Below are 288,358 nucleotides of genomic sequence, written 5' to 3'. Positions count from 1 at the left end.
GACCTTGCTATGTGCACAACAGGGTTACAGTCGTGCTGGAACAGGTTGGAAGCATACAACTGTCTAAAATGTCATTGCTTCCTGTAGATTAAGATAGCCATTCACTGGCACTACGGAACACATCCTAAACCCCAAAGGACAGTCCCAAACCCACACCTTCATTCCTCCTCCACCAAACGTTACTGTAGTTATTATGCATTCTGGTATGTAACGTTTCCTTGGCACCCATCACACCCAGATTTTGCATCAGGCTGTCAAATAGAGAAGTGTGATTCATAATTCCAGAGAATATGTTTCACATCTTCAGAGTCCAATGATGACTTGCATTACACCAATCCAGTTGAAGCATAGCATTTTACAAGTTAATCTCATCTATTTGACCTTTGTCACTGTATTATTATTTTTTATTTATTGTTGTAATTGTAACTTTCTGTGCATGAAGTTATTCATGTTATTTTCATTGAATGTATTCCACCAATATTTCATGTACACATAGTTATTAATATTGGAGGTGATAGAATTTGGTTGGTAAACTTTGCAGTTGTATATACTGTATGTTTGCTCTGCCTCCATCATTTGCCCCCATTCGCTGTGAATACCTTCAAATAACTGTGTCTCATCTCCATCTCTGATCCTCAGGCCTCAATCCACAAACCCAGAAACACGCAATGCTGACTCTCTTCATTTGCTCTAAGTACATCCCATTCTACCTGCTAGAGCAGTGTTCTGCAACCTTTTAACATCCATGGGCCGGTAAAAAGAGGAGAAATATTTTGCGGACCGGCGTCGGCCAGAAATAAAAAACAATGGTATGTGTGAGTGATGTAGTGTGTCTATGTGAGGGGTGCTGTGTGTGTGTGATGGGTGCAGTGTGTGTGTATGGAGGGCAATGTGTGTGAGTATAAGGGCAGTATGTGTTTGGGGGCAGTGTGGGTATGGGGGGCAGTGTATGTGTGTATAGGGAGCAATGTGTGTGTGTCTTTATGGGAGCAGTGTGTGTGTGTGTGTGTATGGGGCAGTGTGTGTGTGTGTGTATGGGGGCAGTGTGTGTGTGGGCAGTGTTTGTGTGTGTAGGGGGCAGTGTATGGGAGGGTAGTGTGTGAGTGTATATGGGGGCAGTGTGTGTGTGTTTGGGGGCAGTGTGTGTGTAGGCAGTGTGTGTGTATGGGGGAGAATTATTGTGGGTCTGTGGGGTGTGAGGATAAGATAAATAAATATAATTTTTTTTAAATTAAAACATATATATTTTGATATTGCCCCTCCCTGCTTACCTTTGTCTGGGAGGGGGCAGTACAAGGCAATCCCTGGTGGTCCAAGTGGTCAGAATGAACTCTAGAAGCTCAGGCTAGAGTTCACTCTCGCCGGACAGTTGCCATGGTAACCACAGCAATGCTCCAAGCTTGCGAGAGGAGAACCAGGTGGAGCTGCAGGTTAGAGCTCCCCCTGGTCCTCTCTCCCTTACTCCCCTGCCATTACACTGCAAGAGGGCCAGAGAGGAGGATCTCCGATCTCCTCTACGGTCCTGCAGAGCCGGCAGGGGAGAGGGAGGCACAGTTCCCGGTGCTATGATCATATTAGTGCTACGGAATTTGATGGTGCTATATAAATAATAAAATAATAATGATAATAAGGATCATAGCGCCGGGAAAATAATATGTGTACTCTACCACTTCATGACAGGCATAGGTAAAAATACTGCATTTGGACTTACTGATACTACAGTATTAGGCATCTTAGCTTCAGTAGTGTATTCCAAGCAGTAGTGGTTCTCACTGAGTCATGATGTAATGTTTGTTAGTAATCCTTTTATTCAAATATTAACCAAGAGGCTCAAGTGTTTCATGGGAAAGTGTTGTCAAGTGTATACTGGCTTTTGGTTTAGAAATACCTTTGTTTGGATGATATGAAAAGAAACAACTATTTGTGACCATTTCTTCCTTGTGGCTATTGTATAAAATGGTTTGTGTTCTATTTACACAATGATTTAATGATAATCAGTTTTCCCATAAATTGTCATTTTTATTTGCAAGTCTATGTCTAACACATACTACTCTAGGCTCCAATTAACCATGCAGTTGTCTGAAAGAAGAGTGGTTTATGAGACATATTTTATTTAGCATTGTATGTCGATGCTAAATGGAAAGGTAGACACAGTTTTGGGACCAAAAGAATTTATATAAATATGCAGATATCAATCTAAAGAGAAAATATACTGTATTTACACACAGTGAGACTTGAAAGCTTGACCTGCAGTTATGGTGTATATTTGGCACCTTCTGCATCGAATAACCAATTAGGCTCCATTGGCTGTGATTGTCTGCATATTGTTCTAACAGCCAATCATAAAGCAGCTCTGAGTAACTGGAGATTATTATAAAATTGCTTGAATATCTTAATTCTTTAAATATTAGATTTTACTGTACTTTAGGGATTACTCCAAGTAATTAAAGTGACCATGCCGCCTGAAGTCACTATGAAATGCTGCACATACAGAGATTAACCCTTCCAGGTGTAATTCCACCTCCGACAGCCATTATGACGTCATTCATTATGACGTCATTAGCTCACCTGGAACAAGAGTTCCAGACTAGCTTATTTCAACTCTGTGCAAAACTGGCATCATACTCCTGCATGCTGGTGTCAGAGAGATTATGACGGCATGGCCCTCCTTTATTCTACCCATGTAGTCCCATCAACCCATCCTCCCTAATGTCTGTCCCCCTCTTGTGAGGGGGAATGATGTCAGTGGAGGACGATGGAGCTGCAGGAAGAATTTGGCCTCTCTTTTTTTTGTTTGTGTGGGGGGACATATAGAAATAATTTTTCTGACCATAAACCGTGTTTATTTTCAGTTGGAGCATTCTTTTAACATATCTGAGCATTATGCTCAAAATCAGAGATTCCGTAAACATTCTGTTGTCATTCTAGTGGCTTACACTGGGCTTTAGACCATATTCATAGGCTCAGGCACATAACTAGAAGCAACAAGACCTAGATGCAAACATTAATACCCCCCTTCCCAAAAAAAGTATCTATATCCCCCCTTCTCCATTTTCTATCACTGTCTCGAGATTCTCCTGTCTTCACTTTTTGTTGCTCTCCATATTTACTTCTGGCGCCTTCATTTATTTATCCCTCATACTTTCTGTCCCTCTCTCCATATAAATTTCCTTTCTTTCCCTTTCCCCAATTTCACTATTATTTCCACCCCCTATCACTCCTATATTTCACTGTCCTAAAAGACTGCACGTGTATGACCAGGACTCTGGTGCCGGGATCTGTGAGGAGGAGGCAGGGATAGAACATAAAGTCATATCTCCACTCCCTTGCATAGAAGATTCCTGAGGAGAGGGCTTCAGCAGGAGTATCTGCAAAAGTTGTCTTAAGAGAGTCTCTAGACTGTCCCAAGGTGACTGAGCTGCTCTTGTCCCTGGGCCTCCATGACAGGCAAAACTCTAGAGCCCGGTCACACTTTGACCTTTGCAACCCTTGTAGTTCCACCACTACATAGACTGAAAGTGCCAGCTGATCGCTAAGTGTTTATAAACAGGTTGACAATTTACTGGTATAACAGTAGTGTAACGGATCACCTGGCACCCCGACTGGGTACCTCCATTGATGGATGCTCCTAGTGCTTCCCGAGGGCTCCAAGCACTCCACTTGACACCATAAGCACTGCAGACGCCACGAACCGCCGCAGCTTGGTTGGGGTTTCGTCTTCTCCTACCCACCATGGACCTACGACAAGGCTCCAGGCTCCAGTGGGTGAACCTCTCTTCCTTCAGAGAGCGAAGCAGGAACAAGCTCTTAAAAGAGCTTAGTTATTATAGCTAGGGGAGTATACAGCGTATAGCAATCCCCAGTGTAGATGCAGCCTTTCCCCCCCACACATGAGACAAGGCTCTATGTTGAGGTTAAAACAGGAACTCAGCAGATCTGAGGGTTTATTGTCTTTTATACAGTTTTCCTCACAAGGTTACCACCCAGGTGGACCTTGTGGATCACAGGACACAAAGTCACAAAACCAATGAAAACAGTATTGTACAGTCAGACACTCCCAGATAATGTACACAAACCCTCCCCTCTACCTGTGATACAATTAACAAAGACAATGGGCTAACTCAATTAACTCTAAACAGAAAAAACATACATTTTTACAAACCCCCAAAATACAACATATCCCCTGATAGCCCCGATCTGTGTAAACAACATATCCAAAAATCACTCAGATCGGTTCAGGGGTTCAGGAATTTCCTGGAAGTCTTATTTTTGCATCCCCTGATAGCAAAAATAAGCACTGCAGACTCCACGAACTGCCGCAGCTTGGTTGGGGTCTCGCCGTCTCCTACCCACCCTGGACCTACAGCAAGGCTCCAGGATCCAATGAGTGAACCTCTCTTTCCCCAGAGAGTGAAGCAGGAACAGGCTCTTACAAGAGCTTAGTGATTATTCAAGGGAGTATGAAGAGCATAGCAATCCCTTGTAGCAGATTCCCCCAATAAGAGACAGGACTCTAGATTGAGGGTGAAGTAGAACAGAACGCTTATTTTTCAGTTTTTCAGTTTTTCAGGCCAGAGGCACATCCCCTGGACCTGATGGAAAAGAGGGACAAAAGGAACATAAACCAATAAAAACATAGTTTTACATTCAGTCACTCCCATACAGTGTACACAATCCTTTCCCTCTGCCTGTGATATAATTAACGACACTGCTCAATTAACTCTAAGCAGAAAAAACATAAATTTTTACAAACCTCAAAATATAACATATCCCCACAAAGGTCACACACATCCCCACAAAAGTCACATCCCCTGATAGCCCCGATCTGGGTGAACAACATATCCAAAAATCACCCAGATCGGTTCAGGGGTTTAGGCATTTCCTGAAAGTCTTATTTTTGCCCCACCGTGCACATGGTCCCATGCCCAAAATTGTTCCATACACTCAACTACAAATCACTGCTGGACAATTTAAGATGGCCACCACCACATGTTTGAATCTGTTCCAGTTAAAAGTCCAAGGGGCAGAAACAGTACTTTTGAACATGGGTTATCACAGGGCCTACAGTCCCAGGGTAAGAGGCTGGCACGCAGGCCTCTCCAAAAACCAGTGGCGAGGTCACTCTCGCCACATATCTCCCTCCCTAGTGGGAGACTAACCAGGTACCTGATTTTCTGTCGGTTGGTGCCTGAGTTAGTCGAGTAGCCCACCCACAAGTAAAGACTGGTACTCCTGGCTTCTTGGTTGCTTGGTGGGCAGAGACCGGAGGTATTCTGCAGTCAGCATTACAGCTGGGTGATTGAGAGGGGTGCCAGTTCCAGGATCAAGGACAAAGGGAGGGCAGAGGCCAACTGCGCTCTGCCCCGTTGCCAGTGCTTCTGCAGGGGTGGCCTGAGGGTATTCAGGCCCTGGACAAAGGAAAATGGGAGGACAGAGGCTCACTGCGCTCTGCCCTGGTACCAATGCTTCTGCTGAGGGGCTAGCAAGTAGTTCTGCCCTGTAACAAGGGGGCAGGTGAGACATAGGCCATCTGCGCTCTGCCCTGATGCCAGCTCTTCTGCTGGGATGGGGTCAGCGAATACTACCCCCAGGACCTGGTTGGGGGTCTGCTGTAGAGAGGAGGGATCGCCTACCTCCTCCTACTGGTATTCCTGCGGGGTAGGTTAGGGATCTGGACCGGCCGTCCAACATCCCTGTAGGTAAGGAAAACTGCCGCTGGGGAGGAAGGACATACCTTCGGCTCCCTGTACTGGACACTGCTGCTGGGGAGGGAGACTGGTTGTCTCCTCTCCCTGAAGCTCACTCTGCTGCTGGGGAGGAAGGATGACACATTCAGCTCCCTGTAACACAAACTGCTGCTGGGGAGGCAGGACGACACCTTCGGCTCCCTGGGATGCACACTGACACTGGGGAGAGAGACCGGTTGCCTTCTCTCCCTGTCAGGAAAACTGCTGCTGGGGAGGAAGGACGACACCTTCAGCTCCCTGGGATGCACACTGCCACTGGGCAGAGAGACCAGTTGTCTCCTCTCCCTGCAAGGAAAACTGCTGGTGGGGAGGAAGGACGACACATTCGGCTCCCTGGGATGCACACTGCCGCTGGGGATCTGGGCCGGTTGCCCAGAATCCCTGTACTGTTTCTGTCCAAGGGACAGAAACAGTACTTTTGAACATGGGTTATCACAGGGCTCATAGTCCCAGGGTAAGAGGCTGGCAAGCAGGCCTCTCCAGAAACCAGTGGCAAGGTCACTTTTCGCCACAACATACTGATACTGATTCCAGATGTAAACTAGTTGTGGAATGGCCCGTAGGTCCAGTGGGGGGCGGATTAATGATAAGTGACTATCATAAAAATACAGGTTATATCCTGTTAGAAAGCAAACACATGATGTTGAACTGGGCATGATTTCAAGTTGGGTCATGGGATACATAAATGGTATGGGAAAGGTAAAGGGACATGCCCACAAGTCTAGGGGCAAAGATTAGCATTACATTACATTTTAACTTAGCAGCTGCAACTGTAAGTACGCAATATGTTGTGTTCATTCCAGAAATGTGTGTGGCACAGTCACAGATCCACAATACACAAAACAAGAAAAATGAATGTGTTCTTGTGCACATTTGTAAATCATTTGCACAGGATTGAGATCTGGGGAATTTGGAGGCAAAGGTAACATCTTGAACTCTTTGTCACGTTTCTTAAACCATTCCTGAACAATTTTTCAGTGTGGCATAGTGCATTATCCTGAAAGAGGCCAATGTCATCATCATTGCAATGAAGGGGTGTACGTGGTCTGCAACAATCTTAAGGTAGGGGGTGTGTGTCAACATAACATTCACATAAATGCCATGACCCAAGGTTTCTCAGCAGAATATTACCCAGAGCATAACACTACCTCTGCTGCCCTGCCTTCTTCCAATAGTGCATCCTGCTGCCATCTCTTCCCCAGGTAACTGATGCCCACATACCTGGCCATCTGCCTGATCTAAAGGAAAGCATGATTCATTTTAACAGTCTACCTTCTTCCTTTGCTCCATGGCCTAGTTCTGATGCTCATGTCCCCATTGAAAGTGCTTTAAGCGGAGGACAGGGGTCATCATGTGTCTCACCGGTCTGCAGCTAATCAGCCTCATACTCAGCAAATTGTAATGCACTGTGTGTTCTGACAACTCTATATCATGCAATTTGTGCTATAGTAGCTCTTTTGTGTGATCAGACCAAATGGACTAGCCTTCACTCCCCATGTGCATCAATGAGCATTGGGTGCCCATGACCCTAATTACCGGATTATCGATTGTCCTTCCATGCACTACATTTGCTAGGTATTAAGGATTGTATTCCGGTTAAGATAATGAAAAAAACGCACAATGCTAGGGTTGTGCCCCTGTGAGACGGCAACTACCAAGCAAGCTGGTAAAGTTATAAGTACAACATTAATATTAAGCCTAATGAATCTTAGGATCTGGAATCCAATAGACAGAAAAAGGCAGGGTAGAAAGAAGGTTCATACAGAGCAATAATTGAATACTATTGATACAGTGCCTTGAAAAGTATCCCTATATCAATAAAAAATTGAAACTTTATTAGCCTATTACAAGATAAAGGGATACATGAGCACCTATGTATCAACAGATTAACTCTATTGTCTATAGTAGCCTTAAGTATCTATCCTTGGTATGTAGTAAAAGCCTCCTTTATTAGGGCTTACACCAGGGAAGCTTAGGCTAATAATACCCTAAACAGCACATTCCCTTAAAGATCTCTCTGTGAGATCAATCAGTTAGGCTGTAAAGCCGCCCAGTCTGAACAAAGTATAGAGTCATAGGGATGTTTAGCAAATATTGGTAACAAGAAGAGCAGCGAGGTCAGGATATACGGTTATAAAATAGAATCTAATGTAGCTTTTTGCTTGCCCATTTTTCCTGCTTTATAGAAACATAGAAACACAGAAACATAGAATGTGACGACAGATAAGAACCAGTCGACCCATCTAGTCTGCCTAATTCAAACACATGAAATTCAAGAACTGACTGTTCCCTTGCAGCCTAATATATCCCACCCCTTGCAAGGTGTCATGGCAATAATATCAATGTTATTCACCTGTCAATGGTTTTAATGTTGTGGCTGATCAGTGTATATATGCATATATGTTTTGGATTTGTGTTTTGTATAAAAATCCTTGATGACATGCATGTGCTAATAAGTGTAGTTTTGAATTATACTGAAAGTGTCTTTAGTCGTTTTTAATGCATTATTTAAAGTGCAGGTAGTTTCCCATAGTAATGCCCCAACAGTGAGGAGCGGCAATAAATAAATATTTAATTATCATTATGTAGTATTGTGTTACTGTAACATGATCTGTATTTTATATTTAGAATTGCACAATATGTGAATCTTAGATCTTTGTTTGCCATTAGATTACATGGACTTTGCTGTTAATACGTAATGCATAAATTATTTGTAAACCCTCTTTAAAAACATATGCTATTGTTTACGGCTTATTATCGTAAAGGGACACTATAGACACCCAGACCATCTTATCTCAATGAAGTGGTCTGGGTGCAGTGCCCTTGTTCCCTTAACCTTGCAATGTACAGTCATGGTAAAGAGAAAGCATACTCTCTTGGAATTCTGTGCTTTTACACAGCACACATGACATAATAACACTCAGCTGTTCTTAAAAGCAGGTCTTAAAATTAGATAAATACCACTTCAGATGAACAAAACATGACATATTACATGGTGTCATGATTTATTTAACAAAAATAAAGCCAAAATGGAGAAGCACGGCTCTCTTAACGTCCCGTCACGGCATTTCAATTGGGTTGAGTTCTTGAATTTGACTGGGCCACTGCAATACCTTGATCCTTTTCTTTCTTTTCTTTCTTTTTTTTTTAATTCTTTATTTTCAGTTGTGCATGAGATAACAGACAATGCTTATAGTCTCACGACAACACTAGCAAGCTGAATAAGGCTTAGTTATACATGACATTTGAGTTGACTGCACATTTTTATGAGTTTGAAAAATCATGAGTATTACGTGAACGAGTAGATCATTATGTATAAAGAAGAAGTTAAACAAACCGGGTATGCCCTGCACAATCGTCTGAGTAATATGTCTACATCTCCCGTGTGGCATGTCTTGCACGACAATATGGAAATAGGCATAGGATGCACAGAACAAGATTAGAAAACACAGGTACATGTGTCTCTTAACTACATTGTGTATTAAGGGGCAGAGGCATTCACTCGGCATCAAAGGAAGATGTCACCACACAAGCTGTTAGTACGGCATTCTCACAAGATAGTATCTCTGTCTCGCTCTGCACACATTCGTAACAATGGAGCTTACATTAATGCTTGTTCTATTTTTAGCTAGTGAATTAAGACATGTTCAACCTAGATTAATGGCAGGCACTAGCAGTGAATCATAAAGTATGTGCTAAATAAGTGATCATTATTATGTTAAGAGCAGGAGAGATAACAGTTATACATATACATATCAGGCAGGTATGGGCACCCAGTGTTGGTTCTTGCAGGTATCAAACCTGGATGGTTGCAAAGGGGACTGGATTGCGTCCATTGTGACCAGGGAGGGAGTTAGGTAAATAGCCCGTTATTGGGCTGTGGGCACCGCAATTCTTGCCTGAGTGTTTAATGTCCCGGTGGGCCATTCAGCCAATGCCCTGTGGTGGGAGGCTGCCGCAGCTTGGTAGCCAGAGTCCAGTGAGCCTCTCGCCCACGGCCCTACGGTTTAGGGTGCTGAGTGCCTTATCTGCCTCTGTTCTACGCCAGGAATCAGCGATTTGAGGACGGGGCGATGTCTCAGTTGCTGAGATCCGCAAGAGCAGATGTAGCTTCGTCTGCCTCTCGGGTGTTGTGGTGCGGTGTGCCTTTCGCGGCTGACCTGTTTGTCCCGGTCGGTTGCTGGGTGCATGCAGGGTAAGTGTTTGTGTTTTCCTCGAAGTCTATGGCATCCTTTCGGGTGGTGCCATGGAGGCAGGAGGCTTTTCCCCGTGCGGCGCCATCTTGGGGTCCCGTCAGGCGGGGGAATAGTTTGCTTGTGGCGGGGTTGCTGGGGATCGACCCTCCATGGTCGAGTGTTTTCTGTGGCTAGTCGTGACCAGCTCTCCAGCTTTGCCCAAAAGGCCTCACCGATGGCATTCAGCCTGGCCGAGTAGTCTGTCCCAGCTGTATTGCGCTCCCCAGTGCACGTGGCATCTGCCATTGTGTTTTTTGGTGTGGCTGGGTGCTGTTCTTGTTGGCGTGTAGTGTGCTTTTGTCTCGGCCCGGTTGCTTCAGTGTGGTGGACCGGGATTACCCCCGCCAGTCCTGGGGGTGTGGGGGTTAGGCTGGTTTTCATTATCTTAGCTGCCACGGTGTTGTGTCGGAGAGAGCGGCCGTCTCTCCCCGCCGCCATTTCCCGCAGGTCGCCAAGAACTTTTCTCAAGGTTACGGTTGTTGAGGTCATTTATGTCTGGTATCAGACTGCTTGCCAAGGTGTCCCCTTCTCGGTAGATGCACCTTGGAGTGATTTCGGGGTTTGATTAGGGTCGTAGTAGTTTGTAGCGTGTGTGGCAGGAGCACACTCTGTGTGCGACCATTCAGTTCGCTGGTCATGCGCCGCCCCCCGATCCTTTTCTTTTTTAGACATTCTGTTGTAGATTTGTTGGTTTGCTTGGGATCATTGTCCTGTTGCATGACTGAATTTCGGCCAAGCTTAAGTTTGAACAGGACACTGATCATTACAGGGTAAGCCACCTCCTAACCTTACTCAATTGGCATGAGTCCCAGCCCACTAGACATTGGCTGCCTGTCTTTCAAAACTGAGACAGTGGGTCCATCTTTGCTCCCTTCCCTGTGGTTGGAAAGGGGGCAGTCTCTAGGGATGCTGTTTAGTATCCACTTGTGGGAGATACCTTCCAAATTTGGTTTGCTTTACATTACTATGCCTCTCTTAACAGAATGTCTAATCCTCTCTCACTGGTTTTAGGTAACCCAGCTTTTAAAAGGGGGACTTTGCTCATCCCCTTCCCCATTCAAGAAGTCCCTCATCCTCTTTCCATTGTAGCTTTTCTCGTGATATAAGTTGAAAAGTCAGTCTGCCCTTACAGGTCAACCTAACTCTACAGCATTGAATAAACTTTGTTATTTTCAGCTACAACATTCTTGATCTCTTTACCATCAAGAAGGTTGTCATAGATCACTGATGCCTTTGATTAATTACGTATGCTAGGTGAATGCCTTCATAGTGGCATCTATGAATAATATAAGCTACTCTTTGCAAATGACCCTATTCCACCTCCCAGGTACAGGTGCTGCTGGAAGAATGTGCTGAGGCAAGTTTTCAGAGTAGAGAAAATATTTTATTTGAACTTTCCCCAAAAATATAGGAGTCAAATTACAAACTCCTCTTGTGGTGGTACAGAACTCCAATCTTTTGCATTCTATATTTTGAAACCAGCCTAGCCCCTGTTGGATCATTGGGGCATTTGTGGTGGGAGTGTACATGGATAATGGGCTTTTGGGACAGTATTCACTCTCTAACTTATGTTGTCTACTTAAGAGTTCTCCTCCTTCTCCAAAAAAATAATCTCTAATCAGATGCCTCAGGACACTGTCAAAGCTTCTGGAAGAGCCTTAGCATGTTGGACAAAGGTTTAGGAAATTAGGACTACAGAGGCGATGACTGTGTCCCTATACAAGGGACATATCAGGAAACCTACCTCCAATGGGACTTTAACCCCTCTTTTTCACTCTCTTCCTCTATAAATTGCATGCTGTGCCACTCTCTCCTGGAAAGATTCTGGATAGTGTACTGGTTACTTCTCATCCAATAATAATATTTTGTAGGGCACCTATAGGTAATACAGGTGCTGCCCTTATTTCTGATTACTCCCAAGAAGCAGAGCCAATCATGTGCAGGACCTCCCTATTTAAAGAGAGCTCATTGGCTGCTCTGGGCTTTTCTGTGGTTCCTGAGCTTTTAGTGCATTTATCCTGATTGGCTTACTCATAATTGGTCCTGCTTATCCTTTGACAAATCAAAAACTCATGTATATTTTATCAGACTTGGCTTGTATGATTACCCTGTTTGTGTACCAAACCGACTTGATCATTGATCTGTTCCAGTCCGTAATCCTGACTTTGGTCTGTTTGGCTACATTTTTTCTTATACCAGCCTTTTTTTTTTTCCGTCCGGTACACATTCGGTTTATTTTCAGGTTTTTTTGTGGTGTTCCTCTCTGGCCTGAATAGTTTTAGTCCTGTTATTTCCCAGTTCCTTCTCTACGTTAAGCCCAGACACTCTAAGGTCAGGTAAAATGCCTCTTTTTAACCCCTTAAGGACACATGACGTGTCTGACATGTCATGATTCCCTTTTATTCCAGAAATTTGGTCCTTAAGGGGTTAAACCTTTATCTTGTTAGGTCGCTGCCTCTCACCTTGCTTAGGATCCTCTTGCCTGACAAGACAGGAGCAATATCGTTTCTTTTGGACTCTTCCTGCTACCCTTTTGGGAGATATGTGGTTGCTTTGTGCTGTCCTGCTTTACTTTTATCCTCAATTATCTTTCTTTCCTCTTTCCTCCCACTTTCCTCTGTGGTGTCATCCATTTTAGGTTATTTTTCTTTCTTTTACTGCTGTTTATTTATTTGCTCATTGTACACATATAATACACCTGATACCTCTCAATTTTAGTCTGTGGCTTCCGCAACATTCAAGTTATATTTTTATTACTTGATATTAGTTCTTTGCATCTTTTGTTCATTGTCTCTATGAGCTTTTTATGTATACTGCTCTTACATTATTTTTCTCCTGCTCTTACCCCATCCCCTGTGTAAGATGTCTATTTTAGTTGTTTTAAAATTTCTGTTTGATTTTTTGAGAACATCCTAAATAAAGATTGACAAAAAAAAAGTATTGATTAGTTGCTCAGTCTTATAGCAGCATCTCTAGTCATTAATAAGGATAAATTGAAAGGGCAGATATAATTAAGACGCACAACATGTTGTTTCCATAAAATATATATATTTACTTGCAACAAAAACTGGTACTAGCCTTCGCACATACCTACTATGGAAATGCAGCGTCTCTCTTTTGGCCCATCAGAATGTTTAGCTCCAGACCCAAGAAAACCTGTATCAAGTACTAGTGTTAATACACAAGTCATGTATTATTGAATTTGTTCAATAATCATATCCCACACTTTACATATAATAAAATGTCATTTTATATTGCAGAAGGTGTACATTTGGCTATGCGATTTATTAGCTGCCTCACTTAGAGAGTCTCTGTAAATAATAATTGTAGAGAAGTGTAAACCTACTCTATATGGCCAGGAGATGGCATTAAAAGCCCACCAATTTTGTATATTTTCCTCTCCCTATAATTTATTGTAGCAACATTTCTGTTTTAACTCTGTCCCATAGTTTATTAGGGGAAACTCTAGTGAATGGTGTATTTTGAGCAAAAGCTCATGTATTTTGGGGGGCTATCTTGAATACCAAAAAAATTATTATATGGTTGCCAGTTTTATTTGCACTATATCCACATTTTATCTGTCTGCCATCATTATATCACAATCTTCTGTATAATTTTAGAAACTGAGATTTTAGACACATGTCTGCCTCTGACTGGATGTCCTCCCACTTTCTGAAACTCAATCTCTCTAAAACTGAGCTCCTTGTCTTTCCTCCTCCTAATACTGATTCTCCTCTTTCGCTCTCCCTTCAAGTTAGTGGTATCCACATAAGTCCATCCTTGCAAGCGCGCTGTCTTGGCATCATACTTGACTCTGGCCTCACCTTTGAGCCTCATATCAAGTATGTTGCCAAATCCTTTAGATTCCATCTATAAAACATAGCCAGCATCTGCCCCTTTCTTACGCAAGATGCGACCATGGAACTTGTCCATGCTCTAGTAATTTCCCACATGGATTATTGTAACCCTCTCCTGATTGGTCTTTCCAAAAGTCGTACTTCCCCTCTACGGTCTGTAATGAATGCTGCCACCAGACTGATTTTCCTCTCTAGTCGGTTCTCTCACACCTCACCTCTCTGTCAGTCCTTACATTAGCTTCCTGCATCCTATAGGAGTAAATTAAAAGTGCTAACCCATACCTATAAAGCATTGACCAATTCTAGCCCCTTTTATATCTCTTCACAGATCCATAGGTATGCCCCTTCTCGGTCTCTCCGCTCTGCCTGTGACCTTCTCCTGTCCGCTGCTCGCACTCATACGGCCAACTCACACTTGTGAGTCTTCTTGCAGGTGGCTCCCTTCATATGGAATAACCTGCCTACCACCATCAGACTCTCTCCTAGTCTTCAATCGTTTAAGAAGTGCCTTAAAAGTCATCTATTTAGAAAAGCTCATGGCCTCCCAGAGTAACCTCTACCTTACATACCTGTCTCTTGCTTTCTCCTATAGGGCAGTACTCTACTCTCTCTTCCAGCTCTGCTTCACTCCCACCTTATTTAATTGCTATTTCCTGTCCTATTGTATTTTATACCCCACCTCCTATAGACTGTAAGCTCGTTTGAGCAGGGTCCTCTTCAACCTATCGTTCCTGTAAGCTTTCTTGTAATTGTCCTATTTATAGTTAAATATTGTAAATATTTATTGATATTGTAAAGTGCTACGAAATCTGTTGCCACTATATAAATGATGATGATAATAATAATAATAATGTAATTAAAATATATCCCTCTTCCCATTTATGGTCTTCTTGAATTTTTAAAAGACTCATGGAATCTCGAAGGTACGAGGGGCAAGATTTTACTAATGGTTGTAAGAAATAATCAATAAATTGTGATAATACAGATAAAATGGGATCTATACCAGAAACTATTGGCCTGCTGGAGAGTTTCCAATGTTTTATGAATTTTAGGCAAGGCTATAATGGCTGGTATTTTAGGATTTTCAGTTAAAAGTAAGGAATACTCATGTTTATCTAACATACTATTATTTATTCCTTCTTGTAGAAAAGATTTATATTTGGTTTTAATTTCTATACTAGGGTTTTTGTTAAGGTTTTTATAAGTGGGTAGTTGGTGTCTGATTTCATTAAGGTATACTTCTTTATCTAAGATAACCACCCCTCCCCCTTATTTGCTGGTTTTATTATGATGGAGGAGTCTTGTTTAAGATCTTTTAAAGCTTTCTTCTCTTTGAAGGATACATTTTGTTCATGTTTAGATAGGGTTTTTTTTTTTTTTGTAAATTTCTTCCAAGCATTCTTTTTCGAATACTTTCATGCTCTGTTATTTAAAAAAATTGGGGATAAAATGAGGATTAAATGTTAAATGTGAATACCATTATCTGTTTCCTTGTCAACTGTGGTTAAAACTTCACCTTGATTAAAAAAGTCATCCTTATTAACCCCTTAAAGACTGAGCCAAATGTACACGATCAAAACAAAAAGTAAACAAAAACTTGAATTTGCGCTTTGTGTCTGTTCAGGCGTAATTCACCTCTTTCATATTATGTGCACCCACACTTATTATATATAATTTTATTCAAGGGAAACAGGGATTTCATTTAACATCAAATATTTAGGTATGAAACATAATTTAATATGAATAAAATATTAAAAAAAGGGAGAAAATACAAATTTTAAAATTTTTTTAGTTCTACGTGACATTTTAACGGTGAATGTCATAATACTGTTTGCTTTTACTTTCCAGTCTTTTTTAGTAGCTACTTGGTCACAAACACTGGCCAAAGTTAGTGTTAATATTTGTTTGTGAGTGAAAAATGCAAAAAAAAACTAATTTTGCCCAGTGTTTGTGACCAAGTGGCTACTAAAAAAGACTGGACATATCCCATGCAATACCTTGGGTTGTCTAGTATTGAAATGGTATGCCATCATGGGGGTAATTTTCATTCCTGGGCTACCGTACGGTCTCAAATTAAACATAACCAACCTGGCGAATTTCAATGTTAAAAAACTGAAACGCAAGCCTTATATTTGACTCTGTAACTTTTGAAAACACCATAAAACCTGTACACGAGGTTACTGTTATACTCGGGAGACTTCGCTCAACACAAATATTAGTGTTTCAAAACAGTAAAACGTATCACAACAATTATATCGTCCGTGTTTTGCTTGTGAAAAATGCAAAATATCGTAGTTGTAATACATTTTACTGTTTTGAAACACTAATATTTGTGTTCAGCGAAGTCTTCCAAGTAAAACCGTCCCCCCCCCCCCATGTACAGGTTCAATTAAGTGGTCTGGGTGCCAGGTCCCTCAGGTTTTAACCCTTCAGATGCAAACATAGCAGTTTCAGAGAAACTGCTATGTTTACATTTGGGGTTAAGCCAGCCTCTAGTGGCTGTCTTCCAGACAGCTACTAGAGGCGCATCTGCGACGCTGGAGGCATATTATGATTCCATCGCGCAGAGCGTCCATAGGAAAGCATTGAGAAATGCTTTCATATGGACACTTTGAATGCACACGCGGCACTTGCCGCGCATGCGCATTTGGCTCTGCTGACGTCGGGCGGGGGAGGAAAGGTCACCAGTGCCGAGGGAGCCCGGCGCTGGATTAAGGTAAGCTGCTGAAGCTTCTGGGGGCAACCTTAGGGCACTATAGTGTCAGGAAAACCACTTTGTTTTCCAGACACTATAGTGATCCTTTAAATATAGTGCTAGCAAATTAAATTCCCTGGACTTTTAGCCTGGGTTGTCAGGCAGGTCCCGCAAATTGTAATTAATAAAATGACCTAATTATGTAAAATTATTACATAAATATATACATAGAATTATTATATATCTACAGGTGAAACTCGAAAAATTTGAATATCGTGCAAAAGTTCATTTATTTCAGTAATGCAACGTAAAAGGGGAAACTAATATATGAGATAGACGCAAGATAGTTCAAGCCGTGATTTGTCATAAGTGCGATGATTATGGCTTACAGCTCAATTATTAAGTTAAAAAAATTAAGTTCTCTGACTTCCAATATTTGGGCTATTTTTTAAAACATAATTTTCTGGTAAATCTATTAATATCAATAAAAGCCTCGAATTTATTGATAGAACAACTTGGGGCGTATTTAAAACCTTTGGTTAAAACTTTTTCATGTGTAGGGGATAACATTTTATTTGATAAGTTAAATATCCTTGTCTCATTATTGTTATTTTCTTTCTTTCCTGGTTTAACTATCCCTCCTCTAGTTCCTCTTCTGACATTCTGTTTCTTTTCATGGGGGTATACTTCTTTGTATACTTCTTCCTTTTTCCTCCATCTTGGTTCTAAAAAAAAACTCCTCTCATCTTTCACGTCTAAATCTTTTAAATCTATTTGTGAGAGTAATTTGAAAAAGGTCTGTCTTCAGTCTCTCTAATTGTAGTTTTTTTTGGTTTCCCTTCTAGGTTTAGGTACAGTTATTGGGGATACTCTGTTAGTATACCTTGATTTGGTGTGTTTTTCCTGTGATGGGCCTTTCCAATGATTTCGTATTGTTGTTTTGAGTACCGTATTTTCCGGCGTATAAGACGACTTTTTATTCCTGGAATATCTTCTCAAAAGTCGGGGGTCGTCTTATATGCCGGGTATCGGGCTTCATAAAAGTTGGGGGTCGTCTATATGGAGTGCTCACTTCCTTTCTGACAGGAGGAAGAAGAGCTCGGCCACCAACGCTACACAGGGAAGGGGAGGTGAGAAGAACATAGGGAGGATTGGGGGGGTAGTAAAAAGAACATAGGGAGGGAGGGAGGGGGGAGTAAAAAGAACAGAGGGGGTGAGTAAAAAGAACATAGGGAGAGAGGGGGAGTAAGAAGGACACAGGGAGGGAGGAGGAGTAGTTAGAAGAACATTCTCTTAGTGTATGCTCCATGCCACACATCATGGGTGCACTTTCCACAATGCCAACAAGCTGGTATAGTGTTTGCCCCATGCTACCCCAGTCTGAGTACAGTTTGCCCAGACCCATTCCCACCAATCAGGTGATTAGATGCATTGGCACTTTTGACAAACACTGGCAACCTATTAAGGATATTTTCACCCAACATTGGCCAATATTGCAATACGACACTGACTTAAATCCAAAATCAATTGCCTACTCGAACATCACTGCACGTAGGTCAAAAAACCTCAGAGACCTATTGGTGCATAGCCACTTGGAAAGAAAATCACCTTAAAAAAATTGGCTTACCGCACCAATGGGAATACATAAATGTGGACACTGCAAGGCTTGCCCATTTATGAAACCCTCTAAAACTGTGAAATGTGAAAGGACCCAAAAAGAGTTCAGAATAAACCATTTTATCAACTGCAGTACCAGTCGTGTTATTTACGTTATAACATGCTCATGTGGAATGCAATGTAAGACCTATCAGGAACTCAGGAGACGCATCCTACAACATATCAATTCTGTCAAAAATCTGAATCTGACCACCCCTGTCGCTAACCATGTTCGAAACTTTCATGACGGCAACCCTAACCACCTATCCTTTCAAGCCCTAGAAAGAGTCACTCTTAACTCTAGAAAAGGAAACTTTAATTTGATATTACTACAGAAAGAGTCAAGATGGATCTACGAGTTCCAAACACTAACACCAGGGGGCCTCAATGAGGAATTTCATTTCACCCCCTTCATACATTAAATATTAAGGTTCCAACAGGCATTCACTATATGTCTCCTAAATCAAAGCCTTGTTGTAATTGAGTTCCATTGGCCACAGTCACTGTACAAGATTGATTGTTATGTTCTCATGACAACATTGAAAAATTGGCTATCATGCCAACCAAACGTATTATTTATTTTTTCTCAAGCTCCTGATTATACGAGTTGGCTTATTTAACAATAATATTTTTCACGTTATGTTTCAAACGTTGGAGAATACATTTCCCCAACTAGCTACTCAGGCATTCTACAACTGTACAGCGAACCATCCATCACGTTGGAGTCATTTGTATGAACAAGATCAGTAGTGTTTACAGTAATAAAAATAACTACATCTTGGAAGGGTCTGACCACTACCTTTGGCTACATTTAGAACTACTCTACACCATTATACACACACGCTCAATACTTTCGAGCATCCTCTTGCACATCGCCATAAACTTTTATAGGGACCATGTATACAGCATGAGATATCTGTCTTAGGATACTACTAAGAGAGGGGCTCTACTAATTATTCTCACACAGTCTGTTTTGTGACACTCATCATACAGACGAGGTTCAGCACCTTGTCTGAGCGTATTTTTACAACAAGCCACTATTGGCACCAGGGGTGGACTGACAGCCTTCTGGGCCCCCGGACAAAATTAGATCCAGGGCCCTTCGAAGACAAAATATTAAAGGAGCACTATAGTGCCAGGAAAACAAACTCGTTTTTCTGGCACTATAGGGTCATTATGTCCCCCCCCCACCGCTGGGCTGAAGGGGTTAAAACCCCTTCAGCCACTTACCTTTCTCCTGCACCGGGCTCCCTCGGCTCTGGGGAATTCTCCTTCCTTTGCCGACGTCAGATTCAAATGCGCATTTGCGGCAAGAGGCGCGCACGCATTCAAACCGCCCATAGGAAAGCATTACTAAATGCTTTCCTATGGACGTCCAGCTTGTCTTCTCGCTGTGATTTTCACAGTGAGAATCGCGGAAGCGCCTCTAGCGGCTGTCAGTGAGACCGCCATTAGAAGCTGGATTAACCCTTAGTGAAACATAGGAGTTTCTCTGAAACTGCTATGTTTTCAGCTGCAGGGTTAAAACTAGAGGGACCTGGCACCCAGACCACTTCATTGAGCTGAAGTGGTCTGGGTGCCTATAGTGGTCCTTTAAGGACTAAGTAAATGTTAAAAATAAGCAGTGGTGTGTGTGAGTGGTGCAGTGTGTGTGAAAAGTTCAGTGTGTGTGTGTGTGTGTGTGGGGGGGGTGTAGTGAGTGAATGTGTAGGGTGTGTGTGTGTGTGTTTTGGCAGTGTATGTGTGTGTGGGGCAATGTGTGTATGAGGGGGCAGTGTGTGAATGTGTATGGTGGGGGGGCAGTGTATGTGTGCGTGGGGCAATGTGTGTATGGGGAGGGCAGTGTGTGGGGGCAATGTATGTATGTGTATGGTGTGTGTGGGGGCAGTGTATTTGTGGGCAGGCCGTGTGTGTGTATGGTGTGTGTGGGGGCAGTGTGTGTGTGGGGGCAGTGTGTGTATGGGGGGGCAGTGTGTGTATGGGGGGGGCAGTGTGTGTATATGGGGTCAGTGCCTGTATGGGGGGCAGTGCGTGTATGGGGGGGCAGTGTGTGTATGGGGGGCAGTGTGTGTGGGGGGGCAGTGTGTGTGGGGGGGCAGTATGTGTGTATGGGGGCCAGTATGTGTGTATGGGGGGCAGTATGTGTGTATGGGTGGCAGTGTGTGTGTTGGGGCAGTGTGTGTGTGGGGGGGCAGTGTGTGTTTGGGGGGCAGTGTGTGGGGGGGCAGTGTGTGTATGGGGGGAAGTGTGTGTATGGGGGGCAGTGTGTGTGGGGTGTGGGGCAGTGTGTGTGGGGGGCAGTGTGTGTGTGGGGGGGACAGTGCGTGTGGGGGGGCAGTGTTTGTGTGGGGGCAGTGCGTGTGGGGGGGCAGTGTTTGTGTGGGGGGGCAGTGTGTGTTTGGGGGGGGCAGTTTGTGTGTGTGGGGGGGCAGTGTGTGTGGGGGGGGCAATGTGTGTGTGGGGGGCAGTGTGTGTGTGGGGGGCAGTGTGTGTGTGGGGGGGCAGTGTGTGTGGGGGGGCAGTGTGTGTATGGGCCTGCTTACCTGTACAATCTGATGTTTTCTCCATCCATCTTCCTCCAGCAGCAGTGGGGCAGGCATGCTCCTCCATCCATGCTGTGAGTGCTCTGTGTGAGAGGGAAGCAGGGTGTGATGTCACTTCCTGCCCCCCTCCCATCCTCACACGGAGCACTGAGCAGGGAGAAAGAGAGAGGAGACCTGGCAGTGAGAGCAAGGAATGCTGCCAGGTCTCACACTGAGTGGGGGGGAGGTATTTGCAGAGGGTTGATGGGTTGCAGGGGCCCTTCGACTCATTATGGGCCCCTGCAACCTTCTTACAACACTTTCTTTAACTTCCTTCTGCTGTGGAGATCTCTGATCTCCACAGCAGAAGTATGGCTGTGCTGCCGGGCCCCTGACTGACTCGGGCCCTCGGTCCATGACCGATCTGCCCGACCAGTCAGTCCGCCCCTGATTGGCACACTTAAGGGACACTCCAGGCACCCAGACCACTTCTGCCCATTGGAGTGGTCTGGGTGCCAACTCCCACTACCCTTAACCCTGCAAGTGTAATTATTGCAGTTTTTTCTAAACTGCAATAATTACCTTGCAGGTTTAACTCCCCCTCTAGTGGACAGCCACTAGAGGGCACTTCCTGCTCTATAGCACAGAAAACCTGTGCTAGAGCATCGCTGGACATCCTCACGCTGTGTGAGGACCTCCAGCGTCGCTCAATTCCCTATAGGAAAGTATTGAAAACATTTTCAATGCTTTCCTATGGAGAGCTCTAATGCGCATGCACGGCATTAACACGCATGCGCATTAGGTCTCCCCGGCCGGTGGGCGGGATCAGTCTCGCCCACCAGCCGACGTAATGCCTGGGAGGAGCGGCATCGTGAAGAAACCACGGCCGAGGGACATCGGCGGGGTCTCAGGTAAGTGACCTGGAGGGGTTTTCACCCCTTCAGCTACCGGGGATGGGGGGTGGGAGGGAGAGGGGACCTGCAGTGCCAGGAAAATTGATTGTTTTCCTGGCACTGGAGTTTCCCTTTACAATAGATAGACGTGCCACATTATTTAATATCTACTTGTATGTATCCTTAGGCTGAATACTTGGATCCTTTCACATTTAAAATGTTTTCAATAATATAGTTATTATTACCTACAACTAATCATATTTCAAGACAAGCTTTTTCATTAAGCGGTTGTTCTTGATCCCTTAACAGCTGTATCTCACCCTTAGACAAGTAATCATCCATTTTTTTGATCTCGAGCTACATCTTCACCATTCATTGGGGGGTTCATCTTGACTGTACAAATTATTCGGACTTGCTATCTAACTATCAGATTGTGTGATCCTATTTGCGACCAATATATACATAAATTCATAGTTACATAGTTATATAGTTACATAGTTACATAGCTGAAAAGAGATTTGCGTCCATCAAGTTCAGCCTTCCTCACATATGCATTTGCTGTTGAACCAAAAGAAGGCAAAAAACCCAGTCTGAAGCGATCCAATTTTGCAACAAACTAGGAAAAAATTCCTTCTTGACCCCCAAAATAGCAGTCAGATGTCTCCTTGGATCAAGCAGCTATTACCCCACGAATTAGAAATGATATCCCTGTATGTTATGTTTTTGCAAGTATTTATCCAATTGCAGTTTAAACATCTGTATAGACTCTGACAAAACCACCTCTTCAGGCAAAGAATTCCATATCCTTATTGCTCTTACTGTAAAAAAAACTTTTCTTTGCCTTAGATGAAATCTCATTTCTTCAAGCCTAAATGTGTGACCTCGTGTCCTATGTATAGCCCTGTTTATGAATAGATTTCCAGATAATGGTTTGTACTGGCCCCGAATATATTTGTATAATGTTATCATATCCCCTCTCAGGCGCCGTTTTACCAAACTGAAGAGATTTACATTTTTTAACCTTTCTTCATAACTAAAATGCTCCATTCCTTTTATCAATTTAGTAGCTCGTCTCTGCACTTTTTCTAGTGCCATGATATCTTTCTTTAGAACAGGTGCCCAAAATGGCACAGCATATTCAAGGTGTGGTCTTACCAGCGATTTATAAAGAGGCAAAATCATATTTTCATCTCGATAATTTAAGCCCCTATTTATTTTATTTCCCCACTTAGCTCCTTAAGTACTCGTGGGTGGATACCGTCAGGCCCTGGAGCTTTATTTACATTAATTTTCTTTAATAGCTGTAGCACCTTGTCTCGAGTTATCCAATCACAAGTTATCTGCAAGTTTGTTGCAGCAATCCAATAGAATGGGTGCACAATGTGGGGGTGATTAGGGACTAATGCTCAAACACCTAAAAAGTGGTATCCCCTACACCACTTAACAATACATAGCATACATCCGCCTTTTTATGTATGTATGTTGCAGCAATCATTTGCATATCTCTTACCATAGGATCCTCATTCATATATACTGAATAAAATAAGTTATTTAAAACTTCTGCCTTTTCCTGGTCTTCATTGACTAACAGACCCATCTCTGTTTTCAGTGTACCTACACTTTCATTTTTTGTTTTTTTAGAATGAATGTACTTGAAAAAAATTTTGGGGTTGGTTTTGCTTTGGCTATCAATTTCTCATTTTCTAGTTTAGCCACTTCTTTATTTTTGTAGTGCATATAGTAGTCACAGGCATACATATGGTACCCCAACGGCAATCCATATGCAGGTGTCAAGACATTAGTTACAATAGTGGGTAAATAGACAATGCACTTTTTTTGTTATTTGTAAAGACAAAATATGCATGAGAAACAGGCGTATAAAACAGGCTTAGAAGACAGGCATATAAATCGGGCTGAGAAAACAGGCTTGTAAATCAGGCATAGAAATCAGGCTTTGAAATCAGGCTTTGAAATCAGGCTTTGAAATCAGGCTTTGAAATCAGGCTTTTAACTCAGGCTTTTAACTCAGGCTTTTAAATCGGGCTTTTAAAGCGGGCTTTTAAAGCAGGTTTATAGAATATCTGACTATGCTATATAACGATTTGTCACAGGTAAGACGCAGTGCAGCGCTCCTTAAAGCGTGAAATAGAAGGGGGTGGTGGTCCCATGGTACAGATTAAGTCAAAGTAGCTTAGCTAGGGTCCCCATTATATGGGTCAGCCTGAGCTAGCATTTCCCGTACAGATATAAGCTTACATCCGAGAGAGCTCTCTATTCGTGACAGGATAAGAAGATGAATGCAGTTAAACCGAGCATATCTTGAGCATGAGTAACAAGGGGAGAAAACTTAACAAGAAGCTTGAGGGAATTATGCCCATGAGCAGTAGCATGTCATTCCTAAGCGTAGGATAGGTGACAAAAAATGCAAGTGACAGGAATATCATACATACAATATAAAGCTAATTACTATAATTATCTGGCTAGGTATACAGAACATATGAATATAAGCTTGCCAGTATCCGAGTTTCACAGGTTAGGAAGTCCTGCAGAGGTTTGGATGGGCTAGGTAGGTGAAATACGGGAGTCAGCTGTGGAAGAGTGTGTCGGTAGGTACTTAAAGCGGGAACTAGTGTACGCCACCGCGAAAGACAGCGCATCCCATGCTTCGTGCCTCATGTCCCAAAGTGTCCCCTTTATCCTATGCCTTCGGGAATGTCTTCCGTGCTGTAGTTTCCCTTTAGGGGCTCACCTATCTCGGCTGTCGGGTCTGGGTGCTTCGGGGACCCCCATGTCCGCTTGCTTAGGTAGTGAGAGGCTGCTGTCCCCTCTGGAACCTTTGCCCTTGCGGTATGAGACTCTCTGGTGTTGGGACGCCGGCTCCTACAGGTTCTTGCAGTGGATTGCACTATGGTTGGTTGCTTGGGTGAGGCTGGCTGTGTTTTGCGTCGGGTGATTGTCGCTTTCGGGCGCTGCCATTTGCTTTTCCCTGCCTGCATGAGAGGGATTCTTCTTCTGCGCCATTTTATTTTGGCGCGCTTTGCCTGCCTAGGTGTGTAATATGGACGGAAGGGTCCTTTGCTACCGCCACGTGGGCGCTGTGAGGATCGGGCGCCATAACTTGCCTCAGTGTTCTGTCGCATGTGCAGTTCTAGTTTGTGCCAGAATGTTTGAAAGATGGTATCCAAGTGTGCCGCATATTCAAAGCAGTCTGCTTGGTCTCGTGTTGTGGAGTCAGGCGCGTCCGCCATCTTGGGTGTCACTGCTTGTATTCTGCACGAGGGTGTCACAGCTACCTCTGCTTTGTCCAGGGCTGCGGTCGTCCAGCTCGGCATGGACCGGGATATCCCCCACCGGTCCAGAAGGGGGGGGAGCAATATAAGAGTGCTCCCTCTTCAGCCAGAGAACCGGGAGAGCGGCCACCTCTCCTCGGCTCCCACCCGTGTAGGCCGCAGTCTGCGATGTGGTCGATTCAGCCACGGAGGGTCTCATAACGGGTATCCCCCGATGCAGCATCACCCCCTGGTTAGGGTTATCGCTATCCACAGCTGGTACGCTTGGGTGGTCGGGCATTAACACACAAATCTTGGCCTCAGGCTCAGGAGCTCTTAGCAGGCACGTCTGCTTTGCTCGGCAGGCAAGCTCCGCCCCCCCCTTTTCTTAATTTTAATCTCTTGTTTTACTTCTCTACTAAGCCACATTGGTTTTAATGTGTTTCTTTTATATTTATTACCCAAAGGTACATACTGTGAAATGTACCTTTCTAATATTTGTTTGAATAGTTTCCATTTTTCCTCAGTGTTTTTATCACTAAGGAGTTTATGCCAGTCGATATGTTGTAGAGCTGCCCTAATCTTATTAAAATTGGCTTTTTTTAAATTATACATTTTATTATACCCCACGTGCTTTTGCTTGTTTGAGTTTATTTCAAAAGTGTGATCACTATTTCCCAAATGCTCTCCTACTTGAATGTTGGTTAAAGGATTAACATTGTTTGTTATAACGAGATCCAGACAAGCATCCTTTCTAGTTGGTGCTTGTACCAGTTGTGACATAAAGGTGTCATTTAACACATTCAAAAAACAAATTTCCCTAGCTGAAGTACTAGTCCCTCTATCCCAATTTATGTCAGAGTAATTAAACTCTCCAATAATTAACGTGTTACACCGATTTACAGCTTTACCAATTTGCTCTAACAGCAGTTCTTCCTCATTAATATTTACATTTGGCGGTTTATAACATATCCCAACCAATAACGTATTTCCCTTCATTATACTTGTTTTTGGTTCACCAGTTCAGCTGACCCGTTCCATTAGCAATAGACATGTGCAATTCGTTTCGTTTTGTTTTTTTTATTGTGTCGGTTATTATGGTTTTTTATTTGGCATTTTTTGGGGCTGAAAAAAGAAGATTTTAGAAGAAAGAAAACATTGAATGGTAAGTTTTTTTTGTTTTTCTTTACAGGTTCTTAGTTAAAGGTCCCCCCCTCATTATTTTTAGGGTGAGGGGGGGTAGGTAGGGGATAATTTTTTTGGGGGGGAGGGGGTGACTAGGGGTTTGGGGACCCCTAGTCACCTGGGGGGACGGACATTTTTCTTAGGGCCGCCGCTCAGGGGTGGGGGCTGGGGGAAGGACAATAGGTCCCCCCCTATTGGTATTTAGGGCCCCCACCCGCCGCTCAGGGGTGGGGGCCAGGTGGGAGAACATTAGGTCCCCCCCTTATTAGTATTTAGGGCCCCCACCCACCGCTCAGGGGTGGGGACAGGGGGGAGGACCTAGGTCCACCCTTTTTAGTATTTAGGGCCCCCACCCGCCGCTCAGGGGTGGGGGCCAGGGGGGAGGACATTAGGTCCCCCCCTTATTTTACTGTAGGGCCCCCACCCACCGTTCAGGGGTGGGGGCCAGGGGGGAGGACATTAAGTCCCCCCTTATTAGTATTTAGGGCCCCCACCCGCAGCTCAGGGGTGGGGGCCAGGGGGGAGGACATTAGGTTCCGAAAGTTCAGAAATTCCGAAGTTCCGAAGTGCTGAAGTTCCGAAGTGCTGAAGTTCCGAAGTGCTGAAGTTCCGAAGTTCCAAAGTTGCCGAAGTTCCAAAGTTGCCGAAGTTCCAAAGTTGCCGAAGTTCCAAAGTGCTGAAGTGATGAAGTTCCGAAGTTGCCGAAGTTCCGAAGTCTTGAAGTGCCGAATTGCCGAAGTCCCGAATTGCGAAAATCCCGAATTTCGGATTGCCGAACCGAAAATTTTCCCCATGCACATGCCTAATTAGCAATTTTATGCATTGCATGTAGTTATACTACTATAGTTTCCTTTATATTTATTTATTTTATTTTTTATTTACATATAATTCCCCCCTTTTGATTTTTTCAATGGCTTTTTAACATAGACCACTAAGGGTAAATTCCTTTTTACCGGAGTGTGAATGAACTCTGGTAACCCAGCCACGTCATCCTCCAGCACCACCACGATTGTTTGGAATATGGATGACCATTTTCAAACTCTACCAATCAGAACTGCTACTTACCTTTAAAACATTGGTTTTCCCACACATCGGTTCCCCTCTGATGAGCTGTGGGCGAAACGCGCACGTCAGGGGCCCTCAGAGGTCCTCAGAGACAATTGATTCTTCATGCTAGACCTATCAATATCTTATATATTCTTTGGATCCCGAGTTGCACTTTTGCTACTTTCTGGGGGGCCGGATGCTTTGTCTAACTACTCCCAACTGGGATCTAGCTACGAGGTAGAGATTGTACGACCCTGTGATAACGGTGTGTAACTTTCGTATGCAGCTTAGACCCTTCGACTATATTAGTTCGCCAGCACACTAGCAGTGCAATACTACCAGTAGCCAAGGTGGTTGCTTCGGTTTTCTCCTTAGCACCGATAACATTTGCATACCATTCGACGCCGGCATATATACTAAGACTGGTATACTTTTACTGTGCAGTCATATATTTTTCTGCACCATCCATATATATTTTGAGTGCCTATTTCACTGTAATGAAGCACTGTGTATGTGGATCACTGACAACCAGTATATATTTCTTGTATGCAAACTGATAATACTAACTTACAGTTTTTTCAAAATATATTGAATTCGCATATTAATTACCATCTAGACCAGGGGTAGGCAACCTTTTAGCAGCACTGTGCCGAAATATGATTGTGATGTCCCATAGCGTGTCGGTCCTATTTCTTTAAATTGAGGTGTGCATGTTGCCATATACTGCTTGTGTTATTTATACTGCAGTTGCTTTGTATCATTGTATTTGTGAGTATATGAGCTATTATATTGTATATGTTCATTAATAGTTTTTGGTATCATGTATAATACCTATGAATTTGAGCTGTGTATGGGGGCTGCTTGTGGAATTGTGTGTGGATGGATATGTCACATTGTGTATTTGGTAGTGTTTGTATGTGTGGGGCTGTTTGGGGTATTGCATGTGAGAGGCTGCATGGGGGGTTGTGTGCATGTATGTGGATTGTTGGTGGTGTTGTGTTTGTGCGGACTGTGTGTGTGTTTGTATTATTTGTATGAGGGGAGGGTTATTCTGCAGCTCTGACGCTTCCCTGGGTTCCAGTGAGGACCAGGCTGGCCAGGTACAGCTCAAGGACAGAAGCTGCAACAGGAAGCTGTGGGCTGCTTTACTGCAGTGTGGATTCCCATTCATAAGTGCTGGGAGGAAGTGATCTGAGATCACTTCCTCTATGTGCTCCAATGCATAAATTGAGGATTGTCCATCACCACCTTTTCGTATTATAGATATCTGAAGTTTCATTGGGACTCCTGACAAGCCAGAGCCTGTTTGGCTCTTGTAGCCTTGAGTGCCGTGCAAAGGCACCTCGAGTGCCGTGCATGGCACTAGTGCCGTAGGTTGCCTACCCCTGATCTAGACCATTACCAGGATGTGGACTGCAAAAATGTTTTGTTTTGCACACAGTAATTATGGAGGACACTGAAAACTTTTGAACAGGACCTCCTTCCATATAATTACAGTGTTGAGCTATATTTAGATCTTACTAGCTATCTTGAGACTCTATCAATTATTACAACTGGTAACATTATAATAGGGACCAGTTTATTCTGCTAATAGTCAGAACACTTAGCCAAAGACCAGTCAAATGCTCAGATTCAGGTTGTACCTCAGCACAGACAACATGTGAGTACTTGGCTATGTCTCTGTTGTTACTCTCACTGGATAAACATTTGTAACAAGCAGTTGCAAAAGTATCTTTATACTTTGTGTCATCTCTATGAGTATTAGTTACTATTCTCTTACCTATTGTCACGTTTATCACCGCAACATACAGACAGTGAGACGTGGTCACCCTGTGTAATGGTATCTATTAATTAATGACTTTACATCATAAAGAAAGCATATTTAGTGTAATGCTTTGGAGGCACCACTAGGGGCAGTGTGTAGGAAGACATGTGCTTCTGGCAGTGACATCACAGGCCAGCCTACTTACACTGAATAAAAACCAGATGTAGGAGAAACTCTGTCTCTTTGCCTGTACCTGACTGAACCTAAGATGTAGTACCAGCTCTGACTTAACCCCAGCCAAAGGGCTGGGGCCTTGTAAGCAATATGAATCCACTGTAACATATAGCAACTGTAATAGCCTTTTGTATAACATTTAGCAACCAATAGCGTTTTGTGTAGTATTGTATTGTATAATTATTGTGGTAAATTGACATTCTGCTAGCATCTGTTTATTTATTATAGTTATATTAAATATACATTTAATATTACAACGTTTTGTGTATTTTCTATCCACACATTCGACCATAATACCATGACCATAATACCATGAACTATAAAAATATTAATGTTGTTCCGTATTGCTTAATTATTATGTATTAAGAGATTAACATTCATATTTAAGTCATGACCACAACACCCTGGAAGAGTCCAACTTGAACCTGTGGTCTTGTGCATTTCAGGTCTGTGTCTCTGCCTCTGAACCACTTTCAGTTCTTGCTTTCTGCATGGAAGTTCATTCCTGCCTTGTCTAGTATCCAGCACTGGGGGCTGGACATTATTTGGAATTACTCCTGGTACATCTGTTGTGGATAGTCTCGTTAGCCAGGTAATAAACACTGCATCTCCCAGAAGGCAGTGTCAGTTCTTTGACTCTGGTGATCATATTGCTGTTTCGTGTTCTCTAGTTTACTCTTGACCTTGGCTTGTTGTTTCGTTGGCATCCTCTGACCTTTGGCTTCCCACGACGATTCTCCTGCTTTATCCGTTCCTGTACTGCGACTTGGAGAATTATCCTGCACAGCCCCCGTGCACCGACTCACAGGCCAGGTGAATTCTTACCTGACCACCTCCGCCTGTGTTTACTTGCAAGGGTGAGCATATATATCTGCCTGCTGGACTCCCAACTTAGGTAAGCCCCGACAACTATTAGGAACATCCACTTATTAGGCTTTATTTTGTATTCTATTTTCCTTATTCCTTATATATTACTTATTGAGCATTAACTCATTTCGTGCGTACCTACACAACTTTAGATTTTAACCCCTTAAGGACACAGCTTCAGAAGCTTATCTTACGCTTAATGACACAAGCATTTTTTGCATTTTCTTGCTGTTTGCGTTGAACTGCAATTTGCATCTCTCTCGTTTATTGCACCGACACATATTATATACTGTTTTTTAAAGGACAGAAAGGGCTTTAATTTGATGTAATATATATATATACTTATTTATTATCAAAAAAATTAAAACAAATTGTTTACAGTTTTTGCAATAATTATGTGTGCATTAAAAATAAATTAATTTAGTTGTTCTGATTTACAGAATATATAATGTGTCTGGGATTTTCAGTTTTTTTTGGTAGTTACAGGTCACAAAGCACAAGGAGGAAAATAAACTTTTAATGTGGAACAATTTTAGAATTTGCTATGTTTGTCTTGTAAGCCTAATAGCCATAAAAGAAAACAAAATTGCCACACAAAAGTATATATTTATATAAAGTAGACACCACAGGCTATTTACCTAAGGTTGTTTTGACACTTTCTATGTAGATGTTTCACCGCCAACCTCTGCAAAATATTGGAGTAAAATTGTGTTTTGTTTTTTGTTTTTTTGGCACACAAACTTATAACAAAGAACTTCTCATGTGTATTTTGTAAAGTTGGTGTGTGCTATTCCTGTACAAAGTTTTATTTTGTGTTCAGTTACATCTGCTGAGTAAAATGGCACCCCCATTGTATGTCTTTGGCACTTTTTTGTGAAGCTACAGTGACATATAGGAGACCTGTCCTTTTCAGTATTCACAGTAGAATTTTGAGAGATGGATTTAATGAGCCTATGCTTCCATTTGGGGTATTATAACAGTTTGACTGTTGAAAAAAACAAAAAAAAACACAAAGGCCTACCATTTGTAAAAGTAGACACTCCAGGGTTTCTCATATGGTGCATATTGTGCCTTAACATGCCCCAATATATGCCAAAGTATGTGGTAAAAAATTATTTTGGGCATTTTTTACATACGGATTACATTTTTGCTGGGCATTTTGTATATTTCATATGTGCCACTAAGTTAAAACCCCCCAAATTATGCTCAGCTAAGTCTTCTGAGTAAAATGACACCCCCATTGTATGTTTTTGGCAATATTTTGTGAAGTTACAGTGCTGTAAAAGAGACGTGACAAGTTAACGTTTTTAAGTGTGAATTTGCATGAAGGGTTTTGATGCGTCCGTGTTCCACTTTGGAGCAGGCTACATATTACAACTACACCATAAAGGCAATCCATTTCTTAAAGAACATATCCCAGGGTATTTCAAAAGGCATATTTTGAATCTCAGCGTGGGATCATTTTTCCGCTAGCTTGTACCAGGTGTAGTGGTAATAAGCATTATTTTCTGTCTTTTTGACACACAAAGTGAGTTTGCACAGTATGTTTTGCAAACCTTATGTGTGCTACAACTGTATAATACTTCATATGTTGCTCAGCTATGTCGGCTGAGTACAGCAATAACCCCGTATGTACCTTTGCCAGGTATATATGGACATTGGAGGGGCACATTTGAGACGCAGCCATTCAGTTTTTTTCGAACTTTGAAGTTCAATGCTGTGTCCATGTTCCAATTTGGAGTAGTTTAGATGGTTGGTTATTGAAACTTCCCCACAAGCACATACTATTTATTAAAGAATACATCCTGGGGTAATTCAAAAGGCTTATTTTGAACCTTAGCGTGGGATAATTTTCTCTCTAGTTTGTTCCAGGTGTAGTGGTAATGAGCATTTTTTAAATGTATTTTTTTAATTTTTTAAACTTTTTTTAACTTTTTAAAACTAGTTTTTAAACTTTTGTTTTGCTTTATTATTATTTTTTTTAACTTTCCTAAACTTTCTTACAACTTTTTGTTTACAGATTTAAAATTTTTCTAAGCTTTTTTTTACCGTTAACCCCTAACTAGCAGTAAGCAGCACTAACTGTAAATTCCCCATTTTCCCATAACTCCCACCCACCCCAGCTAGCAAAGTATATAATTATAAAATATTTAAATTAATTAACTAAATACATTGAACCCCTGAGGGTTAATAAATAAATAAAAGTTAATCCTCAGGGGTTAAAACAAATTAGATCCAGTATAATACCGTGAGCTGTATTTTGATCACTGTAGGCAGTGATCGACTAGCAGGGAAGGGGTTAATTTTTATTTGGACTTGGTAAAGGGGGTGTCTTTTTTATTTTTTACTTAAACGTTATTAAAACTTATTTTTAAACGTAATTTTTTACTTTTTAAAGCTTATTTTAAAACTTTTTTAACGTTAACCCCTAGTTAGCCTAACTCCAAATCCCCAAATTCCCCACTAACTTCCACCCACCCCAGTTAGCTAAATATATAGTTTTAAAATATTTTAATTAATTAATAAAATAAATTTAACCCCTGAGGGTTAAAAAAAAATAAAAAAATTAACCCTTAGGGGTTAAAAAGAAAAATCAGATGACCGTAAAATGATTTTAAACTAACTTAATTTTTTTTACAGGGGGCAGGATCACTGAAGATCACAGTGAACCCGGAAGTGCAGGGAGGCGGAAGGTGAGTATACACTGCACATGTGCACATGCTGTCAGAGCGGGCACATGTGCTGGGACAGCGCGAGTCGGTGCTCCCGGTCTGACCCTAATACAGAGGCAGACAGGCGCACCATTAACCCCGCGATCGCGGCGATCTGGGGTTAATTTTACTGCGTGACGGACGAGGTCCGTCACCCGTCGTTAAGGGTATCCCCAGGATGACGGACCTCGTCCTCCAGTCCTCCACCTGTCCTGAAGGGGTTAATCATACTATTAAAGGTTATATGTTATTTTATTAGGGCACTCATTTCCGCTCCTTTTTGTGTTTACTACTTTTGTAGTCTTTCTTGGGTTAACCCCTATTCGAGTGTATCCCCTTAAGCTTCCATTCCATTTCTTCGTTTGGATATTATTGTCACATCATTATGGGTTTGACTGGATTGAAGTGGATTAAAAATATTAAATATACAAAAATGTTAAATGTTATTATAGACATTGTAAAAAAATTATACAAATGTATAAAACATGTCATTATTTAAAGTCTACAATGAGTCCATTAGGACTCAGTGTATTAACCCCTTAAGACCACAGTACAAGTTGTGATCAAAACAAAACCTGGCATTTGCACTATGTCTGTCGAACCGTAATTTACCTCTTTCATATTAAATGCACCCCCCTTATTATATATCATTTTATTCAGGGGAAACAGGGCTTTCACAATATTTAGGTATGGAACATAATTTAATATGAAACAAATATAAAAAAAAATGGGAGAAAATAAGAATTTTAAAAAAAATGTTAGTTCTACATGACATTCTAACTGTGAATGTCAAAATACTGTTTGCTTTTACTGCAGTAACATACACATATTTGTATTCAGCGATGTCTCACGTGTAAAACAGTACCCCCTATGTACAGGTTTTATTGTTTTTTGGGAAGTTACAGGGTCAAATATAGCATGTTACATATTTCAGTTTTTTCACATTGAAATTCGCCAGATTGGTTACATTGCCTTTGAGACCATATGGTAGCCCAGGAATAAGAATTACCCCCATGATGGCATACCATTTGCAAAAGTAGACAACCCAAGGTATTGCAAATGGAGTATGTCCAGTCTTTTTTAGTAGCCACTTGGTCACAAACACTGCCGAAAGGTAGTGTTAATATTTGAAAATGCAAAAAACTAATTTGAACGCAAATTTTGGCCAGTGTTTGTGACTAAGTGGCTACTAAAAAAGACAGAACATACCCAGTTTGCAATACCCTGTGTTGTCTACTATTGCAAATGGTATGCCATCATGGGGGTAATTTTCATTCTTGGGCTACCGTACGGTCTCAAAGGCAACCTGGCGAATTTTAATGTGAAAAAACTGAAACGCAAGCCTAATATTTGACTCTGTAACTTTTGAAAACACCATAAAACCTGTACATGAGGTGTACTGTTATACTCGGGAGACTTCGCTCAACACAAATATTAGTGTTTCAAAACAGTAAAACTTATCACAACAATTATATTGTCAGTCTAAGTGCCATTTGTGTGTGAAAAATGCAAAAAATGTCACTGTCACTGATTATATCGTCGTTGTAATACATTTTACTGTTTTGAAACATAATATTTGTGTTCAGCGAAGTCTTCCGAGTAAAACAGTATCCCCCGTGTACAGGTTTTATGGTGTCTTGGAAAATTACAGGGTTAAATATAGTGCTAGAAAATTAGATTCCCTGAACTTTCGGCCTGGGTTGTCAGGCAGGTCCTGCAAATTATAATTAATAAAATGACCTAATTATGTAAAATTATTGCATAAATATATACGTAGAATTATTTATTTATATATATATATATATATATATATATATATATATATATATATATATATATATATATATATATATATATATTCCTTGCACACACACTTTCTGTCAAATAAGTGCCTGGTGCATTCAGCCACAGCCAAATTATGCAGTAAAAAATAGTAAACAAAGGCTTGCACTCACGGTCTTCTGTAAAGGTATAATTTCTTTATTCCATTTCCATTAAAAAATCGTCGTTTCAGCCCTCGTCCGTGGCTTTCATCAGGATCAACAAAACAACAATCTATATATATAATTTTTTTTAAATACAGTTAGAACGAAATTACGCATGTATATATATTTATCTATTTCTTTTTTATTATTTTTTTATTTTTATGTGTGTGTATATATATATATTCAATATCATTGTACGTGTATTTTGATATTAATATATATAATTATGTATATATTAAAATACACGTAGACTGTGTGTGTATATATGTATTTTACACTGTTTTAACATCGCAAGGACCTCGCAATCACATGGCCCAGGGGCCGAAGAGGACGGAGGGGGACTCCCTGGGCTCTCAGGTAAGTCCCCATACCACGATCGCTGGCGTGGGATCGCTGGCGACCGAGTAAGTACAAAAGATCGCAGGGCGTTCTATGCCGCCCTGCGGCGTTTAGAGCCATCTAAATAAGGACGGCATAGAACGCCCTGCGGTCTTAAGGGTTTAAGGTTAAAAATACACTTAATTTCTGTCTGTCCCAAATTTTTTGCAATATCTCCTCCTCTCCAATTTAAAAATCTTGTTGTATAGCATGGAATGTTAAATCATGTGAATTATTGTTTTTGTGTAATTTGAAGTGGAGAGATACATTATATTTGTCATATCCTTTCTTGATGTTTCTAATGTGTTCTTCAATACGTGTGTGTAGGGGACGTTTAGTCCTCCCCACATACATCCAGTTACATGTACACATAAGTGCATATACTACATTTTTTTGAATGGCAAGTTAGAGTTCTTTCATTGTGTGTTTTCTTATTTTTTTATATGTGGATCCTGAAAGTTCTTGATGTCTCTTTTTTTTTTTTTTTTTTTTTAATTCTTTATTTTTGTTGTGCGTGGTATAACAAGATGCTTGTTCAGCCACAATAGCAGTCACAAGCAGTAATGTAACAAACAGTTGAAACATAACATGGCATATGAGTATACAGCACATTTTTAGTTTTATGAGAGAACATAATAGGGTCCAACGCTTCAACAGTGTACATAGAATTAGACCGTTTAAACATTGGCATGAGTAGGTGCACATCGTTTAGTTTTGATTTAAAAAAAAAAAAAATTGGATTAGTTTAACTAGTGAGTTTCAAGCACGTATTCTAGCATAATTGTGTAACAGTAATGTATTACAAGATAGCGTCTCATGTTAAACAGGCAGGGTGTGTGGGGGTTTTAGCTGTTTGACGGGTAACCACGCTTATTCGCTTTAAGAGTTTAGTTAGGTATAACAACCCTGTAAGAAAACCACCAGGCTATATAGTGTATGTTAACAGTTGGTACCTGTTAACTGATAGTATGTTTGATATTATGGGTTTACGCGTGTAGCATTCACTGAGAGAGCACCCTTATGGGGTATGCTGGGGCAGCGGGTTACATGCTGTGCAGACAACAAAAACAAAAATCTAGTAGTGTAGCAGACTATGCTTCAAAGGTCGCGTGTATTAGAGGAGGCTAGGCTAGACATGCCTACAACAGCAGGAGTGGAGTTTAAGGTTGTGGTTATTTGGCATTGCTTTTTCAAGAGATGAAACATTCATACAGCTTTAGACTGGTTAGCCTTGCATTGTGTGGGTGTGCTGCGTTTGCCTAACAGCGTGGCTGTACATTTTCAGAGAAATGATTTTAAACAGGCTTGTACATGCGCTTCTATTCACTGCCCTCAATAGTGGACGATTGGTTAGGGCTCATAGTGTAAGTAACTAGCGAGGTAATAACATATAGAACGTGATATACCGCTGGAGTTAAATCTTGACAAAAAACAAACAAACAAAAAAAAATATATAACATTACGAGTAAGGGTTAATGTTGGCATGGGGTTACACATATTAATTACATGTCGAGCTAAAATGAAAAAATGAGAGTCCGTAAAGTTCAACTCTTACACATCCATGTTGCTGCAAAAGTCCCATGATTCTTGTCACCTGGCCCTTCTCAGCCGATGCCCCCACGTGGCAGAAGGTGTGCAAGCCTCCCGGTGAGCTGTCGCAGGGCAATTCCTGCAGCTGCTTCCTTCGGTGGTGCTGCTGGGAGCTGTTCCCATGCGTCCCAGGGATGCGGACTTTGGGGCTGGTCAGCGTCGTGGCTGGTTGTGTGAGTATTGTGAGGGCTCACGCTGTGCCGGTTCAGAGGTGTTGGTGCCGCTGATTGGGAGTTTGGATGGGTGTCTCGATCTGTCCTGTTTAGAGGCTTGGGGTTGTGAGCGTAGCTGTCCGAGGGCCCCGGCGCCGTTTCCCGCCATATTGATCTTCGGCTTTGTTTCCATCTTGAGGCCGCTCGGGAGTTACAGGATGGGTACTCCTGCAGGTGGCGCCGGGTAGCCGGGCGTATCCACGCCTTAACCGCTCTCACCGCTAGCTTGTAGGTCTGTCTCTTGTCCTTGAGCTTCGCCCAGAGATAGTTGCATAGCCGGCTTACAAACTCTAGCGTGTGCGTGGGCGGCTTAATTGGTGTTCGCTGGGTCCTAGGCTGCTTCTGAGCCGCCATCTTGGCTGGGCTCAGTTTGTCGCGTGTGGCTGGTGGTTTGGTCGCTTGGGAAGGCGATAATATGGGGGTTAGCGCCCCCAGCGAGGACCGGGATGTCCCCCGCCGGTCCAGAGGGGGGGGGGGTAGGGTTGCCGCCGAACCAGACCGAGTATTTAAAGGCAGGGAGGTCGGCCGCCTCTCCCCAGCCCTTATTCAGTAGGCCGCAGCAGCGTGGCTCAGGTCTTCATCGGGTTACAGGCTAGATTCGGGTGTCTGCGTGTGGCTCAAGTATCCCGCTTCCAGATAATGCCTTTCAATAGCATTTATTAGTCGATTAGTCAAGGTTGTCCCGCTTCAGAGTTAGAAAGGCCCGGGAGCTCAAGTCCCACACGTCTGCCCCGCATGGCAGCCAGGCTCCGCCCCCTTGATGTCTCTTTTTACCTTTAGTACCCCTACACGTTAGACAGGTACCACATCCAAAAAATCCTGTTTTATGGGAAAAAAAGGTGTCTTTTGTCTTTCTTAATATGATGCACTAGTTTTTTCTTTAGATTGGGTGCTCCTCTATATATTCTTGGTTTGTCTGGTATGATGTCCTTTAAAATGCCATTACTCTTTAATATTGTATTTATTCAGGATTTTTTTTCACTCCTCAAAGGCCTTAGGTTTATCAGTTAAAAGGGATTCTCTATTTATCCCTTTTTATGTCTTCAATAGTTTGTATTAATTCTTCTTGAGCATACCCTTTTTTAGTGAAATCCTTTTTAATTTTATTTGCTTGTGTTTCATACATCACTACATCTGTACAATTTCTGCACATTCTTAAAAACTGGGATTTGGGTAAATTTTTTAATCAAGGGTTAAAATGGCAACTATCTAACTGAATAAAATTATTTACATCCACTCTTTTAAAAAAGATGTTGGTGTTAATTACATTGTTTTCAATAAAAAAAAAAAAATCAAATCTAAAAAGTACTATTTTATCACTAAAAACACAAGTTAATTTTATTCCCCAATCTTTTTATTAGGATATTACAGAAATAGAATGAGATCCTCTGTACTACTTTTCTAGGTAAAAAACAAATCATCTATGTACCGACGATAGGTATCTGGTTCGCATCCCAGCCATGTCCTTCGTATACATGTTGAAGTTCCCAAAATGCCATAAATAAATTGGCATAGCTGGGTGCGAACCCACATGGGCAGCTACCAACATGACATTATTTGAAAACCGAAAAATGTTGTAACAATATTGATGACCTTTTCTCTTTTTCATCCATGGAGTAAGTGTTATATAATCAAGAAAATGCTTTATGTTCAATATTTTAGACTGTCAAAAGAAATTAGAGAGGTGTATTAATCAAGAGATACGAATAAAATGGGAGGTTGCTACTCTTGAAAAATATTTAAAAGAGAAAATTACACCTAGGGATCTGAGATATTCAAAGTTCCCCTCTTTTGATTAAGACAAGCATGACTTTATGGATGAATGGATTATAATGTTGGAATTATTTGCTTTCACTAGTATGGGACTTATAATAAAGAGAAAAACAAACATTGGCAAAATTTTATTTAGAGATCAACAAACGGCAAGCCCTTCTAATTAACCACAGACAAGTTGGAAATTATGAGAAAATTACAAAGAATATCCAATTTCCTATCTTCCTATCTATTACTCTTTGTTTTAAATCTCACTCAGTGATCTCTCTTGGTAGTGATCACCTAGTAGGTGGTGATTGAAGTTTATTATTCAGGAATTCCACACTGCGATCACGTTGGTTGCTAAATTTACACGTATTACATTGTATACACTCTATCACCTAGCAACCACATCGTACGTGTAGACGCACGCTGGGGAACCACGTGGGGTTCCGTGACACTTCCGGGTTTGAATGGGGAGCTGCACACACGAGATTGGTGAGTCAATTTCCTTCGTTTATATTTAAACTGTTTATTTCACTAGCTAATTGATCTTGGAAAAAGACCCTGAGGGGTCGAAACGTTGATTGAGATGTTTTACATTGTTGTAAAAAAATTTTGCACAATAAATACACTACGGAGAAGTCCTTTTGAGTGCTCCTATTTATCGCTTGATATATATATATATATATACACTCTACAGCACCACTACACACATTACACTCCAGATACACGCTAGATCCCTTACCCTATATGCACTCTTAATCCTCTATATACAGACACACACTACATTCCTTTACACACTAGATCTCCTACACACACTACATTCCTTGTCAGCAAACACATACAACATTCTCTAAACACACCCTCTCTACAACCCCTACACACACTACAGCCCGTATACACACACTCGCTACATCCCCTATAACACTATGCCCCCTATACACACACTCTCTACAGCCCCTAGCCACACATATTACACCACAAACACAAATTAAATTGACCTATTTACACAATACCACACCACACTATACACACACGCAATCCCACAACCAGGCTCCAAACATATGCACCATGCACTTTCCTGGCCCTTTTGTCCTCTGGTATCCCACTTGTGGAGACACCAGAGACAATACTATTACATTTGCTTGCGCTGCTCAGAACAAATTCAGGGCCTTTTTCTAATGCTAGAGCTCTTCAGCGGGGCTCTGTGCATTGAACCAACATGCTTACTTTGAGGGGGTGTGCTTATCATTAGTGATGACAAAACACACCCTCTCTGGCCCCGCCCCCTTCTTAGGGGGCAGCTCTGATTGAAAAATGCCCGGGCCTAATTTTTTTCCCAGTCCGGCCCTGTTTGAAATACTCTTCAATACAACACAGGAGGATTTTTTGGGGGAGACCTGACAAAGAAAATAATCCTCTACCAAAGTCCCCAGGAAAGAGACAAAGAAGCTTAGAGGATGGAGAAGTAGAGGAGGAATCAAGGTACAGGAGAGAAAAAAGGGACAGACACTAAAAACCACAACTATTTTCAATCCCAGTTGCAAAAACGTCACTACAAGACATGAAAAAAGTGTTAAGTAGAGGTTTGAAATTTCCCCCCACAAAAGATTTAAACAAATTATTTCAAATGTACATAGATTTAAACAAATTCAAAAGACAGATCTGTTTAAAGAAATTATTTGCTAAAAATGATAAAGAATGTAGACACGTATGTTCCCAACAAACAGAATATATTCACACAAATGTAGAACAAAACTCCTTTTTTTCCCACTAATTTAATATCAGAGGAAATGAGTGCATTTGAAAAGGTTGTTATGCAAGAAATAAACAAAATTAAATACACTAACTGACACTTTACCAATTTGAATAAAGTAGAAAATAATATTCTAAAAGACCTAAAGGAGGATAAAACCATCATAATAAAACTAGCAGACAAAGGGGGAAATGTAGTTATAATGGACACAGACAAATATATTGCTGAAGGAACAAACCTATTGGGAGATATCAACACTTATAAAATAAAAAAAATAAAAAATCCCACTAAAGAAATTCAGAATTTTTTTTTAAGAGGGGAAGGAATATAATTATCTAGACATAAAGACCCCAACAATTCCAGTATTTTTTCATCTCCCCAAGATCCATAAGGATCCTTGAAATCTTCCATGCAGGCCGATAGTCTACTGGAAATAGAATCTATTTCCAGTAGACTATCGGAATACATTGACCACTGCCTCCAACCTCTGGTACAAACATGCCCAAGCTATTTGAAGGACACTACTAATATCCTTCAGGTCCTACAGGACATACATGGTAAACAGCAGTTGCTAGTTCCCTCTACACCATAATAGCACATAAAGGATGTGAGGCAACCGTTTTTCCTAAAACAATCACACAGATATCCCTTAAAACAAACATACTTCAATTTAAAAAGGTATAAAATAAATTTTAAGTAATGATTATTTTTATTTACAGATATGTGGTAACATGATGGGAACCAGGTTCGCACCCAGCTATGCCAATTTATTTATGGCATTTTGGGAACTTCAACATGTATACGGATATGGCTGGGGTGCGAACCTGGTTACCTATCGTTGGTAAATAATTGATTTGTTTTTTTTTATCTGGAAATGGAGTACAGAGGATCTCATTCTATTTCTGGAATATCTTAATAAAAATGATTGGGGAATACAACTAATTTCTGTTTTTAGTGATAAAGTACAAGTTTTAGATTTAAACATTTTTATTGAAAACAATGTAATTAAAACCAACACCTTTTTTTTTTTTTTTTAAAACAATGGATGTAAGTAATTTTATTCAGTTAGATAGCTGCCATTTTAACCCTTGGTTGAAAAATGTACCCAAATCCCAGTTTTTAAGAATGCGCAGAAATTGTACAGATGTAGTGATGTATGAAACACAAGCAAATAAAATCAAAAAGGATTTAATTGAAAAAAGGTATGCTCAAGAAGAATTAATTCAAACTAATTAAGACATAAAAGGAATACATTAAGAATCCCTTTTATCTTATAATCCTAAGGTCACTGAGGAAACGTGCGAAATACCCTTTATATGGGATTTCAATAAAAATAGTAACCAAGTGTGAAGAAATCCCTCTTTTAGGTTTAATATTTCTTCCCTATTCATTCGGTAGACATAACTACCAAACGAAGACCACCCCCTGGCTTGTTAAACTTCAAAGACTGTTTCAATTGAACCCTCTATCTGTGCGGCCAGCGTTCGTACCAACGAACACCACGTGGCTGAGAAAACGGTGGCCATCTTTTTTCAGGCGAAAAAAGTCAGCGGGACTTGGTCGTCTAGTGTCTGGAACTAAAATCGAACACTCGACTTCCCCAACACCGGTCTCAACTAGCGAACGCTGGATCTCTATTTCCCGAATAGCTTGAAGTGCGCTATTCGGTACTTTTGTGCATTCGAATGAGGGTACAATCGCTGCCAAGAGTCAGGGGAATCCATTCGTGGAATTATTCGGTTTTTGCCACTTAACTGAATAGACTGGCAAAACCACCCAAACTCTTTGAACTATTTTGGGCAGCCACCTCGCGGTTAGCCGGTCACAAATGACGTCCATACTTTTTGAGAACCCCTGAACCGATCTGGGTGAAATTTGAATATGTTGGTCACCCAGATTTGTTTTTGGGGATACCCCATGTCTAAAGGGGTGTTCTGAATATTGGGGAAAATTTGTGTTTTTTCTGCCTGGAGATAATCAAGTTATTACGTTATCAGACTTGATTATCTACAGGACTAGGGGAGGGAATTGTATGTTTGTGCTGGGTGTGTTTTACAGTTTTACTGTAACTGGTTGTAGTGATGTCGCGAACACGAAATTTTCGGTTCGCGAACGGGAACTTCCGCAAACGTTCGCAAACCGCCATTGACTTCAATGGGCAGGCGAATTTTAAAACCCACAGGGACTGTTTCTGGCCACAAAAGTGATGGAAATGTTGTTTCAAGGGGACTAACACCTGGACTGTGGCATGCTGGAGGGGGATCCATGGCAAAACTCCCATGGAAAATTACACAGTTGATGCAGAGTCTGGTTTTAATACATAAAGGGCATAAATCACCTAACATTCCTGAATCACAATGGATATGGATTGACACCTGACATATGACATATTGATACCTTGACATATGGATTGACACCTGTCCTCAGAGACCATGATACACACTGACACAGAGCAGAATAGAGACTGTTACCCCTACATAGGGTCACTTGGCAGATATGGCGTGGTCGTGGGAGGAGGAGGATGACTTTCACCGCTTCCCCTGTTAGATTCCCGTTGTGCTGTGACATCACCCTTATACGCTGTGTAAAGCATACTTTTTAATTTATTTTGCAAATGCTGCATCCTTTCCGACTTGTAATTCGGTAACATTTCCGCCACTGTCTGCTTATACCGGGGGTCTAGTAGCGTGGACACCCAGTACAGGTCGTTCTCCTTCAGCCTTTTTATACGAGGGTCCCTCAACAGGCACGACAGCATGAAAGACGCCATTTGCACAAGGTTGGATGCCGAGCTACTCATTTCCCGTTCCTCCTCCTCACACAGAGCAGAATAGGGACTGTTCCCCCTACATAGGGTCACTTGGCAGTTATGGATTGACACCTGTCCTCAGAGACCATGATACACACTGACACAGAGCAGAATAGAGACTGTTCCCCCTACATAGGGTCACTTGGCAGATATGGATTGACACCTGTCCTCAAGGCCCCTGATACACACTGACACAGAGCAGAATAGGGACTGTTCCCCCTACATAGGGTCACTTGGCAGGTATGGATCGACACCTATCCTAAGGATCCCTGATACAAACTGACACAGAGCAGAATAGGGATGTGGAATAGTACCTGGGGAGCTGGGGGGGTGCCGTTGATGTGGAGCAAGACGCAGCAGCAGAAGAGGACTCAGCCGAGGAGGTTATGGAAGAGGATGGAGTAGGAGGAGTAGAGGAGGTGGCAGCAGAACTGCCTGCAAGTCGTGGCGGTGTCACCAACTCCTCTGCAGAGCCATGCATTCCTTGCTTGGCAGCTGTCAGCAGGTTTACCCAATGCGCAGTGTAGGTGATATACCTGCGCTGACCATGCTTTGCAGACCAGGTATCAGTGGTCAGATGGACCCTTGCCCCAACACTGTGTGCCAGACATGCAATTACTTCCTTTTGCACAGTCGAGTACATGTTGGGGATTGCCTTTTGTGCAAAGAAATTTCGTCCGGGTACCTTCCACTGCGGTGTCCCAATAGCTACAAATTTTTTGAACGCCTCAGACTCCACCAGCTTGTATTGTAAAAGCTGGCGGGCTAATAGTTCAGACAAGCCAGCTATCAGACGCTGGGCAAGGGGGTGAGTTTCTGACGCTTGCAGACAACTAACTGCTATTCAATCTATAACGTGAAAGCACGCTATAGAGACACCAGATATGAGTGGCAAATTACACTTGCTGAGGTTGGCAGAGCACACGCTGAAGGGCTGACACCCGCTTTAAGGACACTGACTGCTATTAGCTTACACTGAAACTTTTTTTCTTTGTAAAAGAATGAATGAATGAATGAATGACACTCCCACATATAGTACACAATCCCTCCCCTCTGCCTGTGATATAATTAAGCCAGATAAGGGGGGCGGGGCCGGACCGCCGAGCTGGATGGTCGCAAGCATGAGAAGCTCCTGCAACCCTCAACTAAAGAAAGCAAAATGCTGCCAAATAACAAACCTGTACACTTGAAAATAGACCGACCGCACAGGTGCCCAAAGCAGAGGGAACACTGGATCCAGGGAGAGGCTGGCCTATCGGGCTCTAGTCCCCTGGAGAACTTTCCATGGCCTCAACGGAGGCCTTCTCCGGCGGTGAGTGGGGCAGACGGCCGCTGCCCCTACTATCCTGCAACAAAGCTCCCAGCCAACACGGCCAAACAGAGTGGACCTGGCCCTGTTCCCCCCCCTTTGGACCGGTGGGGGTCATCCCGGTCCTCACCCTGCGGAACTTGCTGGGCTGCCTCTGGAGGGGCCGGGGGCACGACAGCAACGTCTAAGATGGCGGGCACCACGTGTACGGAGGACGAGGGGGAGGCTGGCTCCCTCCCCACACTCACAGCGGTCACTGCGGCTCCCACATTTCGAACATGCCACAAGAAAGCGGGATACCACTCGCAAACCCCCACAGCCAAAACAACCAACCTTGACGGCAGCTGCACTGAGGGGAAGGCACAACAATGCCAAACGATCCCGCCCGAAACACCGAACCTGCAGCCAGGCGAGAACTGCCGGCACACCAGCCGACCTACCCACCTCCCAGCAAGCCTGCACCGAGACGTCCCAAGAACTGGCAAGCCTGTACAACCGACATCAAACCCCCCTGCAGTACCTGTCATCAGCCTCCAGATCAACATGAGGGGCATGCACGCCAACTTACAGCTACAACCTGAGAGACTTCAGCAAGACACCCACAGCACGGAGGGGAAGGGCTGCGCTCTGACACCCGCTCAGACAGATGCTCGAACCTACACAGAAGCAGCGGAGCGGGTGTCGGATGGCGGTGGGACTCCTTCTTTGCCGGTGAGAGCTCAGGCCCAACATGCTGGCGCTCTCCCCTCCTGCCCCCCCTCCCCCCCCCCCCCCCCGCTGGGGCGGCTCAGACAGCCCCGATACAATAGTGTGAAAATCTGATAAAGCAACTTATTTAGCACTAACCAGCTTGTCATGTTCCATCTTAATTTATTAGCCTGCCTTCATAGCAAATGTTATGTCACAGCAATACTTATCTTAAACATAGAAACATAGAATGTGACGGCAGATAAGAACCATTCGGCCCATCTAGTCTGCCCAGTTTTCTAAATACTTTCATTAGTCCCTGGCCTTATCTTATAGTTAGGATAGCCTTATGCCTATCCCACGCATGCTTAAACTCCTTTACTGTGTTAACCTCTACCACTTCAGCTGGAAGGCTATTCCATGCATCCAATACCCTCTCAGTAAAGTAATACTTCCTGATATTATTTTTAAACCTTTGTCCCTCTAATTTAAGACTATGTCCTCTTGTTGTGGTAGTTTTTCTTCTTTTAAATATAGTCTCCTCCTTTACTGTGTTTATTCCCTTTATGTATTTAAATGTTTCTATCATATCCCCCCTGTCTCGTCTTTCCTCCAAGCTATACATGTTAAGATCCTTTAACCTTTCCTGGTAAGTTTTATCCTGCAATCCATGAACCAGTTTAGTAGCCCTTCTTTGAACTCTCTCTAAGGTATCAATATCCTTCTGAAGATAGGGTCTCCAGTACTGTGTATAGTACTCCAAGTGAGGTCTCACCAGTGTTCTGTACAATGGCATGAGCACTTCCCTCTTTCTACTGCTAATACCTCTCCCTATACAACCAAGCATTCTGCTAGCATTTCCTGCTGCTCTATTACATTGTCTGCCTACCTTTAAGTCATCAGAAATAATCACCCCTAAATCCCTCTCCTCAGATGTTGAGGTTAGGACTCTATCAAATATTCTGTACTCTGCCCTTGGGTTTTTACGTCCAAGATGCATTATCTTGCACTTATCCACATTAAATGTCAGTTGCCACAACTCTGACCATTTTTCTAGTTTACCTAAATCATTTGCCATTTGGCTTATCCCTCCTGGAACATCAACCCTGTTACATATCTTAGTATCATCCGCAAAAAGACACACCTTACCATCAAGACCTTCTGCAATATCACTAATAAAAATATTAAAGAGAATGGGTCCAAGTACAGATCCCTGAGGTACCCCACTGGTGACAAGCCCAAGCTTCGAATATACTCCATTGACTACAACCCTCTGTTGCCTGTCACTCAGCCACTGCCTTACCCATTCAACAATATTGGAATCCAAACTCAAAGATTGTAGTTTATTGATAAGCCTTCTATGTGCAACAGTGTCAAAAGCCTTACTGAAATCTAGGTAAGCAATGTCTACTGCACCACCCTGATCTATAATTTTAGTTACCCAATCAAAAAAATCAATAAGATTGTCTAGTATCATGCCCAGAACCAATAAGTATACCACACATGCTTAGTTTAGATCTGTTTGGTTTATGCCTGTTTAGTCTAACTTCATTAACATGTGCAGTTCCACAGCAAGTCAAACGTGTTAATACAGCAAGCAATGTGTCCCATCAGCACTTGTTCATTGGCAGACAGAGTACCTACCCACACAACACCATCATAAAGTGCACATAGTCTCAATATCTGTTATATAAACACAGCTAATGCTTTTGTTTTGATTTCATATTTACAAATATTAAGTGTATTTCTTATGTTATTTTTATTATCTTTGCAGTTGGTGTTCATAACAACACTAGGAACTGGTTGGAGGCAGACCCTGTAAACTTCGGTCCGCGCCCGCTAAGGTGAGTACACTGTTTGATTAGTGTCTATTGGTGCGGTATATATGTGTAACCTTATTACTAGCTAACCTTGTCCTGATGAAAGTCTGATTGCCCAGACTGAAATGTTGATTTTTAGCTTGGAGCATTAAAAGTTAATTTTTATTTGAAGATTGAGTCCGTGGAGTGCTATCTACCTTTGTCTCTATATCTTCGCCAGATAAGCACCTGGCATTGAACATTTTCTACAGTGAGTGCAACACTGCTTGTAATTTTTTATTATTATTATTATATAAACACAAATGTGCAAGCCATGTTTTTCATGTCCTTTGTCACTCCTCTGTCTACCCTTCTTGCCACACAGGCTAAGCCAGTTTACTCACACTAAGATAGGAATCTGCTGACGAAAAGCTGCTTTTCTTACAAGGAAAAGTGATTCCTAAGTCTAGATGTAACACAGGGCACAGCCATACTCGCCTAACTATACTATTAAAGCGAAGTACAATCATTCACCTTGTTATAATTTACCTGTCACTCACCACGTCTTGTTTAAGCGTTTTTCTTTAATCTTTGTGCAAAATCGTTAGACGTGAATGTACTGCATGATTTACTCTTCACCTAAAAATGTGCTAAAACCTAAATGTCATAATTGTGTAATGTTGTCATATCACCAATATTGCATATGCTATTGTGGCATTGTGAGATGATTATGTTCACTCAAGCACACAAATTAAGAATTAAAAAAAATAAAAATTAAGCCAGATAAAGCATTAACTTAATTATCCCCAGGCAGAAAAAACACATTTTTACAAAGTCCAATAAGTACTCCAAAATACAACATATCCCCACATCCCCTGATAGCCCTGATCTGGGTGAACAACATATCCCAAAATCACCGAGATCAGGGGTTCAGGAATTTCCTGGAAGTCATAGTTTTGACCCACCATGCACATGGTCCGATGCCCAAAACACTTCCAGAGAATTAGGGCTAACGTACGGTCTCTCTGTTTGGAGTACAAAAGTACATACTTCACACGAACAGAGCATTTTAAAGTGCATTGGGCAAGGTATATTGCACTTTAATATATTCCTGAGGTAAGAGGCTAATATAGCCCTGAGGCAAGAGGCTGGCCAGCAGACCCCTCCAAAAGCCAGTGATGAGGTAAATTGCATCACACTTACATATGAGATATTACTACCCCAAGTTTAGATACAGGGGTAAGTGTAACATACTACAAGCACTGCACTCGCACTTTGATGTTTTAAGGTGGTGGTGTATCACCTAAACATTGCAGTTTTCTGTTTTGTATTTATGTAAGTGGGTTATCTTTGGGAGTTCCCACAGTGCCACAGCTGCTAACTTTTTAAATCACTTCAATTTGTATTAAGAGCCATCACATACACCCTTTCTGTTATTCCACATAATAAACCTATACTGCACACACTACACGCATCCACTGCACACACTACACGCATCCACTGCACACACTACACGCATCCACTGCACACACTACACGCATCCACTGCACACACTACACGCATCCACTGCACACACTACACGCATCCACTGCACACACTACACGCATCCACTGCACACACTACACGCATCCACTGCACACACTACACGCATCCACTGCACACACTACACGCATCCACTGCACACACTACACGCATCCACTGCACACACTACACGCATCCACTGCACACACTACACGCATCCACTGCACACACTACACGCATCCACTGCACACACTACATGCATCCACTGCACACACACTCTGCATCCACCGCACACACACTCTGCATCCACCGCACACACACTCTGCATCCACCGCACACACACTCTGCATCCACCGCACACACACTCTGCATCCACCGCACACACACTCTGCATCCACCGCACACACACTCTGCATCCACCGCACACACACTCTGCATCCACCGCACACACACTCTGCATCCACCGCACACACACTCTGCATCCACCGCACACACACTCTGCATCCACCGCACACACACTCTGCATCCACCGCACACACACTCTGCATCCACCGCACACACACTCTGCATCCACCGCACACACACTCTGCATCCACCGCACACCCATTCTGCATCCATTACACACCCATTCTGCATCCACTACACACAGACACTCAGAGGCATGCCTAAGGTCTCAATCGCCCTTGACGAGGAGCTGTATAGGCACCGCCCCCCTCATGAATGTTCTTGTTTAGATCAATTTCAATCATTTTCTACATTTTTAAAGGTGCTGTTCCTATATAAGTTCTCCACCATATAAAGGGAAACTAAAGAAACATATGTAGCATATTTTATTTCCTAATCTTCCCTGTATAAAATGGAATTTCTGAGGTTTCCAGCAGTCACTCAAAGCCCTCTGCACTATATGAAATCACTGCAACTCGTACACATGACATAGCAAAGCTCCATATACAATGCTTTCCCAATAATTCCAATAATAATCTGTGTTCTCAACCTTAAATCAGAAATATATTGACAAACATATTTAGACTTGTGTGATGATGGTGATCTGCCAGAGGAATGCTTGTCACCATATTGCAAGCATAGTAGAGGCACATCACACTTTATGACAAACACAACACAGGCCATTGCACCTTATTGCAAACACAACATTGATAAATCACACTTTTTTTACAAGCATAACACTGGGACATCACACCATACCAGTGCTGGACTGGGGATAAAAACCAGCCCCGGAAAAAGTTTTACACTAATTCACATTAATTGCCCCAGGACTTACATCACCAAAGAGATTGCACTCACATGATTTGCCCCAGTATCCATTGTAGTGGAATTGAAAACTCAAATATACTTTTATTCTCTTTTGTTTGGCTGTTCGTATGCCCTGTTCGTTTACCGAACCCTCTTGCTGTGTGGCCCCTTGTTCGCACCTTCACAATCACCAACCACCCCTGGCTGTTAACCACAAATTGGTCATTAGTTCAAGTGCTTTTCCTGTGTATAACCGAACGCACATGTTCAAACAATTGTCTCCCGAATGAGGGCAGTGGTACATGGTTGTCGACGGCGTGGAACTATTTTTTGGGATGTGCGACCCCTCGAACGCCCGGGAAACTGGTACTGCTGTCCATGCAACTTCCCGAACAGTTAGGAGAACGCCGTTCGGGAGACATAAACTACTGAACAGGGGCCCTGCACCCTATTACAAACAGGAGTCTTTACTGGTGCCACTACATTAAAAAAATAAATAAATATATATATATATATTGGAGTGCTTATATATATCTAACAAATACTTTGGTTGTGACCGATGAACTCCGTCTGTCTGAGTATAGCGGGGACTGCACGTGATGTATTTGGGTGTCAACGTGTAATGGGGTCTGCGTATTGGGCTGTCTCAGTGTAAAGGCTACAGTTTGAGTGTGATATATTGTATGATATTTTTGAGCTGTGTACATGTGATGGAAACTGTGTGTTGGCATTGGGCTGGCTGTGTGTGAGAATGTGTGATCATTTTGTGCTGTCAATGTGTCATGGGAACTGCTTGTGTTTGTGATGGTTTTGGGCTATCTGTGTATGGTGGGACTAACTGTGTTTGTCTATGAATGACAGTAATAACCACTGATGATCTGTGACCTGTATAAAAGTTGGTGAAATTTAGAGCAACACAAACTAAAATTACGTGTTTTCACACCAAATGTAATCCTGGGTACATACAAATCATCTGCTCAAATGCTTCACTTTGTTACTTACAGTCTTAGTAGTAATGCCACTGTCCACTCCACACGCTCCCTCAATCCCTATGCCAAACCTTAGGTGTAGCTGCATTATCCGCTCCACTCGCTCCCTCCCTAGTCCCTCTGCAATATCCAGGCAAGGTAGGATGTGACTGCACTGTCCGCTCACTTCCACCTCCTCCAATCCATGTCTCTTCTACCCTCCTTCCTTTCTCTGTTCCCCTCTTTTCCATGTCTCTCTCCCATTCCATCCATTCATGTATCTCATTTTCTATCTATATCTCTCTCCTCCTTACATGTCTCTCCTACCTTTTATTCATATCTCCATGTCTCTCCCCCTTATGTTTCCCTTCCATCCATATTCCCTCCCCAGTGTCTTTCTTCCATCCATATTTCCCTCCCCCTTGCATCTATTTTCCTTCCCCCATTCCATCCATATCTCTTCCCCCCCCCTTGCCAACCTCCCTGCTTTCATCCAAATCTCTCCGCCTCTTAACAACCTCCCCCCTTTAATTCTTATCCCTCCCCCCCTTGCCAACTTCTCCCTTTCATCCATATCTCTCCCCCCTTGCTAACCTCCCCCTTTCCTCAATATTTCCCCCCCTTGTCAACCTAACCCCCTTCCTCAATATTTACCCCCCTTGCTAAACTCCCCCCTTCCTCAATATCTCCATGCCCCTTGCCAACCTCCCCCTTTGTCAATATCTCTCCCCTTGCGAACCTCCCCCTTTCCTCAGTATCTCCCCCCCCTTGCCAACTACCCCCCTTCCTCAGTATTTCCCCCCCCTTGCCAACCTCCCCCCTTCCTTAATATTTCCACTCCTTGACAACCTCCTCCTTACTCAATATACCCTCCCCTCCTTCCTAAAGTCTACCTACCTATGCAATCCCCGTGACTTCATCCCACGCAGCACTCACAGAGGCTCGCCTCCCTCCCTGCCTTTTTGCCTGTCATGGCAGGGCAGGGGGCACCCGATGTCCGGCGTGCTGTCTGTGTCATGCTGAGTGCCGGGTAGTCACGTAACACCCGGCGCTCCTACGCAGACCGCGAGGGGCATCCACTCTCCCTGTGTATTGTGCACGCTGCCTGGGGGCGCAGGCTGAGTGGAGGGCGCAATAATCACTGCTCACATTGACTATTGATTTTTGCTCCCCCATTGGCCTGCGCCATCCACTACACACAAGCTTGCTCTGGGTGAGACAATCTAAGGTTCCACTGCAGACACACTGCACACACTCTGCATCCACAACACACACACACATACTGATTCCACTACACACACATTGCACAAACGACATTCATTACACAGACATGGCATACACTACACAGATACTGCATTCACTACACACAAACACACAGTCTGCATGAACTACACACACACTCTGCATCCACTATACACATATATGCAATGCATTCATTACCCACAAATCACCCCTACACAGATACTGCATTCATTACACACACTGCATAACATAATGGATGTGCACGTGGTTTTGGGTGGGGAGGGGTGCATTTTATCCTTTGACCCAGGCAGCATAATGTCTTAGGCCAGCCCTAGGTGAGACAATCTAAGATTTCACTCATTCCATTCACATTGGGGCTGTGACCTAGGTCAGTTTCATGGGGTTCTTAGATGATGCGTTGCAGTGCTTAGGTCACTTGAGATTAGTCTGAATATATAATATAATAACAATAGGTTAACCTGTACCTATGCTGCACATCAAGCACCTGGCCGGGAGATACCCTAAAATGCTTTGGAACTCTTTGCTGGATCGAGACTGTGCCATGATCTGGTGATTCTTTGATCAGATATCTCTCAGCCCCACCACCTCTAATCAGGTTGCTATTTGGACAGAAAGTGCGCTTGATCAAGAGCTATCAGAGAAATATAACATGTGGGGGCCTTCCTGGAACCCCCTTTTTTTAAGAATGAGACAAAGCAGCCTCATACCTGGAACTCTGAGCTGGACCCAGCCAAACTTTAACACGCAATAACTTGGGTTTGGATTCTCCAATCAGGGCACTATTTGGCCAGCATGGGCAGTCTGTGGAGATCTATCCAGGGACATATAACATGTGCGGGTGCTGCTCTCTCCAGAGCCTCAAGAAACCCAGCCGCATGCCTAGAACTCTGAGTTGGATTGGAGAATGGCCGTGACCCGGTCAAACTTTAACATGCTATAACATGGGCACGCATTCTATGATCAGGGTGCTTTCTGGACAGCATGGGGGCTCTGTGAAGCGTTATTGATATATTGTAGAAACCACCTATCCAAAAGATCTAAATTATCCTCTGGACCCTTGTGCCATGATGTCAGAAGAAAGGTCTGAAAAATCTTGATTCCTGCAGTGGATTTCTTTGGGTAAAGAAATACACATATGCACACTATGAATAATCACTGGGTGCTTTCCAACCTGGGTTAGTTGCTGTTTGACCTTTTTCTTCATTTATTAAATTTATTTTTTGCTGCTATAGGGAGTAAACAAAAGAGAAAAGCAAACTATCATTATATAAAATCAGCAAAACAGAGAGACTAGGCGCCATATCACGTCGTCAGATCCATCAGAACAAAGTAAACATGTTTGTATCTGATTGAAACAACATTGGAGCTTTTGACATAAACTACCGTAGATTGTATTTCATTACTATTGGGACCATTCCAACTGGTCTGGGACAGTTGGGAGGTAAATATGTATTTGCTCCTAGAATTCAACCAAAGCAAAAAAAAAAATTAACTTAAATTTAACAGTGGGCCTACACCCTGTAAATCCCTGATGGTATTTATCTGAATTGTCATGGATGCTTTGTTTAAGCGTATATTCCTGCAGTCACCCTGCTTTCATGTTCTATTTTAAAATTTATATTGTGCAGTTTGTAATCTATAGCTTTTCCCAGCACTGAAGTGGTCAATTAGAAGGGAAATTCAAACAAAAGTTTTGGAAAGGAGCCATTTCCAAGCATAACAGACATGATTTTTTTTTTTTACGCTTTTGGGTGGAGCTGAAAAAATTCAGCACACAAAAAAAAGCAGTACACACTAAACTATGCACCACCAGGCTGCTGGCCAGATTTTAGTCTCAAATCAGGAAGTAAAAAAAGAAAAAACGCAGCACAAGTTTAGAGCACAGGAGGAAGCACGAGCGGTGGATTTGCAGGGTTTTTTTCCACTGTAATAATCTTCTGATGGGTTTTGATCGCTTTTAAATTGGATAACATATGGACTGAACATTTGATGAATCGATTTTGTTATTCCTGAAAGGACAAAATTCGAGAAAAGAAACCGAAAGCTTGAAGGCGGAAGCATTTGTGTGGACGTGAGTAACTAATACTAGAGCTATGTATGTTCTATATACAAGTCACTTTACTATCCCTCAGCAGTTTCACAGTTTACCACGACAAGAACTAAACCTGTGCTCGATAGAAATGTTCAAAGAAGAAATGTAGCCTCTGAAGGCTATTCTTTTTGTAATAATTTCTAGATGTTTTTTGGTTTGTTTTTTTTACTTCGTAATTCCGTCCCTACAAACAATATAAATAAACACTCAAAATCCAAAATGACAGCTTTCAAATATGATTTGAATGTGGATTCTCAGCTTTTAAAACAAAAACATTTTCAGTTTTTTTTTTTTTTTGTTTTTTTTTCACAATGCTTTATCGACTTCTCTTGGCCTGTGGGTGTTACAGTTTTGCAGTTCACCCTTTGAGTGCCTGAAATGATGTCCTGTGCATGGCTGGCAAGTGCTAATTGTAAAAAAGTTAAACTGGAAGGTGTTCAAAGTGTAACCTCAAGAGTCAACTTATCAGATGTTGCACAGGATGTTTGTTGCAAACAAGTTGTCAATTAGTTCTTGGGGCCTTACTTAAAGGACCACTCTAGTGCCAGGAAAGCATACTCGTTTTCCTGGCACTAGAGTGCCCTGAGGGTGCCTCCACCCTCAGGGACCCCCTCCCGCCCGGCTCTGGAAAGGGGAAAGGGGTTAAAACTTACCTTTTTCCAGCGCTGGGCGGAGAGATCTCCTCCTGCTCTCCTCCTCCGATCCTCCTCTTCTCCTCCCCGTCGGCTGAATGCGCACGCGCGGCAAGAGCTGCGCGCGCATTCAGCCGGTCACATAGGAAAGCATTCATAATGCTTTCCTATGGACGCTGGAGTGCTCTCACTGTGAAAATCACAGTGAGAATCACGCAAGCGCCTCTAGCGGCTGTCAGTGAGACAGCCACTAGAGGACATAGGGGGAAGGCTTAACCCATTCATAAACATAGCAGTTTCTCTGAAACTGCTATGTTTATGAAAAAATGGGTTAACCCTAGAAGGACCTGGCACCCAGACCACCTCATTAAGCTGAAGTGGTCTGGGTGCCTAGAGTGGTCCTTTAATGTATTCTTCTATTTAACCCCTTCAGGACGGAGTCAATAGTACACGTTCTGATCAAAACAAAACGTAAACAAAAACTAGAATTTGCGCTATATGTCTGTTCACCCGTAGTTCCCCTCTTTCAAATTATATGCACCCACACTTATTATTATATATAATTTTGTTCAGGAGACACAGGGCTTTAATTTATCATTAACTATTCATATATGCAACATAATTTATTATGAATAAAATAAAAAAAAAGTGAGAAAATAAGATTTATTTTAAAATTTGCATTTCTGTCTGACATTTTAACTGTGAATGTCATAATACTGTTTTACTGCAAAAAAATGCACATATTTGTAATCAGCGATGTGTCACGAGTACAACAGTACCCCCAATTAACAAGTTTTATGGTGTTTTGGAAAGTTACAGGGTCAAATATAGAACATTCCATTTTCAAATTGAAATTTTCCAGATTACGTAGTAATGTTACCTTTGAGACGGTGTGGTAGTGAGGAATGAGAATTACCCCCATAATGGCATAGCATTTGAAAAAGTAGACAAGCCAAGGTATTGAAAGTGGGGTATGTTTAGTCTTTTTTAGTAGCCACTTAGTCACAAACACTGGCCAAAGTTAGCGTTCATATTTGTTTTTGTGTGAAAAAAGCAAAAAACGAATATTTGGCCAGTGTTTGTGACTAAGTGGTTACTAAAAAAGACTGGACATACCCCACTTGCAATACCTCGGGTTGTCTACTTTTGCAAATGGTATGCCATCATGGGGGTAATTCTCATTCCTGGGCTACCATACGCTCTCAAAGGCAACATAACCAATCTGGCAAATTTCAATGTGAAAAAATTAAATGCAAGCCTTATATGTGACTCTCTAACTTTCCAAAACACCATAAAACCTGTACATGGGGGGTACTGTTATTCTCGGGAGACTTCACTAAACACAAATATTAGTGTTTTAAAACAGTAAAACATATTACAACAATAATATAGACCATAAAAGTGCTGTTCGCTTGTAAAAAATGCGAAAAACGTCACTTTTACTTAAAATATCATCGTTGTAATACAATTTACCAGTTTGAAACACTAATATTTGAGTTCAGCGAAGTCTCCCGAGTAAAACAATACCCCCTATGTACAGGTTTTATGGTGTCTTGGAGAGTTACAGGGTCAAATATAGTGCTTGCGAATTAAATTCTCTGCACTTTCTCCCTGTGTTGTCAGTCATGTCAATCAAATTTTAATTAATCAAATCGCATAATTACGTTAAAAGATTATTTAAATATACACGTAGAATTTTAATATATATGCATTTATAGGTATTTAAATTCTACGTGTATACTAATGTAATCTTTTATATAATTATATGTATTTATATATATATATATATATATATATATATATATATATATATATATATATATATATATATATATATATTTATTTATTTATTTGCGGTTATTTGTATTTTATATATAGATAGATACATATAGAATGTCATTCTAAGTGTATTTTGTTACACACATACACATATATATAAATAACAAAATACAGTTAGAATGAAATTACATATGCATATATAATTTTGTTTCAATATTTTATTTATTTTATTTATTTATTTTAATTATCCGTATTTATATATATGTACATCTATTATATATATATATATATATATATATATATATATATATATATATATATATATATATATATATATATATATATATTATACATACATATTATATATATAACGTCTTTCTAAGTGTATTTTAATATTAATATATACTTATATTAATATTAAAATACACTTTGTATGACGTTACATATATATAATGTGTATATATATTATATATAATATATATAAATATATTTAATTTATTTTTACACATTTTTTTTTTTTTTTTACTTTCACACCAGCAGGGGGACTGTCTGATATTTCAAACAGTCCCCCTGCTGGCAGATCCATAGCCAGCTATAGGGGGCCATGTTATCGCTCTTTGAGAGCGATCACATGGCCCCCGGGGGCCTCATTTGCCGGAGGGGGGCTGCCTGGGCTGTCAGGCAGCCCTCCAGAAGAAGATCGCGGCGGAGGTGAGTACAACTCACCTCCTGGGGCTGCAAGCCGTTACGACGTACCATGCCGTCGCAACGGCTTTAAAGCCCATTTAATGCAGGACGGCATGGTACGTCGTAACGGCGTTAAGGGGTTAATAAACTGTCAGTACAACAAAAAATACAAACCATGAATAAGTATCACAGGATATTATCAGATGGTTTATAATGAAGACAACACATACGTCTTTTCTAGTCTGAAACCATGTTTACAGTACAATTACCATTGTTATATTATTACTATTCAATTTTTTATTTTGGAAATATTTAGTGAATTCGTAAATTGCAGCCTGAGGGTTTGGACTTGTGTGTGGTGTCTAATGATATGCGTTTCATTTTACCATTATGCCAGGATCATCCTCAGGCTCCACAGGGAGGAAGTAAAAAATAAATAAATAAAAGTATTATAATTGATTTACTTTTCAAACTCCCCCTAGGCATGTGCTTTGGACCATAACTTTTGTCTTGTAAATATTTTTTTTAATCTACATTTTACATGATGCTTAACTCCTTGATTTAGTGCTGCATAAATACATTTTAATAATTATATTGGAGAATAAAAAACCCCTCCTTATCGTAAGTGCTAGGCAAGTCAATGTACTACATGTCATGTTTCTTTAACAGTGTTTACCACAAGACTAACTTGACATATATGTCATCATATCTGCTCTTTGCTTTTCCGAGTTGCGATTTCATACACCCGTATTACAAAATGTCTGTTTAATGTTTAAACTGTGATGACCTTATCAAATGACAAACCTTCGAAAGGTCTGCCTTGTGTGTCAATGTCACACAAGTGAGTACAGTATTGACATAAGAATGTTTCAATGCACTGTCTGACCCATGAAAGGGTTAAATGTCCGATATCAACACAATGTGTTTTACAGATTACATTATACCGAGTCTAAAACTTTGCAATACCACATGTAGGCAAATATGTTTGTTTTTTTTTGTTTTGTTTTTTCAAATATGTGTTTATGGAAATAAAGTTATATAGTTAATAAAACTTTGGGGGAGGACTTTTTTCTTTCCCCTGCATAGCTAGACAAATAATATTTCTTGCATGGTGAAATTTTTAATTGGCAGAAAACTGTTTCTTGTAAAACTCCTCAGGGTTTAATTTACCAAACCTTCAATTGACAAGGGAAGCTCATATTCTAGGCCAAATAGTAGCTATTATTATTAGCATTTACATAGTGCCAACATATTCCAGTGCTTTACCATTCTAGAAAGGGGATATTTGAAGGTGAAGAAGGCCCTGCTCAAATAAGCTTACAATCTATGAGGAAGGCATATATATAGTGTCTGGAAACACTATCACCCAACTCATAAAACACAGGTTAAATGGGAAGTATGGCAAAACAAAACAACTACATAGCTGCAAAGCCTGCACCACCGCCCATATGGAAAGAACCAAGGAATTCGGCAGTTTTGTAACTGGAGAATCCTTTGGGATTAAATCACCTATTAGCTGCCACACGGACCATGTAGTATATTTACTGCAGTGTCCGTGTGGCAAACAGTATGTGGGACGGACACAACGTATTTTTAAAGTTAGAATCTTGGAACATCTGAACAATATACGTAAGGGACTTGTAACTCATTCAGTCTCCGCCCACTGCTCCAGCTGTCCTTCTTTTTCATTTAAAGAATTTCGATGTATGGGGATCGAGCATGTTCTGCCCTACTGGCGGGGAGGAGATAGAGTTAAGAAGCTATCCCAGAGGGAAACCTTCTGGATACACAAGTTAAAGACCCTGGAACCCAGGGGCTTAAACATTGGGATAGATCTGGTGTGCTTTTTGGAGTAACCGTAATGATTACTCTTTTCTTTATAATTTCTATTTAAAGGGAGTACCTTTCCTCCAGATAAAGGAGTACCAATTAATCATATAGGTTACTAGGGACATGTTAATGTGGACTCCCTCTGGCCTGGGGATAACTTTTTTCTCCTTTTTTCTCCTTTCTTTCTCTTTTTTCTTTTGATGATATGGGACAATGAGAGTGATCTATTTTTGGTGCATATGTATGAAACCAAAGAATATAATTAAGATAAGAAACAGATCAAGATAACATATATGAAACAATAATAATAACTAACGTAGTTTATATTATACGGTTATGTGTACTAACTAGGTATTTATAATGTCCTTAACTAATAATATTCAGGGAACATTTGTAAAATCTATAGGTTATGGTTTTTTAGTTTATTATTCGTTTAGCCTATTAGGTATGAGTCACTTAGATAATTTTGTAATAGGTGCTTGTCACCTTTATTGATTCACGGAGGAATCTATAACTTCAAACAGGTTTTTGGAGATAAGGTGTGTGTCACTTTAAAATAAACCTATAGAGGGGTTTATTATGACAATATCCTCAATAAAGAAGAGGTTTATAGAAATGTATGAAGAGTTTGTCACTTTAAATAGATTTGCAGAGAAGGTGTTTGCTATTTCCATAGAACTACAGACACCAGAAGTATAATGTTTAATGTTTAATTTTGTCACATGACAAGTTCAGGTTCACTCAAGTAATTAATTATGTTTGTATATCATATATTAATTTATTTTTTCTCTTTCTAGAGATTAATTGCACCTTTAGTTATGTTTTGAGCTTTTAAGGGCTTTTTTAAATGCATTAGGATGTTTTCGATTGAGATAGTTAGTGTAATACCCACTGAGCATGTGCGGACTGCCCTTGGAACGCATGTGGAACGCACGTGGAACGCATGTGGAACGCGGAAGTGAAAGAAAACGTCTACTTCCGGTTCCGGCGTATGAAAAAAACGCGCTCGTTTTCTGGGCATTGAAATGCCGAAAATGGAATCAGCTGGATGATATTATCCCTTGACCAATGGAGAGCAGCCCGGAGGACACCCCCCACACTTAGGACCAATGGGACATTGGGATTAGCCCTATTTATAGTGATTATTGTTAGGGTGAGTAGGATGTGTATTTTTTACAATCTGCAATATTGCTGTTGATTTCTTTTACTGTGCGGTCCCTGATGAAGTTCCTGTGTTGAACGAAACGCGTTGGACCTACTGCTGCACTTTTATATTTTATCTGCTTGGTGTTGTATCACCTTTTAAAGAAAATAAAACTACAAATATTTTCTACCATTACTCACCTGGAGTCCTGTGTCCCATTTGGCTGCTAGACACTACCGAAGGATACCAGCATCCCTCCATATTCCCTGGGGAGGCACCTTGAATGCTGTTTTACCTTTACTATCTCGTGAGTGCATCCATTTAAGCGCACATTTTCACTGTATATACTGTATCACACTATTGTTTTTTTCCTTGTATGTTCCCTATATAGACTGTACAGCCGTATCCCATTTCTGCTTGTGGTTCTAAATGGGAAGTATTCCTGAACATAGATTTGCGGGATTCCCTGTGCTAATGAGCTGGTCTTTGTGCAGGGCCAGTACTAGGATTTTTTGCTGCCTTAGGGAAAAAAATGTGAAGCCCCCTGCCATATGCGCTGCCCAGCATGTGAAATCACAATGCCCCATCCATATGATCTGTCATATGAACCAACGCCAGTGCTGCACACAGTGTGTGCTTACATTAAAAATCCTGCAGGGACAGGCTATATACACCAGAAGCACTACATTAAGCTGCAATGGTTCTGGTTACTATAGTTTCCTTTTAATGTCGGGTAAATTAGAAATTAGTGTCACTAATAATATACTAGATTGTCTACTTACAACCAGTTGAGGTTGATGATGGGCTCTGGCTGCATTTTGGTTCCACTGGTGTGGCGTAGAACAGGCTCTCTGGCGGCTGTTTGTAACTGTGGTCACAAAAATCAATGTTCTGGGGGAACGGGAAGCAGCTCCATTTTTGGGGCCCCCCACAGCCTGACAGAGGATCTAATGTGTGTGCTTATGGAATGTAGAGTATATGGATACCAGTTTGTGTAGGCGATGCAGTGCGTGCGCGTGTAGTGGATGCAGTGTGTTTTTTGTGCAAAGGATAGAAAGCAGTGTGTTTGTGTGTAGGGGATGCATTGTGTGAATCTGTGTTTGTATGTGTAAGGGATGCAAGGTGTGTTTCTGTGTACGTAAAGGGTGAATTGAGTGTGTGTGTAAGAGATGCATTGTGTGTAAGGGATGCATTGTGTTTCTGTGTATGTAAAGGGTGAATATAATTTAGTGTGCCTCTCTCCCCTACCAGCGCTTTTGTGCTTCTTTCCCCCCTTCCTTAGCCTCTCTGTGTCTTCCACTCTGTTTCTTGGTGGTCTCCTCTCTCCCCTCTTGTCCCTTAGAGCTCTCCCCTCTTGTCCCTTAGAGCTCTCCCCTCTTGTCCCTTAGAGCTCTCCCCTCCTGTCCCTTAGAGCTCTCCCCTCCTGTCCCTTAGAGCTCTCCCCTCCTGTCCCTTAGAGCTCTCCCCTCCTGTCCCTTAGAGCTCTCCCCTCCTGTCCCTTAGAGCTCTCCCCTCCTGTCCCTTAGAGCTCTCCCCTCCTGTCCCTTAGAGCTCTCCCCTCCTCTTCCCTCTCCCCCCTCTTCACTCATTATATTAGCTATTTCCTCTTGGCTAGAATTCTGCTGTTAATGCCCATAATTCCCTGTTTAGCAACTAGACCTCTATGCATAGTTGTGAAATCGCCATACTTTGGCCCACCTATGTGTTCTTTTCAGTGTTTAGCAGGGTCAGACAAGGAATAAAAAGCAACCCTGGAAAAAGGTTTATACGAGGCATTTAATGCTTTTTGCAGCATACTGAGTAAATATATAGGTGAACAACAAAAATAATTAATGAAAAGTATTTTTCCAACATGAAAGAGTGCACTCCTGGTTTTTAAAATAAACAACAAAACAGTTTTATATTAACCAGACATGCGCAGCAGTAACAGCCAACATTTCAGCCCAGTTTCCTAAATCCTAATAATGCAGATTTCCTTAAAAATAAAATGATTTTATTTTTTAACACCAGACAGCCTTACACTGCAGAGGGTCCTGGCTTACTTCTGGGCTAGTCTGGCTGGTTAATGTTGAAGCCTTCAGAAATGAATGCATCTAGGAATAATATTTTCATTGTATATAGACTAGTTGCAAAAAAACTAAGGCTAAACAGTGCACTGCATGAAATGGAAAAACTATTCCATTTGCCACACACAAACATACCTCTCTCTACCTTGGGAAGTGTAAATGTGGGAAGGGATAGTTCTGGCCAGATATTAGGGTGTCTTTGTTGACAAAGTGGAGCATGCTGGGCCAAAAAAGGGACTTGATCAGCCCTATTCATGGTAGCTCATGTGCAAAACAATGTATTCTTGTATGGGCTGAATGCCCTAAATTCAGTTTGTATAGCACTAGCATGTCTGTAGCGAAAGAAAGGCGATCAAACCCAGATAAAGTGAAGCCCACTTTAAATGCCCACTTTAACTTCCTAGCACATTTGGTAAAGGATAACAATGGAGATGAATCAATGACGTTTTAGAGGGCACATGCAATAATCCTGAAAACCTGAAAATAATTTTGCACCTCATATCCATGCTATGACTTTTTTCATTATCTATTTGTACTTCCCAATTAGAATATGAACTAAACATCTTATTCACAACTGGCCAATGGCAAAAAAATTCAAAAATAATAATTTTCTTCATCCACAATTGCTTGATCTTTTAAAAAAAAATTATATTTATTGTGACTACTACCCTCAGCTAGCTAATTACTGGACAACCATTCAAAGCATTGTTTCTTGCACTTATGACCCAGATATACGACTAAACACAGAATGTCTCTACCCCGTCATATATTTAATTCCAGTAGGAACACTGATCCCGCTATGCTGGTGTCAATTTACTCCTCCTGCAATTGTAGAAGGGGGCTAGACCTTGGTACTCATGTGATAGATTCCTCGAGTCAGACCATTTTCACTCCTCTCTGTCACACTATATTATCATTGTATAAAGCAGCTTTCTGAGCTACTATGGACTGGATTTGTTTTACATGCTTGATATTTTGTTTCTTTTGAGTAGATCAACTGTATTTACTACATTTTACTGATTGGCTTTGTATACTGCAAGTAAAGAGTTAAAGATTATCTATCATCTATGATAGATCCATGACTTTCTCCTCCCCCAATTTTTTTAATCTCCTGTAAACCGAAATCTAGGTTAGATATAATGCTTCCATGGTATTGCACGTGGTTTATGTTATTTGTACAATTGTGGTTTTTTTTTATCCTGTCCGTTTTGTTGTTGTTGTTGTTGTTATCATCCAGGATCCTGGGAGTGTTACAAGTGAGCTTTTCATTATCTTTGTTATTGTGTAACTTTCTTTACTGTTGTAAGAATCTTATTTAATGCTCTGTTATTTGTTTTTGATATTTAATAAAAAAAAGTGTTTTTTCTCTCTGGTTTAAATAGCCAAAAGTTTCAAATATTTATTAATTTTAAAAAATGACAAGGTTTTTGTTATTATCTATCCTTTGTTAGTGTTTTTTGTTTTTTAATTCAGCACAAGTGCTAATGGACAAAAGGAATACAGTTTCTCTTCAAGGGATAGCAAAAAAAATTTATAAACAATCTGTCCTGCATGATGCATGTAGCTCTAGCCAGTAATCTCACTAGCACAAGTATTCTCTGATGACTGGCAGTTTATTGAAAGGTATACCTTAAAGGGCCACTATTGTGCCCTGAGGGTGCCCCCACCCTCAGGGACCCCCTCCCGCCAGGCACTGGGGGAGGAAGGGGTTAAACTTAGCTCTCCTCCTCTTCTCCCCCTCTTCTTCCATCACCGGCTGAATGAGCATGAGCCGTTCGCGCATTCAGCCAGTCCATAGGAAAGCATTCACAATGCTTTCCTATAGACGCTGGCGTCTTCTCACTGTGAAAATCACAGTGAGAAGCGCGGAAGCCCTCTAGCGGCTGTCAATGAGACAGCCACTAGAGGCTAGATTAACCCTATTATAAACATAGCAGTTTCAGGGAAACTGCTATGTTTATTAAAAAAAAGGGGGTTAAACCTAGCTGGACCAGGCACCCAGACCACTTCATTAAGCTGAAGTGGTCTGGGTGCCTATAGTGGTCCTTTAATGACCACCATCCGACTTACTATGCAACAAACATATTAATTAAATAAATACAACATAAAGGTTTGTAGTAAATGGGCTCAATATGCAGAGAAAGCAATGGAACGGTTAGTTTAACCCCTTAAGGACCAAACTTCTGGAATAAATGGGAATCATGACATGTCACACGTCATGTGTCCTTAAGGGGTTAAGAGAGTCTCTAAGCTTCAAAGGAGACAAAATAGGTAAGGGAAAGTCAAAAGTGAAAGTCAGGCAAGAAAAGGTCAGTCCAGGCAAGGTAGATTCAGAATCAGGAAACAGGCTAAACATCAATGCACAGAATAAACAAACTGACAATAAAGACTTGCAACACTTTGGGAGTTCACAAAATATATGAACAGTGCGTGTTCAGGATTTACATAGGGGAATGGGAGGGTGTAGGATTGCCACCTTTCTTGGAAAAAATTACCGGCCATGCAATTTGCATATTTAACTATATGTGCATGTCATCACAGGATGTAAATCACAAGAAGTGACATAAGATTAAAAAAATGTGTTGAATTTTTCTTAAAGGAACACTATAGTCACCTAAATTACTTTAGCTAAATAAAGCAGTTTTAGTGTATAGATCATTCCCCTGCAATTTCCCTGCTCAATTCACGGTCATTTAGGAGTTAAATCACTTTGTTTCTGTTTATGCAGCCCTAGCCACACCTCCCCTGGCTATGATTGACAGAGCCTGCATGAAAAAAAAAAAAAAACTGGTTTCACTTTCAAACAGATGTAATTTACCTTAAATAATTGTATCTCAATCTCTAAATTGAACTTTAAATCACATACAGAAGGCTCTTGCAGGATCTAGCAAGCTATTAACATAGCAGGGGATAAGAAAATCTTAATTAAACAGAACTTGCAATAAAGAGAACCTAAATAGGGCTCTCTTTACAGGAAGTGTTTTTGGAAGGCTGTGCAAGTCACATGCAGGGAGGTGTGACTAGGGTTCATAAACAAAGGGATTTAACTCCTAAATGGCAGAGGATTGAGCAGTGAGGCTGCAGGGGCATGTTCTATACACCAAAACTGCTTCATTAAGCTAAAGTTGTTCAGGTGACTATAGTGTCCCTTTAATAGAATGTTACTTTTATAAGTGGAAGCGAAACACCTCCCGGCTGTCACTCATATAGCTGCAAAATTTTCTTCCACTTACGTTAGCTCGTCAGAACACCCTACCTTGCCCACTTCTCAATGGGCATTGAAAAGCCATGATCGTGTGCCACTGCATGCGTGGTTCCAGCACAGAGGTTTCAGTGAGAAGCCTCTGACTGGAGTATTGTCTATGCTTGGGAACGAAGGCATAGGTAACGAAGGGTACTGACAGCAAGTCTGCAGTTGTGCAAAAAAATAAAACATATTAGTGTGTGTAAGGAGTTATATCTGCCAAATCGTGAGGGAAAAAAAAACAAATGAGTTTTTTCTTTTCATTTAGTAATGTATTTTAAAGGATGTAATTATTCAACTTTTGTATGTCTCCAAATTTACCACCCTCCTTGTTTTCTTTTCATTTCACCTCCCTATTCTCACTCCCATCTGTATCTCTTCTCCTTTATCAACCTCTACCTGTGTCTCTCATACTGTGCACACCCCTATCCATGTCTCTTCATATGTCCAAACCTCCATCTATATATCTCCTCCTTTATCAACCCCAATCTGTCTCTTACCTATTGTGCAAACCCCTGTCTGTATCTCTCCACCTGTCAACCCCTGTCTGTATCTCTTTACCTGTTAACCCCCGTCTGGATCTCTTGTGCTGTCCAAACTTTCACCTGTGCCTCTCCACCTGTCCATACATCTGTCTGTATCTCTCCACCTGTTAACTCACTTTTTCAACCCAATCTATAATAAATATCCACTGCAATAGGTGTGGACTGAAGGGAATCTAGAACCCCTTCCATTGACCATGGGTGGGTGCAGTGAAAGACACTAGGTTGTACAACCCACATTTTTAATAGGATAGTCCCCGACTACTGACCATGGGTAGGGAGCATGGGTTATGGACCGTGAACTGTCACCTCCCTTCATTTAAGTTAAAGCTGTCGCAAGATACCCACCGAGGCAAATGGGGGAGATGAACTATGCCAGGTCCCACTGAATGTTATTAGTGACGGGACAGTGGTACATAGTCTTTTATTACAGTATACAGGCACTGCATGTTCAGTGTTTGGGGGACATGCCCCCACCTGTAGAGTTGCGAGTGAGGTAGAAGTCCTCCTATATACACTAATGTGCGGTCATATTAACTTAAATATGATTTTTATTTATTTATCAATTAACTGCCATAGTGCTGTATGTAAAATATAAACAGACTCCATTTAAAATCACTTAAGTGGTCATGGTGCTTCGAGTAGTCCTTTAACCCCTTAAGGGCACATGACATGTGTGACATGTCATGATTCACTTTTATTCCAGAAGTTTGGTCCATAAGGAGATAAATATGAGGCTATTAACATGTCCTACTGCAGCAACTCTTACCTACTTTGTTCTACATGCAACCTTTCTCACCTATTTACTTACACATGCAATAAAAACTATTAGCAAAAACAAATAAATAAACTGACAAACTAGTCACCCTCTGTGTATTATTCAAATGAAATACCTAAATGTTCTTAACTGTAGAAAAGCAGGACTCCTCCCAGTCCTCACAAGACAAAATCTACAGAATAAGATCTACAGAAAAAAACATAACTCATAGAGTAATATCACCAATATGCATTTATAAACCAAAGTTCAAAGTTACACTCACAAGCGTGTATTGATAGTAGGCGTATCTCAGTGTTAAAGGTGTTATGAGGTTCTCCACATGGGATTTGGGCATGTAGGAAAAGTAGAAATACACAATAAGCGTAGATTATAAACACTCACAAATGCGCAATAATAAATCACACTTACAAAAAAGCAGCGCTTCTATCAGCATGTCAAAATCAGTGTGAATTCCTCAGCCGACATCCGCAGCTTAGTTCCCAGATCGACACAATAAGGGATAATATTACAGGCTAAAAACCATTTATTATTACTAAATTAAAAAAATGACAATAAAATGAAACAAAAATTTACAAATTCCTACAGGGACCCAACCCTACGCGTTTCGTCTGTTTCCCCACGGACTTCCTCAGGGGTACTTGCTGTCAGACCACCCGTGTAGTATGATCTTCTTCCTCCCGACGTTTATTTGAATCGTTCGGTATCACTTCCACCTTTCTTCTCCGCCTATCGGCGGTATTTGTTCACAGCTGCGGCTCATCTTTCAAAGCATGTGTTCCAAGCCTCGTTCTCACATGTAACGCATACTTATGCGCATGCGTGATATTCTGTCGGTCGGGAGATTCAGTGGATACTATTGTATCCATTAAGCAAGTCTTGTATCAAACCTCCTAACATCCTGAAACGTCCCATGCAACTCAGGAGCGAGAGAGACAGAAATAAGAAATAAGGGAAAACATATAGGGAAAAAAATTAAAAAATTATATATATATATATATATATATACACACTAAAGAAAGGAACAACAATAAAAAGAGAAAAACAGAGCAAAAGCCTATTCATTTCATTCCATCTTCATTAACCATCAGAATTTTTGTTAAATGTTAATTATACAGAAAAACAATATGGGTCATAATCTAATATCTAGTCCCATAATGCAGTGCCCAAATAACCTAACAAAATCTTCCAGTGTTAATTACCCCCCAAAAATTGAAAATTAAAAGAATATACCACTACCATAAAGAACCCAATATAATACATAGCAGATTTAACACTGACAAAAATTCTAAGAAAAAAAACTCTTAAAGGGGCATATTCAGACATGCTGATAGAAGCGCTGCTTTTTTGTAAGTGTGATTTATTATTGCGCATTTGTGAGTGTTTATAATCTACACTTATTGTGTATCTCTACTTTTCCTACATGCCCAAATCCCGTGTGGAGAACCTCATAACACCTTTAACACTGAGATACGCCTACTATCAATACACGCTTGTGAGTGTAACTTTGAACTTTGGTTTATAAATGCATATTGGCGATATTACTCTGAGTTCTATGTTTTTTTCTGTAGATTTTTTCTGTAAATAAATAAACTGACCTGATCTCTGTTACAATGCAGGTGCATGTTGTCAAGGCAACCAGTGCACTATGCACCTGTATCAATCTAAATGGAATTGACTTCACCTGCCTGACAGGGACATAAATAATGTAGGTACATCATTTTAATGTGCACACCTAAAAAAATAATCTTGGAATGAGTTATTGGAATGACATGTTGCTTCTTGTTTACTTCGAGTTTTTTTTTTTCTCCCTGTGCAAATAAAATGTTGTGACACTTGCTATATGCTGCACACTGTAACAAGTATCTCAGCTAATTTAATTTATTTCATTTTAAAGTAACACTCCAACCATCATATCCACTATACCTTGTCATAGGAGCACAGCACCACAAACCACTCCCTGCCTCCATTGCTTCCAAGAGAAAGCCAGAAGCTCTGTCAGAGGTAAATCTTGCAGTACAGGGCTTAGCGCATTGGCTGCACTCAATCAATGAGCTAGCCCTCAGTAGAGCTAATGGAAGCTCGGTTTATGAGCAGAAGGATGGAGGTGGGAGCATTGCCTGTGGAAACCCAGGTAGGATGTCAAACTGTTCTTAAATGGTTTTACTACCAACGAGGGCACCAGGTACTTATGGCACCGTAACCATACAGGACCCTATAGTGGTTATAGTGCTTGGAGTGTTTCTTTAGGTATTAGTATAGAGTATATACAGGTTTTTATTATATTAGCTGCACTGGTTCTATGACATTGTTTTGCTGTGTGTTTTATTGTATTTCATTGTTTTGTTTCATAGATTTTCCATTTTAGTAATTTAGTTCTAGGTACCATGCATTGTTTTGTTTAATTTTATACTGTAACACCCGACTTACTGCTTATGCTGATGTTTTAAGTATTATATTCCTACCTATACACATATGTATGCATCGAAAGATTGACGTAGATACTTGAGTTTTTATTAAGCTTACTACTGTGAATGAATTAACTGAAATCATGATGAAATAGTGACATCATGCATGGAATATAATGACAGGTGACTTTTACATGGTTTGCCACAATGCACTTCAAAACCCGGATCTCAAAAGAACTAGCCTGCCTGAGATTAGTGAGAGTTACACTTCCAGTCACTTTCATTACTTCAGTTTTCCCCACAGCTGAGTTAGTCATGGAAATAGCATAGCTAACAGTGTAGATTCCACTAGTTGAAGCAAAACACAAATATTTTATAATGTATGCTAAGGCTCTATAGTCAATAACTAACAGCAGTCAGCAGCCCCCATCCATTTTTGCGGTTCCTTGTTCCCTAAGATACAGAATCTGGCGTGTTGCAATACAACATTGGTAGCATTGATATCCCCCATTGGTCCAGAGGTGAGGGGGGGGGGTAGGAGGTGAGTGTTCAGTGGGGTTGGTGTGCGGAGGTGCCAGTATGGAGAGCGGTCGCCTCTCCCCGACTCCATGGCAGGTAGGCCCCGTGCTGTGTTTGCGGGTTCCCGGTGGTTGATTGTTTTTTTTGTTTTTGGTCTCGATCTATTCCCCCAGGTGTCCCCGTCTTCGGTGTCACCTTCCAGGCGTTATGCGTGCCACTTTTCAGGGGTTTTACCCCTTGATTCAGAAAGTTGTGCCAGGAGCTGATGGGTAGCATGTCTATTAAGCCTGAAAGCTAGGCTCCACCCCTGCTAGCCATTTTTTGTGGGTTTTAAATCTAAACACACCATTGCTAAATTGTATTGGTAGCAGCTTTTGCCATTAGAGATAAAGCGACATTAGTCACCCAGACCAATTCATCTCATTGAACTAGTCTGGGTGCACTGTCCCTATCACCCTTAGTCCTGTAATGTAAACTATAGCAGTTATTGAGAAACTATAATAATTAATTTGCAGGACTAAGACTGCCTCCAGTGGCTGTCTATCAGACAGTAACAAAGGTGCATGTAAAAGAAATACTGGAAAACCATGGTGCAACACTCTCAAATAACGTAGCTGTTTTATTGATACACTTACAGGATAAAAGATGATAAAAAGCCCATCCACATTTGCCTGAAGGGTCTGGTTCAAATAATAAAGTGAAAATGCAACATGAGGTAAATCTTCTTCTCTTAAGGATAAATATGTATCAAGGGTATATAAATACAAATAATGATAACAAATATAAAGAAATATAAAGAAAAGCGCAGTGGGTAAGCCCTATGTATTTTTTCCTACTGATGAGATTTCCCAGGGGCATCAAAATGTTAATTGTCCAATTTAAGTGGAATTGCAGCATAATACAAAAAAATATACACAAACCACTTTTATATAACGTTCAGGCCTCCTTCCGATCGCATTTAGCCAATCCATTTGGCTCATACAAAGGCAATTATCCAGATGAGTCCCAATCTAATATGAGTCTCTAGGCATTGTTCGGAGGAAGGCATATGCGCTCCATTGCCATAATTTCCTCCTCCGGTTACCAATTTTCGGGACTTCTTTTGTATTAAACGTTTTCAGTTCGTTATTGTTGGAACGCAAATGCGTTCCAAGCACAGCCATACTAAAAATGTGGTTTCCTGGTTGTGGCTTGTGTTCCAGAAGTTCCAATAATATCCATACAACCAATATGGATAATGCATAAAGATAAAAAAAAAAACTATTTATTACATAATGAAAAAAATCTTGTATCATAAAAAATGATATATACTCACATGGATGAAAAAAGTACACATATAAGCGTATCTACATAAAAGTCTAGGGCAACGCCATGGGCACCAAGTTCCCCCCAAGTTATGCCAATACATTTATGGATAGCGGGGAGAGGACATGCATTGGGAACAATAACCTATTTGGGGCGGACATGGTGCTTTGGCACTGCCATATCGACAACATTTTAGTAATTTGGAAGGGAACAGTTAACAATTACCGTACATACTTTTATTCATTATATCAATAATAATGTTTTTTTCGTCAGTTTTTACTCCTGAAATTGATAAATATAAAGTAACATTTTTGGATTTGATAATTTATGTTGAAAATGACCCAATATAAACTGTTGTATTTTAAGCCAGCTAATACGAATAGCTTTACAGATTAGAAGTGGTCACCATCAAAAAAATGTCTGTCAAGTGTCAAAGAATATTTTTTTTAGAAAAAGGCTACCCTTTAAATGAATTACAGATAGACGTAGAAAGAGTGAGTAAAATGAAAAGAAGGAATTGCCTGCTTGACAGAGATCAAAATCATTCTAAAAAACTAAAATTGTAAAATTTTCATTTAATACCAGATTTAATTCTCAAGCCTTTTGCAACAGACAATTTACATGATTTTCCTATTACATGACGTAAAGTCATGATTTTATTAAAGACCCGGTGCCATTCCATGCAGACAGGTTCACGATCCACCACTGCGGTTTGTCCCTCATTTTGCCATCCAGGGTAACCATATCCGCGTAAGACGTGCCCTCTTACAGATGAGCTATTTTCAACCTGTGGAGTGCCCTGTAATTGAAAGGGGCCGAGAACACCACCTGGATAGATGAGGCCAGCAGGCTGAAATGCCGTGCCAAGTGACGCCAAGTGACTGCGAAGTTTCTTGCGAATCGTCCGAATCTTGGAGGACGGAAGGCTCAACGATTCCTACTTCGAATCCACAAGGAAACCCAGAAATTCCATGTGTTTGAATGGGTTCAGGGAGGATTTTTCCCAGTTGATGTGAACTCCAGGTGACTCAGCAGGTCCCACGGTGCATGAGGATGGAGCGCTCCTGAGCCATTATCAGGATGTCATCAAGGTAGACGATTAAGCGAATGCCTCGACTGCGGAGCCAGGCCATCACCGGGCGCAGCAGCTTCGTGAAGCACCAGGGCGCAGAGGAGAGCCCAAAAGAAAGACATATAAAGAGCCAAACTCTGTCCTTCCAACAGAATTGAAGTAGATCTCGAAGTTTTGGCTACTGGCCCCCATCAGGTACGCGGCCTTCAAATCTAGTTTCGCCAGCCAATCTCCGTGCAGGAGTAGGTCCCTCAGAAGATAGATGCCCTCCATCTTGAAATAGTGGTAGCGAACCATAGCATTGAGCGGGCGCAAGTTGATGACAGGGCGCATTTGCCCACCTTTCTTTTCAACTAGGAATATATTGCTTAAGACCCCTACGGAGTCCAGAGGGGCCAGCTCGATTGCCTCCTTGACGCAGAAGGCAGACAATTCCTCGTCGATCAACATGCGGTCTCTGAGTGAGAAACAGATCGGCAGAGGAGTTGGAATATCGCAAGGCGTGTTGACGAGTTCTATATGAAAACCTCAAACCGCGTTGAGTACCCACGTGTCTGAGGTAATTGTTGACCAAACTGCCCCCTACACAAACATGGAAAAAAAACTGAGGTTTATGTAAACTCACCATCCATTTGTCCACGTAAACCTCTCAACCGCCGGGTCCTCGTCTCCTGGAAATTGGAGCAGTGCTGGAAAGAGCCTCGGGACTGGAAATAGTTGTGGCTGACCAGATGGCCCCTGAATCTGCCAGCCCTGGCAGAGACCCGCCCCTGGAATACCCTTCTCATGAAATATTGGGCCTTATCAAGGGCAGTAAATGCCCCTACGAAGTGACCCAGATCCTTAATAAAGGAATCTCCAAAAAATAAGCTTTGGGCATCTTTACTAGCTTCAGTGAGGGTGAGATTGACCAACTTGGGCTCTATTTTAAACAGGATGGCTTTACGCTGTTCCACGGACAGGGAGGCATTGACACTCCCGGCAAAGCAAATCGATCTCTGGACCCAACCAAGGAGATGTCTGGTTTTGGCTTCAGGTATCCAGTACTCTTTTTACAATTCTTGTAATTTTTCTTGTTTTTTCTGGTATTCTATTCCATGTCTAGTTTTTTTTTGCTGGGGTTTCTGGGTTCATTCCTGTATTCCGTTCCTGGAATTCCCAGTCTCTTGGATTCCTTTAAATGTTTGTTTTATGTTGCCACACCCTTTCCTTTTCCATTAATCCTTTTGTTTCAGTTGGTTCCTGCAGGCAGTTGCTCCAAGTCCTCTGCCCATTTCTTGCAGGTAAGTGCTGTGTGTGTTTTATTATTGTTTATTTAGTCAAGCATATCTAGGCAGATAGGAACCCACCGTAATTGGAGTACTTTTCCGCAGTGGTGGGCTGCATACATCTTGGCCATTTACGCATGTCTAAATCTCCAATGTTTTACATATATAGTACTTAGTTATGTCTCCTCTTGTTTTGCCTTGCATCTCTGGTCTTGTTTCATTTTGTCTTGTATTCCCAGTTCATGTACAGTCCTGTCCTGCCCTGTTTATGTTTCCCTCATGTCTTGTGTACACGTTCTAGGTTGTGCTTTCTGTCCTGCTCCGGTTCTGTGTTCTTCTAGTCTTGTCTTGTTTTCTTGTTAGGTGCCTGTCCTAGTCTTGCCTTGTTTCTGTACTGGATACATATCTGCTGCAGAGCCTCCCTATACAGTTTCTGGGAGGTCTGCATATCATCTAGCTCCTAGCTCTTGGGATCCGCAGAAGCTGCATCAGGGCCCTGGTACGTGGCCGCACAAACGTTGGTGCTCAACACCAGGGGGCGTGTGGTTGCCCTGCACCTGGCCCTGATAGTCTATTTCCAGGCTGAGACTCCCATCATCATCAGACACTCAGGGGTCCTGGGACACTCTGCCCTAAGCTTGTTGTGGGCCGCCTTGCTGAGTGGGCGCCATACCCAGTTCTCACGGTATCTGGCCACATGGTCTGCAGGGAGCCACTCAGCTGACCTAGGATGGTTGAGCTCATCCAGGCTTAATAAGGGCTCGTCCAATGGGTTTGTGAGGGCAGTCTCCACATCTGCAGAAGGAGCAGCCCCCAGATCACCTCCGGACATCCCTGTCTGAGTGGAGGAAAAGAGGTTAAGGCCCAACTCAGCGGAATCCCTCTCAGAGTCGCTCTCGCTCACAGACTCCTCACCAGCCTCCTCACTAGACCCAATTTTGGAGTCGCTCTCTTTTTGTGCTTTTGCACATTTCCATTTTCGTGTCTGTTCTGCCTGATGCGTAAAGGCTCTCTTGCATGGATTGGATATGCTTTCTGGGGTGACCAAAGGTGCGCCAGTCATACGGGTTCTGGAGGCAGAGGGACAGGTACGTTTGGCTATGCGTAAAGCCTACCTGGGTGCCACACCTGAAGCATCCACTGCCTGACACGCCCACTGGCGCGTGAGTAGGACTTGTGAGATAGTTTGAAACAGGGCTGATAACATGAACCTCATGGCCACCATAATGGCATCCGTAACTGAACAGTGCAGCGTTGCAGCGCTGAGGCATGCGCACCCTCGTCTTGGCCAGACAGGTCCACTAAGGGGGCAGGGAGCCCAAGGTAGCGGGGATCTCCCCACGGCCCGTGGGGTATACATCTCCCCAGTGGTAGGTGAACAGGCAGGCACCCTGGGTTTTAAGCAATGTCCCACACTAAAGAGGTATAAATATATATATTAACTGACACTCAAACAGCTGTAAAGTAATCAGTACATTAAGGGTTAATCACCCAAAGTAAGCAAACCCGGGAAAAAAGGTAAATAGGCGAGATCTCACCAAGGCCCAGACCAGCAGTAACTACACGAGGCTGGCAAGGTAAAATGAAGGAGGGGGAGGAGAGACAAAACCGCAAGAAAAAACATAGTCATCAAAGTCCGCGAAACTCACGGGAGGCAAAAAAAACAGCGAACGCGGCTAAAGACTATCACCGAACAGGTGTATTCAGCTCGCGAACGAAGCTCTTTCGTGGGACGAGCACGTCCAGTAAGTCAAAACCCGCGAAGTGCTAAAAAGAGCCGAATGTGCGGTTACAGGTCCGCAAACGCAAAATGAAACTTAGGGAAAAATGCAGGGGCACCAAAATAAAACAGAGCAGCATAAGACAAAGGCAGAAAAAACCCAGGCAGGAGGTACCAAAACAGAAAAAACACAAATATATATGAAAGAAAAATAGTAAAAAGATAAAGGATAGGGGTACAACAAAAGACCCTCAAACAGGTAAAAAGAGAGCCTTTAACTGGTCTGGGACCCCGAATCTACCATAGACATAATAAATACAAACTGAAAATACATGTAATATAACAGCAAATACTAACAAATCACCAGATTAGCAAAAAACCCACAGAACAGAGAAAATTAGGTACTTATCTGACTGTGAAGCAGCAAAGAAAGAGGGAGATCTAAGGGTGGTGGCAACTATTATACTGGGACTTGGCTGGGAGTGGCCTATGTTATTATGTATGCATTATTTTTTTTCATTCTGTTTAGCATTCTTTGCTGCTATTGGTGGAAAGTAAAGAAAGGGATATGCATTATGAGCCTCCGTGTCTTGTAATAAAATTAAAAATATTGGCCTATAATTTTAGAAGACACATTTTAGGTTCTGAATTACCTAAATACCTAACATAATTTTTGGGTAAGGGAAGAATTTGTTTGAAATTGTTTAGCACCTAGCACTTTTAGGAATAGGAGTCTTAGCAATCGACTGTTGAATCATTCCTCAGAAGGTTTTTATATGTGCGGGCATTGCAAAACCTGTCTTTTTTTTTTTTTATCTAAAACTGCATTGTCTTTCCAGAGTACCTCTACACAAGAAGTTTTTTAAATTAGGGGCCATGTTTCCTGTTCTTCTACACATGTTGCGTACCTGCTTACATGTAGGTGTGCTGCACAGTATGTTGGGAGAACAGGAAGACAAGTTAAAGTCCGCTTTTTAAAATACCGTACCTGAATAATATTGGAAAAAGATTGGTATCACATTCACTTCCAATATTCAGTGTAATCAGTGTCCTGGTTTTGATCCTCGAACTCTCTCATTTATTGTCATTGAGAAGGTCAATCTTGAAAGGGGGGTGGGGGGCCTGATGATGAAGCTAAGAAGGATTTTGGATACACAGACTTCAAACATTAGAGCCCATGGGACCTAATGTTGCTTTTAATTTAGTATTTTTTTTGTAATTATTATATTTTTGTTTTTTCCTGCGTTACTTTCCTCCTTTTCGGTTTCTACTTTGTACCAGTTGAATTTTATTATCTATATGACTTATATTATTTGTATCTGCACTATTTATTTTTACACATTTTTTTTTTAATTCTTTATTTTTGTAGTGCTTTGCAAGTTTCACATATAAACACAGACAGTGCAGAGGTATCACAGAAATTATTTGTTGGTAGAGTACATGACATGTCTGAATAAACGCACTTTTTTGGGGGTTATAACATCAAGATATTCATGCTTAGGCCTACATAAGGTAAGGTAAGTGATGATAGATTGCTAATCATAGGCCAGTCATGCTGAGAGAGAGGTATTAAGGCTTATGCATGCTTAAGTAATGCAAGAGGAAGTAAGTTGCGTAGAATTCAATGAACATACAATCATACTGCATGGTATAGGCTTGTACATGTAAGTTAAACAAGTAGCTATTATTATCTAAACATATTTGCTAGTCAAAAGCTTAGTTTAGTTAGGACCACTGGAGCTTAGCACATCTTTGCCATTTAACATAGGTAGGAAAGGAATTACTGTAGAAGTGTATAGCAAGGGGTACTGGATCTTAGGCGGCTAGAAGGGAAGGTAAAGCTGCAGTCCCTTGTAAAGCCCGCGTAACGTTGGGCTGTAGTTGTCTCTGAGCTGGCATATAAGATGGCGTAACTTAACAGGGAGACACAGTAGTCCTGCTTAATGCACAGTGACAGGGATCCACATGCTTTCACAGGTGTCTAGGGTACTCATCTGGGTGGCAGTTGGGCTTCTCCTTCCAGGCTTGATCTGTAGCCGTGAGCTAACGAACTTGTTGTTGTTCGGGGAGGGTGAACAAGCTGTGCGGTTTGAAACGCACAGCTTCCCCAGGAGTCGTCAATTATGGTCAGAGGGCTTAGTAACACTCTCTCAGCCCCACTTTCTCCCCGGCTATGGTAGGAGATGTTGTCGTCCCCAGACTTGCCTTGTTCTAGTTGGGTGGTCTTCTCTGATTTCGGCTCTGTAATGCTGGCCGGTCGCGCACATGGCATGCGGGCGGCGGCCATCTTGTGTGGTGCCCCTCGGTGGGTATTCCACGGCAGGGTGGTTGTTCTGGGCCCAAATTGGCGCCCCAGTGGTTGCCCTGGTAGACCGGGATGACCCCCCCGGTCCAGAGGGGAGGGGAGGGGAGCCAGCCACCGGCTGGAGACCTGGGAGGGCGGCCGTCCCGTCTCGGCTCAAGCTCTTTTGTGCTCCGGGCCCTTGTCGGGTCGCTGTTATGTCCAGGCTGGGTCTTGTGAGGTATCCCTGCTTTCCCCATCAGCTGGGGGTCGATTTGGTCGCCAGTGTGAACTGCTGGTTAGGTTTGGCCTCCAGTTTTCTCCGATTTTTAGACCCTGGAGCGGGAGCTCAGACAAAGCGCGTCTGATCCCGACGGCGGCCAGGCCCCGACGCCTATTTTTACGCATTTTTAAGATCAGTATATTTTTATTCTGTTATACATAGATGTTTTGATTGGTTAAACGTGTTAGTTATTATATGTGTTTGATAGCTCCTAGGATTTCTATGCAATATATGTTTCTACTTTTTTCAAGGTATTTTGCTATTCCTTTTTGTATAGATACGCTTATAAGTTCACTAGTTTTCATCCATATGAGTAAATATATATGAGTAAATATAAATATACACACACATTTGAGGAATCCTTGTTAGCTACATGAAAGGGGTAATTACCATTTCAATTTGTGTTCATTTTCTTGCACTGCACTGCTAGGGTAAATGTGCTGGTTGATTATATTTTTTAAATAGTCAATACTCTCTGGAAAGCCTTTTCCAATGAATCAGTCAGAGGCTAGAATAGTGCAAGTAGAGGATCATGTCTTTATTGCAACAGAGGAGAAGCAGTCAAAACTGGTTCTTGGAGCATAGACATTATATACATGATATCAGAGAAAGATAATAAAAAAGAAATAGAAAGGAATTTTAAGCTTAGCATACACCATTCTTTGTCCGATTTAACAGGAAAGTTCCTTATGTTCCTCCTGTGGTGTCTCGCGTCCAGCAATGCAACTGATTTGGTAAGTCTCTGTATTTGCAGGGACATGGTGTCTATTTGTCTTTGGGTCTCGGTCAACCGGACATCTCGACATCTGCACCCCTGCAAGGTCTGCCTTCCATAGGGCGCAAAGGTCCGGGAGCAGTTTTTTAATGTCCCCTTTAGTAGACGGGTATGTGTCAGCATCAGAGTCTGTTCTCCGGTGTACACTGCTGGGTGCCTGCCAGGCCACTCATCCTTCTTCCCCCTCAGAGTCATCTGAAGTGCTGGAGCCTTGTGCTCTGCCGGGGGCCATGCTAGTTATTGTCTCCTCCGCTCCTTTATTACTATGTTTGTCTTATTATGAGTGCCTTTATGTTTTTTTTACATGATTCTTTTTTTGTATTTATTTGAATGGGTAAGGATAATGTAATTATCATATGGGCTAGTCCCAAGTAAAAATTAATATTTGTATGTGAGTTCCTTTTTGGAACTGGGTGTCCTGTGTGGATTTTTAGGGATCCCAGTAACAGTCTTTGGACCTGTTGGCTGGCTGCACAATACCTCTAGCCCTGGGACAAATCAAGAAAGCTAGGCCTGAGATCCACAAGTGTCTTTGTAAAGGCAATAGAAATCACGTTGCAGGAAGAGGGCTGTAAGAAGGGCTTAGGGGAATAGGCAGAGGGGATGATACCTGCCTGGAAGAAGGGTTGCAGCAGAATAGGCAGAGGGGACGATACTTGCCTGGAAGGAGAGCTGTAGCTTGTTCGAGTGGAAAAGCTCCAGGGAGACCCTTTTCAAGCTTCCGTGACAGGTGTTGAAGCATGCCAGACTACCTCCCCAATGGCTATGAAGCGGATAGGGTGGAGGTACTCGATCGGAGTACAGGAGCTCCGTCACAACACTGTTCCGACATAAAGCACTTCAAAAAGCTAAACTGCTTTAGGGATCTGGAGTGTCCCTTTAACTGCACTTCACATATTTCTGTTCAAACTGACCCTATAACAAATACTAAAATATTTTTATTTCTAGTGGTTGATGAACCCCCCAGTCAGCAATTTTTTTTTTTATGTCTTGACCACAGTTTGACTGGCCGGAGCTTCACTACAACCCACTTCCTTCCTGAAAGGTCATTTTTCTTAAAGCAGATCTGAAGTGTTTCAGTATATCATAAAGATATATATATTTTTTTCTAAAATACTGATCAAGACTACTTTGAAAATTTTAAAAAGATTTCATATGACAAATTAAGGACCACTTTGTCTTATGCCAAATCTTAGGTTTGCAAAAGTTGACAAACGCCCAGGCTCAGCCGTCAACTTTGGTCCCATTCCAGCAGCCATTACATTTGACAACTGTGGGATTCAGATATTAATTTATGGAGACACACAGAATCTCATGGGATCCTCTAGAAACACTAGTGCACACTTTTTTTTGTTATTTAAACCACATCTACAATATACCAACTCTGTTATTTATAATGTATATGTATTTCAGAATGTATGTCTGTGTCTGTATGTATGTATGTATGTGTCTGTCTGTATGTCTGTATGTATGTCAGTAAAAATGGGTGTCAGTATGTATGTGTCTGTATGTATGTTAGTATATATGTGTATATGTATGTCTGTATGTGTCTGTGTGTGTATGTCAGACTGTATGTATTTGCCTGAATGTGTGTTTGTATGTATGTATGTATGCATGTGCCTGTATGTATGTGTGTCTGTGTGTCACTATGTATGTCTGTATATGAGTGTATGTCTGTTTCAGGGTGTGTGTTTCAGTATGTATGCCTGTATGTGTGTATGTCTGTTTCAGTATGTGTATCTTTGTGTTCAGTGTTTGTGTCTGTGTGTGTATTCTGTGTCAATGTATGTGTGTGTATCTGTGTGTCTGTATATTTGTATGTGTCTGAGTATTAGTGTGTGTGTGGAAGTGTATACACTACACACAAATGAACACCTGCATTCAAACACAAACATTCACAGACATACTCCATACAAAAACATGCTATATATATATATATATATATATATATATATATATATATATATATATATATATATATATATATATAAAGGTGAGAACTCATGGTCTTTAGAAGAATTTAAAACCTGTTTATTGAAGATTCATTAAAAAGATCAACGTTTCAGTCCATGTACTGGACTTTCCCCAGGATCAAGAACATGACAACAGTATAAGTATAGTGCTTATATAGCCAAATAGTTAGGAAAGTTAGATAATAATTGACTCACCCCAGGTGAAGGTGCAGTGCCAAGAGCATTCCGGTGTGAGGAGTGGACATGCAGGTGCATGCTCCGCCCCCCCATTGGGTGATGACGCAACGTCTGTTACCATGGCGACGTGTATAATCATCAGTCGCCTAGGGAACATGTCTAACAGTGGTTGTATGCCAGAAAAGGTTGTTAAGGGCATAACAGTGATTAGAAAGATTGTGCTGATAGAAATCATGCAAAATAGGTATACCTAAGAGTTGGAGGGATATAGAACCTAAACATAGTCATTTACTCAATTAAGGCAGTGTAATTTATAAAGTGCATATATAATTAAAGTGCATAATGATTTAAAGGGAAGACGTGACAATATTACCAATTGTAATAAAGTGCACCTATATTTAAAGTGACAGTGCAGATATAGATATATATGTATACACACAGTGCATCCACTACACATGCACTAACACACACTGCAACCAATACTCAAATACACATTGCATCTTCAAAACACACACAATGTATTCACCCTACAAACACTGCTTCCTTGTGGGTGGATTTGGATGCGGGCCTGGGTGCCCAGACCTTGAACTGTGTTAGGGGCTCCAAATTTTCTGATGGTGGCCCTGATTGTCTTCCTACCCTATTATAAATAAATTCTGTGTTCTTAGGAGTGCCTGTTTCCCCATATCATTTGGTTATATATTTCGAATTGAGTGTATCACCATGGTTTGTTTAGGGATCAAAGTAACATTGTCTTCAGAGCTGTTAGCTGACTGTACTGGTCCTTAACTCCTGGGATGAGTCAGGAAAGAGCTAGGCCTGAGAGTCACAAGTGCTTTTGTAAAGGTAGTAGTTGGAGAAACCATTTCTCAAAAATATTACGCATACCCACTTGTTGCCACTTTTCTTGCAAAGAGGGTGAACAGTATAACCTGTTGGCCTTGAGTGGAAACAAGCATATATACAACAAGTGAAAGTCTCACTATAAGTCACAATTATATTGCTTATCATACACGGTTTCATACTACTTAGCAGACTTATCCAATATCATTCTATTTTACGTGAAGCTCGGCCACCTCTAAGGACCAGTAACATACCTAATTTCTGATGTTAAACTCTGCTTATTTGGGTTATATACCTGGCCTTCGGGCAAACAGGGCAAAAGCCCTGTAGGCCATAATAGCTATGAGCCGAGGCCGATGGGGCCGATAGTATCTCCCCTGCAGCCCATGAAGTGGGCCTTCTTGGGCCAATGGAGAGATCAAAGCTTTCTCTCACGGCACCCTAGTACTTCGTTGAGGAGAGGCTGAGTACTCCTCTTGCGAGTGGGAAGCATTGCTGAGGTTACAATGGCAATGCTACAACACAGCACATTTGCTCCTTTCTCACCCCTGACATAATTGACTTTATACCACCAAACACACTGCATGCTTCACACACATACTCTGCACCCCTCATACACATACACTGCACCCCTCACATACACACTGCACTCCTCACATACGCACTGCACCCATCACAGAAACACTCTGCACCACTCACACGCACTGCACGCCTCACACACACTGCGCCCCTCACACTCTACACCACTGCGACCCTCACACACTCACCTGTAAATACACACTCTGCACTCCTCACACACACTCTGCACCCTCACACACACACATTCTTATTTGCACACACGCTGCACACCTTACACAAACATTATGCACCCCTCACAAAAAACATTATGCACCTCTCACACACACACACACACACACACTCTGCAACCCACACACACACTGCACAACTCACATACTGTGTACACCTTACACACACAGCACTCCTAAAACACACTTCACCCCTACGCACACCATATGTCCTATATACACCTATATATCCCCTATACACACTCTGGATCTCCTTAACACACTAGATCCTCTATTGACATACACTGCACCATCTACATACATATTACATCCCTTATACACACTCTGGATCCCCTATGCACATACTAGAGTCCCTGTACACAAACACATACACTACATTATCTAAAGACACACTCTACAACCCCTAAACACTAAATCACCTACACACATACACTACAGTTTCTATGCACACATTTACTGCATCCCTTATACACACACAATGCCTCCTATGCACACACACTATAGCCCCTAGCAACACACACACATTACATAACATACACAACACAACTGAAACCAACCTATTTACAAAATGCCATAGCTCAATGAGCTCACTCTACACACATGCAATTACACAAGCAGTCTCCAAATGCATGTACAATTCACTTTCTTGGCCCTTTTTTCCTCTGGTATCCCACTTATGGAGACGCCAGAGACAAGTCACAAGCAAACACACCGCAAGCATGTCAATAATTTATGTGCACTGTGCAGAACAACTACAGGGACTTTTTCTCATGCAAGGGCACTTTGACAGGGCTCTGTGCATGGTCTGCCCTGGAAGATCATTGAAACATGCAACATGCTCACTTTGAGAGGGGGCATGCTTGTTATTGCCTCCCTCTCTGGGCCCACCCTCTTCCCACTGGGCCGCTGTGATAAAAAAATTACCTGGCTGAATATTTTTCCCCAGTCTGGCCATGGTTATATACAGTATACTTATCCATGACAGACTGTAACTGGATGACTATCCATTTCTCAAAACTGAGTTTCTCTTCTTTTCCACTTTAAAACTCTCTCTATTGTCACTCTCCCTGGAGGGCAAAATAGCACCCCTTAAACCCACCCCCACACACTTCTTGCCTTTTGAGTCAGCACATTCAATCTGTCTCCAATGCCTGTTAATATTATCTTTTTAAAAATATTGTTGGTATTCCCCTCATTCTTATGCAAGGTACAACTAAAGCATTTAGTATGTAGTATTATCACCCAAAACTGACTCACAAATATGTAATAATGAAGCTCACATACATAACTTCCTTAATTGGAGCTTCTCTAATGTGTTAACCCTTTGCTAATCCATCTTCATGTCATGTTCTAATCCAAAAGCAAGCATTCCTCAAGCACACTGAAAACAGCTATGTTTCTAATTTATAGCTACGTACAGAACTTACCAATTGCACCATCATTACTATAAAATGCCCCGTGCCCCAGCTCATCCTATCAGACATATTCTAGTCTACAATTATTTAAGAAGTTCCATAAACCTCATCTCTTTAGGAAAGCTACTTTTTTGAATTTACACCACTTCCAATGTATTTCTTCACATAATTAGTGTTTCCATGGTTTGACTTACTCTCTCCCCTCTCCACTCTACAGCTCACGTGTTTTTGTATTGCAAATTTTAAGCTCTCTTCCCCGTGACAAGTCATTTTTCCAGTTATAATATTTTCGCAATTTCCTCTTTGAGCATCAGCATGCTTCACCTTTTGTTTCTGTTCAGTTATTTGCTGTTTTACGTATGTAATTGTGAAGCAGTGCAAAATATGTTGGCCATATACACTGTAAAAATAATATTAATCATTATAAGAATTATTTAAGACTTTACAGAGGAATCTGTGTATTTGTGCAGGGCTATGATTACACCCCCAGCACACACGCCTTAGTCGGCCCCTGACTAATGTGAGTCCTGTGCAAAAATTACATTCGTCATCAGCATGCCCTGTTTGCTGGTGACAGATGTAATTAGGTCTTCACTGGCAGGCAATGCTGTGCACACGCCTACAAGGAGAACCTTCCCTTCTCTCCATTTATTCCGTTCCCTGTGTCTATCCCCCTACCTTCTGTATAGCCCTCTGTGCCTTCCTCCTTCCCTTCGGCACTTAGATTGGCTGGTAAAAATGTTGTAATGCCAAAATAAGCTGTCACATAGCTTATCTCGCCAATTGTGAATCACATACTGCACATATGAACCTCATCTCTTTAGGAAAGCTACTTTTTTGAATTTACACCACTTCCAATGTATTTCTTCACATAATTAGTGTTTCCATGGTTTGACTTACTCTCTCCCCTCTCCACTCTACAGCTCACGTGTTTTTGTATTGCAAATTTTAAGCTCTCTTCCCCGTGACAAGTCATTTTTCCAGTTATAATATTTTCGCAATTTCCTCTTTGAGCATCAGCATGCTTCACCTTTTGTTTCTGTTCAGTTATTTGCTGTTTTACGTATGTAATTGTGAAGCAGTGCAAAATATGTTGGCCATATACACTGTAAAAATAATATTAATCATTATAAGAATTATTTAAGACTTTACAGAGGAATCTGTGTATTTGTGCAGGGCTATGATTACACCCCCAGCACACACGCCTTAGTCGGCCCCTGACTAATGTGAGTCCTGTGCAAAAATTACATTCGTCATCAGCATGCCCTGTTTGCTGGTGACAGATGTAATTAGGTCTTCACTGGCAGGCAATGCTGTGCACACGCCTACAAGGAGAACCTTCCCTTCTCTCCATTTATTCCGTTCCCTGTGTCTATCCCCCTACCTTCTGTATAGCCCTCTGTGCCTTCCTCCTTCCCTTCGGCACTTAGATTGGCTGGTAAAAATGTTGTAATGCCAAAATAAGCTGTCACATAGCTTATCTCGCCAATTGTGAATCACATACTGCACATATGAGCGATACAGTGTTCACTGCTTCTGATAGAGAAGGATTGGATTCAATGCTTCCCTATTAGGAGAAGCTGATAGGTGCAATTATACTCGATCCACATGTGCTCAAGGTCCAACAATGCTTCTCTATGCAATTATTTAATTGGACTGCGATACGGAAAATGTTGACGGGTTGTGAAAAGAAAAAATGGGTTGAAAGGATCAGGAAGAATTTGGCCTTGCACTGGATTCCAGTTAGGTATTAATTCATTTTACAGGTTTTTAGGCTACAAAACGACAAGGGGTGGTCAAGTGACAAGTTTCACTACTCAGTTTCCTGCCAATTAAAAGTTAAACTTCTGTTTAAACAGCCATGGTGACGTCTCCCTAGCCGTGACTCACAGAGAATCCATAAAAACATTTCATTTTCAAAGAGAAGTTTGTTAACATTTCTTATCTCTTGCTCCTGTAATTTTTTAAACATTAATAATAATACACAACTCTAGCAGCCAATTACCAGAGCGAGAGATAAGAAAATATAATTTAAATACATTGTACAAAAGAAGCAGAAAAATGTTTAGCTCTATTTCTGGAAGTGTCTCATTAGTGTTCTAGAGCAGTACTTCGAGTGCAAAAGACTTTCCCCACTGTGGTTGCGGTATACCTGCTGCAGAGGAACAGTCAGTAGATATTCACTTGATGCTAGAGTTTAAAAAAACTGATACAGACCATTTGAGATTTAACTCACAAACAAGTTACTCTATTAATATTGTACCTTTCCCAATCAACGCTGCCCCAACGCAATAATGTGATGAGCACAATCTTAAATTGGGTAGGGCAACGACCACAGCTTTATTTCCTAGTGTGCAACCTGCCGACAAATATTAAACCAGTTTTACCACCTGCCAGCTGCCGGGTGATAATCACGTGAATATCTTAAACAGCCATAGATGTCTGCACCACTTCTAAAGTGTTGCAAACTCTTCTTGACCTCTGCTTCTCTTCCTCGTTACGTTGGGAGACAAATGCGGTAGAGGCTGCAATCATCTGGCATTCCCTCAGTGTACTTTAGTGGTAGACCTGCCATGCGCCTGCTACGGACCTCCATCCACCTTGGGAATAGCAGTAAGCACTTCCTACAGTGAACCCTCTCCATGGGAAAATCAATAAACTGCCATCATAGGAAGCAAGACCTCTCTGGAACCCGATACCACTACTAGTCACCTGTCACTAATGATACTGCACTTGTACTTCAGGCCAGAAGTGCTTGTACATAAAGAAACAAAATGTGAAGAGAATACAAAACAACACAGCAGAAAACAGAAAAAGCTCTGCCTTCTTTGATTTCTCTTCAGCTGACTAGTAAACCCACCTCCTTTCTACCCTTATATTGACTGGCCAACATTTTGCAACATTGTAAAAATGTCCCCACATAACCAGGCTCCATAACCTCGTAATGTCCCCACATAACCAGGCTCCATAACCTCGTAATGTCCCCACATAACCAGGCTCCATAACCATGGGCTGTGGAGTGAAAGATACGAACTTAAGTGGGTTCCAGTAGAAGGCAAGTATATTGGCCACCTAAATTGACCCAATGGTGTTAACTCACATAACATTGGAGAGAGAATAGAAGATATCCAGACTCCTGGAATCACTATATCTGCAGAGGTTAGCCTCTGTAAGGGGTTATCACCTTTAAAACTCAAGGGACCACGCTACATTATATCCTTAAAACAGTTTATCCCCATAAGTGGCTAATCTGTAAAATGTCAAGAATCCTGGAGACGCCTAACCTCCTGGCTGTTAAATGCCCAAAGGCGTTTATCCATACAGGACCAATCTCAATTGCCAGAGGGTCAACAAATGCCCAGTCTAACGTTCCCTAAAACCCTAGCCACCACAAAAAGATGTACTTACAATGAAATGGACTAAACTAAATATCCAAAATAACAAGAGAATTTCTCACATGGTATTTTGGTTAGATGAGCAACATATATTTAATCAAAGAAATGCTCCTAATCAATTGATAGCTGATATATTTGATGCCTTAAAAACGTTGAAGACTGAATTAAACTTTCAGATTCCATCCTCATACAAGCCCCTATAGAAACTCTCCAATACAACATGATTGACATTGATATGTACAATTGGGGGCAAATGGGTATTTATAAAATTGCAGATCTATTTGAAAATAAAATATTGCTTAGCTTTCCGTGTCTACAAAACAAATACAACATACCTTTTAGCGATACTTTTCATCATTTAAGGATCAAACATTATCTAAACTCAAAAAATATATATTTTCGATCATTCCATTTTTGTCTATTTAGATAGATTAGGATCCAACTGTCTAATTACCAGATCGTCTAAGCTGTTGGAAGGCGAGGTTGAGGTTTTAAAAATGTTGCCAATTGTAAAATGGGAAAAGGATCTTAATGTAAACTATACCACCTACGAATGGTACCAAGCTACTATTCAATTAAAAATATATATATTCATTTGTATATCTTTGTTAGAACTACATCTAAAGATTTTATACAGATGGTACCAGGTTCCCTCTAAACTACATAAAATGTATGTAGCTTACTCAACTTTATGTTAGAGATGTAATAAAGACATTGGTACATTACTTCATATATGGTATACGCAGGGGCATACCTAGAGCATTTGGAACCCGGGGCGGTCCCTGTGTTTGGCACCCCCCAGCCCACCGCTTCACACTCCATTAAAAATGTAAAAAAAAATCACCCACAATTTTTTTTCAATGTTTTCAAGAATATTTATTGCACATAAAAATGTGCACCCCCAAACACACAAACCCTGCACCCACCCTAAACATCAGATTCATACCCCCTACACATAAAAACCCTGCACCCACTTCACAAAGTTCATACAGCTCCTACACATAAAAATTCTGCACCACCCTACACATCAAATTCATACACCCACCCTACACATAAAACTCCTGCACCCCCCTCCTAAATAAAAAAAAACCTGCACCCCCCCTCTTAATAAAAAAAAACCCTGCACTCCTCCCTTAATAAAAAAAAACCTGCACATCCCCGCCTAATAAAAAAAACCTGCACATCCACGCTTAATAAAAAATAACCTGCACATCCCCGCTTAATAAAAAAAAAACCTGTACACCCCCAATAAAAAAAAACCTGCACACCCCCTTAATAAAAAAAACCTGCACACCCCCCTTAATGCCATCACGTTGCGCGACACTGCAAAACTCCTCCCCCTGCTCCTCCATATTACTTCAGTCAGGGCAGTATAGTGTGGCCGGGCACAGATGCGGCCGCAAAGGCACCTCTGCGCACACCATACCAATTGATGGGGGGTGACTTATGACACTGGCCATCATGGCAGCCTCCTAGTGAGCGGCACCTGGGGCGAGCTGCCCCCCCTTCCTTAGTTCGCCACTGGGTATACCTGTGAGGTATTAAATGATATCAAGACACATATATCTTCCTATATATCAGATCTAATTCAGGATACTATAATACTCACACCTTCTCTTTTTCTATTTAATCTAGATTTCCCCATAATGGAGAAAAAACATAAATACACATATTCTTTATGCTTTAACGATTTATATAGCTCGTAATTGGAAATCCAGCCATCCTCCATTATGGCAAGAAATAATAAATCAAATAGAATACCAATATACAATGGAATGGAATTTTACTACTTCTTCCGGAAAATGTATCGTGACTCATGGCTCCCCTGGTTGATGTACAGAAATAACACTAAAGTAGTAAAGAAAAACTTAAATGAAGGGTAAGGGTAATGAAAAAGAGGAAACAATGGAATAGGTTCATTAGGATTGGTACATTGTTGTTCAGGATAAAAAGGGAACCTTCGGATATAAAATCCCACATATTTATTATCAGTCCCCAATTGCTGCAGTTCCTATTTGTCGAAACGTTGAACGTTGATTGTTTATTTTAATACACTTTAAAAAAATCCCTGAGGAGTGCTCCATTTATTCTTGGTTTATATATGCGCTAGAGGCACCCGGGTAATCTTTGCTCCTAAAAAAATGTTTTATGGTGAGTGCCAGAGTTTTGACTAATATATATATATATGTACTTACCTTCACATTGACATTCATTAATAAGAGGAGCCTATATTATCAAAAAATTACCTGTAAGATAAAAAAAAAGTCTTGCTTACCTTATGGAGTCTCTCTTCTGCCCCCAAAAGCCCCTCTTAGCTATCCCACTAACACGAGAGGCACAGTAAACCAAGATGATCATTTTTAGCCTTCTTTGGGCCTCATCAATGAGATGTAGCTCATATCCCTCTAGGCACACAATAAATGTTGAGGAATTTCACACTCTCAACTAGAAATTCCACACGGGGAAAACAATTGACGCAGACAAACCACCTCACCTGAAAATAATTTTCTTTTCTGGGCTGATAAATTTCAGCCATATATTGGTTTGGCCCGGCCAATTTTCATCAAAAAAGATCCCGGAAAACACAAAATGGTGCAAAAATTGTCCATTCAGTGGAATGCTAAATATTTACATATTTTATGTAAATATTTTACACCACATGGATCAAGTAAGAAAAAGTAACTGATAGAGGGAAAAGCAGGAGTAGCAGTAAAAAGAAATATAATAATATATTCTAAATCATTTTGCTGCTCTTCATTTTTTTTTCCTCTGTTGGTCACCTCTCATTTGATCTGTGAATAAAACCTCAAGGGAATAGGACTATGGAGTGTTACAATCACACAAGTGGTATATATATATATATGTTGTAACAATTTAACATCCGGAAACTAAAATAGAGGCATGTGATTTTGGAGCAAACAGATGTATAATACTAGTTCCTCTTTAAAGAGGCAGTCATTTACAATTGAAAACATTTTTTTTTTTTTTTTAATTCTTTATTTTTGTAGTGCAGGTACATACATCAGTTCATACAAGCGCCACAACAGCGTAACACAAGTTGCTTCCACGGTAGACGGTGGCAAGATAAGTTGCACAAATGTTATATTATAATAAACGGTGATGTAACCAAGTAAGATAATTCGAAGTAGACAGAACAAGAGTTGACATTGCTTTTCTCGTCATATTTAAGGTTATAAGGTGAGTCTGTGCTAAATCGCCAGCTTGTCGTAGTAATAAGATGATTAACATAAAGTGAAGCAAAGAAAATTAAAAAGGAGCAAAACTCTACGCTCATTAGTGGTATGCTAGTTACCGTAGTGATGTTAACAATTGAAAACATTTAATTGTTTGTTTGTTTGTTTTATTTCTGAATGAAATGCTTTATCTGATGAATATGCAGTAAAGAATAGCCCCTACCCTATGAACAAATGGATTGGTTAATTTCATTTCATAACAAAGATAACCATGATTGTTGAATGAAAGTATAAAACATTTTTATTTTATATTTTTAAGCATTTTATTTTACATTGGATGGTCAGAAGACTGAGGACCATATGTCACGTTTCAAATAATTACATAATTGGGTATTCCAAGATTATGTTGCACTCAGGGATTGTTCATCTCCAACAATGCTTAGGAGGTAAACAAGTAACTGCCAAATAGACAATCCCTGAATCTACGTAATATGACATGTCAATCTAAAAATAAAACAAATCTAATTTTTTATTTATTAATAAAAACATTGATGAGCCAGACTGCTTGGGGACAATTTGATCCATTGTTACATTATTTTTTCATCAAGTGAGACAGGTAGTTGGGTGGTCAGCAACAATGTGCAGTACCTGGGGTTAAAAGAAAGAATAGGGTTGTGTAAAATATTTAACACTACATTTTATTTATTGTTTATATTTATTTATTTATTTTGGGGCACAAGGGAGGGATAGTGAAAATATTCAAAATAAATACAACTTCCATTTCATAGACATTGATTAAAATGTGGCTTTTCAATAATGAATATTAAATTGAAAGCGTGTTTCACATTTTAGAACAAAATAGCTAAACTAGAAAAAGAAAATGAGTCAGCTATGTATTCAGTTCAGTTATATTGGCCTCCCCACTATTTACAGTTTAGTAAATAGCTCTATATAATACCAAGAAGACCGCTTGGCAAGTTATTTGAATTTGGATTCCTTCTGGAAACAGTCTGTCATGAGAACAAAAGTTCAGACAAATTTTACCTGGTTAAAAAATATGGAGCCCAAAGTTGAGTACTGATCTGTATTGTCTGTTGCGTGGACACAACATCCAAAAAGTATACATTTTGTCATGAGTCTTCAAGCCCAGTCCAAGGAGCAAATCCTTGGTAAAACATAAAAAATGGGCATAAAAGTACTACTTTTAGTTTTTAAAAACACACATGTTTACAAAATTAGTGTCAATTATCTCAATAATTACTTATTACAAATATATATATATATATACTTATCTTTTACCAGAAAATTATTTGCAAACCTAATTTCTTTTTACCCCATTCACATTTTCCACAGCTGTGTTTGACTATAGTTCGTAATCAAGTGATACAAATGAAATATTAGCAGGTTGAGAAACGATTTGTAATCTGTTTGTTTGCTGGTGATATAGTCTTGTCGAATGGTCGGATGAATTGCAATGGTTAAAGGCAGCTTTAAAATATTTTGTGCTAGTACTGACATGATTGCATGAAAGCCTGCTTGTTCAGCCCTTTACGACATTCTTTGTATCATAGAAATATCTACATTTCCTCTCTTAAACCTTTCACTAACAAGCACTGTGCAAAAAATGCCAAACAAACAAAAAAACACCACCAGATTCTGAATGCAATGCGTGTCCTGGGAAGTAATGTTTAAATGTATTTTTGTTTTAGTAAGCATAGAAGGAATTACTATATGCACAAGTATATTATACATGCATATTATTTCATGGAAAAACAATTGTAGATTATGCTAGCTTTAGTGTAACTATAATCTTGATTTTATTAATGACAGGAGGCGAGTATTTGCTTAAGTCTCTCTTTACTAGAACTCCACAGCAGCACAGAAAAAACAACCAATCAGAAAAAAGTTAGGTACTATAAAACTCCCCTCCCCATGCATAATTTCCTTTTTCAAGCTGCGACAAAAACAGAATAAAAGGCAGAAAACATAATGGGGAAGAAACGAAGTCCTAGATACGATGAATACAACGATGTCCACCATCCGAGAAGAACTGCCAAACCAGATAGCGTTGATGGACTGTAAACTGAAACAAGAGAAAAACAGAATCGAACAGGTTGATTATCCAATGAAATGTACTCTGAATAAACATGTAGGTACCCAATGTAGCAACCAAAAGTACCTTAATATGTAGATATCCCAACCCTACTTATGAAAAAACAGACATAAAAACAGGCGACAGGTAGCAGAGACAACAAGCAGAGTTGCATACGTACCTGATTAATTCAAACTATTACAATTAAACAAGGGAGAGATAAGAATGGGTGGGAAATACTCGCCTCCTGTCATTAATAAAATTAAGATTATAGGTACACTAAAGCTAGCATAATCTACAATTTTATAACATGACAGGAGGCTTCGTATTTGCGGTTTTAACGCTCAGTCAAAAAATCCAACGCTGTTTGGTTCGCTGGTACCTATTCTGGGAGCTATCCGAGCAATCCTAAATGAACTTTCCAACTGTGATAAATGACAATAGACCGATCGATGCAGATGCCAGTTGACGAAGCATCCCAAATACGGAAAAAACACCATGCGCTGATAGATCCATTGTATGGGGGGTTGCGACCTGTTTCCTACCAGCCGGTCCACGAGCTGCCAAGCTGACCTATTAGCCATTTCCCTGTAGTTATAAAATGTCGAAGGTCAATTAGAAACTTAGGGCCGCGATAAGACACTGCCACCATGTCTCAACTCTTGATGTGTAAGGTTGCTCCACCGATCGTGCCAGGGTCACCCGGCGATGTGGCCTTGCAGGCAGGTCTTCAATCTCAAGGAATGCGGCTGAGTCCACCACCAATTCCGTAATAGAACCGAGTAGGATCTTTCGTTCCCTGATGGCCTACCCGGTGAGATGCATTTATTACGCAGGCAAGAGTGTGGCAAACTAGCCCTATCCCAAGTGATTCCAATATTCCATCTGGACTGTGTAATCCTCGGCTGCGGTAGAGAAAGGACTCCAAAAAGGACGTCCAATCAGGGTCCCAAACTGAACTTATATGGTGGAATGGTGGTTGACTATTCTGGAAATAGTGGGTCCCGGAAATATTGAAAGGGATGGGAAACGTAAACCGGAGTTGAGATTCCCATCCAGATGTCATTGTCTAAGAGTGATAAGATGTATGGATCCAATGGTGATTGGGACCTGTGTAACAACGAAGAGTCCTCACGTGCTGTAGTGAGAGTGAAATAGTCCGACTACCCGTCGTACGATCCTGTTCCATGCCCGACCTGTCAAAATTTGTGTATGGGTTCCTGGTCTACACGCCACCTACAAGATAGGGTATAATATAGTGAGACTCTTAGGTCCCTGCACCCCTGCCTGTCCGGGCACGTATCTCCCAGAGTAAGCTTTAGGTCAAGGGACCCAGGAATGTGAGTTTGATAATCAAAGTCAAAGTCTCCCTATAGAGGGATACCTCCCTTCTTAGCTTGGAGTCCCGCGAACACATAGCGTTCACCAATATGCAGGCAAGGCATAAAGTCCCTTCGCTCATGACAGGTGACTCCAGAGAGCAGATATAGTGAAAAAGAAGGGTCTAGCTTCAGCCGTCCGAAACATGTGTTGTCCGTTTGAGAATGTCAGCAGTTCTATCTGAGTCTGCTACACATCCTGAGCCATACTCTAGCGGTAGGTTGTGAGATTGGTACACCTAGTTGCTCGAATAGCTTGGTGGTAGCTTTGAGGCTACTAGGATGGGAAGTATTCTCCTCGACCAGTAAGAAATCGTCCAGGTAATGTAATACAGTAGGGCATCTGGCTATGTTCAATAGTAACCAGCACAATGCTTCGGCAAATGTGTCGAAAATAGCTGGGCTACTTTTGGACCCAAAAGTTAAACAGGAGAAAAAATAGTAGTTCCCGGCCCACTTGATGCCATGCAGGTGCCACAGTGTGGGGTGGATTGGCAGCAATTTAAAGGCATTAGTAATATCGGTCTTACTAAGCCAGGCTCCGACCCCTGCTTGTATGATAGCTGTAATGGCGTGATCTATGGTGGTGTATTGCAGGGAGAATTCTTCGGAGGGTATGAGGGAATTAAGACTGGGGTTGGCCGATGAGTGTGGTGCAGACAAGTCAATGATGAGTCTCTGTTTAAGGGAAGATTTCCCTGTGACAATACCAATGGGGTCAGTGTGCCATTCTTTGAATGGAGGAGCTGTGAAAGGCCCCAATACGAAACCCTCAGCCAATTCTTGGGCTATGAGAGTGTCAACAGCTGTGGGGTTGTGTTGTGCGGATTGTAGATTAGGGCATTCCAGAGTCCTGGATGGTATGTGTAGAATACCCGTGTGGAAGCCTTCTGTTAAACCAGAGATAAGAAAGTCCATCAAGTGTTTAGATGGGTGATGTGACATAAATGCAGTAAATACCGGCATATTAATGGAGGTTAGGTAAGGCTTAGAGTACATTTTATTTGGACACATGGTTTTTGCATGTGCCCTAAAACATTTTAAACAGATATGCAATAATCTGCAAACTCTATAATTACAAGACCCAACATTGAAATTATTACATATCTGGGACTTGCCCAGAAACTTGATTGGGCGTCCCAGTTTGTCTCTTGTCAATTTCTCTGGAACACCAGAGGAACTAGCTCCTTGCATGGAGGCATGTTTGTCCGCCGTGTTGGGACAGAAATTTGTAGTGTTCTTAGACCTGCAAAGTGTCTGCAAAATATGACGGTATCAATCTTTCCCCAGTTGGATCTTTTTCCATACTGGGAGAAAGCTCCAGCCACTTTTGCAGAAAAAGACCTATGGTAGTCATAAAAGGCTGAACCACCATATTTGTTGCCCAGGTCTACCAACTTGTGCATATAAAGATCAAACTCCTCTCTTCTATTGGGATAGACCGCACAAATGACATCCCGGTAAATACCAAAGGATAGTACAAACTCGGGAATAGTCAGTTTCCTGTTTAGGCGGGCGTCCCTAGATCTGACAACAACAGACACATCATCATAAGCATAAGTCTTATTTTCCATAATATCCTGGGAGGCAATCAGCAGGGAAGCTAGGTTGACGTCTTTACCTTACAGGATATCTCTTTTTATGTGAGCAGAGCTAACTTCCTGGTCATCCAGGGTGATGGCTGGAGCAACTAATAGCAAGTCGGCTGGTGCTTGTGAAGCAGCAGTGGGTGGCCCTGCTAGAGTAAGGGCCGTGGTGACCGACTCAAGTTTCTCCAGCCTGGAGTTGACCTTCTCATGGATGCCATGAGTGAAGACAACATGGAATGTATGTCTCCTGGGTTGGACTGGCTAGGTCCTTCCCCGGCATCCATGTTGTTTGTTGAGGTACGTAGCAATTTGAAAAGTTCTGCTTTCCTTGCTGTAGCGGGGTAGGGGATTTGCCGTCTCCTCAATTCCGTAGTTATACGAGGGATTGTCCGGGATCTGATCGATGCTGGACTAGTTACCTCTCCTCCTTGTGTAGGAGTGATAGCTCTAGCTGGAGTGCTAGGCAGGGAGAATTCCTCTACCCCTTCCTGAGACATACTACAAACAAAACAATTAATTAGTGTATGAAAAACCACCAAATCGTACTGGCAGGCTAGCTAAGCCGGATGGCGAAACATTACACTTGTTTGGTGACAGGTGAGGCCCTACTAGTTGCCAAGTGGCTTGAGAGGCTCTATCTATGCGTTGGCGTGAGGGGATTTGAGGCCACCCGTCATAGTGGCAGGAATTTTAGGCCTCTCGGTGGCTGTAACACAGAAAAACAGAGAAAGGGAGTGACAGGTGAGGCCCTCTCTATGCAACATGCAAGGCGTCTAGCTAACGTGTGGCCCGAAACGTTGAGGCAAAACTGATACCTTTAAACAGTAATGGAAATAATCTGTCTATTTAATCAAGCAAATCGTTACCCGAATGGTATATACATGAAATGATGAAATGTAATCCATGAAAGGATTTATGCGTAATACATAGAAAGAAAAACGAAACCCAATGTGAAGGGAAACAGAAGCTGGAACGAATAGTTATAACCTTAAGGACACATGACATGTGTGACATGTCATGATTACCTTTTATTCCAGAAGTTTGGTCCTTAAGGGGTTAAACGTATGAATTTTGTGCGAACAGCAAGCGTGTTTAAGCATATCATGAATTAAGTGCCGAACGCCAAAACAACCGAAATGATAACTTGTTTCACTGTAGCAAGGGAACAGTTATATGCGAAATTACCACTTTAACTAATATACTGATTAGCCGAATAACCGTACGAAATGAAACCGCGAACGGCTTGTTCAATTTGCGACATAACAGGGAAAACCGTAAAGCGAGGACACGTGCTGTACCGTACACCGTGGGAACCGATCCTGGCGTGACAGGTAGGTCTAACTTACGGTTTAGGAGTCCCTGGGACGCAATCTACGACGATGACCGAGGTCAGAAGAAGCTGGACGGACGGAAAGGCCTGAAGCAGGATTCCTGGACACAGCTTGCCGCGGAAAAACTCGTGGATACTGAAAATCAAGATGGCGTCTGAGAGAATCCGGAAGTGGATCCTCATTCAACGCTGACCTCGAACGGTAAGGAGCAAGGTAAGAGGTGTGCCTTAAGTAGGCTAGGAGTGGATACCAAGCACCTCCCACAAATCCAGGCCAAATTGCCTTAATACATATATATATATATACTGTTGTGGCGTTTGATGCTAACCTGTACCTACATGCACAACAAAAATAAAAAATTTATAAAAACTACTAGAAGCACTGCAATATCTTTCTTAATATTTGTTTAGTAATAAAGCTGTGGGGGAACTACCAGGTAGTAATTTTTTGCATCATATACCGTAAAAACTACTAGAAGCACTGCAATATCTTTCTTAATATTTGTTTAGTAATAAAGCCATGGAGGAACTTCCAGGCAGTATATAACACATTTTGTATGATGCTGTAGAGATAAGAAAAAGTGAAATTATGTAAAAACAATCATAATCAAATGCTGGTTCCCCTATTAGAATAGTTACAATCAAACAATTTATAGAAACTCTGTATAAATGAATAGATATGTACATCTGGCAGTGCTAATATGGGCTATATAGAGACTTTAAATAGCTGTGGAATGAGTAATGGTAATGCTGATTCATTCAAGCAGATGATGTGCAACATTGCTTTGCAAAACACAGATTGGAGGGATAATAAAATGGTGTTATCTCTGATCTCCCAGTATCACAACTTGATGCTATCTGCATGTGTATTATTTTTTTTAGAAATTATTTCAACTTGGTAACAAGATGATCTCGTAAAAGTCTGTTCTAAAATTCTTTGCATTCAATTAAAATAAAATATTACAAGATATTATAGGATAATAAAGATATTATAGGAAGAGTATTATTAATAGACTTGTGCATTCAGTTACAAACAAATATCAGTTTGTCAGAATTTTTAGCAATTTGCAATTCATCCAAAATTCCGAACTTCAAATTGCCATATGGACAAATCACGAAGGACCGAGAAAGGGCAAAGTGTTTTGACATCAAAAATACTGATGGGAAAAAAAGTACTGACAGTAAGACTCCAGCACGCAGCATAAATGATGTAATAGGGATTTACTCAGCCATCCAAAAGGTTAGAATGTGTACAAATAAAGGGGGCAGTGCCTAGGGCATCCCCAGGTATAAATACCCATCAAATACCCGTCTCATTTCTCATTTGCCTAACATTTTTATTATATTACCACTACACCATGGGGGTGGGGATTTACATATTTTTCAATAGCACAGCATTTGAGAAATGTAGGATCTTTATTATGAATTAAATGTTTTGACACAGTGTGGTTAATATAACCTCAAGATATGTTCTGCCAGCCTAGTTTTTAAGTTTATTTTTGTCATGCTTACGTATTTTAGACCACACAGAAATTCTAATCAAAACAGTCTCAGAATTTCATGTAAAAAAATCTTTTTATGCTATACCTTTTTTTGAGATTGGTTTAATTTAAGTTTAACGGTGTGTTGTTTTTATCTGTGGACCTGCAGGCTATGTAAGTTTAACATTTCTAATAACCTTTTGTAACTAACAATTTTGTGGCGCAGATAAAAAAAAAAATATTTGTATAGTATTTGGTAAGGCATTTTTTTAAAGTTTGGGGCTCCTCTAAAGATAATGGCATGCTTATCTGAGAGATGTTTTATTTTATTTTAGTCCTCTTGTTGGCAAAAATGATAAGTGCTGTAATGTAATGTTGGCTTTCTTGGAGCTTTTTTCTCTGTCGAGTTTGTTTTGTCAATTGTGTTTTTTTTGGTCATTTAGTACACACATCACAGTATGCGATACATGAGATAAACACACGAAAAACGAGTGCCAGGCATGTCATACTTAATATAACAAGTGGAAACGTTTTTTTTAATATTGTGAGTAAGATAAGAATGACCTCGCAATCGTGAGTAATGTACAGCCGAGTGAAAATAGTTTGACCCTATGCTAGCTTGTTTAATACAATGAAAATGGAAATAAAACAAAATGTAAACAGGGATATCGAAGACTACATGGCAATATACCAGGTTCGTGTGAGGCACTAAAAGCTGATAAGTGAGTAAATAGTTGGATCATGAGACAATGTATGCCATGGTAGGAGGCTTTGGAATTTTTAATATAAAAGTAAATAAAAAAATAATTAGAATATAACAGGATGCATAACAGACACTATAAGAAATGTAACTGGGGGGGGAGCATTTAACTCTGAGACAGGCATGGCAACCGTTAGACTGAGGGATAGATACTGTTCATCTGATTACGTAACAAGTAATAGACATATGGTAAGCTATATAGCCTGCCTGGTGAGAAGTCACATAAAGAACACATCAGCCTATTCCCTCACTAAGCAAAGGCTCATGTGCAGTAAGCTGTTTGTTATATCCCCAGAGAAACCCCAGAACTACATCACGCCATCCCCAGGCCTGCATAGGAACCTTCAAAGAAAGTCCGGGGCATTTTCTTGATTGTGCATATGTCTGTGCACCACTGTGATTGGTTCGTTATTTATGTGTAGACCTGACGTGTATGATGCACTGTTTCCATGGCTTGATAAAGGCATGGATCATGCCAAAACATTGCTTACCTTTTGGATGGCTGAATAAACCACCATTACAACATGTATGCTGAGTTTATGCTGGAGTCTTCTTGTCTTTTATTATATTGGTGATCCATTTGAACAAGGATCAGACTTATGGCACTGGCACCAAAACTGGAGTTTTTATCTAAGTGGCCCACATTAATTGTGTTTTGTTTGATGGGAAAAATAATTGACGGCTAGTGGACATCCTCAGAATGTTGCTATTTTTCACAGATTAAGAGCAGTGACCAATAGAGGGAAAAGGATGTAGTAAAAAAAAAAAATTATATTTGTATATTAAACATTTAATGATAATATAATAAACTAGAAAAGCTACAATTTCTGGGGAAATTGTGTGAAGTGTTCTTGCCTCCACCAGTAGTCTACAACTGGAGTGGGCGGAGTAACTGTTATTATTTATTTAGATAGCACATTTAATTGCAACGTTGTTGCCCAAAGTGCTTCACAGTTACATTAAAACATACAGTTATAAAAACATTAGCAGGTGCAAAAGGCCCTGTCTATGACATCACTTGCTGCTGCAGCCTGGCACAGGTCAGAGTATTTTGTCGGTTGCCATCTTCAAACGGTCATATTTTAAAAACTATAAATCCTACAGCAAAGAGCTTTATATTGTGAGAATCACAAGACCCAGACCTACATTTTGATGTCTCTGCAATATTAACAATGAAGGCACAGTCGCAGTTTAGAAATTGCCCTTCAAATGTGAGCTTTGCAGAGTGGAATTTCAATGAATGTCAATGGATGGCGTGAGTTGCAAACAAATGGTCATCATAGGCGTGCGCAGCCTATTGCATTAGGGTGTGCACCCTAAAGCACAAACACACGCCGCATGTGTATATATATATATATATATATATATATATATAGTAAAAATAAATATACATATATACACACACATACATATACTGCTGTGTGTGTGTGCTGCTGGTGCGCTGTGTGTGTGTGAGGGTGCTGTTAGTGTGATGTGTGTGTCAGGGTGTTCGTAGTGTGCTATGTGGGTGAGGTTTGTGTGTGAGGGTGCTGGTAGTGTGCTGTGTGTGAGGGTATTTGTGTATGTGTGTTAGGGTCCTGTTAGTGTGCTGTGTGTGTGTGAGGGTGCTGTTTGTGTGATATGTGTGTGTGAGGGTGCTGTTATTGTGCTGTGTGTGAGGGTGCTGTTTGTGTGAGGGTGCTGTGTGTTTGTGAGGGTGCTGTTTGTGTGCTGTGTGTGTGGGTGCTGTTTGTGTGCTGTGTATGTGAGGGTGCCGTGTGTGCGGGCTGTTTGTGTTAGGGTGCTGTATGTGTAGGTGCTGTGTGTGTGTGTGCTGTATGTTTGGAGAGATTGTGAAGGTAAGGGCAGATTAGTAAATAACCCCCTACCTTCTTACCTTATGTAGGGAGGGGGGATCCTTGCTGTCCAAGGGAGAGTGAACTCTAGCCTGCGGGGCTAGAGTTCACTCTCGCGATATCTGAGCACTGCCGTGGCAACGCTCAGATCTCGTGAGAGGAACCTGGCGGAGCTTCTGTCTAGAGCTCCCCGGGTCCTCTCCTGCCTCCCTCCATGCTGCTGTGGGCTGGTGAGGTAGATCTTTGATCTCCCCGCCGGCCCATGGAGGCTAAGAGCAGAGCTGGCACTCAGATAGCGCCAACTCTGCATGAGCCGACAGGGGAGATCCGGAGATCTCCCCTGCCGGCAGGGGTCAAGTCCTGGGGACTAAAGTGTGGAATCTCTCCCAAGATTCCCACCCCCCCCAAAAAAAATATACACTTGTGTGTGTGTGTGTGTGTGTGTATATATATATATATATATATATATATATGTGTATATATATATATATATATATATATATATATATATATACGCGTACACACATATACATTCACAGGCACACACATACATTCACAGACACACACACACACTTACAGATGCACACATATACACACACTTACAGACACATACACATTCACAGACACACATACACACACACTTACAGGCACACAGACACACACACTTACAGACACATACACATTCACAGACACACATACACACACATTCACAGACACACATACACACACACAGACACACATACACACACACTTACAGACACATACACATTCACAGACACACATACACACACACTTACAGGCACACAGACACACACACTTAGACACATACACATTCACAGACACACATACACACACTTACAGGCACACAGACACACACACTTACAGACACACTCACAGACACACATACACAAACACTCTTACAGACACTCACACATACATACATTCACAGACACTCACACACATTGACAAATTATTTTTTTTTTATTAAAAATTGTCCACCCAGCCTCCCTACCTGGAGAGCTGGCGTGGACTTGTCCCTGGGGTCCAGTGGGTCGGGCGGCTCTCTCCATACAACAAGCGGCGAGGGAGCTGTGTGCTCTCTGCTCCCTCTCGCCGCGCGGGCTGTCTGCTGTAGCTGGGAGCCGGAATATGACGTCATATTCCGGCTCCCGTTATCAGCAAGCGGCGAGAGGGAGCAGAGAGCACACAGCTCCCTCGCCGCTTGTTGTATGGACAGAGCCGCCCGACGGGGGGGGGGGGGGTGTCCATCACCTCTTGCTCCCCATGACAGGGGGAGGAGGAGGGGGGCATTTGGGGGCGGCAGAGTACCCCGTGCGCACGCCTATGATGGTCATATTGTGAAAACTATCAGGACTATGGCTTAGCTGTGGATTTTTAGTGGCAGCAGGGATAGCTGAACTTTTTGATATAAGATTTGTGTAGGTGGGCCAGAAAATGAGGGAGTGGTGGCAGTTTAGAAATCATGTCCTGATTGTTCAGCTTTTGCCAGCTCCCACTCTAGCTTTGCCATTCATTCCTATGGGACAAATTTCGCCACAAGAACGACGATATTCCGTGAACCATTCGGCAAAACGTTCCACAAAGTAATAGCAAACCGATCGGGAACAATCTGCACGTTTTGGTATTTTTTCTCTATGTAGTGTAAAAACTGTGGGAGGAGTTAGGGTGGCAAATTTGGCTATAATAATAATAATATATATGTGAGATAACATTAAGTGGTCTTGCTATGCAAGAACACTTAATAAATATAGATTTGTGTTACTGCTGCTCCTTATTTTCCTCTATTGGTATCTTCTCATTTGGCTTGTGAACCAGCATCTATAAGTGTACTGCAAACCATATACATAATATTTATATAAATAGATGCTTATATTATATGTTCCACCATTTTGGTTTGTTAAAGGAACACTATAGTCACCTAAATTACTTTAGCTAAATAAAGCAGTTTTAGTTTATAGATCATTCCCCTGCAATTTCACTGCTCAATTCACTGTCATTTAGGAGTTAAATCACTTTGTTTCTGTTTATGCAGCCCTAGCCACACCCCCCCCCCCCCCCCCCTGGCTATGATTGACAGAGCCTGCATGAAAAAAAACAGGTTTCACTTTCAAACAGATGTAATTTACCTTAACCCCTTAAGGACACATGACATGTGTGACATGTCATGATTCCCTTTTATTCCAGAAGTTTGGTCCTTAAGGGGTTAAACAATTGTATCTCAATCTCTAAATTGAACTTTAATCACATACAGGAGGCTCTTGCGGGGTCTAGCAAGCTATTAACATAGCGGGGGATAAGAAAATCTTAATTAAACAGAACTTGAAATAAAGAAAACCTAAATAGGGCTCTCTTTACAGGAAGTGTTTATGGAAGGCTGTGCAAGTCACATGCAAGGAGGTGTGACTAAAGTTCATAAACAAAGGGATTTAACTCCTAAATGGCAGAGGATTGAGCAGTGAGGCTGCAGGGGCATGTTCTATACACCAAAACAGCTTCATTAAGCTAAAGTTGTTCAGGTGACTATAGTGTCCCTTTAAAATCTTTTTCTTGAAAGAATCGTGTGTCCCAACTAAAATGACACACGAAAGAATCCCAAATCATCCAAAACAAAATATTTATTTATACAACTATTTTATGTATTAATTATATGCAAGCGATTTTTATTGATGTTTATAAGAGTATTTGACAGATTGTATTTTTCAGCACTTGAAAATTTTCATACTGCATTGTACAGTTTGAATAGTAGTGCCTGATTTAAACAAATAAGCAGCCAATAATGCCATCCCTCTTCCCCCAAACACACTCTAAATTAAATTGGTATATTAGCTATGTAATTGGTGTAAACGTTGATTTCTATTCCCAGAGAGACCACCTCACCATAAAGTGTCTTTGGTCAAGACACCGAAAGATAGATATCCACCTACCTCAAATCATCATCTCTTTATAATTGTAACGCCCTGCAGAATAGGTTTGCAGAATAATAATAGTAATAATAACCAATTAGTATTTTCAAATATTTTTTTGAATGTTTAACACATGTCTACTTAAGGGGAATTGATATCAGATTGCCAGGTCTGGAAACATTTTTGTGTTCTCTCATTTTCTATATGTCATGGACTCTTTTCAATCCATTCTGAAAGTATAAAGCTTTTGTGATCAGGGCTTCAAGTATAATCCGATTGTGTAAAATAGATTTACTGGCAGCGAGGGGTACTAAAGAACAGCTCTGCCACAGAACCAGGAACACAGCGACACCCTGTAAGTCCTAAACTTATTTTAGAGATTTTGGTGCATGGAGAAGAATTCCAAAGTTATAAATTAAGTTACAAAAAGGAGACTCGAGAGTCCTGGGCAGAAGCCGACCATTCTGATTCCTTCGACTGTTTGTCTTGTCTGAACAAAACACAATTGTTGAGAATTGAGTAAATTTGGTCAAATTTGTTGTAATCGCACTGCAATAACCTTTGTAAACATTTTGAGTTCCTAGTTCAATAAAGTTAATAATTGTAGGAGTCTTTTTTTTTTTATTAAGGGGGATGTTTGTTTTTTAGGATCAGAATGGATCTTGTCTCTGTCATATCAGTTAAGGGTTGGTTATTTGGTTAAATACAATTATTTAAGGGATCCAGTAAATGTCCCTGCAAAACTACACAGAGGACAGACTGGAGATAACTGTTTTGATTTTGACTTGAGTTGATTGGGGAATTCAGTATGACTTTTTGATTAATATGTGCACGTTTGCCCTCTGCAAAAAGCTCAACACCCTGTAAATTCTGAATCAGCTGTGTAAAGTGAGGTAATAAGGATGTGATCATGGATGAGTTCCAGATGGTCAGTCTCCCCTGGGCGACACTTGAGCAAGGAAAAAAATGGCACACCCGGAACATGCATTTCTAAGTAGTAGTGCTGCCATAAAATTAAAAATATATACAATATATAGATTAGAAAGCAACGCACACACTAAAATAAAGACATTAGAGTTTTAAGTTCTATAAGGCTACTTAAAATCACATATCGTAGCAAACAAATATGGGGATTCAGCTACACCATAGGGTTGTATTGTGTTAAGCCCACACAGACGTAATCGGGGCCGGATTAACATAGTGGCTGATGGAGCTGCAGCTCCAGGCCCAGGCCCATGGAATAGGCCCATTTAAAAAGAAGAAAAAAAGTTGTTGTTTTTTACTTTTTTTGTTTTTTTTTTACACACTACTCTTAGGTTTGCCACCTGGCTGTTATTTTAATGGCACAGCCAGTATTTGAGGCTGCCTGGCACAGCCGTTATTGCAGTAATACCGGCAATACAAATGCAGGTCATTTTCTTAGTATAAACGGACATTACTCTGCAATACCAGCACCGGCCAGTAGGGGTCACTGTGTGTGGAGAGAGGCAGGGATAGGAAGTTACAGCATATCCCTGCCTCTCTCTACTACTCACTGATCCGTGGGGGGAGCAGCTACACAGCACAGAGAGTCCAGACAGCAGCTTTACAGCTCAGGTGAGTGAGGGATAGGGTGAAAGGCTGCAGGGAGACATGGGGACACTGAGACACTAGAGGACACATGAGGACACATACACTAGGGGACACTGGGAGACCTGGAAACACTGAGATACTTGGGGACACTGGAAAACATGGTGACACTGAGACACTAGGGGGCACTGTGAGACATGGGGACGCTGAGACACATGGGGACAGTGTGAGACATAGGCACATTGGGAAAAGCTGAGACATTGGGACACAGAGATTCGAGGCACACAGTGTCCCCAGGTCCCCCAGCCAGTGTCCCCATGGCTCTCAGTTTCCCCTAGACTCCCAGTGTCTGTGTCCCCATATCTCTGTGTCCCTATTGACTCAGAGTCCCTATGTCTCCCAGTGTCCCCATGTCTCCCAGCCAGTGTCCTCAGTGTCCCCATGTCTCCCAGTGTCCACAAGTCTCCCAGTGTCTGTGTCCCCATGTCTCTCAGTGTCCACATGTCTTCCAGTGTCCCCATGTCTCCCATGTCTATGTCCACAAGTGTCCCCATGTCTCCTAGTGTCCCCAAGTGTCTGTCTCCCAGCCAGTGTCCATAGTGTCTCAGTAACCCCTAGTCTCCCACTGTCTGTGTTCCCATGTCTCTCAGTGTCCCTAGTGTCTTAATTTCCCCAAATGTTTCAGTGTCCCATGTCTCTGTGTCCCCATGTCTCTGTCCCCATGTCTGTATTCACATGTGTCCCCATGTGTCCCCAGGTGACTGTGTCCCCATGTCTCACTGTGTCCCCTAGTATCCTAGTGACACACTGAGACATGGGGACAATGGGAGAAATGGGGACACAGACACTGGGAGACTAGGGGACTGGGCTACATGGGGACACTGACACTGTGATACATAGGGACACTGAGACAATGGGTGACTTGGGAGACAGGGAGACACTGGGAGCAATTCCTCTATACAGCAGAATCAAACTGTGAGTAGTTTGTTGGTGATTTTACAGAATTTTCTCTTATGTCACTCCTTGTGATTTACATCATGTGATGTCACGCATAACTAATTAATTATACAAATGATTAAGGCCGGTATTTTTTTTCCAAGAAAGGTGGAAACCCTAACTACTCTTCACATACTCTTGCTTAAAGGAACACTATAGGATCAGGAACACAATCATGTATTTCTGACCCTATAATGTAAAAACCACCATCTAGCCCCCCTGGCCCCTTCTTGCCTCCCTAAATATAGTAAAATCTTACTTGTATTCTGTAGTCTGCAGCTGCTGGCTCTGCCTCTGAACTGACTCTGTCTGCTGACATCATCAGAAGTGGTGGTCTGAGCAAATTGCAATGCTTCCCTGTAGGATTGGCTGAGACTGTCAACTAGGCAGATCAGGGGCAGAGCCAGCACAAGTCAAACATAGCCCTGGCCAATCAGCATCTCCTCATAAAGATAAATTGAATCAATGCATCTCTATGAGGAAAGTTCAGTGTCTGCATGCAGAGGGTGGAGACACTGAATGGCAGTGCTGCACACTAGGAAGTACTGCCCCAGGAAGCACCTCTAGCCGCCATCTAAGGAGTGGCCAGTGGAGTTATTTTCTCTGAAAAGACATTGTTTACTGCAAAAAGCCTAAAGGGAATGATTCTACTTACCAGAACAAATATAATAATCTGTAGTTGTTCTGGTGACTATAGTGTCCCTTTAAGTTTGTTTAAGAGGGATGTATGGCAACAAAACTTGTGTGGACTGGCTGACAATAAAATTAGGTAATTAGGTAATGCAGACTTTGGTTTCACTGTGACATGTCCTCTTTCTTCTACACTCACTATATACACCTTTACTCTGTCCCAGACTATATACCAGGAACGTCTGCCTGCTAGTAAGATGATAAAGAGACAAGTGGACATGTGAGTGCTAGGGGACAGTCCTTAGAAAGCGTGGGGTAGGCGCATCATTTGATGCATTTATGTCAAGCTCTGGGTGCTGCCTGCATAGTATGCCCTTAGTTGGAAAGCATTCATGCCAGGCTGGCTTTCCAATTCTTTGGACAGACATGCCCCCTTTTTGGGCATGTTCACCCCTTTTGGCAGGTCTGGTCACGTGATTTGCATCAGTGGCACACCCTTTTACCCTTCCCTTTGACTTCCTGCTTCACTGGACACTGATGTTAGGGGTTCTGGATTTACTTGAAAGATGAAAGCATAAATTAGAGAGAGATTAGCATAGAGTATGTGTTTTCATATAGCTGCATCCTTTTAGTTTCCCTCCAACGCCATCTCCATCAGATACATGACGCTTGGGAGGTATGTTTTAGTGTTTTTGGTCGATAAGATTCTGTAATTAGGCCCATCATAATTGTCAGCTCCAGGCCCTCTGGGCTCTTAATCTGGCCCTGGACGTAATCGCACCCCAGTATCTAGAGTACTGGAAGTGGGTAGTGGCTTTCAAATGATCCCAGGTGAGAAGCCAAACAGTTTTAAAATGGTTTGACTACTTATAATAGGGGGCAAGTTGTAGTGGTTATGATGCTTAGAGTTTTCCTTTAAAAACTTGAAATGAGAACGTAGGATTCTAGATGCTGTGGTTTTAGATCATTCTTATATTTGCAGAAGTTACATATTTAAGTGACAGATAGAAAGTCAACCCCAGGGAACCCACATAGTCATGTGAAAGAATAGTCAGAACAAATTAATCTATGCAACAATAAAACATGAGCAGGAATGCATATACACTTTCTGGTGTCTATTTTGTATCCTGCACTATACTCTAACCTTAACTGAAAACAAAGAATCTGTTGTTCATTTATAAATATTGGACTTTGTGCGAATTAAATTGCTTGGGTGCAAGTAGGGGACAAATACAAAAAATATGGTGGTCTGCAACCGGGACACTATACATATCTTATAACAGAGTCGGATGACAAAGGCAGCCACCTTGTGCCTGAGTTCAGATGGGGGCCCTGCCTGGTACTGGAGCGCTATCCCTAAGCGGGACCTCTTCAAGCCAGCAGGGAGGACACCTATGTGCTCTCTCATTTCACAGAGGGAGCATTGTGGTCTGTACCAATATCAGGTAAAGGCCCCTTTAAGTATGCCCTCGCAGTCCCATGGCACTTTTTGATGACTCTAAGTTCCAGAACCAGGAGGACACTCTTAAAGCAGGATGCTCCCCCACCGGACCACACTCTATTGAACTTACCCTATATTGGACCACCAGGAAAGGTTAGCGGGGGGGAGCGCGATATCCACACCTACACAGAACATTATGATTTGCCTACACACACAATTCAGCCACCACACATACCACTCTCATTCAGCACAAACAGACACACTCAGTCTTCCCCCATTATTATTATAGAATTATTTTAATTATGTCAACATGGGAAAGAGAAGCACAGGAATGTTGCTTAGTGGTGCAGATTGGTGTAGTGAGATCTCTCTTGAGTTTTGTGCATTTTAGGTAGAAAGTAAAAGTATGCCAAATTTACTTTTTGAACAAGACCTTTATGTTTGTGTGTACAGGGGATGAAAATAGAACATATCTTAAATGAGTGCTTTAAGGACCAAAGCAACTTTTGTAGATTAAGGAAGCCATTTCAGTGTATAGATAATGTCCCTTTAGTGTCTCTGCCATATTCTCTGCCGTTAAGCAGTCAAATCACTTTGATTATGCATCTCTAGCTACATCTTTCCGGGATAAAATGATACATGATACACATGAGATGGAATAGCACAGGTGGTAAATGGGGACATTACTGATGGATTTGGGACACTTAGAGAGTGCAAAAACACATACTGGCAGATCTTTAGAGAGTCATAAACCTTGTGATGTGGTAATGAGGTAGGAGGTATAAATATGAAATGTGTTTTTAAAAAGACCCCCTCCCCCAGTTTACTAAAAATAAATGCAATATAACATAATTTATTTTTACTACTTTATTTAATACAGTAAAATAGAAAAAAAGAAAAGGGAGTTTATAACCCCCCCTCTTCCCCTCCCCCCCCCCCCCCCCCCCACACCACCACCCCCTCTTAATTGATGATTTCTAAATCTTAATATTTATTTTCCTGATATCAACACATTGCTTTTACATCTGTCATGGAATGTGCTTGGTCTGTTGTGGCCAAGACTTAATTATTATATTAATTAACAGAATAACATTTATATTTAAGAAATAAGTTACAACATTAATATTTTTTTTTTTATTTCTTAGTATTATGGTCCGTTATGTGGATACAAAATACATAATACATTATATTATTATTTCAATTTACTACAATAAATTCTAACAAGTAACAGGCTATAACAAATGATAGCAGTAACAATGCATTACAGTGCAATACAGAAAATGATCAAACTACAACATATAACTTACAAATTTCTCCAGCCCTTGGCTATGGCTCAGGAGAGAAAGCTAATAGTATGCACATTTTTTCACTTGTGTACCCTTTGGCAGACCATTTGCATAAATTCTACCCTTCATATTAGCAAAATGTTTGTAATTAATATAGTAACACAAACACACAAATAAAAACACTGACTCGCATGCAGATACACAGATACAAACACTGACATACATACAGACACATACATATCACATAAAGACACCGCTACAAACATTTACACAGAAACAGTGACACATATGTAGATGCACAGACACACTGATACACACACTTAAACACATGCCAATACAGACACACAAATACAAACTCTGACACACATACAGCTGCACAGACACATCGATACACACACGAACACATGCAGATACACAGATACAAATACTGACACATAGGGATATTATTATTATTGGTATTTATATAGTGCCAAGTAATTCCGCAGTGCTTTACAATTTTATGAAAGGGGGGACATTTACAATAAATTAACAAATTAGATACAGATATTTAAGGAAGAGAGTGTAAGGTCACTCTTATTGAAGGAATGGGATAAAAGGATATAGAAAATCACTCTAGAAAGAGGAGCAACACGTAAATAAAACGTTTATTGAAATCCTTAAAGGATTATAGATCAAGTGATGATTTTATAAATCCATTATGTAGAAAAAATATTAAAATAGAATTGCAAGTATAGGCTGTAATAATCATAGATAGAATAGAAACATAATCTTGATACAAATCTATCTGGTGAGTATAGTAACAAAGTGTCAAGCCGTTATTAGCCTTTAACAGGTACACAATATACCCACAGATACCTGAAGGAGTGTGTTAAATGTTACAAAGACACACTCCTATGGTAATAATGAGGAGGGGAAAATTATATGTGGAAAACTGTATAATCTATAAAGATCTATAAATATAGGCAGATATAGCCAGAAAAAGAGTTAATCTAAAGATAACCTAAAATTGAAACTATACTGCCATGCCTTCGAGGGCACCCCTTAAAAAAGGTATACCTCCCACTAGCTCTCTATTAGAGTAACCAAGTCTAAATATACAAGAAAAAAACTGCGGTATAAATATAGGCTAATACCCAACCCCTCCAGGAAAAAAAAAATACAGATATAAGTTTGAAAAACAAAAACAAAGATTGCAGCTAAAATATCTGAAAGAGTGCATGATGTTATCTCTATAGTGGTCAAATGCTGCAGCATCGTCCCATGTCATTGGAACACCATAACACAGAACCGTCCCGACACGCGTTTCGCCACTAACTGGCTCTTCCAGGGTAAACGCGTGTCAGGACGGTTCTGTGTTATGGTGTTCGAATGACATGGGACGATGCTGCAGTATTTGTGTATCGAAAATAAGATACTCAGGCATTATAGTAAGAATGTAATAAAAATGTGCCAAACAAAATTCCACCCTATGTATTTCATCCTTCAAATGTATGGAATTCTTCAGGGACATTAAAGTACACTGCATAAAAACAATTAAACCTATTCTAAACAATTAAGCATCAAATCTATAACAGCCGTAGAAGCAATTAAATAGTCCATATATTTACCTCTTCATTGGTTGTTCTCCAGGGGTGTGTATCCACCTGGTAATCACCTTCATTCTTCTACTTTAGTATGCCACATGGGTGCATGGACACCTACACCTACGAATGCCTTCCAAGGGTTGTGCATTTCACTTCAATATGCGTGAGAATATCTCTATGCATTCCACTTCATTGCACTCGACTTCATCACGCATGTATGTTTGAAACACATTTTGACAAACTCCTGAAACAAATGACATGCAAAGCTATAGATTACTTTTTTATTTCTACTCGAAGCATTCGTAAATTAATATCTTTCAGTCATTGGAGCACTAGGCTGTAACCATTTATGTTGATACAAATGTATAGCACTAACCCTTATTCTTAGTTATTTATAAACCACCAATGAATTCTGCAGCTCTGTACAATGGGTGGACTAACAGAGACATATTTATAACAACTGGTAAAGGTATTTTTAACCAGCAGAGTTGGACACACAGGAACAGAGAGGTTGAGTTCCCTACTCAATGAGCTTACATGCTAGAGGGAGTGGGTTATAGTGACACAAAAGGTAAGGGTATGGTAGTTAGTATATACTGAGGACTTAGTGTTTTGTTTTGATGACCGTTGCGGAAGAGGAATCAGGGTGTTTTGAGGGAAAGCTGTTCACAGTTAAATTGATATGCTTACCTATCCACTAATAAAAATAGATTGCTCTTTTTCTTACGTGCTAACAATGTTTATAAATTAGAATCATTAAATTACTCTAAATATTTAGTAAATAAATAGTATTCAACAAATATCCCTACTGCCATAGCATAGTTATCATAATAACTATTGAGATCTAGTATTTAAAGGGGCACTATAGTCACCCAGACCACTTCAGCTCATTGAAGTGGTCTGGGTGACAGGTCCCTCATAAAAACATAGCAGTTTCAGAGAAACTGCTATGTTTACATTTGGGGTTAAGCCAGCCTTTAGTGGCTGTCTTCTGGACAGCCACTAGAGGCGCATCTGCGACGCTGGAGGCATATTATGCCTCCATCGCGCAGAGCGTCCAAGGAAAGCATTGAGAAATGCTATGAATGCGCGCGTGGCACTTGCACGTGGCACTCCTACGAAAGAGAACAACAAGGACCAGAAAACCATCTTTATTGGGAGGTGGACACTAGACATACTACATAGTGACATCAATCTAGAACTATCTAGATACCAAAAGGCTTATTATGCTGCAACCTGTCATTTTTGGAGACAGTAAGGTATTCGGACTTAACAATAATAATGAAAAGGAAAATAATCAAAATGTATGAAAAATGTATCAGTCATGAGATCATTAAACCACTTTTGCAGAGAGGATAGGTTGGAAGAAAAAAAGAAAGGCAGACAGATATGGAATAATGTTTATCAGTCCTTATAATTGTTGAACTTGATGATAATTCTCAAAGGAGATACATGCAAACAGTCCATATAAGTAAGCTAATATAGCCCAGGGAACTTGCCAGATCATTTACCAGGGGACATCAGCAATACAAATGTTGTCTTAGTCAATATGAGGTAGACACATTGAACTTCTAGAAAACCCACAGACTAACAAGAACAAATAAGCACATGAAAAGCACAAAGCAGCTTAGTAGTGAATAGGTCCAGTTTATTTAAGGATATACAACACTTTGTGTCAACTATGTCTATGCCAAAAGATATGAGTGCATACTGCACATTTCTGTCAGATAGAAAACAAAATAAAAAAGGCGTGAGAAGTGGCTGGAGTTGATTTCTCTAATAGAGGTAGATGGAAATATAGACTGCATTATTAATGATGATGGGACGAGGAAACGGCTCTGAGGGAAAAGAATGGGACAAATAGTGACACCATCCCTTTTATCTAAGCTACCTTTAATTAAATTCATGTGTAACAAAAATATAAGTAGAAAGTCAGCCAGATATAAACAGAAACAGGAGATGGGTGTTACTATGTTTGCGTATTAAGCAGTATTTATGCTTTTGACATTCTTTATGCACTTGTAACCGGTAATTGTATACCCTGTCTTCCTGTTTCCTCTCAGAGGCTATATTAGATTTAATTATTATGGTATAGGGTGGGTTATTTAGATTATTTGTATCATTACGATTACTGAGGTTGCAGTGTAGCAGGATTTCTATTTGGCTTTACTTTTATCTTATATATATATATATATGTACTTTCCTTGTATGAAGACCAACCAACCAGATTTTGATAACCGATGTAACAACCTGATTCACTCTCTAATAATTCCAGTTGTGGGGATCTCTTAGTTTATCTTTCTCTGTCTCCCTCTTTGATGTGAATATATCTGCCGTTTACCTCGAGGTGGTAAAGTAGGGTGCAGTTTTCTTAGCCAATGTTCTTGCCTGCTTTTTCTGCACTTTTTATACCCACTCCTCACTTATTTTTCAGGTGCTGTTCTTAAGCCTCAGATGTATGATGAATCTCCCTTCACTTTTAATTATAGTTTACACACTCTATTTTCTCTAATAATATTTGATTTGAGTTTATGATCTACCAGGGGGACTATTCACCCAGTCAGAAGAAAGACAACATAATAGATTTCAACTTAAAGGAACTTAAAGGAACTAAATCAATTATCATGCAGTGAGCAGTGTTTACTCTATATCTATACCTCTGTAAATATTTACCCAGCCTTCAATTCTTCATAGCTAAGGTGTACATAGCAGATTATTTTATTTTATTATATATGTTACCTGAATCATTAGGTGTATGTATGATGTCTTCACAAGTACACTAGTGTATCCTATTAAAGTCTCTCTGTGGATTTATCTCACTGGACAAAGTGATAATAAACATTTGAATGACATACTGAATAAGAGAGAGCTCTACTGAATAATAGTGATTGCACTCATTTTTCTATTGAGCTGGAGAAATAGGAGCATTTTGTTGCCACGCACGTGTCGGTGGGAAAATTTGTATTGAGTTTCATTTTATTTTCACTAGGCTTCTAGGCAAAAAAGAATAGGCCAAAATATGACAAATAATATAGGGCACTAGACAACAGCACAGCCTTCAAATTTTACAAAGATGTAATCATAACCCTTTTTGACAAAGTAGAGATTATTTTATGATGGCGTGACTGAACATATTGACAATGTAGATACTAATGATAGGCCCAACATATAAACAGGGAAAACACATGACTAAAGTGTTGAAAAATAGATTAGTAATAAAATGTAGCTATATACTACTACTCAATGCTTTCTTTGACATGTATTCATTGCCAAAATCATTCAAAAAGACACTAATTCCACCTGGAGGGTATTCATATCTGATGTCAACTTACAAGAAGATTGAGATTTGCATGGATAGAATTTGTAGAACAAATTAAAATAAATAAATACAAACATATTTAAAATGTAAAAAAACAAGATAATATTTTATGTTTGGTAATTTATTAACAATAATTTAACACCACATTGGACTGAAACATATTTTAAACCAATATGTACTCATTAAATATTGACTAGAACAATCGTAGAAGTGTAGGTTGAAAAATAAATGCCAAAGTACATAAAGTACAACCTTTAACACACCTTTTTATGCAATTCTTTTATGCTTCAGCTGCACAATCGTTTTGGTGCAGTACACAAATGTTTGGACAATCCGGTTCATAGACAAGCCATTGTGGTGTTTTTAAACTAAATGAAGATGATAATTCTATGATGACGACCCCCACATAAGAAAATTTAATAGATGTGATTATTGCTGCAAGTTTCACACACCCATCTAGATTCAAACCTGTAACATATAGCGGCCAATTTATTAGTCTGTTCTTTAAAGCAGCAATAGGGAATTTAAGATCCTATGTGAGAAAAAAACAAACATCCTCTTCAAAGAAAAAAAAATTAGCTTAGAGCTACGTACAAATAAGAAAAAAGGTGTTAAAAGTGTCGTTAGACTGTGTTGCTTATTTAGAGAATGCTGTAAATCTATTGAATGATGAAAGGTATGAAAACACGATGGAAATATGTATGAGATAATTTATTTGCCTGTTGCAAGAATGCATTTATGGGAGGTTTTATCACACAGAGAGAGAAGGCATTCACCCTATCACCAGCAAATAATATGCAAAACACTTATAATATTTAAAAAATAAACAATAATCAAAAAAGAACACTGGGGAGGTCCATTATTTCATCAATAGATTCACTGACTTTAGCAGTGTCACAAATTATAGATTTTTATCATATGTTGTGGATTTGTTATCATATGCAAATGAAATTTGTTATTTGTTTTCAATTATGATTTTGAATAGAAGGAAATGTACACACAATTGACTCATGATTGATTTGTGTTCATTAGACACAAATATTGATCATAAATTAGGCCTAGAGGAATTTATAATCCCTTATTTCAGAGAAGGCAAGTGGATGTTTTGTTACTGTTTGTAAAATGTATATTTTATCACAATTATTTTAATTTGTATGATAAATATTATCGTCCGATCAAGGGAACGACAATGGGGGACAGTTTTGCCCCTTCATATGCTAATCGTCTTATGGGTTCTTGGTAAGAAAGTCAGTTCTGGTCCAATAACCCATGGAGGGGTAGGCTGGCCTACTATCACCTTTTTGTTGATGACATTTAATTATATGACAAGGTAGTATAGAGAATGAAGTTTTACAGTTCCCCAATGATAATAAAATGGTCATGAAATTTATATCGCAGAAATGAGATGAAGTTATTGTATTTGCTTGAGGGGATTTGCTGGGAGGGTGGTCTCCAACACATATCAGAAGCCAGTGGACATGAATGGATATTTGCAAGCACCTAATGGCCATCACCCTCAATGGATCCCAAATTTTCCCCAAGGTCAATTTGTAGTAATCAGAAGAAACTGTACTTTTGTGTCTGATTATGACAGACTATGCAGTTTTTGGAGAAGGGCTATGAACCACATGTATTAATGCAGTCTTATTTATAAGAGGGATTGATTGGAAACAGCTGATATTTGGGAGGAATACGGTTGGGTTACTTCAGTATTGATGTGATCAAATTGAATAATTGAGCTATGGGATCTACTAAACATTATGAGCAGCTTGTTAGTGTTTTAACTCTTTACATGAGGAGCTGCATTCGGTGAACAAGTGTTCTTTTAAAAAAAAGGCTTTAAAATTAATGGGAAATATATAAGAGGGATGGGGCCCCAAATTTGTGACTAAATTCAGTAGTGGTTTTGAGGAAATTCCACACGTTTTTAGAAAACATTGGTGTATCCTTTGCCAAGACCCCTGGTTAAAATGAATGTTTCCAAATAACTTCAAACATTATGTATACAAAGCCACGTTTCTCAAAACCTTTGTGGCACCTGCTAAATTAAATCCATCTTAAACTAATACTAGTAAAAGTAAATGTAATACTGAACAGGACAACTTAGAAAACTGTAAATGTGGTGCACATAGGTGCACTGTATGCAGGCATTAAAGTGCGGAAATAAGGAAGTGGTTTCTTGTTTCCAATGGCTCTAGTATTACTTTGAAAAACAGATCCCTTTCAAATGTGAATAGCAATATCTCTATATCTATTCATTTAAACAATATATCAGCACTGATAGTGATAGCACTGATAGTCTTACAGGTATGGCGGTGGACCTTATTTTATCTGGCGGCATTAAGGATGATAGAGTTCGGTATTCCTTCATTTAGAGACTTTGATGCCCAAAGGTCTTAATAAGGAATTAAATGTTTAGCTTTTTGAATACTAAGGGGTATGCACATTTATAGTTATGACTTTTCCACAAGCCAAATCTTTGTATATTACATACTAAATAGAATTCTATTTTTATTGTGTTTTGTAATGAATAAATAGAGAGTGTGACACTGAGATTGAGTTGTGTAACATTCCTACAAGCTCATTAGTAATTGTTGGTTTATTATTATTATTTTTTTAACCTTGTTTATATTTATATCTTCATTTGTTAATGCTCATTTGTATTTAGTTGGCATTTTTCATTTAGTTTGTTTTATTTTATTTAGTTTATTTGTGGTAATAGAATAAAATAAATAGGATATATAGGGTGGTCTTGTCAAGTAATGGGATATGCTATATAAAGAGCTCAGTCCCAGTGAATTGATAACATCTTGAAAGTGCCCTTGTAGGGACAAAACATGCTGACCAAGTCATCATGCCAATAGAGGTGTATGCTGATTTGTGTTAAACTAATTCTGTCATATATACTGATGCTGCACTTTACTGTTGACCTGGAAATGTGCACATTATACCAAGCAAAGCAGGTTTGGCTGGGACTTTTATGTGCAATCATGTATGTGCAATTTCTTGGTGCATTTGGGAATTACTGCTGCACTTTACTGTCGACCCTAAAGAGAATGTATTCCGTGCCAGTGCTTGGCTGTGCATGCTACATTAGGACACTGTGGATTGGAACTGTTTACACTATTAAGCACTTTGGTTCTTTAATCATTCTTGTGCAGGGGTAACCGGGATAGTTAAATATCATGAGACCATTGATTTGACTGAAGATTACCGGTGTGCAATGTGGAATGATATATTGTCAAGTATTGTGGCAGTTTAATCAGGAGACCTTTGATTTGGCTGAGGATTAGCCGTCCAATGTGGAATGATATATTAAGTATTGTGGCACTTTAATTAAATTTGTGCACCATTGACCAGGACATGTTTGGGCAATATCAGAACATTAAAGTATCCAGGAACCATCCACTTAACTGTGGCCTTTTCTGCATGTATGTATAATTCTTATTTTTGAACATTTCTATGTTAGCCGTACAAGTAAATTATGACATACCAGCAATTACTCCTCAAGGGTAGTGTGAATCGTTGATTTTATTTTAGATGTGTGTATTGTTTTTAAGATCATGGAATGAAATAAAAAGTATGTCCTGTATATGAAAGAGTGTCTAGAGGTTCCTTCATGGTTAAGCATAGAAGATGAAGTAACTAATGGATTCAATGCATAGTTTGAAGATTAAGTAACTCGTTGATGCAATACATTGTTTTAGCCTTTTTTTATAATGTGATGGAATAAGAGAGAGAAATCCTTCTTTAATAAAGACGGAAATATATTAAATTGAATGGAAACTATCAACAAGATCTTATCACTTGTGGTTTGCATAGTCCTGCCAGTTTCTTTACGTCTAAAAGCAATGTGAAGAGTACCAGATTTAAATTCACTATCAAATCCGTATATCTTTTATTTTTTTTCTCAGTTTCATATGAAATTGGAAGCATTTTTGCAGTGAGTGGAGTTCCAGGTAAGCTGGGATTATTATATTCAACATGTAGCATTTCATACTATATTGTTTAAAATTGTACAACCCCAGTGAACCTTTCCTCTAAAAACAATCCTGGTATTTAAATACTTCATATGTCTGTCAATAATATTTTCTAACTGCAAAATGTGGTGTGTTACATGACCCCTCTATAGCTTACATATCACTAGGAGTGAATACCATCCTTGTCCAGTTTTTACCCAGGTCTTTGAGTGTGAAAACAAACCTGGCTTGCAGGGGAAATGCATATAGAGGGAACTCAATACATGGGGAAAAAAATCAATTCTCAACTAAGTGCTATGAAGAATGACAGAGGGCTACAGGCCGCCATCTTTGTAGGTCTTGCATAGGAAATAGAAGTTCCCTGATTTTTGCACTAAACAGTTGCAGACAGAGGGAAATTAGATATGACATCATATCCAAGGGCCATCACTATGTAATGCAGACAAAGGAGAGAGAGAATTAATTATGTGTGAACTCTGGTGCAAACATTATTATGTTGTTATGGTAATATTTATTTAGCACCAACAAATTCCGCAGCGCTTTATAGTGGGTGGACGAACAAACACGTAGTTGTAACCAGACAAGTTGGACACACAGGAACAGAGGGGTTGAGGGCCATGCTCAATGAGCTTACATGCTAGAGGGAGTGGGGGTAAAGTGACACAAAAGGTAAGGATAGTATTAGACTAATGGCAGTTGCAAGAGAGGACTCAGTCGGGAGCTATTAACAGTTTAATTGATACGCTTTTATGAAGAAGTGGGTTTTTAATGTTTTTTTTTTAAGGAGTGGAGACTTGGTGAGCATCTAACGGAGGGGGGAGATGTGAGTTCCACAGGAACGGTGCAGCCCTCGAGAAGTCTTGAAGGCGAGCATCAGAGGTGGGAGTACGGACAGAAGATAGACGTTAGTCTTCAGCAGAGTGTAAGGGCCTAGATGGGACATACTTGTGTATTAGGGATGATAGATAGGTGGGAGCAGCATTATGTAGCGATTTGAAAGCAAGAACCAGAATTTTAAATTGAGCCCTATGCTTTCTGTTGTGACCATTAAGAGGAGCAGTGCTAACAAGTGATGGGATGAGTGGGATGTTGTGTTATGCTAACTCATTGTGAAGCACATGTAATTTGCTCATATCCTGTCCCTTTGGACTGAGCATTTAAAATATTTCAGTACATTTTATGATCTGTATAGGCTTTTTTCTGACTGTGTGCTAAGCGCTAGAGGAGAATATCAATAAACCAACAATGTATAGTGGGGAAAAGGTCTAGAATTTTTACAGATATTTATTGTTTATTTAGCACAAGTAAAGTATCTGGCATTTGATATGCTGAGAAGTGATGTTTTTGGTATGCAATGTGAAAAGATACAATAAACTATAAACTAGACAGGTTTGGGCAACCGTTTTAAGAAAGGATATCAAGAAATTTAAAAAAAAAAAAAGCGGAGCTTAACATTTTTGTTAAGAAGACAGGCTAGAAAAGCTTAAATTGTTTGCTTTAGAAAATAAAGCATCTCTGAGGGGATATAATAGCCCTACAAAAATATATACAAGGGTCAATATAAACTGCTATCAAACTGACCTTCTTTTTGATCAACCGCAAAAACAAATGTGTAGAAGGAACCTAGATTACTAATGTTTGCTATTAGTTTAGTATGCATTCAGAGTTAGAGTAAAATTATATTTTAGCCTGATAATGGCACAGTGTAGTAATAAGTAGTGTTAAAAATCAACCTGAATAGATACAAAACATCACAATTGAAATCTTGGAAAATATTTATATAAAATAATTAGATTAACTTTAACATAGGTGATGTGGGGCACGTGGAAGAGATTGCCCGTATCAGGTTAACATGGGCTTCTGGAACATATTGTTTTTGTAGTAAAGCACTAATCTGGAAGATTTAGAACACGTGGTCATTTTTGTCATGCATAGTAGCCTTGATTTCGACACCTCTCCAAGACACTTTGGCAAAATCATACATTCTGGTATAGAGATATACCCTTGAAAGAGTCGACAGAGAAGGAAGTATGAAACACATTGGATTAGAAAGAAGACTGTAGAATTATTAGAGTTTTATGTTACATTTTAAACTGTAGTAGCACTGATTGAAAGTGCTTGTGAAAGTGTGAGTTTTTAGTCATTTTACTTCTCAATAAATGTTAACATGTATTATCTTTGATGTTTTGAGATGATTGGTCTATGCATCTGGAAATACTTGCAATACCATGTGAAAGAATATCTTGTGAATACGCAATCTGTTATTCATCTAGTGAGTTGTATTTATACTATGTGTGTTAAGGATCTACATATTACACTTAAGTATATTACACTATGATGTGTTTTCTTAGTTTCATGTCTCCTTGTATTTCATTTTTTGAATTTGCGAAAAGAGAACTGCAGTGTCACCTTTCTTGCAACCACTGGGTGTTTTTATAGCTTCTATCATTTTTATGTTGTCTAGAATTAAATGTAATTATATATGTTTTTATATGCAGTTACATGTATATGTACATATATCCTTCCATGGACTTGTAAGGTTAAACATCTAGAGATAAACAACATAGTGTCTATTCACTAAATAACACCGTTATATATAGGTAACTATTTATAAAGGCGTGTGTGTGTGTATATATATATATATATATATATATATATATATATATAAACACATACACACACACATTAAATATATATATATATATATATATATATATATATATATATATATATATAAAATTAACTGTTAGCTTGGATATTTTAGACAAAAGTTTGCAATTTTGTTTTTTAATTCACAACAATTCAGTGTTCAGTGGTTTAAACTTTTGGTTTAAATATAATTGTATTCTCTGTTACAGAAGACCACCTTTATAAAATGGCAAAAGTATCGTTATGGAGCTGTGTTTCCAAAATGCCACCTGAACAGTTTGAAAAGGTGTATCATGAATTCCCACGTAATATGAGGAGCCTTCTGGGTGAATGGTTGGAGAACCAACCCTGGTAAGTAAAACCATGGAAGCTTGTGTCTAGCTCCAATAATAGGTACATAAGTTATTTTAAATATATATTAAGAACCCCTAATATTGGTGCTAAAGACCCACATTTCTGCAATATCCCCAGTAAGGGAAGAGCACTCAAAAGAAAAAAAAAAATAAGACTACTTACAATCACCTGGCTTCAGCAAATATTTATTGGGATTTAATCCCAATATCCATTCTCTCGTATTGATTGTTGTCTATCTCATTGTCTATCTTGCTAGGCACTGTGTATAAAATTGCAACACATATTATATTTCAAATCAGTGTATTTAGGACAGCAGTCCTTAATTCTCCGAGACCAGAGCACCTAAGATCAGCACACCCAAGCATTTCCTGGTGTGAAATGACTCATATTCACATTTAAGGAAATTCACTGCTAATACAGGCGTCATTTGTAATGCTGACTGTATCTGCAAATCAAGACCTCGGCACAATATGAAAAGTACGGTATTATTATATAGTAATTATTGAGGCACCCACATCTGTTTGAAACTGCGCCATTTTTGTATTGATGGTTGGATAGATGTACGTATGAAAGGAAGGACAGACATTGCATGATCTGCTTCTCATATAGGGATAGCAGATGATATTTTCAAGGTCATACTAGAGTGGCTGACATCATCTGTGCATTATTCTCCATAATGCATAGTCAGATTGGCACCAACCAGCATCCATGACCAAAAAATAAATAAATTATGTAAAATGTGCATAAAGATAAAGTGTGTATTAAGGGAAAATAGTGTTCAGATGACATGAGATTGAGTATTGTGATTCACCATTGTACAGCGCTACGGAATTTGCTGGCGCTATATAAATAATAAAATAATAATAATTATGATGACTACACAAGCCCTTGATATATATATATATATATATATATATATATATATATATATATATATATATATATATATATATATATATATATATAAAGGATATGATCTGTGTGAACAATCATATAGCAAACTCTCCAAAATGTTTCATTTCCAATGGTGACAAATAACACTGATCATTGAGGAGTTGCATAGAACTCATGAGTCTTCCTACAAATGCAGATAATGTTTTCTTGATACGTTTGCTTTCACTTTACAAGGAGACCCTTCTGTTCAGTGTTGGTGACCTGAAAATAGGCATGATTTCTGGGGCTTCATGTCCAGCATTGCGAACCTACATTCTACACCATGCATTAATTTAAAATTCCCTTTAAAAATTGGTAATACCTTCAAAACTTAGTGTCTGTTTGTACAACTTACTGATTGTAACAAAATAAAATATTCTGTAACGCAATCTGCCAATCTTCAGATACTGTGAACAATGAATATCCGCTGACTAATCATCAAGAGAATTGCAGCCTGTGGCATCTGGAATGTAAAGAATTGCTTTTTTGTTCTACATGTTGACAGGTGTCCTTTGTGTATATTTTTTTTTTTTTTTTTTTTTAAATTCTTTATTTTTGAGTGCAGAGATGATTACAAGCTTAATCGGTGACATGTTTAGTATACAATAGTATTGCAAACAATTGGTATATATAGTCAAGAGGTGCTGCACTTTTTTTTTTTTTGTCGAGTAGGAACAAGAATTAAACAAGAAAAATTACAAGATAAAGAAGTAGTTATAGTCGTGTTGTGTAACATGCTAATTTGTATATTTTGCATACTTTATGCTTGTTTGTAATGCCTTGTAGGTTCAATCTAGCATACTATAAACTCAAACATGTGTAAGAGCCTAAGCCTGTTTTAATTGATAGAGTAATGTATGAGTAGCAACTAGGTTAGACAGGTAAGTAGTGAGTATGCCTCTGGGGACCCACTGCACAGGGAGATAAAGGTTAATGCTAACGGCACATCTACATGGTAGCTGATCTGGGTTACCCCTCTGCCCCCTCCCTCCATCAACTTGGCTAAGTGTGATAGGAGAGGTGTCCCAGTATAGTGGTAAGCCCAGCTAGTTCGGCTCTGTCTGTCTCAGGTCGCAGCACAAGTTAGTTTCTGGCTTCTTCCGATCGAGCTCTATATGGAGTCGGCATCAGAGTCCGCAGGTGTGTGTTCACCCAGAAGTCTGGCAGCGATATGAGGTTTTTCCCTCCTTGAGGCTCTCGGTTTAGGTGAGTGGTCGTTGGAGAGTCTGTGCTGGGGTGCGAGTGGGTGCTGCCGATAGTATGTCTGCAACGGTTGGTCTTTATGCTCCTTGGAGCCCGTGAGTGAGGGCAGAGGTTCTTCCATAGCCTCATTAGGGGTTCCTCATGCAGGCTGCTCAAAACTGGCTTTTTCGTGATGGCATAGATGGCGGCCATTTTAGCTTCAGAGTGCGGGAGATTAAATTGTTGCGTTCCCTTCCCCGCTGCCGCGGGCCCTCCAGTGGGGACCGGGATAACCCCCACCGGTCCAAAGGGGGGGGAACGGGACCAGGACCACATCAGAGAGCCGGTATGTGATAGCCGAGGGAGAAGGCAGGATGGCGGCCGTCCACCCCGCCTCTTCCTCGATTAGGCCGCAGACACCAAAGTCTGTTTTCGCCCTCCCGGGCTCCAAAAACTCCCGATCTCGGGGTCTGCTGCATCACCGACAGCCAAGCAGTGTTTTTGCTGTTATTTTAGATTAATTTAGGCTTAGTAGCCGCATTTTCGTCAGGTTGTGGGGCTGATTCCCTCAGGAGCCTCTCCAGCATGCGACCAGTCAGCATGGCGGTCCGGCCCCGCCCCCCCCTTTGTGTATATTTAATATGCCCCCTATTCATTTTTTGAATTTTTAATTTATACTATTTTCTTCAGGGAGTTTATCATGGAAGCAGATCAATACAGCACAGAATTAGCCAACACATTATTACAGAAACTGGCAGAGGAGCTTGATAGGCTTTCGAGGCCTGGCGGAACTGAAGGAAAATGGGCCGCTCAGTTTAGAGAAAACCTTAAGGTAAGGCTAGTGTTAGTACATTGCTAAACATTTGTAGTAATGTTATTTCAAATCCCCTTCCATTGTTGGATTCTAGACAAGGCATCAGTTCTTGTAGTATTTAAAACCTACTGTCTTGGAAAAATGTACAATATCATCCTGTAAGAAAATGTCACCTGTTCCTGTTAACCGCCCTCGATAAATGCATTGTCTTACCATGTGTCACTCCTGCATCAATTCTGATACAAGACGCTGCCATCTAATGCCCTCTAATAGTTCTAGAGTCTTGCCTCTTTTGAAAGACACTGACTCCATGATTTCATACCAGGCGCCATACAATAGGGTTTTAGGACTTACTATATTAGACCTCTTCACACTCTCTTCTGTTTTTATTGCCTTAGAGTGCCTTACTTGTGTTACTGTTTTTCTGATATTAACCCCTGGCTTGTTTCTGACTCCCTCCTAGTCTGTGTTCTTGACCTTGGCTCTTGTACTCATATTGTTATTCCTCTGGAATCCTTACCTTGACTTGCCCTAAGTTTGCTATACCTGTTTTTAGGTGTATTGATTTTGGTTCTTAGACACACCTTTTAACAGCCCAAACACCATCTCTGTTACCATTTACTATTATGCTCTGGAATCTGTAGACTTCAAAAAAGAAAGGTAGTCAGATAGGCAATTCATAAATCTTCTCCTATAGCAATGAATAGTTTAACCCCTTAAGGACCAAACTTCTGGAATAAAAGGGAATCATGACATATCACACATGCCATGTGTCCTTCAGGGGTTAAAACCAATACTTACTATAAAAGAAGCAAAATCATTGCATACAGCTGTGCTCAAAACTTTGCATGCCCTTGGAGAATTCGTAATATTTGTACAATTATTAAAGAAAACATGAGTTAGCAGGCAAAACACTTTTATTTCTTATGGGACTCATATTCAGCTGTATGTTATAACAGAGTGGCACAATCATAAAACAAAACATAGCAACAAAGAAAAAAAAAATGAAACTACTCCTGTTCTAAAGTCTGCATACGTTTAGTTTTTAATACTGTGTATTGCCCCCTTTAGCATCAATGACAGCATGCAGTCTTTTGTAATAGTTGTCTATGAGGCTCCTAATTTTTACAGGTAGTATTCGTCTTGGCAAAATGCCTCCAGCTCTTGCAAAGTCTTAGGTCATCTTGCATGAACCACACGTTTGAGATCTCCCCAGAGTGACTTGGCGATATTAAAGTCATGAGACTGTGATGGGAACTCCAGAACCTTCACCTTTTCTACTGTAACCATTGGAGGATAAACTTGACCTTGTGCTTACTGTCATTGTCATGCTGGAAAGTCCAAGAGCATCCCACGTGCAGCCTTAATGCAGAAGAATGCAAATTGTCTGCCAGTATTTTCTGATAACATGCTGCATTCATCATGCCATCAATTTTCACAAATTATCAGTGAGCCACCACCATGCTTCACAGTGGGGATAGTATTTGGTATTATTTTCACTATAGGCCTTGTTGAATCCTCTCCAAACATAGAACTTATGATTGTGACCGTAAAGCTTTATTTTGATCTTGTCACTCCAAATTACAGTGTGCCAGAAGCAGTGAGGCATTTCAAGGTGTTGTCGGGCATATTGTAACCAGGCTTTTTTGTGGCATTGGTGCAGTAGAGGCTTCTTTCTGGCAACTCGACCATGCAGCTCATTTTTGTTCAAGTATCGTCGTATTGTGCTCCTTGTAACAGCCACACCGTCTTTTTTCATAGCATCTTGTGTTTCTCCTGTGGTTACCTGTGGGATTCCTGATTTTTCCACTTCTTAATAAGTGATTGAACAGTGAACAGTGTTCTTAATAAGTGATTGAACATATATTTTATATAATTTTCCATCTTTATTAAGTTCAATTAAAAAAAAAATATAGAGATAAAAAGATGTCGCTAAAAACAATTAAAATATCTCAAATAAAACCAGTGCAGCATCCAAGAAAATCACCAAAGTGTATAGTCACTAAAAAACACTTACATATAGAAATAGAAAAGGAATATGGTGATTGCGCACACAGTAGATCCAGATCTTTAATGCTATCAACATGTGTTGGAGGAGGTGTATGATGAAAATAATATCCAAACACATGTTGATAGCATTAAAGATCTGGATAGACCCCAGTTATTAAACTATGAAAAGAAGGAACAGAGTAACCAGGGTAAACAAATCCCACTCATTTTTAATTACTGCAGTAACATTGGCGCAATAAAAAGAATTGTAAATAAAAAATATTTTATACTTCTTTTTTCTTTTAAGTATGTGAAACGACAGTGTGTCCCTTCCCTAACTCGGCAAGATTTGTTTCAGCCAGAGTTGAAACACTGACACTATGCAAGACAGATTTCAGAAAATGGTATGTGACAAAAGTTAAAGGCAGAACAATTTGGAAAGAAAGTTATTAGCAAATATGAAAGAGGATATAGGTGCAAAGTTTAATAGTAAAATAGCTGAAATGGAACATTCTTATTTTGACAATAATAAAGCACATCTATTAAAATTATATACATGTCTAAAACACTCCAAGTCTGCCTTATATTCTATCAATTGGTTCTTTTTCTTAATAAACCATTTCCATCTTTTTTTTTTTTTAGCAAATATCCCTGCAGAATCCAATGAAACTAGTGGAGATTTTTCGAAATGTATTGGAAGGGGAAAAGATGGTGGTTATGAACCAGGTAAGAGACAATGTTTTATGTAGAAAATGTTATCGTTTTGAATAGTTGAAAATATTATAAACACAAAATATTTCAAAGCTGCAGTGGCTGCAACTTCCCCAGGACTCAAATTGTTGTGTGAGCCCATTGGGGACCCTCACAACCCAGCATTGTGGCCAATTGAGTGAACAGCACCAGTGAAAGCTGAGGGCTCTTTGCCTGTCATGCAGGACCCCTGGATGTAACTATCTAGCTGTGCCAAACAGCATGTAACCATTGATCGGACTCTGTACTCACTTCTATTCTGGTACAGAAGAAATGTATACAACAAAATATAGAGTTACAATCTCATTTCTCCCATCTCTACACATATGATCTTGCCATAAAAAAAGAGAATGTCATGCAGAGCCGGTTAAGTGTTGCAACATGCTTGACATGGCTATAGCACTATCTGCAGGTACAGCTAGTTTAAAGGAACATGTAGATAACAGGTGGGGCTAAAGATATGGAGAGTCTGGGAAGAGAGAAATAGGGAGAGACAATATGAGATTGAGATGACAATATGGAGAGACAGTTGGTTGGAAGAAAAATTAGATGAGACAGGTGGGGGGAATAATATAGAGACTCGGATAGGAGGCAGAAAATGGAGACACAGGTGGGGAGAAATGAGGAGAGACAGGAGGTATGAGAAGGAATAAAAGAGTGGAGGGATGTGGATTAGTTTAGGATCTTTGTTTTGGCTACAACTGCTCTATGGAAGGGGGACATAATATTTCTTGCCCTGGGACCTAGGTGCTTTAGTTCTGCCAATACATTACTAAAACAGAAATCAGTATGTTAACTAATAAGAGTGATCATATTATTTGTTTAATCCTTTTAAGTGAACCTGTAGTGCTATTTTTGTAACTCTATATAAATTATCCCGAAATATATTATATACATCTTGTATTACAAATATTAATGATGTATTCAATGGAAAATTTGGAGCATGTACCCCTGCTCCAGAGCTGCCATTTCCTCATCTACTATTCATGTAACACCCATCTCTGGTATGCCCAAACTCTGCCTGCTCTCTTATTGCATTTGCCCTGCTCAAGTACACTTGCACAAGCAGATCAAGCCCCCTGTGTGACACCAACATGCTGACTTAATTACCAGCAAGCTACAATCTGCACAACGTGAATTCCTATACTCCCTAGCCAGTACCAGCAGTGTAGGGATTTTCCATAGCAACCGCAGCATCGGCTAGTGGTTGCTATGCTTGGAAGAACATAAGGATCTCCTGTGGGGAAGATCATTTCTGGTCTCCCTTGTCAGTCAAATCGTTGGCATAGACGGCTATGCCAAAGAATCGACTGAGAATTTGGAGAAAGAGATATTTTGAATTTTTTTTTCCGATTTTTGTAAAGCTCTGAACAACTCTACCAATACATTTCTTCACTAATTCATAAATATGGCCCTACTTGGTCTCTCCCCTTGTCCGGCAACCTCCTCATGTCTGCCGCTCTTCCAAATAAACACTCATATAGGGTAGTACAGCCAATGTAGTATGAATAAAACTTGATATTAGGATTAGTCACATCTCACTCTCATTTTCTTGAGCCTGTATATTGGCTCAGGTTAATCAGCCCTGAAGTGATGATAATTTTCTACATGCAACACACCCTTTTTGATTTGTTTTAAATTGACTTTTATGGTGGAATTGGGTGATTGATTTCATATTGGGAATTGGCTGCACTTGAAACATATATGGCTCCACTGCATATTGCACATTTTTTTGTATATGGGGCAATACATGCCTGACACCTGGAAATACAGGATTATCTGCCTACGGCACCACTCAATGCACTCCAAACACTCAGACAACATTATACAACACGTTACAGTTTCAAAGAAACAATCACCCAAAATTAAATGTTTCAATCCACCACTGTAGCCTACAGGAAACCCCAAAGAGTAATGTGATATGAACGTCATCACAATAGGCTGCCAGATTATATTACATGGGAAAAACATTCCCTTCATCACCATACAATTAATTAATTAAAACATCTGGCAAATGTGTTCTTTAAATTATACAGAGAGCACGGACATAGCCAAATACTACTGAAGTAACACAGTACAGGGATAAGAATCCACATGTAACTTACGTTACTTTTACCTTCTATTAACTTGTGGTAACCATTCATATTCACATGTGCAGTGATTTCTGGGAAATGGACAGCTCTTCCATTGAATTCTATGGAAGAACTGAGATTGGTTGAAAGATATAGCAATTCTTGGCTTGAAAAAAAATATTTTCCCGGAGAACAATATAAAGTACTGTTACCTTGTGTGCTCATTGTGATATTAGAATTACTCATATGTTAACAGAGGCTGTAAGGAAAAAAGATGTGCAGATTGACAACTAAATTTAAATAACCTGCCACCATACATAGCAGAGCAAAAGATGTACATACCTGATAGCTTACAAGCAAATGTGTCTTGAGTAATGATATTCTTGACAAGACAAATACTTAACCCCTTAAACCTGTTCTTCCAGCACAACATGCATATTCCTGCTAACTTCCAGTTTGTATAGTTAAACAATGCTTAACCCCTAAACGACCGATGCTAGTCTTCTGTGCATGTGTGACTGCGGCTATTTTTGCAATGTGTTTGTTCCACTGTTCTTTCCCAATTTCTAATTAAAGGAACACTCAAAGCGCAGTAGTCACTACAGCTTCCAGTAGTGTTTATGGTTCCGGGGTGCCCCAGAGTGATCATTTGAAGCTCTCAGCCAATGAGCTAAGCTTTTTATGCACAGAATTAACACTACCAGCTGCAAACTCTCGTTCTGGGTTGGCTTATTATACTGTAGTTACACATTCAGAAGCAAAGTGCTTTAACTCTATGTATGCAGAGTTTCACTGTGAAATACTGCACGCATAGACTCCAAGCACCATTAACCTTTCAAAGCACTAAAGTGGTCAAGGTGCAGGGAGTAATCCTTTAAGTGTTATAACAGTGTACATTTACATAGTCTTAATTTTTAGGTATGAACAACAAACTATACAAATAATTGCTCTTTTATTGCCTAGTTTTGTGATAACCATGTGTCCCATTTATACAATGATGCTGAAATGTTTACAAGCAAAAAAAAAACCAAAAACATGGTAGTGGAAGGGTTAAGTAACAGCAAACATATTCCAAAATGGAATGTTCCACTTGTTTAAAGAATGTATTCTTACCACAGGGCATTTTCTGCTGGCATAAGGTCTTTAACAAGGTAATCCTTTAAATAATGCAATTAGCTTTTTAGTTGTTTAGACAACCCAAAAGAAAAGTATTTGTCTGTAGAGAATGTAACCATTTAAGAATGGACTTCGATGATGAAAAGGTGAATTTTAGGATCAACTCTTCTAATCTAGAGTTTCCTCAACTCAACAATTTACGTGTAAGTGAAGTTTTTGTGTAAGTGTATTTGAACAGGCCTTCGTCACTTTTTGCTTCTTTCATATTCAATTGTTAATTATTGATACATATCACTATTCTTTAATAGAAAGGTGCTGCAGAAAATGTTATCACTACTAAATGTTAATTATAATAATGTATTTTACAAGTTGGTGATCAGTCTACTGGAATGCACTGTGTAGCTGACAGACCGGCATACACTGTGAACATCTGGAGTTTATGCCATCATTTTGTTCCCCTGGGGCTCCCTCTGGAATACACAATATTTTTCCCAGGCTTTGACACACAAATATGCAGCTTCATGTTTAACTGATGTGTTCTGCCATTCGTGTTGCGTCTCTCCTAAAATTGTTTGTTTTTGTTATTTTTGGAAGCGCCTGGAATGTCCGTGAAATATTCTTTTAACAGAGTTCATTCATATACATGTAGTCAAAAGACAACATAAACACATTGCAAGCAGTATAATGTGTTGTAAAACTAATTTTAGATTAATGAAATAGTAATTGCAAAAACCTTTAGTGTTTTAAAGTGACACTGTGGGCTCCAGCATAACTTAAAGGAACACACCTAATGCCTACAGCACTTTAGCAGGCGAATATGCATTATGTGTGAAAGGTGTGTCCTCTTTTTTTTTTTCATTTTAGAAATTGAAACTGAGGGAACTCTTCCTCTTCCCTGTCCCCTCAGTAATATTTTTTAAACCACCTCCCTCCACCTTTACTTCCCTATCCCCTTCCCTTCACCGGAGTGATGTAAATAAAACTTGTTTTAAAAACACCAGTTACCGTTTTGGTTGGTGGGGACCTATGGAATAATGACAATAGGCAACCTACACTTCTTGTTGGTCTGCTAAATTGTTGCATCCAATTTTAAAGTTTGTATCCCCAGGGATAGATACACATTTTGCAACTGGGGAAAACCGATACATTTGTGCAACATACAATTGATATGTATAATACTTAGCAGCCTACCATCTTCAGCAAGCGGCCCTTTACTGTCTCTGTCTCTATTTGTGTATACTTTATTTAATTCCATTTTCTTCTTGTTTGTTTGTTTTTTACTTTTTGATTACACATGGGTTGTTTATTTTCTAGGCTTCTGAGAAATAGAAGTTGAGTTTTAATTCCCATTCTCAATTAAGACATTAAATATCTCTTACAAAAAGAGGGGGCAATAGCATAAGAAAATGTTAGCACACCTTGTACTGTCGAAAGCTAAAGGGGCATTCCACTGCCCAGAAACAACAAAAAATAATGTTTAGTACATATACCCCAAATGAAAACATGCATGGCTTTAATTAGGCATTTTTCATTAGGGGTATATCTAAATTTGGCCTGCAAAAGGTGCTGATCTCTTGTCTGAAGCCTTTGCAGACTGTCAGATAAACTACAGACAGGTAGTTATGTCCTTATTATATGTCTCCTTGGGTGCCCTCTCTTACTAATGCAGGATGCTTTGTAGTTCAGATCATTCAGTACTGTCAGTGGCTGAACTGTGTGCATTCGTTTAATAAGGAAATATTTTTCTGGAGTGAGGGGGCGTAACCATGCAAAACGAATGGGTCCAAAACCAAATTAAAAGTTGTATCACTTTATATATCCCTTGGATGAGCTCTTGTGAATAGGGAGGTATGTCGATGCCACTGCTCATCATATCCCACGCTACATATCTATGCAAACTTGATAAAGACCTGGTAGGGTTGAAACGTTACTGCTTTTGCCCCAATACAGCTGCTATTTTTGTTATCCCGGAGTCCCTGAACCGTTATTTATTCTACATAACTATGCAAGTCATGCTAGTAGCCAATCTTGCCTTTAACTCCTCTTTCACATTCTACTTCCTAAGATTACCAGCTCTTTAGAACAAAGTTATAATGTTACACTATATTTTCCTCTGGTTTGATTCCTCCCCCCCTACCCTATCTTTGTGTACTCACCTGATTCAAGTACTGGTCTCACTCAGCGTAGGGTCAGCGCTCAGCCTTCTCCAACGGCATGGAATGGGTGGGCTAATGCATCACTGCGATTGATAGCCACTAGAAGCAGTCGTAGTCCTGCAAAGTAATCATTGCAGTTTCTACAAAAACTCCAATGATTTACATTGCAGGACAAAGAGGGACAGGGACACTGCACCCAGACTACTTCAATAAGCTGAAGTGGTCTGGGTGCCTATAGTGTCATTGCTAATGGGGTGATCGTTATTCATAAGCGCTTTTGGGCAGTTAATTTTCAACCACAGCAACATTCTTACATTTTATTAATAGTACTGGTATTTAAAAAGTGCTAACATTTTCCACAGCACTGTACAAAGAGGGAATATAGACAGTACAGTATTGACGAAGCTATACAAAAGGAATGGAGCGGAGATCTTGCATCATATAAGAATGATAAGATGGCACAATAACCATTGAGCAGAACCATAGGGATATGGGACATCACATAACCTTGTCTGCAATTGCTAACTTTCATCCAGGTGTACCTTGTTTTTCTTTCTTTTTTGCACAAGGTGTATCACATTGTTTCATGGAAGGTCTGGTACACTCTCTCATATCAAAACACACTATTGACCGGTAGAGAGGCTGGATGAGAAATTTACTTGGGAAAGTTTCTTGACTTAAAGGGAAACTATAGTCACCTAAACAACTTTAGCTGAATGAAGCAGTTTTAGTGTAAATATCATGCCTCTCAGGTTTTACTGCTCAATTCACTGCAATTTAGGAGTTAAATCATTTTGTTTCTGTTTATGCAGCTCTTGCCACACCTCCCCTGGCTATGAATGACACAGCCTGTGTGAAAAAAAACTGGTTTCACTTTCAATCGGATGTAATTTACCTTAAACAATTGTATCTCTTGCTCTGTCAATTGAACTTTAATCACAAACAAGAGACTCTTACAGGGTCTAGCAAGCTATTAACATAGCAGGGGATAATAAAATATAAATTAAACAGAACTTGCAATAAAGGAACGATCAACTTTAGATGACTCTTTACAGGAAGTGTTTAGGAAGGCTGTGCAAGTCAAATGCAGGGAGGTGTGACTAGGGTTCACAAACAAAGTGATTTAACTCCTAAATGGCAGATAATTGAGCAGTGAGGCTGCAGGGGCATGTTCTATACACCAAAACTGCTTCATTAAGCTAAAGTTGTTTTGGTGACTATAGTGTCCCTTTAATATTTACAACATTAGTCTAGAATAGATCTTCTGAACTCCTATTCTGCTGCAAAGCTAAAATATATACAGATAATTACACCTCCTAGACCAGAATAGTTCCTCAATTACAACATCTACTGACTCATTTTGACTTTTGTAATATTCCAACCAGTTTCTTTTCTACATTAGTTATAGTTAGGAATGACCTGTATGATCATCAGAACACAATAAACCCTAATTCTGGCTGGTGGTGATGGTAGGGGCTACCCTTCTGCCACTGAAAGACTGTAGCTTTATTTACCCTGGCATAGAAAGAGACATAGGAGTTTGCAGGCCTCAAATGGATTTGTTACAATGACAATATATGACCAGAGATGGAGCAATTAAAGTGAAAGAATGGTCACCAATATAACTTTATTGCATTTGATAGATTTTGGCCTCATTAATATGCTGTATTTTTTTGCATGCTCAAATCTTTATAGTTCTTGCAAAAAACAAAAAACAAAAAAAAATGTTTTGCAGAATGCTGCACCATACATCTGAATCCTTAGCCATACATCAAATGCATTGAAGTTGTTTTTGTCTCAAACACGGGTAGCTTACCATCTGCAATGTTATTAGCTTAAATAGTAACCATCCCTAAACCTGACAAAGCCCCCGAGACATGCACATTTTTTTGACCTATATCATTTCTCAACACAGATGCAAAAATTTATGCCAAAATCCTCGCTAACAGGCTCAGCTCGCTACTGCCACACCTAATAAATGATGACAAGGTCTAGACAAAACCTTCAAATTATCTTTGATAATGAATGAACTTGAGGGTCCAGTCTAGGGGGTCTTTTAATAGCTCTTGACACGGAAAAAGCATTTAACCACCTTGGCTGGACCTTCCTCCAACAGGTGTTATATTGCTATGGGTTCTCTCCACCAATAATACGTAAAATATTTGCACTCTACTCCTGCCCCACAGCACAAGTCGCACAAGCTGGTTTTCTGTCACACCCATTCCAGGTCACTAATGGTACGTGTCAGCGATGCCCCCTTTCACATCTTCTCTATTTGCTTGCCCTGGAACCATTACTTTATTTGATTAGATTTCACTCTAAAATACATGGTGTGCAGTTTCATAATCAACAAATATGGATTAGCAAGTTTGCTGACGATGTATTACTCTATATTACCAATCCTCAAGAGTCTCTGCCCACTATTCTCCAATTGATGCAAGAATATGGAAAGGTCTCGTTCTACTCTCTTAACACTGCAAAAACCCAAGCTATGGATATCGGTATCACCTCCACCCTGTTAAATGTTTTGACACGCACATACCAGTTTGAGGTCAGACCACATTAAATACTTAGGGCTCTCTATCACCAAGAACCCCACTGCCCTATACTCAGCTAAGTATACCAAGGTTTGGAATACATGCCACCAACTGCTACAAAAATAGTCACCTTTGTTTCTCTTGGACAGAATGCACTGTGGCATTTAAAATGTCTATTCTCCCTAGACTACTATATTTATTCCGTACACTACAAATAACCATACCTTTGCCTACTTTATATATACAAATGGATCTTCTGGAATTCATATGGAAAAACGTTAGGCCCCTGAGTAGGGACAAAACTACTACAAGCTCTCCTGAGGAGAGGAGGCTTGACTTTACCTTATGTACTTACCTACTATTAAGCAATTATATTGACCACAGCTATACCTCATATTGTTGAATTACAATACAATGGGTGCTCTTGGGGGAAACAAAAATTGCTTCTCAAACCTCATGATCTCACCCATTTGTTGTGGTTGCCCACACAACGCAGACACTTATTGCGCTATCTTCCTGCCCAGACCCAATGACTTTTGCAAGTATGGGACAAATTTAAGAATAAGCTGACTAGCATGTTAGGTGTTTCCCTAGTGACCCCCATTACAGCTTTCCTGTACTGCATCCTTACATTTAACGCTGTACCTTGGCATGATAAGGAAGCCACACATCTATATCACCTCTTAGGATGGTACTTTATTGGATTTCCCCACGCTGGCTTCTAAATATGACCTGCCTAAGACATCACTATATTCTTATATACAAATGAGGTCGTACTTGTCTAGGAATCAAAAACAGGGTGTTCAGTACCAGGTCTCTACGACCCGCATCTCAGATTGGGAAAAGCTATGGATTACCGCAAAACTACCCAAACAATGTAAACAGATCTCTATGTGTTATAAATCAATATTGGATTATCTGCCCTACTCAGCTTCTAAATACGCCAAACAATGAGAGGCGGATCTCCAATGCTCGCTATCGTCACAACAATGAGATCGCATGTTCTCGGCTCCAATGGGACTGATTAAATCCTCCACATACCTAGAGCAACAACATAAAGTGCTCTACAGATGGTACTTAGTGCCAACCAGGTTACATAAGATTTACCCGCAAACCTCTTTGACCTGTTGGAGATGTGGAAGCCGAGAGGTCTCCATGTACCACATATGGTGGCAAAGTGCACCTATTTATGCTTCTGGAAAAGTAACAGACCGCTATATGCTATTTTTTACTGGTTACTTACCTATTACTGCACCTATCCACCGCTACCCATAAAAAAAACCTAATAATACAGATTATACTAATGGCACCACACCAGGTAGCGAGGGCATGGAAGTCTGAATATCTGCCTAAAATACAACGTATTTTTGAAAACTCATATCAATCAACCTTTCCTTTATCTCAAGCCTCCAGTGAGGCATGGCTACTCTGGAACACATGGAGATCTGTAACTTGAAGATCTGTACTCTAAAGATATGTAGCATAGGTATTTGTAGCCTGAGTATCTATAGAGTAAAGCAGCACTCTGCGCCTCAACACTGTACACCTACAAGATAACCATGCATCACAATTAATATGTTGTCATAGTGATGTAGATTAATTTAGAAATAAACAAATATGTTTAAATGACTATCTGTTCCTGTCCAAATCTGAGATGATTAAATTGCGTATACGCAGAAGTAAGTTCACACTGACACACGGAGTTCAGGTTAAAAGCACTTAGAGAAAAGGTAATGGCATCTGGTAAAAAACAGGCTTGCAAGCCCTTATAAGAGCAAAATTACATCATCATTGAATATCAAGATTACAGTAAATAAACATCATTAATTGGATTAAGTGTTAAGTGGTTATTTAAATGCCCTCCCATCTGTATTAGTAATTGGCTTAGGGATTTGAGTGACTAGTGGGGCATCCTCCCATCATGGGATGTCGTAATTTCTGACAAGGATTCAGTCGCCATTGCTCTTTAGCACGAGGCTCTCTCGATGGGAGGGGGAATCTGGCAGCTAGCCATTTTGAGTACTTGGCATCGTTTTTGGGTAGTTAGTGATGTCAGACTCGTGGTCAGATTCAGTGTTCTTTTTTATGAAAAGAACATTTCATTAGAGCAGCTTCTCATGGCCTTGGCTATACTTTGTTGCATGTTACAGGAGCTCAATAATTCCGGGGTTAGTCATATCCTTCTAGAAAATACAGTCTCTATTCATCATTCTAAATGCTGTTAGGAAAATCTGTCATGTAATGTAGTTAAAAATGGAGTTAGTACAAAAATTCAATACAGGATCAATAAAGGTTTTTAATAATTCTACATCAATAGTATGCACTCTACGTTGGTTTCCACTATACGACACCCTAATGGTGACAGACTGAGTATCATCTCACATGGAAGCAGGTTAACAATTGGAACTACCTCTGTACGGCTGTACGTAATCATTTGCATTATACTCTTGTACTTGTGTTGTCAATGCTGCATTCTAATGTACACAATTGATCCTTACCTACCCCCTACCCTCTCTTTTTTCTGTACCCTCCCTGACTAAAATATTTGAAAACTGAATTAAAAAAAAATTCAAATGAAAAACAAAAAAATTGTATTTGTACCCGGAGTGCCCCTTTAAACATGTGTGCAGAATAAGACATTAAATAAATGTCACTGTAACTCTATATAAACTCTTCTTCCAAACTCTACATTATTAAAGGTGATGCATTATACATGCTGATTTTTTTTTTTTTTAAAACAGGTAGTGCATTACACATGATGATTTTTTTCAAACACTTATATTTTCTGAGTCACAGCTAATCACCTCCATTAGTGCCATAATATCCACACTGATGGGGAAGCTTTCTGCCCCTGTCATCCCTTGACATACAACCCACATATGATATTGTCGTTAATTTGTATGTAATTATTTTTATATCTTTTCAATGTTGTTCAAATGCGATTGAAATTAACAAACAGGGCAACATATGATGCAGGTGTCATTCAGGCTAATGGATGTTGTATAGTATGTGTATGACTAATGGGTGCCATGTGATGGCCAGGTGCATGTTCTTCATTTACCTGGGAAAGAAATGGCAGACACATGCACTATGGAAAGAAGGCAGGCCACCAGAGGTGGTGTCATGCTGTGCCAATGTTCTGCTGGAAAACCTTGGATCCTGGTAATTATGTGGATGTTACTTTGAAACATACCACCTACCTACAGATTGTTGAAGACCATGTACACACCTTTATGGCAATGGTGTTCCCTGATGGCAGTGGCCTTTTTCAGCATGAAAGTGCACCCTGCCGCACTGCAAAAATTGTTCGGACATGATTTGAGGAACATGACAAAGAGTTCAAGGTTTTGCATTGGTCTCCAAATTACCCAGATCTCAATCCAGTTGAGCATCTGTGGGATGTGTGATCTGTGAGATGTTCTGGAACAACAGATCCGATCCATGGAGCACCACCTTGCTACTTGCAGGACTTAAGTCAAAACTATAGTCCATCTGCTTCTTCCCCATAGGAAAACATTGACTCAATTGGCTTTCCTATAGACATATTTGAAGACACTGACTGTCAGTCAGACAACTGATCTTGTTACTTCCTGGTTGTTTAGCTTAGGGGAGTGTTAAAGATCGATGGGCTGCATGTGAAGTTGGACTACGCTAGGCAGGTTCTTAGACACTTTGTTTATTGAAAGGGTTACATTGAAAGCAGTTCAATAGAGAAATGCATTTCTGGCTTGGGGCAGTCCCAGTCACAACTTATATACTAGTTACACATGATTACAAAACAATGGTTAATAGGGGCATAAATTCTCGAGATGAAAATATAATTTTGCCTCTTTATAAATTGCTGGTAAGACCACACCTTGAATCTGCTGTGCAGTTTTGGGCACCTGTTCTAAAGAAAGATATCATGGCACTAGAAAAAGTGCAGAGACAATCTACACAATTGATAAAAGGAATGGAGCATTTTAGTTATGAAGAAAGGTTAAAAAATTGAAATCTCTTTAGTTTGGAAAAACGGCGCCTGAGAGGGGATATGATAACTTTATACAAATATATTCGGGGCCAGTACAAACCATTATCTGGAAATCTATTCATAAACAGGGCTATACATAGGACACGAGGTCACACATTTAGGCAGGAAGAAAGGAGATTTCATCTAAGGCAAACAAAAGGTTTTTTTACCGTAAGAGCAATAAGGATATGGAGTTCTCTACCTGAAGAGGTGGTTTTGTCAGAGTCAATACAGATGTTTAAACTGCAATTGGCTAAATACTTGCAAAAACATAACATACAGGGATATAATTTCTAATTAGTGGGGTAATAGCTGCTTGATCCAAGGAGTCATCTGACTGCTATTTTGGGGTCAAGAAGGATTTTTTTCCTAGTTTGTTGCAAAATTGGAAGCGCTTCAGACTGGGTTTATTGCCTTCTTTTGGATCAACAGCAAAAACATATGTGAGGAAGGCTGAACTTGATGGACGCAAGTCTCTTTTTAGCTATGTAACTTTGTAACTATGTAAGATATAAATAAATAAAAAAAAAACTAACAATATGTTAGTACAACCTTACTTAATATTGGAGCATAAATGACTGATTTATACTTGGTGATATAATGAGGTAGAGACTTTTTTTTGGATGTTTAGCCAAACAAGGATATGGAAGGCACAGGAGGCGTCCATATTCATAACCGCACTAAATATTACATACTTAGTTTCTAAATACCTAAATAGGTTTTCTCATATTAAGGACAGGATACACAAAATATACTGTTAGTAAAGCAAGGCTTTCACACAGAGAGAAGACAACTGTTAGGCAAATAATGAGATAGGAGAGATTCAGCAAAAACATCTTTGTGTACATAACAATGCCAAGGTCCTTTAACCCTTTAAGGACCAAACTTCTGGAATAAATGGAATCATGACATGTCACACAGGTCATGTGTCCTTAACGGGTTTAAAGACCTCTGTGGAAAAAATGTCATCTGTGAACAAAATGGCGATCAGTCATTAATTAATTAACCATTATCTCCTAGTAAGCAGTTGAACCTCCATTTTCCTTACAGGAGCTAAACTCTGAGCTGAGTGCCACTGTGCTAACAAATGCTGCAATTGCAGTGTTAATAAATGGTGTTAAAGTAGGAGAAGTGGAGTTTCTAAAAACAGTTGTTTTTTTATTTTTTTATTGTTTTGTAATACTATGAATTAATTTGAAAACCTGGTGCCATAATTTGATTCACAGTACATGTTAAAGTGTAGGGTTGGAGATAGGGTGTGATTATGTGATATGTTGGGGAGGTCATCAAATTAACACTTGGGCAACACCCCTGTTGAGTTTGTAGTGGTGGAAGTCTGTATAGCAAATTTAGTGCAAACTGAGTAATGTTCTCAAACATCTAATGTGTTACCAGCATTCTGTGTTTATACTTGGTACTTACAACAACTACTGCCATTCGACACAAACATGTACTAGGTCAGTATTAAGGATCCTCCATAACTGCGGTAAACCGCATGAGATACCAGTTTGACTAAAACCACAATATAAATCATATTGCTAAACTGTGAGTCACCAACTTGATTTGAGCATTAAATACAAGCCTCCAACAGTTTAACAAAATCTGGAACATGTGAGCCGGGCCAATTAGTTGTAGGAAATAAAAGAATTATGGCAAAAAATGTGAGATCTTGTTTCAGTTGCAGTGATCGTGGTTTAATTTACAATTTGCAAGATCTCACACAGTGTAAAGGAAATTGTGGAAGGAAACCAATATTATGTTGTACCTATTTAATAAATTTGCATATTTCCATATTTGTACATGTTTTACAGGGACGTGTTTTTACAGATTCATAATATTTCAATATTTACATTTTGCCTCAATTCGAGCGTTTTGTCTTTTTTTTTTTTTTTTTTTTAAAGCTATTTCCCATAAATGTTATTGATTTCTAAAGTGATTTTGTTTGAGAAAAATACTAATTCTGCCCTACAAACTGTAAGCAACAGTTTTTTGCAATCTAGAATCTTGGCAATGTAACATGTTATAGTTTGCTTCAAAGTGTCTCTCGAAGCACCATCACTGTGCACTTATGTAAACTTGGTGGTGCCTAAAAATTCTCTTTGCTGACTCTCAGTTCTGAGACTGGCTTACAACTGCTGCGACTTGTGAAATATCACTCAGTGCTGGGTTTCAATGTTAGATTTCTCAGTTACAGTACAGGTTGCTTATGTTAGATTTCTCCAAGTGCAGACCACGTGCACAACTTGGACTGAGCTTTTTTTCCTCCCAGGAGAGAAAGATAAGCTGCAGGCAACATGTGCATGTACAACGACTCTGCCCAGAGCTCCATGTAGTTGCATGCAACATTATTCACTAAACAATGAACCTAAACAATGTTTAAAAGAATACCAACTACAGTATGGTTGGTATCAGCAGATACGTTTTCTGTTAACATCTGCTGTGCATACACCCTGTAGACCAGAAGAAGAAGCTCCTGATTTGAGGTCTTTTCCTTGTTAGGGAGGGATGGTCCTTTATCTCCAAACAGATGCACTAAACAGTAATTCCGTTATGAAGTTTAGCGGTAGGAATATTAAAAAAATGAATTAATTACTTGCAATATATTTTTATTGCATGATTAGTTTCCTTTTAATAGTCTGATATATAGCATTAACAGAAAAGGCTGTTAAAAAGCATGACAGAAAATAACAGTGGAAAATTTCTCAGCTTAAATATTATTCCAATATAACTGTTTAACAAATCTGATGATTTGATAACAATTTAGTCTGACTACGATACATATTTACAAATCACTGAGCTGCTGTCAAGTGTTCCGCAGTTTCAGTTCATATACCTTTATATTTTTTCAACAAAAACTGGGGGGGGGAGGGACAGTGTTGCCAACCTCCACTGCATAAACCTATGATGAATCTATGACAAAGCTTGTAATGGGTAATGAGGATCTGTATGGCATGCCACGCTACGAATGCATACACAAATACATAAATGGCAAGGTGAAAGTATAACTGCAAATCAGTGCAGGGAGACTGGAACAAGGAGGTTTCTTAAAGGGGTACTCCTGACGCCTAAAGCACTTCAGCTTCCTGTCCAGTGTATTCTCTTTTATTTTACAAAAAGTACACATTTCAGTAGAAATAGGCTATTTTTGTTATTTCCCTTGGCTGTCTCAGTGGAGCTAAACTCAAGATGCAGGTAATTGCCCAGTGCACCTACCGCAATAATGCAAAAATATTTCATTGAGCTGGGCAGGTAAATGGCAGATAAGATTCACTACAGATGAAAGCAAAGTCATGCATTCTGAAATAAGGAACCCACGAGCCACTTCTACATTAAATGGGGTTGATTTGGGCATTAAAGGAAAATTACTTGGCAACTATTATAGATAACAAACTAGGCAACAATGTGCAATTCCAATCTGCCATTGCAGAAGCTAGTAAGGGGTTTTCATGTATAAAAAGAGGTATTGATTCATGTGATCAAAATATAATTTTGCTTCTTTATAAATCAATGGTAAGAACCCACCTTGAATATATGGTGCACTTTTGGGCACATGTTTTAAAGAAGGATATTAAAAAAAAAAAAAAATACAAGGAAGATGGAAAACATTAGTTACGAGGAAAAGTTAGAAAACGACATTTTGTTTTTTGTTTGGTTTTTAGAAAAAAAGGCGCTGCAGAGGGAATATGCAAGATTAATATAAGAATTTATAGATATTTTTAAAAAAAGGCATAAAAGTTATTCATGGATATAATTAAATAAAAAGTATGTCAAGGACAAATCTGACTGCCATTAAGGAATAAAGACAGAATTCTTCATTTTTTGTTGTACAATTGAAAATGGCTATCGTTGGGAGCGGGGGAGGAGGGGGTTTAAAAATTATTTTTGCACTAACCAGATTCCAGTGTCTGTGACCCTCAGTTCTGGGTCACCCCCCTCTGATGTCAGCTGATGGGGCACCAAGTGTGCATGCCTCTCAAGCAACACGTGCACATTAGGCCTGCCCTGTAGGAAAGCATTGCATCAATGCTTTCCTATGGGGATTATCAACACGTTGGATGTCCGTTCTCATGCAAAGAGTGAGAACATACAGAGTCATTTCATGAAGTCAAACGTTGTGAATCTCTGGGAAGTGCCTGGTAGAGGCAGTCTTATCCCTTCAATGTAAACATTTGCTGTTTCCCAAAAACTGCAATATTTACATTGCATGTTTAAGTGAACAGGGGCGCTGCACCCAAACCTCTTCAATGGGATTAAATGGTCTGGGTGCCTGTAGTGTCACTTTAATAATAAATGTAAATGTATATTGTGAATATTTTTATCTATCTGTGACAGGTACATGTGTACAGCATTATATGGCCAATCTACAAATGCAACATGTGTTTATCTTAAAAAACACTGAGGTTACCTCTTACTTGGGTAACCATTTGGCATTGAACTAATCCATGATCAAGAGTAATCATCAGTATATGTTTATCTTGGACCAAATGTGAAATAAGATTGTAGAGTAAAAGCACAACTGCAGGTCTACATTTACTAAAAAGTAAACCAGCCTTGAGGAGGATCTTGAAAGTTGCATATATTCATAACCGCACCACAAGTATTACACACACAGTTTCTAAATGTGCCTTCATAATATGACTAGATTACATGATTTTTTTAGATTAGATTATATCACAGTTTCATTTGCTAAGCAGTAACAATGAGCAAACATTGTGTGAATGTCTGTGCTGCTAAATATATATATTTATCCTGATATATATATCTACAAATCCACGTGTCCTGCACTCACAGTTCCCAGTCTTGTTGTTACCTTGGTGCAATCCCCGGCTTAAATCTGTATGATATCATGATGGAGAGCACTCAAAGGACTCAAACTGTATTTCAAATAGTGCTTTTTATTTAAGCATCAAATGTTTGGATACAGAGTGTCGACGTTTCAGTCCCACTGGACTTTTATCAAGACAGTCAGGACTGTCAGGACCAGTGGCAGTTTGTGAAGTATTTACATGGTGGGGCTGAAGACTTGGCACCCTGATGCGCTCTATAATATACTGCACAAATCCCCCCTTGCCCCCCCCCCCCCCCAAAAAATAAAAATAAAAAACAACAACAAAAAAAACAGATCAAGTAGTGCCTAGTGTGCATAATGGAATTATAGGAATGTGATAGATGTCAGAAGGTTTAAGACATGAATTGCTCTTTTGAAACTGTGATGTCAACCAGAGCCTCTGCAAGGTTTGAAATGTTGACTCTAAGTCTAGAGTTGACTCTAAGTCTAGCTTCAATGTAAATTAACTAGCTAATTTACCATTTACATATATCCCCTCTTTTATAGTGGGTTATTTTGATGTGCTAATGAACATTAGCATAATAAGAGAACTATTGTGTTTTAGTGTCATATCCTAAAGAAACATTAATAATAGCCCACAAATGAACAATCATACCTCCTTTAGTGCATATTTAGAATGGAGAAAGCTACCTACCAAAAGAGTATAAATATAGCAGCTTAAGCCTTTTGGAAGGAATTAGGAAGTCCATTGTGTTAGGTGATAAATATTAAAAATGTATGGAATGGAAAAATGGCATCAAAGTCATAGATGCAATTTTCATTTCTGTGGCAAGCGCAAAAGAGGAGATTAACTCAAAATGTTCTATTTGGATTGATGTTGGTCTGAAATACAAGGGGAAGGTCACTAATTGTTCCTATAGGTACGCCTTGCCCTCCACCTACACCATCTTGGGGCCCACTTGAAAAACCTGATATGAATAAAGGAGGTATAAATCTAATTGATGGGCAAATAGTTAGTGTGCTTACTAGGGGCCAAGATCTCATTTTGAGTAGGACACCATCTTTCCTTCCCGCAGTCTCCCCGGGCAGAAAATTATGTTACTTTACCATCAAAGTGAGTAGTTAGGTTTTTCTGTTAATTTCTCCTTTTATTTTTTAAATTGTTGTTGGTGAAATATTCCTTTATTAAGGTGTGCATTTGTCTGGCTCACGTTACCTGATTAGACCGATTTATTAGTATTTTAAAACTGCATAGATATTTGGCTAAATTGTGTTTAGTGGGTTTTTATTCTAATATACTTGGCGGACCAAAGCACCATATTAATAAATTGTCTTGGTGGTGGCAGGGGGGACTGTTAAACTAAAGGGGGGGAACCAATTTGCGTAGTTGGTGGCTCTAAATAATAACAGGGGGTGGATGTATTGTCCCCCCCAGCCACCACCCATTGGTGGTGGGTTAGGTCCTAAATTAAGTGGGGGATGGACCTATTGTCATCGTCCCCACCCTTCAACCAGCCCTCACTCAGCGGTGGCAGGTGAGGGCTGGGTGGGGCGGGAGGTAGGGTAGGAGCTAAATATTAAAGTGGGGGTGGACGTATTGTACCCCTCAGCCCTATCATTTGGCGCTGGGTCTGGGCCCTAAATAATAATTGGGGGTAGACCTATTGTACCCTCTCAGTCCCCACCCATTGACGGCTAAAATCAACCTTTCTGTGGTTGTTTTTCTTTCACTTTATTATTTAATGCCCCACCAGTCCCCAATGGAGGCATGTGGGAGACAATAGGTCCACCCCCACTATAGTATTTAGGGCCCACACCCACCACCAATAAGTGGGTGCTAGCATGAACATTATGTCCTCCATTCATTTTTTTCCACATAACCTGGAGGGGGACACCCCCAGTTAATTATTCTATTAGGTGCTCCACCATGGGGGCATGAGGGGCCTGTACCAGGTCCTCCTTTATTGGATTAGGGACTGAGCAGCAATAGCTGCCAGCCACTTGTCTTTTTTTGCATGCTGCTGTTGAGTTCTGTAGTGTTTTGCTTAACTTGTGTTGTGCATTAAGTTCAAGTTCTCTAACCCCACCACCTGTAATGCTGTGAGTCAATGGAGGCTCTTGCAGAGAAAGCAAAGCATATACTTCTCTTCTATGGCATTTAATTACAGACATCCAAAAAGCATGCTTAATTAGTGACATTAGAAATGAGCTAAAGGAGCAAACTAACAGCGTTATTCACTAGAGTGAGAATTTAAAGCAAATTTCAAATTTAAGAGTAAAATAGCCGTGGTGGAGCCAAGCATGAAAACGAGCAGTCGCATGCCTCATGAGCTCCGACCAAAAAAGCCAGAAAAGGCGAGATTTCACGGCAAAATAGCCCGAAAATCGAGGGGAAATTACAGAAAACTACCATGGGTCGCAAGACCAAAAAGCAGAGAGCAGACAAATCATCGGAAGGCAGGAATATTGAAGAATTTCTCTTCCGGGCACAGGGAGCCTATGGGCCCAAGATGGCCACCGACATAGAGGGTTACTCTGACTCGTCTGAAGAGATCCTGCAAAGCAGAGGGGCGGCGGACCTAATACCCCCGCTGCAATCATACTCGGTCCCACTCGGTACCCGGGCCCGACGCCGGTAACAGCAGCCACACTGAAGGAGATGTTTAATGACCTCCAGAAAACACTGCAGGCAGATGTGGCTGCACTCCGGGCCAACCTCACAGGGATGGTTGGGCGCCTGACAACACTGGAGATAAAGTCAGACATTCACACACAGAAAATAGAGGCCCTGGAATCTGAGGTACAAGCAATGAAATTACAACACGCCACTCTGGCGCAGCGCTTCGCACAGACAGAAGACGCCAGACGCCGTGCTAACCTGAAGGTGCGCGGGCTGGCGGAAGAGATCCCGAACGCGGAGCTACCACACCTTATGAGAAGGCTGGTGGGTACTCTCCTGCCACCTAAACAGGCGAAGAACATCACCTTTGAAGGCGTATTCCGGGTGCCGAAGCCATGAGGGGCACTGGCGTCGGCCACCAGAGAAGTTGTGGCACGCTTCTCCAACCTCAGAGATAAAATAACAGTACAGGCCGCGTTGAGAGGGGCCATGCCACTCCTCTTTGAAAACATGCAGCTCACCTTCTATGCCGACCTCACGGGAGACAACATGCAGTGGAGGAGATCTCTACAGCCCCTCACGGCACAGCTCAGAGCCAAAGAGATCAGCTACCGATGGAGGTCACCTTGGATGTTACAAATCCAACATGGAGACATCACTCACACGATCCAGGGCATACACCAAGCAGCTGACCTATTTCTCTAGCCACACGTCAGCCCACACCACATGACAACCACAGAATAGAACGGCACCAACGAGATAGTCTCAAGAGACACATCAGACCTTAACTGGCTCCACGGCCTAAGCTCTGGAGCATCCCTCCACTTACTGAGGGGAACATGCCCGCAGGCTGAGTACACTCACAGAGAGAACTGCTCCCTCACCGACATATACCGCACGAGCCGCGGACCACACTTAGATCTGAGCACATATACCAGACGTTAGTGATTTCTCTTATACACAAATCCCCCAACTCACCCCCAAATGCCAGAATATGCTTGTTTCTTTTACAATGTTTGTACCGCAATAATATGCCCTTCTCGGACTCACGAGTAAGGGGAATAAAGAAAGAATAACAAAAAAAATAGCCAACCTGGAAGAATTCAGCTATGCTTTTAATTTGGCTATGTTGGCCCTAAATGTAAACTTCGCTTTCAGTTCTCACGTTAGTGAATAACTCTTGCAAGCTTGTCTGAGGTTTGCACATGCTGGGCATTCTTTATGACATGCCCTGGGCTCTCAACATCTCTTCCTGAATGCCACCAATGATGTATGTAATTACTATTATTATTATTTTTGGCATTTATATAGCATCAACTTATTCTGCAATATTAGAAAAAGGGGTAAATTGAACAGTAAATAAAACAATTACACAAGTTATAGGAACAATAGGTTGATGAGGACCCTGCTCAAACGAGCTTACAGTCTAGATGATTGCAATCAATAAAGAGACAGGTACAATGCAATTTTCATGTATTACACTTATCTGAAAAGTGTATTTGTACTGTATCTAAATGAAAATGTCAGTTAACTCCGCAGCAGGAAAGTAATCATTGCTAGCCCTTACCAGTGCCAACAGCCTTTAGGTTTTGTAGCAACACTGGTGGTATGTTAATCTCTTTTGATGAGTCTCTACTGGACATGGTATATTAATCATTTAATCACTTAGTTAGGTTTGCCAAGACTACCCTTTGCCTGGGAGTAAAAAAAAAAAATGCAACACCAAATTGGTAAACTACAATTCTCAGAGAGTCTGTATCCTCCAACAGTACTACCACTAGGTTGGAGGTTGAGTTGTTTAATAAATTGTACACGGTCACAAAAACACACATCCCTATCCAAGCTATGGGCTAGGGGAAAATAAAAGATCGTATTAGAGCAGGGGTTCTCAACCCAGTCCTCAGGACCCCCTACCAGTCCAGGATTTGGGGATTACCTGGGTGTGTCTAAGGTGTTTAGAAAAAGGGGAAAAAAACACCTTAGACTCTAAGGTGTTTTTTTTTTCTTTTTCTAAACACCTTAGACACACCCAGGTAATCCCTAAACCCTGGACTGGTAGGGGGTCCTTGAGGACAAGGTTGAGAACCCCTGTATTAGAGGAAAATGCTCAAAAAGATTATACAACTACAGTCCTTCAGTTAAGCAAGGATCAAAGCAAAGAGCTAGTGACTGGTGTTCATATGTCATCTAAACAACATCTTTCTTTACATCTCTTGTAGGTTTCAAGATAGTTATACATTTATAGATACTTAAACAAATAATGTCTGTCCTTACTCTTGTTATTCTAGTATCCGCGTCTAAGGATGACCTTCTCCCAAAAACAAGAGGAAATGCAGTTCAATTTTCGGATCATGATGTTACAGCACAAAATAAATCAGACATCGCTTATACAGCAGCAACTGAAGCATTCAAAGGAAAATATAGGCTTCCTCAAACCAGTGCAGGACTTGGCACTCTTACAAACGGTAAGGTTGGGTTTGATTGGGTGACAAAAGAGACTATATGGTAACTAGGTAATGGTTTATTTACTTTTTTTTTTTTTTCCAAAACAGCTGTAGAAGACATCTTTATTCATTACTGAAATTTTCTAACCATCAACAACAAAATAATATCATGTTTGAAAATTAAGTTAACAGTAATTCCGATTTTTATAAAATATATTGTTGTGGTTCCCCATGAGAACACCATTTGTTTCTGTTGAGAGCCAGGCCTGCTCATGGTACTAGGAAAGATCTTGCATTCACTGTTTCATTCATGCGTTCATACTTTTGGGACTTTATCTGGTGTCCCAGAAAAGGTGTGATGGGTACATACAGGTCCCACACACATATGGGTATGCGTTCACACTTTAACACACAAATAAGCAAATGGATCAATTGGTTATAAACAAAAAGACACCTGTACTAAAACACACTACAAACATTACACATGAGTTTACTCTATATTCATTTCTTATGGACTTGCTTATGAAACCAAAACGCAACAAGCTTTACACAATTTCCATATTATCATGAATATGTAATAAAAGCAAAATATATATTAATAGAAGGGAAATGCTAACACAAATAATAAACCTTGCAGCATTCAAAATACAATAGCCGATTATACAGAAATACACTTGGGACTTGGGACTCAGGACTGCACTCTTATAAGATACTGAATCAACTAGATTTCAGTTCTCCTATGGATATATCTGTGAGAAAACCATTGTTCCATACTGTAAAAGGAGAGTGTGTGTTTTTTTTTATATATATATATATAATATAGGGTTTGTATATATATGTATATATATATAATATATAAAGAGAAAGTGCACTGTTTGGTAATATTTTTATAGTTTTGATGGCCTAGTGCTTAATCCGGCATAGAAATGTAGGAATTGAATTTAACTTTAAGTTACGAAGAAGTAAGTAGAAGTATAGATCAGGGTGTTGCAGTGGATGTGATCTATTTGGATTTTGCCAGGGCGTTTGATACAGTTTCACACAATAAATTAGTGTTCAAACTCAAAGAAATCGGTCTAGATGAAAATTCTTGTTCTTGGGTAGAACATTGGCTTAAAGCACCGCCATAGGCACCCAGACCACTTCAGCTTAATGAAGTGGTCTGGGTGCCGGGTCCATCTAGGATTAACCTTTTCTGCTGTAAACATAGCAGTTTCAGAGGGGAAAGGAGGAGGAGAGTCCCCCGCACGAGGGAGCCCGGCGCTGGAAAAAAGGGTAAGGGATTAACCCCTTCCTCACCCTAGAGCCCGGTGGGAGGGGTGTATGTTTTCCTGGCACTATGGTGGTCCTTTAAAAATAGAGTACAAAGAGTTGTCACTAATGGTAAATTTTCAAGCTGGGCAGAGGTGGCAAGTGGTGTCCCTCGGGGTTCTGTTCTGGGACCCCTTCTTTTTAACATGTTTATAAATTATCTTGAAAAAAGCATTGAAAGTCATGTTTCAGTGTTTGCAGATGACACAAAACTCTGTAAAGTAATACAATGTGAGCAGGATATTGCTTTGCTACAGAGGGATTTAGATTGGGGGACTGGGCACTCAAATGGCAGATGCAATTTAATGTAGAAAAATGCAAAGTTATGCACTTTGGCGTAAAGAATGCACAAGCAACTTATACCCTTAATGGAAGTGAATTAGGGCTAACAAAACATAAGAAGGACTTGGGAATTATTATAGAAAACAAACTATGCAACAATGTGCAATGTCAATCAGCAGTGACTCAGGCTAGTAAGGTATTATCATGCATGAAAAAGGGCATTACTTCCCAGGATGAGAATATAATTTTGCCTCTATAAATTACTGGTAAAACCACATCTTGAATATGCTGTGCAATTTTGGGCACCTGTTCTAAAGAAGGATATTAGGGCACTAGAAAAAGTGCAGAAGCGGGCAACAAAATTAATAAAAGGAATGGAACATTTTAGCTATGAAGGTTAACAAATTTAAACCTCTTTAGTTTATAAAAATATCACCTCAGAGGGGATATGATAAGATTATACAAATATATCCAGGGCCAATACAAACCATTGTGTGTAAATCTATTCACAAACTGGACTTTACATAGGACACGAGGTTGTGCGTTTAGACTGTAAGAAAGAAGATTTTGTCTAAGGCAAAGGACAAAAAATGTTTTAACCGTAAGAACAATAAGGATGTGGAATTCTCAGCCTGAGGAAGTGGTTTTATCAGAGTCCGTACAGATGTTTTAAACAGCAACTAGATGCAAACTTGCAAAACAGAATATCCAATGATATAATTTTTCAACTGTAGGGTAATAGCTTCTTGATCCAAGGATAAATCTGACTGCCATTCTGGGGTCAAGACGGAATTTGTTTCCTAGCTTGTTGCAAAATTGGAAGTGCTTCAAACTGGGTTTTTTTTTTTGCCTTTATTTGGATCAACAGCAAAAAACAAATGTAAGGAAGGCTGAACTTGAATTTCAGCATATGTAACTATGTAAATTAATTTAACTTTACATTTTCTTGACCTAAAAGTCCTTGAGTGCTATTCCTATATTGAAATGCAATTTTTCCCAGTGCTTTAGCAGATGCAAAGTTAATAATTAAAATTGATAAGCTCTGAAAGGGTGTTAATTAATTAATAATTAATGATTAATTAAGCAGCCAAATTCAATGCTCTGTGCAGAGTTGGAAACAAGTGCAGAGCAAGATTAAAATGTCCACTCGGCTTTAAAACTATATAATGGAAAGTATTGTTGGTGCAGATGCAGTTAATTCATTTTGGAATACATTTTTATTGAAACATAATTCTGGAACAATACACTCTCTGGAGATCTTCCTTTTCGCAAATCAAAAGTGCTTCTGAAGATAAAACACATACAATGCAGACCTTGTTTTACAACACTCTTTCCCATTCCTCCAGAGTGAAACACCTACATAAATAGTTTTTCTCACTTAAATTACTGCTGAACAAGCTTTGGCAGTTTTGACAGCTTGCTAATAATTTTTTACCATTACATGAGGTGTAATTTTTCTATCTTGTGTAGAGGGGTATTTTAAATTACTGTAGATCAGGGCTGTCCATCCTGCGGCCCCCCAGATGTTGCTGAACTACAACTCCCATGATTCTTTCAATTAAACAGATAGCCAGGGAATCATGGGAGTTGTAGATCAGCAAAATCTGGGGGGACGCAGGTTGGACAGCCCTGCTGTAGATCATATGATATATATTATATCATATTACCGTAGTTTTCGCTCCATAAGACGCACCACACCATAAGACGCACCTAGTTTTTAGAGGAAGAAACACAGAAAAAAAAAAATTCTGAACAAACTGTCCCATAGTGTTTCTTACTATGGGACAGTTTGTTCAGAATATTTTTTTTCTCCCCTGTCCCATAGTGTTCTCCCCTCTCCCATAGTGTTCTCCCCCCCCCATAGTCTTCTCCTCTCTCCCATAGTCTTCTCCCGCCCCCTCCCATAGTCTTCTCCCCCCTCCCATAGTCTTCTCCCCCCTCCCATAGTCTTCTCCTCCCTCCCATAGTCTTCTCCTCTCTCCCATAGTCTTCTCCTCTCTCCCATAGTCTTCTCCTCTCTCCCATAGTCTTCTCCCGCCCCCTCCCATAGTCTTCTCCTCTCTCCCATTGTCTTCTCCTCTCTCCCGTTGTCTTCTCCCCCCCATAGTCTTCTCCTCTCTCCCATAGTCTTATCCCCCTCCCATAGTTTCTCCCCCCCCTCCCATAGTTTCTCCCCCCATAGTCTTCTCCCCCCTCCCATAGTCTTCTCTCCCCCATAGTCTTCTCCTCTCTCCCATAGTATTCTCCTCTCTCCCATAGTCTTCTCCCCCCACAGTCTTCTCCCCCCTTTCCCATAGTCTCCCCCCCCTCCCATAGTGTTCTCTCCTCTCCCATACTGGCCCCCTCCCCTTGTCCCATAATTACTTACCTGTCTTGTAGCGTGGGCCGGCTTCACAGCATGCACCGCGGTACAGGAACTTCAATTTCAGTTTCCGGCGGGACTGAAAGGAAGTGTGCACACTGAGTGCGCACTTCCTTTCAGTCCCGCCGGAAACCGGAACCTGAAATTGAAGTTCCTGTACCACGGTGAGTGCTGTGCTGCCTCCACGCTACAAGACAGGTAAGTTAAGCTTCACATTCGCTCCATAAGACGCACAGACATTTCCCCTCACTTTTGAGGGGAAAAAAGTGCGTCTTATGGAGCGAAAAATACGGTAAGTCTAAGTATGTTTATTTAAAACAGACTTATGATTTAATGTCAGCTAATCTACCAATCCACATTTACCAACTGATTAAATATTCTTAATTTCCCCACTTGTTGAAGAAGTCAAACCTGAGGTAAACAATGTGTAGCACTGATGTGCATGGATGTGCTGAACATTCCTCATTGCGATGCATTTATTCAATGCATCTCTATGAGAAGATGCTGATTGGTGGAGCGCAGCGTTGTGCCACTCTAGCCCATTAGCCTTTCCTTTGGGAAAGCATTGGATTGGCTAAGAATGTCAGATTTTATGCCAGGGTGGTGGTGGGCAGCCACGACAGACCTGCGCAGTGCTGGAATAAAGGTGAGTAAACTCACCTTTTACATTTATATTTTACATTGAATATAGGGAATGCAGGTATTTAAATAGTAACAAATAAAATAATACTTTTGTTTGTGCAGAGGTGAAAAATGCCAAACAGTAAACAATAAAAACACCTGCTGTTGTGTCACCTCCCACAACAAATAAATACAATGCAAAAAACAAGTGCAAAGTATAAGATATATAACATCTTTACCGTTCTTTGGAGTAAATATGTTGTAGTTTACTAGTGTAGGATGTAAAGTTACAAAAAGGCAACATAGGTCGGAGTCAATTACAACTGACTTAAACGTATGGGCTTGTGAAAATGTATTCTCTGTCACGCTTCAGTATCTTTCCCTGCTTGTTGCTCCACCATAGTAGGTATTACTGCATCCAAATATGCATTAGGAACCTTTTCCACTATCAATAATTCTATGCTTTATTTGGAAATACAATAGGTATAAAACACACAGAGGGAATAATATCTAAATGAAGAATAAAAACACAATATAAAGTACAGCCGCACTGACGCGTTTCGACCCCAACTGGGTCATTCTCAAAGTGTATAAAGTTAGAAACCATAGTCCCTATATTTAAAGCTGACATCCACGTGCCGAGTTTGCACAATTTTTCCTGTTTAGTCTTTCCTATGAGTCTTCTGTTCAAACTTGTCCTGTCCCTGTAATATATCATCACACTGAATACACGTGACATTGTCATGTGCCACCTCCGATTTCCATCCATGTCAATAATGTCCCTCCGTTTTCCTTCTGGAATCATTATGGTTGCCGAATTTAATATGGTAAATGCCCTAAACCTTCTGAAGCAGTTTATACACCTTCACGGGCATTAAGTTAAACATATTAGAAGTCAGAAATCTGTCCAGGCAGTCCGTATATATATATATATATATATATATATATATATATATATATATATATATATATATATATATATATATAGAAACTATGCAATTTTTGGCACTCTTCCCAAATAATAATACATACCAGGTGCTTCTCTGTGCAAAATACTATAAACAAAGCAAGAAATGAGAGCACTCCATGGATTTGGTAAATCAAATTCCTGTATTCAAATAGCACGCAAAAAAAATCGACGTTTCGACCGTCTAACGGTCTTTATCAAGATGCTGTCATATACAAAAACCTCAAATATATACATGAACGCTTGTTAAACTTACCCAATCACCAAGTGCTCCCTGTGTGTCCAATCTGCCATGTGAGTGAAGCCGCAAATTGCGGATCGTTGTGTTAATTGCCGTAAAGTGACGTGTGGTGAAATCACCATGTGTTGCCTAGAGACGGCACAGCTGTTAGGAATAGTACTACTTAACACACGTTATAATAACGCAGAGAGAGGCAACGCGTTATATATATATAGTTATTTTCTATATAAATCGGCATTTTCATAAACAGGAAGTCTAATATTAAAATTACGTAAAACTAATAATAGAAAATAAAATAAAGTAAATAAATTCACCCAGAGCTTCTTATATAGTCAACAGACCTAAGGTAGATATCCATAATCTCTCCGGACTAATCAATTAGATAGTCAAAGGTAAAAAACACCATATTAAAAATCTTAATAGATCCAGTTTTCATATTCTAATGCTATTCCAAAATGTATGCTAAGGCTATATCTTTTGTTTTGTTAGAGTGATGTAGAAAATTGAATTTGAGGAATAACAGATAAAGAAATTTAAAAAATTAAATAAAAAAGTGTGGAAACGTTTTAGATAAATGGTGTTATATTAAGTCTATACTTCTCAATTCTCCTTTCTTTTTAGGCTTACCTTACAACCCATACATTTACCACAGTAATAAAAACCAATTTGTTCTCTAAAATTACTTTTAAAGGATTTTTATTTTTCTATAAAGCTGATTGTTAAAAGCTGCTTACATTTTTTTCCCCTCTCAATGTAAACCTAGGGTTGTCAGTCACCTATAAACTCCTTAATGTCATTGTCTTGTTTTAAGAGAAAACAGCATACTTTACATACGTCTTTATACCTAGTATTATAGTTAAAAATAAGCAGGGTTTCTTTATCCTCACATATTTGCTGGATACTGTAATAATTATTTCCTATCGTGTTGTTTTACTGAGTGATATACTGTGTTTAAAACTTTTTTATGACCTTTTTCTAAAAAATCAAAAATTGGCTCGATTCTCAAAGTCACTCATATCGGTACAGTTCCTTCTTAAATGAAAGAACTGGCCTTTGGGAATATTACTCAGCCAAGGTTTAAAATTATAACCATTAAGATCTTTACAACTATTAACGTTGACTGTTTTAAAGAAAGTCTTGCTTTTAATTTGTCCATCTTCTATAAAAATTTCTAAAGCTAAAAAAAATTAAAATCACTTTTTGCTAATAACATGGGTATGTTCCAGTCATTTTTAAGTTCTTTAATAAAATCAATGACGTAGTTTTGACTACCCCTGCCAAATAATAAAAATATCATCAATATACCTTTTAGAAAGGACCAAGTTTTGGGCCTATCTCATACTTGGGAAAAATATACTTACTCTTCCAATATGACATCAATTTGCATAACTTGGGGCAAAACAACCCTATAGTTGTACCCGTGCGTTGCACATTTTCTTTTTTTTTTTTAAATTACACATTATTTCAAATCATTTCATAGAAAAGCACAATGGGAAATGTAAATTTAATTTATTTGGAATTGAGCAGCTTATAGGCCATTGGAGAAGCAGTGATACAGTAAATCATTTAAGCACAAGAAAAAATAAAGTGGATGTTTAAACTTAACACTGTAACTCCCAATTGTCTAAATATAGACTTTAATATAACACCCATTATCTAATACATTTCTACAATAATTTAGATTTTTAATTTTAATTACTCTTTGACTTCCATTTTCTGTATCTCTCTAACAAAAGAAAGATATAGTAATACAAAATAAGTGATGATGCGCAATAATGAATATAAAACTCACTATAGGTGTCTTTAAAGGATAAAACCTCTATTCAATATATAATACAATCAGCATCCGTGTAACAAACCTAGGTGCATACTAGGTGTATTAATAATATTACTTCTCATGCAAAAAGTGGTATATGTGACCAACAAAATGATATGTGCATATACTTGCATAAATAGCTTTAAGTATCTCATTTATAAGATAGGAGTGGTAAAAGCACCACTCGTGGCTGTAGCGTTCAGGGAGGATCAGCCCCTAGAGTACATGGGATCCATAGGATCAACTTGTGGCCAGGATATCGGGTAAATATATTCTTGATTATAAAAACATAGTAAAAACAATCAAGGTGAGTCAGCTCACCAGCCCTTGGAAACCGAAATAAAGTCCAATTACAGCAAGACACCTCCCTGGACTGACAAGGAAGGGGGGACATGACTGCGGCTAGGATAAGGAGTCTTAAAGGAAGAGCAGATGGGAGGGGGATATATGGATACATAGTTGCTAAGATGGAAGACAGTTATAAGGACAGTGAGGGGAGGGGACTTACCAGTCAGCTCTTGGAAGTGCAGGGATCCTGACTTTCAGATTTTCAGATTTGCATCTGTCTTTCTTTGCTGACCCCTTAAAAAAAAAAAAAAAAAAAAATATTATAGACATTATTCTTAAAAAGTTTTATACTTACCTGTTCCTGAATTTTGAGAGTGATGGACGTTTCCCAGGAATCGTTGGTGGCCCTGTTGCAGGCTTATCGGGCTGCACATGGTGCAGGCTCGTTAGCAGAGGTGTTGGCCGGCATGGATGGCGTCCCCGGTGAAGAGGCTCGACCTGTGGAAGGTGGGCGGCGGGCCAGGCGTTCAAGGCCGCCGTCGCGACTGTCTCCCAGCCCGGTGAGAGGAGGTCGTGAAGGCCGAAGAAGCCGGCGAGCTGGAGTGGCTGGGAATGTGGAGCCGAGCCTGGTGTCGTCCCCCCGAGCGATCCGGTCCCAGGTGAGAGCTGCGGCTGCGTCCGGCAGCCATTTCCAAGATGGCGATTCGGCGGGAAGATCCAGGAGCCCTCCACCTTCTCTTCCGGCGCGGCCGGAAGTGACGTCACGACGCCGGTCGCGCACGGCCGGCGCGCCGGATATGACGACAGCAGCTGGCGACGGGCAAAACCCGGAAGTGGGTGCCCGCGCCGGAAATAGGACGCCGGGCGCCCGGAGACCACAAGCGCCGGCGGAAGAAGGCGGCAATAGGGGTGCTGTGAGCCGGACAGCAGCCCCAAGGAGATGGGAGTCCCCAGGACCGGCCGGTTCATGGGGTGCCGCGGATCAGGCGGCAGCCCCAAGATTGCAGTACTGCCAGGATGCCGGCGGTCGGGAGGCCGTGTCGGCTGCAGCCCCTCTGGGAGCTGGGAGGCTCCAGGGGGAGTCCGGTGAGGAGGAGGAGTCTGAGGAGGAGCGAGAAGGTGAAGGAGGACGGCCCCTGCGCCTCCCCTCATTTGGTGAGTCAGCATGCGCAGGCGCCTGGGGTGCTGCAGGGAGTTCAGGTCAGGATAGCGAGGTGTTGCGCCTGCTGAGGATGTTAGTGGAGGGGCAAGCCAGGGGTACTGGTCTAGGGGCTCAGGGTCCCGGTAGTGCGGATAGTTTGAGGGGTCATGGGGTTGGGGTGGTTTCCTTTCTCCCAGGGTGTGAACTGGCTCCCCTAGGTTTACATGTGCCAGCGGAGGTGCAAGAGAAGATTATTCGTGGTGAGTATGTGGATCTCCTTTCTCTCGTTCCGCCAGACAAGGAGTCCGTGGACAGACCGCGACGTGGCGAACAATTGGAGGGAGAAAAGGGTAAGGCTATCCCGCGTACGTTCGGTAATTGGCTGCAAGGATTTAATATCTTTGCCAGCGTACTAGTGCGCCGTTTCCCTGAGAGGGCCCCCTCTTTATTTGGTTATTTGGACTTAATTTGGGGCGCCTACAAGGTTTATGGAGGGCAATGCTGGTTCAAATACGACCAGCAATTCCGCCAGAAGATGGCGGCGTGTCCGGGTATGGGTTTTGGGGTGCAGGACGGCAGCCTGTGGCTGCTACTTATGACCCCGTGTAGACCCTCTCCCTTTTCGGGGGCGGCCGGCGTCCCCACGGGTACGTCGGCAGGTCAGAGGAAGGGAGTCTGTTGGCTCTTCAACGAGAGCCACTGTAAGTGGTTTAGCTCCTGCAGATTCCGGCACGAGTGTGCCCACTGTGGGGGAGCCCACCCGGCTCTCCGTTGTTTCAAGAAGGGCAGACCATCTGCCTCCAAGGGCTCTGGTAAGGACGACGTTCCTCGCAGAGAGGACTCCAGTGAGCGTGGAAAAGATGCGTCCATGGCTCGTCCAGTATCCTAAGAGGGACGTTGCCAGCCTCTTGTTCGACGGTTTCACAACGGGTTTCTGGATTCCCTTTGTGCTGTCGGACGAGGGCCAGTTCGCGGACAATCTTCGGTCCACGCGGGGAAAAGAGGTTTTGTTACAAGAAAAGTTGGAGGCGGAGATTCAACGGGGCCGCATGGCCGGCCCCTTTGATTCCCCCCCATTCCACAACCTGAGGGTGTCTCCGCTGGGTCTGGTACCCAAAAAGGATCCGGGAGTTTTTCGATTGATTCACCATCTCTCGTACCCTTCGGGGTCGTCGGTCAATGATGACATTGACAGGGATGCGTGCAGGGTACGTTATGCGTCCTTCGACTCGGCATTGCTCCTCCTGCGGCGGGCCGGTCGTGGGGCGTTATTAGCAAAATCGGACATTGAATCGGCCTTTCGTTTGTTGCCGGTTCATCCGGATTGCTTTCACTTGTTGGGGTGTTTTCGCTAACGGTTGCTTCTATTATGATATGTGTATGCCCATGGGCTGCGCTATCTCTTGTTATCATTTCGAACTGTTTTCTTCTTTTTTGGAGTGGGTCACGTCCAGAGTTGCGGGTTTGTGTTCGTTGACACATTACCTGGATGATTTTTTGTTTGTTGGTCCGTCGGGTTCCCAGGATTGTACAGCGTTGCTTCAGGCATTCCGGCGGGTGGCGGCTGAGTTCGGGGTTCCTGTGTCCGAACAAAAAACGGTTGGCCCGGTGTTGGTCCTTTCATTCTTGGGTATTGAAATCGATACCGAGAGAATGGTTTTCCGGCTTCCGGAAGAGAAGTTGGAGGGGTTGCTGCGGTTGGTGGACTTAGTCAAAGGTTCCAAGAAGGTTCAGTTGCGTCAGATGCAGGGCCTGTTGGGGCACTTGGTTTTTGCATGTCGGGTGTTACCGATGGGTCGGGCATTTTGTCGTAGATTGTCCTTGTCCACGGTGGGGGTGAAGGAACCTTTCCATTACATTCGGATCACGAGGCGCCTTCGGGCGGATCTGGCAGTGTGGAGCTCCTTCCTCAGACGTTACAACGGGCACTCTTGCTGGTTGAGGGAGGCCACCACCAATGCTGCCTTGGATCTGTTTACCGATGCCTCGGGGTCAGTTGGTTTTGGAGCGTATTTTCGGGGTCAGTGGTGCGCGGGGGAGTGGCCGGAGGAATGGCAGTCTTCCCCATTTCGAAGGAATTTGACCTTTTTGGAACTGTTTCCGATAGTGGTCGCCCTGGAACTGTGGGGTGAGGAGCTGAGAAATCACACGGTGGTCTTTCACACGGACAACATGAGTGTGGTCCATGTGATTGCCCGATCGTCCTCCTCGTCCCCTCCAGTGTTGGCTCTTCTCCGTCACCTCGTGCTCCTTAGTCTTCAGTTTAATGTTTGGGTGCGGGCGCAACATGTCCCAGGTGTGCAAAATGTGGTGGCTGATGCATTGTCTCGCTTGCAGTGGGAACGGTTTCGCGAGGCAGCGCCGGAGGCGCGGCGGACCGGTCTGCAGTGTCCGGACTCCTTATGGAAGCTCGATTTCGAGGCCTGATGGGCTTGGTATCGGACTCCTTGGCGGAGGCTTCCTGGAAGGCATACCGGGCAGTGTGGAAACAGTGGCTGTCGGCAGCACGGGACGGGGATGTATCCACGGAAATGGGACGTACGGAGGCGACTCTTGTGTTGCTGGATGACTTGGTCAGGAGAGGTAGGTCTTGCGCAGTAGCGGAGAAGGCGCTGGCTGCCCTGTCTTTCTTGTTTCGATTTATGGGCTGGCGGGATGTTACTAAGGAATTTGGGATCCAGAGGGTGGTGAAGGGGTGGCGACTGCGGCGTCGCCCGGATCGTCGTCGTCCGATTTCGGTGGAAATGTTGCGGCGGATTCTTTTTAGTCTTGCCGCGGGTCTGTGGCTCGGATTATGTATCGAAGTTGTTTCGCGTAGCCTTCTCGGTCTGCTTTTTTGGAGCCTTTCGCATCGGCGAGTTGGTAGCCCCGAGCAAGGGGAAGGCCTCGCCTTTGGCATTGTCGGATGTGCGGTGGTCTACTTCCTCCGTTGACATTTTTGTGCGGCGCTCTAAGACGGACCAGGCGGCCCGGGGTGCCTGGGTTCGTTTAGGGGCCACGAGGGATGTCGTCTGTCCTGTCGGGGCTTTTCACGATTTTCTGGAGGTGCGCCCGGAGCGGGGAGGCCCTTTGTTGGCTCACGCGGATGGGTCTCCCCTAACACGCTATCAGTTCTCGGCAATGCTGAAGAGAGCATTGGCCGCGGGTGGTATGGAAAGTCAAGGGTTTTCGGCCCATTCCTTTCGGATTGGGGCGGCTACCCAGGCAAGTGTTTTGGGTTACTCGGCTGCGGGCATTAAACGCATTGGAAGATGGGAGTCGGGGCGTTTTAAGTCTTATGTCCGACCTCATATGCTGTAACCCTCTTCTCGTTGTAGGTGGGCGGCCCCGGTACGTGTGGATACTAGGGCATTCCTACGTGTACTGGGCAGCTAGGCGAGCTGAAGACCGGGCCTATGGACGAAATTTGGGGTTCTCAGTGGACGTGGCCCGAGTCAGGTGGAAGGGCATTAGGGGCCTCCGATGGCAGCAAGTATATCCTGAGTTCGTGGAGCTCCGTAAGTTTGTGTCAGGGCCGGTGGTGGTGGTGGTCCATGCGGGCGGGAACGACTTGGGGGTTTCCAGGACTGTGGACCTTCTCCACGCGATTCGGCACGACTTGGCGAGGTGCATGGCGCTGTTTCCGGACATGACCTTGGTTTGGTCGGAGGTGGTTTCCAGGCCGTGCTGGCGCGCGCTGCCGCACTCGCGCGGTTTGGAGAAGAGCCGGCGCAAGCTGAACATTGCAGTGGGGAAATTTGTCCGGCGGCTAGGTGGGGTGGTCGTTCGACACGTGGAGCTGGAAGGGGAGAACCAGAACTTAATGAGGAGGGATGGGGTCCACTTAAACGAGATAGGTTTGGACATCCTGAACACGGGTTTGCAGAGTGGGATTGAGGCTGCGCTGTCGGCGGGGGGCGCGATGACGGCAGGAGGCGTGAGGGGAAGTCGTCATCGCGGTGGCGGGAGTCCTGGCCAGCGCAGGCAGAAGTGATGGAGTTGCCGAGGAGGCTTGGGGAGTCGCAGCCTGTTGGGAGCTGATGGCGGAGGCAGGCTGCTCATGGACTCATGGTTTGTGGGGATAGACCTGTCTGTTGGGCAATCACCCCAACAGCTGACAGTATTTATGTTGCTGGCATGGAAAATTAATAAAGCTGTGGCCGATGCCCTTACCCAACTTTATACGGTCTCTGTGTGTCATTGGGAAAGGGGGGCACCGGGTGGGTGGTACAGTCATCTAGACAGCAGTCAAGACACCTCCCTGGACTGACAAGGAAGGGGGGACATGACTGCGGCTAGGATAAGGAGTCTTAAAGGAAGAGCAGATGGGAGGGGGATATATGGATACATAGTTGCTAAGATGGAAGACAGTTATAAGGACAGTGAGGGGAGGGGACTTACCAGTCAGCTCTTGGAAGTGCAGGGATCCTGACTTTCCCGCCCTCCCGCCCTTAGGACATTTGGTTATTGAAGGAAGGTGGGTTTTGTTTCTGGTGCTTGTTGTTGGTTGTCTTTTCTTGTTTTGTCACAGCATGCGGGAGTCCTGGCCAGCGCAGGCAGAAGTGATGGAGTTGCCGAGGAGGCTTGGGGAGTCGCAGCCTGTTGGGAGCTGATGGCGGAGGCAGGCTGCTCATGGACTCATGGTTTGTGGGGATAGACCTGTCTGTTGGGCAATCACCCCAACAGCTGACAGTATTTATGGAAAATTAATAAAGCTGTGGCCGATGCCCTTACCCAACTTTATACGGTCTCTGTGTGTCATTGGGAAAGGGGGGCACCGGGTGGGTGGTACAGTCATCTAGACAGCAGTCATGTAAAATTGTCCCTCAGATCTCTATCCACGACTGTTCCTACTGGTTTGTATTGTAAAATCACTTCCCGATTCCTGATCCGAAAGAAAGATATAGCCTTAGAATATGAATTTGGGGTCTATTAAAATTTTTAATATGGAATTCACCTTCAACTATCTAATTGATTAGTCCAGAGAGATTCTGGCTATCTACCTTAGGTCTGTCGACTATATAAAAACTTCTGGGTGAATTTATCTATTGTATTTTACATTATTAATTTTATGTGATTTTAAGATTAGACTTCCTGTTTGTGAAAATGCCGATTTATATAGAAAATAACTATATATATATAACGCGTTGCCTCTCTCTGCGTTATTATAACGTGTGTTAAGTAGCACTATTCCTATCAGTTGGTCCTCCTACTTCAAATTTGGGGCACTGCGCGTGCAATCTAATGTGCCACCAGATAGGAGTGGTGTGTTAAGTAGTCCCCCTCATCAGGCCTTTTTTAGTTGAATGTATTGCCCACTGTCAGTCCCTTCGGGATCCCTCCCTCATTCATCTTAATAAAGGTGAGGTAATCTAGACTTTTTTGACCTAGACGACTTCTCTTCTCAGTGACAATACCTCCTGCTGCACTGAAGGTCCTTTCTGACAGGACACTTGAAGCGGGGCAGGCCAGAAGTTCTATCGCAAATTGGGATAGCTCAGGCCACAGGTCAAGCCTGCACACCCAGTAGTCAAGGGGTTTATCGCTCCTCAGAGTGTCGATATCTGCAGTTAAGGCGAGGTAGTCTGCTGCCTGTCGGTCGAGTCGTTCTCTGAGGGTGGACCCCGAAGGGCTGTGGCAATGCGTAGGACTTAAAAAGCTCTGCATGTCCTCCATCAACAACACGTCTGTAAAGCGCCCTGTCCTTGCCGGCGTGGTCATGGGAGGAGGATTACTTTCACCTCTTCCCCTGTTAGATTCCCGTTGTGCTGTGACATCACCCTTATACGCTGTGTAAAGCATACTTTTTAATTGATTTTGGAACTGCTGCATCCTTTCCGACTTGCGGTAATTTGGTAACATTTCAGGCACTTTCTGCTTATACCGGGGGTCTAGTAGCGTGGACACCCAGTACAGGTCATTCTCCTTCAGCTTATTTATACAAGGGTCCCTCAACAGGCATGACAGCATGAAAGACCCCATGAAAGACCCCACAAGGTTGGATGCCGAGCTACTCATGTCCCGTTCCTCATCCTCAGTGATCTCACTGAAGGTATGTTCTTCCCCCCAGCCACGTACAACACCACAGGTACCAGATAGGTGACAACGAGCACCCTGGGATGCCTGTTGTGGTTGGTCTTCCTCCTCCTCCTCAAAGCCACATTCCTCCTCTGACTCCTCTTCCTCACAATCCTTTTCCAGCATTGCCGCAGGTCCAGCAAGCAATGCTGATAAGGCTGTTTCTGGTGGTGATGGTGACCACAACTCTTTCTCTTCACGCTCATCTACGGCCTGATCCAGCACCCTTCGCAGGGCACGCTCCAGGAAGAAAACAAATGGTATGATGTCGCTGATGGTGCCTTAGGTGCGACTGACTAGGTTTGTCACCTCCTCAAAAGGACGCATGAGCCTACAGGCATTGCGCATGAGCGTCCAGTAACGTGGCAAAAAAATTCCCAGCTCCGCAGAGGCTGTCCTAGCACCCCGGTCATACAAATACTCGTTAACGGCTTTTTCTTGTTGGAGCAGGCGGTCGAACATTAGGAGTGTTAAATTCCAACGTGTCGGGCTGTCGCAAATCAAGCGCCTCACTGGCATATTTTTTCGCCGCTGGTTATCTGAAAAGTGCGCCATGGTCGTGTAGGAACGCCTGAAATGGTCACACACCTTCCTGGCCTGCTTCAGGACGTCCTGTAAGCCTGGGTACTTATGCACAAAGCGTTGTACGATCAGATTACACACATGTGCCATGCACGGCACAGTTGTCAACTTGCCCAAATTCAATGCCGCCAACAAATTTCTTCCGTTGTCACAAACCACTTTGCCGATCTCCAGTTGGTGCGGAGTCAGCCACTGATCCACCTGTACGTTCAGGGCGGACAGGAGTGCTGGTCCGGTGTGACTCTCTGCTTTCAGGCAAGTCAACCCCAAGACGGCGTGACACTGCCGTATCCAGGATGTGGAATAGTACCTGGGGAACTGGGGGGGTGCCGTTGATGTGGAGCAAGACGCAGCAGCAGAATAGGACTCAGCCGAGGAGGTTATGGAAGAGGATGGAGTAGGAGGAGTAGAGGAGGTGGCAGCAGGCCTGCCTGCAAGTCGTGGTGGTGTCACCAACTCCTCTGTAGAACCACGCATTCCATGCTTGGCAGCCGTCAGCAGGTTTACCCAATGCGCAGTGTAGGTGATATACCTGCCCTGACCATGCTTTTCAGACCAGGTATCAGTGGTCAGATGGACCCTTGCCCCAACACTGTGTGCCAGACATGCCATTACTTCCTTTTGCACAATCGAGTACAGGTTGGGGATTGCCTTTTGTGCAAAGAAATTCCGGCCGGGTACCTTCCACTGCGGTGTCCCAATAGCTACAAATTTTTGGAACGCCTCAGACTCCACCAGCTAGTATGGTAAAAGCTGTCGGGCTAAGAGTTCAGACAAGCCAGCTGTCAGACGCTGGGCAAGGGGGTGACTTTGTGACATTGGCTTCTTATGCTCAAACATGTCCTTGACAGACACCTAACTGTGGGCAGATGAGCAGGAACTGCTCAAGGCGAGAGACGGAGTGGTAGATGGTTGAGAGGGGGCAAGGAGGACAGCGGTGGTTGATGTGGCTGAAGATGCTGGACCAGGAGGAGGATGGCGGCTTTGAGTTTGTGTGCTGCTTGTACTCATGTGTTGATCCCATAGGTGTTTGTGATGTGCGATCATGTGCCTTCGCAAAGCAGTTGTACCTAGGTGGGTGTTGGACTTCCCACGACTCAGTTTCTTTTGGCACAGGTTGCAAATGGCATCGCTGTTGTCAGAGGCAGACATACAAAAACAATGCCAGACTGCTGAGCTCTGCAATGACGGCATTCTGGTGGTGGCAACAGCATGCGTTGATTGGCGTGCTTCTCTGGCTGACCCCGTGTGCCGATGTATGCTGTCTGACTGTGCCACTAGCTCCTTGCGACGACCTCCCCCTGCTTCCAACTCGTCTCCTCCTCCTCTCTGTCTCCCCATCTGAACTTTCCCCCTGTTCTTCTTCTCTTCTAGCGGGCGCCCACGTGACATCCACGGACGCATCGTCATCATCAACCGCTTCACTTGTATCTGACAACTCAGCAAAGGAAGCAGCAGCAGCTACAACATCATCATCATCACACCGTACGTCCATGTGTGTAATGCTGCCTGACTGAGACATATCCCTTTTATCTAAATCCTCTGGCAATAATGCTTGCGCATCACTCATTTCTACCAACTGATGTGTAAATAACTCCTCTGACATATCAAGTGAAGTGGCTGTGGTGCTAGTTTTGGTGGTGGCGGCAGGCGGGCGCGTGGTAACTTGAGAGGTGCCCGAAGCTAAGCTGGAGGAGGATGGTGCGTCAAGGTTCCGAGCGGAAGCTGTAGAAGATTGGGTGTCCTGTGTTAGCCAGTCAACTATGTCCTCATAACTTTTCGAGTTCAGGGTACGTGGCCTCTGAACACTGGGCATTATTCTAGGGCCAAAGGGTATCACAGCACCACGACCACGACGGCCCCTGCTGGGTGGCCTGCCTCTGCCTGTCATTTGTTTTTCGATTAGTGGTACTATGCGTGCAAGCTACCGTGACAACAGATATGAGTGGCACTGTGCACTGGCAGAAGTTGGCAGAGTAGACGCTGTAGGCCTGACACACACGCTTGCAGACTACTAACTGCTATTCAATCGATTACAGTGAAAATTGTATTTATTTTTTTAGATGTACACTACTGTTACACCAGATATGAATTGCACTGGTGTGACACTGTGCCCTGGCAGGCCCTGAAACGCACATGCGTGAAAGAAACTGACTGCTATTATTTCACAGTCAAATTTCTAGGTTTTTTTTAAATGTACACTACTGTTACACCAGATATGAGTTGCACTGGTGTGACAATGTGCCCTGGCAGGCCCTGAAATGCACACGTGTGAAGGAAACTGGCTGCTATTATTTCACAGTCAAATTTCTAGTTTTATTTTAAATGTACACTACTGTTACACCAGATATGAGTTGCACTGGTGTGACACTGTGCCCTGGCAGGCCCTGAAACGCACACGTGTGAAGGAAACTGACTGCTATTATATTACAGTCAAAAAAGTTTTGTTTTTTTAAATGCAAGCTATTGTGACACCAGATATGAGTGGTGGCACTGGGCAAGTGGGCATAGTATACGCTGTGAGCCTGACACACACGCTGGCAGGCAGGCAGGCAACTGCAATTAGATTACACACAAAAAAGCAGACTGATGTTCTAGCCCTAAAAATGGCTTTTTGGGGTGCTGTCCTTACAGCAGAGATCAGATGAGTCCTTCAGGACTGTAGTGGACACTGAATACACTAGCCTAGCTATCAATTTCCCAATTTCCCAATCTCACTAAGAATGCAGCTTCAGAATGAATCTAAAATGGATGCTGTCCAGGAGGTGGGAGGGTCTGGGAGGGAGGGTCTGCTGATGATTGTCTGGAATGTGTCTGCTGACTGTGAGGTACAGGGTCAAAGTTTACTCAATGATGACGAATAGAGGTGGACCGAACATCGCATATGTTCGCTGTCCGTGGCGAACGCGAACACGCTATGTTCGCCAGGAACTATTCGCCAGCGAACCGTTTGGTACATCACTAATAGTGAAGGCTTCTAGGAATGAGTAAACAGGAGAAAGCATGCAAACTTGGCACGGCGTATTGGGTTTCATTATAGGGACTGAATGGATTTGAACTTTATACAAGTTGAGAAAGACCCAGTTTGGGCTGTAATTTTTATTCTATTTTTATTCTTCATTTGGATTTCATACCTTGTGTTTTTATATCTACTGTATTTCCAAATAAAGCTTAGAATGAATGATATTGGAAGAGGTTCCTGGTTCTTATTCGGATGCAGTAATATCTATTACGGTGGAACAAGAAGTAGGGAAAGATCCTGAAGCATGACAGATCATAATCCTTCACAAACCCATGCATTTGAGAAAGTTGTAATTGTCTCAACAGTATGTGACTGGACACCTATTTAATATATGCGTTGCCTTGCTGTAACTTTACATACTGCATTATAAGTGGTGACGAGGGTCGCCATCGGCGGTCTTGGGGGGCCAGGACTGCTCTGGGCCCCACATTCCTTATGTGCACATATATATATATGTATGTATGTATATCTATATAGCAAATATCACCTGCGGGCCCCTGTCTGCCTGCATTCTGCAGAGGAGGACAAACGCACTCAAACTTTCCAGCTGATCCTCTGTCTCTAACTCTTGAAAGCCCTGCGGCCGCCATAGCGTTGCCATGGGTTACACATTCTGCTTTCACTATAAGCACTGCATCTAATACACACATACACTTTACACACACTACATCCACTACACAAACACACACGCATTCACTATACACACACTGCATCCACTTTACACATGCACTCTGCACCCACTACATTGATTCTACATCCACTATAGACACACCACATTCAGTACACACACACTACATCCTTGCAGTCACTGCAATCCATACTCAAGATGGCCCTGCGGGCGGACTCAGGGGCAGGCCCAAGGGGCAAAACTTTGAGTTGTGTCAGGGGCAGCAAAATTTCTGATGGCAGTGCTGGAGGTGGCAAAATAGTGTTTTCAGTGGTATAGTGAAAGAAATCCATGTTTGTTAGTATTCTTTTAAGCAGTGTACATTTTTCAATCCACTTCCAAATTGGAATACCTTTTCATTAATTTTTCACACTGGGCAATTGCCTGCCTCTTGAGTTTAGCTCCAGTGACCGTGTAACAAGATTAATTTATTATAAACATGCCAATTTCTGTTGAAATCTGCACATTTTGTAAAAACAAAAGCAAAACAAAGCAAGCTGACCTACTTTAGTGGTTTGGAATGTCCCTTTAAGGAACTCCAGTGTCTCTGTCTCCCTGCATTGCTTCTGGCTGTTCAGTAGGAATTGCTAGCTTTCGCTCAAAAAGTAATGTATTCTTGCATCTTTATCAACATCATCCTTGATCTTTTAAGTGCAACTCTGTAATGTATTAGCAAAGTGAATTTACTTGACTTATTTTGCTTCGACTTCAGATGTCATGTGAAATGTGATCCATAAATTTATTTTACAACTCTGCATTCCAGTATATAATTTAATAATGTTTGCTTGGGACGTTTTTGTTATCTCTTGGGAATTGTTTATTTTAAGTGCTTTTCAGAGAGTAAACCCGGTATATAATTTGATAATGTGTGCTTGGGGAGCTTTTTATGCCTCATATAAGCTAGCTTTATTTAGTTTTGCATTTGTGATATACGTTTTTAAGTTATTTATGTCTTACCTTTATCTCTAGTTTATTAGATATAAATATGTATTGAAGTCTTGTTATATATGACTGTAACATTCACTTTATACACTCATGGGTGTATATATTTCACCACTGTTTATGCACCTCACTCCCATTGCATGTACTTCAACCGATCTGGCACATGTCTCTTTTTATCTCTCATGTGGATGGGTTAGGGGTTCATTTTGTGGCCTAACTCCTCTGCGTACTCTAAGGGGCATTCTAGGCACCATAACCACTACATACCTCTAGATCAGGGGTGCCCGAATGTTAGATTCCCAGATGTTTTAAAACTACATCTTCCATGATGCTTTGCTATACTAAAGGCATGCAAAGACGTGCAAATCACCATGTGAGTTGTATTTTTACAACATCTTGGGATCTACCATTTGGGCACCCCTGCTCTAGATCTACCCATAAAGTTCAACTTCATGGGTAAATCTAGAGGTCTGTAGTGGTTTTGATGCCTAGAGAGTTCTGATATGTGTCTTCTAATTTAAATTACATTAATCATTGTTAATTATTAGGTAACTCAGACAAAAGTAACACTTGTAGATAAATTGAGTAGAGGGTTTTAAAAATCACTTATAGAGTTATTCACTAAAGTGAGAATGATCAGGAATTCAAAATGAATTCAATATTGATTTCAAGTTTAAGGCCAAAGTAAGTAAAATGAAAGCAATTCTCCACATCAGCCGTGTTTCCAGTTAGGCTAATTTGAACTTACATTTTAAATACACATTTGGCATTGATGGAAAGATCTGACTTGTCATAGAGTAAACTTTTGACGAAACATTTAAATGGAAAAGGAGTTCCCATAGTTATAAGTGGCGTGCCAAACAAATTGGACAATGTAAAGAAAATCCAGTTAGATAAATGGGGAGATTTGATGATCAATATATTCACTGTATTACTCAAGACTTCTCCAGACTCTCTATAATTGTATTCAGTTGAGATTTGCGTTGTTTGAGTTGTTTGGATACCTAAATGACATTTTAATAGTCATCAGATAACAAACTATTTTGGGAAAAGTCTATGAGAAAAAAACGCCAAAATTAACATATTTGCACTGATCTATTTTTACAAAGTAGTAAAACCGAATTCTTAGATTAAAATGATTAGATTCTTTTTTTGTGGACCTAGGACATACTTGAAAACGAGAGAGATCTCAATGTATCTTTCCTGGTAAAATATTTTATAAATAAATAATTAAATATTATTCAATTTATATTGAATATATTTTCTAAACTATAGGTACTCTTATTTTCTTGAGCTTGGATTGTTTCTTATAACCTTAAAACTAAAATATATAGTGTGGCGGAACCAACCTCGCCACTGTGAACTGGAGAAGCTTGGTTGCTAGCCTCCTGCCCTGCGACTATGGCCCTGGGGTGTATTAACCCTTTAAGAAGGGTATTTGGGCACAATGGATTTTTGTATGCTGTTCCTGGCCCTTTAAATACTTGGGAGCAGTGTTACAACTTTTAAACTGGCACTTCGAATGCAGTCGAAGTGCCGAAGTCGTCGAAGTACCGAAGTCGTCGAAGTGGCCGCCATTCGACAAACAAACACGTGGTGGCGGCCATTTTAACTTATGCGAACGTGGTAAGCGGTGTGTGCAGCCAAATCTATGGAACTGTTTGCGGCTACCCAAATGCACGAACACCGCTGACCCGTACCTTCTTCAACACTGCGGCTGGAGACTAAGTCCCGTTCGAAGATTCGAACGCTCGTTCGAATGGGACTTAGTCGTTTTCATGGTGTAAAATAGACCGACATGAAAATGTGCCTGCGGTCGGTCAAAAGTGACTTATACATATCTCCCGACCGGCTGGACGGATTCGTATGATTTTTGGGTATGTTTGTATTTGGAATGTGCTGATTAATAATATGTACCGTATATACTCGAGTATAAGCCGACCCGAATATAAGCCGAGGCCCCTAATTTTTCCCCAAAAAACTGGGAAAACTTATTGACTCGAGTATAAGACTAGGGTGGGAAATGCAGCAGCTACTGGTAAATTTCTAAATAAAATTAGATCCTAAAAAAAATATATTAATTGAATATTTATTTACAGTGTGTGTATAAAGAATGCAGTGTGTGTGTATGAGTGCAGCGTGTGTATGAGTGCAGCGTGTGTATGAGTGCAGTGTGTGTATGAGTGCAGTGTGTGTGTGTATGAATGCAGTGTGTGTGTGTATGAGTGCAGTGTGTGTGTATGAATGCAGTGTGTGCAGGGCCGGTGCAAGGATATTTGCCCCCCCCCCATATGTCCTGACCTCCCCTCCTCCTCCCTCAGTGGTCCTTACCTCCCCACCCCCGTGTTCCTTCACCCCCCTCCCCCAGTGGTCCTGACTCACCCCTCCCCTAGTGGTCCTTACCCTCCCCTCCCCTAGTGGTCCTTACTTCCCCCTCCCCTCCCCTAGTGGTCCTTACTTCCCCCTCCCCTCCCCTAGTGGTCCTTATCCCCCCCTCCCTCCCATAGTGTTCCTTTTCTCCCCCCCCTCCCTCCCATAGTGGTCCTTATCCCACCTCCTCCCTCCCATAGTGGTCCTTATCCCACCCCCTCCCTCCCATAGTGGTCCTTATCCCCCCTCCCTCCCATAGCGGTCCTTATACCCCCCCTCCCTCCCATAGTGGTCTTTATCCCCCCCCCTCCCTCCCATAGTGGTCCTTATCCCCCCCCCTCCCTCCCATAGTGGTCCTTATCCCCCCCTCCCTCCCATAGCGGTCCTTATACCCCCCCTCCCTCCCATAGCGGTCCTTATACCCCCCTCCCTCCCATAGTGGTCCTTATCCCACCCCCTCCCTCCCATAGTGGTCCTTATACCCCCCCTCCCTCCCATAGTGGTCCTTATCCCCCCCCTCCCTCCCATAGTGGTCCTTATCCCCCCCTCCCTCCCATAGCGGTCCTTATACCCCCTCTCTCTCCCATAGCGGTCCTTATACCCCCCCTCCCTCCCATAGTGGTCCTTATCCCACCCCCTCCCTCCCATAGTGGTCCTTATCCCCCCCTCCCTCCCATAGTGGTCCTTATCCCCCCCTCCCTCCCATAGCGGTCCTTTATACCCCCCCTCCCTCCCATAGCTGTCCTTATACCCCCCCTCCCTCCCATAGTGGTCCTTATCCCACCCTCTCCCTCCCATAGTGGTCCTTATACCCCCCCCTCCCACAGTGGTCCTTATACCCCCCTTTTTTTATTTTATTATTATTTTTTATTATTATTTCTTATTTTATTTTATTTTTATTTATTTTTCGTCCCCCCTCCCTGCTTGATACATGGCAGGGAGGGGGGCTCTCCTTCCCTGGTGGTCCAGTGGTAGTTCAGTGGGGGGGAGAGGGGGGCTGGCAGAGCTGTAACTTAACTGTTCTGCAGCTCCTGTCAGCTCTCTCCTCCTCCGCGCCGTCCGTGCAGCTCCTTCTATCAGCTCACACTGTAAGTCTCGCGAGAGCCGCGGCTCTCGCGAGACTTACACTGGGAGCTGACCGAGGTGCTGAACGGACGGCGCGGAGGAGGAGAGAGCTGACAGGAGCTGCAGAACAGGTAAGTTACAGCTCTGCCAGCCCCCCTCTCCCCCGGTCTGTATTATGGCAATGAAAATTGCCATAATACAGACCTTGACTCGAGTATAAGCCGAGTTGGGGTTTTTCAGCCCAAAAAATGGGCTGAAAAACTCGGCTTATACTCGAGTATATACGGTAACTGTTATTAATATTGGATGTATGGTTTTAGAGTTATGAAAGTTGGGTAAAATGTATGTTTAAACTGTACGTATAATTGGGTTACCTCTCAGGCTAAGGGGAGGGAATCTGTGGGATGTAACCATTGTGTGATTGGATAATGTATAATTGTATGTGGGCGTCTCCCTTGCAGGGGAGCACTGCATAAAAGCAGAGTACCTGTCATTAAACCTGAGTTCTACTTTACCCTCCATTTGGAGTGCCGTCTCTTATTGGGGGGATCAGCTACAAGGGATTGCTATGCTTGTCATATTTCCTTGATAAATCACTGCTAAGTTCTTGTAAGCGCTGGTTCCTGTTTTGCTCTCTGGAGGCGTCTACGGTGGTTATGGTGTCTGCTGCAGTGTTTGAAGTCCTCAGGAAACGCTAGGAGCATCCTTCAACGGAGGTACCCAGTCGGGGTGCCAGGTGATCCGTTACATATAGTAGTGTGTTTTTTGTTTTTTTTTCCATAGTGCATCCAACATTTAGTGATGAGACAAAGGAACCCAATCTAGGAGGGATCATACATCAAATTTTTTTTATAATCCCTAAAACGACATAACATATGGAAAATGTTACTAAAATACTCAGATTTAAGCTAGTATTATAATATTTACAGCACCCTAAACCGATTTTACAGACATATTCTAATTGTCCCTCTGTGCCATGCATTCGATTCCTCTACAGCAGGCTTCCCCAAATTCCAGCCCTCCAGATGTTTCTGAACTACAACTCCCATGATTCTATGAATTAAATAGATAGGCTGAGAATCATGGGAGTTGTATTTCAGCAACATCTGGAGGGCCGGAGTTTGGGGAAATCTGCTCAACAGAAACTACAAGTACCATAACAACGTAATCAGTGTTGTTATAATGCAAGAATGTCCCCTGTACCTATCTATGTGCATATAGCTGCTTGTAACCCTAATTTGCTATAAGCCTGCCTTTTTGTCACAGACATCAGAGGAAGAAGCCCTAAAAGGCTCTATGAGCGAGAAATTGATAAGCAGATCCGGTCTGTTGATTCGGAACTCACACTGTACCACTCCACTCATAAAACTGTGAACCGTTAGCAGACTTGTATCATCCCCGGTATGGCTGACATCAGATTTTTCGGCAGTTACACTTTTTTTTTTTTGTGCAGGTAGGTACATGACATTTCCAAACGCCACAACAGCGTACATATATATTCATATAGATTGAGCAGTGGCATGAGTGCATGCACATTTGTTTTTTAAATACAAACAATATAACAGGCTTAACATTGATGAATAGTTACTGCAATGTAGTGTAGCATGTGACTGAGTTAAGGTTGCTTAGCTGTACACTAATGCAGTATATCCCCTTAAGGACACATGACATGTGTGACATGTCATGATTCCCTTTTATTCCAGAAGCTTGGTCCTTAAGGGGATATTGAATGCTGGGACATACAAGTCTGCATGGAAAACAAGACTGATGATTCAATCGTAGGATACAGCAGACATGAGAATTTCTTGTTAAATAGATTAGGTAGGTAGGCGAGAAATCTGGCCACACTGAATGGCTAGCGCAGTTAACCCCCAAGGCTTTACACCCTTAATCATAGCTGCATTATATGTGTTAACACAGGACTTCTAGCGACAACATTGTTGGAATCAGTATGAAAATCAAAGAGAGGTCTTAAACTATGATTTGAAACACAAAAATAAGGAAACATAAAATACTTTGTGTGTTATTAGGCATGTAGATGTCGGAATAAGGGTGGCATGGTCAAACAGTCCAACGTCAACATATGCCCTGGCCTGGGGATAGATAGAGGCTGTCCATGGGTTGTTCAATGTGTGGCGGTCTGCAGGAGCTGTAGCTCAGTCACGGAAGGCACTACGGTCTAGATCCATGGTAGGGTGAGCCAACCGCTTGGGTAAGCCTGTGTTCGTGAGTCGCTCGGTGATGTTCCGTACCGTGCCTGTCAGTCGGCTGTCTCCTCGCGTACCTCGCCCTTATGTGAGCCCGTGCATCGTGGCAGCTTTGATCCGGCAAGCATTGGAGTGGTGTGTCGCGGAGATCCCTCCTGCCAGGCTGCCTCATGCAGGTATGTGGCTTCTGTCTTGCGTGCGTAAGGGCCTGAACCAGCGAGGGAGGAAAGATGGCGTGGTTCCCATTACGAGCTGGTGGATTTGCGTTTGCTGCCATTTTAGTGGGGCCTCGTGGTCTGAGTAGTGGGATCACTGGTGCGGCAAGGGCTACAGTGTGTGGGCCAGGATCATCCCCACCGGCCCAGGGGGGGAGGGGGAATGGGGCCCTGTTTGCACATCCGTGGAAGACCAGCACGATACCGTCGGGCGGGATAGCGGGGCAGCGGCCGTCCACCCAACTCACCACCTGAGTAGGGTTCATCCTGTAGGGATGACATTTATCGTTTTGAGGGACTAAAACAAGAATTGCAAGCCTCTCCTCTAAGCCAGTGCTCCCTTGTGCCTCGGACCGTAGCTGCTGGTCGTTAATCAGGTGTAAGCTCTGCTTTTGTAGGCTTAAAGTTTGAGGGATGCAGGAGCTGTTGTTGTGTGCGACCGTTCAGGTTGGCGGTCAGGACCCGCCCACCAGACACTTTTCAATCTATTAGTAGAACTGCTACGAGGGGATACATTACTTATCTTCTACACCCCTCCTGTAAAGGAATTTATGGGATGAGTTCAGACCGAAAAGAATTAGAATAGAGAAACTACTTCTTGGTCTGGACAGAGTACATCGTTGGCGGTGTTTGCCTGTGGCTATTAAGTAGCAGCTGTAGGGACATTAAAATCGACTACCTTTATTTTTTAGATTTTTTTTTTTTTTCATATTTTAATGCATTATCTGTATGTGTGTTAAAAATAATAATAAATAAATTATACTCACAGGGGCAGAATGTCTGACTATGTTTTACTATTGCAGGTTTTTTCTGATTTGCTTTTACTTTTTATTGTAATCACAATAAATTAAGAATTGTTCTATTTGGTATGTTGGAAAATTATTCAGCTTTGGTGAACCTAATATTCTTCCTTAAAGGTTAAGACTGCATTTTACATTCTATTGAGACAGTCATATTTTAATTTCAGCAATGGATGATGTTGGTGAGAGAGGCGTTTGAAATGCTTGTGAACGTTCAAAACCAAACCATAAAAAGACTAAATATTTGGAAAAGACAACAACAGCTGGCTGGGAATGGAGCTCCATTTGATGATAATTTGCATCCTCTCCAAGAACGGTAATGAAGAAATGCCTTAAAACTAATTAAGAAGGATGAATTTTCTAATCTGAGAAAAGCACTCATTTAAAACCGTATGTAAATTTAGATAGGATACGTTGAAAATAGAAAACTCTTGCGAAATAAAAAACACATTTCCAAGTCTTACATTTAAATGTATTTAATTTTGCGGTCCTGTGGTTCTTTTTAAACAAAATCATGGGTTTTGAACCAATGCCGTGCTGATAAGATTTAAAGGTCCAATTTCTACACTTGTTACCTTAGTTCTTCTGGTTTACAGTCTTGTACGTAGTAAAGGTACATAAAGGTTCTATGGACACTACTTAACAGGACTTCCTGGTCACCTTTTTTCCTTATCTAATGAAGATTCTATTTTCTTCAACCTTGTGTGTATTTATAGGTTGGAAACAATTCTTGGCATTTACTTTGAGTTTGATCGTATGGTGAAGGAAATGAGTTCGATCGGAGAACAAGTGCCTCCTGAACTTCTAGAGCAAATAAACACATCACTGGGCAGTCTTGTAAAAAGGTATGATTTTCCATGGTAGTAAATAACTAATATATAGTGATATATTATTATATGGTATATTAATAAGGCTATAGTCTACATATATGTATCATTTCATATATTTTCATTAAAACAATGGATTTTTATTTATATAGTGCTTCCAGGTGTTCTTAGCACTTTACATTTCAAACTGCATCATATTGGTGGGGGATGTTTAAAGGAACACTATACTGTTAGGAATACAAATATGCATTCCTAAAGCTATAGTGCTCTAGTTACCATTTAGGTGACCAGGCTACCCCCGAATGAACTGATCTTATTTCCCACTTCGTGCTGCTCTGTTTGTGGCTGATCACTCCTCCTTGAATGAGATTGTGGTAAAACTTAGGGCAAATCAGATGATTTTCTTAGACCAGCTAACTGAAATAGCAGAGTTTTACCATATTTCATGGTAGCCTGCATTGTAAACATTGCAAAACGTTTCTGCAAAATTGTAATATTTTCAACTGCAGGTTTACAATGTGGGGGCACATGGCACACAGACCATTTAGTTGACATGGACTATAGTGTTCCTTTAACTACATTATTCATTGATAGACATTATAGTAGAGGTTATAGTATATGTAGACACATAAAGATATGAGCTTGTGTTTGAATGGCAATAGAGGCTAACTGATTTAACAATGAGGGTGGAATGCAATTTATAGCAGTAATTCAGTTCGATACTTGCATACAAATGATCAGGCATTTAGCTTGAGAATGGTCTTTAGAATGTAACTATAAACTAACTTTGATTTGACTAAGGTCTTCGGCCTTTTGTATCAATTTGATTGAGATGTTTGGCTTGTCCAAAAAGTGCAGCATCGTGAATTTAAAATGTGTGCTGTATCTATTTGTTGTGCATATGCTGACTTTCAATACTATCTTTGTGCTACAGGGAAAACTATAATGATTTAATAATAAACATTATGGGAACATATTGCACATTTTTTGCCGTTGCACAAAGCAACTCTATCTAAACGTAAAAAAAAAAAACGTACAAAAAAACCCACAATTTATTTTCTTATTTTCATGTATTAAGGAAATGTCAGAAACATGTTTATTTTTTTTTCATTTTTTTTTATTTTAGTTTTTTTAGCAAATATTGGCAGGTTAACAATAGTTCTTTTAATACAGACATTCTTATTATAACATGTCTTACTTGCAGTGTTTTACTTGATTAATGTGTTTGTAAAGCAGCCATATTTTATCAGTGGTTTATCTTCTGCAGTTGCAGATTCTTCTTACAAAGGCAACACAGATACTTATGTCTTTATCTTGTTTATAGCTCCCTTCTTGTTGACAAACAACCTCCTCAAGTTCTGAAGACACAGACAAAGTTTCAAGCCAGTGTGAACTTCTTGCTGGGATTCCGCCTTTTGGGTGGTGTTTCGAAAATGCCAGTCGTCAGGGCAACCATTATCACAGAAAGAAAGGCACAGGATCTGTCAAAGGCACCTGTAAGCGAGTCCTGGAAGTAAGTAAAGAATGAACAAGAAAGTTGGAAAGTTATAGGGCAATAAGTACAAGTAGCACTTTGCTATTTCCAAATCATTTTTTTTTTCTGAATTAACACTAATATCTGTCATGAATCCCTGAATAACCCTTCACATGTATATATATTTTTAAAAGAAGACAACATAAGGTATTAAACTTAGGGTATTTTGACTCTTTTCAGGCAACCATTTTACCACCAGTCTATGCCAAATTTAAAAAAAAATTCTAATAATTTGTGATTTCTTTGACACACATAGCAATTTAAAAATACATGTATTGAGAACTTTAAGGGTTATTGCCAAAGAACAACCCAATATGTGTTCAGCAACATCTCCTGAGTACAGTGATACCACCCATGTACAGATGTGTTGGGTTGCCTGACGGCTAAAATACCTTATTAGAAGGGTGCACATTCCAGTTTTCCAACTTGGAATTTTCACAGCTGGTCATCATGCACCAATGTCCTATTTGGGACATTTGTGAAGCCGGCCAATGTAATTTACCCCCATCAAACCATATATTTTTGAAAAGTAGACATATAGGGTATTTCAAATGGTGGTATTTTAACACTTTTCATGCACTAATTCTACCAGCAGTCTTTGTCCAACTTTTGGCTAGTCATTTTTTTGTGTTACTTTTCTCTCACATTGTATTTTAGGCATGGATTTTCAGTTCCTGTTATGTGTAACTGACAAAGAGCACCCCAGTATGTTTTTAGCAATATCTCCCAAGTACAACAGTGCCCCCAATGTACAGGCTTTATGGGTTTCTGCAAACTTACAGGGGTCAAATGTAGGGCTTTCCCCTTTTCCATATCTGCACATTAAAATTTGCCAGATTGGTTTGCTGGGCCTATGTTGCATTTGAGACTGCCACTTAGCCACAAACGCTGGCCAAAGTTAGCATTTTTATTAGTTTTTTGCATTTTTTTTTTACACAAAAACTGCACTTTTACTGGTGATTTTATCGTCGTGATAAGTTTTACTGATCTATAACACTCATATTTGTGTTCAGCGAAGTCTCCCGAGTATAACAATACCCCCAATCTACAGGTGTTTTTGAAAGTTACAGGGTCAATATAGGGCATGCCCAATTCAGTTTGCCAGATTGGTTTGCTGGGTCTGTGTTACTTTTGAGACCATATGGTAGCCCAAGAATGTGGAATAACCCCATCATGGCATAACATTTTCAAATGTAGACAATGTTGGTGTTTCAAGGAGGACAGTACAACAATACTTGAACAAAAATGAGCTGCATCGTCGAGTTGCCAGAAAGAAAGCTTTACTGCTCCAATGCCACAAAAAAGTCTGATTACAATATGCCTGAGAACACCTAGACATGCATCACAGCTTTTGGAACACTATCATTTGGAGTGACTAAACCAAAATAGAAGTTTATGGTCACAACCATAAGTGCTATGTTTGAGACGGATCAACAAGGCCTACAGTGAAAAGAATATCATCCCCACTGTGAAGCATGGTGGTGGTTCACTGATGTTTGGGGGGGGGGACTCTAAAGGCACGAGGAAACTTGTGAAAATTGATGGCAAGATGAATGCAGCATGTTATCAGAGAATACTGAAAGACAATTTGTATTCTTCTGCATGGAGGCTGCGCATAGGACGCTCTTGGACTTTCCAGCATGACAATGACCCTAGGCACAAGGCCAAGTTGACCCTCCAGTGGTTACAGCAGAATAAGTTGAAGGTTCTGGAGTGGCCATCACAGTCTCCTGACCTTAATATCATCAAAACACTCTGGGGAGATCTCAAACGTGCAGTTCATGCAAGACAACCAAGTACATTGCATTACCATTTTGCCAAGATGAATGGGCAGCTATACCACCTGCAAGAATTAGAGGCCTCATAGACAACTTTTTATTGTTTTTTTTTTTTTTTAAATGTACAAATATAACAAATTCTCCAAGGGTATGCAAACCTTTGAGCACAGCTGTACATAATAAGAAAATAAGCAAGGTTATGGTGCACATGGTGATTATAGTTACTTCCTGATACAATGACAACTATATAACCTTCTGATACAATGGTAGATATATATACTATATAATACACAAATAAAACACCATTATATTGCAGCAAATTACGTAATATAGAATAGCTGAGATGGTTATTGGAAAAGTTCACAATTTTCTGATCCTATAAGTTGACTCTGTAACGGCACCCCAAGCATAAAAGGGGTTAATAGCCGTTTAGGAGATATTCCCTTTACCAGATATAAAGGCAGCTACCAAATACACCATTCCGCCGAACAGGATATCCATACGAATACTCCAAACCATACGAATGCTCCAAACAGCCGAATAGGAAAAACCATATGAAAGGTTTACACTCTCAAACAGCCAAACAGTAAAACCATACAATTAACCCCCCCAAGTACGAGACGAGGCTCTGTATTGAGGGTCAGCAGGTGATCTGGTTTAATGGGGCTATCTGCCCGGTATTTATGCAGGTCTTCCACCAGGTGGACACTTCCCTAGGGGACCTGGTGGAAAACTAGGAAATAATATTACAGTGACCAATCAGGACAGTACAGGCATAACCACTCCCACAAGTACATTGTAAACCCTTCTCTCTATCCTGGAGATAATTGGGATGTAACTTAATTATCTCAGAGGATAGAGGCCAAACTCCATTTTATACACACTAATAAAAAGACATAAAAATACATAATACTAAAACTTATACGAATGGGCTCCATGGGATGAATAGCTATCTGGGGTAGCTCTCTATTCGTCTGTTAATCTCCCGAACGGCTCAGCGTTCGTATGGATGAATGAGGTAGGAGAAGAGAGGTCGGCGGCTTCAGCGGTGTTCGTGAAGAAAGTGTCCGTTTTTAGCTCCAGAGTTTTGTAGTTATACAAATGACGTATGAAGTTCATGACGTTCATGAAGTTGAGTAGCCAGGAACCAAAATAATGTATAATAAAAAGTAAAAAATACATTTTATTTAAGCAAACCAGTATAATTAAAATAAGGTAAAATGGGGGGCGGAGCCTAACAGCGGAGCTGAGCGGACGCACCTCGCCAGAGCTCCGGCTAAACCGAGACAATTACGGGGTACATGTCGCTCGGACCGAGCTATTTTGCCATTAGTCAACCCACCTGAGGCTGGGGAGTCACCTGGAGAGCACCTATAGCGGCAACAGAAGTGCTGACTCTGGCACTTGTGGCTGCAGCACGAGTCGCGGCCTACCACACGCGGGCAGACGGGAGGCGGCCGCTCCCACTGCTAAGGTATTTGGAGACTCAACGTCCACCGTAGACTCCACCAGAGACCTTCCCCCCCCCCGTGCCAGAGAGGGTGATCCGGGACCATTACCATCCCACAGACGATATGGAGCGCAAGCATAAAAGGCAGCTCCAGACGGAGAGGCCTGCATCACAGGACATAAGGCTATCCTTTGGGAGGGCACCTCCACCAACACCCGCAAGGGCGGCAGCTGAGCAATACAGTGAGAAGGAGGCCTCTGATGACTCCCCTGAAGAGGAGGAATCCAGCGTCTCATCTCACCCAGCTGGAGTATACCAGCGAACTGACTCAGATGAAGACTCATCCCCTTCCACAAAAGGAGACATAAAAAAACTACTGGTAGATCTGAGAAAAATGTGGAAGTCAGACCTCCAGGGAACACAAGCTGACATCAAGGCCCTGCAGCTGAGGGTGTCAGCGGTGGAGAACAGAGAACAAGCCCTAGACATGCAAAGTGTGGAGGGGCTCACCTCACAAGTCAAGCAACTGCACAAAATGGTGCTCACACTGGAGTCCAGACACAAGCGTTGGAATGTGTGCCTGAGAGGCCTACCTGAACAGGCTGAGGGGGGGGGACACACACTGCAATATGTCCGAAAGCTGTTTGCCTCAATGGGTGTTCACAGCGCCACAGACGCCCCATGTATCCTGGCTGCTTTCCGAGTACGCAAATCTGCAGCGGCACCAGCAGACGCACCGAGAGATGTCATTGTGACAACCAGAGACACTGCAGTGAAGACCGCGGTCATGAATAAATCCAGGACTATGGGTCAAGTGCGTTTTGAGGGCCATTACCTCTCTATCTACAGCGATCTCCCATTCTCCGTCCTGGCAGAGAGTAGACAGCTGGCTCCAGTGGCTAGGAAGCTACGGGACTGCTCTGTCAAATACCGCTGGAATGCGGAGGGCTCCATGGCCGTCACACAAGGCGAAGAAACATTCACCTTAACCTCCTCAGATAATCCAGAGACACTCTTTGGCACCAGCATGCTGTGTAAGCTGGGGTCAGACTCCACAGAATGTATGTGCAACGTTTCAAAGTGACTCCAGGCACCATACCACTTCAAATCACTGAACTGGCCATGGTGCTTGGAGTAACCCCTTAAATGTGTAAGTGTGTATGGTCATATAATCTTACCTGCTAAATAGATACATTAATAAATAGTTTGGAAGCTGGAAAGTTTTATAGCCTTGGGAATAAATTCTCTTTCAAATTGTGACCACCTACAAAGCATAAATACATCTGGTTTGAGTATATGTTTCTATTTTCGTTTTGCTATATATATTAAAACTTATATAACAGGTGGCAAATCGTAACTAGATAATGTTTAATATAAATATATATGGAGAGCTGACAGAGGAATTTCAGGAAATGCCTATGATGGAGTAGAAACTCTTATTTATAGTTAACGAACCGCTCAAAAATGCTTCCACGGAAATAGAGCGGATTGGTGCGATTTTGTTTGTTTTCTTATAATTAAACCCAAATGTTCAAAATGATTTAAATCATATCTCTTCTTGTTAATAGAAGCCATTGCTCACAGTAAATCTTCTTATAATGCTTATCACTAAGCTAATCGAATGAAACCATATTTCATGGTCCGTTACATCTAGTCCATCATAAGATCTCCATCTAATGTGAATTAATTTTATATTAAATATATTCTATCTAAATGTTTGTTCTGCATTAATATAAAAAATCCTTCTGCTTCCAGTGAAGGTGCTGGAGACATTGAGAATGGAAAATCCACATTGGAGATCACTCCAACAACGAGAACATGTGGAGCAATTTTCAAAAACATGGTATGTGGAAAAGAGATGGTATAGCTTGACAGTAACTCGTATTTTATGTACACACTAGCTACAATATAAATGTGTAGAGCATGTAGACTACATGAAGTTTGAATTTACTTCCTTTTAAAAATGTTGCAAAATATTGACTTGCAAATCATCTCCCCCCACCCAAAACATTCCTATCCAATTAGACTTTAAAATTAATATGACGGTTTTAGGTTTGAACTGCCACTACTTTCTCACTATAGTGGTATCTCAATTTCCTGTCTATTTCCATAATGGTATGTTGCCTCCAATACCATGTTTTGGTTCATTATCGAAACCTTTATGACTTCCCACTTGTGTGCATTGATAGTGTAGAATTAAAAGATCATCCCATCCTCTAAAGTAAGTCGGCTTGCTGAAGTGCATTAGGGGTTAATAATAAAGCCAGCTGTACAGTATAACACTGTATCAATATATATATTTCTATTACATACTAAGTATAATCAGAATAATAATAGTCAGCTTTACAGCATAGCACTGTGCATCAATATATATTTATTTTGCATACTAAATATGATGAGAAAAGTGACGATCTTAAAAAGGAATGTTGATAATACCGCATTGAGTTTAACAGTGACTGTAGGACTGTGTCACCAGAAAGGGATCAGTATAGTTTATCTAAATGAAACAAGCAGATTATTTAGAAGTAGGTTATACACTCTTGGTACCATGCAATTAGTATCATTAGTACTAGAAAGTCCATGGCACAGTGCAGCAGTAGTTGTAAACATCCTTCAGAGTTTCTTGGTGTGCATACTACAATACTACTAAAAGGATGTGGTGGTCCATGGGCAGTCTCAGTAGTGTAAATACTGCCCTTTTTGAAAAAGGCAGTGTGTAAATTGCTTCCTATAACTTATTGGTTGTCACTCTGACAGCCACTTGAGGAACCTGGTTGCTGTTTTGCAAAGTGTGCGCATACACTCTCCAATGCTATTGCAACGCAAGCACCTGAGCCCCCAATGCTTTTCTATGGGAAAGTATTGGATTGGCTTAGGTTATCAGTATTGATGATATCATCCAGAGGAGCAGTGTGCGGATCAGGATCAGCATGCCAGGGAGATATAAGGTAAATAGAACACTTTATTTTATGACTTCTGAAGGGGCTCAATATTTTCGCTTGAGAGTACAACACACTAACTTTAGGAACACACATATTTGTATTGCTAACATTAGAGTGTTCATTTTAAGTTTTACATGAAATCATTCTTCAGGTTGGATTCAACTTGCCCAGGCAATCCACTGCTTTTTTATGAAGTATTTTGAAATTGTTTGCCAAACAGGAACGACTTGGTTTCCTGCTGATCAGGTTATATATTTTGCATTGTTAGAAAGTTTACAACGTCATCTCTCACAACTTCAAATCATCATCTGTCTAAATAAAGTAATACATGGCTCATGGGATTTCCCTGTTCTGTGGAGAACAATTCATTTGTGTAAAATGTACAAATGTTTCTTAACTATTGTGTAAAGCTATTTTGTATCTGCAATCTTTACAATAATGTTCTTGCTTAAACCATTTAACAATTATTTGCCTGATTTGACTTAGTTGCTGAAGAAGATCAAACGTTGTGAGAGGAAAGGATCAGAGTCTGTTACAGAAGAGAAGTGTGCTATCCTCTTTGTAGCTGAAATAAACCTGAATTCTGCTAACATGACATTCCATCTTCAAGTAAGAACCTGTTACATGTTTTTAATAAAATTAAAGCCACCATAAACATACTAAAAGTTATAGATTCTGCCCCGTTGTTATTTATCTGGGCATGATATCAGTAAGAGTCTTTATAGAAACACACAGCTTTTTACAGTTGGCCTCACGGTCTATATAGAATAATTACAAGCGTTGTCTGGTGGAATTCCAACGAAAACTTCCATAATCACAGTTTAAATGGCATGCAGATCTTCCTAACTGATTGATATATCTGACCCTTCCCCAGTACCAGCATATTATTGCTAACAAAGAGGGCAGTGGGCAATTGTCCCCCTGGGTAACATGTATGGAAGGGCTGGCAGGCTAGCAGAGTATTGCAGGAGTTAGGCAGAAAACAGGAACTGTGCCGGGCCTTTGCTAGCCTGGCACTGTGTAGGTTTGTTCATGGACTGGTGACCTGTTCCTCTTCGGGTCTGGACTGGCCGACTGGAATATTTCCTGGTAGACTGCGGTAGTATCTAGATTGACCAGGCTATGATTAACAGTTATGATGTCTCTTGAGGTGTTTACTAGTGACCACAGGGCGAGATGAGACGGAGATCATGGCATTTATAGTGCACCAATAATGGAGTCAGTGGAACAGAGTGCCTGTGTCTCTATGTGAATGTTCCTACATACTGTGCAGGTCATACTGATGGAGGCTACACCAATGGCACACATTGCATCTCCAGCGGCCTCTATCTATCAAATCTATACATATTGAATGCTCCACGTGAGTAGCACCATCCACACAGATTTTTTGAGTTTTATGCGCAAAGAAAAAGTCCATTAATTTGTACTTGTGTTCCAAACTAAATATTGCCAGCCCTCCCTGATTGCTGTCTAAATTTGGACAGATAAAAATAATGTGAACTTCCTCTTTTTCTTGGTGGCAGATGAGAGGGTGGGATTATTTGGGTACTTAGTTCATAATGGCAGTCATATTTCTACCAAACCAGAATTGCATCTGTTCAGGGATAGAGCAAAGTGCTGATTCTACGTAGCATTGATCAACACCTAAAAAAACTGGTATTGAGAAATGGCTGGTTCTTAAAAGACAGTCAATCAGTAGTTTTTGTAAGGAGCCTGAAACCTTCTTTCTAGCACTGGGTTAGTTCCATCTACTAATGGTAACTGGGTTACACATGGACTGTAGAGCAAAAAATTTTGAACATTAAGAGCGATGCCTATATTTAATGTATCAAGATTAATATTGAACCGTACCACTAGAAATTTCTTTAAAACTTAAACATGTTTGTATTATAGTTAAAACAAAACAATCAGGACTCTGTATTTTCTAGTTAAATGTGTGATTTTTTAAATGTACTAGGGCAATCTATGCACCATGACCACCACCACCCCATTAAAGTCTTGGGTACACTAACCATGGTTTGTATCAGAAGATGTCAAGTTGTAGAAAAAAAACTGGGGGTTGATGCCACATACAGTGCCTTGCAAAAGTATTCACCCCCTTGGCATTTTTCGTATTTTGTTGCCTCACAACCTGGCCTTAACATGGATTGTTTGAGGATTTGCATAATTTAATTTACAGAACATGCCCACAACTTTTATTTGTATTTTATTGTGAAGCAAACAACAAATAGGACAATATAACAGAAAAGGTCAATGTGCATAACTAATTACCCCCTAAAGTCAATACTTTGTAGAGCCACCTTTTGCGGCAATCACAAGTCGCTTTGGATAAGTCTCTATGAGCTTGCTACATCTTACCTATGCAATTTTTGCCCATTCTTCCTTGCAAAACTGCTCCAGCTCCTTCATGTTGGATGGGTTGCGCTTGTGAACAGCAATCTTTAAGTCTGACCACAGATTTTCTATTGGATTGAGGTCTGGGCTTTGACTAGGCCATTCCAACACATTTACATGTTTCCCCTTAAACCACTCAAGTGTTGCTTTAGCAGTGTGTTTTGGGTCATTGTCGTGCTGGAAGGTGAACCTCCGTCCTAGCCTCAAATCACGCACAGTGGTACAGGTTTTGCTTAAGAATATCCCTGTATTTAGCAGCATTCATCTTTCCCTCAACTCTGACCCGTTTCCCAGTCCCGGCTGCTGAAAAGCACCATGTTTCACTGTGGGAATGGTATTCTTTTGGTGATGTGATGTGTTGGGCTTGCGCCAGACATAGCATTTTCTTTGATGGCTGAAAAGTTCAATTTTAGTCTCATCAGACCAGAGCACCTTCCTCCATACATTTTGGGAGTCTCCCACATGCCTTTTTCGCAAACTCAAAACATGCCATTTTGTTTTTTGCTGAAAGTAATGGCTTTCTTCTGGCCGCTCTGCCATAAAGCCCAACTTTATGGAGCGTACGGCTTATTGTCGTCCTATGTACAGATACTCCAGTCTCTACTGTGGAACTCTGCAGCTCCTCCAGGGTTACCTTAGGTCTCTGTGCTGCCTCTCTAATTTATGCTCTCCTTGCCCGGTCTGTGAGTTTTGGTGGGCGGCTGCCTCTTGGCAGGTTTGCTGTTGTGCCTCGTTCTTTCCATGTGGTTATGATAGATTTGATGATACTGGGGATCATCAAAGATTTGGATATTTTTTTATAACCTAACCCTGACTTGTACTTCTTAACAACATTGTCCCTTACTTGTTTGGAGAGTTCCTTGGTCTTCATGGCAGTGTTTGGTTAGTGATGCCTCTTGCTTAGGTGTTGCAGCCTCTGGGGCCTTTCAAAAAAGGTGTATATATGTAATTACAGATCATGTGACACTTAGATTGCACACAGGTGGACAACATTTCACTAAGTATGTTACTTCTGAAGGTAATTGGTTGCACCAGAGCTTTCTATGGGCTTCATAACAAAGGGGGTGAATACATACGCACATGCCAATTTTTTGTTTTCTATTTCTCAAAAATAGTTTTATGTATATATTTTTCTCATTTCACTTCACCAACTTAGACTATTGTGTTCTGATCCATCACATAAAATTCAGATTAATAAAACATTGAACTTAAGGCTGTAATGTAACAAAATAGGTAAATAGTCAAGGGGGGGGGGGGGTGAATACTTTTGCAAGGCACTGTATATTCACACCATACCAACCAAAATGAGTAATGTTGTGTTTTGAATTCCACTACAGTGCAGCTACATTTTCCACAACTGCAACTCTTCTGGCTAACAGCTATTTAATGTGTATAGACAAAGTTAAAACATTCAAGGAAATGCCGCTTTGTTCTGTTTGGTGTTTAACTGTCTGGGACTTTTATATTGCCATTAGTCTTTCACTTACCATGCTCAAAAAATATATTTGTAGTTGGATATGTTACTCTCGATTTCTCTTAAGCTTGGCAATGAACTAGGCATTTTCGTATCATAGATTTGTTTGTAAAGTCCTGGCACACGACCACATAGTGAACTCGTACACACTGTACAATGGATTTGTGCATGTGGTTTCAAACAAATTGAGATTTATCTGAATTTTGGCCGATCAGCGTGTCGTGGGAATTCCGTAACTCCGAATTGCCATATGACTGAATTACGAAACAGGCAATGGACAATGGACCAGCAGTTTTGTTTGTTTCTAATTTCCAAAAATAAAGATGATTGATGGTAAGGGATATTTACTACAGTTGATTTTATTCACAGATTAAGTGATAAGAGACCAATAGAAGGAAAACAGGAGGGTCAGTAAAAAGAAAGCTATAGTGAATTGAAAGTGTAAACGCTTAGTAGATCGTTCCCATAGTAAATTCTAATGGGTTCTAATACAGATATATTAGCAATATTGTGCAGATCCTATATATTTATACACACTTCCCCAGTGGTGTGCAAGATATCTATATATATATATATAGAGAGAGAGAGAGAGAGAGAATAAGATAGGAATATACCAATAAACATAAATTGTATAAAATAATCAAAATTTATTATCTTTTAAAACACGGGTATTCCGGACTATGGGTATAAATAGCTGCTAACACAGTAAAAAGAAGTGATGATGAGTTCCAGTAATCACTAGATGCAGGGGCGGACTGACCGGTCGGGCACTTCGGACATGGTCCGAGGGCCCGGCCGGGAGGGGGGCCCGCCATCAGGGGGCCCGGCCGCCCCTTTAAATGCTGCAGCCGCCTGAGCGCTCTCTTAAGAGCCTCAGACGGCTGCAGCTTCTCACCTCCCCTCCCCTGTAGCTGTGCGGTCCGCGGTGCCCGGCCGGAGTGATAGGAAGGTGCTCAGTGTGCACCTTCCTGTCAGTCCGGCCGGGTACAGGAAACAGAAACTTCTGTTCCACGCGGAACAGGAGTTTCTGTTTCCTGTACCCGGCCGGACTGACAGGAAGGTGCACACCTTCCTATCACTCCGGCCGGGCACCGCGGACCGCACAGCAGTTCGGCCACGCTACAGGGGAGGGGGGTAAAAAGAGAGTGGGAGGGGGGTAAAAAGAGAGAGGGGGGTGTAAAAAGAGAGAGGGAAGGGGGTAAAGAGGGAGGGGGGTAAAGAGGGAGGGGGGTAAAAAGAGAGAGGGAGGGGGGGTAAAAAGAGAGAGGGAGGGGGGGTAAAAAGAGAGAGGGAGGGGGGGTAAAAAGAGAGGGGGGTAAAAATAGAGAGAGAGGGGGGTAAAAATAGAGAGGGGGTAAGAAGAGAGGGGGGGTAAGAAGAGAGGGAGGGGGGTAAGAAGTGAGAGGGAGGGGGGTAAAAAGAGAGGGAGGGGGAGTAAGAAGAGAGGGAGGGGGAGTAAGAAGAGAGGGAGGGGGGTAAGAAGAGGGGGGAGTAAGAAGGGGGTAGGAAGAGGGGGAGGGGGGAGTAAGAAGAGGGGGAGGGGGGAGTAAGAAGAGTGGGGAGGGGGGTAAGAAGAGGGGGAGGGGGAGTAAGAAGAGGGAGGAGTTAGAAGAGGTGGGAGTAAGAAGAGGGGGAGGGGGGAGTAAGAAGAGGGGGAGAGTAAGAAGGGGGGTAAGAAGAGAGTGAGTAAGAAGAGGGTGGGAGTAAGAAGGGGGGTAAGAAGAGGGATAGGGGGGGTAAGAAGAGGTGGAGGGGGGAGTAAGAGGAGGGCAATTGCCCCCTCCCCTGTCCGCAGGCACCGTGCAGGCAGCCGGCAGGGGAGGGAGGAAGAGAGGACCCGGGAGCTCAGCCTGCAGCTCCTCTGGGTCCTTCTTGCGCGAGCACAGATCGTTGCGGCGGTTACCACAGCAATGTTACGGCTCTTGCGAGAGTAAACTCTAGCCCTGGAGCTACAGGCTAGAGTTCACTCTCAACACTGTGACCACCAGGGATTCCTGGTGGTCGCAGTGGTGAAAGTGAACTCTAGCCCCATAAACACACTGCCCCCACACACCATACACATTCACACACTGCCCCCACACACACCATACACATTTACACACATTGCCTCACACACACATACACTGCCCACCCATACACACACAGCCCCCCATACTAACATTGCCACACACATACACAGCCCCCTCATACACACATTTCCCCACACACCCTACACATTCACACACTACACCCACTCACACACACTGAACCTTTCAAACACACTGCACCCCTTACACATTGCACCACTGCTCCTATACCCTACTACAGCCTCATATCCCAGCAGACCCCAGGTAAGTTGTCAAACTGTTCTTAAACGGTTTGACTACTTACTCTGGGAGGGGGGCCCGGCCCTCCTGGCACCATAACGACTACACAGAGCAGTAGTGGTTATTGTGCATGGATTATTTCTTTCAAATAATCTAAAAAGTGCCCCAGTAGCCAGCAAGCCAGCAAGCCAGCCAGCCCACAGGCCGGCCAGCCAGCCAGCCAGCCCACAGGCTGGCCAGTAGCCAGCCAGCCCACAGGCCACCAGTTAGGCTTACAGCCAGCAAGCCTACAGCCTGCCAGCCGCAGCCAGCAAGCCCACAGCCTGCCAGTCGCAGCCAGCAAGCCCACAGCCTGCCGGCAGTAGCCAGCAAGCCCACAGCCTGCCAGCCGCAGCCAGTAAGCCCACAGCCTTCCAGCAAGCCCACAGACTGCCAGCAAGCAAGCCCACAGACTGCCAGCCAGCAACAGTAATCAAGGTAAGAGGAGCCAACTTGGCCTAGGTATCAGCGAGCTATGTTGTTTTGCTATATTGTGAATAGGAACCAGAGTGTTGGAGACCCCCCCTCCAGGCCCCATTAGACTCCATTGTAGTCTCTAATGGGACCTGGAGGAAATTCTTTCTAACACACTCTCTAAAGGACACTGAGATAGCCTCTGCTAGAATGCTCCCCCCCCTCCATGGCCCATTAGCCCTCAATTGTAGTCTCTACTGGGGCCTGGAGGCGACTGTTTCCAGCAGGGACACTGAGATGGCCTCTGTTAGATAGACCCCCTTCCAAGCCTATTAGACTCCATTGTAGTCTCTAATAGGGCCTGGAGGGGATTCTTTCTAACACACTCTCTAAAGGACACTGAGATAGCCTCTGCTAGAAAGACCCCCCTCCATGGCCCATTAGCCCTCAATTGTAGTCTCTACTGGGGCCTTGAAGGGATTATTGCACTTTTGTTCCTTGTGTCTAAAGATTGTGTAGGGTGTGGCTGGAGGCGGTGCATGGAGGCGGGACATGGGTGGCGCTTGCTGCGGAGTATAGGTGGGGCCTGTAAGGGGGCCCTTGATTTATTTTGCCCGGGGGCCCTGAGGGTTCTCAGTCCGCCCCTGACTAGATGCAACAGTCAGTGATATAAAGAAAGTAAAGTGTTCCTGTGGAAAATATTACCAGGAGCAAGACCCGTACGGCAATTGGAGGTTTAACCGCTGGATGATATCCTTATAAAGGTGATGATTTTGAAGCTTGTTCTTGTGTCCAGATAGATACTTTTGTAGCAGATGGATCCGTTAAATGCCAGAACTCCAGCCGCAGTGAAAGTTACTTAGAGCAAGCAGACGGATTTAATAAGCACTGTAGAAAAAGAACTGTAGATAAATCTCTGACACCATGTTAGCTTGTTAGCCTTATCTCCACTTCTACATGTTTCACCCGATCTCCGTGGGATTTTTCAACATATTGGTTATTTCTTTTTTTTACTTGATCTATGAACCAAATGGTGAGAAATGTTCCTATCATTGTACTACAAAAATATACATACTATGTAAACAATGTAACAATGTAATGTACATATTTACCCAATTTTAAACCCTTGGTTTGTCCATATAGTTATTTTTATTTTTTTTCTACAACAATTGCATGGACGAAATTCACTGGAACCAAAACTGCCCTTGAATGGATGAATTTCAAACCACCCAAACTAAACATTTTTCTTTTGGACAATGTAATTAGTCAACATAGAATGTGTTTGCTGTGTACATTATACAATCTACTGTATGTGAGTGTGAGTTTTAGGTTACTGCAAAGGATGTGTGTGTATGCATATAAATATACATATGGCATTGGGATCATTAATATATAAAACATGCACTCAGTATATATATGTAAACTTATAAAATACTTCAGGAGAACATTTAATACATAAAAACAAACAAAAAAAAACCCATAATGTAAACTGCATATAGATATTTTCAAAGGATGTAGGATGGAATCACACTCACATGGCTCAACACCGGTCCAGGCTCTGTATAAGAAGCCGTAAGGTGCCAATACAGGCTTAGAAATATCCTTCTCTTCCCAGGACACAGAACCCAAGGTATAGCAGAATACATGAATACATTAAAAACATTTTTTTTTAAGAAAGCAGTGAGATTTGCCATTTTAAGGAGTGTATATGGTACGTATCTATAAACTTAGCTCACCGCTGGCGTTCCGCCAGAAGTCGGAGTAGTTAGTCCCAGTGAAACGCACAACCAGGAAGCAGGAAATTTGAAGAAGAGGCAGAAATACCAAGGTTGCCAGATCCAAACAGATCTGGTCTATAAGGAGCCTGGTCTATCAGGAGTCCGAGTGGGACTTCAGATAATGACTAGTGCGACCCAAGAAGTGATTGCAGGTGGTGAGGAACAATACTCAATATACGCATTACAGCATTACAGCACTTCTGAGATCACTTCCTCCCAGCTCTTGTAAACTGGACTTTATGCTGGAGTAGAGCCTATAAACTGGTCATCCTGATCTCCACTGGACCCCAGGGAAACCACCCATGCTGCAAGAGCTGCATAGGAAGCCACCCCCTCATACAAATAATGCAAACAGCCCACACACAAAGACACACACAGTGTTCACATACACAACACCTGGCATTCCACATACATGCACTCAACCTCACGATCAGCCCGACACATACACACCCCACCAAATACACAATATGACATATTGTTCAGACACACGATTCCACAAGCAGACCTCATACACAGCCCTCGTTCATAGGCATCATTCAACCATACCACAAACTACGTATGAACACATACAATATAACAGCCTGCATACGCACACATACAATATTACAGAGCAACTGCAGTTCCCATAAATAACACAAGCACAATACGGCTACATAAACACCTCAATTAAAAAAAAAAAAAAAATAGGACCGTCACACCAAGGGACTTCAAGATCTTTTTTTGGCACAGTACTGCTAAAAGGTTGCCAGTCCCTGCCATAGACATTATTTTAAAATTAAAACGGGGCTTGAGATGAAAATGACCAATGTGAAGGACATAACTGTAAGTATACTATACATTATCCAAATTAACCGTAAGTTTAACATTAGATCACAAGCCAGAGGTATTGCACACACAATCAGACTATGAGTGTAGATAATGGTAATTCAATTGAGTATAAAGAAAAACTGAACTATAATTGTAACCTTGCATGATTCATTGCAGTGCAGCCTAGGAGAAATAGTCTTTCAATGGACTACTGGTGCCTTTAAATCTGCAACACAACTATCAGAAAGTGTTGCAAGGGAATTTAGACGGTAAGAATGGAGAATCATACAATAAAAACAGTTTTTAATTAAATTATGCTACCATAAGCGTAGGATAATTTCTAGATTGCGCACCAGTGTTATTTATCTGGAGATTATGTCAGTAACAGTCTTTATGGAAACACATAGCTTATTAAAGTTGGACGAGTTGTCTTGTGCAATTCCAGTGAACACATCCGTAATCCCAGATTCAATTTAATGCAGATGTAGTCTGTGTAATACTTATGTAACTTATATATTTATAGAGCCTCCGGTAAGTCTTATATCAACAGTACATGCTTTACTGTTAAATTACAAAAACTAACATATACTAAGAATAAAAGCATTTTTTAGCAATTCTTTAAATTGGCGGAATGTAGTGTTTTGTTTTTTTTAATGATCAAAGACCATATTTTCATGGAAAGGAAAGGAAAAAATTAACACTTAACAGAACCCTGGCAAAATAGCAAAGCAGTGTGTTCCAACTCTGCTAACCAATGGAAAAACATCTAGAAAATATGGAAGGATGAGACTAGACAGCTCGATGGTCTGGCATCAGCATTAGTTGCTCTTGATGTCACTAGAATAAGAGGAAACATTTGATTTATCCCACCATACTTTATCCCATTTTTACTTGTGACTAATAGCAAGAAGAAATAAGGAAATGTCCATTGTATTAATTTAAGTATCTTTTGCTGGTAATTACACTGAACAAAATTATAAAGGCAACACTTTTGTTTTTGCCCCCATTTTTCATGAACTGAACTCAAAGATCTAAGACTTTTTCTATGTACACAAAATGCCAATTTCTCTCAAATATTGTTCACAAATCTGTCTAAATCTGTGTTAGTGAGCACTTCTGCTTTGCTGAGATAATCCACCCACCTCACAGGTGTGGCATATCAAGATGCTGATTAGACAGCATGAATATTGCACAGGTGTGCCTTAGGCTGGCCACAATAAAAGGTCATTCTAAAATGTGCCGTTTTACTGTATTGTGAAGGGTCTGGGGGGAGGAGGGGGGTCCGAAAACCGGTCAGTATCTGGTGTGACCACTAGAGATGTCCCGAACAGTTCGCCAGGAACTGTTTGCCGGTGAACATAGCTTGTTCGCGGTCGCCGTGGTGGGCGAACATATGCGATGTTCGGTCCGCCCCCTATTCGTAATGGAGGTGGGAGGGTCTGGGAGGGAGGATCTGCTGCTGATTGGCTGGAATGTGTCTGCTGACTGTGAGGTACAGGGTGTTATGTTTACTCAATGATGACGAATAGGGGGCAGACCGAACATCGCATATGTTCGCCCGCCGCGGCGACCGCGAACAAGCTATGTTCGCCAGCGAATAGTTCCCGGCGAACTGTTCGGGACATCTCTAGTGGCCACCATTTGCCTCACGCAGTGCAACACATCTCTTTCACATAGAGTTGATCAGGTTGCTAATTATTGTCCGGTGGAATGTTGGTCCACTCCTCTATAATGACTGTGCGATGTTGCTGGATATTGCCAGGACCTGGAACACGCTGTAGTATATGCCGATCCAGAGCATCCCAAACATGCTTAATGAGTGACATGTCCGGTGAGTATGCTGGCCATGTATACTGGGATGCTTTCAGCTTCCAGGAATTGTGTACAGATCCTTGCAACATGGGGCCATACATTATCATGCTGCAACATAAGGTGATGGTCGTGGATGAATGGCACAACAATGGGCCTCAGGATCTCATCACAGTATCTCTGTGCATTCAAAATGCCATTGATAAAATGCACCTGTGTTTGTTGTCCATAACATATGCCTGCCCATACCATAACCCCACCGCCACCATGGGCCACTCGATCCACAACGTTGACATCCGCAAACCGCTCACCCACACAATGCCATACACACTGTCTGCCATCTGCCCTGTACAGTGAGAACCGGGATTCTTCCGTGAAGACAACACCTCTCCAAAGTGCCAGACGCCATCGAATGTGAGCATTTACCCACTCAAGTCGGTTACGACGATGAACTGCAGTCAGGTCAAGACCCCTAAGAGGACGACGAGTATGCAGATCTTCCCTGAGACATTTTTTGACAGTTTGTGCAAAAATTCTATGGCTATGCAAACCGATTGTGGCAGCAGCCATCCGAGTGGGTGGTCTCAGACGATCTTGGAGGTGAAGATGCTGGATGTGGAGGTCCTGGGCTAGTGTGGTTACACTTGGTCTGTGGTTGTGAGGCCGGTTGGATGTACTGCCAAATTCTCTGAAATGCCTTTGGAGACGGCTTATGGTAGAGAAATGAACATTCAATTCACAGGCAACAGGTCTGGTGAAAAATTGGGGCAAAAACAAAAGTGTTGCGCTTAGAATTTTTTTCAGTGTATTTGCATAAGCGGAATTGATATAACTTTGCACACGTATGTGTAATGGTTATGGTGATTGACGTGTTCCTTTAAAAAACACAATTTCTTATTGGAATGAAAGTGAACTTTACCTTTTTAAGGTGTGTGGAATGTGTTCTCTCTTTTTTTCAAAAAGTGCAGATTTCAATAGATATTGGCACGTTTATAAATTAACTTTGTTACACCCCCCTGGCTGTCAATCAAACAGGTCCTGTTAATTCCATGTTTGGTTAGTTCAATGGAGCTAAACTCAAGAGGTAGCAATTGCCAGGGTACCTGACTAGCAAAGACTTCTCATTGAGCTGTATTGGTAAGTCTAAGATTGGCAGCTACAGATAGCATGGGCTGGGGTTAGAAGGATAGGGCTTGCAAAGGCTGCATCTTATGCAAACAATTTTAGATGTAGCCCAATTTAAAAAATGCATGTTGTAGCAGGGGCTTAAAGGACCACTATAGGCACCCAGACCACTTCAGCTTAATGAAGTGGTCTGGGTGCCAGGTTCAACTAGGATTAATCCTTTTTTCTACAAACATAGCAGTTTCAGAGAAACTGCTATGTTTACATTAGGGTTAATCCAGCCTCTAGTGGCTGTCTCATTGACAGCCGCTAGAGGCGCTTCCGCCAGCATCCATAGGAAAGCATTGAGAATGCTTTCCTATGGACTTACTGCGCGCGCAGCTCTTGCTGCGCATGTGCATTCAGCCGATGACAGGGAAAGGAGGAGGAGAGTCCCCACCACCAAGGGAGCCCGGCGGTGGAGAAAGGTAAGTGTTTACCCCCTTCCTCTCCATCCAGCCCAGCGGGAGTAGGACCCTGAGGGTGGGGGCACCCTCAGGGCACTATAGTGCCAGGAAAATGAGTATGTTTTCCTGGCACTATAGTGGTCCTTTAAATATGAATATTATTTTTTTAAGTAAACAATAAATTACATTCATATTTTTTTATAGTTCTTGGTGTTATGGTTGAACATGTGGATAGAAAATAAATGAAACATTTACTACAATAATCATAGCAAGCATAGCTATAGCAAATGATAGCAGTAAAAATAAATTACAGTACAATGCAATGCAGAACATGAACATGCTACAACATATAACTTTCTCATGTCCACAGCCCTTGAGGCCGATCTATATCTTGGGCACAATCAGAGAGAGAGAGTCTGAATCTCTATTACAGTGGTGCCTCTAAAGCATGAACCTTATTTTTGGCATAAATTATTATTTAAAATCAGTACAATGCATAATTATATGCAATATTTTCATTGGGGAATATCTAGTAAATAGTGATTTATTTTTTTGTTTTGTTTTGTATTGGAACAGCAGAGTGTCCTGTTGGATGTGGAAACATCTGAGTTCCCTCTTCCTCTAGTCTTGAGGATGTTGTGGCTGGTTCTCCTCAGTATGAATGTTTTGCCAATACAAATTACATACATATTTCCACAGGACATTTTTAAAGTTTTTAACTTGTGCCATGATAGCATTTGGGAAGTTGTATCTGGACTTTGGTTATAATGATTTATTATTTAGAGTAGAAGAGAGAAATGCTATTCTTTCTCACTATTAATACTGTATGTTAACTTGTGTTATAGAAGACAGAAGTTGTTGTACATGTATCAAGGCTTGTGCAAAAGCCACATCACATTGCAGTTGCCAGTGGGTTAGATACAGAAAGGAAAATTGATAGCTTTAAGGCAACTATCCTGGCATACAGTTATGTGTGGCCTGGTTGCCATCTGTCAAGGTTTTACATCGTCTCATAAAAGTGAACACAATACAGAGATAAAATAAAACAAGAAATAAACAGGTATCTCGAGATAAGAATAGATACAAGAATACAAAACAATTAAGCTGTCGTGCCGTTACACTTCTCAATGGAGTTGGCAGCCGTACCATCACACAAGCTATGAGAAACAATCATACATTGTCTTGGTTTTTGCAGAAGCCGCTGTACTCCCTTTGTTCTAATGCTTATTGTGTGTATGACCAGTATGTGCACATTCTTTCACTATTTATGTGTTTGTTTGAGAACAAAAGACAAACAACAGAAACAAAGAAAAAAGGAAAGACAAATAATTAAAGGAAGCTTTAGGAGCTTTAGTATACATAGGTAGGGTTGAGGTAAGCTCTGGTAGTGGTGACCCTTGACCAATCACGCTTGTCATTCCGTTTTGTGGAATTGGCCTTGTTTTAACCAGGCGCCCGTGCACACCATTTCTGTTGCTTTACAGTCGGAGTACAGAATGGGGAAATGAGGGGGAGGGGGGTGGAGTTTGAGGTCAGGCATCAGGGAGCATACGATCTCCGTTATAATACAGAGGCATAGCCATTCACATACAACTGTGTCGGCGCACAGGAGGCCAGGTTGGGTTTGTGCCAGTTGTAGTACCAATGCTCATGTATACCGATGCTGGTGATTGGCCCTCAGTGGCCGCCCTGGCTGCATGGCTGTTGTTTCTGTCCCTGTTAAAGGCTGCGTGTTGTGTCTAGGTGGCTTCGAGGGTATGTCTTTCCCGTTTTGTTTTGGCCGTGTCACGGGTGTAAGTGACTCTCTTGTCTTTCGTGCGTGTCCCTCCAGTCCCTTATGTATTGCTGGGTGTGTAAACCTGCTCACCTGTAGTGATTCGACACCTCATCCTAATAGCCCTTAAGCTTTAGATACTGCAGATGTTCACTCTATGCGGGGGTCCAGGTGTTCTCGGACTATTTCCATGAGTCTGGGAGGGTCTCCCCTATAGGATGGCTTGGGCTGTGGGTCTATACTCCACCATGAGGAGCCAACTCAGACCAGTAAGAGCTGGGCAAAGGCGACAGAGGCGGCAGGGGGAGGCGGAGGAGGGAGGAAGGAGGGAGGCGCCAGGTCCCACGTCACGGACCCTTTGTCCCGACTCGGTCGGAGTGTTTAGGCAGTCGAGGCAGGGGGTGGGGATGGGGAATCGCTCCCATCCCACTGCAACCATGGGTCCCATGTTTTTTCAGATGTTTGCAAAGTTCCCCTTGTGATAGCTGTCAATTTGTCCATGAGACAAAATTCGTGTGTTTTCTGAATGACAGTGGTCATAGGTGGCGTGTCCGGTTTAAGCCAGTTTTGTGCCAGCGCCAGTCAGGCCGCTAGTGTGAGTTTGTGTAGCAGTCGTTGTTCCAGTTTGGTCCATTCGTCCTTGGGTCTGGATAGGAGGAACACCCATGGATCGATCTCGATATTTCATTGGAAAATTTTTGCTGCAAGGCAAGTCCCCTTCATCCCACACAGCCTCCAGCAGAGGTCACTTGGGGTGTTGCCCATACGGTGCAATTGTAACAGTGTCACATACCACCGGAACATCGTCTTGTATGTTTGTTCTTGAAGCGTGGTACATACTGATACAGCTGTATTAGCCTCCCATATCTCCTGTCAGTCTGCACCTTCTAGAGTCTCCCCTAAGTCAGCCTTCCATTTCTCCGTATATGTTCGTGTGCCCTATTCAGTTGTGTTGGATGCTAAATGTGAGTAAATCATGCCCTGGGGGATTGTTTCAGTTAGGCAAATTCGGTCAAATCCTGTCATGTGGTGGGCCGCAGTGTCTTGTTTGTTTGGTTTGCTTACATAGTCTTTAAGCTGCACGTATCAGGGCCAAAGCAAGCAGTAAAGGTCCTGAGCTCTTCTTGCTCAGCTCCCTCGCGCACCGCAGAGTAATGCCGGGAGATTGAATATGACGTCACTCCGGCTCCCGGCATTACTCTGCGCCGCGCGAGGGAGCTGAGCAGGAAGAGCTCAGCACCCTCGCTGCCTGCTTTGCGTGCCCGACTGCCTGCCTGCGCGCCCGACAGCCTGTCTGCATGCTCACCTGCATGTCTGCCTGTTTGCCCATTAAAAAAAAAAAGTGGGTGAGTGTGTCTTGTTAGACTGTGACAGTGTGTCTGTGAGTTAGCGTGTGCCTGTGAATGAGTGTAATGACATGAAGGGGTGCTGCCCTGGAACAGCACTGTCCCTTTAAATGTGGGAACCAATACAGCAAGAAATAAATGCCAAGACACAAATGAATAGGTAAATCAAGAAATATATATATTACAGAGAACCAAAAGACAAAACAAAACAATATATGTACAATGCCACAAAATATATACAATAAATCAGGATAAGCACGAATAGTGCAGGCAACGTACACAGAAACAGTCCTTTGGTATACGGGCAGGATTGTGCAGTTACCACGAGTAGTAGGTAGGGCACCAATCCAGAGTCACAAGACTAATATACTGACACCAGGAATCAAGGTCAGAAGCAGAATAAATGAACAAGGTCGCAGGGTCAGGATCACTGGTGATAAGGCAGAGAACACGGAACCAGAACACAGGATCGGAGGGCACAGGAACCAAGGACCAGGAGGACACAGGAACGTAGGATCAGGAGGACACAGGACGAAGACCAGGAGGCGCAGGACACAGGACAAAGGAACAGTATGCAGGATCAAAGAGCCAGGAGCCAGAATCACAGGGAACTAGGAACCGGGGAAACAGGAGACAAGAGACAATGATCTGGCAAGGAGTGAGGGGAGAAACCAAACTATATAGGTGCTAAACAAGGACCAGGTGAAGTGCTTAACGAAAAGAAATTAGAAACAGTGCCAAACAGAAACAGTGGTGAGTGTGAGTACTGCACGAGGGCATATTAACTAAGGAGTGTCGTGACAGTGAGTGTGTGTGTCTGTCAGTGAATGTGTGTGTCTGTGTCACGAGAACCCAAGGAGAACCCAAAACACATAGACCCTAATCTGCTAAAGGAGAGGTGTAACGTATTAACAGGCCTTAGAATGGTCATATTTAACGTATAGAATAATCCGGACGAAAGCCAAGGTCAAACGTAGGAGAGTACAGCATAAATGTCAAGACAAGCCAAGGTCACACAGAAAGCGGAGAAAGATAAGCAAGCCAAAGTCGGTAACAAGAAATCCAATATAATATAAAGCGCCCTCTTGGGTAAACAAGGACCACAACAGAACAACAAAACTACAATAGAACAAGCTTTAGATGGTGCTCAATAAATTAACCCCTTAAGGACGGCAGGTGTGCTATGCTGTCCTTGGGGACCCAACTCTAAATGCCGGCAGGCAGCATAGCCGTCCAGGGGACTTACCTGCTCGCCGGCGATCCCACGCCGCCGATCGCGATGGGGGGACTTACCTGACATCCCAGGGAGTACCCCTGCTGCCTTGCAAGGACTTCACGATCACATGGCCGGAATAGCGGTCCATAGCAGTGCCAGCAGGGGGAGTGCCTGGAATGACAGGTAGTCCCCTGCAGCCTGAAATAAAATGAAATAAAGTTAAAACAGTTTAAAATAAAACAATATATACTTAGAACATATATATTTATATAATATATATGATCTACACACACACACACACACACTTACACGTACATACATACACTGTCTAAGTGTATTTTAATATTAATATATATAATATCAAAATACACATAGAATGATATTAATTAAATCTATATATAATTTTTTATATATATATATAATATAAAATATATAAATACGTTAAAAATGAAAAATAAAAAATTATTTAAAAATATATGTGTAATTTCATTCTAACTGTATTTTGATATTAATATATATATATATATATATATATATATATATACATACACCTATATATAAAGAAAAATAATATTAAAAATATATATTATATACACATATGTAATTATAATATATATATATTTTAATTCTACATATATATTTATGTAATATTTTTACATAAGTAAGTCATTTTATTAATTACAATTTGCGGGACCTGCCTGATAACCCAGGCAGAAAGTCCAGAGAAATTAATTTGCTAGCACTATATTTAACCCTGAAACTCTCCATGACACCATAAAACCTGTACTGTTTTGCTCAGGAGACTTCGCTAAACACAAATATTAGTGTTTCAAAACCGTAATATGTATAACAACGATGATATTATCAGTTTAAATGACATTTTTTGCATTTTTTTTACACACAAACGGCACTTACACTAACAATATAATTCTTCTGATACGTTTTACGGTTTTGTGTAAACTTACACTAACAATATAATTCTTCTGATACGTTTTACGGTTTTGTATTTGTGTTCAGCGCAATCTCCTGAGTATAACAGTACCCCTCATGTACATGTTTTATGGTGTTTTCAAAAGTTATAGAGTCAAATATAAGACTTGTGTTTCAGTTTTTTCACATTGAAATTCGCCAGATTGGTTATGTTGCCTTCAAGACCGTATGGTAGCCCAGGAATGAGAATTACCACCATGATGACATACCATTTGCAAAAGTAGACAACCTGAGGTTTTGCAAATGGGGTATGTCCAGTCTTTTTTAGTAGTCACTTAGTCACAAACACTGGCCAAAATTTGCGTTAGTTTTTGACTCCATACAAATTGATGCGCACGCAGAGCGTGCAGGTAATGACCCGCCTCCGGATCTGGGAGCTCCGGAACGGGTACGTATAACAGTCTGTCAGTGAATGTGTGTATGTCTGTCAGTGTGTATGTCTGTCAGTGCATGTGGTTGTGTGTCTGTGTGGGTGGGTGAGTGTGTGTGCCTGTCAGTGGGTGTGTGTGTATATGTTAGTGAGTGTATCTGTCAGTGTATGTGTGTATCCGTGCGTCTGGGAGTGAGTGTGTGTGTCTGTCAGATTGTGTCAAATCAGTGAGTGTGGGACTGTCAGTGAGTGGGTTTGTCTGTGTGTGTGTGAGTCAAAGTGTGTGTTAGTCTTTAACAGAAAGAGGTGTGCTCTTGACAGTAAGGGGCGGAGTAAATTTAATTTACGGGGTGCCAGAGTTCCATCATGCCTAGGGCAGCACAAATCCAAAATACACAACAGGATGCGGCATAGTTACTATGGCAAATAGTTTGTACTGATCCATTAAATCCATTACATGTTGGCATAGATCTCATTGTGTTAGATTGGCAGACTGTACACTGGTGTACTGGAAAATGTAATCATTGTGTATATATGACCCTCTTTTCTCATTCTTCTTCTAGGCTTTATCATTGCCTGTAGTGGTAATAGTTCATGGAAATCAAGACAACAATGCTAAAGCAACAATACTGTGGGACAATGCCTTTGCAGAAATGGTAAGTAAAATATAGTTTTTAAAGATACATTCTAAGGACCATAGCCCCTTCACTTATTTGAAGTGGTTATGTGCCCAGAGTCTCCTGGTGACAGCTCACCGTTGTCAGACAGTTTAATACTGAATCACTGAGAGAAAATTGTCAGGAATTTAAAGTGAATATAAAGTAAAATTCTAAATGTAAACTAAAATAGCCAAACTAGGAAAAAAAATAATCTGTTTTTTAGTTTGGCTGTTTTCACTTTAAATATGAAATTCACTTTTAATTTTTTTCAATTGCCAGCAACGCTCACTCTAGCGAAGAACCCTAGCAATGAGGGTCACCGGGTACCCCAGGCTAGTCTCCACTGGAGATATAGCTAAGGTTTAGTTACATTTGGCTTTGGCCATACCAACTCATACAAGCGATGGGTGCCTGAGACAGGTTGAGCATGGTCTGTTAATGCCCACCACTACCCACTGCTGCCCACCACTACCCAGAATAATGAGGAAGCATTATCCTTAGAAGTAGAAAGAGCTGTCATTGCCCAGTGACATGCATTCAATGTTAAATTGTTAAAAAATTGATTAACACAGAGCTGTGACCCGAAGTCAGGGGACTCCAGGAACCATATACACGTCAAAGAGATAAGGAATCTCTTTGACGTTACAAATCACTGTGGGGAAAAAAAAAACAGAAAACATGAGAAAACAGCAGCTCCCTTTTTTATAAGTAAATAAAAAGCCCATGTATCATATTTTCCAGGACTTATGTCTATGGGAAGGGATGCCTTTCTTAGCTGCCCAGTTGTTCATTTTTGATTACAGTGAGGAGCTGCTGGCTAGGCTAGCTGAACTGGATATGTATCCCAAATGTGCTATTTTGGCACTATGCTTTGCAACACGCTATGATCACATTGATGTAAAACCTGTTATGTATACTTTGTAGCTCGAGGGCAGTAGACTTGAACTAATCCCCTCAATCTAGTTCAGTACTTGTTTACACTGGTTTCTTATCTGCTGTGCTTTCTGATTACTTACATGGGGGTGGCAGTGCAAGGGCACTCATAACACCATAATCACTACAGCATGCTGTAGTTGTTATAGTGCTTGGAGTATTTATTTTAATGATCCTGTGTACAAACAGTGATATTGAAATAACAGTTTAATCTTAAAAGCTATGTGTGCCTATTTGAGCAAATACAGCTTGCCTCAAGATAAAACATGTTTGCAAAGAGGTTTATTAACTTAAACTAAACCATAGTAAAGTTAAATGCCTAAAATGCAAAAAAAGATTACGTACAAATAATCTGCAGCACTCGAGCTGATGGTGGTTCATTGTTCCATGAAACGTGAGCAAGGCAGCATTTTGATACTAAATGTCTCTCTTGAAAAAAAAAAAAATTAGTGTTGAAACATTGCTTTGTTCAAATTTCATGGCACAATAAACCACCATGAGACACTATCGCTGATCTTATTGTGGGTTCTGCTGAACAGGAACCTGGCCCTGCGGCACAAGCACCAAAATCAGGGATTCCCTGGATTGCCTTATACTACAATACCTGCCTACTGAACCCAGATACAGTCACTTCTTGGCAATTTTTAAAATGAATTTCGCATTCATTGGTTTTTAGTCCACTACAATAAGGTCTTTATTGAATAACCCCTCAGTCACTTGTGCACAGCAAAAAATGCAGATCACCCGAACCATTTTTCCCTAAACTATCATTTTTTGGGGACACCGCAATTTCGGTTTAATGTTGGTTTGCAACATCCGCAGAATTTCAGAACCGAGAAAATATATTTATTTTCCCACCATGTAGTTCACAGATCAAGTAAGGAAAAGTAATCAACCGAGTGAAAATAGGTGGAGGAGTAAAAAAAAAAGCTATACTTATATATTTATTAAGTCTATCACAGATAAATATAGATTTGATTTATTGTTTCTCATATATTTACCTCTATTGCTCACTATTTAATTGATCTTTGAATAAAGTCAACATTTAATGACTGTCTCCTAGCCATCAATCAGATTTTTTTTTTCCAATCGAGCATCTAGCCATTTTTTTGTTTTGGTGCCTTGGGTAGAATTCAGAATTATGAAACGGACACTGATAGATACTGCCTTAAGTCGCTTGTTTCGGCTTAGTTGAGCGGGAGCTCCTGAGAGACACGTCTTGTCGCCATGATGGTTAGGCCCCGCCCCCCAAAAAGCGTTCTTTTTAATTAAACATTTGCCTGTTCATAAAATGACGTACGGTCACTACAGTTCCTACGGATTCCAATAAATTGGCTCTTTGGAACCTCTTTGAGCCAGCCTGGATAATGTCCACTTTTAATATCAATAAAATTATTAGAATCAATTGATTTAAAAAAAAGTTTTTTGTCTTGATTACTTGATTTCTATATAAATGGTTAAATACAAAAAAGTCAATTTATGTTGGACCAATTTTGGGGGTAATGACTAGTGACATAGAGTTCTGATTAACAAAGGTAATAAAGCTATTAAGACTGTCCATAGAGCCACGCCAAATGATCAAAATATTGTCTATGTAGCGTCTCCAGAGCACCAAGTTTGCACCAAATGGATTACCAGTCCAAATTGACATTTTCTCCCAGCAATCCAGGTAGATATTAGCATAACTTGGTGCAAACTTGGTGCCCATGGCTGTGCCCTTTATCTAAAGGAAAAATCTCTTCATTAAAATTGAAAAAATTGTGGGTTAAAATAAAATTAATAGATTTAATTAAAAAGACATTAAAGTTCGATTCCATTGCTTCATCGTTAGTTAGATTACTTCTTACTGCCTCTAAACCAATATCGTGGTCGATAATGGTATACAGGGATGTTACGTCGAGAGTGGCCCATATAAAATCATCTTGCCACTCTATTGAATCAAGATCATGGATTAGGTGCTTTGTGTCTTTTATATATGATAAGGCATTTTGAGCATATTTCTGTAAAAAAAATCTATAGTTTTGATGTAAGGGAATCTATGCCACTAATAATTGGCCTGCCAGGTGGTTTTTCTTTACACTTGTGAATTTTCAGAAGAAAATAAAAATTTGGCATTTTCGGAAACTCTACATAGAGGAACGAAAAAGTAGATTTATTGATTATCCCTTCCTTCCTAGCATCATTTAATAGTTGTCTCAATTCCAAATGAATTTTTAAATTGGGGTCACTTTTTAATCTGGCATAAGTCTGACTATCCCCCAATAGTCTATAAGACTCTGTTAGATAGTCTTCTGTGGACATAACTACTATGCCACCCCATTTATCAGCACTCTTAATGATTAAATCTTTCCTTTCCTTAAGGGTTCTTAATATATTACTTTAGTTCTGTGTTAGATTGTTACACACCTATCCTTTTTAATTTACTTACCCAATTTCTCAAAATCTCTTATCATTTTATTAAATGTTTCAATTTGGCTACCTTTTTCGTTTGGGCAGAACTTAGATTTGGGTTTAAACCTATTAGGTTATTTAGTCATAATAGCATTATATGTATTATCAGTAAAAACCTTCAGTTTCTTTTTTAATAAAAAATATATTTTAATACTAATTTTTCTTATGAACTTCTGGGTGTCTACAAATAATTCAAATAAACTAGGTGGTTCATTAGGAACATTTTAAACCTTTACTTAAAAGAGAAATCTCTTGGGAAGTAAAAACCTTTTTCGAGGGGGGCCGGGCCAGGCCGCCAAGATGGACGGTCGCAGGAGAGCTCGGCTCCTGCAAAATACAAACAATTAAGCTAGAAATATAAGCTTTACAGCGATCATAGATACCTACCACTGTGACCCACGACGCACAAAGGCTACCGGATCCGAGGAGAGGCTGGCTCCTGTAGTTTCAGTCCCTCGGAGGTAAGATCTCCGCGATTCACAGCAGGAACTTAGCCGGCGGTGAGTGGGGTGGACGGCCGCCACCCCACTATCCTGCCTAACGGAGCTGGAATGGCACTTCGTCTCACCGCGGACCCGGCCCTGTTACCTCCCCCCTCTGGACCGGAGGGGTGATCCCAGTCCTCGCCCCATAGCCGCACTCACAGCGTGGCAGCGGAGATCCGGCAACGACGCCCGGCCATCACACAGGCTCAGGGCCCAAACCTAAGATGGCGGAGGTCATGTGCAACATAGCTGATGCAGATAGAGACGGAGGAGGGGAAACGCCAAATAAGCGGCGGCACCACAGTACCTATCACCAGCGACCAACCCGAAGTTGTTGGCCCGCACAAAGACCCAGGGAGCCGACGCCCGGAACAAAATGGCACCCTCCCCTCACCCACCATAAGGAGCCTCCTGCCCAGCAACCCCGAACCATGAAACACCCAGCCCGCAGACACACAGCAGGACAGGGCTACACTCATAACAGACGCAGAAAGCCCCAGAGGACACTGGCAGAAAGACCACCATCTACTCACCCACAGCCTGAGGGACAGAATGGGACTTGATTGGCCCACTCACTGCTGGCAATCGCAACACACGCGGCAGCAGCAACACATTGCCTTACCACTGGACTGTACCCTGCCCACGGAGGGCGCAGGCTGAGCGAGGCTGCATGGTGGGACTCGGGACTGTTGACTCTTTCTTCACCCAATAACTTATTATTTCATTTAGTAATCCAGCTCATTATTTAGTTTATTAGTTAAACCTTTGCCCTGACTAGTCAACTCATATACATGAAACTGATTGTCCTGGCACTATAATTTAACCAAAGAGTGTCTGGTAATATCCAAGAGGAGGGCCTCCTAGGGGGAATAAACAACTGTCAAGTCTTGCCACTGTGCCTTTTGCTATCGTTCCTCTCTAGTCTAGATAGAATTTACCCCAGGCATGTTGTTCTCTTATTTGCACTACAAAAATAAAGAATGTAAAAAAAAAAAAGGAAAAAACCTTTTTCGAAATATTAAAAACACCTAAACTTTCTGTACATATTGGAGACTTTTTTTTATACTTTTTTTATGTAATATGATAAAATAATCCATAATTTTTACACTTTTTGTTCCTTTTTTGGATATTTTGCTCCTTTTGCCTGATGATTATATTCACAAAGTAAGGCAAATAAGTTATATTACTATGAAAAAAGGAAGACAAAAAAATTCACCACTCGGACAATGACAGAAACATTTGTGGAAAATATACATATTTGTGCTCTTGTTTTTTTGTTATTTTTTTTTTTTATATATCAACAGCGCCACTATCAGAATGAAAAAAAACACAGGACAAAACTAGTGGGATAGGTTCAAGCAAGAAAAATACACTACCCAACACTATACAAAGATTTGGCTTGAAAATGGCCACTCTACTTTTTATAACTCAAACCCATCATATCTTTTTTGTTTAAACACTGTAAATGCAAAACAATGCACATTCCTATTCAAAAAACCATCTAATTACTTTCAAGCTGACAAAAATAAAATGACTAGTATCTAGAGATACAAGACAGACTGGTTGTATGAGATGTAAAAAATGTGACAGTTCCTGTAATTATTTTTTTTAATTCATGAAGTAAATGTAAATTCATCAAGCTTGTTAAAGGAACATTCCAAGCTCTCTAACCACTACAGCGTCTTCTCATTAAAAATACTACCCTGGCGCCTTCTCATTGTAAGTCGGCAATATTAGAACATTTTTACTTCTTTTCTAGGGTGCACCAGGTGCCACTCTACGCCTCCACTATTTCCAACAGAAGCTCTGTCTGAGTTTCAGAGTGTAGTTAATTGACTAAAAGCTTTCATTGCATGGTGTGGTTCAGTAATGTTAACACAAGATTCTAAGCAACAACTACTGGCTTTCTGACAGAAGTAGTAGAGGCAGGGAGCATCACCAAGTGGACCTCATATTAGGAAGCAGTGGTGTACACATAACCCATGGGGCCCCGGTGCAAAACTGATCCATGGGCCCCTACCCCCTCTAACTCCCCCCCCCCGACAGACACACACACATACATACATACATACATACATACAGAGACACACACACATACATACATACAAAGACACATACATACAAACAGACAGACAGACACATACAGACACACACATACATACAGACATATACACACATACAGACACCCACACACACATACATACAAACAGACACACACACACACACATACATACATACAAAGACACATACGTACATAAAAACAGACAGTCACACACACGGCAAACATACATACAAAGACATTCAGACAAGACAAACATACATACAGACAGACAGACAGGCACATATACAGACACACAAGACACATACAAACATAAAAACAGACAGACACACATGCAGACAGACACACATACATACAAAGACATACATACAAACAGACAGACGCATACATACAAACAAACACACACACACATAATATTTGTCACGCTCCTGTTTCCTACCTTTTAGATGCAGGAGGGTGACTTTCCCTGGGGTCCAGTGGTGGCTCAGGTTGATGGGAGTCAGAGTTCACACTCTGACTCCCTGTTCTTCCTGCCACGCAGGCTCTCAGTAATAGCTGGGAGGAGTGACTTCCTCACAGCTTGTGATCTCATCACAGGGGGCCCGGTCATGCTGTTAAAGCGCCCAGCGCTGACTGAGCCCCCTGACAATCCATCTCCCTTGGGTGGCCCTGACAGCATGGGCCACCCGATGGACCCCTTGGACGGTGGCCCCGGTGGTTTGCCGCGCGGGTCGGGGCAGCAAAAGATGATGGCAGGTACCCGGTTGCAGGAGTCCGAAGGGTTTGCTGGGCCCCCTAGAGTGACGGGCACAGTCGCAGCGGCGACCCGTGCGACCGCGGTATGTACGCCAGTGTTAGGAAGTCAAACAATTCTTTAATGGTTTCACTACTTATGTTGCAGTTGCTCTTGGTATAAGGTTACACAGACTCACTATGGACACAGGCCATAGGAAAATCAATCAAATAGTTATTCATAGTCCAGCTACGGTCTCATCAGCACAGACAAATCATGTCTGCAAAAAGGAGAGAGAGCCCTCTGTCCCGTTAACAGTGCTTATATATGACAGATGATGCAGTTCATATGTACAGAGGAAATGCAAGGGTTACACCCACCCTGCAGCGATAAATAACATATCAGCAAGCCCATACTTATCTCCAAAAGCATTTACTATTAAGCATTCCTAGCATTTCTACACATGCGCCCTGGTCCTGAGTGTTTGTAATGAAATTTAACCACATACGTTCCAGATGTTTCTGGGGCATCCTGTAGCCTCTATCACACTTACAGTGAGGGAACATCAGGGCTCTCCTGGCACCATAACCACCACAGTGGGCTGTTTTGGTTATGATGCTTAGTGTGTTCAGTTGAAGGGACACGATAGGCACCCAAACCCCTTCAGCTCATTGAAGTGGTCTGGGTGCATAGTCCCAGGTCACTTAACCCTGCAAGGGTAATTATTGCAGTTTTTAAGAAACTACAATAATTACCTGCTAGAGTTAACACCACCTGAGGGATTCCGGGTCGTGGGCGACTTTTGGTCTCCCTAATTGATGCTGGATGTCCTCACAGTATGCATGAGGACGACCAGCGTCACCCAAAACCTCATAGGAAAGCATTTTATATGCTTTCCTATGGATGAATCCCTAATGCGAGTGCAGCAATCGCTAAGCATGTGTATTAAGTCGACGTCATCCAGCGGGGGAGGATTGAAGGCTGAACTCAAGACAGCACCAAGGGACATTTTTTAAATTTGTAACCCCTTCTGCTCCATGGGTGGGGGCCACCAGATAAGGAACTATAGTGCCAGGAAAAAGCTTTGTTTTACTGCACTATAGTTTTCCTTTTATGCAATTTATCATTTTACATAATGGTTTGTAAAGTCCACAAATAATGATGTTGGCAACTTTTAACTCAGTCTTCCAAATATCTACCTCCACCAATTTTGGGACTTTTGTGAGGCTAGCCCACTGATCCGAAAAAAACTTAATGCTGGTTGTCACGAACACACTCTACTTCAAGAGTGTGCGTGACATAGTTATGGTGGTGAAAGGGTTAAAGTTCACTATTTGTCTGCACTAGACCGGAAATAATGATAAAATCCAACTTAACACCACCAACACTTTACCATAATAATATAATTTTATGTTGTGTTTAGCTGCTGGAATATCTTATTGATTTATTTTACTTTATATTATTCATTTATTACGTTTGCACTCTCCTATCTCAATTTATCAATATAAATATTAATATTTCAACGCTGCCACCACCAAGACAATTTATAAATTGGGTGCCTTGTTTCCCCAGGTAACTTAATAAACACCCACCAAATATCACAATATCTATGTAATTGCAAAATACTAATTAATCTCTTCAGGAAACGTGATTCTTTACCAGACAAAGGCAGAACTTAATAAAGGAATATTTATTATGAGCAAAAAATTGTCACAGTGTATACAAAAATATAGATGACAATCAAATTAGTTACACCAACAACAGATAAAAACAAAATGGATAAAATAACAGAAGTCCTAATCACTTACTCAGCATTTCAAAGTAAAACTTCTCTGGTTACATAGATGGTGACTCACTCAGAATTAGATTCTAGCCCCCAAGCAAGTCCAAACACATTTCAGAATCATTAGATATATACCCTGTGGATTACCAAGCCTGGCCTAGATGTGGAGATAAGGCGGACCTATGAAACAATAAGTGGCCATCTCCTTGTGTTCCAGACCAGCATCAATCCAAATGGAAACATTTAGTTCTATCTCCTCTTCTGTACTTGCCACAGAAATATGAATTTACCATTTTTCCATTCCATAGATATGTCATACTCCTTACTTGTGACCCAATATAGCAGACATCACAATCCCTTACCCTATGGTTCAGTATGCAAATCATGTTTGGGCTTGATTAGAAAATTGTGCTTGTCCCAGTCTGAATATATTAAAAATGAGTCTTAATTATTCATCTGTGGGTAAATATTCATGTTTATTTTGGATATCATACTGGAACACAAGGCTCATGGTCATTAACATATCAAAGGACCCCTTATCTAAGAGGCAATCTAGACATATGGCAATTTAGAGAGTTAGTTTATATTTAAACCAGACTTCCAGGCCACTTATGTGTGACTTCTCACACCTTGCAGAGCCTTTGATTCATCAAAGGATCACTCCATATGGTAAACCATCTGCCCCCTTTCACATCCCTATACCATTTACATTATCCTTACTGTCAACTGACCTTGCAAATTACATTAAATGTCAATATTCTATTGTGCAACAATGAACAATGCACTCGTGGCGTGACACTGGTCATGATAGAAAGGTGTCAGAATACACAGTGTGCCCACGGTGGTACCTGTCCACCACCGTATTCTTTTAGATCAGGTGGATGGTCAGGTGCGGATGCATTTGCATCATTTACCTGGGGAAGATATGGTAGCAGAGTGCAGTAAGGAAAGAAGGCAGGCAAGTGGAGGCTTTGTTATGCTCTGTGCAATGTTCTGCTGGGAAACTTGGTTCTGGTATGTATATGGATGTTAATTTGCCTCAACACATGAAAGCTATGTTGGCTGTATGAGGGGATATTAGGAAAGTGTTTTTATGTTGTGGCTGATCAGTGTATATGCAAACAACAGATATCATTAATGATTACTGCCCAGACCATATAGAGATTGCAGCTAGGTATGCCAGACTGCAGCAACTATTATTTCTGGTCCTGTGTTGTTTATTACCTTGGTCCTTAAAGTATCAATTGCTTTTTCTTGTTTGTTACTTTACTGATCATCTGTAGGAGCGCCGTCCATTCTTTGTGGAAGAGAGGGTTCCCTGGTCCAAGATGTGTCAAACACTGAACCTAAAGTTTGTATCCGAAGTGGGGACCAAGCAGGAACTGCTTAAAGAACATTTTGTGTTTCTTGCTCAAAAGATTTTCAATGAAAATAGCTTGAATGAAGATGATTTCAAAGAGCGCACTGTGTCCTGGACTCAATTTAACAAGGTAATGCACTTAATTTCTCACAAAATATTATGGTCTCTTTTATTAGATTGCTATTCATTTATTTTGTTTGCATGAAAAAAAGTATATAATCTAGAGAACAATCAAGTGCATCAAAGTCGTTTTCAAAATCTATAGCCTTTTAGACTTGTGCACTGTGAACAAAAATACTCTTTGCCAAACCACTTTGTCTGGAAAAATATTACAGGAAAAAAGATTTGGAAAAGCTTATCTGATAGATAAATGTAAAAAACGCAAAAATTGGCCAATCCGTGTACTGCGAAATATATATGTAATATAAATATTATGTACATATATATCTGTACATTCATAGCCATATTTTCCCACCATTTGGTCCACAAATCAAGTGAGAAAACTAACCAATCGAGAGGAAGAGGAAGAGACGTAAAAAACATCTATATTTATATATTTGCTAAATATATAAATATAATTATTTTTTTAATGATCCTCCTGGTTTTCCCTGTATTGCTCATTGATCACGTGGTCTCAGAAAAAAAAAATCAACATGTAGTGGCTGTCCTCTATCCACAAATCACCTTTTTTCCCATCAATCAGCATCAATTAGTGGAATTACAAATTTTAAATCAAAACGAATATGCTTGTCCATTGCTTTGTGATTCGTGTATATGATGGCTCTGAAATTAAGAATTTGTATGATCAACCTATCGGGCAAAATTCGTACAAACTGTAACATGTAACAAAACAAATCTCCAAGTCCAATATTAAGTACATGCTTAATGCTGACATGGATGTTGTTGCATACCTTTTAGGAGGTTCTGAGTCAGATTAAGTGTAGGCTCCTTCATTTGTAAGGAAGATATACACATCCATATAGATGCTTCTTAGTAGAGCATCAGAGTGGTTAAATTAAGATTTTTGATTTTGGTGTTTTTGTAGAAATAAAATGGGAAATAGACTGAGACAGACCGCTACAGCTAGCAACAAAGATAATCTGAAAAACATTCTGAGACACACAACCAAAAGAATGATAAGGCAGACAGACTCAGGCCTAGATAAGGTGTGAGTTTTTTCACTAGATAATAAAAATGCAGAGAATTGACAAGACAATTGCAAATTTTAGGTCAAAACAGCCAATCTAGGAAAAATCTTAAACTGAGCCTCCAACTTGCCTGTTCTAGCATAGAATTTGAAATGCCTTTGACAGCAATCCACAATTCCAAATTTAAAGCTCTTTCTAAGCATTTTTTTTTTTGTATTTTTTTTTTTAAAGCTGCTGTGGGTTGTCTTTTTTTTTTTTTTTTTTCAATGTTTCGTTTTTATTGAAATTTTGTTGCATTCAAATGTAAGGGGGTACAGAATGAAGAAAGGGGATGGGGACATGAATATGCAAAGTCGTATTATCTCATTTCACAGTACATATTAAACATTGATCTGAATTAAACAAAGGAGACGACAGGTGTTGATTCATTCAGGTGGTACATGCAAAATACATACAGAATGCATACATATTACACATCGTCTATTAAGTACCATTCTCCAAGTTGTTTTCCTTCTGTAGTTTTTGTGCCTATACTTGCATATAGTGCTGACTAATGTCCGCCCTGTGGACTGTGTGTGTTCGCCAGATTATATGCATATTCATAGGGTGGGGTATAGGGGGGGGGAGTGGTGTTAGATAAAGTAAACAAGGGGGTAACTTAGTAACCAGTGTTTATACATTACGATACGAGAGTCTTGTACTAGTTCCATGTAGTGTTCAATTTGTGTTACTTGTCTGAGCTATGCGGTATACCTTAAATGCGTAAATTTGTAAATTTGTAAATTTGTAAATTCCCAGGTGCTAGCCTGTGGGGCGTTGGCTTTGAAGTCATGAAGTGTGTTAAATGATAGTGGTGTGAGTTTTCACTATTTCAATATTTCCTTGCGTGCCGTGTGCCAATTTTCCCAGTGTGTGGAGTAGGATTCGGCACGACCCTGCAGTTTGTATGCCATGCGTTCGTACATAGCGATATTGTCTAGTCTACCCCATACCTCTAGCGGTGTTGGGGCGCTCCTTTTCTTCCAGTGGCATGCTATGCTGGTTTTAGCTGCGGTTAAAATGTGCAGGAGGACATGTTTAGTTTTGTCATTTAACAATTCTGGAGACAGGTGGAGGAGGAAGCATTCTGGTGTGAATGGGAGTCTGTGAGGTGTAATCAGTTTGATGGCTTTCCCTATTTGTTTCCAAAAGTCGGTCACTGCAGGGCATGTCCAAAAAATGTGTAACATATCTCCCCTGGGGGCATCGCATCTCCAGCAGTTAGGTGGTGTGGTCTTATATATGAGAGCCAGCCTGACTGGTACCATATACCACCTCATAAGTATTTTATAGTAAGCCTCCCAGTGCGCTAGGCTGTTAAACGTTTTTCTAGTTGTCTGAATGGCTTGTAGCCATAGTGGCATCGGGATGTTTACTTCGAGCTCGCGTTCCCACAGGCGCATGTAGGTGTGCTTGTGGAGCGGATCTCTATCGTTGAGAGCTGTATAGCACATGGATAATGATTTTGATTGCGTGGGTCGTTTTATGCAGTGTCGGCCGAAGTGTGTTAGTTGTGTTTCCTCACAGTAATGTGCGTTTAAATTTTGTAAGATGTGTTTTATCCTGATGTATTTGAAAATGTCCCTGGGGGGAAGGTTGAACTCCAGTTGGAGCACTGGAAACGGTTTCAGGCCTGCTTCTGTGTACAGTTGGGCTATCGAGTGTATGCCACTCGTAGTCCATGTTATCATAGTGATATTTTCAGCTAGGTCTGAGATTGTTTGTATAGGTGCGAAGTATAGGAGATTAGTCGCACCTGTGAGTGTGCCTGCCCACTTCTTCCAGCTTTTTAGTAGATGGTTTGTGCTCTGTAAGGGGTTGTTCGCGGGCGTCTTCCCGAGTACACCTGCCCGCAGTGCGGCTTGCACGGTGAGTGGCTTAATGCAGGCGTTTTCTAGGGAAACCCAAATGGGAGTGTGTTGGCGTGTGAGTATTTCCAGGCCTTGTGCCAGGATTGCTGCTCTATAGTACATCCTGATATTGGGGATGCCCAGCCCCCCTTTATTCGGGGAAAGCCAGGTTAGGCGCCTAGCTAGTCTTGGTGGCTTTTTTTTCCAAATGTAGGCATTGAAGATACTTTGGAATTTGTGTAGTAGTTTGTCATTAAGTGGTATGGGAATAGTGCGGAATAGGTATAGGATATGTGGCAGTGCCATCATTTTGATGGTGTTCACCCTACCCAACCATGATATTTCCAGATCTTGCCAGCCATCTAGTAGCGATTGCAGTTTATGGGCCACCTTGGTGTGATTCTCTTTAGGAAGATGTTGGGCTGATTTGGTCAGATTAATACCTAAGTATTTTATGGATACCTTCCTCCAGTCAAATGGATGTGAGTCCATGAGGGACTGCACGGTGCGCTGGGGGAGGTTTATGGGCAGGGCTTGTGTCTTTTTGAGGTTATTCCTATAGTATGAAACTCTTCCATACTCTTGGAGAAGAGTCATTAAATTTGGGATGGATCGTTCTGGTTCGGAAACGTATACCAACACGTCATCTGCGAATAAGGCTAGTTTTTGGGTCCCTGCTGGAGTGTCTAAGCCTGTTATCAGGGGGTCATGTTTGATGCGTTGTATAAGTGGTTCTAAACATAAGATGAAAAGTAGCGGGGACAACGGGCATCCTTGGCGTGTGCCGTTGCTTATGTGGAATGTGTTTGACAGGAAGCCGGAGTTGAAGATCTTGGCTGATGGCATTTGGTACAATGCCTTAATACCTCTCAGGGATTGGCTAGTGAAGCCCATTTTGGATAGGGTGGCCTCCATGTATAGCCAGTTCAGGCGGTCGAACGCTTTTTCAGCGTCAAGCGCCAGAACTGCTCCTGATTTCTTATATTTGTTAGCCCAGTTGATCATATTGATGAAGTGTCTAGTATTATCACCCGCTTGTCTACATGGGACAAATCCCGCTTGTTCGGCCGAGACTAGGTCGGGGAGGTTACGTTTCAATCTTGTTGCCCAAAGTTTCGCATACAGTTTAATGTCTGCGTTCAGTAAGGAGATAGGTCGAAGATTTTCGCTTTGAGTGGGTGGCTTGCCTGGTTTGGGCAGGGTAACAATGTGTGCCTCCAGCATCTCCGCCGGGAGTGTGCCTGTTTGTTTAATGGTGTTGAATAGGTCTGTGAGGTGGGGTGTCAATGTCTGTGCTAATTTGTGGTAATAATAATTAGAGAGCCCGTCGGGGCCAGGTGCCTTGTGTTTGGGCAGGGACTTAATAGTGTTGAGCACCTCTTCTTCCGTGAATGGTTCGTCCAATTGCCTACAGGCTATTGGGGAGAGTCGCGGTAGTGATGTTTTGTTTAGAAAGGCCTCTATTGTCTCAAGTGTGGGTTGGGGTGTCGATGGGTCTTTTTCCAAGTTGTAAAGCGTGTCGTAGTAATGTGCCAGTTCGTTTACGATATCTAAGGGGTTATATAATCTGCCTCTTGTGGGGGAGTCAATGTAAGGGATTTTGGTTTGTAGTTGTTTGTGTTTGAGTTTCCTGGCCAGTATTTTCCCTGCTTTGTTCCCTTGCGTGTAATAGTTGAGTTTGAGAGACCTCATCCATCTTTCGGTGGATAAGAGGTCTAGTTCGTGTAGTTCCCTTTGTATTTCGGAGATTTGTTTTGTTATGGCTTTTGTTGGATTAGCTTTGTTTTTTGTCTCAAGGGGTGTCAGTTCTAGTCGCAGGAGGGCACGTTTGTCTTTAGTTATCTTTTTAAGTTTGGACCCCTCCCTTATGAGTACTCCCCGTAAAACTGCCTTGTGAGCAACCCAGATGGTTGGGGCTTGGGTGTCATCTGATGAGTTGATATGGAAGTATTCCGTTGCTTCTTTGACTACTGTGTCAAGTATGTGTGGGTTATCTAGTAAGCTCTCGTTGAGTCTCCACTTTCCCCTACCTCTCGCCGAGTGTAGAGATCTAAAAGTGATTGATAGCGGGGCGTGGTCTGACCACGTCCTCAGTCCTATGTGTATGTCCTCTATATTATTTAAGGTCACCTTGTCTACCAGACAGTAGTCTATCCTTGAATACGTTCTGTGTACCTGTGAAAAGAACGTATAGTCTCTTTTGGTAGGGTATATAGAGCGCCATGTGTCATAAAGCTCATTGTGGGAAATTGTTTTGCTTAAGTCAGCGCTTATCGCTCTTGACTGAGCGGTGGGGGTTTTTTGGCCTTCTCGCTGTATATCAAGATCAGGGTTCAGGGTACAATTAAGGTCACCACATATTATCGTGTGGCCTTGTTTGATTTTAGCGAGGTGCAGCAAAGACTTACGAATAAACTTATTCTGGGCTTCATTTGGGGCGTATAGTGTTGCTATAGTCATCATCATGCCATTTAGGTTACCCACCAGAACCAGCAGTCGCCCTTCTTTGTCAGTATATCTGTTTGTTTCTTGAAAGACCCAATTCTTGTGAAAGAGAATAGCGACCCCTTTGGATTTGGTAGGTGAGAGCGCGTGGAACACCTGGGGGTAGTGAGGGGAGTGAATGCGTGGGGTTTTGCGGACACAGAGATGTGTCTCCTGGAGGCATATAACTGCCGCTTTAGATTTCTGCATTTCTTGCACCAGGAGGCGCCTCTTATGCGGGCTATTCAGGCCTTTGACATTTAGCGAATAGATTTTAAACGTAGGCAGCGTCATGGTTGTGTGTGGGGATGCAGAGCTTTAGCGCCTGGGACCAGTAGGGCCTGGCGGCCAACCTGGGGAGTGTTGCGTGCGGTCAAGGGTAGGCAAACGCACAGACATTGCGTATTTAGGTCAGTTACACACATTATGAGTGGTGGAATACTGGTACCTTGCATAGCATCTAGGAACATTTTTATACATGTTAACAAATATCGTACAAACACATTTAAACCTTGGGATGGGGTGTAGGGGGGAGAACAAGGGGATACCTGTGTCCAGCACAGGGATGTAGATCGCCTCAGGTGAGAGTTTGGCATCTCTCGAGTGTGGGCGATGGGGGGTGTGGACAGACGGCTCCACCGAAGCCGAGCCTATTAAATTTCTGCCTTGAGGAGCCAAATGGAATGAGATAGGTACCCATTAGAATATGGTGTCGGGGGCCCTAATCTAAAGCATACTAAAACATAACTGTCGGTAGCCCAATTTATGCGATATATGTCCTAATGGTGTCGGATCTGGGGTGTACACCATACCGGCTCCCCCAACATGTACCGACCACGCCTGTTAGGTAGGCTAAGGTTTTTACTTGTGGCGTTGAGAGACATTACTTCGCTATGGGGATCCACCTCATGGGCCAGTTGGGAGGTCAACCGTTATTACTTTGCGTGGTTTCCTATAGGCAAGAGTCACCCTGTTGGTTTATGTAAACCTTATGCTGGATTGCAATAGTTTCGTTTACAGGGTGCTGGGTAGGCAAGTTGCTAAACTACTATATTATAAACATAACACAAAACAGCTACGATCAGTTGCAATTAATGACCGAACATTAAACAAAACCGTTATGTCCACTGATGTGGCTTAACCTTAAACCCTGAATACATGTATATAAGTTATTTAGTAAATCAAAAGCATATTGCAGAAAGTGATACTTAAGTGAGTGAGCCGGCAAGGCCTAGGCCCTGGATGTTCTGCTTCAAAGTTCTTAAGGTGCTGCCGCTTTCGAAGTCGATCCCGCCATCATCCAGTCAGCTGTCAGCTTCCTTGGTTGCGTGTGCGTGGGAGAGTTGCGGCCCATGTTATGGTGTAGGCCCCAGTCTTTAAGTTTCGCCATTCCGGCCTCCGGATCTAATACTACTTCAGTTTTGCCTTTGTGCCAAATTAGCAGTTTAGTAGGGTAACCCCATCTGTACGGGATCTGTCGATTGCGTAGGGTTTTCGTAATATTAATAAACTCACGTCGTCTTGCCATGGTAGCTGCTGAGAGATCGGCAAAAATGCTGAGTCCTTGGTACGGTTCAGGTAGCGTTTCCAGTTTCCTCGACGCAGACAAGACTGCTTCTTTTGAGCTGTAGTAGTGGAAGCGTGCTATAACATCTCTCGGCGTGTCTGCCGTTAGCCTGGCCGGTCTCGGCAACCTGTGCGCTCTGTCCAGCGTCCAGGCCTCAGCCCCGAGCTGTGGTACTATTGCTGAGCATAGGGTTTGTAGAAATTTTGGGAGGGCCTCATTCGGGATTGTATCAGCTATGCCCCTGAAGCGTAGATTATTTCTACGGGCCCTGTCCTCCATATCGGCCATTTTAAGCTTTAGAGTTGCTTGATCTTCCTCCAAGCGGTGTATGTGGTCCACCAACTCGTTGTGGGCTGTGCACATATCATCCGTTTTGGTTTCCAGGCGGTCAGTGCGGTCTCCTAGCTCTTGAATATCGTCGCGCAGTTCTTTGGTAATCTGCTTGAAATCGGTCCTAAGAGACTCTTTTAGGTCCTGCAGCATTAAACGAAGGCTGTGGTTAGTTACCAGGGAGTCCCCGTGGGGGGTCTGATCTGCATCTTCGATGGATAATGCAGCGGCATCTGCAAAATCAGAGGCTTCTGGAGTTCCGCCGTCGCCATCTTGTTTTTGCCGCGGGCGGTCTTTTTTGGCATTCCGGACCGGGTCCGTCAATTTCAGCTGTCTTGATGGTGCCATGCCGTATTAGGATGTTGGGGCGACTGGATGGGTGAGTTTTGCGGTATGTCTGGCTCGTTTTAGACGGCTTTTAGGCTCGGTGGCTGCGGAGCTCCGTTACAGTGCGACTACTCCATGCGGTCGCAGGACACGCCCCCTGCTGTGGGTTGTCTTGATAGTAAATAGTAGCGGCTACTAATTATCAATTTATTCCAAAGCTTCTCCTCTTTTTGTTGTTTTTTTAACCGGGTGACTGACAATACCCTTTGCTTGCCAAGACGCCGATCACTCACAAATTAGCCCCTCTCTGGTACAGTACAAAAACACATGCTTACTTCACCTTGTGATTGGCCTTTGCAGAAGACTTCAATAGTGTATGCAATGCATTAAGCAGTTATTTTGTGCTGTGCCAGATACCTATCTATGTAACTTGAGATGAACTGGGAGTTGCTAATTTACATATAAGCATTTTACCGATACAAAGAATAATTTGTGTTTTATTGTGTGACTGGCCATGACATGCGCACAGTCGTTATTCGGCTTGTGGCATTTTCTTCCCCATAACCCACCAATAAACACAGACACCAATTTTCTGTTGGAAAATAAAAGTCCACAGCTTTATTTAAATTTTTCAATAAACAAGATAACAAATTGGGGTCATTGCCAAATAAATTAATTTACCCCCACCCCCATCCGTACAGCATTAACCCAGACAATGACCCCATACCATAAACAATATATAACAATATAAATAACACATAAATATAACACACGGCCTACCAAAGAGGCCCCATAATTATAACTTTATTAACTGTAGGGGTGTACCGAGACACCCCTACACCACCAGGTTCGGAGCCACCGATGAGCTCGAACCAACAGACCACTTCCAACTCTGGCCTAATTCAACTTAAGCTTAGCCTAGCCACTTGCTAATCCACTTCCATCCCAATTACCCTAGCCCTATCCCGCCGCTGTGACAAAACGGGACCTGCTAAAAACCTAGGGAGGGTGGGAGGGACAATTAACAGGTAAGTGCGGATTCTGAATTAAAATGGCCGTTTGCTAAAATGGCCGCTTAATATACTCGCACTTTTCCACACCCTTTAGCATGCTCCACCCTAAACCCCACCCCCGAATCTATAGCTCCACCTGCTTACTCCTTGGCTCTGTCAAGGCCCATTCCCCTGACTGCGCTGATCCATGGGCTTCATGACATGCGCACAGTCGTTATTCGGCTTGTGGCATTTTCTTCCCCATAACCCACCAATAAACACAGACACCAATTTCTGTTGGAAAATAAAAGTCCACAGCTTTATTTAAATTTTTCAATAAACAAGATAACAAATTGGGGTCATTGCCAAATAAATTAATTTACCCCCACCCCCATCCGTACAGCATTAAACCAGACAATGACCCCATACCATAAACAATATATAACAATATAAATAACACATAAATATAACACACGGCCTACCAAAGAGGCCCCATAATTATAACTTTATTAACTGTAGGGGTGTACCGAGACACCCCTACACCACCAGGTTCGGAGCCACCGATGAGCTCGAACCAACAGACCACTTCCAACTCTGGCCTAATTCAACTTAAGCTTAGCCTAGCCACTTGCTAATCCACTTCCATCCCAATTACCCTAGCCCTATCCCGTCTGCCCGAGACTTGATCCCTTAATGTCTCGAGCGCCCCCCACCACACAGAAATAGGGCCCGGGAGATCCCTTCCTGAGAACCGAGGTTTAGCAAGTCACAACCTACCTCCGAAAGGTGCACCCCATCCTTACGATAATACCCAGGTAACATACCCTCTAGCTCCCAATGCCTTACCGGGACCCCGCCTGACCTCCTAACGAAAACTGACATGGCCTTATTAACCTTCCCCCGACATCTCGACACCGCCGCTGTGTCCCTGGCGTGTCTCCAATTAAATCTAGGAACCATCTCAGACCACACTATAACCACTCCTGGCACCCGCTCCCGGAGGCGATCCAAATCCCGTTTCATCCTCCTAATTAGCTCCCTCTGAGGGATAAGCCCCAAATCGTTACCCCCACCATGTATCAGTATTACGTCCGGGGAATTTCCTTCCAACAATTTACCAAAAATCACTCCGCTAATGCTCTGCCAGCTGAAACCACGAAAACCAAACCATTGTAACTGTACAGTGTCCTGAAGAAAGCCCAGTTGTGCTCCATTCCTCCGAACTGCGGCCCTCTTCTGCGCCCAATAAACGTAGGAGTGACCCACCAACCATACAACCCGACCTGGAAAGAAACACAAGTTATAAACTAGCAGAGCATCGACACCACAACTCAAACCCAACCAGACACCCCCTTTAAACCAACTTATCTGTTCGTACATAAGTCCTAAAACGCGCGGACTCCCACCGACCTATCTGTTTAATCCGATCATCCCCGAGGCCGAGCCGCGCTGCTTCCGTTGCAGCCCCGATGCGAAATGAATGAGTCCCAAATTGCATGGGATGCAAACCCAACTGTTGCAGCCCCATGCGAAATACCCTGACAAATTGGAAGCGCGACAGCGCAAGACCATCCTCGTGAACGAGGAAGCACCCCGAGCTTTGAGGGCGCACGCCTAAGTATTTGTGCCCACACGCTACTGGGCAGGCTACCGACCCTGGCAATGCAAACAAAGTTATCGTCTTACCTCTCCCAAAGACATCCGTCTTGGAGCACCTCAGGCGTATCTCGACTTTGTCCTGCCCCAGCACCACATCCAGTCAAGCCATGTAGAATGTTAAACGACACAGGCCGTCTCGAGTCTACAGACCTACGCCCTTTACGAAAGCCTTTCAACACCTGCTTCACCAAAAAAGTTTTTGTAATATCCTCTTTACCCGTGAATTTAAACCAAAATGCTAATGCTGACATGTAACGGTCCACCTTCGCGGGAGAAGCCCCTCCCGCGAATAACCGACACAATAACCATAATAGCGTGTCCAACCTACCTGACGGCGAATTCGCCCCTCCAGACTGCCCCATCATCTCCTCCCATTCATACCATACCTTGGTGTACGCTGTCCACGTTCCGGCCGCCAGGGAACTTCTTATAAAGCCCCCAAGCAAGACGTCCCGAGCCGCCACATCTCCGCCGGGCATGACTGACCTGTCTCCTGAGCTCCCGGCGCCGCTGCCCGAAAACGTTCCCACTGCGAACGAGATAAGGCGTCAGCGATAACATTCAACAATCCCGGGACGTGTTTCGCCCTAAACACAATATTCCAAGACATGCACAGCAGCACCAAACGCCTCAACAACCGTACCACAGGCAGCGAAGAGGCCGAGATATTATTAACTGCCTGCACCACCGCCATGTTATCAGAATGAAAGATCACCTTCCTATTCGCGAGCTCTTCGCCCCATAAAGATACCGCCACTACCACAGGAAAGAGCTCAAGGAAGGCCAGGTTCCTGATCAAGGCGCTTTCCTTCCACGCCTCTGGCCACTCTTCCGCGCACCATCTCCCTGCCAGGTAGGCCCCGAAACCTACGCTCCCGGAAGCGTCCGTATATAAGCCTATCGCTTCTGATGAAGTCGCCTCATCCCTAAAATACACCCGACCATTGAACTCCTGTAAGAAACACAACCAAACATCCAGATCCGCCTTCATTGCAGCGGAGACTCTGATATAATGACCTGGCAATCGCGCCCCGCATGTTGCTCGAGCCAACTGCCTGCAAAAAACCCTCCCCATAGGGATCACTTTACAAGCAAAGTTCAAGCTCCCCAGCAGGGACTGTAACTGCCTCAAGGTCACCTTCTTCGAACCCCTGACTACCCCCACCCGCTGGCGGAGCGCTGTCAATTTATCTGCAGGTAACCTACATTCACCCTTCACCGAATCTATTTCCAGCCCTAGGAAGCTCAAGCATACCGTCGGGCCCACCGTCTTCTCAGCCGCCAATGGGATCCCAAAGACCTGCGCCACCCATTGCAACACCCCTAGTACTTGCCCACAACGATCGGACCCTGCCGGACCTACGCACAAAAAATCGTCCAGTTAGTGCACTACTGCACCCCCAGCCGACTCCAGACGTACCACCCATTCAAAGAAAGAGCTGAACTTTTCAAAGTATGAGCAAGAAATAGAGCAGCCCATGGGCAAACACAAATCCACGAAAAAACCCTCGTCAAATAAACAACCCAATAAGTGGTGACATGTCGGGTGGATAGGAAGCAACCTGAAAGCCGCCTCCACGTCCACCTTCGCCATCAACGCACCCGGCCCCGCTCTCCGTACCAACTCAACCGCTTGATCGAATGACGCGTAGGACACAGAGCTTAGGGCCGCGTCAATGTCGTCGTTAACAGACGCCCCTTTTGGGTAAGACAAATGGTGTATCAACCGAAATTTACCTGGTTCCTTCTTGGGGACCACCCCCAACGGAGACACCCTCAAGTTCGGCAAAGGTGGGACCGCATAGGGTCCCGCCATCCTGCCAAGCCGTACCTCCGACATCAATTTGTCCAGCACCACCCCTGGGTGATCCCGAACGGATCGTAAATTCAAACATAAAGTCCCTGACCCCTTCCCTTTAAACGGTATCCTAAACCCCTCTGTGAATCCTTTCCACAAAAATTCCGCGTCAGCCCGATTAGCGTAGCGCTTTAGCCACGGCAGCATCTCGCCTACCTTCACCGGAGTTGCCCCCAGTGGCAGCGGCTGGGGCCGTGGCGCCACTGGGACCTCCCCCGCTAGTCGATTTGCCTCTCTTGAAGCACCTATTGACTCCATGTGTACCGCCGCAACCAGAACACTCGTGTTTGAATCTGCACGACGAGCCCCATTTGCATTGGCCCTCGTTGAAAAGCCAGCAGAAACCCTTCTTTTGTCCGGCCGGCGCCGCTCCTCCAGGTGCTGCACCGGCCGCCCCGTGAAAGGGCGCAGCCTTCTGCGCCATCATGAGCCGCATCCACAGGGGCAGATCCATCTGATCCCATCTCATGCTCGGGTTCGCTGCTAAACGTTGGCGGAACTGCTCATCGTATTTCCACCAAGCAATTCCACCATACGTCCGGTAAGCGTCACCTATCCCGTCCAAGTAGCAAAAAAGTTGCGAACAGCGATCGGGAAACTTTTCCCCGATGACGCTGGCCAGTATGCAAAAAGCCCGCAACCAGTTCGCAAACGTCTTGGGTATCTTCCGATACCTACGTTTTTTCTCTTCTTCCTCCTTCTTCGCATCCTTTTTATCCTCATCCTTTAGATCAAGGAACTCCTCCAGAGGAAGGAGAGAAAAAACCTCTACAAACTCACCTTTCCAAATCCTGTCTTTCACCTCAGACTTCAGGTGACATCCCAAGGGGCCCGCGAAAGAGACATGTACATTCTGCCGCGCCGCGTCAGAAACCTCCCCTCCACCTACCGAACTTAAGCCTGTCCTCTCACCTGGATCGGGCGTGCTCCGTCCGGAGACACCACTCACCGCCCCTTTCGCCTGACCTGACGTCCCGGAACCTACTTCCGGAACCCATACCCTCGAAAATTGCGGTGAAGCCCCCTCCCCACCGCCCCATGAATCTAACAATGATTTTAGGCAAGTTAACATGGAATCAGAATGTGATGTAACAGGCAACTCACCGCCAGAGCCTCCGGCCGCGGAAGGCCGCGGGGTCGTTTTCCTTCCCTCCGCCGCGTGCGGCTCCGGGGTGTCCGATTGACGCCGACTCCCTTCCGCCAGATCCCGCCGTGGGACCGTAGGTGTACCGCTCCGTGACCTGTAGGGAGAAGAACACCTGGGTAGTCTGTTCGAGTGCCCATCTACCCGCCCTTCCTCCTTACGTTCCCTGTCGTCAACCCTGCGCCTCTCCCGCCTAGTAGCCAGGCCCTCTGGGCCGTAAGAACTATCCGGCCGACCTTGGGTGCTCCCGTTGGATGACCCAGACTCGCTGCGCCGTTCCCTTCTCCTCCTGGCCCTGCAGACTGATCCCCACCTACTGCACCCGTCAGTAGACGGGCTCCTCTCCCTGACACACCCTGTCCGTTTTTGCCTGGCGCCTGCCCCGCGCCGCCTCTTATAATCCGCAGGCCTAGGGTTGTCTCTGTAATCATGCCGACCCCGGGAGCAACATTTATGGCCCTCCCGTACACTCCTAACCCCGCTGTCAGAGTGTGTGTCATACCCCTGGGACAATCCCTCACTGTCCGCTCCCCTGTCCACTGGGGAAGCGCTGCGCTGGCCCTGACAAACGGAAGCCCCTTCCGCTGTCGCCCTGACTTGTTCCTGCCGCCCTAGCTGGGTGACCTGTCCTGCCGTCCCCCCGCTGCCTTGCCTGGGCCTTGCCTCGCCCGCATGATCAAGTCCCCCTCCACTGGAATCCCTCACTGCCCTCTGAGGTGGCGTCAGCCCGTCCTTCCCAATCCCCAGTGCCTTTCCTTGCCGCCCGGTAGTTAAACCGGCGACAGACTCACCGGGACGTGTCTGGGCTCCATCCACACCTCCGACATCCTCTGCGGTCCCGGTCTCCTCGGAGGCCGTCGCTAACTTTGCCGCCTTGCCGCCCGCCGACCTGCGAGCAGCGCTCCTCGTGGTAGGCCGCGACCCCATGCCAGGCCTAATCACCGCCCTTGCCTTACCGGCGCCACGTCGCACAGACGGGGCCGGCGGCGTTTGCGTTGGCTCCGACCGGCCTGCTTCCCCAACCGATGATCCGCTCGCCTCCCTGGAAGGACTCCGTCTCCGACGCGCTGCGGGCATCACGCCCGGGCTCAGCCGCTGGGGCGGTCTCGCCCTCCGCACCGAACGCCTCTCCACAGCCGCTGGGGGGTTACCGCTGGTCCCAGGAACCGCCAGTTGCTGCTGCAGCCATGCCATCCCCCTTTCTCTCACTGCTGCTCTCACACCGTCCAAGATCTCTTCAAGCGAAGCCATCTGAAAAACAGAAGAAAAGAAACCACACAGCCTGCCAAAACAATTAACAGGTAAGTGCGGATTCTGAATTAAAATGGCCGTTTGCTAAAATGGCCGCTTAATATACTCGCACTTTTCCACACCCTTTAGCATGCTCCACCCTAAACCCCACCCCCGAATCTATAGCTCCACCTGCCTACTCCTTGGCTCTGTCAAGGCCCATTCCCCTGACTGCGCTGATCCATGGGCTTCATTTCCTTAATTTTATTGCAGTCTGATATGGTATAATGTGCTTTGAAAAGTGTTTCAATGTAATGCAATATAGCTAATATATTTTTTTCTATAGGATTTAGCTGTACTTAACTTCTTTGAACCAGGCAAGAGGCTGATGTCTTAGGGGAAGCCATTAAATAGTAGCGACAGGGTTGCAAACTAGTCGCAAACCAGCCCCTAAGTAGCGGTTAATTATTCGACTCTACTTAGCAGTTGGCTTTACGTCGTGGCAGCTGGTAATTCCCTGTTGCTAACAGTGACATTTTGCAGTGTTATAGGATCACTATAGGGTCAGGAACACAAACGTATTCCTGACCCTATAGTGAAAACCCACCATTTAGGTGGCATGCCCTCTCTTAACCTCTCAGAATGGGTTAAAAATCACCTTATTTTCAGCTCTCCACGGGTCTGCCGCCGCTGGCCCCACCTCCTTGGTGACATCATCAAAATTTGGCCAATTCAATGTGCCCCATCTCTTCCTGTTTAAGACCAACATGCACTTTGACTGAATTGATGGCACAAGGGAGGACAGTGATCGGTTCACACCCTGTTCTTTAAATTCAATTACCAACCCAATGCCCACCGTTGCTGGCAAGGGGGAGTGTATGAAAATGCCTGCATATAATGATTATACTCACCAGAACAACTACATTAAGCTGTAGTTGTTCTGGTGATTATAGTATCCCTTTAATTCCAAGGTGTACAGTCATAGCACTGTGAGGAATTCAGATTTGTATGACCACATTGTTTCCACTTGTTAATGTAAATAAGTCAATTTGTCTCAAAATCATTAGAGGTATTAACTCAGTGTCTGGACACAGGAGGTTAAAGGACCACTCTAGGCACCCAGACGACTTCAGCTTAATGAAGTGGTCTGGGTGCCAGGTACCTCTAGGATTAACCCTTTTTTTTATAAACATAGCAGTTTCAGAGAAACTGCTATGTTTATAATGAGGGTTAATCCAGCCTCCTAATCCTCTAGTGGCTGTCTCACTGACAGCCGCTAGAGGCGCTTGCGTGATTCTCACTGTGAAAATCACAGTGAGAGCACGCAAGCGTCCATAGGAAAGCATTGTAAATGCTTTCCTATGCGACCGGCTGAATGCGAGCGCGGCTCCTGCCGCGCATGCGCATTCAGCCGATGACGTCGCGATCAAGATGGAGAGGAGGAGGAAAGCTCCCCGCCCGGCGCTGGAAAAAGAGGTAAGTTTAACCCCTTCCTCTCTCCAGAGCCCGGCGGGAGGGGGTCCCTGAGGGTGGGGGCACCCTCAGGGTACTCTAGTGCCAGGAAAACGAGTATGTTTTCCTGGCACTAGAGTGGTCCTTTAAGCATTTAAGTGTAATGTTTAACTGTGTTATAGCCATGTAAAAAAGGGAACACCTGAATATTATTTTATCCACAAACCTCATTAAAAATAAATATTTAGCAAGGCACATGCTCTCTTATTTTCTACTAATGAAGGACAGTTCAACTCAAAAACTGGTGTTGTGTCATTTTGCTTTATATCTGCCTTTCACACACACTCTCTCTCTGTGTTATAAATTCTTACAGGTTCCTTTATATCACTAGGATTTTACTTATTCTTAAAGGAAACTGTAGGGACCATAACTATTTTAGTCCAAAAGACTGAAGTAGTTATGTTACATGGAGACCTTGGGTGGTTGGTCATGCATCACTGCTAAATTATGTACTCAACATTCAGAACAGATGCTAAATTTTCAGCAGCCTGCAACCCGGCCTCCAATAATGAAATGGCAGTATTGCAGCAATGTTACACTTCCCTCCATACCATGGTAGCAGCAGTGGTGTATTCTGGATTTGTGCTGCCCTAGGCATGACTAATCTCGGGCAACCCAGTAATTAAATCTGCCCCACCTCTTCCTGTTTAAGACCAACATGCACTTTGACTGAATTGCACAGGGGAGGACAGTGATCGGTTCACAACCTGTTCTTTAAATTAAATAACCAACCCAATGCCCACCGTTGCTGGCAAGGAGGAGTGTATGTTACTAGACAGTAATACCTGCCTGTGTGTGCCTTCTGTGTCTTTGTGTAGCCTATAAACACCGCATAAAATATAAAAGTCCCAAAATAAGCAGCAGACACGTTTCAACTCCAACTGGAGTTTTCCTCAGAGCTGTGTTACTTTCTCTGACGTCCAAATAAATACTGTTATGGTTAGTAGTTAATTCAATCCGGCTCTGCAACTTCTGGTTTCAGGCGTGATGTCACTTCCTGTTTCCGGGACGGCGGATGTGCGTCACAATGCCGCGCCTCTCATGTGACCCAAGCACAGCTTTGTTTGCATCATTTCCGGATGTTGTCTCTTTGAGTAAAGGCAAATTTAGCTGCAAGTCCCATATTAATTAAGGGCAAATAAATTCCTCAAAGCATAAACAGAATATATCAATAGCATTCAAATACCTGCATAAAAGTTATAAACATGAACATAATATACTGGTGAATAGTGACAAAAAAATTAATGATTAAACAGACCAATGAATAAATATCTTGCAAGAAAGGAGACAGAGGACCAATTTAAAAGAATACTGCATACATAAATATTGTGAAAAATGATTTAAAAGACAAAATCTATACTAAAAAGGAGAAAATGGGGGGCGGAGCCTAGCTGCCAAGCCGAGTGGACGTGCCAGAACTGAGCTCCTGCACTTTCTGCCTGTTTTCGGGGAATTTACCCAATAAACTCGGCACAGATCCACTCTAATAGGGCACTATTGAACGGGGATTCTCGGGGGGCACCTTTGGACACCCTACTCGAAGAAATATCTACCCGAGAACCCAAGCTGCAGTGACCGAGGTCTGCAGAATGGCTGGTAAGGGGGAGATGGCCGCTCTCCTTTCCTCCTACCTGCTCCACGACCACCTCGACGCTCAAACTTCCTACCCCCCCCCGGGACCGGTGGGGGATATCCCGGTTCAAGCCGTGAACCCAGACCGAGCCTATGCACATCGTGAGGGCACCGGGTCCGGCGACACGTGGCCCAGCAAACATGGCGGCGGAGTATCCGCAGCAACTGCTACCTCAGTCTGCAACCCCTGAGCAGGGCTCAGACTGCGGCACAGACCTTATGCAGCGTCTGGATGCCCTATTCCACAATTTCTGGGAGAAGCTCCAGCAACGCGCACGGCGCGCTGAAGCAACAAGTAAGAAGAGCTTTGGGCGGCCTGGCGAGAGGGGGACCCCCTCGGGCGCAGCACCGGACCGAAAGCCGACACTCACCTACCCTAGCCCACCTGGGCGGAAGGCCAGGAGGGCTACGACCCGCAAGCGTCAGGCACAATGGCGGACTCTCAAGTGGCAACCAAACGGCAGACCTAGCGCCATCCCCACGAAGGGGAGACACTCGGGCAATAGATGCCACCAAGTCTCAGGCCAGAAGACGCAGGCCTACACACCAGCCTGGGGCAAGAGGGACACCCCCACCCCCGCCAGAGCGGCAGCACCTTGGCTTACTTCTGCATGCTCCCACACCCAGCGACGCTCAGGAATTGGATGACAAGTCTGGAGGGGAGGCAGTGGCAGTCTGGAGATGGAGCCTCACTCAGGAGGACTAAACTGCTTAATAGTTGCATGGACTTGCTTCTACCTCTTGGGACTATCTGTAATGTATTGCCACAACGTACACCAACTCCCATCACACCACTATGCAACATGTTAGCATCTTACAATAATGAACGTGCACCCATCTAGAAACGCACACGTGCTAGTTACTTTCAGAGCACTCATTCCTCCTGAGTCATGCTATTGCTTTACTACAAGGCAACTTAGAGCTCTATGTCTATACACTCTGGCACTCAGTGGCTTTGTACTCCTTTGTACTCCTAATCCTACTCCTACTCCTACTCCTGTCATTTAGACAGAACGCCGGCGAAACTACCGAATTTCGTCCTGACAGAATGAGAACAGTTTCTCCATTTATGTTAGGATGCAATTTGGGACTTTACTCGGAACGGAATTTCATTTGAATGAATGAAATTCTGATCTATTTGTACTGTGGCTGCATCTTGCAGCCGCTTAGTAGATAGCTCCCTAATTCCCACGGCATCAGGGAGCTATCTAACAAAAGGCTGAAAAACCTTAATTGGTTTTTCAGCCAAATTTACTAATACTAAGTAAAAATTACTTAGTATTAGTAAATTCTGCCCCTACTCACTATATCGCGTGTAGGGACATGTCTAGTAAACAGTGGGCAGCCTGTGGCTGCTCACTGTTAAAAAATTTTTTTTAAAATAGTATCCCCCCTCTCCCAAGCCTCCACCCATGCCGCGTGAGTGGGGGCTATTAAACTGAATGGGGGTCCTATTGCCCCCCCCCCCGGCCCCTACACCTGAGCAGCGAGTGGGGCCCTAAATGACAATGGGGTTGACCTATCGTCGTCGTCCCCGGCCCACACCCCTGAGCAGCGGGTGGGAACCCTAAATGAAAATGGGGGGGACTAATCGTCCTTTTACGGCACCCACCCCTGAGCGGCGGGTGGGGGCCCTTAATGAAAATGGGGGGGACCTATTGTCCTCTCCACAGCCCCCACCCATGAGCAGCAGATGGGGGCCTTAAATTATAATAAGGAGGGGACCTATTGTTCTTTCCTTCGGCCCCCACCACAGAGCGGTAGGTGGGGGCACTAAATAAAAATGTGGGGGGACCTATTGTCCTCTCCCCCGGCCCCCACCCCTGAGCGGCGGGTGGGGGTCCTAAATAACAATAAGGGGGGACCTATTGTCCTACCCCCTGGCCCCCACTCCTGAGTGGCGGGTAGGGGCCCTAAATTAAAATAGGGGGTGGACCTAGTGTCCTCCCCCCGGCCCCTACCCATGAGCGGCAGGTTGGGGCCCTAAATTAAAATGGGGGGACCAACACTCTGGTTGCTTTCAATCAACCAATCACAGTGTTACGAGTCAAATTACACTGCATAGGAAAATTCTAAAGAACTTTCCCATGCTGTGTAAAATGACACAGAGCACTCTGATTGGTTGGATTTTAAGTCAACCAATCAGGGCTGTGACAGGTAAATGTAGAGACTTACCTGTCTCTTCATTTACTTGTCAGAGCATTCTGGTTGGCTTGGAAGCAACCAATCAGAGTGCTCTAAGCCTAATTGCAAGGCATGGGAAAGCATTATAAGCTTTTCCCCACCCTGCGGAGCTCCGTCTGCGCGGTGCCCTCACTGGGTGAAGATAGATTACTATGTTAGTGTCGGGGAGGGAGTTAGTCTGATTTTTTTTGCTGCTGTTTTTTATTTTATTTTCAAAGTTCAAAAGGTATTGTGAATTTTACTTGCCCTTTTTTGGGGGCTGAAAAAAGAAGATTTTAGAAAAAAGAAATGAAATGGTAAGTTATTTTTTATTTACAGGGATTTAGATTTATTGTTCCCCCCTCACTATTTTTAGGGTGAGTGGGGTAGGTAGGTCCTTATTAAAACATAATTTGGGTGCGGGGTGACTAGGTGCTTGGGGACCCTTAGTCACCTGGGGGGTGTATTCACACTTAGCCCATGAGACAATAGGTCACCCCCCCCCATTTTAATTTAGGGCCCCCACCCGCCTTTCATGGGTGGGGGCCGGGGGGAGGACAAAAGGTCTCCCCCTTATTGTTATTTAGGGCCCCCACCTGCCTCTCAGGGTTGGGGTCCGGGGGGGAAGGACAATAGGTCCCTGCCCCTTATTGTTATTTAGGGCCCCCATCCGCCGCTCAAGACGCGTGTAGGGGCATGTCTACTAAACAGTGGCTGCTCACTATTGTAAAAAAGCCCCTCCCTAACAATTGCCCCCATGGTGGGGCATCTATTAACTAGCATATTGTCCCTAAATAGGGACCCTATTGTTCTCCCTCCAGCCCCCAATCCACTGCTGATGGGTGTGTGCCAAGGGGGACCCTATGTCCCCCGTTTACGTTTATAGCCCCCACTCGCAGGGCTCGGGGGGGACAATATGTGTGCATGAGTGCAGTGTGTGCATGAGTGCAGTGTGTGCATGAGTGCATGAGTGCAGTGTGTTTATGAATGCAGTGTGTATGAATGCAGTGTGTGAGTGCAGTGTTTTCATGAGTGCAGTGTGTGCATGAGTGCAGTGTGTGCATGAGTGCATGAGTGCAGTGTGTTTATGAATGCAGTGTGTGTGAATGCAGTGTGTGTATGAATGCAGTGTGTGAGTGCAGTGTGTGTATATGAATGAAGTGTGAGTGTGTGTGATGCAGTGTGTGTGTGTGTGTATGTGTTGGTGGGGGTGGGCATTTTGATTGTTCTATTATTAATTTTATTCATTATTATTTTATTTTTAAATATTATTATTATTTTTTTTATTATAATTTTTTTCGTCCCCCCTCCCTGCTTGCTAGCTGGCCAGGGAGGGGGGCTCTTACTCCCTGGTGGACCAGCATTGGTAGTTCAGTGGGGGCTGCAGAGAGCGTTACTTACCTCTCCTGCAGCTCCTGTCAGCTCTCTCCTCCTCCGCGCCGTCCGTGCAGCTCCCTCTGTCAGCTCCCAGTGTAAGTCTCGCGAGAGCCGCGAACGGACGGCGCGGAGGAGGAGAGAGCTGACAGGAGCTGCAGGAGAGGTAAGTTACAGCTCTCTGCAGCCCCCACAGCCCCTGTCTGTATTATGGCAATGCAAATTGCCATAATACAGACTATTGACTCGAGTATAAGCCGAGTTGGGTTTTTTCAGCACAAAAAATGTGCTGAAAAACTCGCCTTATACTCGAGTATATACGGTATATCCAGGGATAGAGGCAAACCCCATTTTACATTGTACAGTAAAAACACATAAAAATACATAACTGTGGAAATACCAAATACATTGGATTCGTGTAACGTATCCCCAGATAGCCTGGATCTGAGCGCATATTACTACCGAATAGCGCTTAGACCCAATGCACACAGTTCAATCGCCATGGAGTCAAAAGTCTTTCACATGTCTTTCGGTATACGATTGACTCCATGGGATGGCTATCTGGGTTAAGTCCATTCGTATCATCCAACGTCCCGAACGGACCGGTGTTCGTATGCCCGACGATAAGGAGTGCGATCGGTAGTTTCAGCTGTGTTCGGTAGGAAAAAGTGTCCGTTTATAGTTCCATAAGTTTATCTTCGAACACCGCTGTTCATTTGCGTGTTAAAAATGGCCGCCGCCTCATAGTCGGCAAACGAACGGTGACCACCCTGCATACGGTTAGAATGAAGAGGTGTCTGCAGTTAACCACAATGTTCTAATTGGGGCCAAGAGGTTAACCAGCAGCACACTTCTCTTCTGGGTTGCCGTCCGTTCGGTAGTTTTGTTCGGTATAATCCTGCAATAAACGAACAGGGACATACAGGCAGGAAATTCCACGAATGGACGTAAAACAGACGAACCAGCAATAGTAAGTATACAGATGGATCTGTCACAGGTTGTAAAGTGAAAAATAGTCCCTATTTTGTCTCGAGTTTTAAAGAGAAATAGATCAGAAATTAAGGAAAGAAGAATAAATTCTGAAAGGGGGAGAGAAGAGTAAACAATAGGAAAAAAGGTAAGTGACAGTCACTTTAATGCTACCTGCCCATTAAGGTTATTTAACAATAATGAAGAGGTAAGGGAAAATATATGGACTAAGTTGTTGTTCTACAGCTGTCTATCAGCAAGTTAATCTGTGTATGAAATTATAGTACATTCTAAATAATAATACAAATTCCAAAGAGCTGTTTGTTTCTAACTGATCGTCTTCCATTTCAAGGAGCCGCTTCGGGAAAGAAACTTTACATTTTGGCAGTGGTTTGATGGCGTTGTGGATCTTACCAAACGATGCTTAAAAAACTATTGGTCAGACAGGTAAGAAAAGCATCAGGTTTCCAATCATGATTGGGTTTTAGCATACCAATTACAATTGCGCCATGCTAGGGCATGTTGCTAATGTTAGAATGACCAAATAAAAAGTCTCTCATAGTCTATAAAACAGCTTTATAGGGACACCCACAGTACCATAACCACTACAGCATATCACTTCCTGCCTCCACTGCTTCCATAGGAGAGCTAGAAGCATTTCATTACGACCCAAGGGCCAAGCTCTACATTGCAGGGTAAGCTCTTTGGCCAAGAGTGTCACCTCATCACCCTCATGCAATGCGCTCAGCTCTGAACTGCTGGCTCTCTGTCAGTAGTAGTAGGGGCATGAAGCAGCACCCAGCAGAATTCAGCATTCTAAAAGGGTTTGATTTGAGGTAGTAGTCGTGGGACTTGGACTGTTCCTTTAAGTAAGAAACTGTAAATTTGAATTCTTCTAGCAGTTAGAGTACCTTTTGAGCAGGTATATTAAAGTATTATATTTTCAGTGATTGGTGATACTGTACAATAGGTCTATGCATTGTTTGACAAATAACTATGATCCCCAGGTCATCCTCTCTTGAAATTGCATAGGGTTATTTAGTAAATCAAGAATTTCCAGGAATTGTCTATGGAACAGCAAAGTATAGGCAAAAATCTATGTTTGAAAGATTCTCCAACTCGGTTATTTTCCATCTTGGCTATTGTGGATTAAAACATGCAAACCCATCGTCAATTAAAAACCAGCTGCCAGTGTAGTGAATAACCTGAAAATGTTAGATGTTCTGGTACTGGAAATGTTTCCCAAGAAAACCTACTCACATGTCCAGGTCATTCTCATTTTCAGTTAAAATACTGTATTTACCCATGTTTTTAACCAGTTTTACTTAGCTGAATATTTGTATCCATTTTATAAAATGGAAAGTACAATATACTGGAATAGCGTTATAGACATTCCATAACCATTCTCTTCTGCTTAGCACACAGTTATTGCACATATATAATCTGCATTATGCAACATGAGTGATAATGGAAAATGACATATTATTTTGAAGGAAGAACAATAAAAGAACGCTAATGTTTTCCTGTCTTTTGTTAAAACACTGACGCAACACAGCTGGTGAGATAGCTCAGTGGGCTAATGCATCATCAGCAGAATCTGTCCAACCCTTGGGTCACAGGTTCAAATCCTGGCACAGTTGACACAGCCCATTAAATGGGCCATTAAATTGTTTAATAATAAGAAATGTTGGATGTTGGGCCACTTGAAAACCTGAGTAATCTTAATGTATCTTTCCTGTAGAAGTTATGTAACTAGTAATATAGTAAAAAAAACATGCATCACAAACAGGGATCAGAGAATAGCATCATTCTTCCCATAGGAGGCATAACATTAAGTGGTTATGGTGTCTAGAGTTTCCATTTAACTTAATCCTTACAATATTATTGTATTGCTAGTGAGTGATGGGCCGCAAGCAAAATCAGACCACTCTAGGCAGGTTCTTAGAGAGTGTGTTTATTTTGGAAGGTTAAAACAGATCAGCGTTTCAGTCCCTATACAGGACTTTCATCAGGATCTATATATTATATACACACACACACACACACACATTCTACATATATATTTAACTATTAACTACATAATTATTTGATTTTATTAATTATAATTTGAGGTACCTGCCTGACAACCCAGGCAGACAGTCCAGAGAATTTAATTGGCAAGCCCTATATTTAACCCCTTAAGTTTCCAAAACACCATAAAACCTTTACATGCGGGGTATTGTTATACTTGGGATACTTTGCCTAACTCAAATATGAGTGTTTTAAAAAGAAAAACTTATCACAACGATAATATCACCAGTAAAAGTGCAGATTTTGTTTTTAAAAAAAATGCAAAAAAAATAACAAATAAAAACGCCAACTTTGGCCAGTGTTTGTGAGTAAGTGGCAACTACAAAAGACTGGCAATACCCTATTTTGAATACCCTGAGTTGTCCACATTTGAAAATGGTATGCCATGATGGGGTTAATTCACATTTCTGGGCTACCATATGGTCTCAAAAGGCAACATAGACCCAGCAAACCAATCTGGCAAACTAAATTGGGCAAACCCTATATTTACCCTGTGACTTTCCAAAACACCATAAAACCTGTATATAAACAGAGATATTTAATTTCTAACTGGTAAAAAATTGAGCAGGGACATTTTCGAGGGTCTATATATCAAAACAATAATTCAGCGAGTAGGATTTCTTGCACTTGTGAGGATATAGATAGGCAGTTGAAACAACCTGGGCCATAGTATTTTCTCTGTGGTGATAAATACAATGCAAAATAGTGGGACACCTTGTTGGTGTCCTCAAGTCTTGCATACTGACCTATTCTTATTCAGACTTGAGTACACCTAAAAGGTGTTTCTCCCCTCCCTCCATATATCAAAACCACTTCAGTAAGCTAGAGTTGTTTTGGTGCTTAAGGGATGCCTTTAATGATTACGAGTAGTGATGTCCCGAACAGTTCGCCAGGAACCGTTCGCCGGCGAACACGCGCAATGTTCGGTCCGCCCCCATTCGTCATCATTGAGTAAACTTTGACCCTGTACCTCACAGTCAGCAGACACATTCCAGCCAATCAGCAGCAGACCCTCCCTCCCAGACCCTCCCACCTCCATGACGAATAGGGGGCGGACCGAACATTGTGCGTGTTCGCTGGCAAATGGTTCCTGGCGAACTGTTCGGAACATCACCAATTACGAGTAGTAACTTTGTCTCTTACGGACTGCCTATACATGCAAACAAGTTAATCAGCACCTGTATGTTAATAGTTAGCTAGCAGAAATATGAAATGCAAGGCTACATAGTTACCTATGCTACACTGTTGGATATGTCACCTTTGCTTCAGTAAATGTAATTATTCTCTTGTACTATAAAGTAAATAGACAGAAAGAACATCCTTGTTGATTTTGTTGTTTTTTTTGTTTTGGTTTTATCTCTTAGGCTTATTCTTGGATTTATCAGTAAACAGTACGTTCAAAAGGTTCTGAACACCCAGCCAGATGGGACTTTTCTTTTGCGCTTCAGTGACTCCGAGATTGGTGGTATCACAATTGCATACATTGTTCGTGGTGTGGATGGTAGGATATACTGGATAGATTTTTGCTTTTAAATTGCTTAGGTCCATGCATTATGCTTTCTTGATTCTAACTATTTATTTTGTTTTGAAAAATTATTGGGGTTTTTTTCTATTTTTTTTTTTTTATTTATGGTAAAATGTATGGTCTAAATAGCTTTGCTAATAGGTTGGCTACTTTGGACATTTATTTAAAATTCACTTTGAGTCCTGAAGAACTCTCACTTTAGTAAATAACACTGTATTTTTATTTTATTCCATATCTTTGTTTGTCTTTTTTTTTGTAGTGTAACATTCTGCTGAATGCCCAGAAAGGGATCATTTTCATTGCTGTACAACACTGCACATATAGGGACTGAATAGCTTCACAGTTCACATATAAAACCCTTTTATTAATGACCAGCAGGCCGGGAGAGGGTCAGAATTCAGATAACCTCATATAGCTCTGTGGTGCAATGTTATTTCAATACTCACCTAGACGTTGCATAACTATAAAGTTAATTCAATTACTATTGTGATCAACAACTTATTTCTGCCACCTGTTAGGCTGCTAAACAAAACAGTGTCTCAAAAGGGTATTGTATACATCAACTTCTACCATCAAGCTCCCCTCTTATAGTCTCACTATTCACCTGATACCTTTATTATCAATCTCCTAGTTGTAACCTGAATCTAATTTCAGGACTGTAATGCAATAACTCAAAATGATTATGGAATACAACTACCAAGGTTGTTAAACTAAAATCACATTAGTCGATGAGGAATACGTTTAACACCTCTTTAAATGCATGTTGAAGCTGGGATCATTTTACATGGATTAGATCCCAGGAAGGTTCGAGGGATTAAATAGTTAGTTGCTTAAACAGCAGGTTCTTCGACTATGCTGGAGGAATCACAAGGTTAATAGAGTAATTGAGAAAGCAATCAGGTAAGGATTTGGCTGATATTTCCTCAGAGAATAATGGTTGTTCTCCTTGCAACAAATTATCTGATAGGAGGAACGGTCCTGTAACAAGATATGGGAATTGAATCAGCGACAATATCCAATGCAGTACACAGAAGACAATCCTTTGAACAGTCGTAGATCTGGAAGCCGAGTAGAGGATAATTCCAGTTTGCAGGATCCTAGACGAGAGACAGCAGAGTAGATCAGAATAGTCAGCAGGGCCGGACTGGGAATTAAAAGCAGCCCTGGAAAAAAATATTTACCAGCCCCATAATGCGTCGCGACCTGGGGTCTGCTGGGATATGGGGCTGTAGTAGGGTATTGGAGCAGTGGTGAGGGGTGCAGTGTGTGTGTGTATGGGGGGTAGTGTGTGTATGGGGGTAGTGTGTGTATGGGGGGGGTAGTGTGTGTATGGGGGGTAGTGTGTGTATGGGGGGTAGTGTGTGTATGGGGGGTAGTGTGTGTATGGGGGGGTTAGTGTGTGTATGGGGGGGTTAGTGTGTGTATGGGGGGGTAGTGTGTGTATGGGGGGTAGTGTGTATGGGGGGTAGTGTGTGTATGGGGGGTAGTGTGTGTATGGGGGTAGTGTGTGTATGGGGGGTAGTGTGTGTATGGGGGATAATGTGTGTATGGGGGGGTAGTGTGTGTATGGGGGTAGTGTGTGTATGGGGGGGATAATGTGTGTATGGGGGGGTAGTGTGTGTATGGGGGTAGTGTGTGTATGGGGGGTAGTGTGTGTATGGGGGTAGTGTGTGTATGGGGGGGTAGTGTGTGTATGGGGGGGTAGTGTGTGTATGGGCGTAGTGTGTGTATGATGGGGGTAGTGTGTGTATGGGGGGGTAGTGTGTGTATGGGGGGTAGTGTGTGTATGGGGGGTAGTGTGTGTATGGGGGTAGTGTGTGTATGGGGGGTAGTGTGTGTATGGGGGGTTGTGTGTATGGGGGGGTAGTGTGTGTATGGGGGGGTAGTGTGTGTATGGGGGGGTAGTGTGTGTATGGGCTGGAGTTCACTCTCAACACTGCGACCACCAGGAATTCATGGTGGTCACAGTGGTGAGAGTGAACTCTAGCCCATAGCTCCAGGGCTAGAGTTCACTCTCGTGAGAGCCGGAGCATTGCCGTGGTAACCGCGGCAACGCTCTGTGCTCGTGCGAGAAGGACGCAGAGGAGCTACAGGTTGAGCTCCCGGCCCTCTCTTCCTCCCTCCCCTGCCGGCTGCCCGCACGGTGCCTGTGGAACGGGGAGGGAGATCGGCTGGCAGGGAAGAGCCTTGTGTGTCTCTCTCCTTTCTCCCTCTGTTTCTCTCTTCCCCTCTGTCTCTTTCTCCCCCCTTTCCCTATCTCTCTCTCCCCACATCTCTCTTCCCCTCTGTCTCTCTCTCCCCCACATCTCTCCCCCCTTTCCCTGTGTCTCTCTCTCTCTCTCCCCCACATCTCTCTTCCTCTCTGTCTCTCTCTTCCTCCCCCCTTCTCTCTCTCCCCCTCTGTCTCCCCCCTTCTCTCTCTCTCATCCCCCTTCTCTCTCTCTGTCTCCCCCCTTCTCTCTCTCTTTCTCCCCCATTCTCTCTCTTTCTCCCCCCCCTCTCTCTCTCTCTCTCCCCCTTCTCTCTCTCTCTCCCCCTTCTCTCTCTCTCTCCCCCCTTCTCTCTCTCTCCCCCTTCTCTCTCTCTCTCTCTCCCCTTCTCTCTCTCTCTCCCCCTTCTCTCTCTCTCTCCCCCCTTCTCTCTCTCTCTCTCCCCCCTTCTCTCTCTCTCTCTCTCCCCCTTCTCTCTCTCTTTTTCCCCCCTTCTCTCTCTCTTTTTTCCCCCTTCTCTCTCTCTTTTTTCCCCCTTCTCTCTCTCTCTTTTTCCCCCTTCTCTCTCTCTTTTTTCCCCCCTTCTCTCTCCTTTTCCCCCCTTCTCTCTCTCCTTTTTCCCCCTTCTCTCTCTCTTTTCCCCCTTCTCTCTCTCTTTTTTCCCCCTTCTCTCTCTCTTTTTTCCCCCTTCTCTCTCTCTTTTTTCCCCTTCTCTCTCTTTTTTTCCCTTCTCTCTCTCTTTTCCCCCCCTTCTCTGTCTCTTTTTCCCCCTTCTCTCTCTCTCTTTTTTCCCCTTCTCTCTCTCTTTTTTCCCTCTTCTCTCTCTTTTTTTCCCCTTCTCTCTCTCTTTTTTTCCCCCTTCTCTCTCTCTTTTTTTCCCCTTCTCGCTCTCTTTTTTTTCCCCTTCTCTCTCTCTTTTTTTTCCCCCTTCTCTCTCTCTTTTTTTCCCCCTTCTCTCTCTTTTTTTCCCCTTCTCTCTCTTTTTTTCCCCCTTCTCTCTCTCTTTTTTTCCCCCTTCTCTCTCTTTTTTTTTCCCCCCTTACCTGCGAGTAGTGAGTAGGGTTTTTTGCTGGAGCCGCCGGACCGGGTGGCAGCCTCGCCGGTCCGGCGGCACTCCTGTCAGGCTGTCACTAGCGCTGGGGGCTGAAGGAGGAGGGAGGAGCATGTCTCTGTACCATGCTCCCTCGCGGTTTCTGTGCTGGGAATTGTGGGAACTGCGAGGGAGCATGGTACAGAGACATGCTCCTCCCTCCTCCTTCAGCCCCCAGCGCTAGTGACAGCCTGACAGGAGTGCCGCCGGACCGGCGAGGCTGCCACCCGGTCCGGCGGCTCCAGCGCGGAATGCGGCTGCCGGCCGGCCCCCTCAGTGTGTGCCACCGGACCGGCCACCCGGTGGCACATACATGGTCAGTGCAGCCCCCAGGTGCCATGGCCCACCGGGAAATTTCCCGGTATCCCGGTGGGCCAGTCCGGCCCTGATAGTCAGCAACAGTACCGATTGATGGAGTGAGCAAATAACTAAACAGTGAATCAGGCACCTAAATTCAGAAATCAAAGGTAGTGTTGTGCAGTATGTCGAGCGTCTTACTAATAACTGAGCAATTTGATGAAGGCTTGGTGGGGTTTTTAAATCAACTGCCTTGCTCCTCCCTGACATCGTGCGTGATCCCAGAGGCAATTTGTGACGCAGGATGTTGCCCTTGTATCCACGTATTTAGATATCCCTGTGCATGATTCTCAGGGGACGCACTCTGCTGTGTCATGTTGGCAATGCCCCCTGAATATTTTCTGGCACCACAGAAGTGATGCTGGCCATTGACATTTTGTTACTTCCTATATTTGCACTATTTTCTTTAACATGGATCTTTCTTGGCTTCTACATACCCAGCAGTCCATTTTAAATTCAGTATTGATATTTTAGTTGTGATTGGGCTCTGTTCTTACTATTCTTATCTCTGTGCTTCTTGATCTTAGCTTGCCTTATCATTCTTTTGTTCCTCTGTTATCCTTGATTTCGGCCTGTATGTGACTTTATTTCACCTGCTTGCAAGTGAGTCTTCGCCATGCTGTGCCTGTCATTAAGCTCCGCCATTTCAAGGACCTGTAATAGGTACCTACCCTTTTATTATCTATTCAAGACACATTTGTTATGTCCTATACTCTGCATGTTTGACTTATTGAACCTTAAAGGGACTCTATAGTCACCTGAACAACTTTAGCTTAATGAAGCAGTTTTGGTGTATAGAACATGCCCCTGCAGCCTCACTGCTCAATCCTCTGCCATTTAGGAGTTAAATCCCTTTGTTTATGAACCCTAGTCACACCTCCCTGCATGTGACTTGCACAGCCTTCCATAAACACTTCCTGTAAAGAGAGCCCTATTTAGGCTTTCTTTATTGCAAGTTCTGTTTAATTAGGATTTTCTTATCCCCTGCTATGTTAATAGCTTGCTAGACCCTGCAAGATCCTCCTGTATGTGATTAAAGTTCAATTTAGAGATTGAGATACAATTATTTAAGTTAAATTACATCTGTTTGAAAGTGAAACCAGTTTTCTTTTTCATGCAGGCTCTGTCAATCATAGCCAGGGGAGGTGTGGCTAAGGCTGCATAAACCATATAAATCCAAAGTGAAATTCAAATATGACACTGTGATAGATAGCTGAAAACATAGCTGGCTTGGATATTTTTTCCAATTTGTGAGCCTAAAATTTTGAGGGCAGTTTGTTTCCTGACAATTCACACTTTAATGCATAACCCTGCGTGTCAGGCAGGGCCGGCGCGTCCATAAGGCGGCACAGGCGGCCGCCTTAGGGCGCACGGGCTCTGGGGGCGCAAAATTTCAGTGACCGGCAGGAGGGAAGCTCTCCCTCCTGCCAGCCACCATCTCGGCCCCCGGCGCGGCTGTGCTGTGCGGAGATCAGACGCGGCGAGGGAGCTCTAATCTCACCGCTCTGCTCCCTCGCGCGCTGTCTGCTGATTACCGCGGGAGCCGAAATATGACGTCATATTCCGGCTCCCGCGGTATCAGCAGACAGCGTGCAAGGGAGCAGAGCGGTGAGATTAGAGCTCCCTCGCCGCGTCTGATCTCCGCACAGCACAGCCGCACGCCGCTCAGCAGGACCCCAGGGAAGGATGCATCATCCACACCAGCTCTCCAGGTAAGGAGGCTGGGTGGAAAATGTATATTTATTAAAATAATTAGTGAATGTATGTGATGTGTGTCTGTGAGTGTCTGTGAGTGTCTGTGTGTGTGTCTGTGATTGACAGTGTGTGTGTCTGTGAGTGTCTGTGAGTGACAGTGTGTGTGTCTGTGAGTGACAGTGTGTGTGTCTGTGAGTGTCTGTGTCTGTGAGTGACAGTGTGTGTGAGTGACAGTGTGTGTGTCTGTGAGTGTCTGTGTGTGTGTCTGTGAGTGACAGCGTGTGCGTCTGTGAGTGACAGCGTGTGCGTCTGTGAGTGACAGCGTGTGCGTCTGTGAGTGACAGCGTGTGCGTCTGTGAGTGACAGCGTGTGCGTCTGTGAGTGACAGAGTGTGCGTCTGTGAGTGACAGCGTGCGTCTATGAGTGACAGCGTGTGTGAGTGAGTGCATCTGTGTGTGTGCATGTGAGTTTGAGTGTGTCTGTCAGTGTATGATGAGTGTGTTTGTCAGTGTATGAGTGTGTGTCTGTCAAATCAGTGAGAGTATGTTTGTCATTGAGTATGTGTGTGACTATCCGTGTGTCTGTCAATGAGTGTCAATGAGTCTGTGTCTGTCAGTGACGTCTGTGTGTTTGTCATTGAGTGTGTGACTGTCAGTGTGTACAGAGTGTAGCGGAGCGGAGCGCGGTACAGGAGCTTCTGTTTCCTGTACCTGGCCAGACTGACAGGAGGTGCTCACAGAGAGAACACTCCCTGTCAGTTCGGCCGGGTACAGAAAACTGAAGCTCCTTTAGGGGATCTGCTCCGTTAGGCATTGCAACAATAGAGGTAGAAGGCACACCAGGAAGGGGAGTGTAACCACTAACGGGGTGTGGGGTGCAGGGAGGGAATGGGAGAGAAACACCAAGAGACAGGGACAAGAGGGGGGAGGGGAGAAGAACACTAAGGGGCAGGGAAGGGACCACTATTGGTCGGGGAGGGGAGAGGGGCTGGTTAAGAGGCACATAGGTGAAGATGTTTTTTTTTGGGGGGCGGAAAAATGCATCTTCGCCTATGTACCTAAAAATCCAAGCACCGGCCCTGGTGTCAGGGTAAGTAGACCGATTCAAATGGCCGATAATGCATGTGTAGATCTGTTAATTAGCAGATACACAGTATTGATGAAAGGACAGATTTCTTACAGTGTTAAACACTTAACTGGCAGGAATGGCAATTTTCACACTAAATCTAATTCGGGTCTGGTTAAAAATCTGTACTTTTCACATTCGACCCCTTCTTGATTTTTTAAATAGCCCCCATCAGCCATCCATTGGTGGGGGCTAGTGGGAACAGCGTGATGTCTCCTGTGTAGTTTTTCCATAGAGTCCAAACCTGCTAATCATGGTTGGTGGCTGCGGGTTGACAGTAGCCAGCTGTTCACTGTTTGGTACACATACCCTTACACCATAGCACGTGGGGACATAACACCTCCAGGTACTACACCTCCCATATACCAACATATGGGTCATTAAACCCCATATGGGCCTTTTTTTTTTTTTTTACTTTTTAGTGTTGCGGTTGGCTAGGCACCATAGAACTTAATCCTCGCATTGCCAAAGTATTGTTTCAATATTTGTTTGCTGGCTGCTAGTGGATAATAGTTCAGTTTTTTTTAATCTGGGCCCTGATTATAGGCATCTAAGCATCTATTTCTAGTTTGTTATTTTTTTTTTTTTTTACTTTTGTAGTAGTAAAAGCAGCCTTATATTATAATAACAGAAGGCTTGGCTGTAACACACTCTGTCTCGTGAACTTATTTCAATATTTCCATACCAAGGTTTTGGACAGATCCAAAATATTCAACCGTTTACTGCTAAAGATCTTCAGATCCTTTCTTTGGGTGACCGGGTCAGAGACTTGAAAGTGCTCAAATATCTGTTCAAAGATAAACCAAAAGATGAGGCATTCGAGAAATACTACACAAGTATGTATCATTGTAAACCATTATTAAACATTTATGTAACATTACAAAACATCTGTCTACCTACCTTCTTAGCTACCTATCTAACTATGCAATCTGCCTGTGTACATATATTACTTTCAAAAAGAACTGAATGAATTACTAAATCACAAAAATATGGTTTTGTCACTATTAATAACATCTTATAATAATGTATTTTTTGTGTGTTGTTTTTTTTTTGTTGTTGTTTCTTCTGAGAAGAGAAGATTTCAAACACTCCAGGATATGTCCCTGCTAAAATTACCATAGGGCTGGATGGGTAAGTTATATGGTCCATTTATAATTAACAGCTTTTGACATTACCCTGTAATTTTCTAAATAAAATACAACACACCATATAAGCAGATGATTTTGATTTTAATAATTAATAAATTAATTTTAAAAAAAATTAGGAGGTACAATACATTTTACATGTGTGTTTGTTGCTTTGTGTATTGTACACAGAGAAACACTAGACCTGTTAGAAACCATGAAGAAGTATATACAATAATTCATTGGAGATCTAAAACAATATAATTGTATTTAGCATTGAGCAGTGTTTGTGTGTTGGAATGTAAACATGTTTTTGTATGAAGTATGTGTGAGTGAATGTAGGGGTGTTTGCATGTAGTGTTGGAATTGGAATGCAGTTGTGCATTTGTGTGTAGTGTGTTTTTTGAATTTGTGGTGTGTTTTTATGTCTTGTGAATATTTGTATGCAGGAGTGTATTTGTGTGTAGTGTTGGCAATATGCTGAGATGTATGCACATATACACATATATTCAAGTATACACACACTGGCACACATGCAGATACATAGACACACAGATGCACACCCTGGCACATACAGATACACAGACACATAGGTATACGGAGGTATACACATGCAGTTACATAGAAACACAGTCATGCACAGATACAGACAAACACTGACACACATACAGATAGTGTGTGGATGTATATGTAGGTGTGCATGTATATATACCGTATTTATCGGCGTATAACACGCACCGGCGTATAACACGCACCTCATTTTTAGAAAGAAATTCCAGGAAATTTCCCCCCCTCCCATAGTATTTCCCCCCCCCCCCCCTCATCCCATAGTATTCCCCCCTCATCCCATAGTGTTCCCCCCTTTCCATAGTATTCCCCCCTCCCATAGTATTCTCCCCCCCCATAGTATTCTCCCCCCCATAGTATTCTCCCCCTCCCCTCCCATAGTATTCTCCCCTCTCCCCCTCCCCTCCCATAGTACTCTCCCCCCTCCCCTCCCATAGTACTCTCCCCCCTCCCCTCCCATAGTACTCTCCCCCCTCCCCTCCCATAGTATTCTCCCCCCCTCCCCTCCCATAGTATTCTCCCCCCCTCCCCTCCCATAGTATTCTCCCCATCCCCTCCCATAGTATTCTCCCCCTCCCCTCCCATAGTATTCTCCCCCTCCCCTCCCATAGTATTCTCCCCCCTCCCCTCCCATAGTATTCTCCCCCCCTCCACTCCCATAGTATTCTCCCCCCCTCCCATAGTATTCTCCCCCCCTCCCCTCCCATAGTATTCTCCCCCCCTCCCCTCCAATAGTATTCTCCCCCCCTCCCCTCCCATAGTATTCTCCCCCCCTCCCCTCCCATAGTATTCTCCCCCCCTCCCCTCCCATAGTATTCTCCCCCCCTCCCCTCCCATAGTATTCTCCCCCCCTCCCCTCCCATAGTATTCTCCCCCCCCTCCCCTCCCATAGTGTACTTCCCCTCCCCTCCCATAATTACTTACCTGTCCTGAAGCGTGGGCCGGCTTCACAGCTTGCACCGCGGTACAGGAACTTTAATTTCATGTTCCGGTTTCCGGCGGGACTGAAAGGAAGTGTGCACACTATTGTGCACACTTCCTTTCAGTCCCGCCGGAAACCGGAACATGAAATTAAAGTTCCTGTACCGCGGTGCAAGCTGTGAAGCCGGCCCACGCTTCAGGACAGGTAAGTAATTATGGGATATCGGCGTATAACACGCACCCACGATTTTCCCCCTATTTTCAGGGGAAAAAAGTGCGTGTTATACGCCGATAAATACGGTATTTGGACATTGTGTTCATATTTATACGTATATTGTTGTATCCTGTAACTCTTGGATGGGAATTCATGCATTCATAGCACATCTTCTGCTTTGTCTGCTTTTTTTTCTATTTCTATCCAACCTCCCCCCCCCCCCACACTCTCTGATCTTCACACTAGATATTTGCGACCCTCTGTGAGAATGGTGTATATTCTCTATTAAACCTGTCAATTATCTGCACTCATGTCCTTTAACCCCTGTACCACAACTCATCTTTGAATTCTATGTGTCATTTTGCTCAGAAATGCTTTAGACTTGAGAAAGGGGAGGTTCTCCCGAAAGCTTGTCATTAAAAAATTCTGTTAGTCCAATAAAAAAGGTATTACAAGATACAAATGTTATCTTTTTTTTACACCTGTATACATGTATGTATATATAGATAGATATATATTTTATTTATTTTTTTATAACAGTAGCAGGCAACTAGGGAGCACTATAGATGAGGAATCATAAAACCATATCATATATATTTTTAAAAGGGCAGCTCTTACTACCTGTTTCAGTTTGTGGAAATTAGTGGATTATTTCTATATTTCTTCATGATATGTATTATTTATTTCTTTTAACAGGGATGATGTTAGCCTGCAGCTCGCTTCTCCATCAGTGCCCGGGTTTGGGATGAATGATCTGGCTGAAGCTCCCCAAGCTATATCACAGTAAGATAAACAACTAAAAAAAAGTTTTACATTCAGTTTGAAAATACATTTTATAAAAACAGGATGAGGTAACCTCCGGCATTCCAGAGGTTATGGACGATATCCCCTAAAATGCTCTTACAGCCATAATGCTGGAAAATAGACATGTGCAATTAGTTTCGGTCCGAATGTTAATTTGTCCGAATTTCAGGCAATTCGGACATTTGGATGCTTCCGAATGTCCAAAGTGCCGAATTGCCAAAGTCCCGAATTTCGGAAGTGCCAAACCGCATTGCCGAAGTCCCGAATTGCCGAATTTTGGAAGTGCCAAAGTGCTTCGGATTTCTGAAAAGTGGCAAAAAAAGAGAGGGAGGGAAAATTATGTGAATGATGACAGGGTTAGGATTAGGGTAGGGTTAGGGTACGGTTATGGTAGGGTTAGGGTTGGGTTGGAGTAGGGTTAGGGTAGGGTTAAGGTTAGGGTAGGGTAAGGTTAAGGTTAGGGTAGGGGTAGGGTAGGGTTGTGTTAGGCTTGGAATAGGGTTAGGGTTAGGGTTGGGATAGGGTTAGGGTAGGGTTGGGTTAGGATACTTTTGGGTTAGGGTAGGGTTGGCCTAGGGTTAGGATAGGGTTAGGGTAGGTTTAAGGTTAGGGTAGGGTTAGGGTTAGGGTAAGGGTAGGGTTGGGTTAGGGTTGGATTAGGTTAGGGGTAGGATTAGGGTTTTTTTTTATATCATATATAATTTATGGTTCCAGGAAACTCTGCTTGTTGTGCAGCCTGTATTGCTGTGAAATAGCATTTCACCTGTTACCTCCTACAACTTCAGTGCTACATTCCATGTGGATTTTTTGTTGTTTTGTTTTGGTTTTATTGCAAAATTACAAATACAATAAATTAAATCTACTTCAAAATAATATCTTATAGATACGATATAATGAATATGATATAATGAATATGATAAAATAATCAATATACTTACAAATATGTTCATTCACAAACATACTCAGAAGACTCTCTCAACAAAACTGATCCCTCTTTTCATACCAGGGTGATCATATTTCCTTATAGAAGTCTAACCCATGATTGGAGAAAAAAACATTTCCATAGCAACTTGTTATTCAATTTTATTCCCTGATTGTATCAATATTATCTTTTTGCTATTTTTCCATTTCCCCAGTATTATAATTTTACATGCTACCATAATATATATAAAAATATTTATTTTACTGCTAGGTAAACCCAAAACCCAAAAAACAGATGTAACAAGGCCATTCCGTTTACTTATTTATTACCCTAAAAATAAAATCAAATATTATTATCCATAAGGTTTCTATAATTTTACATTCTCATCATAAATTCAGGAAAGTTCCTGTTTCCTGAGAACATCTCCAACATGTACAATTTCCCTTGAGGAATATTTTTTTTTATTTGGCAAGGAGCGATATATAATCTGTAAAGTAATTTTAGGTAATTTTCTAGTAGATTAACAGATTTGATATTTCCAATTGCTGTTAACTATTGGGATTCTTCGATATCTATTTAATCTCTTCTTCCGATCTTTAGAGGGATATTTGTCATTTTAGTAAACTTTTATTTTCAATTATATTGAAACGGTTTTCCCCCACCCCATGTTTTCTTTCCATTTATTAGTAAATATATTATCTAGATTATAATCTTCAATATGATTTCTGTTTAAAATGTTTTTTTCAATACAGTTTTATTCTTATAGAGTTAGAAAGTTCGCTTTCATGTAAATAGGATTTATCTATTAACTCTTGAAATAATGTCACTTTCCCTTTTGAAATCCTGTGCTTAGGAGTTTTACTCCCTTTTTCTTTCCAATTTTTTTTAACTTGCCAGTTTCAATGTTGTTACCTGTAATAAATATTTATACAGTCTATCTTTAATTTTTCATCCCAAAGCACACTAAAACAAAACTAAATTTAACCCATCTCCACCTTTTTCTCAAGAGGTGGTTTTCACTGGCAAAGAAACATATTTCTCTGCAAGAACTCCATTCTGTTGTAGCAACCATCCATGTAGAGCAACCTTTGTACATACAACTTCAGTGCTACATTCTAGCAACCATGAGAGAGAAGAGAGGACTCTTGGTACAATAAAGGGATAATGTGAGGACTGCAATTTCATGTGTAGTTCAAATGCTACATATATTTAAATCTATAGCAGAGTGCATTCTTAAAACACCTTTAGAAATAACTATAGTACTTGATTATTTTAATTTTTTTTGTCAAACTTATGACTTTTAAAAAATATTTTTTTCTGCCTTTATGCTAATATTTAAAATAATGGTGTATTTAGGTTTTAAGCTGCGCTATGTCCAATATACCATATATAGAGAAGGGAATGATTGGGAACAAACAGTATGTATTGTTATAATTTAGAAAATATTCCTAATTAGCTTGACGTTTGCATCTAGTCACACTCACTCAATTATCCATAAACTATCACACATACATAAGCGCACACACACTCTTTCTCACAATGACTCATACACACACACACTCTCTCTCTCACGTGCACACACAGAAAACTAATAGAAATTACCCTCCTTCACCTATAACTGCTGCATGAATTTGAGGACAGTGCTACCTGGGGCAGTGGCTATGTGCACTTTGTTGACTTCCTGCATCCTTTGGTGCAATTCTGGTTGACACATGTGGCAACTAGAGTTCATATACCAGTGAAACAAAAGTAAGTGAGACAATGGTATGTCTACCCCCAAAATAAAATAATTTCCAATGTATAGATTTTGCACAATCTTTAATTAAAGAATCCCCTCCCTCCCTGGAAGACAGACTATTGGCATAGACTCTATGCCCACGTCTACCTGCTACAGAACACACCTCTAGGCTTGGCTTCAATCAGGGAGGCCAAGCCAGGTGCTTGGAAGCGATGCAATGCTTCCTAAAACGCAAGAGAGGAAGTTGCCGACCATGAAGGATGTCACGAAGGAGTAATTGAGCAGCCATTGAGCAGCAAGTGAGTATGTCAAAAAGAGAAACAAGGCACATAGAAGGTTAGTAAAATAAAAAATGTTTTTTGTACATTATGGAGGCAGGATTAGCTTAAGTTAACACTTTAACAGTGACATTTTCAATTTTATTTAAAAAGCATTTGAAATGATAAATGCAGTAACTGAAAGTGTCAATCCAAATTGTAATATGCTGCCTTTCTTTCAGCTCTCCCCCCTACCCTCATTCTCCGGGTACCATTTACGGACATGATCCAGTATTACAAGTCAATGTGCCCCAACAGCCAGACAGCTCTGTGTAAGTTTCAGTTAAAATTCTACTGCTAGCCCCAAACCTCTTAACCCTAGCCCAATGCAAAGTGTCAACATTTGTAAGCTCTAGCTCACCATTCTCAGACATTTCTTCAATGGCCAGAGTGAAAATGGCAGCTATAAACCCATAAAGGAGAAACCTCCCAATTCCTGTAATATTTGTGTTTCTGTGGATTTTTAACTTGAGGTTGAAACACAATGTGTGTCCTATAACAAATGTTGGGAGGTATGATTGTGGTAAGGTGGGTGGGAATGGCCAGAGGGAATGTGTCAAAATCATTGAGAACATCACTGGCCATGTTCCAAGGGAAAAGGCAAGCCGACCTCTCTATGAACAGTCCATAAATATGCACAGCTGAAATGATCTACGGAGTATCTCTGATGACATTGCTTTCAATTTGTCATATAAGTAGTTAATCCAACATAAATATAACACTAGTGGACCAGAGATTTTCTGTTTATAAGCCATGCCTAAGAAAGAATGCTTCCCCAACACTCCGCACAAATGTAGGGTCAGTTAGCTGGTTATTAGTGTGTCAGCCCAGCCCAGTGTGCATGCACAATTTATGGTTGCCATTTTCCATATTATCGCCTTCATTATTCTATGGCTGACAATAGCAGTGATGCAGATTATGATATCTGATGTGGGTGGAGTTGTTTCTGGCAGTGCACAAATTTACATGCACATGACAAAATAATTGTATGAGAAGACAATCTGTACGCACCCAAACAGAAACATAAATCTGCCCTCTTTAAATATCAGCAAGCACTTTGCTGTTTGAAAATACATATATATATATATATATATATATATATATATATATATATATATATTGGATATGTAATTTCTGAATTTAAAAAAAATGCTTTAATATAGAAAAATATATTCATGTTTTGACAGAGTGTAAATTTATAAAACACACACCCAAAAACATACTGTGAGATATGCAGGATCATACACTTAGATCGTGAAGGGAAAAAAGAGAATCTTTCTACAAAATCATACTTTAATTACCACATTCCAGACTTCTCTTGGTACAGCATAGGAAAGTACCATCTGTTCTTTTTAGCCCATTAGATATCCATGCCTACTATGAATATAAATAGGAACATTTCATAAATAGTAATATTTCACAGCTGATTTGAAGAAGTTTTCCATTTTGGCTATTTTGGCCTTAAATTAAAATTCACATTGAATTAACTTTTAATTCCCGCCAATTCTCACTTTATTGAATAAACCTGATTATGTAAGTTTGCATGCATGTTCCATATATTGTATTGCATCTGCCTCTAAGCAGGCATTTGAACCATAAGACAAGTTATGTCATAGGCACGGGAATCGGTGACATTTATTCTTTAAACCGAAAAGTATGACAAGTTTGACAATCCAATTTTTAATTGTAATAGTCAAACTTATAAAAACAAAAAATTCCAACTTGTCATAATATTGCCAATTCTTCCAATTACCAGTTTAGTAAATAACCCTAACTTTTAAAATATTCTTATCCGTCTATTTAGCAGGTGCTATTTTAGTGACCATGCCATGTTGTAGGAGAGACAGTCTTTGGTAATCATTAGAGGTTTATAAACCAGACCTCGAGTTACTGAGGAAATCTGCCCTTTTCACCCCATTTTATAGTCTCAAAGTAGTTGCATCCTATGTCCATAGCTCACAAGTATGCATTCACACTCAAATACAATATTATGTGATCTCATTCCGAATATGTTTTCTCTTTACAGTCAGTTCCCACTCCAGAATTTTCAAATATCGAACCCATACAATCTGGACATGAGGTAAGAAGGTCTTACTTGTTGTACTTCATTATTGATGTAATAGTTATACAAAATTTGCACAAAGATACAAAAAGGAATAAAGCATGTTTTTTTTACTTCTATACAATATATGGTAAAAAAAAAATTAGCAATTTGGGCTTGGTGAGTTTTATGACTAATGTGAGTACCCGTTACTCTAAAGTCATGTTTTCAATCTATCCGAGAGTTAGATCAGCGGTGGCTGTATGTCACACTGGATCTGAAAATCATTTTTTTTTTATTTTATTTTTTTTATTAAAGACATGCAAACCAAGAATTTCTGTTCTGCACAAGTTGTATACTGACCTCAGAAGGGAATCCATGAAAACGGATTAAACACCTTAATTTAAGGCTTTCCCCAAGGGCTCCAGCCATAAAAATAACTTTAATGAGATGAAGTTGAATTAGGGAAAAAACGTCCCTTTAAGTATTCTTGCTTTGGCTTGAAGTCATTCTTTACTAGTGATGTACCGAACTGTCCGCCGGCGAACAGTTCCCGGCGAACTTAGCGTGTTCGCGTTCGCCGCGGCGGGCGGACACATGCGCAGTTCGATCCGCCCCCTATTCGTCATCATTGGGCAAACTTTGACCCTGTGCCTCTCGGTCAGCAGACACATTCCAGCCAATCAGCAGCACTCCCTCCCTTCCACACCCTCCAACCTCCCTTCCAGCATCCATTTTCGATTCATTCTGAAGCTGCATGCTTAGTGAGAGGAGGGAAAGTTTAGCTGCTGCTGATTAGATAGGGAAATTGATAGCTAGGCTAGGGTATTCAGTGTCCACTACAATCCTGAAGGACTCATCTGATCTCTGCTGTAAGGACAGCACCCCAAAAAGCCCTTTTTAGGGCTATAACATCAGGCTGCTTTTTTTTTTTTTTCCTGTGTAATGTAATTGCAGGTGCCTGCCTGCCAGCTTCTGTGTGAGGTTCACATTGGATACTGTGCCTACTTGCCCAGTGCCACCACTCATATCTGTTTTAACAATTGGTTAAGCTTTAGATTTAAAATAAATATTTTTTTTTCACTGTAATAGAAGAGCAGTTGCCTGCCTGCCAGCTTCTGTGTCAGGTTGGATGCCTTGCCCATTTGCACAGTCAGTGCCACCACTCATATCTGTTTTAACAATAGCTTAAGCTTTAGATTTTAAAGAAATCATTTTTTTTCACTGTAATAGAAGAGCAGTTGCCTGCCTGCCAGCTTCTGTGTCAGGTTGGATGCCTTGCCCATTTGCACAGTCAGTGCCACCACTCATATCTGTTTTAACAATCCATATCCATTGTGATTTAGGAACGCTAGGTGATTTATGCCCTTTATGGATTAAAAGCAGACTCTGCATCAACTGTGTAATTTTCCATGGGAGTTTTGCCATGGATCCCCCTCCGGCGTGCCACAGTCCAGGTGTTAGTCCCCTTGAAACAACTTTTCCATCACTTTTGTGGCCAGAAAGAGTCCCTGTTGGTTTTAAAATTCGCCTGCCCATTGAAGTCAATGGCGGTTCGCGCGGTTCGCCGGTTCGCGAACATTTGAGGAAGTTCGCGTTCGCCGTTCGCGAACCGAAAATTTCGGGTTCGCGACAACACTATTCTTTACATAAACACTGTACATTTACATTCACTGTATATGCTAGATACCTCATTTAATATTAGTTATTGAGAGATCATACTGTAAATTTCATAAGGAAAGAATCCTGTAGGCTACCTCTCAATTGACATACTTTATATTAAAAGCAAGCAAATGCTTAACCCCTTAAGGACACAGCTTCAAAAGCTTGTCTTACCCTTAATCCCTTAAGGACACAAGACATGTGTGACATGTCATGATTCCCTTTTATTCCAGAAGTTTGGTCCTTAAGGGGTTAAGGACACAAGCAATTTTTGCATTTTTTGCTGTTTGTGTTCAAATGCAATTTGCATCTCTGTCATTTATTGCACCAACACATATTATATACCGCTTTTCAGATGGCAAACAGGGCTTTAATATTACGTCAAATATACATAGATGCATTCTCATTAATTATATAAAAAAAATGCCACAAAATGGGAAAAATAAATATATATATTTTTTTACAGTTTTGACAATAAAAGCATGTGCATAATATGTCCAGCTTAGGAAAAGTAATTCAAAATAAATTCATTTACGTGTCTTGATTTATAGAATACATAATACAAGGACTAAAATAAAATTTTAATGTGATACAATTTTAAAAGTTGGTATGTTTGTCTTGTAGGTTTAGTAGCCACCACAGAAAACAAAATTGCCACACAAAAGTATATATTTATATAAAGTAGACATCACTATTATACATACATAAATAAGATGGAGCTTCTAAAATAGCAGTTCAACGGATATTCTGCAAAATAAAATAAGTACAATAGTGCAATACAGTTTTGCAAACAAAATATTGGATATACACAAGAGTGGTATCACTCACAAGCCTGGAGTCATAACCTCATATGACTCAGATGGTATGCGCTCTTGGACCATTACAGGATGTCCAGATCCTTCTTTCGTGCAGGACTCTGCTTGTTTCCACCATCAACTGGCTCACAGATGTACAAATGCCAGGTCAGCTGAGTTGTTTCCAAAAAAGGATGCTTTATTTATCCAATAAAAAACACAAATAAAAATCAATTAAAATATACCATATAAAATTCTGGTTAGGCTATATAGTCCTTAAAAGTCGCTAAGACGCGTTTCGCCTGGTATAACAGGCTTCCTCAGTTGGCTATGTTCCACACTCTTGTGTATATCCCCTATATTACTTGCAAAACTGTATTGCACTATTGTACTTATTTTATTTTGCAGAATATCCGTTGAACTGCTATTTTAGAAGCTCCATCTTATTTATGTATGTATATTGTTGATTTTAAAGTGGTGTACGGGGAACCACTTTTAGGTGTATAGAGCTTCTTATTCACTCCTTTCCACACTGTGCACATAATCTGTTGTATCACAGGCTATTTACTTAAGGTTAGTTTGACACTTTTTACGTAACCATTTCATCGCCAATCTCTGCAAATATTGGAGTAAAATTGTGTTTTTTCTCTATTTTGGCATATTCACATATAACAAAGTTTTTGTAATGTGTATTTCGTAAAGCTGGAGTGTGCTATTCCTGTACTTATTGTGTGCACTTATTGTGTTCCGCTACATCTGCTGAGTATAACGATACCCCCTTGTATGCCTTTGACACTTTTCTGTAAAGCCACAATGCCATAAAATAGACAAGGCTATTTCAGTTTCTATAGTTAGAATTTTCGTAGATGGATTTGACGGGCCCATGTGTCATTTTAGGGTATTATAGCAGTGTGAATGTTCAAATAACCCCACAAAGGGCTTTCATTTGATAAAGCAGACACCGCAGGGTATCTATTATGGTGTATATTGTGCCTTATCTTGTCACCATTTTTTCACCAATTTATGTCAATATTTGTGGTTAGGGGGGAAAAATGCATTTTTACATATATGTTGCACTTCTGAGTATTTCTTGCATTTGATATTTACCACTGTCATAAAAATCCACAAATTATGCTCAGTCTTCTGAGTAAAACAATATGCCCAATGTATGACCTAGACACTATTTTGTGAAGTTACAGAGCTGTAAAAGAGACGTGACAATTTCAGGTTTTTAAGTGTGAATTTTCATGGAGGGTTTTGATGCGTCCATGTCCCACTTTGTTTTGAATATTTTTATTGGTTTCACAATTTAACTTCATGCATCAAACTGATTTGTAATAAAGCGAGTGATTGCCCACGCAGGGGCTTATGCATTGGTTTAACACAGTATATACATTTGGTTGCCTGCGCAGAGGCGGATTTGTCTTTGCCTGTTTAGTTTAACTTTTTTGTTCACAGTTGGTTGCTTTGTGCTTTATACTCTTATGTACTATGTTGCCATTTTAGTTCGGTTAGAGCGTTAAGGAAGTGTTTTGTGTCAACTGGTGTGTGCAGGTGCTGTGTGTTTGCTGATTAGTAAGTGTAAATTGTCGCCTGTGCAGAGGCGGCTGGTGTGTGCAAGTGCTGTGTGTTTGCTGGTTAGTAAATGCAACTTGTCGCCTGTGCAGAGGCGGATTAATCAACTTGCAGAATGAATGCAGACTTTGAGCAATAATCAAAAATACATAAACTTTTCCAACTCTTAACCTAAGGAGCATATTTGTTTTAAGGTTGCTGTAGATTAATATATAATGAAGCTATCTGGCTATCAGGTGTGCAGTAATAGGCGACTGTACAGGCTATCGTGCAACAGTCAGCTATTAAGTATGCAACGGCAGTCAGCATCAATCCTTGGCCCCTGTGGGCGTTGTAGCATGACCTATACATTCCTTTGGCATATAAAGCTGACATGGTAATTTTAAGCTGCTGTGCAATAATACTTTATGAATCTATTTGGATATCAGGTTTACAGTAATAAGCGACTGCACAGTCTATCATGCAGCAGACGGCTATTAAATATGCATCAGTGGACAGTATCAACCTTTGGCCCCTATGGGCATTATGGCATAAGCTGTACATTCCTTTGGCATTTTAAACTGACTTGGTAGAGGAGAGCCAGCCTCATATAATCCGAATAGGTAAAACTTAAAAAACAAAAATGCAACTTGTAAAATATAAATGCGGGCTAGCAATCAACAAGGCCGCTCTGTCAGTCTCCATGTCCGTCTGGGGGAGTCTCCCATGGTGCTGCCTCCACACTGTCCCTGGGGTGCCAGGCCTCCTTCCCTCACCTCCAGCCGATCTCCGCTCACCGGTTGGGTCCCCCACAGTTCCGTGGGCACTCGGGAGCTTAAACTGTCCGTTGGGCCCCACCACAAAAGTAATCCGGCTGTCCGCTCCCTGCACCTCCCCAGCACCGCGTGGGTCCCTTGAGGAGTGTGTTCCTGTGTCTCACCCGACGCCGGCCACATACTTGGAGCTGGCGTCCACCCCCCATGACCACCGGTCCGTCGAGGGGGGTGGCACAGTCCCATCCCACCGGGCTCGCGGCGCCAGGGACTAGGCTTTCTGGGCACCCTAGACCCAGATGCCCGGGCACCCACCTCTCCCGCGGTCGAGGCCACGGCCTGGTTGATCCATCCGGCGCCCTGCCAGAGCCGGTGTGAGCCGCCCATGCCAGACCCTCTTGGTGCTTCTCCTTCTGGGGTAAGTTTTCGGGCAGGCTGTACTCGTTGCCTTTGCCCGTTTAGGCGGCCTGCTTGGACCCCGCACGGTGTCTTCCGCCCCATAGTGTGCCGCCTTGGTTACCCCCATCCCCCGGCCGGGTGGGTGGAAAAAAGGGGGGGGAGCAGAGCCGGGCCGCCCCTTGCCTTGGAGCATTCTTTCAGGCAGCTGTTGTGGCCGATGTGTGCCTCCCATCCGCCTGTCAGTTCGTGTCGGCGGGGGTCGCCATCTTTCATGTGCGTGATGGTGCTAAGGCCTGCTTGTTTGTTTGCAGCGTTCCTGGCTTGAAATCTGCCTCTGTTTGGGATCCCCAAGAAGCTTGGGTGCTGCTTGTTAAGTGTAGATTAGTTAATTCCTTTTCAGGGTATTGTGGGCGCTTATTTTTGCGTTTTTTTCCAGGCTCAGGCCGGGAGGCTCAGTGTTGTGCTGCCTCTCAGTTTGGTGGCCCGGCCCCGCCCCCATGTCGCACTTTGGAGCACTTGAGCAGGCTACATATTACAATTACACCATAAAGGCATACCATTTCTTAAAGAAGACATCACAGGGCAATTCAAAAGGCATATTTTGAACCTTAGCGTGGGATCATTTTTCCGCTAGCTTGTACCAAGTGTAGTGGTAATAAGCATTTTTTCTGCCTTTTTGACACACAAAGTGAGTTTGCACAGTATATTTTGCAAACCTTATGTGTGCTACAACTGTATAATACTTCATATGTTGCTCAGCTATGTCAGCTGAGTACAGCAATACCCCCGCATGTACCTTTGCCAGGTATATGTAAATGTTGAAGGGGCACATTTGAGACGCAGCCATTCAGTTTTTTTCTAACTTTGAAGTTCTATGCTGTGTCCATGTTCCATTTTGGAGTAGATTAGCTGGCTGGTTATTCAAACTTCCCCACAAACACATACTATTTATTAAAGAAAACACCATGGGATAATTCAAAAGGCATATTGTGAACCTTAGCGTGGGATAATTTTTTCGCAGGTTTGCTCCAAGTGTAGTGGTAATGAGCATTTTTTAATGTATTTTTTTACTTTGTAAAACTTTTTTTACTTTGTAAAACTCTTTTTTTTTTAACTTTTTTTACTTATTAAATGTTTTAAACTTTCTTAACTTTTTTACACTTTTAAATTTTTTTAGAAACTTTTCTTTTACCGTTAACTCCTAACTAGCAGTAAGCAGCACTAACAGTAAATTCCCCACTTTCCCATAACTCCCACCCACCCCAGCTAGCAAAATATATAATTCTAAAATATTATAATTAATTAAATAAATAAATTGAACCCCTGAGGGTTAAAAAATAAATAAAAGTTAATCCTCAGTCCAACTCACGATGGGAGAGGTCCCAGCGGCTATACCTACGGTAGTTGTAACATGTTTATCAGTTGTTTAACATAATCTACAATAGTTATTATACCTAATACATAGGTAGTAAATTAGTACGTATCTAACGCCTACTGGCTTATTTGAACCAGCATAACCTATCTATGTACCATGCATTATCCAGCTCCTACCACGCTGCATAACATGATTTAACATGATTTTTTTTTTTTTTAATTCTTTATTTTTGTGGTGCAAATATATAACACAAGCTTTTACCATGCCTCAACAGCAGATACAAGATAGGTAAAGTACACATATGAACACTTTTAAGGCATAGAAGGTCACTGCACACATTTTTGAAATTAGGTAGCTAGGTCATAGGGGAATCAGACACGTCTATAGCGTATATAACATAACATATCATGTGATCTATATAAGCTACGTATACATGAGTGAGTGTGAGACAAGCCGGTGAAGCATGAGTGTCAGCAGAGTTAGTTATTAAACGAGTAAAGCATTAGGCAAACATATGAGTCAATGTTAAAGTAATTGGGAACAGGCTATCTGATCATATGCCTAGTGAGTGCTGTATAAGCTTATAAAAACATAAAAGTACAGTATTAGATAATATAAGATAATCAGGCTGGATCTTGGTGAGTAGCTTTGAAGAAGATAAAATAAAATAAAATGAAATAAAATGTCACGAAATGAAATGAGATGAAATGCCACCAGGCAGATCGCGGTACACTGGGTCGTCATCTGCGGTAATCAGGGTGGAAAAGACCTCTATGTAAAGCCGGTTGGGCTGTACCTTTACTAGCGTTTATGTCCGTGTGGCGGTGCATGCTGCCAGAGTGTCTCTTGGCGAGGCTGTCTGCGGTGAGTGCCTTTCATGTCTTCCGTCGTGAGGAGTTAGGACAGTCGTCGTTGCTTGTGTCGTGCGTGGTGTTGATAGGCAACCTTTTCACAGGCATGGTCGTGTTACCCGATCAGAGGGTAAGTACGGGTGTTGTGCTGTCCAGTTCACAATGTCCAGGTATGAGTAGCGGTGTCAGGGCCGGTGCAAGGATTCTTGCCGCCCTAGGCAAGAATACATTTGGACGCCCCCCCTTATGAACGCAGCTACATTCCCTCAAAGGCTTATTCACTAAACTCTGAATTACACTAAAGAGACATTTAGGGAAAGAGGCACACTGAGTAGATATTAAAGGGAAACTATAGTGCCAGGAAAATAAACTTGTTATCCTGGCACTATAGCTTCCCCCTCCATCAAGCGCATCTCCCCTTGTGGTGCAGCAGGGGTTAAAACACCTCCTGTCACTTACCTGGGTCCAGCAGTCTTTTGTGCTGGCTTGGTTCCGCCTTCGCTCCTCATTGGCCACGCTTGCAGTGGTATTTCCGTGACTGGACGTCCCCGTGCATAGCCACTAGAGGAGTTAACCCTGAACGGTAATTATTGAAGTTTCTTAAAAATTGCAATAATTACCTTTGCAGTGTCACTTACACAATCTCACTAATACACACTCTCTCACTGGCATACACACTTACACATTCTAACTAACTTACACACTCTAACACATGGGTCGTCAACCTGGTCCCTACCGCCCACTAGTGGGCGTTTCAGGATTCCAGGTGGGCGGTAGGGATTTCGGCGGCTAAATCCTCTGTTTGAGAGAGTGGGTGGCTGGGCTGGTGGGGCTGGGCTGACAGACCTAATCATTCTGATTAATCCTCCCCTCAGACTGTGCCAGCCTGTCAGTCCGAGGGGAGGAAGGAGGGAGGAGCTGGGGGCTGGTGTGGCTGCCAGCAGCTGCAGGGAGACCTCTCAGTCTCCCTGCACACTCTAAAATCATTCCGGTCGCATGCCCCGCCCCCAAACAGAAGCTCTGCCTCCTGCCCTCAAGCTCCACCCCCACACGTTACTGGGAAGCTGCCCACCGTACCAAGAGGACACTGAAAGGTATTTACCTTTTTCAGCCCCCTACACACCATTCAAACGCCCCCACCTCACAGACAGTCCCTCTACCTACCTCACAGCCCACTATCCACCTCACAGCCCACTATCCACCTCACAGCCCCCTACCCACTATACTGCCCCCTACCCACCTCACTGCCCCTACCCACCTCACTGCCCCTACCCACTATACAGCCCCCCTACCCACTATACTGACCCCTACCCACTATAATGCCCCCTACCCACTATAATGCCCCACTACCCACTATAATGCCCCACTACCCACTATAATGCCCCACTACCCACCTAACAGCCCCCTACCCACTATACTGACCCCCTACCCACTATACTGACCCCCTACTCACTATACTGACCCCCTACTCACTATAATGCCCCCTACTCACTATAATGCCCCTACTCACTATAATGCCCCCCTACCCACTATAATGCCCCACTACCCACCTAACAGCCCCCTACCCACTATACTGACCCCCTACTCACTATAATGCCCCTACCCACTATAATGCCCCCCTACATACCTCACAGCCCCTCTACCCACCTCACAGCCCCCCTACCCACCTCACAGCCCCCCTCCCCACCTCACAGCCCCCCTCCCCACCTCACAGCCCCCCTACCCACCTCACAGCCCCCCTACCCACCTCACAGGCCCCCTACCCACCTCACAGGCCCCCTACCCACTATGCAGCCCCCCTACCCACCTCACAGCCCCTACCCACTATAGAGCCTCCCTACCCCCCTTACAGCCCCCTACTCACTATAGAGCCCCCCTACCCACCTCACAGTTCCCCTACCCACTATACAGCCCCCCTATTCACCTCACAGTCCCCCTACCCACTATACAGCTCCCCTACCCACTATACTGCCCCCCTACCCACCTCACAGCTCCCCTACCCACTATACTGCCCCCCTACCAGCTATAGAGCCCCCCTACCAGCTATAGAGCCCCCCTACCCACCTCACAGCCCCCCTACCCACCTCACAGGCCCCTACCCACCTCACAGGCCCCTACCCACCTCACAGACCCCTACCCACCTCACAGGCCCCTACCCACCTCACAGCCCCCCTACCCACCTCACAGCCCCCTACCCACTATAGAGCCTCCCTACCCCCCTTACAGCCCCCTACCCACTATAGAGCCCCCCTACCCACCTCACAGCTCCCCTACCTACTATACTGCCCCCTACTCACCTCACAGCTCCCCTACCACTATACTGCCCCCTACCCACCTCACAGTTCCCCTACCCACTATACAGCCCCCCTATTCACCTCACAGTCCCCCTACCCACTATACAGCTCCCCTACCCACTATACTGCCCCCCTACCCACCTCACAGCTCCCCTACCCACTATACTGCCCCCTACCAGCTATAGAGCCCCCTACCCACCTCACAGCCTCCCTACCCACCTCACAGCCCCCCTACCCACCTCACAGCCCCCCTACCCACCTCACAGCCCCCCTACCCACTATAGAGCCCCCCTACCCACTATAGAGCCCCCCTACCCACAATAGAGCCCCCCCTACCCACAATAGAGCCCCCTACCCACAATAGAGCCCCCCTACCCACAATAGAGCCCCCCTACCCACAATAGAGCCCCCCTACCCACAATAGAGCCCCCCTACCCACCTCACAGCTCCCCTACGCACTATACTGCCCCCCTATTCACCTCACAGTCCCCCATCCACCTCACAGTCCCCCATCCACCTCACAGTCCCCCATCCACCTCACAGTCCCCCATCCACCTCACAGTCCCCCATCCACCTCACAGTCCCCCTATCCACCTCACAGTCCCCCTATCCACCTCACAGTCCCCCTATCCACCTCACAGTCCCCCTATCCACCTCACAGTCCCCCTATCCACCTCACAGTCCCCCTATCCACCTCACAGTCCCCCTATCCACCTCACAGTCCCCCTACCCACCTCACAGTCCCCCTACCCACCTCACAGTCCCCCTACCCACCTCACAGTCCACCTATCCACCATGCAGCCCCCTACCCACCTCACAGTCCCCCTACCCACCTCACAGTCCCCCTACCCACTTCACAGCCCCTCTACCCACTATACGGCCCCCTACCCACCTCACAGTCCCCCTACCCACCATACAGTCCCCCTACCCACCATACAGTCCCCCTACCCACCATACAGTCCCCCTACCCACCATACAGTCCCCCTACCCACCATACAGTCCCCCTACCCACCATACAGAACCCCTACCCACCATACAGAACCCCTACCCACCATACAGAACCCCTACCCACCATACAGAACCCCTACCCAGCTTACTGAACACCTACCCAGCTTACAGAACACCTACCCACCTTACAGCCCCCCCATCCACCTTACGAAAATCGAACCAGATAATATTTAGTCTCGCAGCATCAACCTCAAGGACCTCATTAATCACTAGTAAAGGTAATTTCAATTTACTTTATTGTTTTCTCATTAAACTTTATAAAGTTAAAAAAAACATTATAAACATGGATAAAGTAGAAATAAAAAGATAAATGTACATACATTTATTTTATTTTTAAAAACACCCTCCTTTCTAAAAAATATTCCGCACTTGCGCAAAAACTGGTGGGCGGTAAGGAAATTTTTCCATCAAGAAAGATGCATTAGTGGGCGGTAGGTAGAAAAAGGTTGACTACCCCTGCTCTAACACATACACATTCTCACTTACCTACACAGTGCCACTTGCACACTCTCACTAACACACACAGTGTCACCTACATACTCTCACCTGTACACACTCTCACTGGCATACACATTGTCAGTTACACACTCTAACACCACTCAGTGTCACTTGTACACTCTCCCTAACACATACTCACTAACAGTGTCACTTGCTCGTTCTCACTAACACACACACCCAGAGTCACTTGCACACTCTCCCTAACACACACACACACACATAGAGTCACTTGCACACTCTCCCTAACACACACACACATAGAGTCACTTGCACACTCTCCCTAACACACACACACACACACACATAGAGTCACTTGCACACTCTCCTTAACACACACACACACAGTCACTTGCACACTCTCCTTAACACACACACATAGAGTCACTTGCACACTCTCCCTAACACACACACACACACACACACACATAGAGTCACTTGCACACTCTCCTTAACACACACACACAGAGTCACTTGCACACTCTCCTTAACACACACACACAGAGTCACTTGCACACTCTCCTTAACACACACACACACACACACACACACAGAATCACTTGCACACTCTCCTTAACACACACACACACACACAGAATCACTTGCACACTCTCCTTAACACACACACACACATACACACACACAGAGTAACTTGCACACTCTCCTTAACACACACACACAGTCACTTGCACACTCTCCTTAACACACACACAGTCACTTGCACACTCTCCCTAACACACACACAGTCACTTGCACACTCTCCCTAACACACACACAGTCACTTTCACACTCTCCTTAACACACAATGTAACTTACACACTCTTTAACACACATACTGTCACTCAAACACAAACTTTACATAAAGTCACACTTTATTTACACACACAAACACACCAATTTAACACACTCCCCCATTTACAAACATGCACACAATAAGCAATCCCCCTTAACCATGCCATACCTGGGTACTGTGAAGAGAAGAGGTCCAGGCTGCAGGATCCAGGATGTTGCTCTTTCTCCTGGGGGAGCAGGAGAGCCATGCACTGTGAGCACAGCCTGCTTCCTGCTCCCTTCACAGTGCTTCCGGTGTTCACAGGCTCCCCCTGCCTGCAGGAAGCACAGTGCTCTGCTCGGGGGATGGGGTTACAGCAAATCCCACTGCCCGAGAAGGTAATCGGCTGCAGAGGGAGCCCAGCAGGTGAGTGGCTGCGCTGGGGGGTGGCTAAGGAGCCGCTCACCCAGCACAGCATTCCCAGACAGCTACAGCAGGGCAGCCCACCGGGAAACCTCTCGGTTTGCGCCCCCTAGAGGCCGGCGCCCCAGGCGAATGCCTTATTCGCCTTAATGGTAGCGCCAGCCCTGAGCGGTGTGAATGAGCTGTTACAAGGTGGTATCTTTTCCGGGCCTTCCCCCTGCTACGGTCTCGTTGATATGAGGCCGGTGTAAGGTGTTCTCGCTTGGGGCATGTGCTGAGTTTGCAGTACGAGTAGGCAGTAGAGTTGTAGGCTGCCATCTTCTCATCCCCACCTCAGTTGCATGCTGAGGGTGTTCACAGATTCAGCTGTGTGGTGTGTGGGGTCATTGGCACGGCCTGCACAGCCCACCTCCAGCGGCCTGTGGGGAAGTCTTATCTCGTTCGGCCATTTTGTTGAGGCCGCGTGATAGTCGTTGGCAGTCAGCGCAGAGTGACCCAGGTGCGCCTTAGAGGAGTTTGCCTGCCTGGTGAGGACCGGGATAACCCCCACCGGTCCAGAGGGGGGGGTGAACGGGTCCGGGAGGGCCCCAGCAGCGTTGTGATTCATTTCAGCCGGGATGGAAAGCGAGGCAGCGGCCGTCTGCTCCACTCCCCTCCCGGGTAGGCCTCAGTCCCCAAGCCCCAAAGCATCTCACCGGGACCCAGTACCACCCGATATCAGGTGATCTAGCTGCACCGGGACACTCCAGGATCTTGTGTCACGAGTTCCCGGGTGTTTTCAGGCTGAGTTAAGTGGGCTTACGCCCAATATTAGCTGGATTCCCCAGGAGCCGTAGTGACTTGCAGCCTGCTAGCATGGCCGCCCGGCCCCGCCCCGATTTAACATGATTTTACGCTATAGCTCCACTAGCATAGTTAACCTTGTTACATATCGACTAACTAATTCTACCTTGACAATACCGTTGTTTTGATTAGGCTAGAAAGATATATTAAGAAAAATGTGCGATTAACCATGCCACTGTCTGTCTTATGCAAAACTTGAATTATGCTGTTGTGGTGTTTGCTTATACTCTGTAACCACCTGCACAACACAAATAAAATATGTAATAGAAAAAAAAAAGAAGTTAATCCTCAGGGGTTAAAAAATACTGTGATCTGTATTTTGATCACTCTAGGCAGTGATCAACAGGCAGGGAAGGGGTTAATTTTTATTTGGACTGGGTAAAGGGAGGTGGTATTTTTTTTTTTTTACTTTAACGTTTCTAAAATATTTAAAAAAAAACCTTTTGTAACTTTTTAAAGCTTATTTTAAAACTTTATTTAACGTTAACCCCTAGTTAGCATAACACCAAATTCCCCAATTCCCCACTAACTTCCACCCACCCCAGCTAGCTAAATATATTATTTTAATATATTTAAATTAATTAATAAAATAAAATTAACCCCTGAGGGGTTAAAAAAAAAATCAGATCATAGTAAAATGTATACCCTGCCAATTGATCACTGTAGTCAGTGATCAATTGGTAGGGAAGAGGTTAATTATTTATTAAAATGGGTAAAGGTGGGTGGGAATTTAAATTAACTTTATTTTTATTTTTTACAGGAAGCAGGATCATCACTGATCCGTCTCCCTGCACTTCACACAGAACCCGGAAGTGTAGGGAGGCGGATGGTAAGTACCTGCTGCACATGTGCTCGCTCTGACAGGCTGTCAGAGCAAGCACTGCTGCAGGGGCAGCGTGATCGGGTGCTTCCGGTCTGCCTCTAATACAGAGGCAGACCGGAGCACCGTTAACCCCGCGATCGCGGCGATCTGGGGTTAACTTTAGTAAATGACGGAAATTTTCCGTCAACGGTCCTTAACTCAAGGACAAGGTTGACGGAAAATTTCCATCTCTGGTCGGGAAGGGGTTAATGATTAACATACAGGTGTGCTCTAAAGTTTGCATACCCTTGGAGAATTGGTAATATATGTACCATTTAAAGAAAACATTAGTGAGCAGGCTAAACACATTTCCTTTAGTTCTTATGGGATTCATATTAAACTGTAGGTATAACAGAATGGCACAATCCTAAAACAAAACATGGCAACAAAGCAAAAAAGGAAATTAACAATGTTCAAAAGTCTGCATACCCTTAGTTCTTAATTCTGTGTACTACCCCTTTTAGCATCAATCACAAAGTGCAGTCTTTTGTAATAGTTGTCTATGAGGCCCCTAATTCTTGTAAGTGGTATAGCTGCCCATTCATCTTGGCAAAATGTCTCCAGGTCATGCAAAGTCTTTAGTCGTCTTCCATGAACCGCACGTTTGATATCTCCCCAAAGTGGCTTGATTATATTAAGGTCAGGAGACTGTGATGGCCACTCCAGAACCTTCATATTTTTCTGCTGTAACCACTGGAGGGTCAGCTTGGCCTTGTGCTTAGGGTCATTGTCATGCTAGAGAGTCAAAGATCATCCCATGCGCAGCCTTTGTTCAGAAGAATGCAAATTGTCTGTCAGTATTTTCTGATAACATGCTGCATTCATCTTGTCATCAATTTTCCCAAGATTCCCCGTGCCTTTAGAGCACACACACCAAAAACATCACTGAGCCACCACCGTGCTTCACAGTGCGGATAGTATTCTTTTTCATCAGCCTTGTTGACCATAAAACTCTACTATGGACTTGTCACTCCAAATTACAGTGTGCCAGAAGCTGTGAGGTGTGTCAAGGTGTTGTCGGTCATATTGCTTTTTTGTGGCATTGGCACAATAAAGGTTTGTTTCTGGCAACTTGAACCACACCGTCTTTTTCCAGAGCAGCTTGTATTTCTCCTGTGGTTACCTGTGGGTTTTTCTTTGTATCCCGAACAGTTGTTTTGGCAGTTGTGGCTGAAATCTTTCTTGATTTACCTGACCGTGGCTTTTTATCAAGAGATCCCTGAATTTTCCACTTTTAATACGTAATTGAACAGTACTGACTGTCATTTTTAAGTCTTTGGATATCTTTTTATATCCATTTCCATCTTTCTAAAGTTCCATTACCTTGTTACGCAGGCCTTTTGACAATTCTTTTCTGATCCCCATGGCTCAGTATCTAGCCTGCTCAGTGCATCCACATGGGAGCTAATGCATTTATTGACTATTTATACACAGGCACTAATTGCAATTTAAAAAAACACACTAACCTTTAATAGCCATTTTAACATGTGTGTTTCACCTTGTGTGTCTGTAATAAGGCCAAACATGCAAGACCACTTCATCTCAATGTCCCTCTAGTTTTAACCTTGCACGAGAAGACATAGCCATTTTGCAGGAGTGTCGATAGTTTTATTGCAGGTGTTAAATGCCTCTAGTGGACACTAGAGGCACTTTCACAGAAATAGCCGAATAAAACTATTTCAATTAGATGGTCTCACAGAGGCTAACTTATTAGAGCATCAAGATTGATTATCTCAGTCAAGGAGGTGGGACAGCTATGGATAGAACAGGACATGAAAGGTGAGTGATCTCCTTTCTAACCCTTGTGCAGGGGGAGGAAGTGATCACCTAAACGGTGACTAGAACACTACAAAATTAGTCATACACAATTCCTATTCCAAAATGCTATACTGGTCCTTTAAAGAAAGCATCTCTATACCAGAAACATAAACATAACATCAGATTATTATTATTTATTTCTGAATATAGTAAAAAAAAATCCTAAACGTCTTAAAGTCAATGCGACAAAAGTAAAATAGTGCCATATTTAAGATATATGTAAGAGATCACTTGTTCACAGGCTTCTGAAGAAAAAAAAATATACACCCACAGGTATTTATTAGGAAGAAGCCCCTGATTGCTAAAGCTAACCAAAAATCGAAACAAATACCCAATGGTTCTTTTTATTAACCCAATAACGGGGCCGTGTTTTAGTTAACATCTGAGTCTTTTCGGTTTAATCGAATTTAGCAATTAACATGGGCAGCTAACCACATGGTGTGATATCAAACCATATTATATGATAACATATAATCTGAATCTATTATCATGTGGCATGGTATGAAAAACATATCCTGATAATGATATTGCCACAGAAGAATTGAAGAAATAGAAACAATGTGAAACAGTGACATTTTCACAGAGCACATTTTTTTCTTTTGTTTTTTTGTTTGTTTTTTACAAGTGTTTATGGACATTCAAGCTTTCATGCCAAGTTCGGGGAAATCTGGGCAAAAAAATTATAAAATTTGTCTCATGATATATTGTACCAGAGAATCTTGGAAAAAAAAGTTATACAGATGCATTGTGTGCTTTCATTTAGAAGGCAGTTGATGTTAGAGTGTTGTATTATCAATGAAAATATTTATCAAAAATGATCATGAAGTAATATCTGTTATGCTTGTTTCATGCTCTTATCTAAAAAAATCAGGAAAGCTGCACTCATCTCTACATACATACATTATAACGGTGCTGCTGGGAAAATCGATACAATATACAGAGTCCAGCTCACACAGTAACTCACTATACACCTGCTGGCTTTGATAGGAGACAGATGCAAGATCTCTTGCTTCCTAAATCCTCTGTGTATACTGTACATTCCATACCTACTATCATGTAGAAGGAGATAACAGTTGGTAATAAAGAAGGCATTCAGCAATTGAGCAAGGTCAAGCATAAATATCCATAACCTTGGCTTTAAATCTCACAAGGAACAACTTGTTGTAGATTCTGTTTATAATTGCTGATATGTTTGCTTTAGTGAATTCTCAACCTTGAAGTGATCATTAGTGAGTTGAGTTATACCAGGCATCACCCCCCGCCTCTATGAGAGATAGAAGCCTTGTGCCTAAGCTAAGCCCAGCAGTGCACAGCTTAGCTCATTGGCTAAGAGTGATCAGCTGGTGCTCTCAACCAGTGTGCTGGTCCTCTACAGCAAGATGTGGCTCAGGAAAGCTTACGGGAGCTCCTAGAAGAGGCCTCCAGCGCTTCATAGCAGAAGAGGAGAGACAGGGAGCGGCATCCGACATAAGCAAACAACTTGACTACTCATTTCAGGGGGTTTGCTGGGGCACTCCTGGTATCATAACCACTAGAGTGCGCTGCAATCATGGGATTCGACAGGGTGGGCATAACCTGGGCTGGAGCCGCTAGTGAGACTACATAAAGCCCTGAGTCCCCTGTTCTGTGCCTATACCAACAGTGGACTTGAAACTAATGAGACTAAATCCAGCATGCCCCTTCCCCCCCACTATAGAGAGTGACCAAGCAGCAATACCATCCTCCATGCTGCTCTCCTTCCTGGTCTTCACGTTGACTTTTGGTTGGTAGCAGGTGCAGCACCCAGTTCAGATAGAGGCAACGGGAATATTACACTCTAACCATGTTTCCATGTCACTACCAATTTGGTTCTTCAACTCCTGTCTGGAAATCAAAAAGGAGGCTTGAAGGGAGAGCAATACTGCATTGATTTGTTGCCTGGAAGTGTAGGGACAGCCTGCATGAGTTAATTGGCTGCTGCCCACTTTGCACCCCTGCACAGAACATAACCAGATAGGGAAGGTGGGAAAATGTTTTTATAGTGTGCATGTGGGTGTCTGCATATGGCTATATGTGCTTGTCTCTGTTTATGCATGTGTCTGTACATGTCTGTATGTGCCGGTCTGCGTGTGCCTGTGTCTATGTATGGCTATATGTGCTTGTCTCTGTTTATGCATGTGTCTGTATGTGCCAGTTTGTGTGTGTCTGTGTCTATGTATGGTTGTGTGTTTCTGTCTGTGCATGCCTGTATGCTCTTGTCTGTGTGTGTCTTAGTATACCTGGATGTGCCCCTCTGTGTACACCTATGTTGAAGTGTGTTGGTGTGTGTGCACCTGTGTCTAGGTGTTTGCCTGTGTATCTATGTCTTTATAAATGCATTTGTGAATGTGTGTCTTAATGTATGTGTCTGTAAGTATCCAGCTGTGTGTGTCTTTATGCATGTATCTATGAGCCTGTTGAGAGTCAAGTTAATAGGTGGAATTTTTGGAGATCAGGCGTGGGGCTTTGAGGAAAGTTCCCCAAGTTTTGTTTTGGGCACAAGCCCTGCGTATTTTATGACCTTAACTTAGTCCCTGTTTCTGATACTTGGGTGTTCCTTTAAACATTTGTATATGTAGCATACCACTTCTGTAGACACCCCCGTGGCAATTCATATATTATTTATTAGTAAATGTTACTAGTATTCACTACAGTGCATGTATAGTTACTACTAGTTATTTAACCAGTATTTCCTCTCACCATTTTTGGAGCAGGTCAGTCTTGAAAGAGTTAAAGAGATAGGCACCAATACAACTTTAGCTTAACAAAGCAGTTTTGTTTAATAGTTAATGCCTGCAGCCGCACTGCTCAGTTCTCTGCCATTTAGGAGTTATATCACTTTGTTTATACAGTCCTAGTCACACCTCACTGCTAGTGACTTGCACAGCCTTCCTAAACATTTCCTAAAAAGGGACTTAGATATTCTAGGTTCCTTTATTGTGCAATCTGTTTCATTTAGACAGTTTAATCTATGTCTGCTGCTCTGTTAAGTCTTCTAGACCCCGCAGAAGCCTAATGTGTGTGATTAAAGTTCAAGTTACAGAGCAGGAGATAAAAACTTCTAAAGTAGATTAACATTTGTTTGAAAATAAAACCATTTTTTATGTAGACAGTCTGAGTCACAGCCTGGGTAGGTACCTATGGAGGTTCCTAGGGCTGCATAAACAAATGTGAATTAACTCCTGAATAGCAGAGAACTGAGTAGTGAGACAGCAGAGGCATGATCTATACACTAAAATTGCTTCATTTAAAGGAACACTATAGTCACCTAAATTACTTTAGCTAAATAAAGCAGTTTTAGTGTATAGATCATTCCCCTGCAATTTCACTGCTCAATTCACTGTCATTTAGGAGTTAAATCACTTTGTTTCTGTTTATGCAGCCCTAGCCACACCTCCCCTGGCTATGATTGACAGAGCCTGCATGAAAAAAAATAAACTGGTTTCACTTTTAAACAGATGTAATTTACCTTAAATAATTGTATCTCAATTTCTAAATTGAACTTTAATCACATACAGGAGGCTCTTGCAGGGCCTTATCAAGCTATTAACATAGCAGGGGTGTAAGGAAACCAAGTGTATTTAAACCTCCTTCGGAAGTTTCCTCCCGAACCGCCAGAGCCTAGTATATATAGCTCTCCGTTCGGTAGTTGCAATAAACGAAATCCATACGAAATAGCAATAGCTTCACAAGATAATTCCCTTAGTAAAGCATACGAATTCCAAATAACAGCCGAAGTCAAGAATCAGGATACAAGAAGAACTGGCTTTAATTAACACACACAGGCTTTTATGCAAGTCCCCATGCAAGGGGACATCCCACAGGGAGGGACAACATGTAACCAATCCCGTACAGCAGTGGTTCCCAAACCAGTCCTCATGGCCCACCAACAGTCCAGGATTTATGTATTTCCCTATTTTATTCCAATGGAGATACTAACAAAACCTGGACTGTTGGTGGTTCTTGAGGACTGGTTTGGGAAACGCTGCCGTACAGTAAAAACATAAAGCACACCCAGCACAAACACATAATTCCCTCCCCTAGCCCTGGAGATAATCAAGTCTGATAAAGTAATAACTTGATTATCTCCAGGCAGAAAAACCACTGTTTTCCCCAATATCTGGAACACCCCTTTATACCTGGAGTATCCCCACAAATATTATGTCCCCTGATAGCCCCGATCTGGGTGACTAACATATTCAAATTTCACCCAGTTGGTTCAGGGGTTCTCAAAAATCAGGGAAGTCCTTTGTGACCGGTTCACCGTGGGTGGGCTGCCTAAAATAGTTCCATAAGTTTGGGTGGTTTTGCCGGTCACTTTAGAAAAAGGAGAAAATGAACAAAAGTAGATTCCCCTGGCTCCTAGCAGCGATTGTTCCCCTCATTCGTATGCACAACCGTACCGAATAGCGCTCTTCTAGCTAATCGGTACATATAGTTCCAGCGTTCGTGTGTTTGAGAGCGGTGTTCGGGAAGTCGAGTGTCCGATTTTAGTTCCAGACACTCGACGACCAAGTCCCGCTGCCTTTGTTCGTATGAAAAAAGATGGCCGCGGTTTTCTCAGCCACGTGGCGTTCGGCAGTACGAACGCTGGCCGCACACGTAGAGGGTTTAATTGATGCTGGTTTTGAAGTTAAATGAGCCAGGGGCAGGGCCGGACTGGGCATTAAAAGCAGCCCTGGAAAAAAATTTTTTACCAGCCCCATAATGCGTCGCGCCAGCATAGTGTGCAGATACAGAGTTAGAAAAGAGAACTTAAAATTAAAAATGATTACTCCAACGTAAAAAAAAGCACTCATATGGTTCAAAATAAACAAAAGTGCTGATTTATTTTAAGCAGATGTGCCTTTGCATGTAATCAATGTTTCAGTCCAACTACCATGACATATTAAGGAAAGCTTGGTAATGGGACTGAAATGGTGAATGTATGTTGGGCACAACTGTAAAAAAATTACGTTATCTTGTTTACTTTGAAGTCCTGTGGGTGCGCTCTTCACTTTTAAATATGTTATTGTGCTGGAGTGTGCACCTACCTAGCAACAAGACTGGGCCAATATCTGCTCATTACATATGGTACATATTAATGACATTTCTCTGTGTATTATGCATATATAAATGTACATTAATATATGTGTAAATATAATAGACATAATTATATATATATATATATATATATATATATATCTAATACACACATTAATATACATGTCATATACCAGTGGAGGATCCAGAGCCTGATCCCGGGAGGGGCACTTGTAGATTATTTAAAGAAAAAATCCATGCACAATAACCACTACTGCTCTGTGTAGTGGTTATGGTGCAAGGAGTGCCGGTGTTCTATCAGTCTGCTATACCTCGTCAGATTTCTATACCCTCGGCACTTCCGGGGAGGGGAAGCAGCTGGATCCTGTGCTGCACATGCGTGCTAGCACTCCTGCTACTCCTCCACAGCCAGGTCCTGGAAGGTAAGTAAAACTAGTGTTACACTTTCATTATATTTAGTGCATTCACTAAGCTTAGGCACACGGGACATTTAGGGTTAAGTGAGGGTTCAAATTAGGGTTAGGTAAGTGCTTCTAACCTCTCTCACTCTCTATTCTTACCCTAACCCTTGGGGTAAGGGTTAAAATAGAGTGTGAGAAATCCCTATTTAGTGATATTCCCCTATTGTGAAATATCACTCAATGTGAACAAGTCCCTAATCCTAACTCTAATTTGAACCCTAACATTAACCCTAAATGTCCCATGTCCTAAGCTTAGTGAATGCACTAACTATAATGAAAGTGTAAAACTAGTTTTACTTACCTTCCAGGACCTGGCTGTGGAGGAGTAGCAGGAGTGCTAGCACGCATGTGCAGCACAGGATCCAGCTGCTTCCCCTCCCCGGAAGTGACGAGGGTATAGAAATCTGACAGGTATAGCAGAATGATAGAACACCGGGACCCCCTCACAGAGTAAGTAGTCAAACCGTTTAAGAACAGTTTGACAACTTACCTGGGGTTTGCTGGGATATGGGGCTGTAGTAGGGTATAGGAGCAGTGGTACAATGTGTGAGGGGTGCAGTGTGTGTGAAAGGTTCAGTGTATGTGTGTGTGGGGGGTGTAGTGTGTGAATGTGTAGCGTGTGTGGGGAAATGTTTGTATGGGGGGGCTGTGAATGTGTGTGTGTGCATGGGGGCAGTGTGTATGGAGGCACTGTGTGTGTGTATGAGGCAATGTGTGAATGTGTATGGTGTGTGTGTGGGGGCAGTGTGTGTATGGGGGGCAGTGTGTGAATGTGTATGGTGTGTGTGTGGGCAGTGTGTATATGGGGGGCAGTGTGTGAATGTGTATGGTGTGTGTGTGGGGGCAGTGTGTCTATGGGGCTAGAGTTCACTCTCAACACTGCGACCACCAGGAACTCCAGGGCTAGAGTTCACTCTCGTGAGAGCCGGAGCAGTGCCGTGGTAACCGCGGCAACGCTTTGTGCTCGTGCGAGAAGGACGCAGAGGAGCTGCAGGCTGACCTCCCGGGTCCTTTCTCCCTCCCCTGCCGGCTCCACCCTTTCCCTTTGTCTCTCTCTCCCCCACATCTATCTTCCTCTCTGTCTCTCTCTCCCCCTGTCTCTTTTTCCTCCCTCCACCATCTCTCTTTCCCCCCTCTGTCTCTTTCCCCCATCCTTTCACTGTGCCCCTCTATTTTATTTGCCCCCTCCCCTTGTGTCTCTTTATGTCCCCTTCCCCTTGTGTCTCTTTATTTCCCCCCTCCCCTTGTGTCTCTTTATTTCCCCCCTCCCCTTGTCTCTCTTTATTTCCCCCCTCCCCTTGTGTCTCTTTATTTCCCCCCTCCCCTTGTGTCTCTTTATTTCCCTCCTCCCCTTGTGTCTCTTTATTTCCCCCCTCCCCTTGTGTCTCTTTATTTCCCCCCTCCCCTTGTGTCTCTTTATTCCCCCCCTTGTGTCTCTTTATTTCCCCCCCCCTGTGTCTCTTTATTTCCCCCCCTTGTGTCTCTTTATTCCCCCCCCTTGTGTCTCTTTATTTCCCCCCCTTGTGTCTCTTTATTCCCCCCTTGTGTCTCTTTATTTCCCCCCTCCCCTTGTGTCTCTTTATTCCCCCCCATTGTCCTTGTGTCTCTTTATCCCCCCCTTGTGTCTCTTTATCCCCCCTTGTGTCTCTTTATCCCCCCCTTGTGTCTCTTTATTCCCCCCCCTTGTGTCTCTTTATTCCCCCCCCTTGTGTCTCTTTATTCCCCCCCCCTTGTGCCTCTTTATTTCCCCCCCCCTTGTGCCTCTTTATTTCCCCCCCTTGTGCCTCTTTATTTCCCCCCCCTTGTGTCTCTTTATTTCCCCCCCCTTGTGTCTCTTTATTCCCCCCTCCCCCTCCCTTGTGTCTCTTTATTCCCCCCCCCTTGTGTCTCTTTATTCCCCCCCCTTGTGTCTCTTCATCCCCCCCCTTGTGTCTCTTTATTCCCCCCTCCCCTCCCTTCCCTTCCCTTCCACTCCCCTCCCCTCCCATTTACCTGATTGAGTGGGGCTGGGGCCGGCCGCATTCCGCGCTGGAGCCGCCGGACCGGGTGGCAGCCTCGCCGGTCCGGCGGCACTCCTTTCACTAATGCAGACACGCTGGGGGCTGATGGAGGAGGGAGGAGCATGTCTCTGTACCATGCTCCCTCGCGGTTCCTGTGCTGGGAATTGTGGGAACCGCGAGGGAGCATGGTACAGAGACATGCTCCTCCCTCCTCCATCAGTCCCCAGCGTGTCTGCATTAGTGAAAGCAGTGCCGCCGGACCGGCGAGGCTGCCACCTGGTCCGGCGGCTCCAGCGCGGAATGCGGCCGCCGACCGGCCCCTTCAGAGTATGTGCCACCGGACCGGCCACCCGGTGGCACATACTTGTTCAGAGCAGCCCCCAGGTGCCGCGGCCCACCGGGAAAATTCCCGGTATCCCGGTGGGCCAGTCCGGCCCTGGCCAGGGGGTGGTCTTTGTTCGGTAGTTTCATCTACAGAATGGAAACATGAAAAAATAGCAGGGAAACATGAATAAATACCGAATACAGGGGTAATTTCTTCACAAGGGGATAAGAAAATCTTAATTAAACAGAACTTGCAATAAAGAAAGCCTAAATAGGGCTCTCTTTACAGGAAGTGTTTATGGAAGGCTGTGCAAGTCACATGCAGGGAGGCGTGACTAGGGTTCATAAACAAAGGGATTTAACTCCTAAATGGCAGAGGATTGAGCAGTGAGGCTGAAGGGGCATGTTCTATACACCAAAACTGTTTCATTATGCTAAAGTTGTTCAGGTGACTATAGTGTCCCTTTAAGGAACACTAGCCTTTTAGAGCTTGTAGGAGCTTCTTGTGTGTGATTAAAGTAAAACTACTAAAACGATCACTATAGTGTCAAGTAAACAAACTTGATTCCCTGACACTATATCATCCTTAGGACCCCCCACCCTCATTGTCCCCCTCCCTTGGTGCTAAAGGGGTTAAAACCCCTTCAGTTATTTACCTTAATCCAGCGACAGGCTCCCTCTGCGCTGGTGACCTCTCATCCCCTGCCGACGTCAGCTCCCGAGTGGAGCGGAATGCGCATGCACGGCAAGAGCCGCTCGCGCATTCAAACAGTCCATAGGAAAGCATTTCTCAATGCTTTCCTGTGGACGTTCTGCATGCTGGATGTGAATTTTGCATCCAGCGTCGCAGAAGCGCCTCTAGCGGCTGTCAGGAAGACAGCCACTAGAGGTTGGATTAACCCTGCAATATAGACATAGTAGTTACTCTGAAACTGCTATGTTTTCATCTGAAGAGTTAAAACCTGGGGGACCTGGCACCCAGACCACTTCATTGAGCTGAAGTGGTCTGGGTGACTATAGTGTCCTTTTAAGCAAGTTAACAGCCAATTGAAATTGAAATATTTTTTTTAATGCAGGCTGTGAGAGTCACAGCCAGGGGAAATGTGGCTAGGGCTGTATAAACAGAAAGAAAAGTAATTTCACTTCTAAATTACAGAGAATTGGGCAGTGAGACTGCATAGGCATGATCTATACACCAAAACTGCTTCTTTAAGCTAAAGTTGTCACGATGCCTGTAGTAGCCAAGCAGCCATTTTCTGAAGATTGCATAGCAAGTAAGGGTTCACAAAGCAAAATTAATGGTGTGATTGTTGTAAAGATCTAATTCTTGCCTGTTCATTCTTGACATCTTACAAAATGGTACTAGAGGGATATTGTAGCCCATGGAGCAGCATAGCTAAGGGGAATGGGCCTTGACAGGGCTAGGAGACAGGCAAGGAGTGTGAGTAAGGTTTGGGATGGGCTAAGAGAAAGTAGAGGAGGAGTTTTGGCTATGGGAGTATTCATAGGGGCCATTTTAGATTAGGGTCCATCTTAACTTACCTGTTGTTGTCCAACCTTCCCTCACCTTTTTTTGGTATGGAGTTTGGTCACAGCGGCGGGAGATGGACAGAAAAGTTGGGGTGTAGGTCTCTTTTTTTAGCGGTAGGATAGTTTTAGTTTACAGTTAAGTTGGAATTTGTATTGGTAGGTTCGAGCCTGGTGGGTGTAGGTTGTATCTTGGTATACCCCTACATTGTAAAAATTTAGGAATCATGCTCTTGGTGGCAATGGTTCATGTACTCTTGTATTATATGTTATAATGGTTATCAGTTATTGTTATGTGGGTCATTGTCTGGGGTAGAGTAGTGTAAAAGAATGGGGGTGAATATGCAATGTTCAAGTATGTTAACAATGACCTTAAATTATTTATGTTCATTTTTAAATAAAAGCTGTGATAATTTTTCCCACAACCATGTGTCTAAATCTTATTGGAGGGTTGTGGGTTTTATAAGCGTATGCCAAAAAAGTTTTGTAATGGAAATGAATGCTAATTATTTTCTTTCAAATTTCAGAATTGGCTACCCATCCCAGCAGACAAATTACCCTGTTCCGGGAATTAACTTTCTTCAAGAGTCTGGAATTTCAAATTGTGTATCAATGAACACCAACGTACCAGAGTAAATTATAAACATTTTTCTTTTACTTTTCTGCTTATCAAACCATTTACTAATGTACTTTATTGGTACAATGTTTGAAGTAACACTGTACAGTGAACTCTGCAAATGTTTTTTTTCCAATGCTGTTTGCTACCAGAATAGTATTAAAGGGATTCTATAGTGTAAGGAACACAAATTTATATTTATCACATTATAGTTCCTTTGTGCCCCTGCATCACCTAGCATGGAAAGGATAAAAAAACCTTCTATGTCTTTCGATGGGGGTGCCTAATGCCCATGTGTGGCAAGTGGTACGAGCGCATTAGGCCCTCCTCATAAGAAAGCATTGCTTCAATGCTTTCCTCTGGGGATTTAACTGACACTGGATGTCCTAATGCAGAGCGTGAATATTTCCAGCACCAGTTAGGAGACCAAAATTCACCTGGCAAACAGGACGTGCCTCTAATGGCTGCATGATTGACAGCCACCAGAGGCAGTCTTAGTCCTGCAATGTATTTATTGCAGTTTCTCAAAAACTGCACTGATTTGCATTATAGGACTAAGCGGGACATGGTCATTGCACCCAGACCACTTTAGTGAGCTGAAGTGGTTTGGGTGCCTATAGTGTATAATCACTACATACCAGTGTAGTGGTTTTGATGCCAGGAGTACCCTAGCATGTGTCCCCAGTAGTGGGCAAATGGTTTAGTAACAGTTTGCCTCCTTACCTGGTATCCTCTCTTCGCTGATGAAGACGTCAGAAGCCGATGCAGTTGCCATTTATTGAGAGCATCAACTGACAGCTCTGGCACACTGTGCGAAAAAAAAAAAGTGCACAGAATTTACATTATCCAGCCTGGAACTCTTACTGACACCTCCGGCAGCCAAAAGGTTAATTAAAAGGTTGATTTTTTAGCGAAGCAGAGTTTCAAATGACTTCATTTAAAATCACTGAAAAGGTCATGGTGCTTCAAGTTACCATTTCAGAGATATACCAACTTAAAAAGCACCGGAAGAAAGTCCAATAAATTTTGTTTTATTTTTAAACATCCAAAAATAGACCATAATACACATAGTTTCACCTTAGCATTTGAGTGTCAACTTTTCATAGGCAAATATGGAGTAGTATAAACATTTTACTTTTATTAAGAAATAATGTAGTACAAACATTTACAACAATGCAATTTTTCAGAAGCTTTTTGTCCTATACTTTTATCTAAGGGTTAAACGTAGTGACTGTGAAACTCAAGGTGTATTTGCACTGACTTTGCATTGACTTTGGTTTCAGACTGAAAAATATAGTTAGTGTGTGAACTCTTGCATAGTGATATTATTGCATATTTTATAATTATTTTTTAATTGCAGACCTGACTACTTTAATTACCAAAACACACTGTATGGGAATTATTTCTGCATTAACGGAACACTATAGTATTTAGAATAAAAGATGTATTGCTAATGCTATAGATTTCCCCTACTTGTGTAGGGTTCCCCCTTAAAGTAAGATTTGCTTTCCTTACATCACGCGATGCGCTGGTCAACATGCTGCCTCTCTGTCTCCCTGGCTGAGATTATCAGTCTCAATGACCTCAGCCAATCCAGTGCTTCCCCATAGATAAGCATTTGGAGGCTAGTGAACATGCAGGGCAGAACACTGCGCTGTGCCAAACAAAATGCTCTCTATTAGAATAATTTGGTCTATAACAGAGTTTAACTTTGCTATAGCTGTGGAAGTGCCTGGAGTAACTGTCTTCTTAGCAGCCCCTAGAGGCATATCGTACAGCGCTACGGAATCTGATGGCGCTATATAAATAATAAAATAATAATAATAATATCAATCCAGCAATAAAAACATTGTCTTTCAGTTGCAGGTTTAAAAGTGTGCAGGTATGGCACCCAGACATTTAATTTATAGGAAGCAGACTGTGTCTCTATAAAGTTAATTTTATAAAGAAAAATAGTAAATTGTCACCACATTTTGGTCTGCAGAAGATATACCAAAATTATACTGTATTTATAATGTACTATTAAAATAGTAGCAATAATAACAGACCCCCAACAATAGTCACTGACTATGAGAGAGTTTTGTTTTAAAAAAAATTGTGGACCCAGCAATGTTTTGACTCGATACAGTTTGATTGAGTCTGGCCACCAATGGTAACAAGCAATTTAAATACAGTTCTTAATAACAGAACTGATAATAATTTGTCTGGCAAAGTATACGTTAAAATATAAAGAAAGAAAAAAACATTTAGCACATTCAACATATAACTTTTTTAACTGGTTTGTTCTAACAGTGAGGGAATGAACGTCTTTTGTCTAAATTTGTCAAATTCTGTTTTTAGTTCCTTATCATTCACTATTAACTATTAAGTGGGCAAATAGTATGTTTACATTTCCTGTATAATTAGCTTCTTAACATTTTTCTATTCTCTGTGCATTATTACCAGGTCGTACATGGATGAAATAAGTGATCTCGAAGAAATTTTGGATTGTAGTACCAAAATGGGATGGGGCGACACCACGGATTTCTCGTCATTAAACTTGTGACCCTTTTCCCATCTACAAAAAGTTCATTCTCTATTTTGCTGGACTTGAGCACTGCTTAAGTGGAATACCATCATCCAGTCAAGCTAATGACTATATATCTCATATGAATAATAGCTTACTTGACAATCCATATATATATATATATATATAATTTTTCTATTTTTTTTTAAAGTCCAACGTCTATATTCTATACTGTACAGAAATCGCATCATTTATTCATATCTAAAACTGCAACAGTGAAACAATGTGAGAAAGACACCAAAACGCTGGAAGAAATAAAGTGAAGGTTCAAGTCTTGTAGTAGGCCTCCCCATGTTGGTCATATTAGTCCATGGCTATTAATGTGGAGGCCATCTAGAAACCACAAAATACTTTTCCTTAAATTATGAAGGTCATTCCTATGGATGAGCTAAGTGCCTTCACATACATTTGTTCAGTTAATTTTTTCCTCAGAAAAAGGATTCTACGGAACAACAATAAATGGATTCAGCAGTAAAAAGGTTTGTTTAAGGAGTGTATCAGAATGGATTCTGAACCCACGTGGATTGTGTTTGTTGCTGTTGTAAGGTTTTCTGGAATAGAATGGGCTGCATTTCATCCCCTGGCTTTCTCTGTAGATGACAGTAGGTTTGACCTTCAACATTTCAATGTGGGCAGACCCACCAACAGCAAAATTCTTTAGATAGGAGGTGTTGGAAGGACAAATATTGCAGCCCTTCAACGGCCACAAATCAACTGCAAGTAAATAATTTTGTGTTTGGAAATTCAACTTCAGTGTATCGTTTAAAAAATAACTAAAAAAAAAACAACATACTTTTTATACATCTATGATGGGTAATATCAACTTTATGTGATCATCATATTAATGCTCTGTAGTGCAAAATAGATTTCATTATGTAGCTTTGCAGCAAGAATTAAACTGAACATGTTTTAGTCCTAAGTAAAGGAAGCGGTTTGTATACATAAATGTTTTGTATTATATATGCATACATAAAGGGAAAGTCGGATAGGTGCACATTTAAACAGATGGGCGTTGAGACTTTTATATTCATAGACATATCCATATTCTGATACTTTCACGGATCTATAACAAAACAAACTAACTGCTGGTTCAAAAATTATTGCATGTGGCTAAGTGTAGCATTGATATTACCTGCCCATTAACTACTACTCCTGCAGCCCTAAAATGTGTTTGTTTCCCAAATATGTGATTTAATAGAGTGTGTTTTATGATTAGCACAGTTCTTCATTAACCTCTTCAAAACAAGTGGTTAGGCAACTTCAATAGTACCATAAATGTTATAGCATGTCTATTGTCATACAGGTGTTCATAAATAATAAATAAAAATAAATAAAAATCACAAAACTAAAATGTGATTTTGAATGTATATACCAATTATTAAAATTATGTTTGTTGATAGTGGTTTTTTTTTTGTTTTGTTTTTAAACTCGTATATTTAAGAACAAAATCTTAAGCTAAGAAATCATTTTGCTCAACTTGTATGGAGATAAATGTTGTATTACCCACTGAGATGCATATGTAAATACTTTTTTCTTTTTATCGTGTGTATTTGAGATGCCTAAAGTTTCTTATTCATAAGAGATTCTAATCACAAATGCCATTGTATTGTAAAATAGCAATGGGGTAACTGACTCAGAATAATGTACACCCACTACATTTTGGGCATGGCTGATCCAGCTGTGGCCTTTCCTGTTACTTGAAACTTTTGAAGTCTATAGAAGAGACCAAAATTATGACTTTCAAACAGGTACAAACTGCCAGCAAACCCCATGTAGAGGACCAGCTTCTAATATATTCTGTGGTCCTTCACCAAAACATTTCCTTTACCTCTTCAGAGATGGAAATATCATCTTTTATACTATGCATTTGCATTGTCGGTTTCTGCTAATGTACTAGGGAGATGTTATGCCAATGTCTTGGTGAGAATGAAGCTTCATTTTTGGAACACTAAATACTGGTGTTTTATTTATAATTAAGAATTTTTGGAGAAGCATAACATTACAATTATTTGTAAAATAGTAAAGAGAACGAAAGGTAATCTGTCCCAATGCAATAATCGGTAAAAAGGTAAATTTTTACCGATGATTGCATTGGGACAGATTACCTTTCGTTCTCTTTATTATCTACCTCAGGGTTACCCCCTTATCTGATCCCGCTGACTTCATTCGGACCATTGTTGGGCCACCACTTCATTAACTACAATTATTTGTAAAGTTTCAAAATATATGACACGATTTGCAGACAAAAGAGATATGCAGCATATGTGAAGTAAGAGCCTGACTTGACATAAAAAGTGAAGAAATTAACAACACAAAAGCAGTAATCATACGAAAGGAGATGAAGAATGGAAAGTGGTAAACAAGAGGTGGTGGTGTTCTAATAAGGGAGATGGTGTTTTCTATAATACGTCCAATGGAAGATCATTTCCATAGGCAATGTGAATGTACCAGCATGTAGTCTAGTAGCTTTTTCCACTGAACTAAATAAGGTCTATGGTGGATGAAAGAGATAGCATAGCTGGTGGGGTTTGAATCCTTTCAGGCTTTGTAAAATCAGGGACATAGTCACTGGTAGAAACAAGGTTTAAAATTGTACCCATTAAAGGGAAACTCCAGTGCCAGGAAAACAATCTGTTTTCCTGGCACTGCAGGTTCCCTCTCCCTCCCACCCCCCAATCCCCAGTTGCTGAAGGGGTGAAAATCCCTTCAGTAACTTACCTGAGGCAGCAACAATGTCCCTCGTCGCTGCTTCCTCCTCCGCCGCCGCTCCTCCTCTGCATTGCGTCAGCCGGTGGGCGAGACTGATCCCACCGGCCGGGGAGACCTAATGCGCATGCGCGGCAATGCCGCGCATGCGCATTAGCACTCCCCATAGGAAAGCACTGAAAATGCATTTCAATGCTTTCCTATGGGGAAATGAGCGAAGCTGGAGGTCCTCACACAGCGTGAGGACGTCCAGCGACGCTCTAGCACAGGTTTTCTGTGCTAGAAACCAGGAAGTGCCCTCTAGTGGCTGTCTAGTAGACAGCCACTAGAGGTGGAGTTAACTCTGCAATGTAATTATTGCAGTTTAGAAAGAAACTGCAATAATTACACTTGCAGGGTTAAGAGTAGTGGGAGTTGGCACCCAGACCACTCCAGTGTCCCTTTAAGGAGTTCTGGGTGAGGGTAGATATCTAGAAAGGATAATTCAATTAAGGGAATTTATTTTTATGAGCAAGTGACCTTACTGGTTAATGAGAATGCTTCATATCAAAAGGGAGAGAAGACATTTCATAACCAAAACATTTCTCATTACATTTTGTACATCAGATAGGAGTGAGTTAGCTATTTTGCCTGGTACTATTGGAACGGTATATTTTTTTAGGTTTCTATACTCACGGGGCCAGAAGTGACTCTCCTAAGTGCATGTGCTGCATTTTCCCATTGTTGAAAGGGTATCTCATTTCCAAAATATAATTCAGACAAGGTGTTCCATTTCACAAAGATTGGGAAAACGAGAGGTTGTGCATTATGAACAAAAATATTGCAACATGTAAAAATGTACCCCATAACCTTCAGGTATGGTTATGGTGTTTCAACTTCTCCCTTAAGCTATGGTAAGGTAAGGCATACTTTATTGGCATTTACTTAATGCTAACTTTATTCCACAGCACTTTACAATATTATTAAGATGGAATTTAACAACCCCCAGCACCTAACCTTCATCTGCACCAATCGATCCCCGCCTCCCCTACCCCACAGAAGCATGCCCAAACCCCTGTAAGCCATAAACTCGAAACAGGGTTGCCACCTTTCAGCATGTGTAGAAAAGATGCTTGCAATGCCTCTGATGCCTGTATTTTCTCAACTCTAAGCAACCATTGCTACCTCGTAGGAGTTTCCACTTTTTTCCTGAAGGCAGGTACAAGACATTTTGCAGCATTGAAAAGGTGCCTTAATATAGACTTTTTGTATTTTGAAATGGGCTATGGTATAACAACACCTGCTCAGCAGCGAATGATTCTCTTGTTTCTTTTATGTGTTCATATATTCTCTAACATTAATGTTTATTAATAGTTTTTTTGTTTTAAGCCCTTTGGGGATTGTCAGTTATTTTCAATATAGTAGTGTCTTTGATGAATTCTTTGTGTATTTTATAGTTTGTTTTTTTCAATAATCACAATTAGCCCTATACCTGCATTTGTCTTCTTAATCAAATGCAGTGCTTAAGCCATCTTGTCTATACCTGGGAATCCTCAGAAGGCAGAGCTGAACTTTCTTGGTGTGTTTATCAGAGACGTGCAAAGTTTCAATCTTTCGGGAACCGCCATTTTGTTTCGCTCTGTCCATGATGTCTGTAATTTGTTCTTTGGGATTCTTTTGACTGATGTCTTCTAAGCAAATACATTTCCGTTGCTAAGCACATTTACCAACAATACAACTGTCATCAAATAGACACTTTTTATTTTTTTAAATGTATCGCATTTTTTTTAAACAAAGTATAAAATGATGTATATTGATTTTTTTTTTTTTTTTTAGATAATTTAACTTTTTTTTATCTGGCTGAGTAGCCATGTTAAGTAAGACTCTGTTATCTGACCAAGTGCTGCTCAACCAAACTTGCCTGCTCATGCAGGTTCATACAGAGTAATCACAGCAAGTTAAGTTGTGCTGTACTTGGTCAGATAACAGTAAAGGCTGACACAACATGACTGCTCAGCCAGATGCAAAGTGAAATATTTTTTAAAATTAAATGTAATAAAACCTTTAGAAAACTAGATGTGAAAATTTGATGACAGTTGCCCTTTAGGTCCACCCAATGTAGACCCTACTCTTTCTTACGTATAGATGAAGTTCAATAAAATTGAAACAAGGGGGAAGAATGGGACAAATAAGGATTCATTTAAAAACAGGACCTGAAAATTGACACTGCTGCTTTAATGTAAAAAAATATGTACCACAGGAAGTGAGCCGTAAAAAAACCTTTATTGATTCAAATAACAAAATAAATAATCTACTGTACAACAAAATAAAATGCTAATACTATAAGTTGTGAACAGAATACACACAGAATTACATTTGCTACCAATCACCAGTGAGCTCGCCTGGTATGTGACACAGTACAAGACGTGTTTTTTTTCTAGTTACATTTAATAATGGTCTATGGTTTTCTACAGTTACATTTAACAAGACAGATACTGTGAATATTGATACATAGTCAAACATTTCAGCGTGTTAAAGGGACATATTTTTTTTTTAATACCCTGTATACATCTACAGACAAAATTAGGCACAGAGAAGACATTCTATGTAGCTAGTCAACTATTTAATGATGCATTATTGATGTTATCGAACTAAATCCAAATAATTGAAAAAGCTTTCTATTGTCAAACATAATGTAAAGCATAGATTTATTTTTAACTAGTGAGTACTCAGATATTTACAAATACAGACAAGAGAATAGGACAAGTTTAGCCAGTCTCCGCCATGATTCATTTTTTTTTTTTTTAGAATAGTCTACTTACACCAAACTTTTATAAGCATATCAGTTTTACTCTGCAGTCAAGATCAGTATGTCCGTATTTTAAGAACCAAACACTATCATTTCCTGCAACGCTCTCTTGCAGCAAATAAAGGGTTAAAAAAAAAACTTTAAATCACTTACCTTATTCCAGGATAAGTTCCTCTGTGCTGATTTTAGAGGAGGCGGTGACAGAGCCAGGGCTAAGGGACTTTAATGCTGTAATAAGGTAAGTGAATGAAATGTGTTTTGGGGCCTTTCTTTGCTGCAAGAATTGGCCACTGGGACAGGGGCAAAATGCATTCAAAAGGCTTTCCCCATTAAAAAAAAAGCATTGAATCA

The 288,358-nt window shown here is 42.0% G+C and overlaps 1 protein-coding gene across 3 annotated transcripts; it reads left to right on the top strand.

Annotated features, from left to right (window-relative positions):
- The first annotated feature begins 53,772 nt into the window (after positions 1 to 53,772).
- Positions 53,773 to 283,912, top strand: STAT6 (signal transducer and activator of transcription 6). 3 transcript variants are annotated; one of them, XM_063427268.1, is made up of 22 exons: positions 53,773 to 54,037; positions 118,320 to 118,364; positions 121,247 to 121,385; positions 124,194 to 124,335; positions 126,949 to 127,032; positions 148,644 to 148,820; positions 175,923 to 176,071; positions 176,472 to 176,600; positions 177,907 to 178,095; positions 183,100 to 183,187; positions 184,773 to 184,895; positions 203,138 to 203,230; positions 212,961 to 213,167; positions 235,668 to 235,762; positions 238,750 to 238,886; positions 246,077 to 246,223; positions 246,461 to 246,518; positions 248,910 to 248,996; positions 252,177 to 252,266; positions 254,021 to 254,074; positions 279,859 to 279,963; positions 282,393 to 283,912. In XM_063427268.1, exons 3-22 carry the CDS (start codon positions 121,261 to 121,263, stop codon positions 282,490 to 282,492), a joined length of 2,379 nt encoding a protein of 792 aa, XP_063283338.1. In that variant the 5' UTR covers positions 53,773 to 54,037; positions 118,320 to 118,364; positions 121,247 to 121,260; the 3' UTR covers positions 282,493 to 283,912. The 3 variants fall into 3 exon arrangements, with proteins under 3 accessions (XP_063283338.1, XP_063283330.1, XP_063283343.1); XM_063427260.1 differs by having other exon boundaries at positions 121,244 to 121,385; XM_063427273.1 differs by lacking the exon at positions 118,320 to 118,364 and having other exon boundaries at positions 121,244 to 121,385.
- Positions 283,913 to 288,358: the final 4,446 nt, after the last annotated feature.

The sequence above is a fragment of the Pelobates fuscus genome, chromosome 1 (genome assembly GCF_036172605.1).
Source record: "Pelobates fuscus isolate aPelFus1 chromosome 1, aPelFus1.pri, whole genome shotgun sequence".
NCBI classification, from domain to species: Eukaryota; Metazoa; Chordata; class Amphibia; order Anura; family Pelobatidae; genus Pelobates; species Pelobates fuscus.
The sequence above is the reverse complement of the archived record's forward strand: the minus strand, read 5'-3'. Positions and strand labels throughout refer to the sequence as shown.

Excerpts from the sequence above, each read along its gene's own strand:
- STAT6 (XM_063427273.1), top strand. The coding sequence starts at position 121,261 with ATGGCAAAAGTATCGTTATGGAGCTGTGTTTCCAAAATGCCACCTGAA. Across the intron at positions 246,519-248,909 it reads ATTACCATAGGGCTGGATGG|GGATGATGTTAGCCTGCAGC; the intron begins GTAAGTTATATG and ends TTCTTTTAACAG. Across the intron at positions 254,075-279,858 it reads CCATACAATCTGGACATGAG|AATTGGCTACCCATCCCAGC; the intron begins GTAAGAAGGTCT and ends TTCAAATTTCAG.